The 257,971-nt window shown below is 46.9% G+C and overlaps 4 protein-coding genes across 5 annotated transcripts; all 4 read left to right on the top strand.

Moving 5' to 3' along the window:
* The first annotated feature begins 20,520 nt into the window (after positions 1 to 20,520).
* LOC144493560 (4-galactosyl-N-acetylglucosaminide 3-alpha-L-fucosyltransferase 9-like) lies at positions 20,521 to 59,706 on the top strand. Of its 2 annotated transcripts, none has more exons than XM_078212652.1 (2): positions 20,521 to 20,647; positions 57,741 to 59,706. In XM_078212652.1, the coding sequence occupies exon 2, from the start codon at positions 57,749 to 57,751 to the stop codon at positions 58,826 to 58,828; it is 1,080 nt and encodes a 359-aa protein (XP_078068778.1). In that variant the 5' UTR covers positions 20,521 to 20,647; positions 57,741 to 57,748; the 3' UTR covers positions 58,829 to 59,706. The 2 variants fall into 2 exon arrangements, with proteins under 2 accessions (XP_078068778.1, XP_078068779.1); XM_078212653.1 differs by lacking the exon at positions 20,521 to 20,647 and adding an exon at positions 29,699 to 29,744.
* LOC144493561 (4-galactosyl-N-acetylglucosaminide 3-alpha-L-fucosyltransferase 9-like) lies at positions 20,551 to 206,525 on the top strand. Its single transcript, XM_078212655.1, has 2 exons — positions 20,551 to 20,647; positions 204,043 to 206,525. The coding sequence occupies exon 2, from the start codon at positions 204,051 to 204,053 to the stop codon at positions 205,125 to 205,127; it is 1,077 nt and encodes a 358-aa protein (XP_078068781.1). The 5' UTR covers positions 20,551 to 20,647; positions 204,043 to 204,050; the 3' UTR covers positions 205,128 to 206,525.
* On the top strand, positions 177,944 to 179,802 carry LOC144494103 (4-galactosyl-N-acetylglucosaminide 3-alpha-L-fucosyltransferase 9-like). The gene has a single exon (XM_078213684.1). The coding sequence runs from the start codon at positions 177,953 to 177,955 to the stop codon at positions 179,030 to 179,032; it is 1,080 nt and encodes a 359-aa protein (XP_078069810.1). The 5' UTR covers positions 177,944 to 177,952; the 3' UTR covers positions 179,033 to 179,802.
* A 23,454-nt stretch (positions 206,526 to 229,979) lies between the features above and the next one.
* LOC144493557 (4-galactosyl-N-acetylglucosaminide 3-alpha-L-fucosyltransferase 9-like) lies at positions 229,980 to 231,074 on the top strand. Its single transcript, XM_078212651.1, has one exon. The coding sequence runs from the start codon at positions 229,980 to 229,982 to the stop codon at positions 231,072 to 231,074; it is 1,095 nt and encodes a 364-aa protein (XP_078068777.1).
* Positions 231,075 to 257,971: the final 26,897 nt, after the last annotated feature.

The following is a 257,971-nucleotide window of genomic DNA, read 5'->3' as shown; positions in this document are numbered from 1 at the left end:
AAGAAGGTTCACCAGGATGTTGGTCTTGAGGGTTTTGGCAATGAGGAGAATTTGAATAAACTAGGATTGTTTTCACTGGAAAGACAGAGTGTTGTAGGTAAAATAATACCTCTGAGACTAATTGTGAGTCAAAGTACAGTAGTTTATTTTCACAATTGTGGGAGAAGTCCGATCCCTAACACGGTCTCCAGACTTCTCATTGAATACGAGTTAAGATCAAACATTTGTACATATATTTTCACCCCTGGTCACGTCCGCACTTTCTCACGATGATTGCTGTCTCAGCGATTCCGTCCTTCGTGTAGTCCGCGTAATCGTGGCCATCTCAAGGCTGTCTGTTTTGTCGCCTCTCTGTGGACTCCTGTGGGTTGTTTAGATTATAAATTTGCACAAACAAGTTAACTGACGTACAGGGGCATAACTATAACACTTTTATATCGGTGAGGATGAATAGAGTATAATGAATATATATGAATCTATGATTATATGATCACAGAAGGCATACATGTCAGCTCCACCGTGTTAAACAAATGTACATAATATAGAACATAGAACATAGAACATTACAGCGCAGTACAGGCCCTTCGGCCCCCGATGTTGCGCCGACTAGTGAAACCAATCTAAAGCCCCTCTAATCTACACTATTCCAATATCATCCATATGTTTATCCAATAACCATTTGAATGCTCTTAATGTTGATGAGTCCACTACTGCTGCAGGCAGGACATTCCACGCCCTTACTACTCTCTGAGTAAAGAACCTACCTCTGACATCTGTCCTATATCTCTCACCCCTCAAATTAAAGCTATGTCCTCTCGTGTTAGCCATCACCATCCGAGGAAAAAGGCTCTCACTATCCACCCTATCTAATCCTCTGATCATCTTGTATGCCTCTATTAAGTCACCTCTTAACCTTCTTCTCTCTAACGAAAACAACCTCAAGTCCCTCAGCCTTTCCTCATACAATCTTCCCACCATACCAGGCAACATCCTGGTAAATCTCCTCTGCACCCTTTCCAATGCTTCCACATCTTTCCTATAATGCGGCGACCAGAACTGTATGCAATACTCCAAGTGCGGCCGCACCAGCGTTTTGTACAGTTGCAGCATGACCTCCTGGCTCCGAAACTCAATCCCTCTACCAATAAAAGCTAACACACCGTATGCCTTCTTAACAAACCTATCAACCTGGGTGCCAACTTTCAGGGATCTATGCACATGGACACCCAGATCCCTCTGTTCATCCACACTACTAAGTATCTTACCATTAGCCCAGTACTCTGTATTCCTGTTACTGCTTCCAAAGTGAATCACCTCACACTTTTCCGCATTAAACTCCATTTGCCACCTCTCAACCCAGCTCTGCAGCTTATCTATGTCCCTCTGTAACCTGCCACTTCCCTCCGCACTGTCTGCAACTCCACCGACTTTAGTGTCATCCGCAAATTTACTAATCCATCCTTCTACGCCCTCATCCAGGTCATTAATAAAAATGACAAACAGCAGTGGCCCCAAAACAGATCCCTGTGGCACACCACTAGTAACTGAACTCCAGGATGAATATTTCCCATCAACCACCACCCTCTGTTTTCTTACAGCCAGCCAATTCCTGATCCAAACCGTTAAATCACCCTCAATCCCATGTGTCCGTATTTTCTGCAAAAGTTTACCATGGGGAACCTTATCAAACGCTTTGCTGAAATCCATATACACCACATCAACCGCTTTACCCTCATCCACCTCTTTGGTCACCTTCTCAAAAAACTATATAAAAGAACATAAAATGGAGTCGAGCTTAGTTTATACCAGCTGGGTTAGCCACATTCCTGAACACAATTAGTTGGGAAACAGCAGGGACAGCTGTTTCTCTTATCTGGTTGGGATACACAAAAACAAGCTTTACAGACACGAAAACAATGAGCTCTATAATGGTTCTCACAAAATCTCTAAATATTCCAATGCTTCGCACAACTCTTAAGTGTTACAAAGTTCATTAACCCATTCCCGTCTTCATTCCCCCCCTTTTGGTCGGGCCAGGTCCAAACGTGGCCCGACCAATTCAGAACCAAATGTTATCGGCGAACGAGCCTAGCTCCTTTGTCGGGAGGTCTGCCCCCCCTGCCTGTACACTTGCGCCCAGCATAATCTGCGCTGTTACTGTTTACAGCAAGCGTTCAATAATGCTATACAAACACAGCAAGCAATTACAATTACAATTAATACAATCAATCCATGCATCAGGTATGCACCCCACGACCCAAACCATTGCCCCAGCCAGCCCGGAGGGTTATAATTGTGATACTGGTTCCCCTCATCCTGTATTGTTTTCGCCACGTGTTTAATATGGTCTGCCAAGCGAGTTATATTCTCCGAAGCATCGGGAATATACGTACAGCATTCAGAGCCAACTATAGCGCATGTTCCTCCTTGGGAGGCTAGCACATAATCGAGTGCCAATCGGTTCTGTAACGCCACAGTCCGAATAGCTACGACCTCTGCTGATATTTCAGAGACGGCCGTGCTCACCTCCTCGAACCCATCCTTAGTCTCATTTGCAATTCTCTCTAGGGTCGAGGCCATCGTATAAGTTCCTGTGCTGCCTTTGCCGTCCCGTAAAGTGGGTAGGCTATCATGAAGAACCGTTCTGTCTCACTAATAGCTCACTTAGCCCTAAGCAGGTGTATCACGGGGTGGTCCTGTAAGTCAGTGTAATGGTGAATATAGGGCAACACATATGCTAAATGACACGATCCTGCCCAATTCCAGGGAAGCCACGGATAGGCATTGTTTCCACAGACAAAATAGGTACCATTATCTGCAGTCATCCTGTTTACGTAAGTGGCGGAGAGGCTAACCGGGACGGTGGCTGTGGGGCACTGGATTGTGACCTGTTGTACCATGGCCCAAGCGTCATTAGTGACATTAATCTGCTGTATCCAGTAGCTACGGCCAACAGGTACGATTCAATTTCTTATCAGGCAGATAGATCCCCTTTGTTGATTTTTCACAATGAAGTAGGGTGGGGAATCTGATCTGTCACACCTGGGTTGGTAATGTTTCTTAAAGGTCGATAAAGTGCACCCTCCGCCCCCTAACCCTAAAACAACATCACTGTTGCTGATATTAAACGTACCCTGCATGGTGGTACCCGATGGGGTTTTAAATGTCAGTTTCCTTGTCCCTTCCTGGGTTCCATTCTGATTTAAAATCCATTCTATCATTTCCGGAGCTGATAAAGGGATAGGGAATAAAGGATTTCCTCCCTTTCCTCCGTGCGTGGGAATGTGTGAACAGACCCAGCACTTACTCAGATTCGATTGTGATGCATACAGATAAGACATATACACAAAGGTGTTCATACAATAGACAGAGTCATCGTTACAGAGATGATCACTGTGCTTTACCCCTAAATCCTCATAATTCCATCTATACTCTCCCTCTGTGGCTGACAGGACCAGGGTCGTGAGAAGCAGCATAAGAAGCATCCTTTCACTTAATAATAACCCGTGTGACCGTTATACAGTGGTTCAAAGGCTATATCGCCCGCACGCAACTTCCCGTGAACCCGATCAGCTTGCTTGGAGGTCAGTCGTTGTCTGTTTATATCTGCAATTGGAGTATATCACATATTTTTCCAATTAGTTCCAGCATATTCTTTCAACTGAGTCTAATGTTTCCATATACCTTTCCTTCTTATGTCTATACAGGCACAGGTGTCTCCACTAATTATAACTTCATATGGCCCACTTCATTTTGGTGCAAACCCTAGTTTGTCAGGTAGTGTTTTCACTAGGACGTCCCTCTGTTGGGACGTCAGGGAGCATTTCAAGCTCTCTCCGCGTCTCTTATTTCCTCATTGTCTTTTACCAATTTGCGCATCCCTTTTAGTTGGGTGCTTAGTTCCAAAACATATCTCCTGATTTTATCTTTTAGTGGACCTACATCGGTCCCACCTGTTATGATGCTTTCTGGTAATTGCATTGCCCATCCTGTCATTGGTACATAAGGGGTTAATCTGGTTGTCCGGTTTGTGGTAGCCCTTAATCTCATTAGTATGGTGGGCAATACGTTTGTCCACATTTTTCTCGATGTCTGTATAGCTTTAGCTAATGCATTATACATTTAATTACATGTTCCCTTTCCATAGAAAGATTAGTGTGAATCAAATAACACTTTGCACTGGCTGCAGCTGGACATCCATTCATTTGTATATAATCCTATCAAAAGACATTGCTTTCCCCATTAAAATTTCATGCCATACATCTTTATATGATGTACTCTTACATTATATCTAATTTGATCATTTGTTTGCGTGTAAGCATCGCATTACAGTACTTCACAAAGTACCTACAAAGAAGTGCATTCAAATGCCTAGCACCAACATTTAGCTTGGAAATAAATAGCCTTTTCTCCTATAGAATTATGTTTTTATCAATACACAATATATTATATAAAATTAGTTAAGGCTTTTCAGGATTTGATTTTATTCTCGGGTCTATATGGCAGTGCTTATACTGTATAATAATTGAGCGGCAGTTGTATCATGCCGCTTTACACATCATAACTGTGATTTTCAAACCCTTTTAATTTAAGTTGTTTCTATTTTTAAACTAAGCTCCAGATCAAACCCCCGCACTCTAGGAAAATAACAGGCGCCAAATCAAAATCAAAGTAGGTACAGTACATACTAGTTAATTGATTAGAAATGTTTTGGTTTGATTCTTAACTGGCTAGGCTTTAAGCTTTGCAGTGTTTTTATATTTGGAAAACCTTGAACAATAGATGGCACATGAAATTCAAACGGCAGTACATAATTTTAACCAGTTACAGAATACTAAACTATCATACGTTCGTAAATCACTATATTCTGTGGACCTTAATACTGCATTCTAACTGGGCAATTTGTATTGGTGTTGGTCTCCAGAAGTTAGTACTGTAGTCAGGTTTTCCTTTGGATGGGCTAGTCAGAACTATCATCAATGTTGGATGATGTAATTTGTTGCATGTTAACGAAACAACATAATACAAGCCTTGAATTTCCCAATGTTATTTAGAACTAGTAAGAGGACTGATGGCCAGTTGATGGCAACACAAGTTCCAACAATTCATGGTGTTACAAAGTTTAGCAATGTTTGGCAACAAATGCAGATTAAAAATACTTAACGACAACAACCTTATCTGCATTGACAACTGAGGTTTTAATTAATTAATCTCCTGCTGGAACTTGGAGTAATCAGAACTACGATTCATTTCACTAACTTGATATACTTTAAACTGACTCATAGACAGTATATTTACCTCATTCTTTTGTTCCTGCTTTTCTACTTTTTCACAAAATTACTTATTTTCTTCTCTCAACTAACTCTTATAATTTTCACTTCGAGACAAAGGAAAGCACATGATTCCTTCCAAGGTTTAAATCTTTTCTTAACATTAAAACATTAAAGAAAGTAAAACATTCAAAAAGAATACAGAACGTTAATTAAGACGGTCGCTTTTATTCTTCTGTCTTCCAAACTGTAATTAAACTCAAAACAGAAGTAAATTCAAGAAATCTTATCACTTTAATCTCCAACAGTTTTAACACTTCCCCAGCCCCCCGAGGCCAAGCCAAGGTGCAGAGCACTACATCCACTGCCTGCAACAAACACTCCACAAAAACAAACAGCCCCTGCTCTCAATTGCACTATCATAAAATTTCAACTGGGGGAACGTAATTTATTAAACTCGCACACAGAGAAGCAACTCACTTTGTTCTGGTGTACCCTATTCCACCGCATGAGGCTCTCGATCGCACAATTACATCCTCTCTCTCTCTGTCATACAGAGTCTTACAGCCTGCTTGTTTCTTTTAACCCTTTTCTCCCCTCTTTGGTCTATCACGCTTCAGACTAACCAATTTAACCTGATTTGGGTCCGTTCTGTCTTTGCAGCGGCACTGGCGCTGGTGTCTGTTATACTCATCGGGGCAATGACGGCTACCTTAGTTTTCTGGTGATTATCTACACTGGATAGATTCCACCAATCCTCCTCCTGTATCGGTATTTTGGAACAACATTGGCAAGCCAGATACCTCTGGTTTTTTATCTTTCCTTTGTTCGGCTTGCTGTTCTAATCTTTTTTCTCGGTCTCGTCTTTCCTTTGCAGTCTCTCTTGTCCTGCTCCATTTCTTTTGTCCTTCTCATACTCCTCACATTCCCACTTCAACATTACCCAAGTTTCAGGGTTTCCCTCATTATCACATACACTGATCCCTCTTCTATGTGCATTATCCCCCTCTTAACTGTTTTTTTGTCATAATTCTGCTCCAGTAAGTGGGAGCATTCCCTCTAAATCTCTGCTTTAAACTGGGTGATGGGTTTATAATTTGCTTTTGGCTGTGCATCTGTTCCCCTTTGGGTTACTGGCGCTAAGTTGTGTTCTAGTGCTTCCCACTCCTCTGGAGGAGCAGTTGGTCCCTGTTGTGTGGACTCATTAGGAGGTAGAGGAACAGTTTCCCCTCTCCATTGCTTTTCTTCTAACAGATGGTTTTGTTTCTCCAGTTCCCTTACTCTGGATTCTAACTCTCTAATCTTTTCTTTATCTTCACTCCACCTTTTAGTAGAGGCGACTACTTCCTCAATTAGTCCAGTTAACTGATGTATTAACAATACTTCTATCTTCTTTGTCTTGTTTCTCTTTAGTAGGCAGGGGTCTTCTGTCCGTTAATTTCTTTTACATAAATCATTTTATTCATTATGGGTAAGGGTAGGTCAGTGATAGATATGGCCGTGTCCACCAGCATTTCACATTGTGCAGACACGTAGATTCTACCCTCCTTCTTACCCAAACTTGCGGGGGCTGCCCCTTATTGCCCTTCTGTGTGGCCCCCCTCATTGTAAAACTGGCAGGTAGGGGCCTTCCTTCTACCCCTCTTCGGAGCACGCACCCTTTTGTTTAGCTCCTCCACTGTTTGCACTAACATTCTAGCTGCGATGGGGTGTAGTTTCAGGTGTATTTTATTTAAAGCTGTATAATTAAAACATTAAAGCAAACAATAAACATCCACGCAACCACTTTGTTAAACACACACAGACATACATGGAAGTTCCAACATTTTAATTTTTGCTTTGTTATCAGCCCATTTCTTACCCGAGACTGAGACCTGTTCAATTAATCCAGCTAATTGGTGAACGAAGAGAACATCAATTTTCTTAGTTCTGTCTTTCTTTTTCTTTTCCAACCATTTTCATTGTTGGTCTAGTGGGTGGTCTAAATCCCACTCCCCTTTTATCACCTGTTAAATGAGTTTGTCCCTCTTAGTCATATATTCATTTGTTAGGGATCCCGGGGGTCCCCACTGTCCTTGTTCCGCCATAACATCGATAAGGTTATACTCACCCCCTGGAGTCTTCTATTCTCCCTTCTCGCTCTCCCACTCCTAGGTTGCTTACCCGAGTTCGGTGATACCTGTCAGGGGTGATCAGATCCCTCCGTACCACCACTTTTACTATATTTGTTAAGCCGGCTTTTACATGAAGGCTTTTCCTTCAACTCCGGCGATCACTCAGACAGTCTCTATCTCATTCATGTCGGAACATCACACCTCAGGCAACCTTTTTCCAGACTCCAACACCCATTTCAATTTCCTGACCATCGTGTGGGGGATTTCTCCTCTTAACAACCGGTCTAAGGCTGGGTGTTAGAGTCAATTGCCTCCTTGTCCATATGTGCTCAGTTCAGACGTCTTTCACTCTCTCATCACAGATGATCACCTACTGTAGGTTGACCCACTCTATTGAGTTCGGAAATCTATTCCGGTGTCCCAGTCGTGGCCATTCGACCGGACCCGTAAACAGATCCCGGGTTTCGGCACCACAGAGGCTGAGGGTAGACCTGATAGAGGTCTACAAATTATGTGAGGCATAGCTAGAGTGGATCATCAGAGGCTTTTTCCAAGGGTGGAAGTGTCAATTATAAGGGGGTACAGGTTCAGAGTGAGAGGGGGAAAATTTAAGGAAGATTTTTCACGCAGAGTGGTGGATGTCTGGAACACACTGTCAGAGGAGGTGGTGGAAGCAGGCACGTTAGCAACATCTAAGAATCACCTGGATGAGTACATGTATAGGAAGGGAATAGAGGAATAGGGATCAAGTGAGGGCAGAAGGATTTTTTTTAGTTTAGTTCGAATCTTTGAAAGAACTATCTACTTATTTCCACGAATCTGCTCCTTTCCATTTGTCCCTGATAATCTACCCACTTCACATATTTATTCAATTCCCTTTGGAAAATGAATATTTATCTTGTTTCCTTCATCCAATCAGGAAGTGAAATCCAGACACATGCGCCAGAATTCTACCGCCCCGCCCGCCAAGGAATTGGAGCGGGCGAGGGGCGTACAACGGAAATGTCCATTGATCTCGGACAGGAATCTCCGGTCTCGCTCGAGCGAGGCCGTAAAATCCCACTCAGAATTTTACAGGGCTGGTTCCACTTCACTTTGCAAGAAGTGCATCAGAAATCTCATTTATCAGCTTTCCACTACTAACAATCCAATCTGGAATTGATTTGATTTATTATTGTCACATGTATTAACATACAGTGAAAAATATTGTTTCTTGCGCGGTATACAGACAAACATACCGTTCATAGAGAAGGAAACAAGAGAATGCAGAATGTAGTGTTACAGTCATAGCTAGGGTGTAGAGAAAGATCAACTTAATGCAAGGTAAGTCCATTCAAAAGTCTGACAGCAGCAGGGAAGAAGCTGTTCTTGAAATGGTTGGTACATGACTTCAGACTTTTGTATCTTTTTCCCGAACGAAGAAGGTGGAAGAGAGAATATCCGGGGTGCGTGGGGTCCTTAATTATGCTGGCTGCTTTGCTGAGGCAGCGGGAAGTGTAGACAGAGTCAATGGATGGGAGGCTGGTTTGCGTGATGGATTGGGCTACATTACATTACAGAGCCCTGCGGAACACCACTGGTCACAGACCTCCAGCCGGAAAAAGACCCTTCGACTGCCACCCTCTGTCTCCTGTGGCCAAGCCAGTTTTCTACCCATCTAGCCACCTCTCCTTGTATCCCATAAGCCTTAACCTTCTTAACCAACCTGCCATGAGGGACTTTGTCAAATGCCTTACTGAAATCCATATAGACGACATCCACGGCCCATCCTTCATCAACCGTTTTTGTCACTTCCTCAAAAATCTCCACCAAATTTGTAAGGCACGACCTCCCTCTTACAAAACCATGCTGTCTGTCACTAATGAGATTGTTCTGTTCTAAATGCGCATACATCCTGTCTCTAAGAATCCTCTCCAACAACTTCCCTACCACGGACGTCAAGCTCACTGGCCTATAATTATCCGGGTTATCCCTGCTGCCCTTCTTAAATAACGGTACCACATTTGCTATCCTCCAATCCTCAGGGACCTCACCTGTGTCCAATGAAGAGACAAAGATTTCCGTCAGAGGCCCAGCAATTACATCTCTTGTCTCCCTGAGCAGTCTAGGATAGATGCCATCAGGCCCTGGGGGTTTGTCAGTTTTAATGTTACCTAAAAAACCTAACACTTCCTCCCTTGTAATGGAGATTCTCTCTAACGGGTCAACACCTCCCTCTGAGACACTCCCAGTCAAAAAGTCCCTCTCCTTTGTGAATACCGATGCAAAGTATTCATTTAGGATCTCCCCTATTCCCTTGGGTTCTAAGCATAATTCCCCGCCTTTGTCCCTGAGAGGTCCGACTTTTTCCCTGACAACTCTTTTGTTCCTAACATATGAATAAAATGCCTTAGGATTCTCCTTAATCCTGTCTGCCAAGAACATTTTGTGACCTCTTTTTGCCCTTCTAACTCCCCGTTTGAGGTCTTTCCTACTCTCTCTGTATTCCTCCAGAGCTCCATCTGTTTTCAGTTGCCTGGACCTAATGTACGCCTCTCTTTTCTTTTTGATCAGATCCTCAATTTCCCTGGTTATCCACGGCTCTCGAATCCTACCTTTCCTAGCCTTCCTTTTTACAGGCACATGCCTGTCCTGCAGACTTATCAACTGTTCCTTAAAAGACTCCCACATGCCAGGCATGGACTTACCCCTGAACATCCTCTCCCAATCAACGGCCACCAATTCCTGCCTAATCCGGCTATAGTTAGCCTTCCCCCAATTTAGCACCCTACCCTTAGGACAACACTCGTCCTTGTCCATTACTATCCTAAAGTTAACAGAGTTGTGGTCACTATTTGCCACATGTTCCCCATCCAAAACTTTGATGACCTAACCGCGCTCATTTCCCAGAACTAGATCCAGTATAGCCCCCTCTCAAGTTGGGCTATCTACATACTGTTCCAAAGAACCTTCCAGTACGCATTTTACAAATTCCTCCCCGTCTAGACCCCCAGCCCTAAACACTTTCCAGTCTATACCAGGGAAATTGAAGTCTCCCACTACAACAACACTATTTTTTCTGCACATATCCAGAATCTCCTGACATATCCGTTCCTCCACTTCCCGTGGGCTGTTGGGTGGTCTGTAGTACACCCCCAGCATAGTGTTTGCACCTTTCCTGTTTCTGAGCTCCACCCACAGCGACTCATTACATGACCCCTCTAAATTGTCCACCCTCTGCACCGCTGTAATATGCTCCCTAACTAATATCGCTACTCCCCCACCTTTTTTAGCCCCTCCTCTGTCTCGCCTGAAACACTTATACCCCGGAATATTCAGCTCCCAGTCCAGTCCTTCTTTTAACCATGTCTCCGTCACCGCAACCACATCCAAATTCCGCCGAGGTCACAGTTTTCTTGCATCACTCCTTGTTATGTCAGTACTTTTTAAATTGTTTTTCTACAGAGGTAGCAGTGATTTTCACACATGCAATCCACTTCTTGTCAGGCAGCATGGTGCCACAGTGGTTGGCACTGCTGCCTCACAGCGCCAGGGACCCAGGTTCAATTCTGACCTTGGGTGACTGTCTGTGTGGAGTTTACACATTCTCCCTGTGTCTTTGGGTGCTCCATTTTCCTCCCACACTCCAAAGATGTGCAGGTTAGATTGATTGGCCGTGCTAAATTGCCCCTTAGTGTTGGGGGATTAGGAGAGTAAATGCTTGGTGTTATGGGAATAGGGCCTGTGGTCAGTACAGACTTGATGAGCCGGATGATCACCTTCTGTACTGTAGGGATCCTATGATTTATTCACCTCAGATGAATTATATTGAAATAGTTTCAAAATAAACAAAGAAACAGGACCACCATGGATAAAATTTCACCCCTCAATCAATTATCCTTGCTGTGTATTTGTGAAGGAAAGGGTAAAAAAAAAGAGTAATACAGAAATATTGTTTAAACGTTACCTAGGATAAATTCACAGTAAAATATATATTAACAGCTGTCAATGTTAGCTTGCAAACACAGAATGGTCAACTCTTTTCCAGAGTGTGAAGTACCTGATAAGAAATACAATGGCAGTGGTTGGCACTGCTGCCTCAACTCGGAATGCCAACCTTGGGTGGCTGTCTGCGGTGTCCTCCCCATGTCAGCGTGGGTTTCCTCCGGGTGCTCTAGTTTCCTTCCACATGTGCAGGTTAGGTAAATTGGCCATGGGAAATTGCCCCTTAGTGTCCAAAGCACTGGAGGGATTCTATGGAAATCCAGGCACCGATAATCCATTGTTCTTGCTATCATTAGTGTTTAGATGACACAGACAATGACAAAATATTGACCTTTTATAATAAATCGAAGGCAACCTGATGAGACTCAAAGTCTAATACAGTGATAAATAATTAATTGCAAACAAAGGTTGTGAAAGAACTGACAATGCGACTGTTCTCCATTCCTCCCTGGCTCCAACTGAGGATCCACCCTGACCCGGGATACACACTGATGCACCCGATTGGCTCAGCTTCCTGCCCTGATACTCCATAGAGTCCGGCCCAATCATGTGATCCAGAGGGCTCACCCCCTTAAAGGGACTACCTGACTATACTCCTTCCGCCCCCTCTCCCACCAACCCCCCAAACTCCTGAAATCATCTATGGAGCAAAACAAAGAGCCTCATTAATGTAGGCGTGCAATTTGCGAAGGATATCAAGAATACCACAGGAAAACACATCATGAGTTAAGTTGGTCCGGGAACTGCAATTCTGTGTTATGCTGTTCAGGAAATGAAGAATATGGTCACGAGGAGACGAAAGATAACTCATCAATCTGAGGTCAAGACCCTTCTCTGTAGCTGCTGTCTCCTCAGTTACAGAAACTGTTGATTGTTCCGGTTTCACATTTACAACCAGGATCCCTGTAACCAATCCTGGTGAACCCAAATCTACTGCAGGGGCCTCCTGTTGATCCCTTGTATCAGGCCCTGCTCTCCTCCTTGGATGGTCTGCATGTTTCTTGACACCTCGTATCTCTATGACGTAGGAGACCAGTCCTATTCTTTCCACAATCTTATCCTGCCAGATATGATCTAAGGAGATCCATCAAAGACGCCAAAAGACAGTTCCGAACCAAGCTAGAGTCCCAGGCTAGCCACACCGACCCCCGCCAACTATGGCAAGGTCTGCAAGACATAACAGGCTACAAGATGAAGGCATGTAAAATCGCCTGCTCCAACGCACCTCTCCCTGATGAGCTCAATGCATTCTACGCCTGTTTTGAACAAGAGGTCAGCGAAAGCATGCCCTCTACCCTGGAAGCCCTGGATGAACCTGTATCTGGGGTCACCATTGCAGATGTCAGAGCAGCTTTCTTGATGATCAATCCACGGAAAGCAACTGGCCCGCATGGGGTACCCATACGTGCACTCAGATCCTGTGTGGATCAGCTGGTGGAGGTATTCACAGACATGTTCAACATCTCTTTACAACAATCTGAGGTCCCTATCTGCTTCAAGAAGACGACCATCATCCCGGTACCTAAGAAAAACCAAGCAACGTGCTTTAATGACTATCGGCTGGTGGCTCTGACATCCATCATTATGAAGTGCTTCGAAAGGTTAGTCATGGCACAAATCAATTCAAGCCTCCCGGACTACCTGGATCCACTACAGTTTGCGTACTGCCGCAACAGGTCCACAGCAGACGCCATTTCCCTGGCCCTGCACTCAACCCTGGAACACCTAGATAACAAGGACACCTGTGTCAGACTCCTATTTATTGACTACAGCTCAGCCTTCATTAGTACCTCAGCTGGCGTGTCCCCCATGGTCACATTTGGCTTGGTATTGTATGATAACAAGAAAACTAGCTATACGTAGAGGTAGAGGTTTACTGACTTGTTTTTTATCAATAATTTGAATGTTTGTACAGAGCATTCCGCTAACCCATTAGAGATTGGGTGGTAAGGTGCTGACCTAACATGGTGAATACCATTTGATTTGACAAATTTTTGAAACTCCTCCGCTGTGAATGATGTGCCATTGTCTGACACTAAGACCCCCAGAATACCATGAATGGCAAAAAAGTTCCTCAATTTGTCAATGGTGGCAGTAGCCATTGTGGACTTCATCAACTGGACATCCAATCATTTAGAATGTGCATCCACTAATATAAGAAACATGTGGCCCATAAACGGCCATTGTATTCTTGCCTAGGACCTGTCTGGCCACTCCCAAGGATGCATATTCGCCAGTGGCGGCAAGGCCTGTTGGGCTTCACAACTGGGGCACTGACCTGATTATTCTTCGGATTTCTTTATCGATGCTGGCCCCCAAACATAACTTTGGGTGAGTACTTTCATCCCGCTTTGTCCCGGGTGTGTCTCAGGGGTCAGTCCTCAGACCTCAACTGTTTACAATCTATATAAATGATCTGAAGCTGGGACAGAGAGTAACATAGCAAAACTTGTGGATGACACTAAAATAGGTGGGAAAGCAGGCAGTGAAGAGGACATAAAGATTCTACAGATGGATATAGATAGGCTAAGAGAATGGACAAAATTTGGCAGATGGAGTTTAACGTGGATAAGTGTGAGGTTATCCATTTTGGTAGAAAAAATAGAAAGGCAAATTATTACCTGAATGGAAAGCAGATTCAAAATGCATTCGGGCAGAGGGATCTGGGTGTCTTTGTTCATGAATGCAGGAAGTTGGTATGCAGGTGCAGCATGTAATAAAAAAGACAAATGGATTGTTGGCATTTACTGCAAAGGGACTGGAGTATAAATGTGGAGAAGTATTGTTTGAATTGCATAGGGTGTTGGTGAGACCACATCTGGAGTATTGTGTCTAGTTACGGTCTCCTTATTTGTGGTGGCATTGGAGGCAGTTCAGAAGAGGTTCACCAGATTGATTCTGGGGATAAAGTGGTTGATGTATGAGGAGAGATTAGACAGTTTGGGCTTGTACTCATTGGAGTTTAGAAGGATGAGAAGGGGACTGATCAAGGTATATAAAATTTTAAAAGGGATTGATAAAGTAAATGTGGGCCAAATGTTTCCTCTTACAGGACAATCTAGAGTAGGAGGTCACAGGCATGGGTTGAGGTCACAGGCATGGGTTGAGGTAGATGAGGAAAAACTACTTCTCACAGAGGGTGGTGAAATTGTAGAACTTGCTTCCCCAAAGCGCAGTGGAGAATGAATCGTTGAATGGTTTCAAGAGGGAAATAAACATATTTCTAATAAAAGAAGGGAAAGAGGGATATGGGAACAGGTGGGGAGGTGGATTTGAGACTCGGGAGAGATCAGCCATGATCTGATTGAATGTTGGAGCAGGCTCAAAGGGCTGACTTTGCCTACTTCTGCTCCAAATTCCTCTGCTCCTATGTTCCTATGTGAGTTGTGCAATTCCTGTAATAAAAGTCATCTCCCTAGAGGTGGGACTATAACACAAGCCCCCCACAATGACATGCCATCCTCACAGTTATCTCTGTTCTTCTTTGTTGGTGAGGTTTAAGGAGCTCTGACTTAGGGGGAGGCAGTGGGGTAGTGGTATTATCACTGGACTAAGAATCCAGAGACCCAGGATAGTGCTCTGGGGACCCGTGTTCATTAAAATATCTGGAATTAAGTTTAAAGATGACCACAAAGCCAATGCTGATTAACGTAAAAACCCATCTAGTTCACTGTTGTCCTTTAAGGAAGGACATCTGCTGCCCTTGGCTGGTCTGGCCTACATGTAACTCCAGACCCACAGCAATGAGGTTGACTCTCAAATGTCCTCGGAAATGGAGGGCAACTAGGGATGGGCAATAAATGCTGGCTCAGCCAGCGATGCCCACATCCCTTAAAAAATTGAATTAAAATATTTGTCAACCTTGCACCACATCTTCTTAACTGCTGATAACACTGGGTCTTTCTGTCCACATTTCTCTGTGGTTAGCTGAGATTGGCAAATTTTCTATCAGGTCCAGTGCCAGCACTACCTCCTGTGGGACCGGTGGTGGTGCTCCTGTCTTCGATAAGAACCCAATGGTGGTAGTCCTCGCAAAAGGTTGTAGAACTTTGGCCTTCAGAGGGGGGTTAGACAGGGATGTCCCATGTCTCCCCTATTGTTTCCTCCAGCTATTGAAACTTTTGCTGAGGCCATTAGACATGACTGGGTGGTCCAGTGGAGATAGGCAGCAGGAAAGCTTGCTTTATGCGGATGTTGTCTGGTGATAAAACACGGAACATACTGTTGTATTTGGAGAGAGCCCTCAGAATAAATATTGATGAGGAGTCATGGGGTGAGATTTGGGGATGTGCTAACAATATTTCAGTTTGTAATAGAACAAAAGAAACTCAGCTGAAGATATTGCACCATCTGCATTCTACTCCAAGCTTGCAGCACAGGTTTAAACCCATCATAACCTCATTGTGCCAAAAGTGCAAGGTGGCGTTGGGGGATTACCTGCATTTCTTTTGGTCCTATGCCATTGGTTTAATGTTCTTAAAGAGCTTGAGAGGATCTTTGATACAGCCTTAGAGTCTGATACTGGGCTCCCAGACAAAAAGATCAGTAATGTGAATGGGGAAAAAACTTTACAATATCCTAACATTTGCAGCATTGAAGAATATCCTTTGATCATGGATTAGTGATAAGCCTCCTTCAATTCAGAATCGGCACAAAATCATCCTGAACTGTATACCAATGGAATTTTTGACTTGGATTACTTTGAGCTGAATCGGATACATTCTAATTACATATTAGAATCCATTATTAAAGATGAAATCACAGAGTATTTGGAAATGCATGACAAAGTCGGGCTGAGTCAGCACAGCTTTGTTAAGGGGAGGTGATGTCTGACAAATCTGTTAGAGTTCTTTGAGGAGGTAACAAGGAAGTTAGATAAAGGAGAGCCAGTGGACGTGATATATTTAGATTTCCAGAAGGCATTTGACATAGGAGACTGTTAAATAAATTAAGTGCCCATGGTGTTAAGGGTAAGACCCTGGCATGGTTAGAGAATTGGTTGACTGGCAGAAGGCAGAGAGAGGGAAAAAGGGGTCTTTCTCAGGATGGCAGCCGGTGACAAGTGGTGTGCCTCAGGAGTCCGTGCTGGGATCACAACCTTTCACAATATACATTAACAATTTGGAGGAAGGAACTGAAGGCACTGTTGTTAAGTTTGCAGATGATACAAAGATATGTAGAGGGACAGGTAGTATTGAGGAAGCAGGGAGGCTGCAGAAGGACTTGGACAAGTTAGAAGAGTGGGCAAAGAAGTGGCAGATGGAATACAATGTGGAAAAGTGTGAGGTTATGCACTTTGGAAGGAGGAATGGAGGCATAGACTATTTTCTAACTGGGAAAATGCTTAGGAAATCAGAAACACAAAGGGACTTGGGAGCCATTGTTCAAGATTCTCTTAAGCTTAATGTGCAGGTTCAGTCGGCAGTTAGGAAGGCAAATGCAATGTTAGCATTCATGTCGAGAGAGTTAGAATACAAGAACAAGGATGTACTTCTGAGGCTGTATAAGGCTCTGGTCAGACCCCATTTGGAATATTGTGAGCAGTTTTGGACCCCCTATCTAAGGAAGGACATGCTGGCCTTGGAAAGGGTCCAGAGGAGATTCACAAGATTGATCCCTGGAATGAAGAGCTTGTCGAAAGAGGAACAGTTGAGGACACTGGGTCTATACTCATTGGTGTTTAGAAGGATGAGGGGGGATCTTATTGAAACTTACAGGATACTGCGAGGCCTGGATAGAGTGGACGTGGAGAAGATGTTTCCACTAGTAGGGAAAACTAGAACCAGGGGGCACAACCTCAGGCTAAAGGGACAATCCTTTAAAACAGAGGTGAGGAGGAATTTCTTCAGCGAGAGAGTGGTGAATCTGCGGAACTCTTTGCCGTAGAAGGCTGTGGAGGCCAGGTCATTGAGTGTCTTTAAGAGATAGATAGGTTCTTGATTAATAAGGGGATCAGGGATTACGGGGAAAAGGCAGGAGAATGAGGATGAGAAAAAAATCAGCCGTGATTGAATGGCGGAGCAGACTCGGTGCAGACTCGAGTGGTCTAATTCTGCTCCTATGTTTTATTCTGTAAAGTATGGGACCCTTATCTTAAAGTTCTGGGCTTCGCTTTGTCTTGTTTATTTCTGCAAGATTTTCCATAAGTTGTAGAGTCATAGAATAATAGAGGTTTACAGCATGGAAACAGGCCCTTCGGCCCAACCTGTCCACGCCGCCCCCTTTTTTCAACCACTAAGCTAGTCCCAATTGCCCGCGCCTAGCCCATATCCCTCTATAGCCAACTTACCAATGTAACTGTCTAAACGCTTTTTAAAAGACAAAATTGTACCCGCCCCTACCATTACCTCTGGCAGCCTGTTCCAGACACTCACCACCCTCTGTGTGAAAAAATTGCCCCTCTGAACCCTTTTGTATCTCTCCCCTCTCATCTTAAACCTAAGTCCTTTAGTTTTAGGCTCCGTTACCTTTGGGAAAAGATATTGACTATCTAGCTGATTTATGCCCCTCATTATTTTATGGACCTCTATAAGATCACCCCTAAGCCTCCTACACTGCAGGGAAAAAAGTCCCAGTCTATTGAGCCTCTCCTTATAACTCAAACCATCAAGTTCTGGTAACATCCTAGTAAATTTTTTCTGCACTCTTTCTAGTTTAATAATATCCTTTCTATAATAGGGTGACTAGAACTGTACACAGTATTCCAAGTGTGGCCTTACCAATGTCTTGTGCTACTTCAATAAGACGTCCCAACTCCTGTATTCAATGTTCTGATCAATGAAACCAAGCATGCCGAACACCTTCTTCACCACTCTGTCAACACGTGACTCAGCATTCAAGGAGTATGAACATGTATCCCTCGATCTCTTTGTTCTCTAACTCTCCCCAACGCCCTACCATTAACTGAATAAGTCCTGCCCTGGTTCGATCTATCAAAATGCATGACCTTGCATTTATCAAAATTAAAATCCATCTGCCATTCGTCAGCCCACTGGCCCAATTTATCAAGATCCTGTTGCAGTCCTAGATAACCTTCTTCACTATCCACCATGCCACCAGTCTTGATGTCATCTGCAAACTTTCTAACCATGCCTCCTAAATTTTCATCCAAATCATTAATATAAAATGACAAATAACAGTGGACCCAGCACTGATCCCTGAGGCACACCGCTGGTCACAGGCCTCCAATTTTAAAAACAACCATCTACAACCACCCTGTGTCTTCTGTCATCAAGCCAATTTTGTATCCATTTGGCTACCTTACATTTGATCCTGTGAGATTCTGTGACTCAGTCGCCATTATACTTGGTTATGTATCGTTGAACCAACTGTGGTGAGGAACATTGGAACATAGGAATTAGGAGCAAAAGTAGGCAAATTCAGCCCTTTGAGCCTGCTTTATCTTACAACCAGATCATGGCTGATCTCTCCCTGGCCTCAAATCCACCTCCACACTTGTTCCCCATATCCCCTTTTTTGTTAGAAATATATCTATCTCCTTCTTGAAACCATTCAATGATTCAGACTCCACCGCGCTATGGCACAGCGAGTTCCACAAATTCACCACCCTCTGTGAGAAGTAGTTCCCCCTCAAGGTGGCAACACAGGTGGCCAAGGTGATTAAGAAAGCATATGGCATGCTTGCCGGGGCATTAGGTACAAGAGTTGGGAAATCATGCTGCAGCTATATAAAACCTTGGTTAGGCTGCATTTGGAGTAGTGCATGCAGTTCTGGTCTCCACACTACCAGAAGGATGAGGAAGCTTTGGAGAGAGTGCAAAGAAGGTTCATCAGGATGTTGCCTGGTCCTGAGGGCTTTAGCAATCAGGAAAAGTTGAATAAAGTAGGATTATTTTCACTGGGAAGACGGAGGCTGAGGGGCAGACCTGATAGAGGTCTACAAAATGATGAGAGGCATAGATAGGGAGGATTGTCAGAGGCTTTTTTCCAGGGTGCAAGTGTCAATTACAAGAGGGCACAGGTTTAAGGTGAGAGGGGGAAAGTTTAAAGGAGATATGCAGGGGAGGTTTTCCATGCAGAGAGTGACGGGTGCCTGGAATGTGCTGCCAGAGGAGGTGGTGGAATCAGGCACATTGACAACATTTAAGAAACATCTGGATGGGTACATGAATAGGGAGGGAATAGAAGGATATGGACCGAGTAAGGGCAGAAGGGGTGGCACGGTGGCACAGTGGTTAGCACTGCTGCCACACAGCACCAGGGACCTGGGTTCAATCCCCAGGTTGGGTCACTGTCTATGGAGAGTCTGCACGTTCTCCTTGTATCTGCGTGGGTTTCCTCCGGATGCTCCGGTTTCCTCCCACAATCTGAAAGACGTGCTGGTTGAGTGCATTGGCCATGCTAAATTCTCCCTCAGTGTACCCGAACAGGCACCGGAGTGTGGTGACTAGGGGATTTTCACAGTAACTTCATTGCTGTGTTAATGTAAGCCTACTTGTGACACTAATAAACAAACTTAAATCTTTAAGTTTTCTCTTAGTTTAATTAGGGCAACATGACATCATGATCAGCATGGGCTTGCAGGGCCGAAGGGCCTGGTCCTGTGCTGTTCTTTTCTTTGTTCTTTGGGGTATATATTAACTGTTAACCCAGGGCGCATAGATTTAATGTAAGGGGCAACAGATTTGGAGAGGATTTGAGGAAGAAATTTTTTACCCAGTGGGTGGTGAGAATCTGGAACCCATTGTCTAAAAAAGTGGTTGAGGCAGGCACCCTCACTTTCAGCTGAGCTCTTGAAACACCACAGCGTACAGGGTTACGGAACAAGTACTGGAGAATGGGATTCGAATAGATAAGATGGCTGGCACAGACACGATGGGCTGAAGGGACTCTTGTTCTGTAAATCTCTGGAACCTATGACTATGACGTGGAGATGCCGGCGTTGGACTGGGGTAAACACAGTAAGAGTTTTAACACCAGGTTAAAGTCCAACAGGTTTAATTGTTAGCAAATGCCATTGGCTTTCGGAGCGCTGCTCCTTGGTCAGATGGAGTGGATATCTGCTCTCAAAACCTATGACTATGACAGCGCCACTTCACCGAAATTGACGAGAAGACGCCACTTCCGGTCGGTCAGAAACATTACAGTGAGGAGTAAAGACACACCACAAATACATGCAGCAACTCGTAGCACCACAGGATCCAGAGCATTCAGGGCGGCAGATGAAAGGGCAGCTTTGCTCTGTTCTTTCAAAAGTTCTCTCTGAAAGATCTACGAGATTTTGTTTTGCATAATTGATGTGGATCCTATTCTGAGACCGTGAGTACCTGGGAATGTGGCTTATGTTAAAACATGGTGATTTCACCAATTGCACCTGGAGGTGTTTTTATTTTCCAGCGTTGGGACCGCAGCATTTGCACAGTTTGGGGGTTTGTGTTGGCAGAATATTGAGTGATGAGAATGTGGTAATAGGGCCGAGAATGTGTTATTTATTTTCTGTGAATGCGTTCTGAGCGCAATTGCCTTTTTCTCAAAAAGCTTTTTGAAAGGTTGGCAGCACAGAAAATAACAATATGAGTGAAGTGCTGTCTGTGTAATTCTAAATAACCTGCGTGTATTTTTTACAAAGCGATGGATTTTCTCATTATTTTCGTTCCTGCTTCCGAAGTCGGAACAAAATGAGAATCAAAAAGTCGGCATTTCTGCCAACCTTACCAGGAATAAGGAAGTAAGAGGTTGTTTTTACATTAAAATACCTTTTGGCCATTTCTTATCAGATTTTAAATCTGTCAGACTGTGGCTGTGTACATTTTTTTCAAAGTTGTTGAAGATGTGGATGTTGGATTATTAAAATGCTGCATTCTATTGAGCTGATATGTTGTGAACTATAGTGCAACCAGACAACATTAAAATGCCGATCAATTTACAATTCATCTTTCAAAACGGCCTGTAATCCACGTGAACTCCCCGCAAAGCTTCTTGTCAACATATTTACCTTAAAGCATTACATTAGTTCAAATATAAATGTTCCCAATAAATAACTGTGCCATGATGTAACATTATTCCGGATTTCTGAGCAGAATTCTAACCATTTGGCGTGTGTTTTAGTTTCTGTGAAAGGAGAGTTTATGTGATCATTGCGGGACCTCATTCAGCGATGATTGTGTGAAGTTCCACATTGGCGACAAAACGCCAAAGATTAAAAATCTTCCACCAAAGTCCCACTGCCCTCACCCCAAACTTCACCTCACATCGCCAGAACCAACATGTTCAATACAAAATTAAATGGGCGCGTTTAGATTTGGAGAGTTCAGTCGCACCCAATTTGCTCACCTCACATACTGGCAAAAGTCGTCAGGCTTCATTCCAAATCTCCACTGTACCGAGTGGTTAGGAAAGAAATAATCTGAACAAAATAATGGAGCGTTTGTAACTATCTTCCAGTGAGCTCTGTATACTTTTTAATGTAATTTTCCAGAGTTCTCACCACAAGTCAACAAACTATCTTGCTGATCCGCAGAAGTGACCGAGGTTGGCGCTTAACGTGTTACAATGTGGAAATGATTGTATCGCACGATACAAATACAATCAATGTACAACATTGGATGGAACAAAGATACTATTTTAAACAAGGAAACCAAATCAAATTGAGACCTTGCAGATTGTCCGCTCCATAAACCAATCATTGGAGAATGTTATACAGTATTAATTGTAGTATGATTCGAGCGGCACGGTGGCACAGTGGTTAGCACTGCTGCATCACAGCGCCAGGAACCCGGGTTCGATTCCCAGCTTGGGTCACTGTCTGTGCAGCATCTACATGTCTCCCCATATCTGTGTGGGTTTCCTCCGGGTGCTCCGGTTTCCTCCCACAGTCTGAAAAGACATGCTAGTTAGGTGCATTGACCACGTTAAGTTCTCCCTCAGTGTACCTGAACAGGCTCCGGAGTGTGTTGACCAGGAGATTTTCACAGTAATTTCATTGCAGTGTTAATGTGACTAATAAATAAACTTTATTAATTGTATAGTTCTACAATATTTGGTAAAATTGAGCAAAATATTAGTCCTATCCTCCCTTACTTTTAAATTTTTCATCTTAATCAATCTTACGTTTTATATGAATTTTATACAACCTTAAACTTAAATAATTTGCCTTTTATAATTTTCTCCACATTTTCATACTTTGCTTACCTCTTATTGTCTTGCTCTTAAATTCATTGAAGATATACAACCCACATTCTACAAAATACCACCATGTTTGCCACCATTGAGGCTGAACGTGCTGTACTCAGCAAAGGGGGTGTAAGCTTCATAGCCTTAACTGCCACCTCAATGAATAAATTTCGGGCTCAACACAATGCTGAACTCTTCTTCCCCTGCCTCAGTCTCCATGCCCACTCCTTTGGACAGGAATCGTATAGCTCCTCAACAGATCCTCTCACCTGCCTCCAGCGTTCTCCCTCCACCTGGACCCCTCCCTGCCTCCCCAGACTGCCTCTTATCTGCTCTTGATCCTTCATTGAAAACTGTCAGCATGACATCAGCTATCTGCCCCTTCATGTACTGTAACCTGTCGCCTTCTGAACTTGCTGCACTCTGCTCTCTCAGGTCCAACCCTGACTTTATTGTCAAAGCTGCCAGTCCCTCTCCAGCCCCCCACAATTATTTTATCGGTACATCAATGACTGTTTCTATGCCACTTCATGCTCTTGTCTGGACCTGGAAAACTTTATCAATTTTGCTTCCAATTTCCATCCCTCTATCACCTTCACATGGTCAAAATCTCCAAGACTTTCCTTCCCTTCCTTGACCTCTCTGTCTTCATTTCTGGTGATAGACTGTCCACTAGTGTCCATTACAAGTCCACCAACTCTCATTGTAACACCAACTTTAGCTCTTCACCCCCACGTCCTGTAAGGACTCCATCCCATTCTCTCAGTCTTTTCTCTCAGTTGTATCTATTCCGATGATGCCACTTTCCAAAACAGCGCTGCTAATATGTCTCCCTTCATCCTTAGTCGTGGTTCCCCAGTGTGATTGACAGGCCTCTCCACTGTACCTGACCCATCTCCAGTGCCTCTGCTCTCACCCCTTCCCCTCCCTCCCAGAACCAGGATAGGGTCTGTCCTTGTCCTCACTTTTCTCCTCACCAACTTTTGAATCCAAAGCATCATCCTCTGCCATTTCTACCAATTCCATGATGCCACCACCAAACACATCTTCCCCTCACTCCCCATTAGTATTCCACAGGGACCATCCTCTCCAGGATACCCTGGTCCACTCCTCCATCACCTCCAACACCTCACCTACCCACTTCCCACATCATCTTCCATGCAATCAGAGAAGGTGCAGCACCTGTTGCTTTACCTCCTCCCTGCTCACCATCCCAGGGCCTAAACACTCTTTTCAAGTGAATCAGTGCTTCACTTGCACCTCCTTCAATCTGGTCTACTGCATTCGCTGCTCCCAATGCAATCTACTCTACCTTGGAGAGACTGAACGCAGACTGGGTGACTGCTTTACAGAACAACTTTGGAACATCTACAAACAGGATCAGACCTTCCTGCTGCTTGTCATTTCAACACACCATTCTGCTCTCATATTCATATGTGTGTCCTTGGCCTGTTGCAAGGTTCCAGTGAAGCCCAACGCACACTCGTGAAACCGTACCTCATCTTCCAATTAGGCACGTTACAGCCTCCCGGACTTGACATTGAGTTCAGCAACTTCTCTCCTCCACCCTCATCCCATTTTATTTTTTTCTTCCATTCATTCATTTTCCCATTTCCCCTTTTTTCATCCCACTTTCCATATTTTTTTCCTGATCATTGTCTTACCCCACTTCACCCCACGAAGACCATCTTTTACCTGTTTTAGGTTTCCTTTGACACACTGATTATCTTTCTGCTGATCTCTTCATATGCTGCTATCAGCACCCTTCTGAGCCACAATCACCACCATTTGCATTCCCTTTGTCTTTTTGTCCATGACATCTTTGCCAATATCTCCCTTGCCTCCACCTACTGCTGGCCCTCTATCCAGCTTCCACAGCTCCTCTGCCACTGCCACCCCCCTCCTCCGCATCAATACAAATCCCATCCTATCTCCAGTTGTCTTCAGCTCTGATGAAGACTCAAAACATTAGCTCTGTTCTGCCTTCACAGATGATGTCAGACCTGCTGAGATTTTCCAGCATTTTTGTTTTTGTTTCAGTTTCCACCATCCTCAGTAATTTACTTTTACTCATCTTCCCCACCCCTGTTAGCATTCCGAAAGAACAAGTCCCTCCGTGGCACCCTGGTTCACTCCTTATCACTGTCAACTCCTTATCCCCTTCTTGCAGCATGTTTCCATGCAATCACAGGTGTAAACCCTCCCCTTTTATGTCCTCACTGTCCAAGGTCCCAAACGCTCCCCGTTGCAACAGTGATTTACTTATATATTTTCAGTCTCGCCTCGATGCTGATCACAGTGCAGTCTCCTGTACATTGGGAAGACCAAACACAGAATGGGCGACTGCTTTGCAGCACACATTCGCCTATTCCATACTTATGACCCCAACCTTATGCGTGCCATTTCAATTGGCCATCTTGCTGTCATGCCTGCATTTCTGTCCTTGTCTTGCTGCACTGTTCCACTGAAGCCTAATGCAAACTGGAGGAAGAGAACCTCAACTTCCAGTTTGGCATTTCTGGACTCAACATTGAGTTCAACAGCTTCAGACCATGTACTCTCGCCTCCATTCTGAATTTTTCCCCAATTGCCAGTCTGTATCTTGTGCTCATGTTTTTGTCTTAGACAGCCCCGTCCTTTATTCTGCTTTCAACACCTGCTCTGAATCCAAACAGGAAATGCTGGAGAAATTCAACAGGTCTGACAGCATTTGTGTAGAGAGAATAGAGCCAATGTTTTGAGTCTGGATGACCCTTCATCAGAGCTTGGTCATCCAGACTCGTAACATTGGCTCTATTCTGTCTCCACAGATGCTGTCAGACCTGCTGAGATTTTCCAGCATTTTCTGTTTTAGCTTCAGATTCCAGCATTTGCAGTATTTTGCCTTTACTCTGAATCAATGCTTTTTTTACTGCTACCATTGCTACTTCCTTTACCATTTGTTCTGTTTGTCATTTTCTTTGGCATCAATCTTTGTTATTTAAAGGTACCACCCTCGAATCTGTTTCTAGTCTCACTTTTGCACCACCTGCCCATCCTTCTCTTTTCAATGGGCGGCACGGTAGCACAGTGGTTAGCACCGCTGCTTCACAGCTCCAGGGACCTGGGTTCGATTCCCGGCTTGGGTCACTGTCTGTGTGGAGTTTGCACATTCTCCTTGTGTCTGCGTGGGTTTCCTCTGGGTGCTCCGGTTTCCTCCCACAGTCCAAAGATGTGCGGGTTAGGTTGATTGGCCATGCTAAAATTGCCCCTTAGTGTCCTGGGATGCGTAGATTAGAGGGATTAGTGGGTAAAATATGTAGGGATATGGGGGTAGGGCCTGGGTGGGATTGTGGTCGGTGCCGAATGGCCTCTTCCTGCACTGTAGGATTTCTATGAGTTCTAACAACGTAAAACCCATGACATTCCTACCTCTTTGGTTCGTCATCAAGGTGTGTTATTCCTGAACCTCTGCCTCATCATATGTCCTTTATACTTAAGCCTGAATCTAAATTTATTCCCCCTTTGGCTGAGGGCAGTGAAGCGAATCACCTGCTCCCTTGCATCTTGAAAAATTGTCAATTTTGATACAAACCATCCAATCAGCATCATCATTCGGATTTATTTTCAAGGGTAGGACTATAATTAAGTTCATGGGTGGAATTCTCCCCAAAAAAATCTAAATGCCGAATTTGAGTAAAAACTGGAGTAAACCCCATTGCTTTTTTCAGTGGTACCTTCAAAATGAATCTCCCACAAGACTTACCTGATGAAGGGGCAGCGCTCGAAAGCTAGTGGCTTGTGCTACCAAATAAACCTGTTGGACTTTAACCTGGTGTTGTGAGACTTCTTACTGTGCATCACAGAGTGCCCTAGCGTGAATCACGCTGTAAATCAGTGGACGGAGCCTATTCCCACTGGAGAGACCGGCAGCATAGCACTGAGTGGGCCACTGTGCATGCACCGATCAGTCATAGCCGAGGTCGGCGCATGCGCAGAGGCCCCGCACTGCCGGCGTCCCAATCACTGGCCAGCCCCACGACCCCGCATTGCTGGCCGTAACCCCCACACCCCGATAGGTAGCCTCCCGGTTGTGTCCGGGCCACCAGCCCCAACACCCCCCACCGCCCAACACCGGCAGGCCCATACTCGACACGCAGTCTCTCACCACCACCCCCCACCACTCCGATGGCCAGCCCCGAACAGCCCCTTCCCTCCCTCTGCTCGCGGTCTCTATGCAGATTGGCAGCCGGACCATCCACCCCCACCGAGCATCCCCCCCCCAGAGCCCCTGCCCCCATTAGGCCTCACCCCCGGCCCCCTCTGGCCCCACCCCCTTGGCTGTGCTCGATGCCTGGTAGTCAGCACCCTGGGCTTTGCCACTTTGTCCCTTGGGCAGTGCCGGGGGCTGGGTTGGCACTGTCAAGATGGCAATGCCCAGGGGGCAGCTCCCTTACCCCCAACCCCCTGGGGGCCCTCCATTACCCCCCTTCATTCCAGTGGGTTCGTGCCGCCAGCTCCCCGTTAGTGGGGAGCTGTTGTAAACCCCGCTGGAGTGAACCATTCCTGGGTGGGGCTGGGGGGAGGGGGGGAGGTGGTTGCGGGGGTGGGGGGAGGTTACCGGGCCCAGAGACTTCAGTCCCGGGCCAACTAATCAGATTGAAATTCAAATTTAAATATATTTATGACAAGGCTGGAATTCCGGCGGCCGGAGATGCCCGGAGGCCCTGGCTCCTGGCGGGAAGCTCGCTACACGGTCTCCGCTTATATCTCCCGGCAACACAGCGAGCTGAGAGAATTGCTACCCACCCTCCCCATTTGTTTTTGCACAAAAACTAACAGCAAAGTTACCAGCAGACCCTTTCTGTGCTGTCTTCACCTGGACTGGAGACGTATGCTTGAGGAATAGTAAGAGTCTGCTTTTCCAGGTCATGCTTGATTTGGTTGGAATTTTACCGTCCCACCCACCACGGGAATTGGAGCGGGCGACGGGTGGACCATGGGAAGGTCCATTGACCTTGGGCAAGATTTTATGGTTTTGGGACAGGCAAGGCTGTAAAATCCCACCCAAAGTGTCACATAATAAATATATCAGCAGGATTGAGGTCCATGGGATTAAAAGTACAGTAGCTTTGTGGATGTACAATTAGCTAAGGAACAGAAAGCTGACAGAGTGGTGAGTGGTTTTTCAAACTTTTGGAAAGGATACAAGGTGAGTGCTGGAATCACTGCCTTTTTATAGGATAACAATGAACTGGATTTGGGCATGAATCATTTTACAGTTTGCAGATGACAGAAAATTGAAAATATTGCAGAGGACAGTAATAGACTCCAGGACAATGCACAAACACACGAGGCATGCAATTTAATGTAAAGAAGTTTTGTAGGGAGATGAGTGGCAGTGTGAAAAAGATGGTATAATTTTAGGGGGGTACAGAGAAGTCCGGGGATGACGTGGGGTGGGTGGGCCGGGGGGGGGGGGGTGGGGAGGGGGGGGATGGTGGTTTGATTTTGGTACGGAAATCTTTGCAGCAGGACAAGTTGAAAGGCTGTTAAAAAGGCATATAGGATACTTGTGTTTATATAGAGACACAGAGAGCAAGTTCAACAACGTTATTCTAAGTTTATAAAGCAACTGCTGTGCACAACCTGTTTTTCCACTTGGTCTTGTGGTGAGCTGGTGCAGTCAAATTCCCGGAAGTTGCTGTGCAGGTAACGTTGAGTTTAACGAATTGAATGTTGAAATTGGATGTGCACAACAATGAAATATTGCAAGAGAGCTTTGGCCAATGTTTATTTTCACATTTTAGAGGCAAATCCTTGGAGCCTTTGGTGAAGGTGAATAGCCTTACTAGAATGATATCAGGAATGAAGGGCAACTATTCTGTAAAGGTGAAGAGAAGATTAGATCGGTTTTATTATTAATAAATTTTATAGGATTAGTAAAGACTTTTGGGAGTCGTAGAGTATTCATTATAAATTAATTAAGGAAATAATAAGTTCAATAACCAGTATTAAAGATGGCATTGCAGGTGATATGTTGTGGTTGCAGAATGTGTGTGTTCCAGCACACCAGTGTGATCCACCGTTAATACATCTGTAGTAAATGTCTGCTGTCTGAGGTGCTTTGACTCAGCGTCATTGAGCTGGAAGGCGAGCTGCAGGCACTGCAATCCGTCAGGAAAGGGGAAAGTTACCTGGGTACTTTGTTTCAGGTGGGAGTGACACCATTAGGACAGGTCTTCTGCATTTTGTCAGTGGTCAGGGACAGGAGGGGGTGACTATAAGTGAGGCAGTCAGAGCACTGAGGAAATAGAACTGGAGGAGCCTTAGCTTTTGTAATTGTCCAACCTTCTGATTCGGAGTCCTTTCAGCTTGTGGGGTGGATGAGTGAACTGACAATGGCACTGTGGCACAGGAAGCCATTCAGGTGTGGAGGGGAGGGGGAAGTCTAAAAGGAATGTATTGATAGCAGGGAACAGTATAGTCAGGGGAATCAACACAGTTCTCTACAGCCTGGAGTGAGAATTTCGAAAGCTGGGATGGAGTTTAAAAACAGCGAGATTATGTTGCAGCTGTATAAGGTGCTGGTGAGGCCACACCTGGAGTACTGTGTACAGTTTTGGTCTCCTTACTTGAGAAAGGATATACTGGCACTGGAGGGGGTGCAGAGGAGATTCACGAGGTTGATTCCAGAGTTGAGAGAGTTGGCTTATGAGGAGAGACTGAGTGGACTTGGGCTATACTCATTGGAATTCAGAAGAATGAGGGGAGATCTTATAGAAACATATAGATTATAAAAGGAATAGATAAGATAGAAGCAGGGAAGTTGTTTCCACTGGCGGGTGAAACTAGAACTAGGGGGCATAGCCTCAAAATAAGGGGAAGCAGATTTAGGACTGAGTTGAGGAGGAACTTCTTCACACAAAGGGTTGGGAATCTGTGGAATTCCCTGCCCTGTGGAGCAGTTGAGGCTACCTCATTGAATATTTTTAAGGCAAGGATAGATAAATGTTTGAACAGTAAAGGAGTTAAGGGTTATGGTGAGCGGGCAGGTAAGTGGAGCTGAATCCACAAAAAGATCAGCCATGATCTTTATTAAATGGCGGAGCAGGCTCGAGGAGCCAGATGGCCTACTCCTGCCCCTAGTTCTTATGTTCTTATGTTCTAATTATGTATAATCGGTTTGCCACTCCAAAGACGTGGCTGCAAAATGACTGAGGCTGGGACCTGAATATTCAAGGGTATTTCTGAGGACAGTAAGGTATGGATATGCATGTGAATTATTTATTTATTTTTCAGTTAAATTTGTGTAAAAAGAATCGGAGGTTCTTTTCTCCAAAACAGGAAGTAGGATAAGTACCAGGAGAAGCCTGGGAAGGTTTTTGGAGGGTATAAAAGCAGGCCACAGTTTTGAGCGGGCAGCGTCAGGAGCGGGCAGAGGAGTGAGTGGGAAGCAGAGTGAAAGCTGTAAGGGCTTTGGCTCACAGGGCTTCGGGGGGGAAAGGACAAGCAGGGGTGAGTTTCTTTTTTTAAAATTTCTAATTTACTTTTCTCTGTGTACCTTGGCAGAAAGGGTGAAATATGAGTGTGAAGCCAGTGTGTTGTTCGCAGTGCAGTATGTGGGAGGTCCTGGAGGCACCTGGCCTCCCGGACATCCACATCTGTGAGGGGTGTGTCGAGCTGCGGTTCCTGAGGGCCCGTGTTAGGGAGCTGGAACAGCAGCTCGAGGATCTTAGGCTGTTAAGGGAGAATGAGGAGGTGATAGACAAGAGCTATCATCAGGTAGTCACACCAGGGCCACGGGAGGAGGACAAGTGGGTGACAGCCAGGAAGGGTAAAACACGGGTGATTGAGAGCACCCCGGTATGTGTGCCCCTACACAACAAGTACTCTTGCCTGAGTACTGTTGGGGGGGGACAGCCCATCTGGGGGAAGCAGCAGTGGCCGTGTCTCCGGGGTGGAGTCCGGCCCTGTAACTCAGAGGGCTAAGGAAAGGAGGAGGAAGGCGGTATTAATCGGGGACTCGACAGTCAGGGGGACGGACAGGCGATTTTGCAGAGGCAGGCGGGAGTCTCGCATTGTGGTCTGCCTCCCTAGGGCTGGGATCCAGGATGTCGCTGGGCGAGTCCCAGAAATCCTGAGGGGGGAGGGAGAGGAGCCAGTGGTAGCGGTACATATTGGTACCGCTGATGTGGATAGGAAGGGGGAAGGGGTCATGAAAAGAGAGTATAGGGAATTAGGGAGACAGCTGAGAAGGAGGAAAGCAAAGGTAGTAATCTCAGGATTGCTGCCTGCGCCACGGGAAGGTGAGGGCAGGGATGGAGTGAGGTGGAGGATGAATGTGTGGCTGAGGGACTGGTGCAGGGGGCAGGGATTCAGGTTCCTGGACCATTGGGACCTATTTAGGGGCAGGTGTGACCTGTACACAAAAAACGGGTGGCACCTGAATCCCAGGGGGACCAATATCCTGGCAGGAAGGTTGGCTAAGACTACTGGGGAGAGTTTAAACTAGATAGGTTGGGGGGAGGGGATCAAAATGAGGTGACTGAGAGTGAGGAAGGTAGCTCACAAACAGAGAAGGGTTATAGGCAGTGCAAGAGGGCAGATGGACAGGGAATAGAGAAGGGGAGAGGTCAGACCAAAGGATTGAGATGTGTCTACTTTAATGCCAGGAGTATAGTGAATAAAGGGGATGAGCTCAGAGCGTGGATCGATGCCTGGAAGTGTGATGTGGTGGCCATTGCGGAGACTTGGATGTCTCAGGGACAGGACTGGATACTCCAGGTGCCGGGATTCAGATGTTTCAGGAAGGACAGGGAGGGAGGCAAGAGAGGGGGTGGAGTGGCACTGCTGATCAGGGATAGTGTCACAGCTGTAGAGAAGGTGTATGCTGTGGATGGATTGTCCACCGAGTCTCTGTGCGTGGAAGTTCAGAGTGGGAAGGGGCCGGTCACTTTGCTGGGAGTTTTCTATAGGCCGCCCAATAGTAACAGGGAGGTGGAGGAGCAGATAGGGAAACAGATCCTGGAGAGATGCAGTAATAGCAGAGTTGTTGTGATGGGAGACTTTAATTTCCCAAACATAGATTGGAATATCCCTAGGGTAAGAGGATTGGATGGGGAAGAGTTCGTTAGGTGTGTTCAGGAGGGTTTCCTGACACAGCATGTGGACAAGCCTACAAGAGGAGAGGCTGTACTTGACCTGATACTGATCAATGAACCTGGACAGGTGTCAGATCTCTCAGTGGGCGAGCATCTTGGGGATAGCGATCATAACTCTATCTCCTTTAGGCTTGCATTGGAAAAAGAGAGGATCAGGCAAGCTAGGAAAGTGTTTATATGGAGTAAGGGGAAATATGAAGACATTAGACAGCAAATTAGAGGAGTAAATTGGAAGGAGGTATTCTCGGGGAAATGTACTGAAGAGAGGTGGCAGTTTTTCATGGAATGTCTATCTAGAGTTCTACAGGACAACGTTCCGAGCAGACAGGGAGGAGTTGGTCGGTGAAAGGAACCGTGGTGCACGAAAGCTGTGTGGGACCTAGTCAAGAAGAAAAGGAAAGCGTACAAAAGGCTCCGAGAGCTTGGCGAAGATAGGGATTTGGAAGAGTATACGGCTTGTAGGAAGGGACTAAAGAAGGAAATTAGGAGAGCCAGAAGGGGTCACGAGAAGGCCCTGGCAGGTAGGATTAAGGAGAACCCTAAGGCATTCTATAAATATGTGAAGAGTAAAAGGATGAGACGTGACAGAATAGGGCCTATAAAAGGTGAAGGCGGGAAAGTCTGTACGAAACCAGTAGAAATGGCAGAGGTGCTCAATGAGTATTTTGCCTCGGTTTTCACAGAGGAGAAGGACCTGGGTGGATGTACTGCGGGCGTGCGGTGGACTGAAAGGATTGAGTATGTGGACATTAAGAAAGAGGTTGTGCTGGAATCTTTGAATGGCATCAAGATAGATAAGTCGCCGGGTCTGGATGGGATGTACCCCAGGTTACTGTGGGAGGCGAGGGAAGAGATTGCAGAGCCTCTGGCAATGATCTTTGCGTCGTCGATGGAGACGGGAGAGGTGCCGGAGGATTGGAGGATTGCGGATGTGGTTCCTATTTTCAAGAAGGGGAATAGAGATAGCCCAGGTAATTACCGACCGGTGAGTCTAACCTCAGTGGTTGGTAAACTGATGGAGAAGATCCTGAGGGACAGGATATATGAGCATTTAGAGAGGTTTAATATGCTCAAGAATACTCAGCATGGCTTTGTCAAGGGCAGATCGTGCCTTACGAGCCTGGTGGAGTTCTTCGAAAATGTGACTAAACACATTGACGAAGGGAAGGCGGTAGATGTGGTTTATATGGATTTTAGCAAGGCGTTCGATAAGGTCCCCCATGCAAGGCTTCTAGAAAAAGTGAGAGGGCATGGGATCCAAGGGGCTGCTGCCCTGTGGATCCAGAACTGGCTTGCCCAAAGGAGGCAGAGAGTGGGTATAGATGGGTCTTTTTCTAATTGGAGGTCGGTCACCAGTGGTGTGCCCCAGGGATCTGTTCTGGGACCCTTGCTGTTTGTCATTTTCATAAAATGACCTGGATGAGGAAGCGGAGGGATGGGTTGGTAAGTTTGCCGACGACACGAAGGTTGGTGGGGTTGTGGATAGTCTGGAGGGATGTCAGAAGTTACAGAGGGACATGGATAGGATGCAAGACTGGGCGGACAAGTGGCAGATGGACTTCAACCCAGACAAATGCATCGTGGTCCATTTTGGCAGGTCAAATGGGATGAAGGAGTACAATATAAAGGGAAAGACTCTTAGTACCGTAGAGGGTCAGAAGGACCTTGGAGTCTGGGTCCATAGGACTCTGAAATCGGCCCTGCAGGTGGAGGAGGTGGTTAAGAAGGTGTATGATGTGCTGGCCTTTATCAATCGAGGGATTGAGTTTAGGAGTCCGGGGATAATGATGCAGCTATATAAAACCCTCGTCAGACCCCACTTGGAGTACTGTGCTCAGTTCTGGTCACCTCACTATAGGAAGGATGTGGAAAAGATTGAAAGGGTGCAGAAGAGATTTACAAGGATGTTGCCTGGATTGAGTCGCATGCCTTATGAGGATAGGCTGAGGGAGCTCGGTCTTTTCTCCTTGGAGAGACGAAGGATGAGAGGAGACCTAATAGAGGTGTATAAGATGTTGAGAGGCATAGATCGGGTGGACTCTCAGAGGCTTTTTCCCAGGGTGGAAATGTCTGCTACGAGAGGACACTGGTTTAAGGTGCTGGGGGGTAGGTACAGGGGAGATGTTAGGGGTAAGTTTTTCACACAGAGGGTGGTGGGCGAGTGGAATCGGCTGCCATCAGTGGTGGTGGAGGCGAACTCAATTGGGTCTTTTAAGAGACTCCTGGATGAGTACATGGAGCGTAATAGGATGGAGGGTTATAGGTAGGTCTAGAAGGTAGGGATGTGTTTGGCACAACTTGTGGGCCGAAGGGCCTGTTTGTGCTGTAGTTTTTCTATGTTCTATGTTCTATGAAAAATGAAGGGATAGCTCTGTTAACAAAGGATGACATTTGTACATTAGCGAGAGTTCACCTTAGTTCTCATTAACATAATTTAGATTTAGTTTGGGTAGAGAAAGGAAACAATAAAGGTAGGAAGTCACTTGTGGGAATAGTTTATAGGCCCCTTAGGGAGGGTGAATTTTGAAGCCCGGTAGCTCCTGGCAAGAATTGCGGTGGCCCAGAGAATTTTGCATCGGCATAAAAATGGGTTTGGCGCCAATGCTCCCGCTCTGCCACGCCGGTGTTTCGGAGAACAAATAATGGGGGCTTGTGAGCAAGCCATGATGACAATCATGGGTGATGTTAATCTACATAAAAACATAGAAACTAGAAGCAGGAGTCGGCCATTCGGCCCTTCAAGCCTGCTCTGCCATTTATTATGATCATGGCTGATCATCAAATTCAATATCCTGACTCCCCCCCACTTCCCTCAATATCCCTTGATCCCTTTAGTCTCAAGAGCTAAATCTAGTTTCTTCTTGAAATCAGACAATGTTTTGGCCTCAACTACTTTCTGTGGTAGTGAATTCCATTATCCTCTGGGTGAAGAAATTTCTCCTCGATTCAGTTCTAAAAGGTTTACCTCTCACCCTCAAACTATGACCCCTAGTTCTGGATTCTCTCACCATCGGGAACATTCTTTCTGAATCTACCTTGTCTAACCCTGCTAGAATTTTATAAATTTCTATGAGATCCCCTCTCACTTTTCTAAGCTCCAGTGAATATAATCCTAAATTGGACCAATCAGATTGGGAAGGATAGCATGGAAGTTAAGATCATAGAACATTAACAGGACAGTTTCTTGGAAGCAAATAGAGAACAGGCTAGTGCAGATCTGGTGACAATATACAACGAAGCAGGATTATTTAATGATCTGTGAGTAAAGGTGTCCCTCGGCAACGTGATTCAGTTTCTCATTTAGTTTCAGGAAAAGAGGGGTAGATTTAAACTGACGTTTTAAACTTAAATAAGGGCAATTATAACAGTATGGAGACAGAACTGGGTAAAGTGAACTGGGAAATTAGGTTAAGGGATAAGTCAGTAGAGATGGAGAGGAGCTATTTAAGGAGATGTTCCATAACACTCAGCAAAGATGCAATCCATTGGGGATTGGACACACCATTCATGGCGAGCAAAGGAAGTTAAAGGTTGTGGGGGGAGGGTGGATTTTGAAGCCCGGTAGCTCCTGGCAAGAATTGCGGTGGCCCAGAGAATTTTGCATCGGCATAAAAATGGGTTTGGCGCCAATGCTCCCGGTCCACCACGCCGGCCCAGCCCGCTCTGCCACGCCGGCCCAGCCCGCTCTGCCACGCCGGCCCAGCCCGCTCTGCCACGCCGGCCCAGCCCGCTCTGCCACGCCGGCCCAGCCCGCTCTGCCACGCCGGCCCAGCCCGCTCTGCCACGCCGGCCCAGTCCGCTCTGCCACGCCGGCCCAGCCCGCTCTGCCACGCCGGCCCAGCCCGCTCTGCCACGCCGGCCTAGCCCGCTCTGCCACGCCGGCCCAGCCCGCTCTGCCATGCCGGCCCAGCCCGCTCTGCCACGCCGGCCCAGCCCGCTCTGCCACGCCGGCCCAGCCCGCTCTGCCACGCCGGCCCAGCCCGTTCTGCCACGCCGGCCCAGCCCGCTCTGCCACGCCGGCCCAGCCCGCTCTGCCACGCCGGCCCAGCCCGCTCTGCCACGCCGGCCCAGCCCGCTCTGCCACGCCGGCCCAGCCCGTTCTGCCACGCCGGCCCAGCCCGCTCTGCCACGCCGGCCCAGCCCGCTCTGCCACGCCGGCCCAGCCCGCTCTGCCACGCCGGCCCAGCCCGCTCTGCCACGCCGGCCCAGCCCGCTCTGCCACGCCGGCCTAGCCCAGCCCGCTCTGCCATGCTGGCGCAGTCTGCTCTGGCCGGGAACCCGATAAAAATTCAAATGCACTATTTTACATCTGATTAGCAGGTTTGAAGCCCGATTCAATTCCCTCCCCTTATTCACCTGCCTCTCCAGCGGGATCCGCACTGGATGGGTTTTGGTACGGGTCCTCACAATTCTGTACCTGGTGAGTTAGACCCCAAGAGTCCAGGGAGCACTGCCAACCACTCAAATAATGGGTCACCCCCTTCCCCACCACACCACACAGGCATGCGGGTGACCTAACCCGACCCCCACTCAACCTTCCTCCCCCTCAGACCCCCACTGAGCCCCCTCCTCCAGACCCCTCCCCCTCACACACACACAAATACGGATGGTAGAGTATGAGAATAGATTTATAAGGACTTTACACTGTTCATGTACCAGATCAGAAACCCCAAAGTATATCATGAAACCAGACGAGATCCCAACAATTTTCTATTTTGGCATTACTGTGAGGATACTGTGTTTCACGCCAAGCACAATTCTACTGACAACTGAAAAGCTTTGATCAAAACAAAGTTTATTTAGCGACACAGTTTAACTATAAAAAATGAGTTAGCTTAACTTTTACCAATTGAACAATGCATAAAGATACAATTCTGAACTGCTAACCTATCGCTGTGAGTTCCAATTCAAGCAATATTCCTCTTATTGACTTAAACCCCCTCTTTAAAATTTGTTAGCAAATCCCAGGCATGCTTGTCAACCTTGGAGCTTTCAGAAATCTCTTTTCAGAGAGAGAGAGAGAGAGACATTTCTTCCTTCTGGCAGCCTAGGCAGTAACTCCATTTGTTTTGTTTAATTAAACTGAAACAGTATTTCTTCTGTATAAACTTAGCTCCTCCTATTAACTCCTTGACTCTGTATACCTAGTCTGAAATCCCAGGAGACCCGAAAGAAACAAAAGGTCCATTGATTCTACAAAGGAACATATCCCTGGTTAAAATCAGTTATTATCTTGCATCCTCAGTGGGCCAGTTGGCTGACGAATGGCAGATGGAGTTTAATTTAGATAAATGCGAGGTGATGCATTTTGGTCGATGAATCAGGACAGGACTTACTCAGTTAATGGTAGGGCATTGGGGAGAGTTATAGAACAAAGAGATCTAGGGGTACAGGTTCATAGCTCCTTGAAAGTGGAGTCACAGGTGGACAGAATGGTGAAGAAGACATTCAGCATGCTTGGTTTCATTGGTCAGAACATTGAATACAGGAGTTGAGATGTCTTGTTGAAGTTGTACAAGATATTGGTACGGCCACACTTGGAATACTGTGTACAGTTCTGGTCACCCTATTATAGAAAGGATATTAATAAACTAGAAAGAGTGCAGAAAAGATTTACTAGAATGCTACCAGGACTTGATGGTTTCAGTTATAAGTAGAGGCTGGATAGACTGGGACTTTTTTCTCTGGGGTGATCTTATAGAGGTCCATAAAATAATGAGGGGCATAGATCAGCTAGATAGCCAATATCTTTTCCCAAAGGTAGGGGAGTCTAAAACTAGAGGGCATAGGTTTAAGGTGAAAGGGGAGAGATACATAAGGGTCCAGAGAGGCAATTTTTTCTCAGAGAGTGGTGAGTGGCTGGAACAAGCTGCCAGAGGTAGTAGTAGAGGCAGGTACAATTTTGTCTTTTAAAAAGTGTTTGGATAGTTACATGGGTAAGATGGTTATAGAGAGATATGGGCCAAACTAGGGCAATTGGGACTAGCTTAGGGGTTTAAAAAAAAAAGGGCAGCATGGACAAGTTGGGCCGAAGGGCCTGGTTCCATGCTGTAAACCTCAATGACTCTATGGCTGAGCATTTCCCAAGACAAATTGACTCCTGTAACAAAACACTGCCTCTTAAAGCAACCCCACCTTAAATATAAAATATAACAAAATATCACAGTATCATCACAACAGTCCATGAAAGAAAAAATGGAGTGTACAGTTCTTTGAGTGGTCTTGATACAGTGATTCACCATTGTGGCTGTTTCACTTACTTGTTCTACTGGTATAGTTGCACAGAGCAATTTGCAATGTTTTTAAAGATCTCTGCTCACAGACATTTTCTTCTTAGGTTGGTCACATTACATACTGGGTCTAGTACTTCCAGAGAGAAAGCTAGAGAGAGGGAAGGCGCTTGGCTCTGACAGACTGTTTCAGTACGGCATTGTCTAGTTCAATTCTTGTCTAATTCATTGTCTTGCTTGACAATGTTTCCCATGGAATACCGAGCTGGTTGTATATTCCAGAAGGACTTGATTGGTTCTTGTCCGCTGCAGCTATTGTTTCACAACAAGTCATTGAATTTTGATGTCTGATATCAGAAACATTTGCAAAGTCTCAATGTGCTGAGATAGGGTCATGCACACTTCCCAGAAGGTTGATTTTTTTTGTCTTCATTCTAACTTTGGGGAATGCAAAATACTGTTTAGTTGTAGCTCAGTTTGTCCGGAGTGCTTCTTTAAAAACATATGTAATTATGGTATAGGGTTCCAGCTTAAAATCCAGACAGTGATAAAAATTCGAACTCATGATCTGGGGATTGCAAAGGTGTGCTGGGGACCCCCTCCTGAAGGTCCACAGGGGCAATTCTCCCAAAAGTGTTGAATTGGTGGGAAAGCTGTTCTAGATCACGACTGTTTTTTCCGCGCAACTTCAGACCCAACTCTCCCTGCTCTGTGCAATGCAGAGGTCACAATCGTGAATATCACTAAAAGCTCAGGGGGTGGGGCTTATTCACGCTAAAGAGCCTGAAATCGGCGGGATGAGCGGGAATCCGCGCATGCACACATCGCTGGGAAATTTCTGAGAAGACATCCCAGCATCCAGATTACTGCCATCCAACCCCCGCACACATCACTGGCCTCATCACTGGGCCCCACACAGACATCACTGGCCCCCACAACCCCCCCACAGATATCACTGGCCTCATCACTGGCCCCCACAACGCCTCCACAGACATCACTGGCCCCCCCAACCCCCCCTCCCCCACAGACATCACTGGCCCCCACAATCCCCCCACAAACATCGCTGGCCTCATCACTGGCCCCCACAACGCCTCCACAGACATCGCTGGCCCCTACAACCCCCTCCCATCGACATTGCAGGCCCCCCTCCCCCACACATACATCGCTGGCCCCCTCCCCCATAAAGACATCACTGTCCCCCCCCCCCCCCCCCCCCCCCCCCCCCCCCCCCCCCCCCCCCCGCACACACAGACATGGCTGCCAGCTCACCCCATATCCCCATGGATCCGGATAATGTGAGTACCCAATCCCTGCATCCCTTGAACATACTGTCCTCACTGCTGCCCTGCAGAGAACTTGCACTGTACAGACTTGTACAACCCCAGCTTGTGATCATTCCCTCTCTTGAATGGGAGCCTTGAGTATTGCACCCCCTGTGGACACAGCAGCCTACTGAATGGCAGCCAATCAGCCCCCCGAGGGATGAATGACACTCAACTGAATGCAGCCTTCAAAATCTCTCACAAGTATTTGTTGCCAACGGGCCCTTGACTGGCCGCACTCACTGCACCTGCACTCCCCTAATAAGCCAGAGCTGTATAAAAGCTGCAGGAATGGGCACACAGCCAGTCACAACACAAAGCTGTCTGTGCAGAAACCTGCTCCCAGATTCACAGAGGCCGACCAGGAGCACCTGCTAGATGCCGTGGAGGAGAGGCGTGAGCGGATCTTCCCCGGCCAGGACCCTCACCTAAGGGGTGCATCCGTCACGGCATTGTGGGAGGAGGTGTGAGAAGTGAATGCCAGGAGCCTGACACCGCGCTCTGGCCGGCAGTGTCAGAAAAAAATGTATGACCTTCTTCAAGCAGCAAGGGTGAGTGAGCATCACACTTGGAACCCCGCACATGCTTGGCACGGATCTCAAACCCTGCTTAGACACCTGAAGGGCATGTTAACAAGTGACCCTTCCCCCAGGAACAGAATCTAAACCCCCCACATTGGCCATAAAAACATGTGTCCCCTACCCTTACAGCTACGTGGGCCAGGGTGGCAGCGTGCATTCGGAGTACAGGTAGGAGTCAGTCTTGAGTGGCACCAAGGGTAGGATTCCAGGGTGCACAAGAGCGAGTCATCATCATCCTGCAGCCTTCAACCAAGAGACGCAACCATTGCCAGCCCAGGCACATTAACAGGTTTAGATGTTCCTGGGGGATAGGGTGGTGGGATGACAGGAGCAGGGGAAGGGTGATGTGGTGGTTTGAGGGCCCAGGTCGGTTTGGAGGGGGAATAGCGGCTGCACTTGCTCCTGGGGTGTGGTGGTTGCAGCCGCCTCACTGCACAGCACCAGCTGGGTGAAGCGGGCTGCAATCAAGGTGTCCCTTGCTGCCCTTCCCTGCCGGACACCTGCCATCGCCACCCGCCCTCTTTCCTCCGGCTCTTCATATCGCGGGACCCCCACCTTGCGCCCTCGCCACTCCTCCTCCTGCTCCAGCTGCTCTCCCCGCTGCTGGGCAATGTTGTGCAGGGTGCAGCAAATGATGATGATGTGTGAAGTACACACAGGGTCGTACTGGAGGGCCCCCCCAGAGTGGTCCAAGCAGTGGAACCGCATCTTCAGCAGGCGGATGCACCGCTCAACGATGGACCGGGTGCCTGCATGGGCCTCGTTGTAGCAGGTCTTCGCCTCGGTCTGGGGCCTCCGTACAGGCGTCATCAGTCATGATCTTAGCGGGTAACCCTTGTCACCCAGCAGCCATCCCGGGAGCCTGGGCTGGATGTCCGACTGCCGGATCACAAAGCTGTCATGGACACTCCCAGGATGGCGTGCATTGAGCTGCATGATCCTCATTAGATAATCGCAGACAATTTGGACGTTCAGGGAATCGAACCCCTTCCTGTTCACAAATTGCTGCTGTCCTGCATGTGGGGCCCGCAAGGCGATGTGTGTCCCACCCGCTGCTCCCTGCACATTGGGAATCCCAGCAATGGAAACGAAGCCGAGAGCCCCGGCCTCCTGCTGTGCACGGCCCACATCTAAATTTATGTACTGCCCTGCCCGGGCATACAGGGCATCTGTGACCTGCTGCACACATCTGAGCACGGAGGCCTGGGAGATCCCAGTTGGGGGGCACTGGGTGCCTGAAATGATGTGGAGATGCCGGCGTTGGACTGGGGTAAACACAGTAAGAAGTTTAACAACACCAGGTTAAAGTCCAACAGGTTTATTTGGTAGCAAAAGCCACACTAAAAGTGTGGCTTTTGCTACCAAATAAACCTGTTGGACTTTAACCTGGTGTTGTTAAACTTCTTACTGTGCCTGAAATGAGCCAGAGGCACAGAAATTCAGGGCAGCCGTAACCTTCATGTCCACAGGAAGCGGGTGGCCGCCCCTCCCCTGAGGTGCCAGGTGTGAGAGCACTTCACAAAGGTGTCGCATCGTGAGAGCCACAGCCGGCGACGGCACATCTCCCCCAAGAGGGCCTCGAATGAATTGCGGGGCCTTTACCGCCTTGGCCTCAGCACCCTCCGCCTTCCATCACCCTCTCGGGAGCCTGCTCACCCACCACCTGGCCCTCAGCGGCAGCCCCCTACCCTCCTCCCTGAGGGACTGGTAGTGGCTGCTCCTGCGGTGGTCTCTCCACGCCCGCCACATCCTGAGCCACCATCTCCTCCTCCTCTGCCCCTGCTGCCACCAATATGGTCAGCTCCAAATCGAGCAAAGCGAGATCCACCTGTACAGTGGGGTTTGGAAAGAGCGTAGAATGACGGATTATTATCATTGGCTGCATGGACCCAGCTCCACCCCAATCCCTCACTTGGGCCAGTACCCCCACTTGTGGATACTGGCAACCCCACACAATCCATGGTGCCATGCGTGGCCCGATTAGGGTTGTGTTATATTCCCATCATGACAAATGCTGGCACAGATTTTGCAGGTCGGTGTGCAGCCGTGGGCAATGCGCACCCTTGAGCCATTGCTATGTGTGTAACTGCAGCATCTGTTACAGGCATGTGTTGCTGGTCCGTGTCACAGGGCAGGGATAGACTGCAAATCAGCACCAGATGTGTGCCCAGTGACAGCAGATTCCATGCAGTCCATGTCTAAACCTCTGCACCCCGGCCTGGAGCAGCAGCTGCTTCATCTGGTTAGGCCTCAGTCAGCACATGGTACACTCCTCCCCCACCCCAGAACACCAGCACTCAGTCGAGTCCCTGACCACACCCCGCGGCAAGACAATGCCACTGGGAAGGGTGAGCAGGATTCCTTGATGGGGCCTCCCACACTGAGCTACAATGCTGCCCTGGAGGGGAAGGGTGGGCAGAACTCCTTGATGGGGCCTCCCACACTGAGGATGCAGCGCTGCCCTGGAGGGGAAGGGTAAGCAGGGCTCCTTGACGGGGCCTCCCTCACTGAACGCTGTGAAGATAGAAGCCTCACCCAGCCCCCCACCCCAGATATCACTGGTCCATGGGCCAACACCTGAAGACAGCAGGAGGAAGGCCACCAGGCATCTCCAGGGCCTGCCTGCAACATCCCCCGGGCTCCACTAGCAGCACTTACCACCTCACGCCAGTTCAAGGCTGCCACACCAGGTTGAGACTTTTATCTATCTACTCTGATTCGTGCCAAAGTGACATCACACCAAAGAGGTGGGAGACGTTAACGTGGGCGGAGATTGCCGTGTCGATCCCGATAATGGCAGGCTGAGGTATGGAAAGTCATGCAAATCAGCGGCACGCCGGTTTCTGCGCGGTCCCGGTGGCGCCATTTTTTTCCAGTTGGGAGATGCCCATGGGTTGTAAATGCTCGCGGGGAACCCGCAAAATGGCCGACACGTGCATCTCCTGGCCCGACCCACCAGAAAATGTGCGGGTCACGTTGGGAGAATCGCTCCCCACGTTCCCAGGTCGGGATTGCAGGGCAATTGCCTGGGAAGTTCAACCTTCCAATGGCCTGTTGCCCTGCACGTGGAACCATCTGAAACTCCGATTTAAATTACAAATTTTGGATCGATCCAACTGTCTTACAGCAGCAGTTTCTCAAAAAAGTAAAACTATTAAAACCACTTTGAACTTCTGTGTAACTATAGTACTGACCACTCTCTACCCTCACCCCAACAATCCATTGAACTTCCCCCAACCCCCGATGCTTACACCCCCTCCCCAATCCAGCCAAGCTTCCCCAATGGGAACCCCGTCATACCCCTGAACCCCCATGGGACAATCCGACTATGCCCCTCTGACTCCCAATTGAACCCCCGCACCCTGACCCCCCATGGAACTCATCCCACACCCTCAGTCTCCTCAAGGCCACCTCCAACTATTCCTCGTAGCCCTGATGTCTCCATGAGACTCTTCAGCTACCCCTTCATGGATTCTTCCCATACTCCCAAACATCCCACAGGACACCCGGCCCACACCCTCAACTGCCTAAGAATCTCCCCCCCCCAAACTGAAGACCCTCCACCGACCCCCACCCTACGCTGACCACCCAACCTCCACACCCTGATCAACTGACACCCCCACTCCACCTCAACTGACCTGCAACTCCCAATCCAACTAACTTATCTTGCAAACTTACTTTCTCCCTAACTTCTGAAAGTGGCTGGACCTTTAAAATTACCAGGTTTGTGGCACTAAGTGCCGTAAAAGGTGGATATTTCTTCCGTATCTTCAATGCTGCAGCCCTCAACACAAGGCCTCAGGAACCTGCTGCACAACATAGTTTTTCCCAGCCTGAGTTGGATAATTGGGTGAGAAAAAAGTGGCTGGATTTCAAACTGAGGAACTAGGAGAGGAATGATGATCCTACTCTGATTCCACTCCACAGAGCTCTCCAGCATCAGTGGCTATTTGAAATGCTTGGTTAACATCTAGAAATGCTAACATTGGTTCATTAAAATAGCCCTTAGCTTCTCAGTCCGTGCCTCTCTTGCTTTTTTCTGTAGTAGGTCTGTCAGCAGGGCAGCTACCGTACTAAAGTTTGAGACAAGCTTTCAGGGTGCATCCCTAAAAAACACATGATTTCCCGTTTTGTTGTGGAAGTGACAAACTACTACTGCTTGGATCTTTGCTGCTCTGGGCAGTACTAGGAAGTCACCTAACTACACTACGCAGTTGGTTTGGCTCAACACTATCTGGTTCACCAGACTTTGGAAGATGACTGGGGCCTTTCTGTGTCTGAGTGCCATGATTCGACAGTGGAATAACCCATTTGGAGTTATGAAGTTAGAGATCTCCTTCCCTCAAGCGGTCAGAGGAGTCTGCCATTATCCCTTTAATAAGTCTCTCTTAGTGATGTGGCTGCATTAGCTACTTTATCTATTCAGACTCCAGGCAGGGAATTGGGTAGGAATCAGCTCTGGCCGGGCATTATTCTTATGGAGCAATCTGACTTAGGTATAAGCACACTCTGGAGTGCTTAGTAGTCGAGGCGGGTACAATTTTATCTTTTAAAAAGCATTTAGATAGTTACATAGGTAAGATTGGTATAGAGGGATATAGGCCAAATGTAGGGAATTGGGACTAGCTTAATAGTAAAAAACTGGGCGGCATGCACAAGTTGGGCTCAAGGGCCTGTTTCCATGCTGTAAATCTCTATGACTCTATGATTCTAACAATTTACTATCCTCCTGAACCTGGGCCAGTATTTCTGAATCTAGATGGCAGGGATTCAGTCTAAGGTTAAGCACAATAAAAAGCATCTGCTTTTCATTTTGAAAGCTCCAGAAAAGCTGTCTGATTGTGTATTTCATGGTCACAACGTGTAAACAGACAGGTACTCAGAATTGGCAAACATATCCCTTAAATAAAACTTATTGTGGTCAATCAAGAAGGAAAAGAGGGCAACCATTCGGCCTGTCCTCACCTGATCATAACAATGTGAATGCGGTTGAAGCAACTAATCGAGCCGGTTTTAAAAATAAGCTTGAGATTAGAGGGCATAATCATAAAATCTCAAACAAGGTTAGATTTTGAAAAGAATGATCTCTCCCATTGTATGAAAAAGAAACTTTCAGAGAAATTAGTTTGTTTGAATCCAATTGGCTATAAATTATTGGTTAAGAATTGGACTGAGCATTCTTGAAAGATTAATATTCATTTTTTAGTCAATTTCAGAGGATAAGGGGAAGGAAACCATTTTTACTTAAATAAGACGATTCACAGGTAATATTGAGGGAGAGAAAAGTTGTCTGAAATGATCACAAAAGGCTGGTTTGTTTGAAAAACATGAGGATTATCCATGACATAGGGTCATAATAACCCACAGTGAGTTTACTCTTTGTGAGTTAAAGCAGGAAGGTAGCTTTTCTGAGAATTGGCAACAAGATGTCATAGATTGGGATCTGAATATCAAGAAATATAGAGAAAATAACAAAGTGAACATTGGTCCTATAGAAAACACAACTGGAGAAAGGGCGATGAGGATGAATTAAAGTTAATTTGCATCAACCTTCTTTGAAGAGGACATGGGTAACATTCCAGAAAAAGCTGTAAATCAGGAAATGGAAGGAAGGGAACAACTCAGGAAAAATACAATCACCGGAGAAGAGGTATTCAGCAAATTGTTGGGGCCGTGATCTGACAAATCCCTGGGGTCCCTAATGGACTTAATTCAGTTTACAAGACTTACATTAACACTGCAAAGAAGTTACTGTGAAAATCCCCTAGTCGCCACACTCCAGCACCTGTTCAGGTACACTGAGGGAGAATTTAGTGTGGCCAATTGCACCTAACCAGCACATCTTTCATATTGTGGGAGGAAACCCACGCAGGCTGGGGAGAACGTGTAGACTCCGCACAGACAATGAGCCAAGCCAGGAATTGAACCCGGGTCCTTGGTGCTGTGAGGCAGCAGTGCTAACCAGTGTGTCACCATGCTGCCCCATGGATTTCATCCTAAGGTCATGAAAGAATTATCTAGTGAGATAGTTGATGTATTAGTTTTAATTTTCCAAAATTCCCCAGATTCAGGGAAGGTTCCATTAGATTAGAAGATAGAAAATGTAATTCCTTCACTCAGAAAGGGAGACAGGAAGGAGGAAACTGTAGACCAGTTAGCCGAATATTTGTCATAGGGAAAATAAACAACAAAGGAGAAAGAAAAGTACAGCACAGGATTAGGCCCTTCGGCCCTCCAAGCCTGTGCCGATCATGATGCCCTAACTAAACTAAAAAACACCCTCTGCCCTTACTCAGTTCACATCCCTCTATTCCTTCCCTATTCATGTACCCATCCAGATGTCTCTTAAATGTTGCTAATGAGCCTGCTTCAACCATCTGCTCTGGCAGTGCGTTCCAGGCACCCTTCACTCTGCGTGAAAAACCTCCCCTGCAAATCTTCCTTAAACTTTTCCCCTCTCTCCTTGAATCTGTGCCCCCTTGCAATTGACACTTCCACCCTTGGAAAAAGCCTCTGACTATCCACCCTGTCTACGCCTTTCATAATTTTGTAAACCTCGATCAGATCTCCCCTCAGCCTCCATCTTTCCAGTGAGAACAATCTTAGTCTATTCAACCTCTCCTCATAGTCAGCACCCTCGAGGCAACATCCTGGTGAAACTTCTTTGCACTCTCTCCAAAGCTTTCACGTCCTTCTGGTAGTGTGGTGACCAGAACTGTGCGCAATACTCCAAATGCAGCCTAACCAAGGTTTTATATAGATGCAACATGATTTCCTAACTCATGTATTCAATGCCCCGGCCGATGAAGGCAAGCATGCCATATGCCTTCTTAATCACCTTGGCCCCCTGTGTTGCCACTTTTAATGAACTGTGGACCTGCACACCCAGATCCCTCTGTATGTTAATGTTCCTAAGGGTTCTGCCATTTACAGTATAATTCAAACCTAAATTTGATCCTTCAAAATGCATCATTTTGCATTTGTCCGGATTAAAGTTCATCTGCCATTTCTTTGCCCAAGTCTCCAGTCTATTTATATCCTGTTGTATTGTCTGACAATCCCCGGCACTATCAGCAACTCCACCAATCTTCTTATCACCCGCAAACTTACTAATTAAACCCCCCACAATTTCCCCATACAAAACCATGCTGCCTGTCACTGACAGTTCGTTTGAAATGTGTAGATATCTTATTCCTCAATATCTTCTCCCAAAGCTTCCCACCATTGACGTCAGGTTCACCATCTTATAATTTGCTGTATTATCCTGCTTCCTTTCTTAAACAAGGAAACAACATTGGCTATTCTCCAGTCCTCTGGAACGTCATCTGTGGTCAAAGAGGATGTGAAGATATCTGTTAAGGCCCCAGCTATTCCCTTCCTTGCCTCCCACAATAACCTGGGATAGATCCCATCCACTAAGGTAGATCTCATCTACCTTAATACAATTTACGATACCCAGCACTTCCTCCTTCAATTTAGTGACATTCTCGAGAGCATTCACGCACCTATCTCCTTGGTGAATACCAATACAAAGAACTCAGTAAGGATCTCACCCACTTCCTGTGGCTCCACGCAAAATGTTAGACATAACTATTAAAGATGTTGTAGCAGGGCACTTGGAAAACTTCAAGGCAATCAAGCAGAGTCAACATGGCCTGGTCAAAGGAGCCAGAGCCCATAAAGAGAATTCAGATCGACTCTGTTGTGAAAGAAATTCAGTTTTCGAGTAACCTTGTCCTGCAAGATTTTGTCTTCATTTACTCTCCCATTTCTCTTGACCTGGACTAGAGGAAAGTACACAAACAATTGCCACATTGTCGGAACAGTTATGCCACATTGTCGAAGCAGACTTGTGAGTGGACCCACCCCGCACTAAGTTGATATTTCACTATACCTTAGCTATGATTATAACACTACATTCTGCACTCTCTCCTTTCAAAGAACAAAGAACAAAGAACAATACAGCACAGGAACAGGCCCTTCGGCCCTCCAAGCCCGCGCCGCTCCCCGGTCCAGGATTGAATCCTGAATCCAGGATCCCCGCCCAATTTTTCAGCCTATCTACATACCAATATCCTATCCACCGAGCTGTCCCTCACAGCTACGATGCTTTGTTCATTACAACCTATTAACTCACCCCCACCCCCCCATTCCAGACCATGTGATCTCCAGGGAGAGGCAAAAACCCAGAGTGAAAAACCCCAGGGCCAATATGGGGAAAAAAAATCTGGGAAATTCCTCTCCGACCCCCTGAGGCGATCGAAACGAGTCCAGGAGATCACAATGGCCCTGATCGGAAAATGCTTCCCAACCCTAGTCATTTCCACTTCCACGAACACCATATGAATTCCCTGCCCCCGAGACAGGTTCCCAACTATCCGCAGTCTCGCTCTGTACTGGCACCAGCAAGATGATCATAGAATGAAGCCTTGAAACGAGAAACAAGGAACAATTAGCCCGCGCCGCTCCCTGGTCCAAACTAGACCACTCTTTTGTATCCCTCCATTCCCACTCCGTTCATATAGCTGTCTAGATAAGTCTTAAACGTTCCCAGTGTGTCCGCCTCCACCACCTTGCCCGGCAACACATTCCAGGCCCCCACGACCCTCTGTGTGAAATATGTCCTTCTGATATCTGTGTTAAACCTCCCCCCCTTCACCTTGAACCTATGACCCCTCGTGAACGTCACCACCGACCCGGGGAAAAGCTTCCCACCGTTCACCCTATCTATGCCTTTCATAATTTTATACACCTCTATTAAGTCTCCCCTCATCCTCCGTCTTTCCAAGGAGAACAACCCCAGTTTCCCCAATCTCTCCTCATAACCAAGCCCCTCCATACCAGGCAACATCCTGGTAAACCTCCTCTGTACTCTCTCCAAAGCCTCCACGTCCTTCTGGTAGTGTGGCGACCAGAACTGGACGCAGTATTCCAAATGCGGCCGAACCAACGTTCTATACATCTGCAACATCAGACCCCAACTCTTATACTCTATGCCCCGTCCTATAAAGGCACCATATGCCTTCTTCACCACCTTCTCCACCTGTGACGTCACCTTCAAAGATCTGTGGACTTGCACACCCAGGTCCCTCTGCGTCTCTACACCCTTTATGGTTCTTCCATTTATCGTGTAGCTCCTCCCTACATTATTCCCACCAAAATGCATCACTTCGCATTTATCAGGATTGAACTCCATCTGCCATTTCTTTGCCCAAATTTCCAACCTATCTATATCCTTCTGTAGCCTCTGACAATGTTCCTCACTATCTGCAAGTCCGGCCAGTTTTGTGTCGTCCGCAAACTTACTGATCACCCCAGTTACTCCTTCTTCCAGATCATTTATATAAATCACAAACAGCAGAGGTCCCAATACAGAGCCCTGCGGTACACCACTAGTCACAGGCCTCCAGCCGGAAAAAGACCCTTCCACTACCACCCTCTGTCTTCTATGACCAAGCCAGTTCTCCACCCATCTAGCCACCTCCCCCTTTATCCCATGGGATCCAACCTTTTTCACTAGCCTACCATGAGGGACTTTGTCAAGCGCTTTACTAAAGTCCATATAGACAACATCCACGGCCCTTCCTTCGTCAACCATTTTGGTCACTTCTTCAAAAAACACCACCAGGTTAGTGAGGCATGACCTCCCTCTCACAAAACCATGTTGACTATTGTTAATGAGTTTATTCCTTTCTAAATGCGTATACATCCTATCTCTAAGAATCTTCTCCAACAACTTCCCCACCACGGACGTCAAGCTCACCGGCCTATAATTACCCGGGTTATCCTTCCTACCCTTCTTAAATAACGGGACCACATTGGCTATCCTCCAATCCTCTGGGACCTCACCTGTGTCCAGTGACGAGACAAAGATTTGCGTCAGAGGCCCAACGATTTCACCTCTCGTCTCCCTGAGCAGCCTTGGATAGATTCCATCAGGCCCTGGGGATTTGTCAGTCTTTATATTCTCTAACAAACCTAACACTTCCTCCTTTGTAATGGAGATTTTCTCCAACGGTTCAACACTCCCCTCCGAGACACTCCCAGTCAACACATCCCTCTCCTTTGTGAATACCGACGCAAAGTATTCATTTAGGATCTCCCCTACTTCTTTGGGCTCCAAGCATAAGTCCCCACTTTTGTCCCTGAGAGGTCCGATTTTTTCCCTAACAACCCTTTTGTTCCTAACGTATGAATAAAATGCCTTGGGATTCTCCTTAATCCTGTCTGCCAAGAACATTTCGTGACCCCTTTTTGCTCTTCTAATTCCCCGTTTGAGTATTTTCCTACTTTCATTGTACTCCTCCAGAGCTCCCTCCGTTTTTAGCTGCTTGGACCTAACATATGCCTCTCTTTTCCTTTTGACCAGTCCCTCAATTTCCCTGGTTATCCACGATTCTCTAATCCTACCCTTCCTATCCTTCTTTTTTACAGGCACATGCTTGCCCTGTAGCCCTAACAACCGTTCCTTAAAAGACTGCCACATACCAGATGTGGATTTACCCTCAAACAGCCTCTCCCAATCAAGAGCTGCCAATTTATGCCTGATCCCAATAAAGTTAGCCTTCCCCCAATCCAACACCTTACCCTTGGGACACCACTCATCCTTTTCCATCACTATCCTAAAGCTAACAGAATTGTGGTCACTATTTGCCACATGTTCCCCAACCAAAACTTTAAAGACCTGACCGGGCTCATTCCCCAGTACCAGGTCCAGTATAGCCCCCTCTCTAGTCGGGCTGTCCACATATTGTTCCAACGAACCCTCCTGTACACATTTGACAAATTCCTCCCCATCCAGAGTCCCTGCCCTCAGCGATTTCCAGTCTATACCAGGGAAATTGAAGTCTCCCACTACAACAACCCTATATTTCCTGCACCTATCCAGTATCTCCTGACATATCCGTTCTTCCACTGCTCTTGGGCTGTTGGGGGGCCTGTAGTACACCCCCAACATAGTGACTGCGCCTTTCCTGCTTCTAAGCTCCACCCAGAGTGACTCGCTACACATCTCCTCCGAATTGTCCTCCCTCTGCACCGCTGTAATATGCTCTCCAACCAGTACCGCTACTCCCCCACCTCTTTTGGCCCCTCCTCTGTCTCGCCTAAAACACTTGTACCCTGGAATGTTCAGCTGCCAATCCTGTCCCTCTTTCAACCAAGTCTCTGTCACCGCAACCACATCCAAATTCCTTCTCTATGAACGGTATGCCTTGTCTGTATAGCACGCAAGAAGCAATACTTTTCACTGTATACTAATATGTGTGACAGTAATCAATCAAATCAAAAAGTTTAGTGAAAGGAAAATTATATTCAAACAACTCATTGAAGTTCTTTGATGGAATCACATATTCTGTGGATAAAGGAGAATCAGTAGATGCACTGTACTTAGATTTTCAGAAGGCATTTGACAAGGTGCCACATCAAAGGTTATTGCAGAAAATAAAAGCTCATGGTGTAGGGGGTAACATATTGGCATGGATTGAAGATTGGCTGACTAACAGGAAACAGATGGCGGGATTTTCTGGCTGTGCTTGCCCCAAAACTGGAAAATCCCACCCGAGGTCAATGAACCTTTGCATGGTTCACCCCCATCTCCCCACCCGCTACAATTCCCATGGCGGGCAGGATGGGAAAATTCTCCCCAGAGAGTTGGCATGAATGGATCTTTCTGTGGTTGGCAGAATATGACAAGTGGTGTGCCACAGGGATCAGTGTGGGGATTGCAACGTTTTACAAATTATGTATAAATGACTTGGATGAAGGGACTGTTGGATGAAGTTTAATTTAGATAAATGCGAGGTGATGCATTTTGGTAGATTGAACCAGGGCAGGAATTACCCAGTTAATGGTAGGGCATTGGGGAGAGTTACAGAGCAAAGAGATTCAGGGGTTCCGGGGTATAGATGTTTCAGTAAGTGTAGGGAAGCTGGTAAAAGAGGTGGAGGAGTGGCATTGTTAATCAAGGATAGTCTAACAGCTGTGGAAAGGCACTTCGAGGGGGATCTGCACACTGAGGTATTATGGGCTGAAGTTAGAAATAGGAAAGGAGCGGTCACATTGTTAGGAGTTTACTATAGGCCCCCAAATAGTAATAGAGATGTGGAGGAAGAAATTGCTAAGCAGATTATGGATATGTGTGGGGGTCACAGGGTAGTTGTCATGGGGGACTTTAACTTTCCAAATATTGATTGGAACCTTTGTAGGTCAAATAGTTCGGATGGGGCAGCTTTTGTGCAGTGTGTGCAGGAGGGTTTCCTGACACAATATGTGGATAGGCCGACAAGAGGTGAGGCCACATTGGATTTGGTACTGGGAAATGAACCGGGCCAAGTGTTAGATTTGGTTGTGGGAGAGCACTTTGGAGATAGTGACCACAATTCGGTGTCTTTTGTTATTGCAATGGGGAGGGATAGGGCCGTACGGCAGAGCAAGGTTTACAAGTGGGGGAGAGGTAATTATGATGCGATTAGGCAAGAATTAGGGGGCATAAGATGGGAACAGAAACTGCCAGGGAAAGGCACTAATGAAAAGTGGAACTTTTTCAAGGAACAAATACTGTGTGTCCTTGAGAGGTATGTCCCTGTCAGGCAGGGAGGAAATGGCCGAGTGAGGGAACCATGGTTCACGAAAGAGGTGGAATGTCTTGTGAAAAGGAAGAGGGAAGCTTATGTAGGGATGAGGAAACAAGGTTCAGATGGCTCGATTGAGCTTTACAAGTTAGCAAGGAATGAGCTGAAAAAGGGGCTTAGGAGAGCTAGAAGGGGACATGAGAAGTCCTTGGCGGGTCGGATCAAGGAAAACCCCAAGGCTTTTTACTCTTATGTGAGGAATAAAAGAATGACCAGGGTGAGGTTAGGGCCGGTCAAGGACAGTAGTGGGAACTTGTGTATGGAGTCAGTAGAGATAGGCGATGTGATGAAGGAGAGGGGCCATGTTTTTGAGGAAGAGAAGGTCGTACAGGCTAATAGGCTGGAGGAAATAGATGTTCGGAGGGAGGATGTACTGGCAGTTTTGAATAAACTGAAGGTCGATAAGTCCACTGGGCCTGATGAAATATATCCTAGGATTCTTTGGGAGGCAAGGGATGAGATGGCCGAGCCTTTGGCTTTGATCTTTGGGTCCTCACTGTCCACGGGGATGTTGCCAGAGGACTGGAGAGTGGCGAATGTTGTTCCTCTGTTTAAGAAAGGGAATAGAAATGACCCTGGTAATTATAGACTGGTTAGTCTTACTTCCGTGGTTGGTAAATTGATGGAAAAGGTCCTTAGGGATGGGATTTATGACCATTTAGAAAGATGTGGATTAATCCGGGATAGTCAGCACGGATTCGTGAAGGGCAAGTCGTGCCTCACAAATTTGATTGAATTTTTTGAGGAGATAACTAAGTGTGTTGATGAAGGTAGGGCAGTTGATGTCATATACATGGATTTTAGTAAGGCGTTTGATAAGGTCCCCCATGGTCGGCTTATGATGAAAGTAAGGAGGTGTGGGATAGAGAGAAAGTTGGCAGATTGGATAGGTAACTGGCTATCTGATCGAAGGCAGAGGGTGGTGGTGGATGGAAAATTTTCGGACTGGGGGAGGTTGCTAGCGGAGTGCCACAGGGATCAGTGCTTGGTTCTCTGCTCTTTGTGATTTTTATTAATGACTTCGAGGAGGGGGCTGAAGGGTGGATCAGTAAATTTGCTGATGACACCAAGATTGGTGGAGTGGTGGATGAGGTGGAGGGCTGTTGTAGGCTGCAAAGAGACATAGATAGGATGCAAAGCTGGGCTGAAAAATGGCAAATGGAGTTTAACCCTGATAAATGTGAGGTGATTCATTTTGGTAGAACTAATTTAAATGTGGATTACAGGGTCAAAGGTAGGGTTCTGAAGATTGTGGAGGAACAGAGAGATCTTGGGGTCCATATCCACAGATCTCTAAAGGTTGCCACTCAAGTGGTTAGAGCTGTGAAGAAGGCCTATAGTGTGTTAGCTTTTATTAACAGGGGGTTGGAGTTTAAGAGCCGTGGGGTTATGCTGCAACTGTACAGGACTTGGTGAGACCACATTTGGAATATTGTGTGCAATTCTGGTCACCTCACTATAAGAAGGATGTGGAAGCGCTGGAAAGAGTGCAGAGGAGATTTACCAGGATGCTGCCTGGTTTGGAGGGTAGGTCTTATCTCACGATGTTACTGGCACTGATTTGCCGCCGAAATCAGCTTCGAAGCTGATTTCAATATTTAATGACCTTATTTAAATATGATTAATGAGGTCTGGACAGTATCATCCAGGCTCACTTGAACTTACTGCTCGCCGGTCGAGGTTCTCACCGCCGAGGATCGTGCATGGTCCTCACTAATGGGGACCAGACATGATGGCCTCATTGGTGGGAATGGAGGCCATTGTAGCCCCCCCAACTCCTCCAGCCATTCGCCTCGCCCAAATCCCTAGCCAATTGCCACCCCCATTCCACCCCATCCGATCACCGCCCCCACCAGCCTGATCGCCACCCCAGCCAATCCCCCCCTCCAATAGCATCTGTGTTTCACTAGTTACATTTGAATTAGTTAATGAATATTGAAATAAGAGCAAAACAGGATCGGTAACATCATGAAAAACCGGGCGTGAACAGGATGTTTCACCTCTTGCCTGATTTACAAGCTTGTCATTGCCAATTACTGGCGATTTTTCCCATTAGATTGCACCCTAAGGGGGCGATTTTCCCAGTAAGATTGTGCATGGAACGGAAAATCGGGTCTGCTCCCGGTTTCTCGACACACACAAAGTTACCGGCACTGTTTTGCCGGCTGGATTGGCCAAAAAGGACGTGAAGTCAATTTAAATATTAATGCTTAGGATGTCATGAACGAGTCCCACGTGACATCGTCCGGCTTTACTTGCACTTATCTCCTCGCCGGTCAGTCCTCATACCGGTGAGAATCACAGCTATTCTTCACTAGCGGAGACCAGACGTGATAGCCTCACTGGGAGGATCAGAGGCCATTGAAGCCCCCTCGAGTGGTCGGGGGTATGGCTGGGCAGTACCGATGGGGAAGTGTCAGCAGGGCAGTATCCACCTTGCACTCTGGCATAGCCCACCAGGCATCCTGGCACTGCCCAACAGGCACCATAACAGTGTCAGAGGCAGTGCCAAGGGGATATGGCCCGAGTGGGGGTGGAGCCTGAGTGGAGATGGGTCTATGATGGGGGGTGGCAAGGGGGGAAGCCCTGCGGGGTGCGGGGGGGAAGCTCTGCGCAGTAGGAAGGTGAAGGGGAGAGGGGGGAAGCTCTGCGCAGTAGGAAGGTGAAGGGGAGAGGGGGGAAGCTCTGCGCAGTAGGAAGGTGAAGGGGAGAGGGGGGAGCTCTGCAGTGGGGGGAGCTCTGCAGTGGGGGGATGATTGGAGGGGTGATTACCACCGATAATCAAGGGGGGGTGGTTGGTGGGGCAGTGTGTATAAAAGGGAAGGTGATCGGCAGGGGGGACACCGGCACAGTGAGTGATCAGCCGGAGAGGGTGGGGGGAGACCTGGGGGTTAGCACTGCTGCCTCACTGTTCCAGGGACCTGGGATCAATTCCAGCCTTGGATGACTGTCTGTGTAGAGATTGCACATTCTCCATGTGCCTGTGTGGGTTTCCTCCGGGTGCTCTGGTTTCCTCCTTACAGTCCAAAGATGTGCAGGTTAAGTGGATTGGTCATGCTAAATTGCCCTTCAGTGTCCCAAGATCGTGGCTTAGATGGATTAGCCATAGGAAATGTGTGGGGTTATGGAGTAGGGCAGGGGACAAGGCCAGGGTAAGATACTCTGTCAGAGAGTTGGTGCAGAATCGATGGGTCGAATGGCCTCTTCTGCACTGCGGAGATTCTGTAATTCTGTGATTCTGTGATGTGGGATGGCACTGGGAACCAAATCACCAAGAAACTAAAGAGAACACTGACCCAGACACCAGTGTTAAAGTATTACTCTGTCAGTGAGTCAAGATATCTGTGGATGTTTCAAAAACCAGCCTGGGAGTGGTCCAATGCAAAATGAAGCACTAGTGGTGTATGCTTCAGGGGCAGTGACTGAAACGCAGCAGTGTTATACCCAAATAGAGAAAGAAATGCGAGTGATTGTATTTGGCAAAGATCACTTTCATTAGTTTGTCTATAGCAAATACATCAAGGTAAAATCTGATGCATTCGAAGACCATAAGATATAGGAGCAGAATTAGGCCATTTGGCTCATCATTGGATGGCACGGTGGCACAGTGGTTAGCACTGCTGACTCAGAGTGCCAGGGACCCGGGTTCAATTCCGACCTCGGGTCACTGTCTGTGTGGAGTTTGCACATTCTCCCCGTGTCTGCGTGGGATTCCTCCGGGTGCTCCGGTTTCCTCCCACAGTCCAAAGAGGTTGATTGGCCATGTGAAATTGACCCCAGTGTCAGGGGGATTAGCAGGGTAAATATGTGAGGTTACGGGAATAGAGCCTGGATGGGATTATGGTCAGTGCAGACTTGATGGACTATATGGCCTCCTTCTGCACTGTAGGGATTCAGTGATTCTGTGAAGAATGGTATCTTGTATCATAATAACAAAATGGAAAAGTAATTTTTGCTTTGTAATGATGTGTAAATATGAATGTGGGATCTATTATGTAAAAGTACTCAACTTTGTTTCCAGTAGTTTGGATCGAAGAAGATGTGTCCCTGAATTACATTCTTTTTCTAAAGCTTAAATGAAAAAGAAAGAGAGGGAATCTGTCGATGTGCAAGCGCATGCTTTGGCACTTATATTGTTAAGTCTTATTAAAGAGAGCTGATGCCCTAGTTTTCATAATTTCTCAGTACCCTTTCCCTGGTGACTATAATTGTTTTAAGTTCCTACATTTCTTCAATCTCTTGATTTACAATTATTTCTGGAATGTTATTGTATCTTCTACAATGCTTCCTCCATTTCCATTAGTAGCCCAGACTCACTCTTTAGAGAACACACACTTTAGTGACCCTTATTCTTTTTAAATACCTGTAGAAACTTTTAATATCTGTTTTTATACCTCTAGCCAGCTTTCTCTCTTTATTACTTTTTTAGTCATTCATTTATTCATATTCTGTCCTATCCTCTGACCTGCCACTAATCTTCTTGAAAGTGTATGATTTTTGTTTCAATTTCATGCTAACTTTAGGATGTGTGTCCTTCTCCTAGAATCCTTCTTTCTGACTGGAATGTATCTTTGCTGAGTGTTATGAAACTTTTATGTATTTCCCTAAATGTCCGCCACCGCCTCTCTACTCATCTATACCTCAACAAAAATTCCCAGTTCACATCAGCCAGCTCTATCTTCACACTGTTATAGTTGCCTTTATTTAAGTTCAAAACACTAATCTTAGATCTGCACCTTCCTCATTCCAACTGAGTGTGAAATTCAATCAAGATGTGATCACTGTAACCTATGAGGTCATTAATTAATTCTGCCTCATTGAACATTAACTGGTGGACCTGCCAAGCAAGGGGAGCGGATGGTCTCTGATCAGCTGGGAGCTCTCAGGGCACAGAATTTCCATCCCAGGGATCCTTGATCACAGGGAAAGCTGCTGTTGTCCAGTTGACTGGCAAGAACCCCATTGCCCACATTAAATTCTGTCCTGTAGTTCTATATGGAAGATCTTATAAAAGGAAGTCTTTCTTTCCTTCTATTCCTTAGTATGTTTTAATTTTAACAATATTATCATACTCTATGTTGTCTGTATTTGATTATATCCTTCCACTGTTTGTTTTCTTCATTCTGTTTGTTCACTTCTTTCCTACATTTAACCCTCATTTTCAGGTTGTTCCTCTTCCACTATCTTGACCTTCTCTCTTATATCTCCAACACAAACCTTCCTCATCCCATTCAGGAATCTGTGTTCAAACGTTCTGGGTCTGGATACAGTTTAAATTGAAGAGGAGCTGTGCTCCCAGGATCCTAATAATCTTCATCTTTTTCTTCACAGGAGACATTATGACATCAGTATCTAGTCTACGGATTTTCCGCACCCTGTTAATTTCCATTGTCATTTTGGGCTGTGTTTTAGCCTGTCTGTTGCTGTATGTCAAACCATCTAAGAGCTGGATTTATGCTCCATTGGAATCTGCCACATCAGTCACCAGTGTGAAAACCCCCCATGGGAAAGGTGCTGAAGAGAGTGAAACTATTGTACTCATTTGGTTTTGGCCTTGGAGTCAGAGATTTGACTTCATTTCTTGTGAATCAAAGTTTAACATCCGTAACTGTCGCTTGACTGCAGATAGGAGCCTCTATAACAAATCCCACGCTGTCCTTTTCCATCACGCAGACATAAGTGGAGACTTGTCCAATCTGCCCAAAACGCCTCGGCCAAGTTTTCAGAAATGGATTTGGTTGAATATGGAGTCACCGAGCCTCTCTCCGAAAAACACTAGACTCAACCAAATCTTCAACCTGACCTTGACATATCGGCGGGATTCAGATATCGAAGTGCCTTATGGGTCTCTGAAATTAAACCAAGTTCCATTCGATTTTAAACTGCCTACTAAGAGCCATCTCGTGTGTTGGGTTGTAAGTCACTGGAACAATAATTTTGCCAGAGTGAAGTACTACAATGAATTCCGCAAATACATTAATATCAGCACTCATGGTCAAGCCTTTGGGAAACGTCTGGCTCGTGACAAACTTATGCCTACCATATCCAGTTGTAAGTTCTACCTTGCCTTCGAGAATGCAATACACAAGGATTACATAACTGAAAAAGTGTACAATCCACTGCGTGCTGGCACTGTGCCAGTGGTCTTGGGGCCACCTAGAAAAAACTACGAAAATTACATTCTGGGTGATTCTTTCATTCACGTGGATGACTTCCACTCAGCTAAAGAGCTTGCGGATTACCTGCACAAGCTGGATGGTAATGAAGATTTGTACATGCACTACTTCAAATGGAGGAAGAAATACACAGCTTTGGAGGTTGATTTCTGGAATGAACATGCATGTAAAGCATGTGACAATGTAAAACAACATCAAGAATATAGATCATGTTCCAATTTAGCAAAATGGTTTTGGGATTGAAGTCTAAAACATTTCTCTGGTAAATATCATCGATCATCAGCAATATCTATCAAATTCAATTGACTTCTTTCTCCAGATGAAAATATTTTCCATTCAAAAAATGGATCTTCTTTAACCAAAAAGAACTCCAGAGCCTTACATCTTCCCTGGTGACGTGAGAATTCATCACGATTCTGAAACTGAGACAGTTGAAATCCGAGCATCAAATTCTCATTTTAAATTGACATATGCTGGAAAATGTAATTTATTTCCAAGATTAACGATTTTATTTAGAAGAAAAAAAATCATGTTGTCTTTCTGCCATTTGTAGAAAACAAAACTAGAAAAAATAATCTTGATTATAAATGATAGAGAAATTTTACGCGATTGATTCTAAGTGTTCAGCAAGCGTGAAAATGGGGGAGTTCCTGATCCGTATTTTGGGCAAGTTTTCACACCCAATCTTATACACTTAGACACTGAAAATATGGGCTAGACGGTTTCAAGCCACTGGAGCCTAATTTGCCAGCCGGCTTGTAGAGGGAGGTATCACATGTGCAAACCTCTGATGCTGCTCATGAGCATTAGCAGTAGCAGGGATCTGACAGACAGAGAGAGAGCCGTCAGGCCCCTGCTACTGCAGGCAGCCTCAACCAGCAACTCCCCCCCCCCCCTTCCCCCGACCGCAATCGCAGGGGGCCCTTGGCCCGAGATACAGCCCCCACCATCCAGACCAATTGCGACTCCCGTTCCCTCCCCCACCAATCGCAGGCAGAGTGGCAGCAGGGCCCCCTCTCTCCCCCACCAATTGCAGGCAGAGTGGCAGCGGGCCTCCTCAGCCCTCATTGGCCCCGCCCCCATCAGACCCACCCCCAATGGCCCCACTCCAATGGCCCTGCCCCCACTGACCCCACCCCCACTATCTCCAACCCCCCATTGGCCCTGCCCCAACACTGCCCCCATTGGCCCCGCTCCCGACATTGTCCGCTGGATGGTGCCAAGGTGCCAAGTAGGTATTGCCCTGGTGCCAGGCTGGCAGTGCCACGGTGCCAGGGTGGCACTGCTAGTCTGGCACTGCCCAAGGGGCACCCCTGCCTTATCCTTGACCTCCCCAAGGGGGCCTCAATGGCCTCCAGTTCCAGCGGCGAGGCCAACACGACTGTTTTCCATTCATGGGGAGCAAGTGTTTTCCTTGCTGGAGAGAACCTCTCCCGACGAGGCCATAAAGGCAAACAAGACCGGACGATTGAGTGCCGGGCTTGCTAAGCGGATGTAAAACAGCATTTAAGTAATTTTAAATAAATTAATCAGCCTCTTGCCCATTTCCGGCAAGAGGCTGACCCGTGCCAGAAATCCAGGTCTCGGAAAATTGCAAACGCCAAGAAATCGGGCGCATTCCTGATTTCTCGGCTCTCGTGAGATTTTACCGGCTCGCTGCGCCCATCGATGGGTGGGGCAAGCCGGTATAATTCCACCCAAGGTGTCCTGAAACAGATCGTCAAGCCAATTTCTAGAAAATCATTCTTGGGATGTGGGTGTCACTGGCTCGGCCAGCATTTATTATCCATTTCTAAGGCCCTTTAAGAATCAACCACATTGCTGTGGATCTGGAGTCATAATGTGGAGATGCCAGCGTTGGACTGGGGTAAGCACAGTAAGAGGTCTTACAACACCAGGTTAGAGTCCAACAGGTTTATTTGGCAGCACAAGCCACAAGCTTTCAGAGCGCTGCTCCTTCATCAGGTGAGTGGGAGTTCTGTTCACAAACAGGGCATATAAAGACAGGAACTCAATTTACAAAATAATGGTTGGAATACGAGTCTTTACAGGTAATCAAGTCTTAAAGGTACAGACAATGTGAGTGGAGAGAGGGTTAAGCACAGGTTAAAGAGATGTGTATTGTCTCCAGCCAGAACAGTTAGTGAGATTTTGCAAGCCCAGGCAAGTCATGGGGGTTACAGATAGTGTGACATGAATCCAAGATCCCGGTTGAGGTTGTCCTCATGTGTGCGTCGCTAAGCAGAAACTGATAGCCAAGTTCCTGCCGGGGGTGCTTGGGGCTGCGAGGGGATTGGGGGTGGGGTCGGGCTGCTGGGTGGGGAGGGAGATCGAAGTGAGCCAGCCAGACAGTCAAGGTTAGCCCGGACACGTCCGGAAGGTCAGTGATCGGGAGGTGAAGGGATCGGAAGACCAGCGATGCGGGGGTCGGGGGGCTGGCTAGCAAGCGAGGTGGCCAGTGATCGGGAGACCAGCAGTGCAGGGCTACTGCACATGCACCAATCTCGGCGCTGACAGATCAGTGCATGCGCAATGGCCCGCTCAGCGCTATGCTGCCGGCCTCTCCAGTGGGAATAGGCCCCGCCCACTGATTGTTCACGTGATTCACGCTAGGGCACTCTGCAGTGCACAGATTGTGGGAGATTCATTTTGAAAATCCTGCTGAGAAAAACCAGTCGGAATGACTCCAGTTTTTACACGAATTTGACACTTAGAATTTTCTTTTAGGAGAATTCCACCCATGATTCAACTTCTATTACAGTTCGAAGAAAATAAATTTCAGTCACTGTAAATTTTCATTTATTTGGTGTAGAGAAGCAACGCATTGTTTAGAATTTATAACCTTTCTTGACCCTTGACTTCCAACCTTGCTGCTTTGTGACCTTTTATACAAAGTGTATGAGCTGACTTATGATCCAGCTGTACAGCCTCTAATGCCAATGTCATTCTGTGCTGTGACTGGTAGTAAGATTCAAACACCAGCTGAAAATGAACTTTTTTTTACAATTTATTGCAGGCATTTTGATCTCCAATCTGCCTACCAAATAACCAGCACATATGCAATGGGCTCAGATTTAACACCCAGGGGCAGAGGAGTCATTAGAATGGAGCAGGAGACGTGTAATTCCATGTTCAACCAAATTTGGCTGGCTGCACTTATAAATTTCAGACTATTATCTTTAAACATGCAGACCAGGCTCTGATTACATCATGATTGCACCCTTGTAAATTGTCATTTTAACCCGAGGACTGGACAAGGCCCCACTGGTGGCTTTGATGCTTGGCGAAACCTACTGGGAACCAAGACCAAGGCCAGCAAAGGGCCCACAAAGTAAAGTATTATACTTGTGGGTCAAGAGGAGCAGGAATAGTTTTTCAGCTGCCATAGGAACTCCTGGGGAAAATCTGTCCCCAATTTGCACCCTGCTCCTATGACAAGGATTCCCTTCCCTGACCATTTACCTGGGTTCCATACCATACCGCAGAGTTCTCAGAGATGGCCTCCTGACACCAAATTCCACTCGCCTGGGGGCAGTTACATGTCAGCCGTAATTTTCCGGCAGTTCACGCCGGCAGGATGCTCTGGTCCCGCTGAGGCCACCAATGGGTTTCCAAGTGAAAAACTTGCCACGGGCAGACCAGAAAATCTCTCTCGTCATCTTCACTCTCATTTCGATTGGGGAGCCAGCAAATTGCATTCTAATAAAGACCCTGCATTAAAATCATCTGAAGTTGTCTGCTGCTACTCACAGTAGATCCACAGATCACATTGCCGTATTCCTGCCTGAGATTAAATGTTAGGTCAATGGACCAAATATGATTCTGTGCTTGTGTCTCCATAAACAAGGATTAAGCCTTTCATTACAGGTTTAAACAATAATTCAGCTACTTTCTGAATAGTAGGTGTGTCAGTTATTGTTGCCACTTATGCTAATTAAATATTAGTCTACAATTTAACATTATGGCTGGAATTCTCTGACTGCTCATGCTGGCGGGATTCTCCGGTCCCCCCCGACAATGCACCCCCAGGTTCCCTGCCGGCGTGGGCTGACGTCAATGGGAATTCCCGTTGACAGCAGCGAGACCAGGGAATCCCGGGAATCCCGCTGCTAGCAAACAACACGCCACCTCCCGTCGGCAGGAAACACACGGCTGGAAGGCTGGAGAATCTCACCCCTAATTATGAAATCACAGAGACACAGTATTGTTACAGCACAGAAGGAGGCCTCCAAACTTTTCTTGATGTCATGTGGAGTTAAATCCAGGATTGCCATGAAAAGGCTCAAAAATACAACTATAGAATTGAGGATCTGATTCTGAATAATGGTACAGTCAACACGTGAGAGATAAACATTAGTGATTGCAAACTGACTAAGCTGCCACTTCTGTCGTCCAAACAGTTCTATAGGAAATGCTTGCAACAAAAATATATAGAAATGGAATCCTATGTTGAAAACTAAGGTATTGATCAACTCTTTTACATGAAGTGTTTTTGCTAACCGTTTGTACATAGCAAATTGACAGAAGCAGTGGCTAGGTGCAGGACAAACTTGGGATTTGAAAATTTGATGCAGAATTTCATATCTTTACATTTTAATATTTTTGTGTTTGCTATATGCCGAATGTTAAACAGAACTTCGTAGCTCCTGATCTTAGTGCCTTAATGAAGGGTTGAGGATTTATGATATACATGAAAATATATTTAATGCAATGAGTGTAATATGATCAGTATGGTCGGTTTGGTAATATCCACCTTTGATCTTGTGTAAACAGGACACGTGAGCAGACAGCTCCTGTACTTGTTTTAATGTAAAACCAGGGCTTGAAATGAACATTTTATACCTCAGTGCTAAATTTTGTGAAATTCAGATTAATGGTTGAGGCGCTTCACTTAATAGACAGATATTTATTGATTCTTTCCATGTTGTAACTGTCAAACATCAATGCTTTTTATTTCAGAGTTCCTGTATTATAACAGGAAAGTTTACTTGGTCCAAAATTTGTGACAATCCAAAATCTGTGATTCTTCTGTGTCACTAACAGCAAATTATTTGATTCAAAAAATATCAGTGAGTACAGAAAACAATCACAACCATTTTTGGAAGGAGTCTATATATGTTTTTATCTTATATTTTCTTGGTTGTGGGTACCACTGTAGAAATTTTATACTGCCCCACTTTTTGGCACAAAAAACTGCATAGATGTGTCTGTGCCGGTTGTAACTGGAACAAAATGTTATATAACAGAAATACTAAATAAACCTGTGAAATTTCTCTGAGTTCTGTTTTTCTATTATTCTTATCTAATTAAAGAACTCTTTCAAAATAAAGAGATACATGTGCTGTATCATGCTGAACTTGAGAAGTGAATAGGACACTGACATCTCTGCACTTTCCCCGTCACTGTACACCTGCTCCAACTCTACATCCTCCAAGATGTCCAAAGATGTGTGGGTTAGGTGGATTGGCCATGCTAAATTGCCCCTTAGTGTCAGGGGAATTAGCTGGGGTAAATGCATGGGGTTATGAGGATTGAGCCTGGGTGGGATTGTGGTTGGTGCAGACCCGATGGGCCGAATGGCCTCCTTCTGCACTATTGGATTCTATGATTCTATGAAGATATCTGCACTCCTTGAATTCTGGCTTCTTATGTATTTTTGCTCCACCATTTGTGACCGTGTCTTCAGTTCCCTGGGCTCTAAGCTCTGGAATTCCCTCCTAACACCTGTCCGCCTCACTTTAGTTCTTCAGGCCACTCCTGCCAACAATCCTCTTTGACCAAGCTTTTGGTCATCTAACCTAATGGCCCAAAACGTCCGATCTGCAGTGGGTTGATTAAATCAGAGACTTCAGTTGGTTCCGACTCTCTAAGCAAAGCAAACACCAAGTGAAACAATAGATTAAAAACACTTCTAACTCCTGGGGAATTCTACTACTGACTCTCCCTGAGAATCTCCCACTGGATCACCTGACTACCTGCTCAGCACCCCCCATAATAAGCTACTGCTCACCATCCCTGACTAAGCCCTCACACCCACCCCTGAATACCTTCACAACCAGACTCTAGTCCCCGCCGACAAACCCTCAACCCACCTCATCCATATCTCTGACTATGCTACCCACCCCTGACCCAACCCGCAACTATAATCTGTTAGGAAGAAAAGATTATTTGAGATGATCTATGACCCTATTGTTGGATGTTAGAAATAAGGTATAGATTTAAGTAAGTTTAATGTTGTATTTCTGTGTAAGAAAGGGTAAAACTCTAGGTTGATTCATGTTAAACAAAGTTGTTTGCATGTATGGGGGTTTTGGTTGAGTTTTGAACGATTGAAACATTTTGGGCGGAATCTTACGAGTTTTTTTCTAAGTGTCCAGCTAGTCTGGAAATGGGAAAGTTCCTGATCCGTTTTTCAGGCGAGTTTTCACGCCCAATCTTATGCACACTGTCTCCGAAATTTTGGACTACTTTGTTTCTGGCCACAAGAGGCAGTGGGCAGGGCTTAACTCACCAGACACCCAGCAGCTCACATCGGAGCCCATAAACTGTGCATGTGCAGAAAAAGGGAAAAATAAAGCAGCTCTCCTGGCAGAACCCTCCTGGGCCAGATACAGCCTCCCCCCCCACCATGGACATCAGAGGACCCCAACATTACTGACCCCCTTACCCCCTCACCCGCTCCAGATCCACTTGCACATGGACCCCCCCATCACTCCCTGGCCCCACTGGCTGCCTGACGAAGGAGGGTTGGTCAGGCTGGGCCTATGTTCATTGGACTTTAGAAGAAGAGGCGATTTTATTGGAGCATATAAGAAGATCCTGATGGTACTTGACAAGGCAGATGCTGAAAGGATGTTTTCTCTTCTGGGGAAGGCTCAGACCTGGGAGACAGTTTCAAAATAAGCGTTCTCCCATTTAGGATAGAGATGGAGAAAATGATTCTTCTCTGGTGGTCAGTCGGGTTTGGATCTCTCTTTCCCAAGGACCAATGGAGGCTAGGTAGAAGTTGAAAAATTCTTGATATCAAGGAAGTCAAAGGATCTATAGGTTCACCCGTAAGACTACACTCTCCACCATGGGTAAGTCAAGGAGGCAAATCCTTAATCCACCCCAAGTAGAACAGAACTTGAACCCTTTAAGTGTTGGCACCAACCTAATCCACGTTGCATGAGCCAACCAACCCCTCAAAGAAATCTGAGCGGATGTGGCAAAATGCACATTTAAATGCATGTTGAAGCCTGGATTTATGGATAATGCTGGGAAAGGCTCCAATTTTTTCCATCAACTGGATGAGCTGATCCAACTGGCTGACCAGAAATCTCTCCAACTCTGACTGCCTGCCATTGGCACATGTTCAAAGGATTTACAGGTTGGCACTACAGTTGCTTAGCTGCAATATGAATATAACTTTCTTGGCCATCAAGTCCTGGAGTGGGACTTGAAGTGGAGATGCCGGCATTGGACTGGGGTAAACACAGTAAGAAGAACCTGGTGTTGTTAGACTTCTTACTGTGGGACTTGAACCCAGAGCTTCTGAATCTGGGGCAGGGACACTAACCACTGTGCGACAAGACGCCTTATTGTGGAAAACATTGCAGGCAAACTGTGTACATGCCAACAGCAGCAGGATAATGACCAGCTTATCTGTTTCATAAGTTCATAAGATATAGGAGCAGAATTAGGCCATTCGGCCCATCAAGTCTGCTCTGCCATTTGATCATGGTTGATATGCTCCTCATCCCCATTTTCCTGCCTTCTCCCCATAACCCTCCAACCCATTACTAATTAAAAATCTGTCTCACTCTTCCTTAAGTTTACTCACTGTCCCAGCATCCACCGCACTTTGGGGTAGCGAATTCCACAGATTCACAACCCTTTGGGAGAAGTAGTTTCTCCTCAACTCTGTTTTAAATTTGCTACCCCTTATCCTAAGACTATGAGCTCTCGTCCTAGAATACCCCACCAGTGGAAGCATCCGCTCCACATCTACTTTATCCATACCTTTTATACCGTGTTTCTTTGATATCGATTGAGGGATAGATCTTGGTCAGGTTACGAGGGATAAATTCCCTGTTGTTCCCTGAAACAGTGCCCTCAGATCCTTAATGTCAACCTGAGTGGACAGGGGGACCCTGGCTGAAAGTCTCACTTGAAATGCTGGACATCTCAATTGAAACCACGGAGAAAGTACGGTGCAAATCCTTTCACATAATCAGCCAGGAAGGAAGCTGTGAAATTTCAGTACTTTTTGGTTATTTCCTTGTCATGCCTTCAATCCCCTTAATTATTGCTATGTTCTCACCTTGCTTTCAATGGTGAGCACCAAGAAGACCTGAGAAGCAGGTAGGCCCAAAGTTAAGTTGCAAAAGTCAGATTAGTATCACTGTCATTAAACAATGAACACATTGGCGGGATTTGAGCTCACGTAAACTGTGAACATAAACGGCTACAAGATGTTTTAATTTACGTGAACTAAGACTTACGGGGTTGATTTTTTGCAACCATGCCCCAATCATAAATTACATCAGATTCTGGAGACTTAACCATATGGCAAGAAAGAATACTTCATATGATGAATTCAGAAAGTTTATTGATCATTAAACAGGTAACAAATCAGAAAGATAAAAATCAAAGTATCAATTAACAGCAATTAGCAGTAATTGACAGTAAGAGAAGAAAGCTTAACTTTAAAGATTAAACACACTTCTCACCACCTTTCTCAGACCAAGTTGTGAAGTGACAACTCTGAACAACATTTCCATAAACATCTGTCTCTCCCCATTTCTCTTCTTCACTGCCTCTGCCTCCTGTAAACATCTCTCTCTCTCCCCCTTGCTACCCACATCTGTGTGGCCAAATTCCCCTCCAACTCAATTTTCAAGTTTGCTGATGCCACCATCATAATGGGTTGGATCTCAAACAATGATGAGACAGAGTACAGGAAAGAGGTAGAGAATCTGGTGAACTGGTGCGGCAACAATAATCTCTCCCTCAATGTCAACAAAACGAAGGAGATTGTCATCGACTTCAGGAAGAGGAGGGCATGCCCCTATTTACATCAATGGAGGTGATGTAGAAATGGTCAAGAGCTTCAAATTTGTAGGTGTCCAGATCACCAACAACCTGCCCTGGTCCCCCCATGCCAACACAGTAGTTAAGAAAGCCCACCAACGCCTCTACTTTCTCAGAAGATTAAGGAAATTTGGTATGTCCACTATGACTCTCACCAACTTTTGGTATGGCTCCTGCTCTGTCCAAGACCGCAAGAAACTACAAAGGGTTGTGAATGAAGCCCAGTCCATCACTCAAACCAGCCTCCCACTCATTGACTCCTTCGAGACTTCCCGCTGCCTCGGAAAAGCAGCCAGCATACATATTGTCTTCCACCTTCTTCCGTCGGGAAAAATATACAAACGTCTGAGGATACATACCAACCAACTCAAGAACAGCTTCTTCCCTGCTACCATCAGACTGTTGAATCGACCTACCTCGTATTAAATTGATCTTTCTCTGCACCCTAGCTATGACTGTAACACTACATTCTGCACTCTCTCCTTTTCTTCTCTTTGTACAGTACAGTACAGTATGCTTTGTCTGTATAGCACACAAGAAACTTTTCATTATATACGAATACATGTGACAATAATAAATCAAATCAAATGTTTCTCTTTACATCTCTCTTCACATCTCTCTCTGACTCTGCCCCGCCCTTCTTCCTCTATGCCTGTCCTTACTCAAAATGGCTTCCCGAGACCCATTTTTTATACATTACAAATTGAAAGCCCACCTTAGCCAATTGTTGAGAAATAGCCTGCTCCGCCTTTCATCATGATCATGGCTGATCATCCAACTCAATAGCCTAATCCTGCTTTTTCCCCATAACCTTTGATCCCGTTCACCCCAAGTGATATATCCAGCCGCCTCTTGAATATATTCAATGTTTTAGAAACATAGAAAAACTACAGCTCAAAACAGGCCCTTCGGCCCACAAGTTGTGCCGAACATATCCCTACCTTTTAGGCCTAACTATAACCCTCCATCCTATTAAGTCCCATGTACTCATCCAGGAGTCTCTTAAAAGACCCTATTGAGTTTGCCTCCACCACCACTGATGGCAGCCGATTCCACTCGCCCACCACCCTCTGTGTGAAAAACTTCCCCCTAACATTTCCCCTGTACCTACCCTCCAGCACCTTAAACCTGTGTCCTCTCGTAACAGCCATTTCCACCCTGGGAAAAAGCCTCTGAGAGTCCACCCAATCTATGCCTCTCAACATCTTATATACCTCTATTAAGTCTCCTCTCATCCTACATCTCTCCAAGGAGAAAAGACCGAGCTCCCTCAGCCTATCCTCATAAGGCATGCCACTCAATCCAGGCAACATCCTTGTAAATCTCCTCTGCACCCTTTCTATCTTTTCCACATCCTTCCTGTAATGAAGCGACCAGAACTGAGCACAGTACTCCAAGTGGGGTCTGACGAGGGTCTTATATAGCTGCATCATTATCCCCGGACTCCTAAACTCAATCCCTCGATTGATGAAGGCCAGCACACCATACGCCTTCTTAACCACCTCCTCCACCTGCGGGGCCGATTTTAGAGTCCTATGGACCCGGACCCCAAGGTCCTCCTGATCCTCTACAGTACTAAGAGTCTTTCCCTTTATATTGTACTCCTTCATCCCATTTGACCTGCCAAAATGGACCACTACACGTTTATCTGGGTTGAAGTCCATCTGCCACTTCTCCGCCCAGTCTTGCATCCTATCTATGTCCCTCTGTAACTTCTGACATCCCTCCAGACTATCCACAACCCCACCAACCTTCGTGTCATCGGCAAACTTACCAATCCATCCCTCCACTTCCTCATCCAGGTCATTTATGAAAATGACAAACAGCAAGGGTCCCAGAACAGATTTCTGGGGCACACCACTGGTGGCCGACCTCCATTTAGAAAAAGACCCATCTATACCCACTCTCTGCCTCCTTTGGGCAAGCCAGTTCTGGATCCACAGGGCAGCAGCTCCTTGGATCCCATGCCCTCTCACTTTTTCGAGAAGCCTGGCATGGGGGACCTTATCGAACGCCTTGCTAAAATCCATATAAACCACATCTACCGCTTTCCCTTCGTCAATGGGCGGCACGGTAGCACAGTGGTTAGCACTGCTGCTTCACAGCTCCAGGGACCTGGGTTCGATTCCCGGCTTGGGTCACTATCTGTGTGGAGTTTGCACGTTCTCCTCGTGTCTGCGTGGGTTTCCTCCGGGTGTTCCGTTTCCTCCCACAGTCCAAAGATGTGCAGGTTAGGTTGATTGGCCATGCTAAATTTGCCCCTTAGTGTCCTGGGATGCGTAGATTAGAGGGATTAGCGGGTAAAATATGTTGGGATATGGGGGTAGGGCCTGGGTGGGATTGTGGTCGGTGCAGACTCGATGGGCCGAATGGCCTCTTTCTGTACTGTAGGGTTTCCATGATTTCTATGAATGTGTTTAATCACATTTTCGAAGAACTCCACCAGGCTCGTAAGGCACGATCTGCAACTCCTTTGCAAAGTATCATAATGTATAATACCATTCTGATTGTTTTAAAGACAGTTTGTTGTAGGGCAATATCAGGGATTGTGTCTTTTATATTTTAATTTATATGTCAGTTCATATTTTATTTAATTTCAGTGTAATACATGCAGGGCTACATAGAGCAAGCCCAGACAGCCAGGCCTCACCAGAGGGAAGGAAAGGGTTAACGCAGACAGCTAGAGGCCTGCTCAGCCACAGATAATGATTAACGCATGCTATCAATTTCTGATGTGCAGGAGATCATTCTGAATTATCACGACAGCATTAAGACAGCCAGGCTCCATATAGTCTAGGGAGGGCATAGTCTTCTATAAAACATGGTCATCTAGCAGAGGGGGGGAATGATTTACACATCATTGTGTACAACAGTTGGGCAAATACAACGCTTTGACATTATAATCGAGTAAATGGAACTGTCCAACAGACTGATTAACAAAGTTGTACTGAACAATGCAGTCTGCATAACGAGATTGGAAGAACCATCTTGTATCCAACTCAAGGAATTAATATGCTAATATAAACCTTTGTGACATGAAAAAGTATATTAACCTGTACAAATCGAAGAGTAAGAGGTCTCACAACACCAGGTTAAAGTCCAACAGGTTTATTTGGTAGCAAATACCATAAGCTTTCGGAGCACTGCTCCTTCGTCAGATGGAGTGGAAATGTGCTCTCAAACAGTGCAAACAAACACAAAATCAAGTTGCAGATTACTGATTAGAATGCGAATCCCTACAGCCAGCCAGGTCTTAAAGAGACAGAGAAGGACTTGCAGGCAACCTGAGATTTCAGGCCAGAGTCCAGCTCTCCCTCTTGCATGTTGAATAAAAGCTTTTCTTGAAGTTTGACACAGTCTCCAAGGCTCAACTCGCTTTATTTCCCTCCTATAATTGGCATTGCGACTATGTGGCTCCAAGTCTGGTGAGTACATTTATTTTATCACCCATGGTTAGGGGAGCGATTCCACACTAGTTGTTGGCTAGCTGTAAGTTGTGGTACTAAAGAACTATGTGGAGGATTAATCTGACCATGTGACCTTGAAGGAAATAGAAGAGTAATACTGCTTGCCGGGGCATGGAATTGATAAGAAAACTTAAGTAAGAAGTTTTAGCGAAGTTTGCATATAAAACCCACGCCGGGGAAAAATGCAGAGAAGGGATTGATGGGTCTCGCTTACAGTGAGCAGGAGGAGCCGTGAGGGAGAATTCCACAAGAGGGTAGAGCCGCGAAGGAGGATTCCGCGAGAGTAGAGAGCCGCACTGGGGAAAAACGTGGGTAGGAAGGATTGAAGGGTCTCGCTTACAGCGAGGAGGAGTAGCCGCGATGGAGGATTCCATGAGAGGGTAGAGCCGCGGGGGAAAAATGCCCGCGAGAAGAGAGAGATGGCCAGGTGTAATAAAACAGGAGCCGGCACAGGGGGTTTACAATGGGGACTCAAGGGATCTATCGTATAAATTATAGTCGATCATAATATAAAATTGATTAAGAAAAGGAGAGGGAAAATGATTTAATTTGGATGCATCCATGGCCGAGCAGAAGGCCTGGTAGTGGGGGGAAACTAAAAACAAGTATGGGAAAGGGGTAGGAATCACGATAGCTATTTTTTTAAAAATCAAGGGGCAAAAGAACAACGCGAAGCGAGATTTGCAGTTTTAAGACACGCGCAGGAATAGGAGAGGAAAAGACAGCAGAGGATTTGTAGGGAAAGTAATCACCAACAAGAACCATGAGAGGAATCAAGCTGGACTGAAGAAAATGAGCCCCATTTGCTTGGAGGGAGCACTGCATTCTGATTATTTGCTGGTAGCTGCAAAAGACTCCCATTGATTTTTAGATATTCCCATTCAGAAACACCAGCAGGATTTTGTGCCGTATTTTTCAGTTGAGACATACCTGATATACTCCAATTGTTCTATAAGGCTTAAGGTACAGTTTAATAATGCTGGAAGGTGAGGAGATGAATTGGCCAAATTCAGCTTAATTATTTTGAACCACACTTTCTTTATGTAAAACGACACCGACAAAAGCATTGTTTTAGAATAGCCCAACTTTGCCTTTTTTAGAGCTTGTGAAGTTTAAAGTTGTCGAGAGCATTGTGAAATTGTCACGTTAATCTAATGTTTGAGATTTCCAAAAAAACGATACTGTGCCCTTAATAGTTTGACTCGCACATCCTAGCATCACATGAAGTTTCTTTAACTTCTAGGAAGCCAAGAATCAGCTCATGCCGTCTTAAGCTTTGTCATGTATTCCTGTTTGTCTCGCAATAGGGCAGATAGACCCTACAGTCATGGTATATTTTTCCTGCTGCGCAAATTTACCAAAATAACATGTAGACCAACCTTGTGGGATTTGAGCCATTTAATGGCTTAGAAAGCTTCAATGTGGTGGCAATGTGCACAGCAGAGGACCATTTGCTCTCTTCCCTCTGACCTGTAATACATTTTGTTTGCTACAATATGAATGTCCTAGATAAATTATATCCTAAAGTCTTTGTTTGAACTTTACGCCGACTGTTTGAATACGTACATTCCTCTGGTACATTAATAGTCCAATGATTGGGCAATTAGATACTTCAATACATACTTGACATTTATTTTTCCTTCACACAGCACTTGTACCTCTGTTGTTCCGCTAACAATGAAGATAAATTCAGCTCCTTGTGGTGAACTATTGTTGGTTCCCACCAGGTAGTGCTGAGCCAGGGTCTGGCCAGTACTATGAGTCTGTATATATGTTACTGTTGGGGTTAGGGTTGGGCTGTTCTACATGTTACTGTTGGGGTTAGGGTTGGGCTGTTCTACCTGTAATATAGTTCTTATGGTACATCCCAGTCGGGCTCCGCCTCCTGGGAGAGGTATAAAGGTCACTGCTCTGTCTGGGACCCTTTAGTCTGGGATCGTGTATTATATATGGTAACTCTATTGTTGTAGTCAATAAAAGCCTTTATTTCCCCGAGTACCTCTAGCCTCGTGAGTTATATCGCGCATCACTCCTCATTCTCAAAGAGAGTGGTATTGAGAGAGGGCAGGATCAGGGAGAAGGTTGGGGCATCGACCCCAACCATAGGGGCTGTGGGAACACCTAGAGGCAGACTTTTCTGAACTGCTCCCACAGTCACAGAACAAGAAGTCTTACTTGGTGCTGATAGATAAATCCACCCAGTGGGTGGAAGCATTCCCTGCATTCCCTCTGCCAGGGTGAGGAGGACAGAATTTCAGCCTTGAAGGGGTCGAGCTTTACTACAAAATGAAGTCTTGTCCTTACCTCTCCGGCTATCTCAACACAACCAATAGGTGGAAAAACGATTCCTCCCCAGCCCGCCATCCACCCCTCAACATAGAGCACCAATGTCAGAAGTTCTTATCTCCAAAATATTATCCCTCCAAGATGGCATTCCCTTTCAGCGCATGTAGCCTTAGGTTCCAGGCATCCCAGGAAGAAATGCTGTTCCATCTGCAGCACTTGTTCCTTTCTCTTGGTGGAAACAATGAGGCAGATCATGCCTTGCAGCCCAAGCCTGCAAGCAGGCAATGCACTCAAACCAGAGCAGTCCCTCTCCCTCCTCCTCTTCAAAGTCCAAGCAAAACATACACAAGTAATAAAGATTCTGCTCCTTATTGTAGTCCAGAGTCCACAAGAAGACCTTCTAGCTCTTGCTTCCCAGGAAAAGGCAGCTCCAGTTCCAGCTCCCTAGGTCAGAACTCACCAGCTGACCAACATTCTTCAGCCTTCCTGGACAAGTTAATTATACCCATTTAGTCATGAGTATGATGGATGAATCTATCGCTGATTGGCACTCACAAGTTAACCCTTCCGATGATGAGCCCTCCCATGCGTTGAAGTCGATGGCTTGCACCCACCCTGCATTTGCTGAGAGAGCTAACAGAGGCTCTGCACCCAATGCAAGGGGCAAAGTTTACAGAGTTCAGCAGGCATCCCTCTCCCTATCCCTTACCCACCCCGGTGTCTGTGCATAGAACCAAGCAGTTAACGCATGTGCATTGAGTCCTCATCCCTTGGAGTTCTGAGGGCCACTAAGGGTCTCTGAGATAAACGCCCGTCCATCACGTGGTATTGGGAAAGCTTAGTGTGGGTTTAAGGTCATTGTGGGTGGGAGTAAGGGAGTGGAGTTCAGTGGGAAGATCCTCACAGGGAATGGGAATGGCCACGAATGATTCTGTTTCCTGTCTTTCAGTTTTTGGATTTATACTGGCACAGGGCCAGTTGAGTTGGTGGTGATCCTTATAGCCACAGGGCTGGAGAGATGGCACCAACATCAATGTGCAATTGCATGTAAGACAGGAGTGGCAGCCTGAGGAGGAAGGGGTGGCAGGGCCTGCTCAGCAGCCAGAGGCTGCACCACACAGGGAGGTCACTCGGAGGTGATAGTACTGGGCACGGGTCACATGACGGTAGTAGATGTGTTACCTGTCCGAAACCCAGTTCAGGCGGAGACTGCAGGTGTCCTGGGAGATGATCGATCACCTATCACTGGTTATGCAGGAGTTGGCTCCACAGGGCTTGGAGCTCACCTACTGCTGGTCGCCCTGAAGGTGACATCCACCTTCAACCTCTATGCTAGTAGCTCCTTTCAGGGCTGCACGGGTGAGCCCTGTGGCATCTCCCAGAGCACCACAAATAATTGTATCAGGGAGGGTGGGATGGGTGGGGTTCCTCTTCATCAGGATCACACCAGTATCACTTTGTTGTGACTGCGTGAGGGAAGGACAACCATTGAGCTGACATCCTTTCTGAGAGGTGATGGAGGATGCTCTTTGGTTAGGCATCCAGCCTAGATGTGAAGGTTGGCAGTGCATGTGGCAATAAACTGACAACGGGGAGGCAGTAGAAGGACGCATAACTTTGATTTTAATACATAAAATGGTGGTGACATCAGTGCTTCCTATCTTACCATGCCCACTCTGTAAATATAATTTATTTTCCTTTCTAACTCTACCACTAAGTCTAGGTATAGTCCTAGGATCCACAGATGCTGTCTGCCACTTCCTGTTGCCTAAGATGACCTTGATGGATGTCCCCTGGAGGGCTGAGATCTTGAGGGTCCAGGACTACCTTTGGGCAGCGCAGGCATTGAAATAGGACCCTCTTTGGTGTACAGGAATGGAGATGCTTCAACGCCAAGAAAGGGAGCAGTCAGATGGGATGGACACTTTGGGGTCTCCTGGTTGGAAGGCCCTGGGCTGAGATTCAGATGACCCTCTTCCCTGTAGATGCCCACAAGTTCCTGCGCCATGCAGTTCATGCTCTCAACCATGGAGTGCATGCCCTGAACCATTGCATGGACATACCCTGCCATGGAGTGCACTGCCCTGCATCAAGATCTCTACTGCAGACTCTACCCTTACAGTGTTGGCCTTGTTGCCTCCGACTGCCCGCGCCATCTCTTCGGACTGAAGGTGATGCCACTCCTGCACTTGGTCTTGCAGTCCAAGATAGGCTGCTGACATCCCTTCCTGACATTCACAACTCTGCCTTTGCAGCTCTAACTACTGTGGAACAATCGGACCCAGGAACATGTCATCTGACCAGGGCTCAGCAGAATCCTGGGGTCCAGCATCCTTCTGAGTGCCGGATCCCTGGGACGCCCCTGTGTCCACCTGCAGTGGATCATCAGCAGTGAGGTGCTCACCAGTGTGGAACCAAAAGGTCTGCCCACTCATTGTACCCACCGAGGTGCACTGCACTGGGAAAGGGTGCAGGTGACAATTGTGACAACTCTTTAATGCTAATCTCTGATATATTGTCCTCGGAACTGCTCGAGTCTGTTGGCTCCAGAGACCAAGAAGATAGGCCAGGCTGGTCAACTGATTGAACTGTGAGGGAAGCAAGCTGACAGGGGCACAAGGATAGCAGAAGCATAACCCACGTGAGGCTAGTATCATTGCTAGATTTGCTGAGGGTTCTCGCTTTTGTCTCTTGCCCCCACCTCATCCTCAGCTCAGGTGTGGTCCTGCTCCTCTCTGGCCAGCTCATGTTGGGCAATGTTGCTCAGTCAAGTTTGTCTGGCAGGGGAATAAAACATGGAGCTTTGTGTTTAATTTATCAGTTTGTGGTTTACTTATTGGAACTGGCATTAGCGGTTGCATGGTAATAAGGACAATGGAGTCGGCTTTTGTTTAGGTGTGTGCATTTCTTATCAGCAAATTCACATTTGCTGTGAGTTGACAATGCTGTGTTTGCGGCTTGTTTTGTCCTCTGTGAGTTTCACTGTGAGTTTACCCAAAGTAATGATTAAACTAAGCTCCCTGTATGAATCTAATATTATTTGATCCTTCACGCTTCATCAGCACAGGATCAAGACCATGTAGCATCCTGAATAGCAGCAGTTGCAAGTATACCTACACCACATGGAACGTGGTTCAAAAAGTTTGCCAACCATCATTGCTCAAAGGTATTTATAAACACACAATGAATACTGGCTTCACCCACATTCTCACGATGAACACTTTTTAATAAAAGAACTCACCCCGAGATAAGCGCAATGAACTGTCTTTGAAATTAGTATTAAGAAAATCAAAACCATTGCATGAGAAATTGGAGAAGATCTTAAATAATCACCGCCATACTGAACTGATCTTAGTCTTAAATCTTTTACACTTGAACAAATGATTTTTATTGAGGATTTTTCTCAGCATCGTTACAGACAAGAGGGTGTTTAATGTAAACAACCCTGATTTCTCCTCTCGCTGCCCATCCATGAACAGAAATCTGTTTTGATTTCCCTTTTCTAAATGGTGGTGTGTTTCCCAAACCCCTCAAGTTTTGGTATAATCCAATTTCTATTAGTAAGCTCACAGCAAACACGTGATAGGATGAGCTCAGAGAATTAATTCATTTGTGCACAACCAAATGTGGGCGAAGGATTGTAACATAGCCCCTTGAACATTTATACAATAAAAGAGGGATAGGAAAATAAGGATTAATGGATTCAAAGACCACAGAGAAATGAAATAGTGAGAGCTATTTTGCCATTTTGATTCTAAGTGCTGGACGGACTTAAAACTGGGAATGTTTCAGATCCGACTTTTAGACCCGTTCTAAGGCACCTCCAGACGCACTCTGCCTGAAAAAATATCAGCGATTCTGAATCGCGCTGCACAAGCCTGTGGGTGGGGCTTAACACGCCCGAAATCCTGTAGCTCCGATCGGCACCTCCAATAGCACGTGTGCAGAAAAAAAATGATAAAATGCTGCTCCCCTGCCACATCCCTCCCGGGCCAGATATTGCCTCCCCCTGGCCCCCACAGACATTGCCCCACCCCCACAATATTACTGACCCCCTTATTCCCCCATCCAACCACGACCCAGACCGATCGTGGGCCCCTCCCCTCCTTCCTCCCATCAATCTCAGGCAGAGTGGCAGTGGACCCCCCTTCCTCCCCACTGATCACAGGCAGAGTGTCAGCAGACCCCCCCTCCCCTCCCACTGATCACAGGCAGAGTGGCAGCAGCCCACCTCCAACTCCCCCTCCTCCTCCACTGATCTCAAGCAGAGAGCCATCGGACGCTCGACACTAACCTCCTCACTAACCCTCACTGATGGAGCGCCCGAATCGGACTTATATGGAGCATTTTTTTTATTCATTCGTGAGACATGGGCGTCGCTGGCTGGCCAGCATTTATTGCCCATCCCTAGTTGCCCTTGAGAAGGTGGTGGTGAGCTACCTTCTTGAATCGCTGCAGTCCATGTGCTGTGGGTTGACCCACAATGTCGTTAGGGAGGGAATTCCTAAGTGACTGCGAAGGAACAGCGATATATTTCCAAGTCAGGATGGTGAGTGGCTTAGAGGGAAACTTGCAGGTGGTGGTGTTCCCATTTATCTGCTGCCCTTGTCCTTCTAGATGGAAGTGGTCGTGGGTTTAGAAGGTGCTGTCGAAAGATCTTTGGTGAATTGCTGCAGTGCATCTTGTAGGTAGTACACACTGCTGCTACTGAGCATCGGTGGTGGAGGGATTGAATGTTTATCGATGTGGTGCCAATCAAGTGGGTTGCTTTGTTCTGGATGGTGTCAAGCTTGTTGAGTGTTTCTGGAACTGCACCCATCCAGGTAAGTGGGGAGTATTCCATCACACTCCTTACTTGTGCCTTGTAGATGGTGGATAGGCTCTGGAGAGTCAGGAAGTCAGTTACTCGCCGCAGTATTCCTAGCCTCTGACCTGCTCTTATAGCCACTGTGTTTATGTGGTGAGTCCAGTGAGTTTCTGATCAATGGTAACCTCAAGGATGTTGACAGTGGGGGATTCAGTGATGGTTACACTATTGAATATTAAGGAGTGGTGGTTAGAGTGTCTCTTATTGGCATTTGTGTGGCACCAATGTTATTTGCCACTTGTCAGTCCAAGCCTGGATATTGTCCAGATCTTGTTGCATTTGAACATGGATTGCTTCAGTATCTGAGGAGTCACGAATGGTGCTGAACATTGTGCCATCATCAGCGAACATCTCCACTTCTGACTTTATGATGGAGGGAAGATCATTGATAAAGCAGGTGAAAATCGTTGGGCCTAGGACACTACCCTGAGGGACTCCTACAGAGATGTCCTGGAGCTGAGCTGACTGACCCTCCACAACCACGACCATCTTCCTATGTACCAGGTATAACTCCAACCAGCGGAGGGCTCATACAGCAAGGCAATATGGGTAGAGCTCAGGAATAGGAAGGGTGTAGTCACAATGTTGGGGGTTTACTACAGGCCTCCCAACAGCCAGCGGGAGATAGAGGAACAGATATGTAGGCAGATTTTGGCAAGATGTATAAGTAAAAGGGTTGTTGTGGTGGGTGCTTTTAACTTCCCCCATATTGATTGGGACTCACCTATTGCTAGGGGCGTGGATGGGAGAGAGTTTGTAAGGAGCATCCCAGGAGGGCTTCTTGAAACAGTATGTAGATAGTCCAACTAGGGAAGGGGCCGTACTGGTATTGGGGAATGAGCCCAGCCAGGTAATTGATGTTTCAGAAGGGGGGCAGTTTGGGAACAGTGACCACAATTCAGTAAGATTTAAGGTACTGATGGATGAAGATGAGCGCAGTGCTCAGGTCAAGGTGCTAATTTGATGGAAGGTTAATTACAACAATATTAGACAGGAACTGAAGAATGTGGATTGGGGGCAGATGTTTGAGGGCAAATCAACATCTGGCATGTGGGGGACTTTCAACTGTTAAGTTGATAGGAATTCAGGACTGGCATGTTACTGTAGGGATGAAAGATAAGTGTGGCGAGTTTCAGGAACCTTGGATGATGAAAGATATTGTGAGCCTAGTCAAAAAGAAAAAGGAAGCATTTGCCAAAGCTAGAAGGCTGGGAGCACACGAAGCAAGTGTGGAATACAAGGAAAGCAGAAAGAAAGTTAAGCAAGGATTCAGGAGGGCTAAAGGGGGTCACAAAAAATCATTGGCCAGCATAACTAAGGAAAATCCCAAGGCTTTTTATACATATATAAAGAGCAAGAGGGTAGCCAGGGAGAGGGTTGGCCCACTCACGGACAGGGGAGGGAATTTATACGTGGAGCCAGAGGAAATGGGTGAGGTATTAAATGGGTACTTTGCATCAGTATTCACCAAAGAGAAGGACTTGGTGGATGATGAGCCTGGGGAAGAGTGTTAGATAGTTTGGGTCATGTTGAGATCAAAAAGGAGGTATTGGGGCTCTTGAAAAATATTAAGGTAGACAAATACCCAGGGCCTGATGAGATATACTCCAGAATACTGAGAGAGGCAAGGGAGGAAATTGCTGGGGCCCTGAGAGAAATCTTTGTATCCTCACTGGCTACAGGGAAGGTCCCAGAGGATTAGAGAATAACCAACGTTGTTCCTTTTTTTAAGAAGGGTAGCAAGGATAATCCAGATAATTACAGGCCGGTGAGCCTTATGTCAGTGGTAGAGAAATTATTGGAGAGGATTCTTTGAGACAGGAGTTATTCCCACTTGAAAATAAGTGAGAGGCAACATGGTTTTGTGAAGAGGAGGTCGTGTCTCACTAACTTGATCGAGTTTTTCGAGGAAGTGACGAAGAGGATTGATGAGGGTAGGGCAGTGGATGTTGTCTACATGGACTTCAGTAAGGCCTTTGATAAGGTCCCTCATGACAGACTGGTACAAAAGGTGAAGTTGCATGGAATCAGAGGTGAGCTGGCAAGATGGATACACAACTGGCTCGGTTGTGCAGAGGGTAGCAGTGGAAGGGTCATTTCTGAATGGAGGGCTGTGACAAGTGGCATTCCTCAGGGATTAGTGCTGGGACCTTTGCTGTTGGAACATATATAAATGATTTGGAGGAAAATGTAACTGGTTTTATTAGTAAGTTTGCGGGCGACACAAAGGTTGGTGGATTTGCGGATAGCGATGAGGACCATCAGAGGATATAGCAGAATATAGATCGGTTGGAAACTTGGGTGGAGAGATGGCAAATGGAGTTTAATCTGGACAAATGTGAGGTAACACATTTTGGAAGGTCGAATACAGATAGGAAGTATACAGTACATGGCAGAACCCTTAAGAGTATTGATAGGCAGAGGGATCTGTGTGTACAGGTACACAGGTCACTGGAAGTGGCAGCGCAGGTGAAGAAGGTAGTCAAGAAGGCATACGGCATGCTTGCCTTCATCAGCCAGGGCATTGAGTTTAAAAATTGGCAAATTATGTTGCAACTTTATAGAACCTTAATTAGGCCGCACTTGGAATATAGTGTTCAATTCTGGTCACCACGCTACCAGAAGGATGTGGAGGCTTTGGAGAGGGTACAGAAAAGATTTACCAGGATGTTGCCTGGTATGGAGGGCATTAGCTATGAAGAGAGGTTGGAGAAACTTGGTTTGTTCTCACTGCACACCCAGATCCCTGTGCACCAAAGCATATTGAAGTTTCTCTTCATTCACTCTGATCAAAATGGATAACCTCACACTTATCCACATTGAATTCCATCTGCCAAATTTTGACCCACTCTCCTATCCATATTTATTTGTAAATTTCCTCATTGTAGCTGGCTTTCCCACCTATCTTAATGTCATCTGCAAATTTAGCTGTAGTACATTCTATCCCTGCACCCAAGCCAATAATATAGATTGTAAGTAGGGCCTGAGGACTGAATCCTGTGGCACCCCATTAGTTATAGCTTGCCACGTAGAAAAAGACCCGTTTATCCCCACCCTGCTTTCTGCTGGTTAGTCAATCCTCTACCTAAGAGTATATATTACCTCCAAACTCTTGGGATCTTACCATGTGTATTAACCTTTTGTTTGATTTGATTTGATTTGATTTATTATTATCACATGTATTAACATGCAGTAAAGAGTATTGTTTCTTGCGCTGTATATAGACAAAGCATACCGCTCACAGAGAAGGAAACGAGAGAGTGCAGAATGTAGTGTTACAGTCATAGTTAGGATGTTGAGAAAGATCAACTTAATGCAAGGTAAGTCCATTCAAAAGTCTGACAGCAGCAGGGAAGAAGCTGTTCTTGAGTCGGTTGGTACGTGACCTCAGGCTTTTGTATCTTTTTCCCGATGGAAGAAGGTGAAAGAGAGAATGTCCGGAGTGCGTGGGGTCCTTGATTATGCTGGCTGCTTTGCCGAGTTAGCGGGAAGTGTAGACAGAGTCAATGGATGGGAGGCTGGTTTATGTGATGGATTGGACTACATTCACAACAGTTTTTTAGTTCCTTGGGCAGAGCAGGAGCCAGACCAAGCTGTGATACAACCAGAAAGAATGCTTTCTATGGTGCATCTATAAAGGTTGGTGAGAATCGTAGCTGACATGCCAACTTTCCTTAGTCTTCTGAGAAAGAAGAGATGTAGAGGTTTTGGTGGGCTTTCTTAACTAGAGTGTTAGCATGGGGGGACCAGGATCGGTTGTTGGTGATCTGGACACCTAAAAACATGAAGCTCTCAACCTTTTCTACTTCATCCCCGTTGATGTAAACAGGGGCATGTTCTCCTTTACGCTTCCTGAAGTTGATGATAATCTCCTTCGTTTTGTTGACATTGAGGGAGAGATTATTGTTGTCATACCAGTTCACTATTATGGCATCTTATCAAATGCCTCTCAAAGTCCAGATACAGGACCCCCCATGATCCACTTTGCTTGTTACATCTTCAAATAACTCCATCAAATTAGTCGAACATGATTTAATAGAACGTAGAACAGTACAGCACAGAACAGGCCCTTTGGCCCACGATGTTGTGCCGAGCTTTACCTGAAACCAAGATCAAGATCAAGAGGTTGTGCTGGAATCTTTGACTGGCATCAAGAGAGATAAGTCGCCGGGTCCGGATGGGATGTACCCCAGGTTGCTGTGGGAGGCGAGGGAAGAGATTGCAGAGCCTCTGGCGATGATCTTTGCGTCGCCGATGGAGACGGGAGAGGTGCCGGAGGATTGGAGGATTGCGGATGTGGTTCCTATTTTCAAGAAGGGGAATAGGGATAGCACAGGTAATTCCCGACCGGTGAGTCTAACCTCAGTGGTTGGTAAACTGATGGAGAAGATCCTGAGGGACAGGATATATGAGCATTTAGAGAGGTTTAGTATGCTCAAGAATACTCAGCATGGCTTTGTCATGGGCAGATCGTGCCTTAAGAACCTGGTGGAGTTCTTCGAAAATGCGACTAAACACATTGACGAAGGGAAGGCGGTGGATGTGGTTTATATGGATTTTAGCAAGGCGTTCGATAAGGTCCCCCATGCAAGGCTTCTAGAAAACGTGAGAGGGCATGGGATCCAAGGGGCTGCTGCCCGGTGGATCCAAAACTGGCTTGCCCAAAGGAGGCAGAGAGTGGGTATAGATGGGTCTTTTTCTAAATGGAGGTCGGCCACCAGTGGTGTGCCCCAGGGATCCGCCCTCGGACCCCTGCTGTCCGTCACTTCCATAAATGACCCGGATGAGGAAGCGGAGGGACCGGTCGGCCAGTCTGCCGACGACACGAAGGCCGGTGGGGCCGTGGACAGTCTGGAGGGATGTCAGAAGCTACAGAGGGACATAGATAGGATGCAAGACTGGGCGGACAAGTGGCAGATGGACTTCAACCCAGACAAATGCGCCGTGGTCCATTTTGGTAGGTCAAATGGGATTAAGGAGTACAATATATAGGGAAAGACTCTTAGTACTGCAGAGGATCAGAAGGACCTTGGGGTCCGGGTCCACAGGACTCTAAAATCGGCCCCGCAGGTGGAGGAGGTGGCCAAGAAGGCGCATGGTGTGCTGGCCTTTATCAATCGAGGGATTGAGCCCAGGAGTCCGGGGATAATGATGCAGCTACACATTTACCCTTCATAAAACCATGCTGACTCTGATGGATTGCATTTTGACTTTCCAAGCGTCGTCAACACTTCCTTAATAATAGATTCCAACAGTTCCCCAACAACAAACTAACTGGCCTATAGTTTTCTACTTTCAGCCTTTATCCCTTTTTTAACCTAGCTATTTTCCAATCCACTGGAGCCTTTCCAAAGTCCAGGGAGTTTTGGAATATTATAATCAAAGCCTCCAATATCTCTGCTGTCACTTCCTTTAAGACCCGAGGATATCTGTCATCAGGCCCTGGAGGCTTCTCTGCCTTTCATCCCAATTGTTTGCTCAATACTTTTTCCCTGATGGTGGCAATTGTTCAATCCCTTCATTACCTTTTACTATTGGGATAGTGCTAGTATCATCCACTCTGAAAACTGAGGCAAAATATTGATTTAGTATCTCTGTCAATTCTGTGTTTCCCTTTATTAACTCCCCACTCTCATCCTGTAACATTTACTGCAGCTGCTCTCTTCCTTTTTATATACTGAGGATCTTTTGCTATCTGTTTTCATCTTTTGTGCTAGATTTCTTTCATAATTTACCTTTGGTCTTTTTATTATGTTTGGTCTTTTTATTATGTTTTCCGTAACCCTTTATTGGTCTTTAAAGTTTCCCAATCCTTCAGCTTGCCACTGACCTTTGTAATCTGGTACGTCTTAGTTTTTTTTTCCCTTTTATGTTATCTTTAACATCCTTGCTGAGCCACATATGCATTTCCCCCTCTTACAATCATTCTTCCTCTCTGGTATATATTTTAGTTGGAAGGAATTTAATATCTCCTTAAATATTTCCACTATTCATCAACTATCCTACTTTTCAGTCATTCTGCCCAGTCCATTCGGGCCAACTCTATCCCCATGCAATGTAATTACCTTGGTTTAACACCAGAACACTGGTGTGGGACTCAAATTTATTGCCCTCAAACTGGATTTGAAATTGAAGGATGAATTCCATCGAGAATCCTTTACCACAAGATCATTAATTAATCCCATCTCATTACACAATATTAAATCCAAAACAGCCTGCTCCCTGATTGGTTTGACAACATATTGTTACAATCTCTAATACACAATTAATTCTCCCTCGATGCTACCTTTGTCAATTTGATTAATCTTGCCTACATGCATATTAAAATCAGCCATGATTATGGCTGTACCTTTTTTATAAGCCCCCACACTGGTTTATACTGTGTCCTACTGTGGAACTTCAAATACAAGTCCTATTGATTATTCCCAAAAGGGCCTTTGTTTCCTTGCTATTGTCTTATTTCTATCCAGACTGATCCTACATCTTGATCTCCAGTGCCAATATCATTTCTCACTACAGCACTGATCCCTTCCTTTACTAACATAGCTACACCACCTCATTTTCCTTTCTGTCTATCCTTTTGAAATGCTGAGTACCCTTGGAAATTCAGCTCCCAGACCTGGTCTTCTTGTAACCATGTCATTGTAATCGCCACCATTGTCTCTGTTTACAATGTTAACTCATTCATTTTATTCTGGATAAGATATGTGCATTCCGATACAAAGCCTTTAATTATGTCCCATTACTAATTTCCCCCACGTTTTTGTACAATTCCTTGGTGTAAAGTGACATTCATACACTCTGTCCCCTCCTTTCATTAACTGGTAACAATAACCAATGCCTTCTCTTTACACTTTGATTTATTAATTTCCATGCAACTGAACCTTCCCGCCCCCACTATTTAGTTTAAAGCCTTATCGACAACCCTAACTATTCAATTTGCTAGAACACATGCCACAGCATGATTCAAGTAGAGCCTCTCCCAACAGAACAGCTCCCTCTTTCCCCAGTACTGGTGCCAAAGTCTCATGAACACAAACCCATTTCTGCAACCTCAATTTTTGAGACACGCATTTACCTCTTTAATCCGATTGACACAATGCCAATTAGCTCATGGCTCAGGTAGTAATGCTGAGATTATTACCTGTGTCGTTCTGCTTTTTAATTTAGCACCTAGCTGCTCATATTCCCTAAGCAGAACCTCTATCCTTGTTCTGGCTGTATCATTTGTACCTACATGGAGCACGAACAACTAGATCTTTACCCTTCCACTCCAAGTTCCTCTGCAGCCCAGGTGAGATATCCTTAACCTTAGCACCAGGTAGGCAATGCAGCCTTTGGGGTTCTCAACCCTGGCTATAGAGAACAGTGTCTGTTCTCCTAACTATACTGTCCCTGACTACATTTCTCTTTTCTCTGCCCACTCAAATAACTCCCTGTACCATGGTGCTGTGGTCAGTTTGCTCATCCTCCCTACAGTCTCCACCTTCATCCACACAGGGGGCAAGACGCCCGAACCAGATGAACAAGGGTAGGGGCAGTGGCTCCTTCCTCCTTCTGCCTCACTCCTATCCCTGACCACTGACCAAACTCAAGGAAATTTGGCATGTCAGCTACGACTCTCACCAACCTTTACAGATGCACCATAGAAAGCATTCTTTCTAGTTGTATCACAGCTTGGTATGGCTCCTGTTCTGCCCAAGACCGCAAGGAACTACAAAAGGTCATGAATGTAGCCCAATCCATCATGCAAACCAGCCTCCCATCCATTGACTCTGTCTATACTTCCTGCTGCCTTGGCAAAGCAGCCAGCATAATCAAGGACCCCACGCACCCCGGACATTCTCTCTTCCACCTTTTTCCTTCGGGAAAAAGATACAAAAGCCTGAGGTCACGTACCAACCGACTCAAGAACAGCTTCTTCCCTGCTGCTGTCAGACTTTTCAATGGACGTACCTTGCATTAAGTTGAACTTTCTCTACATCCTAGCTATGACTGTAACACTACATTCTGCACTCTCTCGTTTCCTTCTCTGAACGGTATGCTTTGTCTGTAAAGCACGCAAGAAACAATACTTTTCACTGTATGACAATAATAAATCAAATCAAATCAAATCGAAGTTAATCTCAGGGCTGTGACTGCCTCATGAAGCATAGCTCCCAGGTAGCTCTCCACCATACTGGTGTATCACAGTATCTGAAGCTCAGGGTCCTGCCCCTACTGACCTGTGGACATAGCAAGGAAAATAAGATGTGGTAACACCACCCTAAATTCCCACACTTAGCTCAACTTCAAGCACTCTCTGCAGTGAGCACATCATGCTGAGCCACATTATAGGACTTGTTTTTCAAATCTCTGCCTCTCCTGTTTCAGGAACCGGTCTTAACTAGCTTATTTAGCTGACTGTCCCAATCAAATCATTAGCTTGTCCCACAAGGCAAACTTGTTTTTATTCTCTTGAGGCATGACAGATGCTTAGAAACATAGAAAGAAACATAGAAAAACTACAGCACAAAACAGGCCCTTCGGCCCCACAAGTTGTGCCGAACATATCCCTACCTTTTAGGCCTACCTATAACCCTCCATCCTATTAAGTCCCATGTACTCATCCAGGAGTCTCTTAAAAGACCCTATTGAGTTTGCCTCCACCACCACTGACGGCAGCCGATTCCACTCGCCCACCACCCTCTGTGTGAAAAACTTCCCCCTCACATTTCCCCTATACCTACTGTGGTGAACCATCGTTGGTTCCCACTAGATAGTACTGAGCCAGGGTCTGGCCAGTACTACAAGTATGTATATATGTTGCTGTTGGGGTTAGGGATGGGTTGTTCTACTTGTTGCTGTTGGGGTTAGGGTTGGGCTGTTACACCTTGTATTATAGTTATTGTGGTACATCCCAGTCGGGCTCCGCCTCCTGGGAGAGGTATAAAGGTCTCTGCTCTGTTTGGGACCCCTCAGTCTGGGATCGTGTATATAATCAGTAGCTTTGTTGTTACAGCAAATAAAAGCCTTTATTTCCTGAGCATCTCAAGCCTCGTGTGTGATAACACGCATCAATTTTATTTGCTGTAAATAAACTCTCGTCGGAAAAAAAACGATATAGAGAGTATGGAGCAAATACTGAAGCCTGAACACCTTACACTGGATCCACGTGCGGCGGGCGCCTCTAATACCTTCGACCACTGGTTGAAATGTTTTGAGGACTACCTGGCAGCCTCCGCAGTGGTCACCACAGATGATGACAGACTCCGGGTCCTTCATGCGAGGGTAAGCGACACTGTCTACCTCGCGATCCGTGCAGCCACCGACTACACAAAGGCCCTCGAGCTTCTTAAGAAGCGTTATATTAAACCGCCCAACGAAATACACGCTTGTTACCTCTTAGCCACTCGACGACGGCAGTCCGGCGAAACGACGGAGGAATACGCGAACGAGCTCCTACAGCTAGCCAGGGGGCTGTAACTGCAAAGCTGTGTCGGCAGAGCAGAATATGAGCGACCTCGCTCGAGATACGTTTGTGGCGGGAGTCGGATCATCTTACATCCGACTCAAACTACTGGAGAAAGGTAATCTTGACCTCACCCAGGCAATAGAACTAGCGGAGATGCTGGAGACGGCCTCCAAAAGCCTAGTATTTAATCCTGAAGACCACGTGGAGACAACGTGGCAGGAGCAGTCGCTGATCCCTCCTCGTCCCTCGGGTTCGAAAAGCTGCGTGATGGCGTGCTCACACTCGGGCCAGATGACGGCAGCAGCTCCGGGCGGCCCGTGGTGTTACTTCTGTGGGGGAGCGAAGCATACTCAGCAACGGTGTCCCGCTAAAGCTGTGTTGCGCTCCGCCTGCGGTAAGAAGGGGCACTATTCGAAAGTGTGCAGATCTAAACCTGCTTCTCGGAACAGCAGTGCGGCCTGCGATTCCTCGGAGCCCGGTTCTTCGTCGTCGGCATCGTCGAGGGTTTCGTCCACGTGCGAGGCCAGGACGACGCCATTATGGTCGACGGAGTCGGAGAGGTGTGACCACCAAGGGTCGCTGAGTTTGGCGCCATCACCCACGTGCGACCTATGGGAGCGGACATGTTGGTCGGCACCGACCGCAAACGACCAGCAGGGGTCATCCTCGTCGATCTCAGCCGCCTGCAGTGGCGCTCATGAACCAACGGTGGCGTCGATCATCCTGGACCAGGCCAAGCCTCATAGACTTGACAAGTCTATGATGGACATTCAGGTAAACGACCACTTGATTTATTGTCCGTTTGACAGCGGGAGCACTGAGAGTTTTATCCACCCAGACACTGTGAAGCGGTGTGGACTCCGGATTCAACCTGTCAAACAGACAATTTCTATGGCATCAAGGTCCCGGTCTGTCACCGTGCTAGGGAGTTGTGTGGTAACTTTAACGGTGCAAGGCACAGTTTACGAGCGTTTCAAGCTCCTGGTGTTGCCGCACCTTTGCGCGCCAATACTTCTCGGACTAAACTTCATGGTCCACTTGAGAAGTGTAACCCTACAGTACGGTGGGCCACTCCCTTCGCTTTCAGTGGGAGAACAGCAGCCTCCAAATTGCCCAACGCGCCCCGCCTGTAGCCTCTCGACGCTGAAGATTACCACACCCTCCCTGTTCCAGAATCTTGTGCCAGGCTGCAAACCCATTATGACTAAGAGTAGGCGTTACAGCGCTGAGGATCGGATCTTCATTCGATCTGAAGTTCAGCGGCTCCTCAAGGAAAGGATCATACAACCTAGCGCTAGTCCGTGGAGAGCGCAGGTCATGGTGGTCAAGAGTGGGAACAAACCCCGGATGGTCATTGACTATAGTCAGACCATTAATAGATGCACGCAGCTGGATGCGTATCCCCTCCCGCGCATATCTGACATGGTCAATCAGATTGCGCAGTACCGGGTGTTCTCCACCATAGACCTCAAGTCTGCCTACCACCAACTCCCCATTCGCCCAGAGGACCGACAATACACGGCTTTTGAGGTGGATGGTCGCTTGTATCACTTTCTCAGGGTTCCCTTTGGTGTCACCAATGGGGTCTCGATCTTCCAGCGTGCTATGGACCGAATGGTGGACCAGAACGGGCTGCGGGCTACCTTCCCGTACCTGGATAACGTCACCATCTGCGGCCATGACCAGCAGGACCACGACACAAATCTCCTGAATTTCCTACGCACTGCATCTCGCCTGAATCTGACCTACAACAGGGAGATGTGTGTGTTTCGTACGCGCCGTTTAGCCATCCTCGGATACGTGGTGGAAAACGGGGTCATTGGCCCTGATCCAGACCGTATGCGTCCCCTCTTTGAACTTCCCCTGCCCACTAGTGCAAAAGCACTGAGAAGATGCTTAGGCTTCTTCTCTTATTATGCACAGTGGGTTCCCAATTACGCGGACAAAGCCCGTCCGCTCATCAAGTCCACTTCTTTTCCCCTAACACCAGAGGCCCGATTGGCCTTTGTTAAACTAAAAGCCGACATCGCGAAAGCTACGATGCACGCTGTTGATGAGTCCATCCCCTTTCAGGTGGAGAGCGATGCATCTGATTTCGCCCTGGCCGCCACGCTTAACCAGGCGGGCAGGCCCGTCGCCTTTTTTTCCCGCACCCTCCAAGGCCCCGAAATTCGGCATTCAGTGGTGGAAAAGGAGGCCCAGGCCATTGTGGAGGCCGTCAGGCACTGGCGCCATTACTTGGCGGGAAAACGGTTCACCCTGATCATGGACCAGCGGTCCGTGGCGTTCATGTTTAATAACACGCTGAGGGGCAAGATCAAGAACGACAAGATCTTGCGGTGGAGAATTGAACTCTCCACCTATAACTATGACATCATGTATCGTCCAGGGAAACTCAATGAGCCCTCGGATGCCCTCTCGCGTGGAACATGCGCCAGTATACAGGAGGACCGTTTGCAGGCTCTCCATAATGACCTATGCCATCCTGGGGTCACTCGGCTCTACCACTTTATAAAAGCCCGCAATCTGCCCTACTCGGTGGAGGATGTCAGGTCCATAACAAGAAGCTGTCGGATATGCGCGGAATGCAAACCGCACTTTTACCGACCTGACCGGGCACAATTAGTCAAGGCCACTTGTCCCTTCAAAAGACTGAGTGTCGATTTTAAGGGCCCCCTTCCCTCAACAGATCGGAATGTGTACTTCCTCAACATCATTGATGAGTACTCGAGATTCCCTTTTGTTATTCCCTGCTCTGATACATCCGCTGCCACGGTTATCAAGGCATTCCGTGATCTTTTTACCCTGTTCGGGTACCCCAGCTACATTCACAGCGACAGGGGCTCGTCGTTCATGAGCGATGACTTGAGGCAATACCTGCTCTCATACGGGATTGCCTCTAGTAGAACCACGAGCTACAACCCGAGGGGTAACGGACAGGTGGAACGTGAGAATGCTACAGTCTGGAAGGCTGTCTTACTGGCGTTGAAGTCAAAAAGCCTTCCAGTCTCCCATTGGCAAGAGGTGCTCCCTGATGCGCTCCATTCCATACGCTCACTCCTGTGTACGGCAACCAACGCTACTCCCCATGAGAGGCTGTTTTCATTCTCTCGGAAGTCTTCCTCTGGGACCTCATTACCGTCTTGGTTGACGTACTCAGGACCTGTCCTCCTGCGGCGACATGTAAGGGCCCGCAAGTCCGACCCGTTGGTCGAACAGGTCCATCTCCTCCACGCCAACCCTCAGTATGCCTATGTGGCATACCCTGATGGGCGAGAGGACACGGTCTCGATCCGAGACCTGGCGCCAGCAGGGGACGTAGAAACCCCTGCCACTCCCATACCCCCTGTTACAAACTCCATAACTCTTGTTTCCCCTCCGGACACGGCGCGGGCAGCATCGGGACCATTGCTTAACCCTTTTACTCCCGTGTACAGCTTGCCTGAGTCCAGAGGATGGTCGCCACTTCAGGGCGTGTTGGAACTCCATGGATTACCATCACCTCAGGGTCAACCGGCCCGTGAAACTGTGGAGGAACAGTTGGACATCGTTTTGGGGAGAACGCCACCGCGAGTGCCTACTCCGGTGTCATCGCCGGTATTGAGGAGGTCACAACGACGGTGCGGTCCCCCTGACCGTCTGAACTTATAGACTGATGACAAATTATTCTGTTTTTTTGTACCCCGCCGGCCTTTGTCTTCAAAGGAGGGGTGAATGTGGTGAACCATCGTTGGTTCCCACTAGATAGTACTGAGCCAGGGTCTTGCCAGTACTACAAGTATGTATATATGTTGCTGTTGGGGTTAGGGATGGGTTGTTCTTCTTGTTGCTGTTGGGGTTAGGGTTGGGCTGTTACACCTTGTATTATAGTTATTGTGGTACATCCCAGTCGGGCTCCGCCTCCTGGGAGAGGTATAAAGGTCTCTGCTCTGTCTGGGACCCCTCAGTCTGGGATCGTGTATATAATTAGTAGCTTCGTTGTTACAGCAAATAAAAGCCTTTATTTCCTGAGCATCTCAAGCCTCGTGTGTGATAACGCGCATCACCTACCCCCCAGCACCTTAAACCTGTGTCCTATAGAAACATATAGAAACATGCTTAAGTATATTTAGTGGGCATTATTTGCAATTTCATCAAAACAAAGGAATGTTAATTGATTTGTGAGGCAAGGGTGAGCTCATTGAGATATTTGTGGAAACTTCAGACTCAGGGTGGATGAGCCTCAAGAGCATCCCCCACACCTCACGTTGTTGAATCCTTCCCCTCTTAAGGGGACAGTGCCCTCTCTCCCTTGAATCCCTTGTGATTAGTGGTGACCTGCACGCTCACCTCTGAACTCCCCTTCAGAAGTGAAGTTGGCAGATTCCCATGTTCAAGAAGCTGTTGGAAAACCATGTTGTAAACGTAGGGATGGACTATTTGAGTGGGAGGAGGTTACAGCGGACTAGCCCATTAATGAGATGATAATGAACAGTAATGAAGTTCCTGAAGAATCTGGGCAGGAACTGCACTATGTCAATGGCAGAGGGCATGGGCCATCGCTTTCAGGAAAACATGTCAATGGAAATGCCATTTCCCCCCCACCCCCGTGGCAAGCAAAGACGAAAAATCCCAGCCTAAGACTCTAAGCCTCCAGGTTTGCAGTGCAATAAAGGAAAGATGACAAGGCTAGTTATCCACAGGTTGGGTGAAATTTTCCAGTCATTCCCGCCAGCCAGATCATCTGCTCCCACTAGTGGTTGCCCCCATTGTGCGTTCATTGGTGCCGGTGAGTGCAAACAATGGAAAGCCCATCGACAGCGATCGAACCGGAAGATCCCAACACCAACCAATGGTGGGCTGCCTCCGCTGCAGGCGCAGTAGGAAAATCCCACTCATTGTTTGCAAAATACCATCATTTTCTTCCTATTTCATATCAAAGTTCATTAATTCTGTGATTCAAATTGGTTCTCTATTATTGGAAGCTTATTATCACAAAGCTCCAGGGTGGTCTGGTCAGTCTGCAGAACAACTCCAATAATAAGGTATCTGTGGAAAAGGTCTGTGCTATTTACACATCTGAAGAACTGTGAGATTAAAATTATTTTTTAAAAGCCTCCTAGTCTGATCCCAAAATCTTCAAGTTCACATTGGACCTCCTGACACAAGAACCATGAAAACCAATCAGCATGACTTGCTGAACTTTCCTCACTTTGAAGGAACATCGTAGTTATTCCCAATCTGACCTAGCAATTTGAATTTATCTGAATAAAATCCCAGAGTGGAAACAGCTCCCTTCCTCACTGAACTCTTAAAAGTACGTGAACCGTTAACCGTTGGTGAAGTAATGTGCACTACTTCCTTTCAGGGTACGTTTCTTGAGTGATTGCCTGATGCAGCATTAGGATTGCTTAGGCTAATTGTCTGAACACATGATCCTCTTAGACTTGTCCATTGGAAGGCTCATGGGTGCACAGCACTGAGCCTATCAGAATCGAATGTGGGAAAGAAACAAGATGTGGTTGAAGGAACGGCAAACAGCGAAGGTGGTGAGTTCACATCCTTGGGGGGTGGAGATACTGACGAGAGTGTCCCGGGGAGTGGAGATACTGGTGAGAGTATCCCGCGGAGTGGAGATACTGGCAAGAGTGTCCTGGGGAGTGGCGATACTGGTGAGAATGACCTGGGGAGTGGCGATACTGGTGAGTGTGTCCCGGGGAATGGAGATACTGGTGAGAGTGTCCCGGGGAGTGGAGATACTGGTGAGAGTGTCCCGGGGAGTGGAGATACTGGTGAGAGTGTCCCGGGGAGTGGAGATACTGGTGAGAGTGTCCCGAGGAGTGGAGATACTGGCAAGAGTGTCCTGGGGAGTGGCGATACTGGTGAGAATGACCTGGGGAGTGGAGATACTGGTGAGAGTGTCCCGGGGAGTGGAGATACTGGCGAGTGTGTCCCGGGGAGTGGAGATACTGGTGAGAGTGTCCCGGGGAGTGGAGATACTGGTGAGAGTGTCCCGGGGAGTGGAGATACTGGTGAGAGTGTCCCGGGGAGTGGAGATACTGGTGAGAGTGTCCCGGGGAGTGGAGATACTGGCAAGAGTGTCCTGGGGAGTGGCGATACTGGTGAGAATGACCTGGGGAGTGGAGATACTGGTGAGAGTGTCCTGGGGAGTGGAGATACTGGTGAGAGTGTCCCGGGGAGTGGAGATACTGGCAAGAGTGTCCTGGGGAGTGGAGATACTGGTGAGAGTGTCCCGGGGAGTGGAGATACTGGTGAGAGTGTCCCGGGGAGTGGAGATACTGGCAAGAGTGTCCTGGGGAGTGGAGATACTGGTGAGAGTGTCCAGGGGAGTGGAGATACTGGTGAATGTGTCCGGGGGAAATGGAGATACTGGCGAGAGTGTCCCGGGGAGTGGAGATACTGGTGAATGTTTCCGGGGGAAATGGAGATACTGGCGAGAGTGTCCCGGGGAGTGGAGATACTGGCGAGTGTGTCCCGGGGAGTGGAGATACTGGCGAGTGTGTCCCGGGGAGTGGAGATACTGGCGAGAGTGTCCCGGGGAGTGGAGATACTGGTAAGAGTGACCCGGGGACTGGAGATACTGGTGTGTGTCCCCCGGGGAGTGGAGATACTGGCGAGTGTGTTCTGGGGAGTGGAGATACTGGTGAGAGTGTCCCGGGGAGTGGAGATACTGGTGAGTGTGTCCCAGAGAGTGGAGATACTGGTAAGAGTGACCCGGGGACTGGAGATACTGGTGTGTGTGTCCCGGGGAGTGGAGATACTGGCGAGTGTGTCCCGGGGGCTGGAGATACTGGTGAGTGTGTCCGGGGAGTGGAGATACTGGTGAGTGTGTCCCGGGGAGTGGGGATGCTGGTCAGTGTGTCCCGGGGCGTGGGGATGCTGGTCAGTGTGTCCGGGGGCTGGAGATACTGGCGAGAGTGTCCCGGGGAGTGGGGATGCTGGTCAGTGTGTCCTGGGCGTGGAGATACTGGTGAGTGTGTCCGGGGAGTGGAGATACTGGTGAGTGTGTCCGGGGGGTGGAGATACTGGTGAGTGTGTCCGGGGGGTGGAGATACTGGCGAGTGTGTCCCCGGGAATGGAGATACTAGCGAGAGTGTCCCAGGGAGCGGAGATACTGGCGCGAGTGTCCCGGGGAATGGAGATACTGGCGAGAGTGTCCCGGGGAGTGGAGATACTGGCGAGAGTGTCCCAGGGAGTGGAGATACTGGCGAGAGTATCCCAGGGAGTGGAGATACTGGCGAGTGTGTCCCGGAGAGTGGAGATACTGGTGAGTGTGTCCCGGGGAGCAGAGGTACTGGTGAGTGTGTCCCGGGGAGTGGAAATACTGGCGAGAATGTCCCAGGGAGTGCAGATACAGATGAGAGTTTGCCGGGGAGTGGAGATACTGGCAAGAGTGTCCTGGGGAGTGGCGATACTGGTGAGAGTGACCCGGGGAGTAGAGACACTCAGGGCGGCACGGTAGCACAGTGGCTAGCACTGCTGCTTCACAGCTCCAGGGTCCTGGGTTCGATTCCCGGCTCGGGTCACTGTCTGTGTGGAGTTTGCACATTCTCCTCATGTCTGCGTGGGTTTCCTCCGGGTGCTCCAGTTTCCTCCCACAGTCCAAAGATGTGCGGGTTAGGTTGATTGGCCAGGTTAAAAATTGCCCCTTAGAGTCCTGAGATGCATAGGTTAGAGGGATTAGCGGGTAAATATGTGGGCGTAGGGCCTGGGTGGGATTGTGGTTGGTGCAGACTCGATGGGCCGAATGGCCTCCTTCTGCACTGTAGGGTTTCTATGGTTCTATGATTCTATGATATTGGCGAGAGTGTCCTGGGGAGTGGAGATACTGGCGAGAGTGTCCTGGGGAGTGGAGATACTGGTGAGAGTGACCCGGGGAGTGGAGATACTGGTGAGAGTGACCCGGGGAGTGGAGATACTGGCGAGAGTGTCCCAGGGACTGGAGATACTGCTGAGTGTGTCCCGGGGAGTGGAGATACTGGTGAGAGTGACCCGGGGAATGGAGATACTGGCGAGAGTGTTCCAGGGAATGGAGATACTGGCGCGAGTGTCCCGGGGAATGGAGATACTGGCGCGAGTGTCCCGGGGAATGGAGATACTGGCGAGAGTGTTCCGGGGAATGGAGAATCGGGCGAGAGTGTTCCCGGGGACCTCTGCTGGGTCTGTCCTGCCGTTGAGTCCGGACAGACCCAGGAATGGTAATGGTGGTGTCTCGGATTTTATCTGTCAGGTATGATTCCATGAGTATGACTATGTCAGGCTTTCAGAGTCTGTGAGACAGCTCTCCCAATTTGGCACAAGCCTAAGATGTTAATGAGGAAGACTTTGCAGCGATCGACAAGGCCAGTTTTCCCATTGTTGTTCACAGTGCCTCGGTCAATGACAGGTGGTCTGTCTGGTTCCATTCCTTTTTATTATTCCTTTGTAGTGATTCAATATAACTGAATGGTTTGCTTATCCATTACAGAAGCCATTTAAGAGTGATTTACATTGCCTTTGGTCTGGAGTCACATGTAGGCCAAGTGAGGATGGCAGATTTTCTGCCCTAATGGGCATTCGTGAGCCAGATGGATTGTTCTGTTAATTGACAACGGTTTCAGATTTTGTTGAATCAAAATTCCAACATATGCTATGGTGGAATTCGAATGCAAATCCTTCGAGCATTGGCCTCGCTCTCTGGATAACTAATCCAATGACAATACTACTGTGCCACTGCCTCCCTTTGAATGAGCAGATGAAATGAGTAAAGGTGAGACAGTCTGGGCTTGTTTCCACTGGGGTTTAGAAGAGTGAGGGTTGGCGTGATTGAAATATATAAGATTCTGAATGGTTTTGACAAGGTGGACATGGAAAGCATGTCTCCTCTTGTGGGTGAATACAGAACTAGGGGGAACTATTCTAAAACTGGGGTCACCTTTTTAGGACGGAGATGAGGGGACATCTTTTCTCTAAAAGGGTTGTGCAACTTTGGAACTCTCTGTCTCAGAAGGCAGTGAAGGAGGGGGTCATTGAATATTTTTAAGGTGGCAAGGTAGGTAGGTTCTTGTTAGGCAAGGGAATCAAAGGTTATTGGCGGTAGATGGGAATGGAGGATGAGAATTGGGTGGTTCCAGTGGGTCAGGAGCTAATTTGTCCACCTGCTGTCAGCTGGTAGGTTTGAAGGTCCTGGCACCCATGTTTAAACACTAACGCAACGCACTCATATCACTCTGTCCAGCCCACCTGCCGACAGGAGACTGATCAACATGGCATCCTGCCATGAAGAAAAGACCACCTTGCTGACATGCAAGTGCCTTAAGTCCACCATGGGAAGGTTGGTGACTACCATGGAGATCAGTATTTTTAAAGTTATTGTCCAAAGAAAATAGGTATTGCTGTAACATCCAATCTTATAGTGTCCAACATATAGAACGATTTTCTGGAAATAAAAAGTAGGAAGGAGGAGATACAATTTATGAATTCAACTTGTGACCTTGTCACCAAATTTTACAGTTCCTAAGCCTTTATTTTGTAATCAATTATATCTATTGCTGTACAAATTCTTCACAAATTTTCAATGATTTGTTCCTGTTAGTAATTTTCAGGGAGAGAGGAATTTTTACTTCCTTAGTTCATAGAGTAAAACATAGACAATAGGAACAGGAGGAGGCCATTCGGATCTTCAAGCCTGCTCTGCCATTCAGTCTGATTATGACTGATCCTCCAACTCAATAGCCTGATCCTGCCTTCCCCAAGTTCCCTTAAAAAAGTACAGATTTCATTTTGAACAGCTGATTGTTTCAGTTACTTCAGTATGTCTGTTTTGAATCTCAGCACTTCAACTTTTCACAAATGTCAAAATATATCAATCCAAAATAGCATAAAAATATGTAAAACAGACAACACAAGTGTTGTCATGAACCATGCTGATGTTACCTGCAAGGGCCTCTCAACACAAGACACCGGGAATTATTTTTCCAAACAGAAACTCAGTGCTCAGTGGGCGGGAAAACAGGAGATATTCTCACTTGTTTTTTGGGTGTACTTAGTTAGATGGATGTCCAGCACTCTGTGCTTTACAGAGTCCGCTGGGGGATTCACGCTGCTTGTCGGGTGGGGGGGGCCTAATCCTGCCCGAGAGGCTGGCATCAGCCTGCTGAGCGTGCCACTGCACATGCGCTGATCTGTCAGTGGGGAGATTAGCGCATGAACACTGTCCTCCCCCCCCCCCCCCCCCCCCACTCCTATCGCCGGCCTCCCACCCCCACAATCGCTGGCTTCCCTGACCCCATCTCCTATTACTTGCCTCCCTGATACCCCCCCAACCCGATGGCCAACCCAGACCCCCACCACCGCCACGCCCCTCCCTAATCGCCGGCCTCCTCGACCCTCCCATCGCCAGCCTGACCACCTCCCCCATCGTATGGCCGCACCCTCCCTCTCCCACCCACCCCTAATGCAGAGCGCGCAGCACCACAGATCGGGCCTAATCCTAATTAATTCCCATTACTAATGGGGACCAGCTTAATTCCGTGCTGGTGGGAATCTCTCCCGGTCCTGAGCTCGTTACGGATATGGAAATGATTTCCATGTGATGATCAGCCTCACACTGATGTCCGACGCGAGGCTGATTATGTTTAAAAAAAAGGCCTTGGTAAATCATGATCGGCCTCCTGCTACAGGCGTTTCCCAGCCCACTGCACTACTCATGCTGGGAAAATCACACCCAACCAGCTTGTGGTGGTGTAAGGAGGATACGCAGCCCAACTGTAGTGTAACAACTTATATAACTGATTATTAAATCAAAGAAAAGACAAATACATATGGACAGGACTATAACTCTAAAAGACACATAAACACTGGAGTAATACGCATACACTCACTTTTATCTAGAAATTACTTCTTCTCCAAATTATATCCTCAATACCTGAACTCAGTAAGACTTACCTGTTCCCCAAACAATATCCACCTTAAATAAATATATGGGCGGGTTTTCACAGCCTTGCTCGAGCGTGACTGGAAATTCCCGCCCAAGGTCAATGGACATTTCTATTGTCCGCCCCTCGCCTGCTCCGATTCTGTGGTGGGTGGGACGGTAGAATTCCAGTGTGTGTGCGTCAAATCCAGTTTATAATTACCATTCAATACCCGGAGGATGATTCAGTGCCTTTATGAAGGTTGCTGCATTAACTTAGCTGGAAGATTTTAAAAAGGACGTCTGCTGTTGGCTGGTTTGCTGTTAGATGTTAAGGTGGCCTCCCTGCTTCTACAAGGAGTTGACAATTATACCCCTGGCTCTCTTTGCTTCTGCCCGTTGTATATTGGGCTATCTTTTCTCCGACATTCCTACACGAAAATTAGCATCTGTATGCCTCCCTTGATCACTTGCACCTTTAAACTGCTTCCTGATGATAGGGCTATTTACATATGATTTTATCTAGATGTCTGCTAGTCTCAATACTGGAAAAAGGACACATCTCATCAGCCCCTTTGAATGCAGACTACTGCAAATTCTCCCCAGTTGCTAGGTCGATTACATCCCATCGGTCCCTTTATTAGTTTTGTTATCAGACAAATCCACGACAAGGGGCCAATTTTACCATTGCGTCGCCCCTGTTTTCAGGCGTGAAAACATGGTAAATTCGGGCGTGAGGCCATTAATGAGATCCGTACCCGCGCCCGCGCAGAGGGCCACTTAACCGAGGCCCAGGAATGGCTGCGATCCGATTTGCGCCTGAAACGGGCGCAACGGCAATTTAAATGCAATTGCATGCATTTAAATTGAATTAATGAACTGCCCGTCCAGCTTTATCAGCATTTCCCCCTTTACCACCGTGTTCACCAATCCGGAATCGGGCCAAAATGGACATGCTGAATAAAGGTCTGTTTCAGGCGCTCCAGCTGCTGAAGAGGTAAGTTCAGAGCTTCCAACGGCTCTCTGACTCAGATGTGTGAGGGGTGGGAGGGGAAGGCGGGCCAGATTATTCCCTGGTGAGGGGGGTAAGGGAGGAGGGAGGCCCGATCGTTGTCTGGTGGGGGGGGGGGGGAGGGAGGAGGGCAGATCATTATCTGGTTGGGGGGTTGGGGGAGGCGGGCTAGACCATTCTCTGGTGAGGGGGTCGGGAGGGAGGAAGAGACGGGTAAGATGTATCCCTGGGGGGGGGGATGGTGAGGCCAGATCGTTCTCTGGTTTGGGGGGGGGGGGCGGGAGGAGAGAGATGGATAGGATGTATCTCTGGTGGGGAGGCCTGATCGCTCACTGGTGTGGGGGGGGGAAAGGCCAGATGGATCTCTAGTGGGGAGGGGGGGGTGAGACGGGGGGCAGGGGGGTCCACTGCCACTCTGTGGGCAATCGATGGGGAGGAAGAGGGCTGGGGGTCACGATCGGTCTGGGTAATGGGGGCGGGTGGGTGGATAATGGGGACAGTTATGTTGTGGGGATGGGGTGATGTCTGTGGGGGCCATCGCTCCCACTTTTCGCTCCTGGGTTGCTTTATCTGCTTTTTGCGGCCCGGAAGCAATGTGACACGGGTGTGCTTTTTCAATTTTTTTTCTAACTGCGCGTGCACAGTTCAGAGGCCCGCCCACAGCGCAATTCAGACCTGCGATTATTTTTTCAGGCTGAGTGCGTATGGGAGCACCTGAAAGCAGATTTCCAAGTTGGATCTGAATTGCGTCCAGATTCAGCACTTCGAATGAAAATGGTAAAATCGCTCCCAAGGTGTCATACTGTTGAGGTGAAAAGCTTTGCTGATTGCCAGTAACACCAGAATCCCCACAAACATAGCTATTTCAATAGTGGAAGGGAACTGTTTTAAAAAATATCATGATCAACAAATTGAATTTAATCCACTTATTACTTCAAGTCAGTGGGCACGATCTCACGTGCCATTCATGCCACATTTCCGCTGCAGCATAGTCAGAGAATTTGGCAGCCAGCCAAATCTCCGCTCACTGATTTAATTTGATTTGATTTATTATTGTCACATGTATTAACATACAGTGAAAAGTATTGTTTTTGCGCGCTTTACAGACAAAACATACTGTTCATAGAGAAGGAAACGAAAGAGTGCAGATAACATTCAGTTGAACTGCCATTTGGTTTTCTGTATACCAGCTGCTGGTTGTTACACCCAAACATTGTACTCTTCTTGGGGTGCACCCATAACACACGCTCCTCGCATTCCCCCGCGTCAGGTGGGGCAAACCATAAATAACCGGGATACCACAAGTTCATCTTGCTTGGAATGTCCTGTGCGCTTATCCCGATGATGAGTCCGATGAGGTAGATCGTAGGTTGCATCTCTGTTGTCATCCGTCACTGTCCTGAGAAAATCAATGTAATTTCTGCTGTTACCGCATCTAACATTTGATGTATATACATATATATAAAGTGTCCATGCTGCCCCCCTCTTTTTTTGAACACTTATTTGAGAGTGGTGTGGTCAGGAGGACCCGGGTATCTCAAGCATCGTTTGCATGTTGTAATTTTTTATTCTAATTGTGGAGCACTACGGAGCAATTTTTGTTCAGATCGATGAGTAGACAAGTCGTGGGGTTGTCAGAAAAGAGCTTATTTTAACTGGCCAGCAAAATCAAGGCGGCCGGTTTTAGTCTAGCAGCAGTCACCATTAACTATAGGGATTCGAACAGCACTGGAGTCGGTCTGTAAGGACCTGAAGAAGTGTCTGTTCTATAAGTGTGTTGGAGTTTGAAAGCGGGCCGCATGCAAAATTTAGCACAAGTGCCTCTAAGAGTTGAAATGTGTCCCTTTAACCTGAGGGGTAAAGAGATGGCCCTTCTACCATTAGAATACTGGAAATAAAATTCTCAGTGTCACTTGGAACGCAGAGCAGCTGCATATTGTACCAGGCTTTTGCACTGTAAGAGTTTTGTTTATTTCATTTCCTGTTGAGAATGTAGTTCAGTCGCCTTGAAGATTTTAAAATTTAGCACAACTGCCTCAATGACATTAAAATTTAGCATATCTGCCTTGAAGATGTGAAAATTTAGCGTGTCTGCCTCAAAGATTTCAAAATGTAGCATAGTTGCCTAAAAGATTTTAAAATGTGACATAGCTGCCCAAAAATATGTATAACTTGCTCAATGTGGTCTTAACTGGAGAAAGCTAGCAAAAGAGTTGGCATTGGGTTGTGTGAGTAGCCCGGTTAATCGTACTAGTAGTATGAAACCGCTTGTAGACTGGTGCTTCCATCAGAGATTGGAGCACCTTAGATTGCTTCATTCAGCATTTCCGTTAACCAATTGCCCAACTGAGACTCATCTTCTGAATCATTTGTCTCTTGGGGCTCCATCATTATCTCCTCACCTGGTTTCCATACCCGTGTTTGTTCATTGGACTGCACTGTGGGGTCTGCGTTTGAGTCAAGGTTAAGGGGTCCTTCATCCTCGTGTCCCAGTCTAATTAATCTATGTGTCTGGTCCCTTATCCATGTGGGGGATGCAGCATCGGGTGTCCTCATCAAAATAATCCGGCGTGGTTTAGTCAGGGCCTCACTGTTGGGTCTGGGGCTGTTTAGGTTTATGTTTATGGGAGAATCCATAATGCTGCGAGGGCCGATATCTGGCGAGTCGTGCCAGTCCTCTAGGGTGCGCAAGTCTCCTGTGATGTCTGGGTCGATCAGTACCCCAAGGGGAACTTCAGGTGTGGACGAGGCTCTGGGCTGTAGTGTGGTCGGAGTAAGGGTCTGGTCTGAACCTGAAAGTGGATGAGAAGGTGTCCGGGGAAATACATTTCCTGGGTGAGGCCGTTCCGGTCGTCTAGTGGCATCCTCCCCTATCTCTAATGAGAGATGGTGGAAGTGGTTATTCTGAGTCCCGTAAGCTTTCAGTTGGTTGACGTGGAACCAACCAGTTTTCCCATTGGCGCTCAGGACCTTATACACTGAGGGGCTTATTTTATCGGTAATGGTGTGCGGACCAGCGTATCTTGGGGACAAGAAAGAACTGGGGTTGTAGAGGGAAATCATTACCTGCTGGCCAACTGTATATTCTACCGGATGTACCCTTTTATCGAAATATGCCTTGCTCTGTTTCTTTTTAACTCCTAATCGGACCGCGGCTAACTGGGCTGCTTTAATGTTTTCAGTTCTCTGCTGGACAGCTTTCTCGTGGGTGAGCGCTGTGATAGCAGCTCGGTTAAGTCAAACCCCAATAAATATTCAGCTCCCCTCATAGGTCGGCCAGTCATTAATGTGTGGGGGGTGAATCCAGTAGAACTGGAAACGGTGTTATGGACCATCATGAGGGCAAAGGGAAGCACTGTATCCCATGTTGTGTTGTTTTGCTGCACTGTCTTTCTAATGATCCCTTTTAGCGTTCGGTTCATGCGCTCTACGATTCCACTGGATTGTGGATGGTAGGTGATATGGAATTTCTGCTTGATGCCAGACATAGCCATAACGTTCTGCATCACCCGCCTGGTGAAATGTGTCCCTTGGTCGGACTCTATGCTGCGGGGAAGATCCCATCGTGTAAACACATGCTGGGCTAATATCTTTGCGGTGGCCTTAGCTGTGTTGGATCTAGTGGGGAATGCCTTGACCCATTTGGTGAAAGTGTCTATTATTACCAGGACGTATTTAAATCCGTTCCTACATGGCGGCAGTGGGCCGATATAATCGATTTGGAGATTTGTCCAGGGGCCTTCTACTGGGCGTGTGTGACTTAGCTCCGCTTTTCTGGCATACCTACCGGGGTTGTTCTGGGCACAAATTAAACAATTGTCGATATAATGGGCAACGTCATCGTGCAGTTCGGGCCACCAACATAATTCTTTTAATCGCTCGATTGTTGTCTCGAGCTTTGGCCTCCGCCTCTGCCTGTCTGGGGAAACCCGTATTGTCTCTGTGGTTTCGGATCCAGCCCTTCAATTAACACCTCCCCAGGTGTCTGGCCACAATCATGTTTATGCCGCGCCAACACCCCATTGTTTCTTTGAAGCACCTCCCTGATGGCTGGATCACTGCTAATCGCTAAGGGATCAAACCAGAATTCCCCTATTGTGCTAACCCTATTAGCATATGTCCCGACTGGAATGATTGATGGCGCTCTGCTAATCGTAGCCATCTGCCAAATGCATCGATTAGCTGGATCGAATGAAAGATTACATTTATTCATGCAATCGGACACCAGGATGTGTTCAGCGCTTGGGGGAAGGTCAACTAACACTACTGGATGGTCACTGATGCGCTATCAATAAGACGAAAGACTACCGGTGTGCCAATACAAGTGTAGGCTTTTATTCACAACAGAATCAGGAGCAGATCCCAACAAATAACCAACCTGGGCTGAACAAGGGGGAGGAGACAGCCACCTTTATACTAGGTGCTGAGGGGAGGACCCAAACTGGAAGGGGATGTGTCCAGGTATGACAAGCACACACAATGGTGGTCCATATAGGACAAAGGCACAACTGAGGTCCACCACATTCACCCCTTCCTTTTAAAAAAACAACACGGGGGTGAAGCGGAAACAATATCACAAGTCCAGACGAACCGGTGGCTTGATCCGCCGTCGCGATCGTCGTAGTGCAGGTCGCAGAGTCGTCCGATCAGGGAGCGATGTCGGCCCAGGCTCCGTACAGTGAGCGTCGAGAGAAGGCGCTGGGTGGTGTGAAGCGGACCGATCCGTCGTCCCGTCCAGTCGTCGGGTACTACGTGGCGACGGCTCCGGCGACTCAAGCGAGCTGTACATAGGGGCGAGAGGAGTGAGCAGTGGCTATGGGGAACGGTGGGAACCGGAGCTGAGGGGTGGGGGGCCGCCACAGGCTCAGGGCACACTACATTGGGGACAGGGACTGAGGGAGGAAGAGGCGCAGCAATCTCCGAATGGACGACACCAGGGACCGTGGGGCGGAAGGACGTGGTGACCTCCGGGGCACCCGCGGGTGCCAAGTCACGGACAGAAACCGTGTCCTCCCGCCCATCAGGGTACGCTACGTAAGCATATTGGGGATTAGCGTGGAGCAGTTGGACCTCCTCGACCAAGGGATCTGCCTTATGGGTCCGGACATGCTTCCGAAGCGGTGTCGACGAATGCTTCGAAGCAGTCCAACCAATGATCAAATTTATCAGAGGCTCCAACCTCTTGAGGGTCTAATGCTAACTTGTCGGGTTTTAGAAACTGCTCCATACTAGTAACTGTTGTGAATAAAATTGATGCGCTATCAATAAGGCGAAAGACTACCGATATGCCAATATAAGTGTAGGCTTTTATTCACAACAGAATCAGGAGCAGATCCCAACATATAATCAATCTGGACTGAACAAGGGGGAGGAGACAGCCACCTTTATACTAGGTGCTGAGGGGAGGACCCAAACTGGAAGGGGATGTGTCCAGGTATGACAAGCACACACAACGGTGGTCCATATAGGACAAAGGCACAACTGGGGTCCACCACAGTCACACACCATGTTACCTAGACGGACCTGTACAGGGCTTGTAATCCGTCCCTCCTGGATGTATTCTGTGAATCCACTGAGTGTAATTGTGCCCATAGTTGGCCAAGGGATGTCTGTTTTTAATTTGGATACATTTAGGGTAGTTCAGGAGCCTCCAGTATCCCAAAGGAATTCTATGAGGTGGCCTCTTACCTCGCCGTTAACTCGGGGTCTCCCTACACTATCCCACCTGATGCTACAGATCCAGCTTGGGGAGGCCGGGCACCGTCAATCTAGGGTTCCATAGGCAGGGACAGTTGGATACAGTGATGGGCTCGTGCTTACGATATGCATGGGGTGACTGGGACCTTCTATCGGTGGTGGGCGGTGTTCTCTCTCGTACCTAGGAGCAAGCTGCCCTAACTGGCGGAGCCGGTGGTCCTGGTAGTCTCGGGGACCGTGTATATGGTGGCGGGCATCTCCTACAATCTCGAGCGAAGTGTCCTGGCTGCCCGCAGTTAAAACATGTTCCTCTATCTCTCCCCGGGGCTGCTGTGTAAGGTGGAGCTGTACCTCTCTGGTATTGGTGATCCCCTCTACCCTCGTTTCTCTATTCTGGACCCTGGCTAGCCCTCATCGGAAGCATTCTCACCTCCCTTCCTGACCATGACATTGGAGCTCCCTGAACTTCCTGTTCCCAGACTCGAGCTAAGCGTCAGAGAACCCATGCTTCGTTGTGTGTGGTCTCTGCGGGGTCAAAATTAGCGCAGGCTTTCTTGCTTTCCTCTGTGGTGTGTGAGACTAATGTCCTAGCCCATTTGGATGAATCAGCCTCATTTAATCTAGCCCGATTCGATTCCCCATATACTCCCGTGAAGTGGATCCACAAACGACCGACAAAGGCAGTCGGATGTTCCCCTTTCCTCTGTCTACATTTATTTAACCCATCTACAGGATCCCCTTTATTAAACCCTACCACAGTCAATATCGCTTCCTTAATTTCGTTTAAGGTTCCTTCCCCGACATTTTGAGGGGCTGGCAGGGCAGACCGTACAGACCTGCTTAAGCACATGACTATCAGCTTCACCTCTTCCCTTTCATCTAGCCCATGCATTATCTTCTGCTGCCTAACATCCTCAAAGAAACTGTGTGGATCAGCTGATGGCTCAAAGGTTGTGATTTTATTTGAGATTTCGGCCAATTGTGCCACTGTAAATGGGATTGTATGTGTAACAGCTGGACCCTGAGACTCTCCTACCCGACATTCAGTTGTCACTGGGTGCATCGGTACTGGAGGTGAATCTGGGGGCGCAGTGGGTATGATTTCCCCTGGGGAAGATGGTGGTGGACCCCAATCCTTGGTTTGCGTAACGTAAAGTCTAGCATTCTCCTTTAACTCTCGCCAATCTGCATTCTCTATCCCCTCTTCCTCTACTCTCCCAAAGGTTCACATAAATCCATTTTGAACCGATAATAGGGATTCCAGCCGTGAAATTTCTCGCTGGCATTTGGAGTGGTCAGCGGTTGCCTGTCTCTGTTCTTTACTGATGTAGCGCTTTTAGTGCCGCCTGCAGATCGGTGCACTTAGCTTCCAATCCTGCTACTGCCCGCTTGGCTTCACCTTTGGCCAAGACAGCGCGCTGGGCATCTTGGTAGGCTCTCTCATACTGGGTTTGAAAATTGCCCAGACGTAATAAATTTGCCTGGTTGGTTCTCCTTAATTCATCCACCTTTCTGTCCTTTTTGGCTCTTATCTGCTCTATCCTCTCCTGCTGTTGTTCCTTTAGTTTCTTAATCTCCTCCTTTTCCTCCTGCGCTTGCTTCGATTCCTCCAGTTCCTTATGAACTGTGTTTAACTCCTTTTCTGTTCCTAGCAGCTGTCCTAAGCAGCTCACAATGGCAATTTCTTTCTCACTTTTGTCTGCCCGTTTTCCCTGAACTTTCCTTAGATCATCCCAATACTTCTGCCCTAGGGATCCCGGTCCCATCTCAGTATTGGCACAAGATTCTGCCCAGAGGGGCCACCCTTTCTTCTTAATAAATTCCCTGAATTTTTGTTTCCCATGTGGGACCCTTCTCTGTCTCTGTGCTGTTTCCTGCCATTCTATATTCAACGACAAGGGGTAGGGAGTTGATCGGACTGCGGGTATGGCTTTGGGCTGTTCCGGTCCTAATCCCTCCGGATTCTAATGTAAACCTATGGAGTTTACCCTGTCCTCCTTGTTAGTAACAATGCATGCACAATAAACAATTTCCTGAAAGCAGTTATTTGTCCAATAAGGAGTTTACACCTGTTGGCTCTGAGTTTTAAATAATCATTCAATATAGATTCTGTGGGATTCGATATCGGAGCAACAAAGTTACTTCTTGTCGATGTCCCGGCGGAGTCGCCAATTGTTGTGCCCGCCACACAGTCTGTTTTAATCCTTATACGGTGGACAAATAACTGCGAGTAGACGTCTTGTTAGTACAACCAATATTTATTTAAGACACACAATCAATAATCACCCACCTAACCAGCAATAAGTTATCTTTACAGAGAATGCTAGAGTTCAAGTCCAATACGAGACCTTGACTTAACTTTGCGTGACTGGCAAGTACCCAAGCAGATATTGGCCTTTATCTGTGCGCTGGTCTCGGTAGTCGTCTGCGTAGTCTGGTCCTTTGGTCTGGTCTGGCACTCTGGCTCTGGTCTTCCTTCCTTCCTTCTCGGGTGTGGTGGCTCTCCTCGTGCTGGTCGTCGCTGGCGATGGTCACCGTTGTTGTAGCTCGTTCATGGGGTCAGAGAGAGAGATTCTTGGTTGTGCAGCACCCTTTATACCCCGTTGGGTTTCGCGCTCCTTTTGGCCATTGCCAATCAATCGACCAGGACTTGATCACCCTGATCGATAAAGTCCAATCGGGTGCTGCCACACCAACCTCTGGGTGTGTCCCCAACGGCCATGTCTGCAGGTGCAGGGGGCACATAGGTCACATACCTCCCTCCCAAATAAGGGGTCACGGTGCCCTTATGTCTGGTAAACAACCCAGTGTGACCAGAAAGTCTCTTTTGTCCTGGAGATGACCCGTATCCTGTGTATTCACCCGTCTGGGTTGCAGCCTGTTTGTCTTTTCGGCTGAAGCCTATCGTTTTAGTTCTTGCCCAATTGTCCCAGAGTGCTTTACAAATCGCCATTTTAGATGGCCCGTTTGGCCACAACAGTGAAAAGTATTGTTTCTTGCGCGCTATACAGACAAAACATACTATTCATAGAGAAGGAAATGAGAGAGCGCAGAAAGTACTATTATAGTCAGAGCAAGGGTGCAGAGAAAGATCAACTTAATGCAAGGTAAGTCCATTCAAAAGTCTGACAGCAGCAGGGAAGAAGCTGTTCTTGAGTCGGTTGGTACGTGACCTCAGACTTTTGTATCTTTTTCCCGAAGGAAAAGGTGGAAGAGAGAATATCCAGGATGCATGGGGTCCTTAATTATGCTGGCTGCTTTGCCGAGGCAGCGGGAAGTGTAGACAGAGCCAATGGATGGGAGGCTGGTTTGCGTGATGGATTGGGCTACATTCATGACCTTTTGTAGTTTCTTGCGGTTTTGGACAAAGCAGGAGCCATACCAAGCTGTGATACAACCTGAAAGAATGCTTTCTATGGTGCATCTGTAAACGTTGATGAGAGTCGTAGCTGACATGCAAAATTTCCTTAGTCTTCTGAGAAAGTAGAGGCGTTGATGGGCTTTCTTAACTGTAATGTCGGCATGGGGGGACTAGGACAGGTTGTTGGTGATCTGGACACCTAAAAACCTGAAGTTCTTGATTTTGTCCCTGTTGATGTAGACAGGGACATGTTCTCCTTTACGCTTCCTAAAGTCGATGACAATCTCCTTTGTTTTGTTACCTTGTTGGTAAAGGTTGCAAAAAGGGAACTTAGAAGAAAGGAAAACCTTGGGTTTAAAATCATAAGAAATAGGAGCAGATGCAGACATATGGCCCCTTGAGCCCATTCCGTTATTAAATATGATAATGGCTGATCTTGGATTTTAATTCCACTTTCCCACCCGCTATCCATATCCCTTGATTCCTTGAGAGACCAAAAGGACTGTCCATCTTACATCCAAATATAGTCAATGATGAAGCACTCAGAACTCTGTTAAAGAATTTTAAAGATTCACCACCTTTTGAGTGAAGAAATTTCTCCTCATCTCAGTCCTAAATGATCATCCCCCATGTTGAGACTGTAACCTGGTGTTTTATATCCTCCAGCCAGGAAAATGATCTCTTAGTGTATATGTGTGCCTAGCATCTGTCGCAGGTATAGCTATTTAGACTCAATGCCCTTGTGTATAATTATCCTCAGATAGAGCCAAGAATCTGTCAGACATTTGTACCGTTTTGTGCCTGATGAGTTACGGAACAATTGCACCATAAGGTATTGACCAGAAATTTGACGGAACGATGCACAGCACAGAACTGTTATGTTTATAATGTGATTGAACCTTTCTGCCAGAAATCACACCAAATCATTGAGGTCAACAAAGGCCAGCAAAATTAAAGACAACATGGATTTTACCAGCTTACTCATTTCTTTAAAGTGTAGAGTGTTTATCAGTAGCGGCCAGTCGTATTTCTTACCTCCCACTGCCACCACCACCACCAATAACAACTTCCTGAGATATGGGAGATAAAGTACCTGTTCCTTGCATACATAATTTGCAGACAACAGTTCAAATCAATGCAAGAAGATGCGAAAATGCATGTCACCCACATTAGAAGCCGAAAGCTCAAGGGGCAAATTTTGGTGGAACTCAAGCAATATAATCACTTTAAAAAAAGATGACTAAAGTTCCCTTTTTGCAACCTTTACCAGCTGTCTTTCAACTAAGTTACAGTCTGCTCATCCTCAGTTATTAATGAGTGTACGAAAGTGTATGATCAAAAGAAAGAACTCACATTTCATATTCCAGATCTTACAACACTGCAATTCACTTTACAGGCAATAAAAGACTTGAAGGTTAACCACCATCATCATGTTTTGTGAAAGTTGGAAAACTTGAAACATTACCCTGTATGTTGCACGAGGAGCATCACAAAGAGAGAAAATAAAAGTATGAAAAAAAGGATGCAGAATAGACAGTGCGAGATCAAGCACTGGAAGCTGACAGTGGGGCCGGAATTCTCCAATGTCGTCTGCCCTGCCACGGCTGACAGCGAGAATGAAGAATTTGGCGCTCAGCCAAATCTCCGTTCACTGCAGCGGGGCTGGAGCATCCCAGCAGCGCTCGAGGTTAAAGAATTCCAGCCTGAGAAAATGAGGGGACTTTATAAGTTGCTTATTTTCATGGCATTCCGTCATTGGTTCTCAGTCATTTCTAGCTTTGTTTTTATCTTTCATGCTCTTTAAGCCCAGTTGTTCCTCCTTTTAAAAATGGCTGATGATGGCTGGAATCATCATGCGGTAAGCTAGGCCACTTTGCTAAAGTCTGCCGGGCAAAGCCGCTTCCGAAGCCTTGTGGCGCCACGTGTGTTCCGCGGGTGCAGCCATCTTTAAGGCAGGCGGCGGCTGCGTGCGAATCGCCATCTTTAATGCGGTCACCGGAAGTGCGGGAATCGCCATCTTTGATGCGGTCACCGGAAGCGCGGGAATCGCCATCTTTGAGACTGGCATCTAGACGCACCGAACAGGAAGCTTTATCCGTGACGTCATCAGACGGGGACGAAGATGGATTCTTCTTGGATTCGACAGTGGCATCGATTTGCCTGGACCAGTCGCAGCCTCATCAACTCTCCAAGTCAATAATGGAGATCAAGGTAAATGATCATGCAGAAAACTGCCTGTTCGACTGTGGGAGCACAGAAAGTTTTATACACCCTCGCACAGTGCGTCAATATGCCCATCCCGTGCGACCCTGGAGCCAGACCATCTCCATGGCCTCGAATTCCCACTCAGTGGAGGTCCTCGGGTGCTGTTTGGTGATGCTGACGGTACAGGGCACAGTCTACGAGCGTTTTCGGCTCCTCGTGCTGCCATGACTCTGCGCAGCTGTACTGCTGGGGTTAGATTTCCTCAGCCATCATAGGAGCGTCACCCTGCAGTATGATGGGCCTTATCCCCCGCTCTCCGTCTGCAAGGCACCGTCACTGCAGCGCCCCTCGCGCACCACCTGCAGTCTCTTGACCCTCAAGATCACCCCCTCCCCCCTTATTTGATAACCTCACCCTGGATTGTAGGCCTATATCCACCAAAAGTAGGCGCTATAGTGCGGATGACCGGGCCTTCATTCGGTCCGAGGTACAACGTTTGCTCCGGGAAGGGATTATCCAGGCCAGCACCAGCAAGTGGTCGTAGTTAAATCGGGGGAGAAACACCGCATGGTGATTGACTACAGCCAGACCATAAACAGGTATACCCAACTAGATGCGTACCCTCTTCCCCGTATCGCGGACATAGTCAACCGCATCGCGCACTATAGGGTTTTCTCTACGATCGATTTGAAATCGGCTTACCACCAGCTCCCTATCCGCTCGGAGGATTGCCCATATACTGCTTTTGATGCGGACGGCCGCCTCTACCAGTTCCTCCAAGTCCCCTTTGGTGTCACCAATGGGGTCTCAGTCTTCCAGCGGGCCATGGATCAAATGGTAGACCAGCACGGGCTACGGGCCACTTTCCCGTATCTGGATAACGTCACCATCTGCGGCCATGACCTGCAGGATCATGATGCCAACCTACAAAAATTCCTTCGTATGGCCACTCTCCTGAACCTGACATATAATGAGGCGAAGTGTGTTTTCCGGACACGCCTCGCCATCCTTGGGTACGTGATAGAAAATGGTGTCCTTGGCCCCGACCCAGCCCGTATGCGTCCCCTTATGCAGCTTCCCCTCCCTACTACCCTCAAAGCACTGAGGAGATGCCTGGGCTTCTTCTCCTACTATGCCCAGTGGGTTCCCCGTTACGCGTATAAAGCCCGTCCGCTTCTAAAATCTACCACTATTCCCCTGGCGGAGGAGGCCCGTCGGGCCTTCGACGACATCAAAGCGGACATTGCGAAGGCCGCGATGCATGCTGTGGACGAATCCATCCCATTCCAAGTGGAAAGTGATGGGTCTGACTTTGCCCTAGCTGCCACCCTTAACCAGAGGGGCCGTCCGGTGGCCTTCTTTTCCCGGACCTTACAAGGCCCTGAGATTCGACACTCCTCGGTCGAGAAGGAGGCCCAGGCCATTGTGGAAGCCGTCCGGCACTGGCGCCAATATCTTGCGGGCCAACGATTCACCTTAATTACGGACCAGCGGTCAGTTGCCTTCCTGTTTAACACCAGGCAAAAGGGCAAGATTAAGAATGACAAAATCTTGCGGTGGAGGATTGAGCTCTCCACCTACAGATATGACATCATGTACCGGCCCGGGAAGCTCAATGAGCCCCCAGATGCCCTGTCCCGTGGATCATGTGCCAGCGCCCAACTAGACCAGCTACAGTCCCTCCATAACGACCTCTGTCACCTGGGTGTCACCAGATTTTTCCACTTTGTGAAGTCCCGTAACCTGCCCTTCTCCCTCGAGGAAGTCCGGACGATTACCAGGCAATGCAGGGTCTGCGCTGAGTGCAAACCGCAGTTCTACCGGCCAGGTAGGGCACACCCGGTGAAGGCCACTCACGCGTTTGAGCGCCTTAGCATTGATTTTAAAGGCCCCCTCCCCTCCTCTAACCGCAATGTTTATTTCCTGAATATCATTGATGAATACTCACGTTTCCCTTTTGCCTTCCCCTACCCGGACATGACCACGGCTACAGTGATTCGGACCCTGAACAAGCTCTTCACCCTGTTCGGCTTCCCAGCCTATGTTCATAGCGATCGTGGGTCCTCTTTCATGAGTGACGAGCTGAGGCAGTACCTGCTCGCCAAAGGCGTTGCCTCCAGCCGCACCACTAGCTATAACCCCAGGGGAAATGGTCAAGTAGAGCGGGAGAACGCAACCGTCTGGAAGGCCGTTCTAATAGCGCTACGGTCTAGGGGCCTTCCAGTCAGCCGTTGGCAAGATGTCCTTCCGGACGCATTCCATTCCATTAGATCACTCTTGTGCACAGCGACCAATACGACCCCTCACGAGCGGATGTTTTCGTTTCCCAGGAAGTCCTCCTCCTTCGCTCCCGGATTGGCTGATGTCCCCGGGGCCCGTCCTGCTTCGGAAGCATGTCCGGACCCATAAGGCAGATCCCTTGGTCGAGGAGGTCCAATTGCTCCACGCTAATCCTCAATACGCTTATGTAGTGTACCCTGATGGGCGGGAGGACACGGTTTCTGTCCGTGACTTGGCACCCGCGGGTGCCCCTGAGGTCACCACGTCCTTCCGCCCCACGGTCCCCGGTGTTGTCCACTCGGAGATTGCTAAGCCTCTTCCTCCCTCAGTCCCTGTCCCCAATGTAGTGCACCCAGAGCCTGTTGCGGCCCCCCACCCCCTAGCTCCGGTTCCTGCTGTTCCCCATACGCCACCAGGGCAACTGGTCACTCCTCTTGCCCCTGTGTACAGCTCGCTTGAGTCGCCGGAGCCATCGCCACGCAGTACCCGACGACTGGACGGGACAACGGATCGGTCCGCTTCACATCACCTGGCGCCTTCTCTCGACGCTCACTGTACGGAACCTGGGCCGACATCGCTCCCTGCTCGGACGACTCTGCGACCTGTGCTACGACGATCGCGACGGCGGATCAAGCCACCGGTTCATCTGGACTTGTAATATTGTTTCCACTTCACCCCCATGTTGTTTTTTTTAAAGGAAGGGGTGAATGTGGTGGACCTCAGTTGTGCCTTTGTCCTATTTGGACCACTGTTGTGTGTGTTTGTCATACCTGGACACATCCCCTTCCGGTTTGGTTTCTCCCCTCGGCACCTAGTATAAAGGTGGCTGTCTCCTCCCCCTTGTTCAGTCCAGGTCGGTTATTTGTTGGGATCTGCTCCTGATTCTGTTGTGAATAAAAGCCTACACTTGTATTGGCACACCGGTAGTCTTTCGCCTTATTGATAGCGCACCACTACCTCCCCCGGCAACGGGTTCCAGGCACCTACCACCCTCTATGTAAAAGATCTGCCTCGTACATCTCCTTTGAACCTTGCCCCTCGCACATTAAACCTGTGCCCCCCAGTAATTTATCTTCCACCTTGGGAAAAAGCTTCTGACTCGCCACTCTGTCCATGCCTCTCATAATCTTGTAGACTTCTATCATGTCGCCTCTCAACCTCCGTCGTTCCAGTGAGAACAAACCAAGTTTCTCCAACCTCTCCTCATAGCTAGTGCCTCCATACCAGGCAACATCCTGGTAAATCTTTTCTGTACCCTCTCCAAAGCCTCCACATCGTTCTGGTAGTGTGGCGACCAGAATTGAACACTATATTCCAAGTGCGGCCTAACTAAGATTCTATAAAGCTGCAACATGATACCCGGCTTGGGTCACTGTCTGTGTGGAGTTTGCACATTCTCCTCGTGTCTGCGTGGGTTTCCTCCAGGTGCTCCGGTTTCCTCCCACAGTCCAAAGATGTGCGGGTTACATTGATTGGCAATGCTAAAGTTGCCCCTTAGTGTCCTGAGATGTGCAGCTTAGAGGGATTAGTGGGTCAATATGTAGGAATATGGGGGTAGGGCCTGGGTGGGATTGTGGCCGGTACAGACTCGCTGGGCCAAATGGCCTCTTTCTGTACTGTAGGGTTTCTATGATTCTATGACTTGCCAATTTTTAAACTCAATGCCCCAGCCAATGAAGGCAAGCATGCTGTATGCCAGCTTTTAAGACCCTCGTGCATCTCCCAGCCGGAGAAAAATGGTGCCGCTGGGAACCCGCTGAAAACCGGCATGCCGCTGATTGGCATGAGTTTACATACCTTTACATGCCATTTTCGGGATCCACACTGCAGTCTCCGCCCACATCTGCGTCTCCCACCTCTTTGGCGTGATGTAACTTTGGCACGAATCAGAACAGGTATTTAAAAGTCTCAACCTGGTGTGGCAGCCTTGAACTGGTGTGAGGAGGTAAGTGCTGCTAGTGGAGCACGGGGGATGTTGGAGACAGGTCCTGGAGACGCCTGGAGACGCCTGGTGGCCTTCCTCCTGCTGCCTTCAGGTGTTGTCCCATGGAGCAGTGATATCTGGGGTGGGGCGGGTGGCATTGTCTTGCCGCAGGGTGTGGTCAGGGACTCGACTGAGTGCTGGTGTTCCGGAGCGGGGGAGAAGTGTACCATGTGCTGACTGACGCCTAACCAGATGAAGCTGCTCCAGGCCGGGGTGCAGAGGTTCAGACATGGACTGCCTGGAATCTGCTGTCACTGGGCACAGACCTGGTGCTGATTTGCAGTCTGCCTCTGCCCTGTTTCACGGATCAGCAATACACGCCTGTAACAGATGCTGCAGTTACACACATAGCAATGGCTCAAGGCTGCGCATTGCCCACAGCTGCACACCGACCTGCATAATCTGTGCCAGCATTTGTCATGATGGGAATCTCACACAACCCTAATCGGGCCACGCATGGCACCATGGATTGTGTGGGATTGCCAGCTCCCATAATTGGGTTACTGGCCCAAGTGAGGGATTGGGGTGGAGCTGGGTCCATGCAGCCAATGATAATAATCCATCATTCTATGCTCTTTCCAAAGCCCACTGTGTAGCTGGATCTCGGTTTGGTCGATCTGGAACTGGCCATGTTGGTGGCAGCAGGGGCGGAAGAGGAGGAGGAGGCGGCAGCGGCGGCTCAGGAGGTGGCGGGTGTGGAGAGACCACCGTAAGAGCAGCCACCACTAGTCATAGAATCCTACAGTGCAGAAAGAGGCCATTCGGCCCATCGAGTCAGCACCAGGTCCTATCCACATATCCCTACATATTTTACCCACTAACCCCTCTAATCTATGCATCCCGGGACACTAAGGGGCAATTTAGAATGGCCAATCAACCGAGCCCGCACATCTTTGGACTGCGGGAGGAAACCGGAGCACCCGGAGGAAACCCACGCAGACACAGGGAGAATGTGCAAACTCCACACAGACAGCAACCCGAGCCGGGATTCGAACCCAGGTCCCTGGAGCTGTGAAGCAGCAGTGCTAACCACTGTGCTACCGTGCCGCCCCTCAGGAAGGAGGGCAGGGGGCTGCCACTGAGGGCCAGGAGGTGGGTGAGCAGGCTCCCGAGAGGGTGCACGGAAGGCTGAAGGTTCTGAGGGCAAGGAGGTACAGGCTCTGCAATTCATTTGAGGCCCTCTCGGAGGAGATGTGCCATCGCCGGCTGCGCCTGTCCAAGACCACAGTGTGGCACCTTTGTGAGGTGCTCTCACAGCTGGCACCTCGGGGGGGAGGGGAGGGTGCGGGGTGACCACCTGCTCCCTGTAGACGTGAAGGTGACGGCAGCCGTCAATTTCTGTGCCTCCGGATCATTCCAGCCTCCCAGTGGTGACCCAGCTGGAATCTCCCAGGCCTCCGTGCACAGATGTGTGCAGCAGGTCACAGATGCCCTGTATGCCCGGACAGGGCAGTTCATTAATTTTGATGTGGGCCGTGCACAGCAGGAGGCCAGGGCTCTCGGCTTCACTTCCATTGCCGGGATTCCCAATATGCAGGGAGCAGTGGGTGGGACGCACATCGCCTTGCGGGCCCCACATGCAGGGCCACAGTAATTTGTGAACAGGAAGGGGTTCCATTCCCTGAACGTCCAAATTGTCTGCGACCATCAACTGAAGATCATGCAGCTCGATGCGTGCCATCCAGGGAGTGTCCATGACAGCTTTGTGATCCGGCAGTCAGACATCCAGCCCAGGCTCCCGGGATGGCTGCTGGGTGACAAGGGTTACCCGCTAAGATCATGACTGATGACGCCAGTGCGGAGGCCCGAGACCCGCTACAACAAGGCCCATGCAGCCATCCGGTCCATTGCTGAGCGGTGCATCTGCCTGCTGAAGATGCGGTTCCACTGCTTGGACCGCTCTGGGGGAGACCTTCAGTATGACCGTGTGTGCTTCACGCATCATCATCGTTTGCTGCACCCTGCACAACATTGCCCAGCAGCGGGGGAGCAACTGGAGCAGGAGGAGGAGGAGGAGGATGAGTGGCGAGGGGGCGAGGTGGGAGTCCCGCCATATGAAGAGCCGGAAGAAAGAGGGCGGGCGGCGATGGCAGGTGTCCGTCAGGGAAGGGCAGCGAGGGACACCTTGATTGCAGCCCGCTTCACCCAGCTGGTGCTGTGCAGTGAGGCGGCTGCAACCACCACACCCCAGGAGCAAGTGCAGCCGCTATTCCCCCTCCAAACTGACCTGGGCCCTCAAACAACCACATCACCCTTCCCCTGCTCCTGTCATCCCACCACCCTATCCCCCAGGAACATCCGACCCTATTCATGTGCCTGGGCTGGCAATGGTTGCGACTCTTGGTTGAAGGCTGGAGGATGATGACGACTCGCTGGGATCCTGCCCCTGATGCAACTCAAGTCTGACTCCAACTCCGAATGCCCGCTGCCACTCTGAACACATAGCTGTAAGGATTGGGGATATATGTTTTTTGGCAAAGAGGGGGGCGGGAGGGGGCACTTGCACCAAGGGTCTGGTGGATGTTGGGGGAAGGTAGGGCAGGCACTCTGAAACATGTGGCTGAGTCTGCAAGGATTAACAGACAGCACCTCTATGCTTGGGAGTTGGGAACACTGAGCTGGCGGGGGGGGGGGGGGGGGGGGCGCGGGGTGGAGGGGGGGTTGGGGTGGAGAAGAGAATCAGAGAAACATGAGTCACAGCATGATGTGCAATTAACAGTTTATTGTGCTTTTCACATAAATGATTACCAAACCCTGACTAATGCTGACCTTCCCCTGTGCCCTCTAGTGGACTACAACTTTCTAACTTTGTGCTGCCTACTGCTTCTTCTCGGTGCTACCCCAGGATGCACATCGGAGGTGGAGGTGTCCAGCTGTGATGCACGCCCCGTTGCCTGTGATGCCTTTGACGGACGTCCCCTGGGTGGCCGGGACCTGGAGGGTCCTGGCTGACTTGCGGATGGCACTGTTTCAGTGCCACCCTGTTCATCTCGCTGGCCCTGAGATGCCCCGGTGTGAGGAAGGGGTGAAGGTCTCAGGATGTCTGAGATCTCCTGGGTGGAAGAACCCGGCATGGGCTCAAGCCCTTCCTCCTCCCTTGAGGTGCCCAGAGGCCCCAGGGGCACTCCATTGGACGCCAGGGTAGCTCCAGAAGCTCCAGCATCACCTGACTCTGCCAGTCCTGGAGGCCGAGATGCGTCTGCCCCATGATGTGTGATCTCTCAGCCCTGGCCCTCTGAGACTCGGCCAAGACCCGGAGCCCCTCCACTACAGCATTCTGTGAGCGAGCCAGGCTCTGGGGCCCCTCAGCATTAGCCCTCTGAGCCTCGGCTAAGTTGCCGAGGCTCACAGCCACGGCCTGCTGTGTCTCCAGAATGCCAGCAAGAGTCCCAGCCATGGCCAGCAGTGTCTCCCACATGCCCCCGACACCCATGGCCATCGAACGCTGTGCCTTCCAGATGCCAGAAACACACTCGCCCTTGGCCCGTTGTGTCTCGCCCTTGGCCTGGACCCTGTCACCCATGAGGATAGACCCCTGAGCCAGACTTTCCACTGCGGTGGCCACCCTTGCAGTGTTGGGCTGGGTCTCATGCCGTGTTGGCACCACATCCTGTAACAGCATTCTGTTGGACTCCCCTAAACAGCCTTGCAGTCGCAGCCTGGTAGCTGACAGCCTTCCACAACTTGATGCATCTCCACCAGTCTTGGGAGGAACACACCCAGAGGCCCAGCATCTGGCTTGGGGACAGCTGAATCCAGTCCTCTGGCAGATCTCCGTGTGCCCCGAGCCCTCGGATGTGCCCGCCTCCACCCGATGTGCATCAGTGTCTGTGATGTGCTCACCAGTTCATGACCCAGAAGCCTCAACACTAAAGGTAGCCACCGTGGCGATCGTCGCTGTGTTGGTGGGTTGTGTGGTACATGCTGGTGCCGCTTCAGTGGTGCTGCCCTTGGAGGATTCCTCAGTGCCTCCCTCCCAGGTGTCATCCAGGGGGCCGTGGGCAGTTTGCTCCAGAGCAGCAGGGGCGGCGGCAACATTTGAAGGGCCGGGTTCCTCTGGGTCCAGAGCTGCAAGAAAGAACATACATTAGGGGGAGGGAGGCAAAACATTCCATGCAGCAACACACTTAGTTAGAGGAGGACCTAGGTCGAGGGTGCGCTTTTACTCATTTGTATGCTGTATGCTGACCTCAATGTCGGTGACCAATTGGGATGGCCCATCACCCCCTGCCAGCTCCATGGCACGCACCTCGATGCTGGTCAGCTGCCGCAGGTCAGGCACACCACCACCAGTCTGTGTCGTCCCCGTGTGTTGTGAATGTTCTTTTCCTGTGGGAACATAAGGTGCACAGTAAGCATTAACATATTGCAGTGCATTGTGCGCAATGCGTGCCTGTGTCTCGGGCGTTGTGCTGGCAGTTTCGGGGAAAGCGGTCACCACTGAAGGGTGCTTGTTGAGGGGGTGAGGGGAAGGGGTTCGATTCTGTTCCTGGGGGAAGGGTCACTTGTTGCGTGCCCTTCAGGTGTCTAGGCAGGGTTTGAGATCCGTGCCAAGCATGTGCGGGGTTCCAAGTGTGATGCTCACTCACCCTTGCTGCTCGAAGAAGGTCATACATTTTTTTCTGACACTGACGGCCAGAGCGCGGTGTCAGGCTCCTGGCATTCACTTCTCACACCTCCTCCCACAATGCCGTGACGGATGCACCCCTTAGGCGAGGGTCCTGGCCGGGGAAGATCCGCTCACGCCTCTCCTCCACGGCATCTAGCAGGTGCTCCTGGTCGGCCTCTGTGAATCTGGGAGCAGGTTTCTGCACAGACAGCTTTGTGTTGTGACTGGCTGTGTGCCCATTCCTGCAGCTTTTATACAGCTCTGACTTATTAGGGCAGTGCAGGTGCAGTGAGTGCGGCCAGTCAAGGGCCCGTTGGCAACAAATACTTGTGAGAGATTTTGAAGGCAGCATTCAGTTGAGTGTCATTCATCCCTCGGGGTGCTGATTGGCTGCCATTCAGTAGGCTGCTGTGTCCACAGGGGGTGCAATACTCAAGGCTCCCATTCAAGAGAGGGAATGATCACAAGCTGGGGTTGTTGATGCGCAACAATCAAGCACGTGGAACAAGGCTTCAGCTATTGAAGGCTTTTATTAGCAAACAATGGAACTAACTAACACGAGTACACCAGTTCAGACTGGAGGGGTCCCGCCGGAGCAGAGGGTCTTATACCTCTCCCCAGGAGGTGGGGCCCGACCGGGATGTGCCATAACAACATTTACCATAGGTAAACACCCTAACCCAACAACATTATACAACCCCCACAGTGGCAACACCCTAACCCAACAGTAACATAGGAACAACCCACAGTGGTAACCAACGATGGTTCACCACATTCACCCCTCCTTTAAAAACAAAGGTCGGCGGGGTGCGAAAACAGGTCATATATGTACAAAATTCACAAGTCCAGACGGTCTGGAGGACCGCACCGTCGCTGTGATCTCCTCAACACCGGTTGCGACACAGGAGCAGGTGCTTGCGGTGGCGTTCTCTCCAAAACAGCGTCCGGCTGTCCCCTCGAGGACTCCCGGGCCGGTTGACCCTGGTGAGGCGATGGTGCAGGGGATCCTGGAACCTTCTGTGGTGGCGCCGATCTCCGAGTCTCAGGCAAGCTGTACATGGGAGTATAACTGTTATGCACTGGTCCCGGTGCTGACCGCGCCACGTCTGGGGAAGAAATAAGTGATAGGGGATTCGTGACAGGGGGTATGGGAGCGACAGGCGTTGCTACGTCCCCTGCGGGCGCCAGGTCTCGAATGGAGACTGTGTCCTCTCGCCCATCAGGATATGCCACATAGGCATACTGAGGGTTGGCGTGGAGGAGTTGGACCGGTTCGACCAAGGGGTCGGACCTGCGGGCCCTCACATGTCGCCGCAGAAGGACGGGTCCTGGGTACGTCAACCAGGCTGGTAAGGAGATCCCCGAGGACGACTTCCGAGGGAATGAGAACATCCTCTCGTGGGGAGTAGCATTGGTTGCCGTACACAGGAGGGAGCGAATGGAATGAAGCGCATTTGGAAGGACCTCCTGCCAACGGGAGACTGGAAGGCCCCTGGATTTCAGCGCCAGTAGGACAGCCTTCCAGACTGTAGCATTCTCCCTCTCCACCTGCCCGTTACCCCCAGGGTTGTAGCTCGTGGTTCTACTAGAGGCAATCCCGTATGAGAGCAGGAATTGCCTCAAGTCGTTACTCATGAACGACGAGCCCCTGTCGCTATGTATGTAGCAGGGGTACCCGAACAGGGTAAAAAGATCACTGAATGCCTTAATCACAGTGGCAGTCGACGTGTCCGCACAGGGGAAAACAAACGGGAACCGGGAGTATTCATCTATTATATTGAGAAAATAGACATTCCGGTCCGTTGAGGGAAGGGGGCCCTTAAAATCCACACTCAGCCTCTCGAAGGGGCGAGTGGCCTTGACCAATTGTGCCCGGTCCGGTCGATAAAAGTGCCGTTTGCATTCCGCACAAATCCGACAGCTTCTTGTCACTGACCTGACATCCTCCTCCGAGTAGGGCAGGTTGCGGGCTTTTATGAAGTGGTAGAGTCGGGTGACTCCAGGATGGCACAGGTCATTGTGGAGGGCCTTCAAGCGGTCCTCCTGCATGATGGCGCATGTTCCGCGCGAGAGGGCATCCGAGGGCTCATTGAGCTTCCCTGGACGATACATAATATCGTAATTATAGGTGGAGAGCTCAATTCTCCACCGCAAGATCTTATCGTTCTTGATCTTGCCCCTCTGCGTGTTACTGAACATAAACGCCACGGATCGTTGATCCGTGATCAGGGTGAACCGCTTCCCCGCCAGGTAATGGCGCCAGTGTCTGACGGCCTCCACAATGGCCTGAGCCTCCTTCTCCACCGCTGAGTGCCGAATTTCGGGGCCTTGAAGGGTGCGGGAAAAAAACGCGACGGGCCTGCCTGCCTGGTTTAGTGTGACGGCTAGGGCGAAATCAGATGCATCACTTTCCACCTGGAAAGGGATGGATTCATCCACCGCGTGCATCGTGGCTTTCGCATTGTCGCTTTTCAAAGCCTTGAAGGCCACTTGGGCCTCCGGCGTGAGTGGGAAGGTCGTGGACTTGATGAGCGGACGAGCTTTGTCCGCGTAGTTGGGGACCCGCTGCGCATAATACGAAAAGAAGCCGAGGCATCTCCTCAGTGCTTTTGTGCTAGCGGGCAAGGGAAGTTCAGTAAGGGGGCGCATACGGTCTGGATCAGGGCCGATGACCCCGTTTTCCACCACGTATCCAAGGATAGCTAACCTGCGCGTACGGAATACGCACTTCTCCCTGTTATAGGTCAGATTCAGGCGAGATGCAGTGCGCAGAAAGTGTTGGAGATTCGTGTCATGGTCCTGCTGGTCATGGCCACAGATGGTGACGTTATCCAGGTACGGGAAGGTAGCCCGCAACCCGTTCTGGTCCACCATTCGGTCCATAGCACGCTGGAAGACCGAGACCCCATTGGTGACACCAAATGGAACCCTGAGAAACTGGTATAGACGACCATCGCCTCAAAAGCCGTGTATTGTCGGTCCTCTGGGCGGATGGGGAGTTGATGGTAGGCGGACTTAAGGTCTATGGTAGAGAACACCCGGTACTGCGCAATCTGATTGACCATATCAGAAATGCGCGGGAGAGGATACGCATCCAGCTGCGTATAACGGTTAATGGTCTGACTGTAGTCGATGACCATCCGAGGTTTGTTCCCGCTTTTAACCACCACGACCTGCGCTCTCCACGGACTAGCACTGGCCTGTATGATCCCTTCCTTGAGGAGCCGCTGAACCTCAGATCTGATAAAGATCCGGTCTTCAGCGCTGTAACGCCTACTCTTAGTAGCGATGGGCTTGCAGCCTGGTACCAGATTCTTAAATAAAGAAGGTGTGGTGATTTTTAGTGTGGAGAGATTGCATGTGGGGCGCTTTGGACAATTTGGAGGCTGCGGCTGATTCCCTACTGCCAGTGAAGGGAGTGGCCCACCGTACTGTAGGATCACACTCTTCATGTGGACCATAAAATTTAGTCCGAGGAGAATTGGCGCACAAAGGTGCGGTAACACAAGGAGCCTGTATCGCTCGTAAATTGTGCCCTGTATCTCTAGGGTTACCATACAACGTCCTTGGATCGGTACAGACCGGGACCGTGATGCCATGGAAATTGTCTGTTTGGCAGGTAGAACCCGGAGTCCACACCTTTTAGCAGTGTCAGGGTGAATAAAACTCTCGGTGCTCCCACTGTCAAACAGACAATACACAGTACGACCATTTACCTTGATGTTCATCATGGAATTATCAAGCCTGTGATGCTTTGTCTGGTCCAGAGAGATCGACGCCACCGTTGGCCCCTGGGCGTCACTGCATGCAGCCGAGGTTGATGCTGAGGACCCCTGCTGGTCGCTCCTAGTCGTCGTTGACCATGATGGCCGCCCCCATGAATCGCACGTGGGTGAGGGCGCCAAACGTAGCGACTCCTGGTGGTCTTCCTCCTCCTCCGTCAGCCACGATGGCGCCGTCCTGGATTCGCACGTGGTCGGACCTCGTGGGACTGCGACGCCGAAGGAGATTGTCTCCGCTCTGGAGGGTCACAGGCTGCACTGCCGTTTTTGGGCTTCGACCTGCAAACTTTAGCATAGTGCCCCTTTTTACCGCACTGACTGCAGATCGCCGTTTTTGCAGGACACTGCTGCCGTGAATGCTTGGCTCCGCCGCAAAAATAGCACCGCTGGCCGCCTGGAGCTGCCGCCGTCGTCGGGTCAATATGGGAGCGTGAGCCCGTGGGGCGAGGAGGGATTTGTGCTTGCTCTTGCCACGTTGTCTCCACGTGGTCTTCGGGGTACAGAGCCAAGCTTTTCGACGCTGCTTCCAGCATCTCAGCCATCTCCATCGCTTGGGTCAAGTTGAGGTTCCCTTTCTCTAATAGCTTAAGCCGGATGTTCGAGGACCCTACCCCTGCTACGAACGCATCTCAGGCGAGGTCGTACATATATTGCTCTGCTGACACATCTTTACAGTCGCAACCCCTGGCAAGCTGCAAGAGCTCATTGGCGTAGTCCTCCATGGTTTCGCCCGACTGCCGACGTCGTGTAGCGAGGAGGTAACGAGCGTGTATCTCGTTGGGTGGTCTCGTGTATCGTTTCTTCAAGAGCTCGATGGCCCTCGGGTAAGTGGTGGCCGTACGAATCGCAAGATAAATCGTGTCGCTTACCCTCGCGTGGAGGACCTGGAGTTTGTCGTCGTCTGTAGTAACAGCTGCAGAGGCTGCCAGGTAGTCTTCGAAACACTTCCACCAGTGGTCGAAGGTGTTAGCGGCACCGACCGCACGTGGGTCCAACGCCAGACGCTCTGGTTTTAATATTTGTTCCATACTCCCTTTTACTGTTGAGAGTTTTAAGTTTGCTAATAAAATTGATGCGCGACAATCAAGCACGTGGAACAAGGCTTCAGCTATTGAAGGCTTTTATTAGCAAACAATGGAACTAACTAACACGAGTACACCAGTTCAGACTGGAGGGGTCCCGCCGGAGCAGAGGGTCTTATACCTCTCCCCAGGAGGCGGGGCCCGACCGGGATGTGCCATAACAACATTTACCACAGGTAAACACCCTAACCCAACAACATTATACAACCCCCACAGTGGCAACACCCTAACCCAACAGTAACATAGGAACAACCCACAGTGGTAACCAACGATGGTTCACCACAGTTGTACAAGTCAGCACAATGCAAGTTCTCTGCAGGGCAGCAGTGAGGACAGTATGTTCAAGGGATGGAGGGATTGGGTACTCGCATTATCCGGATCCATGGGGGCATGGGGTCAGCTGGCAGCCATGTCTGTGTGTGGGGGTAGACGGGTGGGGGGGTGCAGCGATGTCTGTATCGGGGGGGCAGCAATGTTAGTATGGGGGATGGGGTCAGCGATGTCTGTATGGGGGAGGGGGGGCAGCAATGCCTGATCAGTCTCCCACTGAGACTAAAGCCTGCTGGTGCCTGAGCCTCCTGCCAGTGGAGGGAAACCAGCAAAGTCTCCTTTAACTCCTCAGAGCCTCAGATACCAGATGGCCACAGCTGCAGCCTCGGATCATTCTATTGGAAGGGGGTCCACGACTAATTTCAAAAATCTCCAGAGGACATCCCTCTATCTTATGGTGCCCTTGCCTCAGGGAAGATGAACAGGGAAGTGTTTGCAATTTACACAATCTTGGGCATGAGAACAAATGTGAAAAATAAATTCAGGACACAGTGACTGAGATTCTCCCATCTCTCTGTGCTGCTCGAGTAGCGAAGCAGGCCGGGAGACATCAGCGGGACTCACAACAGGTGCCTGGCCGATCACGAGTCTCCCAGGTGCTTTTTTTCTGCGTAATCAGACATTTCAATATGATTAGCAGGCCTGGGACGGTGTTGTCTGGGTCTGCGAGTGTCTCCCCCGCCACCGCCCCCCCCCCCCGCCCCCACCGCCCCCGCAACCCCACCTCCCCCCCCCCCCCCCCCCCCCCCCCGCCCCTTCACCATTGGGAGAGGTCCCCACCAGCAGGGTTTACAACTGCTCCCCACCAATGGGGAACAGTTGTCCTCACCCCACTGGTGGGGGCCATTGAGACCCTCCCCTGGGAGTTGGGGAGGGTGTTGCCCCTTGGGCAGCACCAGACTGGCACCCTGGCACTACCCACTGGCCCCCGCCAGTGCCAAGATGACACTGGGCAGTGTCAAGGGGGTGAGGCCAGATGGGGGTGGCACTTGTTTCCGCTTTGCAATGGGATCAGTGGAGAAGGGAGTGAGGTGTTGATTGGGGCTGGCCAGGGGGGCGGGAGGGTTGGGGCTGGCCATGGAGGCGGGGGGGGGTGGGGGGGGTGGGTCGGGGCTGGCCCTTATGTCAGGACTGGCCATGGGGGCCGGTGAGGGTGGGGCTGGCCATGGGATCGGGCGGGGGTTGGGGCTGGCCATGGGGTCAGGACTGGCCATGGGGGAGGGGGGATCGGGGCTGGCCATGGGGGCGGGGTGGTCAGGGCTGGTCATGGGGTCGGAGCTGGCCATGGGGAGTGGGGAGTCAGGGCTGGCCATAGGGCTGGGGCTGGCCATGGGGGTGGGGCTGGCCATGGGGGCGGGGCTGGCCATGGGGGGTGGGGCTGGCCATGGGGGTGGGGCTGGCCATGGGGGTGGGGCTGACCATGGGGGCGGGGCTGGCCATGGGGGCGGGGCTGGCCGTGGGGGTTCCAGTAGGCCAGCAATTGGTGGGGGGGGGGTGTTGGAAGCCCAGCATTGGGAGCCAGATCGAGAAGCTGGCGATGGGGGTGCAGGTCAGTGCGCATGCACCGATCTCCCCATTGAGAGATGGGCGCATGTGCAATGGCCCACTCAGCACGCTGATTCCAGCCTCTCCAGCGGGATGTGTCCCTGCCCCTCACTTTCCGGCGTGAATCCACCTGAGGGCACTCTGTGGAGCACAGAGTGTCAGAGATTCAATCAGTTAAGTACACCCAAAAAACTTAGTTCATTTTTGGAAAATCCCGTCCCATAATTACCAAGCGGTGTAGAATTTGGTGACTTTAGATACATGTTTTATTTCCCTTGTATCTTTGTCCAATTTCCTTTCATCATCATGCAAAATAGCTCTTTTTTCACATGCAATCTTTGTGCATTTTGCTGCAGGGCAAATTTTGTTCCTGGCGCTGAAACATGTTTCTAATATCACATGAATCTTACAAGTAAAAAGCAACAAGATCTCTGCCAGTAAGTTACCTGTGTGGACATGTTCGTTGGTGAATCAGAAAACAGGCTCAGCATTTGCTGCCCCACAGAAGTTTGATCAGAATATAAAACAGTCATTATTCAGTTACTGGAAGTTTGTTTGGATATTCTGTTCTGCAATTTGTGGCTGCTGGAAGAACAGCAGTGGAAGGAGCAAGAAGATGTGTCTTTTGGAATCCTACTGCCTGCATTCTAATGGAGTTGGAGGCAGACACATCGCAAGTGCTGTTTGATGTTAGGGCAGTGATATGGGATCAGAGACATACGCTGGAATTCTACAGCCCGGCCCGCCACGGAATCGGAGCGGGTGAGGGGTGGACAACGGAAATGTCTTTACCTCGGGGGGGAATTTCCGGTCTCAAAAGAACAGAGAACAATACAGCACAGGAACAGGCCCTTCTGCCCTCCAAGCCTGTGCCGCTCATGTGCCCAACTAGACCATTCGTTTGTATCCCTCTATTCCCAGTCTGTTCATGTGGTTATCTAGATAAGTCTTAAACGATCCCAGCATGTCCGCCTCAATCACCTTGCCCGGCAGTGCATTCCAGGCCCCCACCATCCTCTGTGTAAAATACGTCCCCCTGACATCTGTGCTGAACCTTGCCCCCCTCACCTTGAACCCGTGACCACTTGTGTTCGTCACCTCCGACGTGGGAAAAAGCTTCCCACTGTTCACCCTATCTATGCCCTTCATAATTTTATACACCTCTATTAGGTCGCCCCTCATCCTCCGTCTTTCCAGGGAGAACATCCCCAGTTTACCCAATCTCTCCTCATAGCAAAGACCCTCCATACCAGGCGACATCCTGGTAAACCTTTTCTGTACTCTCTCCAAAGCCTCCACGTCCTTCTGGTAGTGTGGCGACCAGAACTGGACGCAGTATTCCAAATGTGGCCGAACCAACGTTCTATACAGCCACAACATCATATGCCAACTTTTATATTCTATGCCCTGTCCAATAAAGGCAAGCATGCCATATGCCTTCTTGACCACCCTCTCCACCTGTGCTGCCACCTTTAAGGATCTGTGGACTTGTACACCCAGGTCCCTCTGTGTGTCTATATTCCTGATGGTTCTGCCATTTATTGTATAGCTCCCCCTTACATTAGATCGACCGAAATGCATCACTTCGCATTCATCTGGATTAAATTCCATCTGCCATTTCTCCGCCCAATGTTCCGGCCTATCTATATCCTGCTGTATTCTCTGACAATGTTCATCACTATCCGATGTCTCGCTCGAGCAAGGTTGTAAAATCCCGCCCACAGACTATTGGTTCATTAAGACCCATCCGAGAATGTGTGCAGGCCAAGGTAGATGTGGTTTTCAGCAAACACAGATGCACTTACTCCCACACAATCACGAAGTCTCACGCACACTCAGTCCTTCGCACTCACCTCCGCACATTCACTTAGGGTGGGATTTTCCAGTCATGCTTGCCCCAAATACAGAAAGTCCTGCCTGAAGTCAATCCACACACACTCAATCAGTCTCTCGCACTCACTTCCACACACACTCATTCAGTCTCTCGCACTCACCTCCACACACACTCACCCAGTCTCTCGCACTCACCTCCACACCCACTCACCCAGTCTCTCGCACTCACTTCCACACACACTCAATCAGACTCTCGCACTCACTTCCAGACACACTCACTGTCTCTCGCACTCACTTCCAAACACACTCACTGTCTTTCGCACTCACTTCCATACATACTCACTGTCGCTCGCACTCACTTCCACGCACACTCACTGTCTCTCGCACTCAATTGCACACACACTCACTCAGTCTCTCGCACTCACTTCCACACCCACTCACTGTCTCCCACACTCACCTCCACACACACTCCGTCTCTCGCACTCACCTCCACACACACTCACTCAGTCTCTCGCACTCACTTCCACACACACTCACTGCCTCTCACACTTACTTCCACACACTCACTGTCTCTCACACTCACGTCCACACACACTCACTCAGTCTCTCACACTCACTTCCACACTCATTCACTCAGTCTCTCGCACTCACTTCCACACACACTCACTCTGTCTCTCGCACTCACTTCCACACTCACTCACTCAGTCTCTCGCACTCTCTTCCACACACACTCACTCAGTCTCTCGCACTCAGTTCCACACACACTCACTCAGTCTCTCGCACTCACTTCCACACTCACTCACTCAATCTCTCGCACTCACTTCCATACTCACTCACTCAGTCTCTCGCACTCACATCCACACACACTCACTCAGTCTCTTGCACTCACTTCCACACTCACTCACTCAGACTCCCACACTCACTTCCACACACACTCACTGTCTCTCACACTCACTTCCACACACACTCACTGTCTCTCGCACTCACTTCCACACCCACTCACTCAGTCTCCCACACTCACTTCCACACACACTCACTGTCTCTCACACTCACTTCCACACTCACTCAGTCTCTCGCACTCATTTCCACACACACTCACTGTCTCTCTCACTCACTTCCACACACACTCACTCAGTCTCTCGCACTCACTTCCACACACACTCACCCAGTATCTCACACTCACTTCCACACACACTCACTCAGTCTCTCGCACTCACCTCCACACACACTCACCCAGTCTCTCACACTCACTTCCACACACACTCACTGTCTCTCGCACTCACTTCCACACACACTCACTGTCTCTCGCACTCACTTCCACACACACTCACTGTCTCTCGCACTCACTTCCACACACACACTCACTGTCTCTTACACTCACTTCCACACACGCTCACTTAGTCTCTCACACTCACTTCCACACACACTTCACTGTCTCTCGCACTCACTTCCACACACACTCAGTCTCTCACACTCACTTCCACACACACTCACTGTCTCTCACACTCACTTCCACGCACACTCACTCAGTCTCTCACACTCACTTCCACACACACTTCACTGTCTCTCGCACTCACTCCCACACTCACTCAGTCTCTCGCGCTCAGTTCCACACACACTCACTCAGTCTCTCACACTCACTTCCACACACACTAACTCTCTCTCTCACACTCACCTCCACACACACTAACTCTCTCTCTCACACTCACCTCCACTCCCTTATTCACACAGTCTCTCGCACTCACCTCCACTCACTCACCCAATCTCTCGTACTCACTTCCACACACTCACACAGTCTCTCACACTCACCTCCACTCAGTCAGTCTCTCACATTCACTTCCACACACTCACTCAGTCTCTCACACTTGCTTTCACTCACTCACTCACTCACTCACTCACTCACTCACTCACTCACTCACTCACTCAGTCTCACGCAGTCACTTCCACACACACACTCACTCAGTCTCTCACACTCACCAGCACTCACTCACTCAGTCAGTCTCTTGTACTCACTTCCACTCATCCATTCAGGGTGGGCGATGTTCCAGGCCATGAGGTTACGGATTTTGGTTGAGTACAATGATGACGGCCCACAGTGCCCCATGGATGTCTAATCTTGAGTTGTTCGATCCATTTAGGGGCGGCACAGTAGCACAGTGGTTAGCACTGCTGCCTCACAGCACCAGGAACACAGGTTCAATTCTGGCCTCGGGTGACTGTCTGTGTGGAGTTTGCACATTCTCCCCATGTCTGTGTGGGTTTCCTCCGGGTGCTCCGGTATCCTCTGACTGTCCAAAGATGTGCGGGTTAGGTAGATTGAAAATGCTAAATTTCCCCTTTGTGTCAGGGGGACTAGCTGGGGTAAATGCATGGGGTTATGAGGGCAGGGCCTGGGTGGGATTGTGGCCGGTTTAGACTCGATGGACCAAATGGCCTCCTTCTGCACTGTAGGATTCTATGGTTCCATGTTTGAAGTCTATCCCATTTTGCAAGGTGGTAATGCTACCAACAGAGTGGAGGGTATTCTTAATATGTAGATGGGACTTTGTCTCCACGAGGACTGTGCAATGGTCACTCCTACTCATACTGGCATGGACAGATTCACCTGCAACAGACAGGTCGGTGAGAATGAGGTTAAGTATGTTTTTATCTCTCTCTGGTTCTCTCACCATCTGCCACAGACCCAATCTAGCAGCTATGTCCTTGAGGACTCAGGCAGCTCGGCGAATGGTGGTGCTACTGAGCTACTCATGGTGATGAACATTGAAGTCTCCTACCCAGCTGATGCGCGACAATCGAGCACGAGACACAAGGCTTCTGTAATTGAAGGCTTTTATTGTCTAACAATGGAACTATTTAAACACGAGTACACCATTCCAGACTGGAGGGGTCCCGCCCGAGCAGAGGGTCTTATACCTCTCCCAGGGGGCGGGGCCCGACTGGGATGTGCCACAACAGCAACCACCACAGGTATATTAATCCCACAGTGTAAACACCCTAGCCCAACAACAACATTATAACAACCCCACAGTGTGAACACCCTAGCCCAACAACAACATTAGAATAACCCCACAGTGGTAACCAACGATGGTTCACCACACCAGCGTATATTCTGTGCCTTTGCCACCCTCACTGCTTCCTCCAACATGCTCAACATGATTCATCAGCCGAGGGGGAAACGGTCTGTGGTAATCAGTGGGAGGTTTCCTGGCCCATGATAATTCATGGAGTCCGATGTTGGTGCTGAGAACTCCTAGACCAAGAGTGCAGCAGTGGTCGTGCCTCCTGTGCGGAGTCCAGCCCTGTAGCAAAAAAAGGTAAGGAAAGGAGTAGGAAGGCAGTGGTGATTGGGGACTCCACAGTGAGGGGGTCAGACAGGCGTTTCTGTGGAAGAAGTCGAGAAACGCGGATGGCGGTTTGCCTCCCTGGAGCCGGGATCAGGGATGTTTCCGACAGGGTCCAAGAAGTCCTTAAGTGGGAGGGAGAGGAGTCAGAGGTCGTGGTGCATACTGGTACTGCCGACATAGGCAGGAAAGGGGAAGGGGTTATGAAAAGAGAATATAGGGAGTTAGGTAGGGAGTTAAGTAAAAGGAACGCTAAGGTAGTAATCTCAGGATTGCTACCTGTGCCACGAGACAGTGAGGGAAGGAACAGAATAAGGTGGAGGATGAATGAGTGGCTGAGGGATTGGAGCAGGGGACAGGGATTCAGGTTCCTGGATCATTGGGACCTCTTTAGGGGCAGGTGCGACCTGTACAAAAAGGGCGGGTTTCACTTAAATCCCAGGGGGACCAATATCCTGGCGGGAAAGTTTGCTAAGGTTACTGGGGACGGTTTAAACTAGAATGGTTGGGGGGTGGGAATCAAAATGTGGTGACTGGGAGAGAGGAGGTTAGAGTAAAAATAAGGGGCTGGTCGGCAGTGTGAGAGGGAGGATAGGCAGGTGAAGGGGAAGGGGAGCTCTCAGACCGAAGGGTTGAGGTGTGTTTATTTTAATGCAAGGAGTATAGTGAACAAAATGGATGAGCTTAGAGTGTGGATCGCTGCTTGGAAGTGTGATGTGGTGGCCATTATAGAGACTTGGTTATCTCAGGGTCAGGACTGGGTACTTCAAGTGCCGGGTTTCAGATGTTTCAGGAGGGACAGGGAAGGAGGCAAAAGAGGTGGGGGAGTGGCACTGTTGATCAGGGATAGTGTCACAGCTGTAGAAAAGATGGATGCCACGGAAGGATTGTCTACGGAATCTCTGTGGGTGGAGGTTAGGAACAGGAAGGAGTCGGTAACTTTACTGGGTGTTTTCTATAGGCCGCCCAATAGTAGCAGAGATGTGGAGGAGCAGATTGGGAAGCAGATTCTGGAGAGATATGATAATAACAGAGTGGTCGTGATGGGAGATTTTAATTTCCCAAATATCGATTGGAATATCCCTAGGGTAAGGGGTTTAGATGGAGAGGAGTTTGTTAGGTGTGTTCAGGAGAGCTTCCTGACGCAGTATGTGGATAAGCCTACAAGAGGAGAGGCTGTGCTTGATTTGATATTCGGGAATGAACCTGGGCAGGTGTCAGATCTATCAGTGGGAGAACATTTTGGGGATAGTGATCATAACTCTATCTCCTTTACACTAGCATTGGAGAGAGATAGGATCAGCCGAGCTAGGAAAGTATTTATCTGGAGTAAGGGCAACTATGATGCTATTAGGCAGGAAATTAGAGGCATAAATTGGAAGGAGGTTTTCTCAGGGAAATGTACAGAAAAAATGTGGCAAATTTTCAAGGAAAATTTGACTGGAGCTCTGCACGGCAATGTTCCGGTGCGACAGGGGAGTTATGGTAGGTTACAGGAACCGTGGTGCACGAAAGCTGTAACGGATTTAGTCAGGAAGAAAAGAAGAGCCTACAAAAGGTTCAGGGAGCTAGGTAATGTTAGAAATCTAGAAGAGCATACGACTAGTAGGAAGGAACTTAAGAGGGAAATTAGAAGAACCAGGAGGGGACATGAGAAGGCCTTGGCAGACAGGATAAAGGAAAACCCCAAGGCATTCTACAAGTATGTGAAGAGCAAGAGGATAAGATGTGAAGGAGTAGGACCTATCAAATGTGATGGTGGGAAAGTCTGTATTGAAGCGATTGAAATAACAGAAGTACTCAATGAATACTTTGCTTCAGTATTCACAGTGGAAAAGGATCTTGGTAGTTGCAGTGCAGACTTGCAGTGGACTGAGAAGATTGAGCATGTGGACATTAGGGAAGAGGATGTGTTGGAGCTGTTGAAAAGCATCAAGTTAGATAAATCGCCGGGACCGGATGGGATGTACCCCAGGTTACTGTGGGAGGCGAGGGAAGAGATTGCTGATCCTCTGGTGATGATCTTTGCATCGTCAATGGAGACGGGAGAGATTCCGGAGGATTGGAGGATGACGGATGTGGTTCCGTTATTCAAGAAAGGGAGAAGAGATAGCCCAGGAAATTATAGACCGGTGAGCCTAACCTCAGTGGTAGGTAAGTTGATGGAGAAGATCCTGAGAGGCAGGATTTATGAACATTTAGAAAGGAATAGTATGATCAGAAGTAGCCAGCACGGCTTTGTCCGAGGCAGATCATGCCTTACGAGTCTGATTGAGTTTTTTGAAGATGTGACTAGACACTTAGACAGGGGAAGAGCGGTAGATGTGGTTTATATGGATTTCAGTAAGGCGTTTGATAAGGTGCCCCATGCAAGGCTTATTGAGAAAGTGAAGGGGCATGGGATACAAGGGGACGTTGCTTTGTGGATTCAGAACTGGCTTGTCCACAGAAGGCAAAGAGAGGTTGTAGATGGGTCTTTTTCAGAGTGGAGGTCGGTCACCAGTGGGGTGCCCCAGGGATCTGTTCTGGGACCCTTGCTCTTTGTGATTTTTATAAATGACCTGGATGAGGAAGTGGAATGATGGGTTGGCAAGTTTGCTGATGACACAAAGGTTGGAGGTGTTGTGGATAGTGTAGAGGGATGTCAGCAGTTGCAACGAGACATAGATAAGATGCAAGACTGGGCGGAGAAGTGGCAGATGGACTTCAACCCAGATAAGTGTGTGGTAGTTCATTTTGGCAGGTCGAATAGGATGGAAGAATATAATATTAAGGGTAAGACGCTTGACAGTGTGGAAGAACAGAGGGATCTTGGGGTCCGGGTTCATAGGACGCTCAAAGCGGCGTCGCAGGTAAAGGCTGTGGTTAAGAAGGCGTATGGATTACAGGCCTTCATCAATAGAGGAATTGAGTTTAGAAATTGGGAGATAATGCTGCAGCTGTATAGGACCCTGGTCAGACCCCACCTGGAGTACTGTGCCCAGTTCTGGTCGCCTCATTACAGAAAGGATATGGAAGCCATAGAATGGGTGCAGAGGAGATTTACGAGGATGTTGCTGGGATTAAGTGGTATGCCTTATGGGGATAGGTTGAGAGAGCTAGGTCTATTCTCCTTGGAGAGGCGAAGGATGAGAGGTGACCTGATAGAGGTGTATAAGATGTTGAGAAGTATTGATAGAGTGGATTCTCAGAGGCTTTACCCAGGGTTGAAATGGTTGTCACGAGAGGCCACAGGTTTAGGGTGCTGGGGAGTAGGTATAGTCATAGTCATAGAGGTTTACAGCATGGAAACAGGCCCTTCGGCCCAACTTGTCCATGCTGGCCCTTTTTTTTAAACCACTAAGCTAGTCCCAGTTGCCCGCCTTTGGCCCATATCCCTCTATACTCATCTTACCCACGTAACTGTCTAAACGCTTTTTAAAAGACAAAATTGTATTCGTCTCAACTACTACCTCTGGCAGCTTGTTCCAGACACTCACCACCCTCTGTGTGAAAAAATTGCCCCTCTGGACCCTTTTGTATCTCTCCCCTCTCACCTTAAACCTATAGTTTTAGACTCCCTTACCTTTGGGAAAATATGTTGACTATATAGCTGACCTATGCCCCCATTATTTTATAGACCTTTGTAAGATCACCCCTCAGCCTCCTACGCTCCAGAGAAAATAATTCCCAGTCTATTCAGACTCTCCTTATAACTCAAACCATGAAGTCCCGGTAGCATCCTAGTAAATCTTTCCTGCACTCTTTCTAGTTTAATAATGTCCTTTCTATGATAGGGTGGCCAGAACTGTACACAGTGCTCCTTCCAAAAAGGTGGCTTTAAGTGAATAATTAACAACTTATTTTATTCAACCAACCGGGAACTTTAACTAAACCAGTAACAATTTTAATTAAAGGATAGTTCGACTGAAATGCTGTTCAAATAAAGATAAGGATCATTTAGTACCAAAACAGCAATAACAGAATCTTAGTCACTCTCAAAAAAACTAGATGCAACCAGGTCTGGTGGCTTGGAAATGATTTGGAGGTTCTTCTGTAGTTGTCCGCTGTCTGTAAGCGCTGTCTGATTGGGTACTTTTCGCTGGTTGAATGGTGAGTTCCCTTAAGACATATCTGAAGCTGGCAGAGTTAAGAACTAACTGTTGATCTAACTGCCTTTAGCTGCTTCAGCTGATCTGACCCTGACTCTGGCTCAAGCGATGTTCCTCTGAGAAGGCTGTTGCTCTGGGTTTTATACTCGTGATGACCAATGTTCTTGCACCACGATTGGTCTGAGGTTGTAAACAACAGCAAATTCAAATCAGATCGGCTCTTAATGGCTGATTGTCTTTTTTTGAACTGATAGGCTATTAGAATGTTACCTGTTACCAAGTCAACCCTGATGCTTGGCCCTCGAAACAAATAGAGGAGATGTTAGGGCTAAGTTTTTCACTCAGAGGGTGGTGGGTGCATGGAACCGGCTGCCGGTAGTGGTGGTGGAAGCGGATTCGATTGAGTCTTTTAAGAGACTTTTGGATAGGTTCATGGAGGTTAGTAAGATAGAGGGTTATAGATGAGCCTAGAAGGTAAGGAAATTGTTCGGCGCAACTTGTGGGCCGAAGGGCCTGTTTGTGCTGTAGCTTTTCTATGTTCTATGTTCTAACTCCCTCCCGACTGTATAGCACTGTGCTGCCACCTTTGCTGGGTCTGTCCTGCTGGTGGAACAAGACACACCTAGAGATGGCGATAATGGTGTCTGCGACATTATATGTCATGTATGATTCTATGAGTATGATTATGTCAGGCTGTTGCTTGTGTAATCTGTGAATGATATTTCTCACTTTTGGCACTAACTCCCAGATATTAGTAAGGAGGACTTTGCAGCATCTGCAGCTCTGGATTTGCTCTTGTCATTTCTGGCACCTAGGCTGATGCCGGGTGGTCGAACCAGCTTCATTCCCTTTTATTGACTTTGTTGGGGTTTGGTACAACTGAGTTGCTTGCTAGACCAATTCAGGGGGCCTTTTAAGAGTCAACCACATTACTGTGGGACTGGAATCACACGTAGGCCAGACCATATGAGGACAGCATTTCCTTTCATAAAAGGCACTCGTGAACCTGTGTTGGGGTTCAGCTAACCGGTTGGAGAAATGGTGGGAGCCACATGTTGGGGAACCACATGTTGCTTCCCTTGAGAAGGTTTGACTCAATTTAAAGGCACTTAGATACTTAACTAGGTTGGAGCAATGGCTGCTGCCAGGAATGCCCTGAAACCTACCCAGAGGATCCATGGAGACAGGTGAGTGGAGCTGGATGGGAGTTATAAGGAGAGAGTCACTGGAGAGCACAGAACAGGGGAGAGTTGAAGGCAAGGGCAGTGAGGTGGCTTCGTGTGCTCCCACCGCACCTTCCTGATGCTGGATGCCATGATTCAGGAACTGAGTGCCTGACATGAGGGTCCTCCTCCACAAAGCTGCTGGTAAAACTGAAAGGGTTTACAATGCGGCCTTTGGGAAATATGGGAGCTCGATGGGAATTCAGGTAAATTCCCGAGCCAACATTAAATTTCAGGCATGACAAAAACATAAATTGCTGCAAAATCTCAGCAGGTCTAACAACATCTATGGAAAGAGAATTCAGTCAACGTTTCGAGTCTGGATGACCCTTCGACAGTTATTCTCTTTCTCCACAGATGCAAATTGACATAAGTAAGGACAGCCAATGTGTTTCCACTATTTAAGAAGGGTTGTAGAGATAAACCAGTGAACTACAGACCAGTGAGTCTCACACCAGTGGCAGGGAAACTATTGGAGAAACTTCTGAAGGAGAGTATCTATCTCTCCTTGGAGAGGCAAAGCTTGATCATGGATAGTCAGCATAGCTTCGTCAGAAGGAAGTCATGCCTAACAAATTTGATTGAATTTTTTGAGGAGGTGACCAGGTGTGTAGATGAGCATAGTGCAGTTGATGCAGTTTATATGGACTTCAGCAAAACCTTTGACAAGTTCCCACATTGGAGACTTGTAAAGAAGGTAAATGCACATGAGATACAGGGTAATTTGATAAAGTGGATTCCAAATTGGCTCAGTTGTATTCGATAGCGAGTGATGACAGAAGGCTGTTTTAGTGACTGGGAGCCAGTGTCCAGTGGTATTCCACAGGATAGGTACAATTATTCGCCATTGGCCCTGGTGATTTATCCACTTCCAATGTTGCTAATCCCCTTAATATTTCCTATCTCCCAATGTTCATCACATCCAATATTTCAAATCCCTTTTCCTTAACTACAATGTTTGCATCACTCCCCCTGCTATTGTGAAGACAGATGTAAAGAAATATAGCCACATTCTTTCCCTCCACCCACAGGTTATCTTTTTGGGTTTTTTTTGTGGGCCCTAATCTTGCCTTAGTTATCCTCTTATTCTTAATGTATTGATGAAACATCTTTGGGTTCTCCGTAATTTTACTTGATGCCAAAATTCTTTTATTTGTTCTCTTTGCTTTCCAAATTTATTTTTTGATCTCACCCCTGTACTCTACACACCTCAGGGCTTTCTGTAGCATTGAGCTTATGGTATCCGCCAGGTGGAATTTAATGCTCCACTTGCCCTCCTGGACCAGGTTGGGAATTGTGTGTGGGCCATTTAATCAGATGGGAAGACACAGGACGGAGACCATGCTCAGCATTTAACTGAGTGGCACGGTGGCACAGTGGTTAGCACTGCTGCCTTACAGTGCCAGGGACCTGGGTTCGATTCCTGGCTCGGATCATTGTCTGTGTGAAGTCTGCACATTCTCCCCGTGTCTGCATGGGTTTCCTTCGGGTGCACTGGTTTCCTCCCACAGTCTAAAGATGTGTGGGTTATGTGCATTGGCTATGCTAAATTGTCCCTTAGAATGCGTAGGTTAGAAGGATTAGCGGGGTACATGTGTGGGGGTTACGTGGATAGGGCCTAGGTGGGATTGTGGTCAGTGCAGACTCAATGGGCCGAATGGCCTCCTTCTACAGAATGGTATGTACATTTGTCTCGATCCTATGATCCGCATTACATAAAAACTGAATGTCTCATTGACTGCTGCGCACACTCACCCCTGCGCTGCTAACAGGTGATCGAGTACCATGCGGTTCTGTAGCACCGCCTTAGAAAGGGACTGAATTGCCAACTGCAGGCCCCAAATGGAGTCCACAGTGCTGTTTTCAATTATTTCCATGGTAGCAGAAACATTAATAATGGTCTTTTCTAATTCTGAGACCCCAAGACCTGGGAGGAGGGCCCAGACGAACCAGTGAAAGCCGGTGTTACGGGTGACTAGCGGGTTTGGAACTAACCGTTCCTGATGCCTCACAAACCCTGGATGGTTGTGAAGGGAGTGAGTGAACAGGAGCTTGACCCCAAAGTCCTCGGGGATCATGTGACCTACGGTGCAGGTGCCGGCCCAATCGACAGGGAGGGTCTTGTACGCTCCATCCCCACAAAGCCAGAACAAGCCATTTGCGAACAAGGGTCGGGTACCAGAATGTGGAGCTTTGGCAAAAGGTAAGACAATACTGGGTATGGGGAGATTTCTCTTGGGCATACCAATGGACATGACAAGTCTGGCTGAGACGTAAAGCCCTCAGGGCTACCCAGTCTGCACACCCAGACCGATCCCCATGGTTACAAGGCCCTAAACCCCTAGGATAGATGCCGTCAGAAGGCCAGATGGTAACGAGACCATTGAGGGTGAGGTTGTGTGACCGCTGACCCTTGGTGTAGTGGAGTTCGGCCTCGGAAATGGGGGCTTGAGCGATGCATAAGGGGTTGTTAGTCGTGCAATCCCAAAAGGGTGTCATGGAACCGGACAGATTGTGGAAGCGAAACCGGCTTCATAATCAGCAAGGTAAGCACAGGAGCTCAATGGAAGATCACCCACCCGAATGTCCCCACGGATATAATTCCTCCTAACACACAGCCATGCAAGTGCCTTAATGACCACAGGGGTAGGCTGTTGCCTCCAGAAAGGCGCCTGTTGGATGAGGATCACCGTGGCTTCCACAGACCATTCAAGATTTGAAGGGGGAGCACAAAAATGCATTTCTGATGAGGCGGGGTGGCAGGGAGGTGAGTACAGATCCAACATTGGGTCTGGTTGCCCTGTGAAGCATTATTTAAATCACGGAATTGCTAATCCATGCCTCTGCAAAGGGCAGTACAACCAATGACAATAAAAAATTCACATTTCAAACAGCATCAAGTCCTCGTTTAAGTTTCTTCTTCTGAGGGTGTCCGCTTGTCGTGGGTCACATGTATCCACAAAGGTTTCCCTTCCACCTTCACAGCTGTGTGAGCTGTCAGCAGGACGCGGTAAGGTCCCTCCCATCGAGGTTCCAGGCAATGCTTTCTTCGGAAGGTCTCAACAAAGACTAAGTCTCCTGGTTGGTAGATTTGGCAGCCCTCAGTGGTGACTTGCTTCTGAGCTTTGATGACCTGGGAATGCAAACATTTAAGAGAGTTGGTTCGAGCTATGCAATAGTCCATCATTCCTTCATCCATGGAGTGGATATTCATCTGTTTAATAGTGAGGGGTGGGGAGATAGGTAAGCGCATGGGATGTCCCATTACAATCTTATAAGGTGTCAAAGAGGTGCATGATTGGGATGGGAGCGCATGACCAGGAAGGCCGGGGGTAAGGCTTCAGGCCATTTCAGGCCTATTTCCTCACACAATTTGGCCAGCTTATTCTTTACTATCCCGTTTTGCCTCTCAACTGTACCTGTAGACTGGGGATGGTAGGGGCAGGAAAGGTGGTGTCTGCATTGTAATGCTTTCAATAATTCCTGTATCACTTTCCCCATAAAGTCAGGGCCATTGTCACTAGATAGTGTCTCGCGAATCCCGAATCGAGGAACATATTCACGTAGCAGCAACTTAGCTACAGTAACAGCGTCATTCTTTCTAGTTGGGCATGCTTCTACCCATTACGAAAATAAGCATACAATGACAAGACATAGCTTACCTCATACATTTGGGCATTTGTATAATGTCCATTTGTAGCTGCACAAAAGGGCCCCACAGCCTGTTGCTGCAGCCATTGATGGTGTCTTCCCAGGGTTATGGTGTTAGCAGAGTAAGCATCGAGCAGCAACTTTTCCTGCCATGGTGGAAAATCCTGGTGCGACCCACGACTGCTGCACTCTCCTGATCATCCCCCCTTTGCCCACACGGATAAACTCATGTAACATGCGGACAAGCCAGGGCAGGAGTGCTATAGTAGAATCCCATCTTGTGGGATTGGGTGGGTATGGCCTGGGAGAACCCATTTTACTCGTGGACATAAAAGGTTAAAGGGCTTATCATAGTTTAGTGGCACCGATACAGGTGCAGAGGTTACAGCGGCTTCTGAATCAGAGTCCTAGAGGACATTGTCAGGGGCTGAGGAGAGGGCGAGGTTCTGGAGGGGATGGCTGATTCCAGCATAGTTGGGAATCCATGCATATAGCTATATCTATATTTGATAGAATCTGTGTAGCAGTAGGAAGCCACTCTGAACTTTTGACACAACCTAATAAGCATTATGGCAACTGAAATTAGTTCCAATTTTACACCATACAGCTTTTGTTGTGGGTCTTGGATGATTTGAAAAAGGTTGGCAATTAGGGTTAACCCTTAGTGTGCTAATGGCAATAGCTTATTTTAACACTTAAAAAAGATATAACTCAATCTACTTGCTATGTGACACAATTTGGCATTATTTATCATTTCAATCGCAACAAGATTATGACAAAGTACCTGAATAAATCTCAAGATTCAATTAAATTAATTTATGACGATTGTGTAAAATGGGTGATCACACTTCACCACCAGTTACACCTCTCCCCTGACTTTCTGAGAGGAATGTAAAATGAGCAGCAAATCCAAAATTGCTCATTTTAGGCAAATGGCAAAAGTCAAACTGCTCCCAATCTTTCAATATGGAGCATCAAAAGGAAAAAAAATGACTGTCCGAAATATTTGTACTTAACATGTTATCACATTTGTCTGGAGTTCTTCGTGTTTTTCCATTTATTTATGTACACCAGATATTTATTTCATGCAAAGCATTTTCCCTTAATTTTAGTGTCTTCCATTTAATTGATTTTATATTTTCAAAACTAATTTATGACTCTGATTATTTATTTTTGTATTTATGTTTGAGAATGCAGTTATGATTCCCATAAAGATCTGAATAGCCAATTTACTGATCAACCCCCTCCCACCAAAATGAATAAATTACTGGATAAGATTGTTTGCCTCACCCTCTTATTATTGCCCATTCTGGCTGTGTTTTCAACCAGCCAAGTTCGTTGGTTTTGGAAAAGAAAGGGCTTATATTATTCTTTTTATAGCTCCAGGATGCCTCAAACTACTTTATAGCTAATGAAGTGCTTCTCCTGTCATGATGTAGGAACTCCTTTTTTACATTTTATATAGGTAAAAGCATAAATTTAAGATTCCTCCTGAAAGATTCATGATCACCTGATTTGATCACAGCGATGCCAAACTGTAGTAGTAAATGAGTCTGACATTCACATAAATGTGGGCGGCACGATGGCACAGTGGTTAGCACTGCTGCCTCACAGCGCCAGGGACCCGGGTTCGATTCCCGGCTTGGGTCACTGTCTGTGTGGAGTTTGCACATTCTCCCCGTGTCTGCGTGGGTTTCCTCCGGGTGCACAGTCCAACGATATGCGGTTCAGGTTGATTGGCCATGCTAAATTGGCCCTTAGTGTCAAAGCTAGCTCGGGTAAATGCATGGGGTAATGGAGATAGGGCCTGGGTGGGATTGTGGTCGGTGCAGACTTGATGGGCCGAATGGCCTCCTTCTGCACTGTAGGATTCTATGAAATCAGTGTCAAGAAGTGATAGTTTACAATTATCACAGAAGATTTTCTCCATCTAAATATTTATAATAAGGTCAGGATTGAATTTAAACCTTCCTATCACCAGTTCCATTGCCTTCACAAATATTAAATTCTATGCTAAAGAGAACAGTGAGCATCGTGGTGTCCCAGCAGGGTTGGCACCAGTGTTAAGGGTTACATAGAAGGCAGTTGATCAAATTTTAAATACAAACCTTCAAAATGCTAGGCAAGTGAAAATTGCAACCGATGAATCGTATCACAAACCCCCTCCCCCAAATGACTGCAGATATTTTTGACTGTAATCATTAAGGCATGGTCTTTTCTGTAACAGCAGTTATAAACATTTGTTCACACATGAAATGTTCACACATGAAAAAGATAAAATTACATACATCAAAGGCAAGAATTAAAATAATCAGCAAAGTAAATTACCAGCTGTATTAAATTACAATTTCATAAATCCTACAAAGTTACTGTTGTGAAAATAAAGGCAGACTTCACTGGGAAGGATGGTGTCAAACAGAAATTACATTCCAAAACAATAGGGGTACGGATAACGCCACAGCAAAACTGAAGCTTCACAAGGTCAAGAAAATCAAAACAAACAAACAAAAAATCCTATCACAGGAATAAAACTGCACAGGATAATTATACAAGTAACTTCTGCAATATTTTAAGCAGCAGTCACATATATTTGATTTATAACTGTCACATGTATTAACATACAGTGAATCATAGAAACCCTACAGTGCAGAAGGAGGCCATTAGGCCCATCGAGTCTGCACCGACCACAATCCCACCCAGGCCCTACCTCCCCATATTTACCCGCTAATCCCTCTAACTACACATCTCAGGGACAATTTTTAACCTGGCCAATCAACCTAACCCGCACATCTTTGGACTGTGGGAGGAAACCGGAGCACCCGGAGGAAACCCACGCAGACACGAGGAGAATGTGCAAACTCCACACAGACAGTGACCCGAGCCGGGAATCGAACCCGGGACCCTGGAGCTGTGAAGCAGCAGTGCTAACCACTGTGCTACCGTGCCGCCCCAGTGAAAAATATTGTTTCTTGCACGCTATACAGGCAAAACATACCGTTCATAGAGAAGGAAACTAGAGAGTGCAGAATGTAGTGTTATAGTCATGGCTAGGGTGTAGAGAAAGATCAACTTAATGCAAGGTAGGTCCATTCAAAAGTCTGACAGCAGCAGGGAAGAAACTGTTCTTGAGTCGGTTGGTACATGACCTCAGACTTTTGTATCTTTTTCCCGACGGAAGAAGGCAGCGGAAAGTATGCACAGAGTCAATGGATGGGAGGCTGGTTTGTGTGATGGATTGGGCTACATTCATGACCTTTTGTAGTTCCTTGCGGTCTTGGGCAGAGCAGGAGCCATACCAAGCTGTGATACAACCAGAAAGAATGCTTTCTATGGTGCATCTGTAAAAGTTGGTGAGAGTCATAGCTGACATGCCAATTTCCTTCGTCTTCTGAGAAAGTAGAGGCATTGGTGGGCTTTCTTAACTATAGTGTCGGCATGGGGGGGCCAAATCTCCCTCGTTTTGTTGACATTGAGGGAGAGATTATTGTTGCCACACTAGTTCACTAGTTGCAGCGATAGGCGAGCTGTAGTGAATCCAGGCAATTTGGGAAACTGGAGTTGATGTGTGCCATGACTAACCTTTTGAAGTGCTTCATAATGATGGATATGAGAGCCACTGGACAGTAGTCATCAATGCATGCTGCCTGGCTTTTCTTTGGTACAGGGATGATGGTCATCTTATTGAAGCAGGTAGGGACCTCAGATCAGAATAAGGAGAGGTTAAGGATGTCAGTGATTACTCCCAGCAGCTGTACGACGCAGGATCTGAGTGCTTGTCCAGGTACTACATCCGGGCCAGTCCCTTTCCATGGGTTAACTTTCAAGAAGGTCGATCTGACATCTGCGATGGTTACCTTGAACACCAGTTCGACTGAAGCTTCCAGGTCCGATGCGTCCTCTTGCTGACCTCTTGTTCAAAATGGGAGTAGAATGGGTTGAGCTCAGTGGGGAGGGGTGCATTGTTGCTGGCAATTCTACACATCTTCACCTTGTAGCCTTTTTTTTGTAACTTTTGGTACTTTATTCCTAATCACAAAGGCCAATTAAGTCCAATCAGAGTCCCCACCTGGTGGACGAACCAGATCCAAGCTGACGAGACAAGACTATACATCCCATCTTGGGCCTGATCAAACAGGATCCATGCTGACAGCATGAGACATTGCACCCTCTCTCAGGCTTGATCCAACACTTCATCTTAGCCAAAAGGCTGAGATGGTTTTGAAAAATTGCACCAGGTAAAACCTCAGTTTAACTTCAGGATAGCAACTTGTAACAAGTGGAGTACCACAGGGATCAATGCTGGAGGCCACAATCGTTTACAACATATATTAATGACTTGTATGAGGGAGGTGAACGTACTATTGCCAAGTTAGTGGATGACACAAAAATAGGTGAGAAGGCAATTCCACCAGGATGAAGCGCGTGGACCCTCCACTGATTCATTGCATCTAAGCCCCGTATTCCACACCGCATGCTCCCTCTCCAGGGACATCCAGCCACGAATATATTCGTGGGAGAGGAGCAGATAGACCAGTCAGACGGCCCCCTTTGTTGCTCGTTTCCTGGACCTGTTCATGGCAAGTTTGGCCTGGCCCAGAGGTGAGGAGGTCCTCCCCCTTCCCTGCCTCCCTCTGCACAAGGCACTCGTAGATCAGGAGCGTGGGGCTGAAGTGCAAGAAAAACTGTAATAAAAAGCTTTTCAAAAAACTGTAAAGGGTGTGCAGTCTAAGATAACTTGCATAAAAATGGTCCACGGATACCACAAGACCGTAAAAAGGGCAGGTTTCTTGGCAGTCTGTGAACTGATGCAACCTACAGTTGTATGGGACTGCTGCGTACAATACTCTTCACTCAAGTATCCGATATTAAGGAGAAGGATCTCTCTATAGAGGAACTTCCACTGGGGACCTCCGTTGCAGGATGGCCCTGTCCGGGTGAGGGCAAGGGACTGAGTGGTGTGCAGCAGCAGCTAAAGCAGGAATCTCCTCCGTACAGTGGCAAAGGGAGGGCATTTCCATAAGGTGAGTTAGGCTGTGGGGTTCCGGCTCCCAAGGGAGGATTTGAGCAGAGATACATTCAGATGGAAGTTCGCTGCACACTTGCCTCAAGACCACAAGTGCCATTGGGTCCAAGCATGACCGTCTTAAGGTCATGGATGGCATTGGTTGTGAGCAGGATGTTCACTGCTGTGCGATTTTCAACTCGTGAGGTATCATCCAGGCCACTCCTCCACCACCTCCTCAGTAACCACAGCCCGTCCCTCCATCAGCCAACTGAAATGGGATTGGTGGAGGAGTGCATCCCTGAGCAGCAGCTCCCTGACGACAGCCACTACTCCAGACGACAAAGAGATGTGGCCAAGGTGACTGTGTTCCAGACTTTGAGTAGGTCCTGACAAAAGGCAGGCAATGCCTGCAAGGAGCCATGAAGGCCACTTAGGTCTGTGAACAGGAGCTGAACATTGTAATTCAGGCCGTGCACCTGGCGGAAGAAATGCGTTGCCAGGGCACACCATCAAGGAGGGGGATTAATGTAGGGTCTGAAGGTGGAGGGTCGCCACCTCATAGAGTCATAGTGTCATAGAGGTCTACAACATGGAACCAGGCCCTTCAGCCCAACTTGTCCATGCCACCCTTTTTTTTTACCACTAAGCTAGTCGCAATTGCCCGCATTTTGCCCACTTCCCTCGAAACCCATTTTACCTATGTCACTGTCTAAATGCTTTTTAAATGACAAAACTGTACCCGCCTCTACTACTACCTCTGGCAGCTTGTTCCAGACATTCACCACCCTCTGTGTGAAAAAACTGCCCCTCTGGACCCTTTTGTATCTCTCCCCTCTCACTTTAAACCTATGCCCTCTAGTTTTAGACTCTCCCATCTTTGGGAAAAAAATGTTGACTATCTAGCTGATCTGTGCCCCTCATTATTTTATGGACCTCTATAAGATCACCCTCAGCCTTCTACACTCCAGGGAAAAAAGTCCCAGTCTATCCAGCCTCTACTTATAACTCAAACCATCTAGTCCTGGTAGCATCCTAGTGAGTCTTTTCTGCACTCTTTCTAGTTTAATAATATCCTTTCTATATTAGGGTGACCACAACTGTCCACAGTATTCCAAGTGTAACCTTACCAATGTCTTGTACAACTTCAACAAGACGTCCCAACTCCTGTATTCAATGTTCTGACCAATGAAACCAAGCATGCCGAACGCCTTCTTCACCACTCTATCCACCTGTGACTCCACATTCAAGGAGGTATGAACCTGTACCCCTAGATTTCTTTGTTCTATAACTCTCTCCAACGCCCTACCAATAACCGAGTAAGTCCTGCCCTGGTTCGATCGACCAAAATGCATCACCTCGTATTTATCTAAATTAAACTCCATCTGCCATTCATCAGCCCATTGGCCCAATTGATCAAGATCCCGTTGCAATCCTAGATAACTTTCTTCACTATCCACTATGCCAACAATCTTGGTGTCATCTGAAAACTTACTAACCATGCCTCCTAAGTTCTCATCCAAATCATTAATATAAATGACAAATAACAGTGGACCCAGCACTGATCTCTGAGACACACCGCTGGTCACAGGCGTCCAGTTTGAAAAACAACCCTCTACAACCACCCGCTGGCTTCTGTCGTCAAGCCAATTTTCTATCCAATTTGCAACCTCACCCTGGATCCCATGAGATTTAACCTTATGCAACAACCTACCATGTGGCACCTTGTCAAAGGCTTTGCTAAACTCCATGTAGACAACATCAACTGCACTGCCCTCATCTACCTTCTTGGTACCCAGGTGCAAAGACACACCAGCACCTAACAGTCCCCCCTAAGTTGGAGACTCAGAACCTCATCAGTGACCCAGTGCAGTTCTTTTTCCCAGAAAAACTGCACAAGCGTTCTCTGGATGTTTGTCTCAAATTTAAGGGGAGGGGTCAAAGTGACCAGCCGGTACTACAACATGGAGGCAATCAGCAAGTTTATGACGAGAACTCTGCCTCCGCTTCCTGCCAATTCGCTGGCAAGGATTACTCTGCGGGGGAAAAATGGACTCCCAAGTAGAAGAGGCTGGTCCTGCTCCAGGTGAAAGGCCTGAGCGCCTCCGGGAGGCGGTCCATCTGCCACAGACCAACCAGGAGTCCAGAACTCTTGGCCTAGTTGATCGCGGCAGAGGACTCAGCAGGGAGTACACAGCCTGGAACTCCTACATCCTCCACAGGTCAGCTGGGTCTGTGAACATGAGGAGTACATCATCAGCATTTGGTGAAAGGACCACCCTGATGCCTGATCCACGCAGAGACACTCCCGACAACCTCACCCACAAGAAGCACAGGAAAGGCTCTATGCAGATAGGATATGGTTGGCCAGACAAGGGGCACTCCTGACACACTCCTCTCCCAAAGCGAAGGGGAACTGTCAGGGACTCGTTAACCTTAAAGAGACACTCCATGGCAGCGTACAGAAATTGGATTCGGGCGACAAAGAATGTCCCAAACCCAAATGCCCACTGAGTTCTGAATAAGTATTAGTGATCCACCCTGTCGAATGCCTTCTCCTGGTCAACAGACAGGACGGTGCTTGACAGACTAGTCCTTTGGGAATGGTGGAAGAGATCCAGGACCAGGTGGAAATTATCACAAATAGCACAGTCTGGGACCGTGTAGGACTTGTCAGGGTGGGTCATGTGGTCGAGTGCAGTGCCAAGGCAGGAAGACATTGCCCTGGCAAAGATTTTATAGTCTGTGCTGATGAGGGAGACCGGGCTCCAGTTTTTAAGATGGTTGAGATCCCCCTTCTTGGCCAACAGGTCAATCACTGCCCTGTACCACGAAAGGGGCATTTCCTTGGTCACGATAGGATGGAAATGATGCCAGATGTCCACCGTGTTGAGGAACCCGACCAGGTCCCCCAACTCCACCATTACTGGCATGCGGCCATGTCTACTGAGGCAGTCCCTGGCCTCAAGGGCGTAATTGAAATCAACACCCCCCCCCACCCCCCCCCACCCCCCCCCCCCCGCCCCCCCCCCCCCCCCACCCCCCCCCGCCGCCCCCCACCGCCCTCCCCCTGAGGACAATACACTTGCTCACGTTGATGGAGCAGAGAAAAGTGGATACTTATTCAAAGAAAGCCGTTTACTTCTGGTCAGGCACGGGTACATAGACATTCACAAATAATTCTCCAACAGAATCTAGCAATTCATTTAATCGGTTACAAATGTAAGAATTCCAGGGCTGAGTAAGCAAGGATATCCATCAAATATCAAAGTAATATTACCTCAATCCCCAGGTCAAATTCACTCGGTTCAGTACAGGTCTGAAGTCAATCTGAAGGGTCTCCCGAATGAATCAGAAGAATTAAGTTAAGGTTAAGATATTTCTATTTAATTTTGGGGTTGTATAATTAAGGGTATCATAACAGATGTTCATTTGTTCAAATCATACTCCGCCCCTATTTAGTATCTGATATTTGGTGAAAGGACCACATGAGAATGTCTGTTCAAATTTCAGGAAATGTTATTTTGAATTTATTGCTGAAACTGGACTTGACATTACACTCATGTTGGTCAATGTTGCTCAGTCAAGTTAACATAAGAACATAAGAACTGGGAGCAGGAGTAGACCGTCTGGCCCCTCGAGCCTGCTCCGCCATTCAATAAGATCTTGGCTGATCTTTTCATGGACTCAGCTCCACCTACCCGTCCGCTCACCATAACTCTCAATTCCTTTACTGTTCAAAAATGTATCTACCCTTGCCTTAAAAACATTCAATGAGGTAGCCTCAACTGCTTCACTGGGCAGGGAATTCCACAGATTCACAACCCTTTGTGTGAAGAAGTTCCTCCTCAACTCAGTCCTAAGTCTGCTTCCCCTTATTTTGAGGCCATGCCCCCTAGTTCTAGTTTCACCTGCCAGTGGAAACAACTTCCCTGCTTCTATTTTATCTATTCCCTTCATAATCTTATATGTTTCTATAAGATCTCCCCTCATTCTTCTGAATTCCAATGAGTATAGCCCCAGTCTAGTCAGTCTCTCCTCATAAGCCAACCCACTCAACTCCGGAATCAACCTAGTGAATCTCCTCCCCACCCCCTGCAGTGCCAGTATATCCTTTCTCAAGTAAGGAGACCAAAACTGTACACAGTACTCCAGTGTGGCCTCACCAGCACCTTATACAGCTGCAACATAACCTCGCTGTTTTTAAGCTCCATCCCACTAGCAATGAAGGACAAAGTACTATTTGCCTTCTTAATTATCTGCTGCACCTACAAACCAACTCCTTGTGATTCTTGCACAAGGACACCCAGGTCCTTCTGCACAGCAGCATGCTGCAATTTTTTACCATTTAAATAATAGTCCATTTTGCTATTATTCCTACCAAAATGGATGATCTCACATTTACCAACTTTGTACTCTATCTGACACACCCTTGCCCATTCACTTAGACTATCTATATCCCTTTGCAGACTCTCAGCGTCCTCCGCACACTTTGCTCTGCCACTCATCTTAGTGTCATCTGCGAATTTTGACACACTACACTTGGTCCCCAATTCCAAATCATCTAAGTAAATCGTAAACAATTGCGGTCCCAACACTGATCCCTGAGGCAAACCACTAGTTACTGATCGCCAACCAGAAAAACACCCATTTACCCCCACTCTTTGCTTTTTGTTAGTTAACCAATCTTTTATCCATGATAATACATTACCCGTAACACCATGCATCTTCATCTTATGCAGCTGTCTTTGGTGCGGCACCTTGTCTAATGCCTTCTGGAAATCCAGATACACCACATCCACCACTGCGCATGGACAGTTATTGTGTCCAGCAAGATAATAAATTATGGAGCCTTGTGTCTAATTTATCTGTTTTGCCATTTACCTATTGGAGCTAGTATTGAGGTTTACATGCTGTTGTATTAGTAAGGACAATGGAGTAGGCTTCTTTTAGGAGTGTGTATTTCTTATCAGTAAATTCACATTTGCTGTGAATTGGCAATGCTCTGTTTGCGGCTTGTTTTGTCCTCTGTGAAAATGTCTTACTGTTAGTTTACCCAAATTATTTTTTTAACTAATATTCCTGTATGAATCTAATATTCCACCCTGGAAACCCTGGATGAACCTGTATCTGGGGTCACCATTGCAGATGTCAGAGCAGCATTCTTGAAGGTCAACCCACGGAAAGTGACCGGCCCGGATGGGGTACCCAGACGTGCACTCAGATCCTACGCAGATCAGCTGGCGGGGGTATTCACAGACATCTTCAACCTCTCCTTACAACAATCTGAGGTTCCTGTCTGCTTCAAGAAGACGACCATCATCCCAGTACCTAAAAAAAACCAAGCAGCGAGCCTTAATGACTATCAGCTGGTGGCTTTGACATCCATCATTATGAAGTGCTTCGAAAGGTTAGTCATGGCACGTATCAATTCCAGCCTCCCGGACTACCTGGATCAACTACAGTTTGCCTACCGCCGCAACAGGTCCACAGCAGACGCCATCTCCCTGGCCCTGCACTCAACCCTGGAACACCTAGATAACAAGGACACCTGTGTCAGACTCCTATTTATTGACTACAGCTCGGCCTTCAACACCACTATTCCCCAGAAACACATCTCCAAACTTCGTAGCCTGGGCCTCGGCTCCTCCCTCTGCGACTGGATCCTGAACTTCCTAACTCACAGACCACAATCAGTAAGGATAGGCAACAACGCCTCCTCCACGATCATCCTCAACACCGATGCCCCAGAAGGCTGTGTTCTCAGCCCCCTACTATACTCCTTATAAACCTATGACTGTGTGGCCAAATTCCACTCCAATTCAATTTTCAAGTTTGCTGACAACACCACAGTTGTGGTTGGGATCTCAAACAATGATGAGACAGAGTACAGGAATGAGATAGAGAATCTGGTGAACTGGTGCGGCAACAATAATCTCTCCCTCAATGTCAACAAAATGAAGGAGATTGTTATCAACTTCAATAAGCGTAAAGGAGAACATGCCCCTGTCTACATCAATGGGGATGAAGTAGAAAGGGTTGAGAGCTTCAAGTTTTTAGGTGTCCAGATCACCAACAACCTGCCCTGGTCCCCCCATGCCAACACTATAGTTAAGAAAGCCCACCAATGCCTCTACTTTCTCAGAAGACTAAGGAAATTTGGCATGTCAGCTACGACTCTCACCAATTTTTACAGATGCACCATAGAAAGCATTCCTTCTGGTTGTATCACAGCTTGGTATGGCGCCTGCTCTGCCCAAGACCGCAAGAAACTACAAAAGGTTGTGAATGTAGCCCAATCCATCACATAGACCATCCATCCATTGATTCTGTCTACACTTTCCGCTGCCTCAGCAAAGCAGGCAGCATAATTACGGACGCCACGCACCTTGGACATTCTCTCTTCCACCTTCTTCCATGGGTAAAAAGATACAAAAGTCTGAGGTCATGTATCAACCGACTCAAGAACAGCTACTTCCCTGCTGCCTTCAGACTTTTGAATGGATCTACCTTAAATTAAGTTGATCTTTATCTACACCCTAACTATGACTGTAACACTACATTCTGCACTCTCTCATTTCCTTCTCTATGAACGGTATGCTTTGCCTGTATAGCACGGATGAAACAATTCTTTTCACTGTATACTAATACATGTGACAATAATAAATCAAATCAAATCAAATCAAAACAAATTAAACATATTATTTGACCTTTCCCTTTCTCACATCATCGCCACAGGATGCGAGGTGATGCATTTTGGTAGATTGAACCAGGGCAGGACTTACTCAGTTAATGGTAGGGCACTGGGGAGAGTTACAGAACAAAGAAATCTAGGGGTACATGTTCATAGATCCTTGAAAGTGGAGTCATAGGTGGACAGAGTGGTGAAGAAAGCATTTGGCATGCTTGGTTTCATCGCTCAGAACATTGAATACAGAGGAGTTGAGACGTCTTGTTGAAGTTGTACAAGACGTTGGTAAGGCCACACTTGGAATACTGTGTACAGTTCTGGTCACCCTATTATAGAAAGGATATTATTAAACTAGTAAGAGTGCACAACAGATTTACTAGGATGCTACCGGGACTTGGTGGTTTGAGTTATAAGGAGAGGCTGGATAGACTGGGACTTTGTTCTCTGGAGCGTAGGAGGCTGAGGGGTGACCTTATAGAGGACTATAAAATAATGAAGGGCACAGATCAGCTAGATAGTCAATATCTTTTCCCAGAGGTAGGGGAATCTAAAACTAGAAGGCATAGGTTTAAGGCGAGAGGGGTGTTGCCTCTTATCTGCCGCACAGTCTGTTTTAACCCTTATACGGTGGACAAATAACTATGAGTTGGTGTTTTATTAGTACAACCAATATTTATTTAAACCCATAAATCAATAATCACCCACCCAACCAACGATAAGTTATCTTACAGGAAAATACTAAAGTTCAAGTCCAATACGAGACCTTGACTTAACTTTGTGTGACTGGCAAGCACCCAAGCAGATATTGGCCTTTATCTGTGCGCTGGTCTCGGTCGTCCTCTGCGTAGTCTGGTCCTTTGGACTGGTCTCGTGCTCTGGCTCTGGTCTTCCTTCCTTCCTTCTCGGGTGTGGTGGCTCTCCTCGTGCTGGTCGTCGCTGGCGATGTTCACCGTTGTTGTAGCTCGTTCATGGGGTCAGAGAGAGAGAGATTCTTGGTTGTGCAGCACCCTTTATACCCCCGTTGGGTTTCGTGCTCCTTTTGGCCATTGCCAATCAATCGATCAGGACTTGATCACCCTGATCGATAAAGCCCAATCCGGTGCTGCCACACCAACCTCTGGGTGTGTCCCCAACGGCCATGTCTGTAGGTGCTGGAGGCACATAGGTCACATACCTCCCTCCCAAATAAGGGGTCACGGTGCCCTTATGTCTGGTAAACAACCCAGTTTGACCAGAAAGTCTCTTTGATCCTGGAGATGACCCATATGGCAGATGGACTTCAACCCAGATAAATGCGTAGTGGTCCATTTTGGTAGGACAAATGGGATGAAGGAGTACAATATAAAGGGAAAGACACTTAGTACTGTAGAGGATCAGAAGGACCTTGGGGTCCGGGTCCATAGGACTCTGAAATCAGCCCCGCAGGTGGAGGAGGTGGTTAAGAAGGCGTATGGTGTGCTGGCCTTTATCAATCAAGGGATTGAGTTTAAGAGTCCGGGGATAATGATGCAGCTATATAAGACCCTCGTCAGATCCCACTTGGGGTACTGTGCTCAGTTCTGGTCGCCTCACTATAGGAAGGATGTGGAAAAGATAGAAAGGATGCAGAGGAGATTTACAAGGATGTTGCCTGGATTGAGTGGCATGCCTTATGAGGATAGGCGGAGGGAGCTCGGTCTTGCCTCCTTGGAGAGACAAAGGATGAGGGGAGACCTAATAGAGGTGTATAAGATGTTGAGAGGCATAGATCAGGTGGACTCTCAGAGGCTTTTTCCCAGGGTGGAAATATCTGCTACGAGAGGACACAGGTTTAAGGTGCTGGGGGGTAGGTACAGGGGAAATGTTAGGGGGAAGTTTTTCACACAGAGGGTGGTGGGCGAGTGGAATCGGCTGCCGTCAGGGGTGGTGGAGGCGAACTCAATAGGGTCTTTTAAGAAACTCCTGGATGAGTACATGGAGCTTAATAGGATGGAGGGTTATAGGTAGGTCTAGAAGGTAGGGATGTGTTCGGCACAAGTTGTGGGCCGAAGGGCCTGTTTGTGCTGTAGTTTTTCTATGTTTCTATGTTTCTATATCCTGTGGATTCACACGTCCGGGTTGCAGCCTGTTTGTCTGTCTTTTAAACTGAAGCCTGTCATTTTAGTTCTTGCCCAATTGTCCCAGAGTCCTTTACAAATTGCCATTTTAGATGGCCCGTTTGGCCACAGGGGAGAGATACAAAAATGTCCAGAGGGGCAATTTTTTCACGCAGAGGGTGGTGAGTGTCTGGAACAAGCTGTCAGAGGTAGTAGTAGAGGCGGGTACAATTTTGTCATTTAAAAAGCATTTAGAGAGTTACATGGGTAAGATGGGTATAGAGGGATATGGGCCAAATGCGGGCAATTGGGATTAGCTTAGGGGTTTTAAAAAAAGGGCAGCATGGACAAGTTGGGCCGAAGGGCCTGTTTCCATGCTGTAAACCTCTATGACTCTTGGATCAAAATTCTGAAACATCCTATCTTACAACATTGTGGTCCAAATAGTTTGCTAATCCCGATTGCTCAAATGTATTACTAATCACACAACAAATACTGGCCTCACCCATGTTCCCTCAATGAATAAAACAATCTCTACCCTCGATTAACTCACTGTATTCTCTTTGAAATTAGGCCGCGATTCTCCCATCACGACCCGCAACTTTTCTGGTGGGTCGCAGGGGAGATGCCCGTCGCCAGCCTTGTACCGGGATTTGTGCATGCACCGGGAACGCATACGCATCTCCCAGAGCCGGCGAACAGTCGCCGGGCAGACCATGCTGGAAACTGGCGGGAAGGCAGGTAAGTCATTTGAATCTTATTTAAATGTATTTTAAATATGTTTAGCAGTTCATTATCGGGAACGTTCAGGTCCCGATTGAAACTCCCACCCCGCCAGGAATACTTCAGCTGGTGGCTCTGACATCCATCATTATGAAGTGCTTCGAAAGGCTAGTCATGGCACGTATCAATTCCAGCCTCCCGGACTACCTGGATCAACTACAGTTTGCCTCCTGCCGCAACAGGTCCACAGCAGACGCCATCTCCCTGGCCCTGCACTCAACCCTGGAACACCTAGATAACAAGGACATCTTTGTCAGACTCCTATTTATTGACTACAGCTCGGCCTTCAACACCACTATTCCCCAGAAACACATCTCCAAACTTCGTAGCCTGGGCCTCGGCTCCTCCCTCTGCGACTGGATCCTGAACTTCCTAACTCACAGACCACAATCAGTAAGGATAGGCAACAACGCCTCCTCCACGATCATCCTCAACACCGATGCCCCAGAAGGCTGTGTTCTCAGCCCCCTACTATACTCCTTATAAACCTATGACTGTGTGGCCAAATTCCACTCCAATTCAATTTTCAAGTTTGCTGACAACACCACAGTTGTGGTTGGGATCTCAAACAATGATGAGACAGAGTACAGGAATGAGATAGAGAATCTGGTGAACTGGTGCGGCAACAATAATCTCTCCCTCAATGTCAACAAAATGAAGGAGATTGTTATCAACTTCAATAAGCGTAAAGGAGAACATGCCCCTGTCTACATCAATGGGGACGAAGTAGAAAGGGTTGAGAGCTTCAAGTTTTTAGGTGTCCAGATCACCAACAACCTGCCCTGGTCCCCCCATGCCAACACTATAGTGAAGAAAGCCCACCAATGCCTCTACTTTCTCAGAAGACTAAGGAAATTTGGCATGTCAGCTACAACTCTCACCAATTTTTATAGAGGTCTATAAAATAATGAGGGACACAGATCAGCTAGATAGTCAATATCTTTTCCCAAAGGTAGGGGAATCTAAAACTAGAGGGCATAGGTTTAAGGCGAGAGGGGTGTTGCCTCTTATCTGCCGCACAGTCTGTTTTAACCCCTATACGGTGGACAAATAACTACGAGTTGGTGTTTTATTAGTACAACCAATATTTATTTAAACCCATAAATCAATAATCACCCACCCAACCAACGATAAGTTATCTTACAGGAAAATGCTAAAGTTCAAGTCCAATACGAGACCTTGACTTAACTTTGCGTGACTGGCAAGTACCCAAGCAGATATTGGCCTTTATCTGTGCGCTGGTCTCGGTAGTCGTCTGCGTAGTCTGGTCCTTTGGACTGGTCTCGTACTCTGGCTCTGGTCTTCCTTCCTTCCTTCTCGGGTGTGGTGGCTCTCCTCGTGCTGGTCGTCGCTGGCGATGTTCACCGTTGTTGTAGCTCATTCATGGGGTCAGAGAGAGAGAGATTCTTGGTTGTGCAGCACCCTTTATACCCCCGTTGGGTTTCACGCTCCTTTTGGCCATTGCCAATCAATCGATCAGGACTTGATCACCCTGATCGATAAAGCCCAATCCGATGCTGCCACACCAACCTCTGGGTGTGTCCCCAACGGCCATGTCTGTAGGTGCTGGAGGCACATAGGTCACATACCTCCCTCCCAAATAAGGGGTCACGGTGCCCTTATGTCTGGTAAACAACCCAGTGTGACCAGAAAGTCTCTTTGATCCTGGAGATGCCCCATATGGCAAATGGACTTCAACCCAGATAAATGCGTAGTGGTCCATTTTGGTAGGACAAATGGGATGAAGGAGTACAATATAAAGGGAAAGACTCTTAGTACTGTAGAGGATCAGAAGGACCTTGGGGTCCGGGTCCATAGGACTCTGAAATCGGCCCCGCAGGTGGAGGAGGTGGTTAAGAAGGCGTATGGTGTGCTGGCCTTCATCAATCGAGGGATTGAGTTTAAGAGTCCGGGGTTAATGATGCAGCTATAAAAGACCCTCATCAGACCCCACTTGGAGTACTGTGCTCAGTTCTGGTCGCCTCACTATAGGAAGGATGTGGAAAAGATTGAAAGGATGCAGAGGAGATTTACAAGGATGTTGCCTAGATTGAGTGGCATGCCTTATGAGGATAGGCTGAGGGAGCTCGGTCTTGCCTCCTTGGAGAGACGAAGGATGAGGGGAGACCTAATAGAGGTGTATAAGATGTTGAGAGGCATAGATCGGGTGGACTCTCAGAGGCTTTTTCCCAGTGTGGAAATGTCTGCTATGAGAGGACACAGGTTTAAGGTGCTGGGGGGTAGGTACAGGGGAAATGTTAGGGGGAAGTTTTTCACACAGAGGGTGGTGGGCGAGTGGAATCGGCTGCTGTCAGGGGTGGTGGAGGCGAACTCAATAGGGTCTTTTAAGAAACTCCTGGATGAGTACATGGAGCTTAATAGGATGGAGGGTTATAGGTAGGTCTAGAAGGTAGGGATGTGTTCGGCACAAGTTGGGGGCCGAAGGGCCTGTTTGTGCTGTAGTTTTTCTATGTTTCTATGTTTCTATATCCTGTGGATTCACACGTCCGGGTTGCAGCCTGTTTGTCTGTCTTTTAAACTGAAGCCTGTCATTTTAGTTCTTGCCCAATTGTCCCAGAGTGCTTTACAAATTGCCATTTTAGATGGCCCATTTGGCCACAGGGGAGAGATACAAAAATGTCCAGAGGGGCAATTTTTTCACGCAGAGGGTGGTGAGTGTCTGGAACAAGCTGTCAGAGGTAGTAGTAGAGGCGGGTACAATTTTGTCATTTAAAAAGCATTTAGACAGTTACATGGGTAAGATGGGTATAGAGGGATATGGGCCAAATGCGGGCAATTGGGATTAGCTTAGGGGTTTAAAAAAAAGGGCAGCATGGACAAGTTGGGCCGAAGGGCCTGTTTCCATGCTGTAAACCTCTATGACTCTTGGATCAAAATTCTGAAACATCCTATCTTACAACATTGTGGGTGTTACCTGTGGTCCAAATAGTTTGCTAATCCCTATTGCTCAAATATATTACACAACAAATACTGGCCTCACCCATGTTCCCTCAATGAATAAAACAATCTCTACCCTCGATTAACTCACTGTATTCTCTTTGAAATTAGGCCGCGATTCTCCCATCACGACCCGCAACTTTTCTGGTGGGTCGCAGGGGAAATGCCCGTCGCCAGCCTTGTACCGGGATTTGTGCATGCACCGGGAACGCATACGCATCTCCCAGAGCTGGCGAACAGTCACCGGGCAGACCATGCTGGAAACCGGCGGGAAGGCAGGTAAGTCATTTAAATCTGTTTTAAATGTATTTTAAATATGTTTAGCAGTTCATTGTCGGGAATGTTCAGGTCCCGATTGAAACTCCCACCCCGCCAGGAATACTTCATTCCGGTGGGGTTCAGACTAGTTCCCCGCGTTCGGGGAACTGGCGGGAAACCCCGCTGGAATGAAGGGGGGTGGTGAATCGGGGCACCCCAGGGGGTCGTGCAGCGGGGGGTGATGCCCCCTGGGCATGTGCGCTCTGGCAGTGCCAGCCTGTTCGTTCTGGCACTGCCCAAGGGGCAAAGTGCCCATGCCCAGGGGTCACCTTGGCACTGATCACCAGGCATCAGGCAGTGCCTAGTGGGCGGGCCGATTGTGGGTGAGGCGTAGGGGTGATCAGTGGGGGTGGGGGTCCCATTGCCATTCTGCAGACAGGATCGGTCTGGGATGGACGGAGGGCAGCGCTTGGGGTGAGCTGGGGGGGGAGTGGTCTTCCGGGGTGGGGGGGGCGGGGGTGGTCAAGTAGGGGGGGGAGGGTCTGACCCCTGTGGGGGGTCAGCTGGGGGGGGGGTGGATCTGCCAGGGTGAAGGGGGTGGGGTGATCGCCACCGGTGGGGCGGTGGGCTGTGCATTGGGGCGCTCCGGCTTGGGGGGGTGAGGGCTGTCCCGGGAATTGTGTGAGGGTCGTGAATGGGCCGTGAGGGAGACAGGAGGGGCAGCACTGCGGGGGTCCCGGGGAATCTGACAGATCGGAGCCACTGCGCAGACTCCGGTGCAAATTTCCCCCCGCCCCCCCTGGGTTTTTAATGATCTTCGCGACTGGGACCTCTGCAATGCACAGAGTGCGGAGATTCAGGTGAGAAGCTGAACTGATAAAACAGTCAGGATTTAGAACAGCTTTCCCGCCAATTCAGCATTTTTGGGAGAATCGCAGCCTCGATTCCATCAGAAATTGGAGAATATCTGAGTCATAACCATACTGAACTGATCTCAATCTTTTTTTTATTCATTCATGGGTCGCTGGCTGGCCAGCACTTATTGTTCATCCCTAGTTGTTCGAGGGCAGTTGAGAGTCAACCACATTGCTGTGGCTCTGGAGTCACATATAATGCCCAGACCCCGTAAGGACAGCAGATTTCCTTCCCTAAAGGACATTAGTGAACCAGAAGCTTTGACAAAGGATAATCTGGACTCAAAACGTCAGCTCTATTCTCTCCTTACAGATGCTGCCAGACCTGCTGAGATTTACTCTTTTGGTTTCAGATTCCAGCATCCACAGTTATTTGCTTTTATCTTACTCTATTCTCTTCTGCAACCCCCTCTCTGTCCCCACCTCCACACCCTCCCTCCCTCTCTCCATGCACACACTCTCTCTCTTCCCCTCTCCACCCTTTCTCTCTCCCTCTGCACCAGCTTCCTCTCTCTTTTCACACCCACTCTCTCCCTCTCTGCACTCTATCTTTCTCCTCCCAGCATGTTCTCTCTCTCACCACCACAGACCTCTCCCCCCAACACTCCCTCCACACACACTCTTTCTCTCACCCCTCTCTGCACCCTCTCTTTCTCATCTTGCTCACTCACTTTCTCTCTATCCCCTCCGCACGGTCTCCCTCTCTCCCTCTCTTAACTCTCTTTCACTCCCGCCTCATTCTCATTTACTTTCACTTTCTCTCATCCTCTCCCCCTCTCCATCCCGTACACACTCACCAGTATCTCCACTCTCTGGGACACACTCACCAGTATCTCCACTCCCCGGGACACTCTCACCAGTATCTCCACTCCCCAGAACACTCTCACCAGTATCTCCACTCCCCGGGACACTCTCACCAGTATTTCCACTCCCCGGGACACTCTCACCAGTATTTCCACTCCCCGGGACACTCTCACCAGTATCTCCACTCCCCAGAACACACTCACCAGTGTCTCTGCTCCCCGGGACACACTCACCAGTATTTCCATTCCCTGACACACTCTCAGCAGTATCTCCACTCCCCGGGACACACTCACCAGTATCTCCACTCCCCGGGACACACTCGCCAGTATCTCCACTCCCCGGGACACTCTCACCAGTATCTCCACTCCCCAGAACACATTCACCAGTATCTCCACTCCCCGGGACACACTCGCCAGTATCTCCACTCCCCGGGACACTCTCACCAGTATCTCCACTCCCCAGAACACATTCACCAGTGTCTCTGCTCCCCGGGACACACTCACCAGTATTTCCATTCCCTGACACACTCTCAGCAGTATCTCCACTCCCCGGGACACACGCACCAGTATCTCCACTGCCCGGGACACTCTCATCAGTGTCTCTGCTCCCTGAGACACATTTGCTCAGTGTTTGGTATCCTGGGTTGTCAGAGGGGCCTTCTGGTTAATTGTTCATACAAAGTATAACAGCTCCTACTGGACAGCACTCCTTCAATATTGCCGTGGAGTGTCAGTGTGGGTCATGTGATTGGATCTCTGGTTTTAGGTTTGAATTCACAACCTTCTAATGCTGAGGTGACAGTTCTACCAGTGAGGCAATTTCCATTCCTTGGTGCATTAAATATTGCAAGAAATTCTCAGCTTTAGCAGACACATTATTGATGATGCTGCCTGATCAAAAAGGGATATTTATTGTGCAAAGCAAATACTAATTGGATGTAGTTTCATTTAGTTTGAGTGTGTAGATATTAGATTTCCAGATTTAGGCCTGTATAGTTACATATGAGAATACAAATGAAAAGAAATGGGAGAAAATATTAAAGCAAATAACTGTGGATGCTGGAATCTGAAACAAAATCAGAAAATGCTGGAAAATCTCAACAGGTCTGACAGCACCTGTGGGGAGAGAATAGAGCCAATATTTTGAGTCTGGATGACCCTTTGTCAGAGCTGCTCATCAGAGGCATCATGGATGTAAGTGGGAAGGGATTGGACCAGTAGAGAGAGAATCGAGTCAAGATAGGAAGAAATGAGTTCAGTGGGGCAGGAACAGGCTGACCCGCTGGGTCTCCTGGGATAGTTCTGTTTATGGGAAGGAGGTAGAAGCAGGCTGTCCAGAGATGGTAGACGATGAGGTTAGAAGCTGCAGAGGGAAGATCTCCAGGGGCAATGAGGTCAGCGACAGTCCTGGAAACAATGGCATGATGCTGATGGAGAAAAGGTGGTTAAGCGCTGATCATAACCATTGTACTGTTCAACTTTGAACTCAACACTCCTGTTTCCCTCCCTCCACTGGATGCTCAGCTATTGCTGGCTGCTGAGTGTGGTGAACCATCGTTGGTTACCACTGTGGGGTTATTCCAATGTTACTGTTGGGTTAGGGTGTTGACACTGTGGGGTTGTTATAATGTTGTTGTTGGGTTAGGGTGTTTACACTGTGGGATTAATATACCTGTGGTGGATGCTGTTATGGCACATCCCGGTCGGGCCCCGCCTCCTGGGGAGAGGTATAAGACCCTCTACTCAGGCGGGACCCCTCCAGTCTGGAATGGTGTACTCGTGTTTAGATAGTTCCATTGTTTGTCAATAAAAGCCTTCAATCGCTGAAGCCTTGTACCTCGTGCTTGATTGTCGCACATCAATTTTATTGACAAACACAAAACTCTCGACAGAACTGAGAGTATGGAGCAAATGCTGAAACCAGAGCGTCTGACGCTGGACCCACGTGCGGTCGGTGCCTCTAACACCTTCGACCACTGGCTGAAGTGTTTCGAGGACTACCTGGCGGCCTCTGCAGCAGTTACTACGGACAATGACAGACTCCAGGTCCTCCACGCGAGGGTAAGCGACACGGTCTATCTCGCGATTCGTGCGGCCACCACTTACCCGAGGGCCATCGAGCTCTTGAAAAAACGATACACGAGACCACCCAACGAGATTCACGCTCGTTACCTCCTCGCTACACGACGTCGGCAGTCGGGCGAAACCATGGAGGACTACGCCAATGAGCTCTTGCAGCTTGCCAGGGGCTGCGACTGCAAAGCTGTGTCGGCTGAGCAGTACATGTACGACCTCGCCCGAGATGCGTTTGTAGCAGGTGTAGGGTCCTCGTACATCCGGCTTAAGCTATTGGAGAAAGGGAACCTCAACCTGACCCAAGCGATGGAGATGGCTGAGATGCTGGAAGCAGCGTCAAAAAGCTTGGCTCTGTACCCCGAAGACCACGTGGAGACAACGTGGCAGGAGCAAGCACAAATCCCTCCTCGCCCCACGGGCTCGCGCTCCCATATCGACCCGACGACGGCGGCAGCTCCAGGCGGCCAGCGGTGCTATTTTTGCGGAGGAGCCAAGCATCCACGGCAACAGTGTCCAGCTAAAACGGTGATCTGCAGTCAGTGCGGTAAAAAGGGGCACTACGCGAAAGTCTGCAGATCGAAGCCCAAGAACGGCAGTGCAGCCTGTGACTCTCCAGAGCGGAGACAATCTCCTTCGGCGTCACAGTATCCACGAGGTCCGACCACGTGCGAATCCAGGACGACGCCATCGTGGCTGGCGGAGGAGGAGGATGACCACCAGGAGTCGCTACGCTTGGCGCCCTCACCCACGTGCGATTCATGGGGGCGGCCATCGTGGTCGACGACGACCAGGAGTGACCAGCAGGGGTCCTCAGTATCAACCTCGGCTGCCTGCAGTGACGTCCAAGGGCCAACGGTGGCGTCGATCTCTCTGGACCAGACAAAGCATCACAGGCTTGACTGTTCGATGATGAACATCAAGGTAAATGGTCGTACTGTGTATTGTCTGTTTGACAGTGGGAGCACCGAGAGTTTTATTCACCCTGACACTGCAAAGAGGTGTGGACTCCGGGTTCTACCTGCCAAACAGACAATTTCTATGGCATCACGGTCCCGGTCTGTACCGATCCAAGGACGTTGTGTGGTAACCCTGGAGGTGCAGGGCACAATTTACGAGCGATACAGGCTCCTTGTGTTGCCGCACCTTTGCCCGCCAATTCTCCTTGGACTAAACTTTATGGTCCACATGAAGAGTGTGATCCTACAGTACGGTGGGCCACTCCCTTCGCTGGCAGTAGGGAATCAGCCGCAGCCTCCAAATCGTCCAAAGCGCCCCGCATGCAATCTTTCCACACTAAAGATCACCACACCCTCTGTATTTAAGAATCTGGTACCAGGCTGCAAGCCCATCGCTACTAAAAGTAGGCTCCTCAAAGAAGGGATCATACAGCCCAGTTCTAGTCCGTGGAGAGCGCAGGTCGTGGTGGTTAAAAGCGGGACAAACCCCGGATGGTCATCAACTACAGTCAGACCATTAACCGTTATACGCAGCTGGATGCGTATCCTCTCCCGCGCATATCTGATATGGTCAATCAGATTGCGCAGTACCGGGTGTTCTCCACCATAGACCTTAAGTCCGCCTACCACCAACTCCCCATCCGCCCAGAGGACCGACAATATACGGCTTTTGAGGCGGATGGTCGTCTGTATCAGTTTCTTAGGGTTCCATTTGGTGTCACCAATGGGGTCTCGGTCTTCCAGCGTGCTATGGACCGAATGGTGGACCAGAACGGGTTGCGGGCTACCTTCCCGTACCTGGATAACGTCACCATCTGCGGCCATGACCAGCAGGACCATGACACAAACCTCCAGAACTTTCTGCGCACTGCGTCTCGCCTGAATCTGACCTATAACAGGGAGAAGTGTGTATCCCGTACGCGCAGGTTAGCTATCCTGGGATACGTGGTGGAAAACGGGGTCATCGGCCCTGATCCAGACCGTATGCGCCCCCTTACTGAACTTCCTTTGCCCGCTAGCGCAAAAGCACTGAGGAGATGCCTCGGCTTTTTTTCTTATTATGCGCAGTGGGTCCCCAACTACGCGGACAAAGCCCGTCCGCTCATCAAGTCCACGACTTTCCCACTCACGCCGGAGGCCCAATTGGCCTTCAAGGCTTTGAAAAGCGACATTGCGAAAGCCACGATGCACGCGGTGGATGAATCCATCCCTTTTCAGGTGGAAAGTGATGCATCGGATTTCGCCCTGGCCGCCACACTGAACCAGGCAGGCAGGCCCGTCGCGTTTTTTTCCCGCACACTTCAAGGTCCCGAAATTCGGCATTCAGCGGTGGAGAAGGAGGCTCAGGCTATTGTGGAGGCCATCAGACACTTGCGCCATTACTTGGCGGGGAAGCGGTTCACCCTGATCACGGATCAACGATCCGTGGCGTTTATGTTCAGTAATACGCAGAGGGGCAAGATCAAGAATGATAAGATCTTGCGGTGGAGAATTGAGCTCTCCACCTATAATTACGATATTATGTATCGTCCAGGGAAACTCAATGAGCCCTCGGATGCCCTCTCGCGCGGAACATGCGCTATCATGCAGGAGGACCGCTTGAACGCCCTCCATAATGACCTGTGCCATCCTGGGGTCACTCGGCTCTACCACTTCATAAAAGCCCGTAACCTGCCCTACTCGGTGGAGGATGTCAGGTCTGTAACGAGAAGCTGTCGGATTTGCGCGGAATGCAAACCGCACTTTTATCGACCTGACCGGGCACAATTGGTCAAGGCCACTCGCCCCTTCGAGAGGCTGAGTGTGGATTTTAAGGGCCCCCTTCCCTCAACGGACCGGAATGTGTATTTTCTCAATATCATAGATGAATACTCCCGGTTCCCGTTTGTTGTCCCTTGTGCGGACACGTCGACTGCCACAGTGATTAAGGCATTCAGTGATCTTTTTACCCTGTTCGGGTACCCCTGCTACATACATAGCGACAGGGGCTCGTCGTTCATGAGTAACGACTTGAGGCAATTCCTGCTCTCATACGGGATTGCCTCTAGTAGAACCACGAGCTACAACCCTCGGGGTAACGGACAGGTGGAGAGAGAGAATGCTACAGTCTGGAAGGCTGTCCTATTGGCGCTGAAGTCCAGGGGCCTTCCAGTCTCCCGTTGGCAGGAGGTCCTTCCAAATGCGCTTCATTCCATTCGCTCCCTCCTGTGTACGGCAACCAATGCTACTCCCCACGAGAGGATGTTCTCATTCCCTCGGAAGTCGTCCTCGGGGATCTCCTTACCAGCCTGGTTGACGTACCCAGGACCCGTCCTTCTGCGGCGACATGTGAGGGCCCGCAAGTCCGACCCCTTGGTCGAACCGGTCCAACTCCTCCACGCCAACCCTCAGGATGCCTATGTGGCATATCCTGACGGGCGAGAGGACACGGTCTCGATTCGAGACCTGGCGCCCGCAGGGGACGTAGCAACTCCTGTCGCTCCTATACCCCCTGTCACGAATCCCCTATCACTTCTTTCTTCCCCGGACGTGGCGCGGTCAGCACCGGGACCAGTGCATAACAGTTATACTCCCATGTACAGCTTGCCTGAGACTCGGAGATCGGCGCCACCACAGAAGGTACCGGGATCCCCTGCACCACCGCTTCACCAGGGTCAACCGGCCCGGGAGTCCTCGAGGGGACAGCCGGACGCTGTTTTGGAGAGAACGCCACCGCAAGCACCTGCTCCGGTGTCACAACCGGTGTTGAGGAGATCACAGCGACGGGTGCGGTCCTCCAGACCGTCTGGACTTGTAGATTTTTTTTGTATATATGTAAACTGTTTTCGCACCCCGCCGGCCTTTGTTTTCAAAGGAGGGGTGAATGTGGTGAACCATCGTTGGTTACCACTGTGGGGTTGTTATAATGTTGTTGTTGGGTTAGGGTGTTTACACTGTGGGATTAATATACCTGTGGTGGATGCTGTTATGGCACATCCCGGTCGGGCCCCGCCTCCTGGGGAGAGGTATAAGACCCTCTGCTCAGGCGGGACCCCTCCAGTCTGGAATGGTGTACTCGTGTTTAGATAGTTCCATTGTTTGTCAATAAAAGCCTTCAATCGCTGAAGCCTTGTACCTCGTGCTTGATTGTCGCACATCACTGAGCACCACCTTGTTTCTGGCCTTCCCCCAAGTGCGTACATTCAGAAATGTGAAGCTGTGTGTAGTAAAGGGACTGATCTCGTGAATGACCGTTTGAAGCTACAAAGATTCTATAACATAGATTAAAACAAATTAAATTGGATTGGATTGGAAGCACAAAGCTAGAGAGAAAGCTTCGAAAGTAACAGGTTAAGTGGCATTTGCCAGCTGAAGTACATGCCAAAGTGATTAAATAATCCCACAAATATGATGATTTGAAAACGGGAAGGAAAGGAAATTGCTGACCATGGAGGGCAGGTGGTCGGTGATGAAAAGTGGAAGAGTGGAGATGGGTAAATTTCCTGGGATTTTTGTGAATCCCTCTGAGCCTCAAGGAGTATTTCTAGAGAACTTGTCAGTGGGAGATTAAGTGAATCAGGGAAGGTTCATGTTAGTCTATTATAGAGTAATTCTTAATGTCAATCTCCAGATGCAAGTCTTTTTCAGTTCCTAATTCCCATCTTATGCAATTCCTAATTTGAAACTGAATTGAGTGTCACTCTTTTGATGGACATGTAAATTCATGTAAATAATGGAGGGTTTAATTGGTGCAATCTAAAGCCACAAGGAAATAGAACATAGAACATTACAGCGCAGTACAGGCCCTTCAGCCCTCGATGTTGCACCGACCAGTGGTACCAATCTAAAGCCCCTCTAATCTACACTATTCCAATATCATCCATATGTTTATCCAATAACCACTTGAACGCTCTCAACGTTGACGAGTCCACCACTGCTGCAGGCAGGGCATTCCATGCCCTTACTATTCTCTGAGTAAAGAACCTACCTCTAACATCTGTCCTATATCTCTCACCCCTCAATTTAAAGCTATGTCCCCTCGTGCTAGCCAACACCATCCGAGGAAAAAGGCTCTCACTATCCACCCTATCTAATCCTCTGATCATCTTGTATGCCTCTATTAAGTCACCTCTTAACCTTCTTCTCTCTAACGAAAACAACCTCAAGCCCCTCAGCCTTTCCTCATACGATTTTCCCACCATACCAGGCAACATCCTGGTAAATCTCCTCTGCACCCTTTCCAACACTTCCACATCTTTCCTATAATGCGGCGACCAGAACTGTACGCAATACTCCAAATGCGGCCGCACCAGAGTTTTGTACAGTTGCAGCATGACCTCCTGGCTCCGAAACTCAATCCCTTAACAAAGCCTTCTTAACAACCCTATCAACCTGGGTGCCAACTTTCAGAGATCTATGCACATGGACACCCAGATCCCTCTGTTCATCCACACTACCAAGTATCTTACCATTAGCCCAGTACTCTGTATTCCTGTTACTCCTTCCAAAGTGAATCACCTCACACTTTTCCACATTAAACTCCATTTGCCACCTCTCCTGGGCGGCACGGTAGCACAGTGGTTAGCACTGCTGCTTCACAGCTCCAGGGTCCCAGGTTCGATTCCCGGCTCGGGTCACTGTCTGTGTGGAGTTTGCACATTCTCCTCGTGTCTGCGTGGGTTTCCTCCGGGTGCTCCGGTTTCCTCCCACAGTCCAAAGATGTGCGGGTTAGGTTGATTGACCAGGTTTAAAAAAATTGCCCCTTAGAGTCCTGGGATGCGTAGGTTAGAGGGATTAGCGGGTAAAATATGTGGGGGTAGGGCCTGGGTGGGATTGTGGTCGGTGCAGACTCGATGGGCCGAATGGCTTCCTTCTGCACTGTAGGGTTTCTATGATTTCTCTCAGCCCAGCTCTGCAGCTTATCTATGTCCCTCTGTAACCTGCCACTTCCCTCCACACTGTCTACAACTCCACCGACTTTAGTGTCATCCGCAAATTTACTAATCCATCCTTCCACGCCCTCATCCAGGTCATTAATAAAAATGACAAACAGCAGTGGCCCCAAAACAGATCCTTGCGGTACACCACTAGTAACTGAACTCCAGGATGAATATTTCCCATCAACCACCACCCTTTGTTTTCTTACAGCTAGCCAATTCCTGATCCAAACCACTAAATAACCCTCAATCCCATGTGTCCGTATTCTCTGCAAAAGTTTACCATGGGGAACCTTATCAAACGCTTTGCTGAAATCCATATACACCACATCAACCGCTTTACCCTCATCCACCTCTTTGGTCACCTTCTCAAAGAACTCAATAAGGCTTGTGAGGCACGACCTACCCTTCACAAAACCGTGCTGACTATCCCTAATCAAATCATTCCTTTCTAGGTGATTATAAATCCTATCTCTTATAATCCTTTCCAATAGGTAATGGTGTAATTAGTGCAATTTTCTTATTGCATCACATTTGTTGTGGCCTTTTAAAAATAAATTAGGGAACAGGAGGAAATTAGGAGGAAATAGATGTTCGGAGGGAGGATGTCCTGGCAGTTTTGAATAAACTGAAGGTCGATAAGTCCCCTGGGCCTGATGAAATGTATCCTAGGATTCTTTGGGAGGCAAGGGATGAGATTGCAGAGCCTTTGGCTTTGATCTTTGGGTCCTCGCTGTCCACGGGGATGGTGCCAGAGGACTGGAGAATGGCGAATGTTGTTCCTCTGTTTAAGAAAGGGAATAGAAATGACCCTGGTAATTATAGACCGGTTAGTCTTACTTCGGTGGTTGGTAAATTGATGGAAAAGGTCCTTAGAGATGGGATTTACGACCATTTAGAAAGATGCGGATTAATCCGGGATAGTCAGCACGGATTCGTGAAGGGCAAGTCGTGCCTCACAAATTTGATAGAATTTTTTGAGGAGGTAACTAAGTGTGTTGATGAAGGTAGGGCAGTTGATGTCATATACATGGATTTTAGTAAGGCGTTTGATAAGGTCCCCCATGGTCGGCTTATGATGAAAGTGAGGAGGTGTGGGATAGAGGGAAAGTTGGCCGAATGGATAGGTAACTGGATGTCTGATCGAAGACAGAGGGTGGTGGTCGATGGAAAATTTTCGGATTGGAGGCAGGTTGCTAGCGGAGTGCCGCAGGGATCAGTGCTTGGTCCTCTGCTCTTTGTGATTTTTATTAATGACTTAGAGGAGGGGGCTGAAGGGTGGATCAGTAAATTTGCTGATGACACCAAGATTGGTGGAGTAGTGGATGAGGTGGAGGGCTGTTGTAGGCTGCAAAGAGACATAGATAGGATGCAAAGCTGGGCTGAAAAATGGCAAATGGAGTTTAACCCTGATAAATGTGAGGTGATTCATTTTGGTAGGACTAATTTAAATGTGGATTACAGGGTCAAAGGTAGGATTCTGAAGACTGTGGAGGAACAGAGAGATCTTGGGGTCCATATCCACAGATCTCTAAAGGTTGCCACTCAAGTGGATAGAGCTGTGAAGAAGGCCTATAGTGTGTTAGCTTTTATTAACAGGGGGTTGGAGTTTAAGAGCCGTGGGGTTATGCTGCAACTGTACAGGACCTTGGTGAGACCACATTTGGAATATTGTGTACAGTTCTGGTCACCTCACTATAAGAAGGATGTGGAAGCGCTGGAAAGAGTGCAGAGGAGATTTAGCAGGATGCTGCCTGGTTTGGAGGGTAGGTCTTATGAGGAAAGGTTGAGGGAGCTAGGGCTGTTCTCTCTGGAGCGGAGGAGGCTGAGGGGAGACTTAATAGAGGTTTATAAAATGATGAAGGGGATAGATAGAGTGAACGTTCAAAGACTATTTCCTCGGGTGGATGGAGCTATTACAAGGGGGCATAACTATAGGGTTCGTGGTGGGAGATACAGGAAGGATATCAGAGGTAGGTTCTTTACGCAGAGAGTGGTTGGGGTGTGGAATGGACTGCCTGCAGTGATAGTGGAGTCAGACACTTTAGGAACATTTAAGCAGTTATTGGATAGGCACATGGAGCACACCAGGATGATAGGGAGTGGGATAGCTTGATCTTGGTTTCAGATAAAACTCGGCACAACATCGTGGGCCGAAGGGCCTGTTCTGTGCTGTACTGTTCTATGTTCTAGGCGCCAAGTGTGGCAACTAGGGAATTTTCACAGTATCTTTATTGCAGCGTTAATGTAAGCCTACTTGTGACTAATAAATAAACTTTTATTTCTGAGTGGAAAACAGCTAACCCACATGAAGCGGTCAGATGTTATCCTGATGTACAGATTAACTGCAAACCCCTTACTGCACTTGTTTGGATCAAAGATTAACACAGACCTATAAAGAGACGGGGAGAAACGGACATAATACCGATTTGAACCCCTCCCTGGTAGGTGGAGAACTTGCTCGCGTGAGCAGGTGAATCTGCATGAATCCTGCAGTTTTGTAACAGGAAGCTGCGAGCGGTGGTTGCCTTGATCAGATCAGATCAGATCGAGAAGCACCTTCGGCTGGTTAAAGTTAATCTCCACAGGATTCAGAGCATCCCGTGTTGCAGATGAAAGGACACCTTTGTTTGGTTCTATAAGAAGTTCTCTCTGAAAGATTAACTTTTGCACAATTGATGTGAGTACCTGGGAATGTGGTTTATGTTAAAACATGGTCATTTCACCAATTGCACCTGGAGGTGTTTTTTTTTCCAGCGTTGGGACTGCAGCATTTGCACAGTTTGGGGGTTTGTGTTGGCAGAATATTGAGTGATGAGAATGTGGTAAAAGGGTCGAGAATGTCTTATTTATTTTCTGTGAATGCGTTCTGAGCGTAATTGCCTTTTTCTCAAATAGCTTTTAGAAAAGGTTTGCAGCACAGAAAATAACAATGTGAGTGAAGTGCTGTCTGTAATTCTAAATAACCTGCGTGTATTTTTTACAAAGCAATGGATTTCCTCATTAAAATCGTCCCTGATTCCGAAGTCAGAACAAAATGAGAATTAAAAAGTCGGCATTTCTGCCAGCCTTACCAGGAATAAGGAAGTAGGAGATTGTTTTTACATTAAAATACCTTTTGTCCATTTCTTTTCAGATTTTAAATCTGTCAGGCGGAGCTGTGTACATTTTTTTCAAAGTTGTTGAAGATGTGGATGTTGGATTATTAAAATGCTGCATTCTATTGAGCTGATATGTTGTGAACTATAGTGCAACCAGACAACATTAAACTGCCGATCAATTTACAATTCATCTTTCAAAACGGCCTGTAATCCACGTCAATTCCCCGCAAAGCTTCTTGTCAAAATATTTATCATAGAAACCCTACAGTGCAGAAAGAGGCCATTCGGCCCATCGAGTCTGCACCGACCACAATCCCACCCAGACCCTACTCCCATATCCCTGCATATTTTACCCACTAATCCCTATAACCTATGCATCTCAGGACACTAAGGGGCACTTTTAGCATGACCAATCAACCTAACCCGCACATCAGACAGGAGGAGAATGTGCAAACTCCACACAGTGACCCAAGCTGGGAATCGAACCCAGGTCCCTGGAGCTGTGAAGCAGCAATGCTAACCACTGTGCTACCGTGCTGCCCACGGTAACGCATTTCATTAATTCAAATATAAATGTTCCCAATAAATAACTGTGCCATGATGTAACATTATTCCAGATTTCTGAGCAGAATTCTAACCATTTGGCGTGTATTTTAGTTTGTGAAAGGAGAGTTTATGTGATCATTGCGGGACCTCATTCAGCGATGATTGTGTGAAGTTCCACATTGGTGACAAAACACCAAAGATTAAAAGCCTTCCACCAAAGTCCCACTGCCCTCCCCCCAAACTTCACCTCACATCGCCAGAACCAACCCATTCAATACAAAATTAAATGGGCGTTTAGATTTGGAGAGTTCAGTCGCACCCAACTTGCTAACCTCACATACTGGCAAAAGGTGCCAGGCTTCATTCCAAATCTCTGTTGTAACAATAGCGGTTAGGAAAGAAATAATGGAGCGTTTGTAACTATCTTCTCTGCATACTTTCTAATGTAATTTTCCAGAGTTCTCACCACAAATCAACAAACTTGCTGATCCGCAGAATCATTGAATCCTTAGAGTGCAGATGGAGGCCATTTGGCCCTTCAAGCCTGCACTGACAACAGGCCCTATCCACGTGATCTCACGTATTTACCCAACTAATCCCACTGACACCGAAAAGCAATTTAACATGGCCAATGCACCTAACCCGCACATCTTTGCATTGTGGGAGGAAACCAAGGCAGACACAGAGAGAATGTGCAAACTCCACACAGACAGTAACCCAAGCCAAGAATCGAACCCGGGTCCCTGGCACTGAGGCAGTAGTGCTAACCACTATGCCAACATACCACCCCTAGCCAAGGTTGATGCAAATCATGTTACAATGTGGAAATGATTGTGTCACAGGATATGGATACAATCAGTGTACAATATTGGAGGAAGAAAGATACTGGCTGGGATTCTCCCAAAAAATACTGAGTGCTCAATGGGTGGGAAAACTGAGCGTACTTACCTGATTGAATGTCCGACACTCTGTGCATCACAGAATGCCTCAGAGAAATTCACACTGGAAATGGTGGATGGGCCTCATTCTGCCTGAGTGGCTGGCAGCATAGCGCTGAGTGGACCGCTGTGAATGCGTCAATTTGTCAGTGGGGAAATTTGGCGCATGCGCATTGCGCACCCCCCCCCCCATTGCTGGCCTCCCAATGTTATCCTGACCCACCCCATGGCCAGCCCTGATCCCCTCCTCCGTCTCTCCCCCATCAATCCCATTGCACAGCTGTTGCCCCACAGTAGGCCCCACCCCCTTAACACTGCCAGGCTGGCACTGCCCAAGGGGCACCCACTGCCTCCAGGGGGGACTTCAATGGCCTCTGTGCCCACCAGCAGGGTGAGCAAACCTCCCCTTTTTGGTGGGGAGCAGTTGTAAACCCCGCTGGTGGGGACCTCTCCTGGCGCGGCGGGGGGTGGTGGGGGGGACAATAGTGAGCCCAGACAATACCGTCCTAGGCCTGCTCATCATGTGCAAATTGAAATTTCCATATGTAAATAAGTTTGAGTCACAAGTAGGCTTACATTTGATTTATTATTGTCACATGTATTAACGTAGTGAAAAGTATTGTTTCTTGCGTGCTATACAGGCAAAACATACCGTTCATAGAGAAAGAAATGAGAGAGTGCAGAATGTACTATTACAGTTATAGCAAGGGTGCAAAGAAAGATCAACATAATGCAAGGTAAGTCCATTCAAAAGTCCGACAGCAGGGAAGAAGCTGTTCTTGAGTCGGTTGGTACGTGATCTCAGACTTTTGTATCTTTTTCCTGAAGGGAGAATGTCTGGGATGTGTGTGGTCCTTAATTATGCTGGCTGGTTGGTCGAGGCAGTGGAAAGTGTAGACAGAGTCAATGGATGGGAGGCTGGTTTGCGTGATGGATTGGGCTACATTCACGACCTTTTGTAGTTCCTTGCAGTCTTGGGCAGAGCAGGAGCCATGCCAAGCTGTGATACAACCAGAAAGAATGTTTTCTATGGTGCATCTGTAAAAGCTGGTGAGTGTCATAGCTGACATGCCAAATTTCCTTAGTCTTCTGAGAAAATCGAGGTGTTAGTGGGCTTTCTTAACTATAATGTCGGCATGGGGGGACCAGGACAGGTTGTTGGTGATCTGGACACCTAAAAACGTGAAGCTCTCGACCCTTTCTACTTCGTCCCCATTGATGTAGACAGGGGCATGTTCTCCTTTACTCTTCCTGAAGTCGATGACAATCTCCTTCGTTTTGTTGACATTGAGGGAGAGATTAGTGTTGCTGCACCAGTTCACCAGATTCTCTATCTCATTCCTGTACTCTGTCTCGCCATTGTTTGAGATCCGACCCACTATGATGGTGTCGTCAGCAAACTTGAAAATCAAATTGGAGGGGAATTTGGCCACACAGTCAGAGGTGTATAAGGAGTATAGTCGGGGGCTGAGGACACAGCCTTGTGGGGCACCGGTGTTGAGGATTATCGTGGAGGAGGTGTTGTTGCCTATCCTTACTGATTGTGGTCTGTGAGTTAGGAAGTTCAGGATCCAGTCGCAGAGGGAGGAGCCGAGGCCCAGGCCATGGAGTTTGCATATGAGTTTCGTGGGAATAATAGTGTTGAAGGCTGAGCTGTAGTCAATAAATAGGAGTCTGACATAGGTGTCCTTGTTATCTAGGTGTTCCAGGGTTGAGTGCAGGGCCAGGGAAATGGCATCTGCTGTGGACCTGTTGCGGCGGTAGGCAAACTGTAGTGGATCCAGGTAGTCCGGGAGGCTGGAATTGATTGGTGCCATGACTAACCTTTCGAAGCACTTCATAATGATAGATATCAGAGTCACCGGCCAATAGTCATTAAGGCATACTGCTTGGTTTTTCTTAGGTACCGGGATGATAGTCGTCTTCTTGAAGCAGATAGGGACCTCAGATTGTTGTAAAGAGATGTTGAAGATGTCTGTGAATACCTCCACCAGCTGATCCACGCAGGATCTGAGTGCACGTCCGGATGCCCCATCCGGGCCAGTTGCTTTCCGTGAGTTGACCTTCAAGAAAGCGGCTCTGACATCTGCAATGGTGACCCCAGATACAGGTTCATCCAGGGTGAACAGCATGCTCTCGCTGACCTCTTGCTCAAAACGGGCGTAGAATGCATTGAGCTCGTCAGGGAGGGGTGTGTTGGAGCCGGCGATTTTACATGCCTTCATCTTGTAGCCTGTTATGTCTTGCAGACCTTGCCATAGTCAGCGGGGGTCGGTGTGGCTCGCCTGGGACTCTAGCTTGGTCTGGTATTGTCCTTTGGCATCTTTGATGGATCTCCTTAGATCGTATCTGGCTTTCTTGTATAGGTCAGTGTTGCCTGACTTGAAGGCCTCAGACCTGGACTTTAGCAAGCAGTGGATATTCCCTATTCATCCATGGTTTCCGGTTGGGGAACACACGGATTTGCTTCTTTGGCACACAGCCTTCTACGCACTTACTAATGAAGTCAGTTACTGTAGTGGCGTACTCATTCAGGCTGGTCGCAGAGTTTTTAAATACTGACCAGTCCACTGACTCCAAGCAGCCCCATAGGACATCATCTGATTCCTCAGACCAACATTGTACGACTCTCTTTGATGGATTCTCCCACTTCAGCTTTTGCTTGTAAGCCGGGAGCAGGAGCACAGCCTTGTGGTCTGATTTACCAAAGTCTGGGCGGGCGATAGAGCAGTCGGCATGTTTGATATTTGTGTAGCAGTGGTCTAGGATGTTTGGGCCTCTGGTGGAGTAGGAGACGTGTTTGTGGTAACATGATAGCACACTCTTGAACTTGGCCTGATTGAAGTCCCCGGCCATGATGAACAAGGTCTTGGGATGTTTCGTCTCAAGGCTATTCGTAGTGGTGTATATTTCGTCCAGCGCGATCTTCACGTCTGCCTGGGGTGGAATGTAAACTGCCATCAGGATAATGGAGGTGAACTCCTGCGGAAGGTAGTAGGGACAGCATTTTAGCGTCAGGAATTCTAGGTCTGGGGAGCAGAAAGTTATGATGTGGAGATGCCGGTGTTGGACTGGGGTGAACACAGTAAGAGTTTTAACACCAGGTTAAAGTCCAACAGGTTTATTTGGTAGCAAATACCATTAGCTTTCGGAGCGCTGCTCCTTCATCAGATGGAGTGGAAATGTGCTCTCAAACAGGGCACAGAGACACAAAATCAAGTTACAGAATACTGATTAGAATGCGAATCTCTACAGCCAACCAGATCTTAAAGATACAGACCATGTGGGTGGAGGGAGCATTAAGCACAGGTTAAAGAGATGTGTATTGTCTCCAGACAGGACAGCCTGCAAGTCCAGGAGGCAAGCTGTGGGGGTTACTGATAATGGGATATAAATCCAACATCCCGGTTTAGGCCGTCCTCATGTGTGCGGAACTTGGCTATCAGTTTCTGCTCAGCGACTCCGCTGTCGTGTGTCGTGAAGGCTGCCTTGGAGAACACTTACCCGAAGATCAGAGGCTGAATGCCCATGACTGCTGAAGTGCTCCCCCACAGGAAGAGAACAGTCTTGCCTGAGAACAGTAGCTACGACAACGGATGAATGAACACCACTCGACAATCACCAGGCAAGACTGTTCTCTTCCTGTGGGGGAGCACTTCAGCAGTCACAGGCATTCAGCCTCTGATCTTCAGGCAAGCGTTCTCCAAGGCAGCCTTCACGACACACGACAGCGCAGAGTCGCTGAGCAGAAACTGATAGCCAAGTTCCGCACACATGAGGACGGCCTAAACCAGGATGTTGGATTTATGTCACCTTATCAGTAACCCCCACAGCTTGCCTCCTGGACTTGCAGGCTGTCCTGTCTGGAGACAATACACATCTCTAACCTGTGCTTAATGCTCCCTCCACCCACATTGTCTGTATCTTTAAGATCTGGTTGGCTGTAGGGATTCGCATTCTAATCAGTATTCTGTAACTTGATTTTGTGTCTCTGTGCCCTGTTTGAGAGCACATTTCCACTCCATCTGACAAAGGAGCAGCGCTCCGAAAGCTAATGGTATTTGCTACCAAATAAACCTGTTGGACTTTAACCTGGTGTTGTTAAAACTCTTACTGAGCAGAAAGTTGCCAGTGCTGCTACGTCTAGGCACCACGAGGTGTTGACTAGGAAGCAGACCCCACCTCGCCTAGCCTTGCCTGAGGCCGTTGTATAGTCCATTCGATGGATTGAGAAGCCCTCTGGTTGTAGGGCACTGTCCGGTGAAGCAGCAGTGAGCCACGTCTCCGTGAAACAGAGTACACAGCAGTCCCTCTGTTCTCTTTGGAAAGTGAGTCTGGCTCGAGGTTCGTCTGACTTGTTTTCCAGAGACTGGACATTTGCAAGAAGCTGGGGAGAGGGGCATTGGGACCGCGTTGTCTCTCTCTCTCCTGCACGTTTTCCACGCTTCCTGGAGTGTCTGCTGTTCCTCATGGACAGGACGGGAATGTTCGCAGCCCACTCCACACTTTAACCAGGCAAATGTCGTGACATCGTTGTTAATGCAAGAGATCAAACTACTGCTTCTGATTGGAATAACATGAACTCAACAAAAATTCCCAGTTCACATCAGCCAGCTCTATCTTCACACTGTTATAGTTGCCTTTATTTAAGTTCAAAACACTAATCTTAGATCTGCACCTTCCTCATTCCAACTGAGTGTGAAATTCAATCAAGATGTGATCACTGTAACCTATGAGGTCATTAATTAATTCTGCCTCATTGAACATTAACTGGTGGCCCTGCCAAGCAAGGGGAGCGGATGGTCTCTGATCAGCTGGGAGCTCTCAGGGCACAGAATTTCCATCCCAGGGATCCTTGATCACAGGGGAAGCTGCTGTTGTCCAGTTGACTGGCAAGAACCCCATTGCCCACATTAAATTCTGTCCTGTAGTTCTATATGGAAGATCTTATAAAAGGAAGTCTTTCTTTCCTTCTATTCCTTAGTATGTTTTAATTTTAACAATATTATCATACTCTATGTTGTCTGTATTTGATTATATCCTTCCACTGTTTGTTTTCTTCATTCTGTTTGTTCACTTCTTTCCTACATTTAACCTTCATTTTCAGGTTGTTCCTCTTCCACTATCTTGACCTTCTCTCTTATATCTCCAACACAAACCTTCCTCATCCCATTCAGGAATCTGTGTTCAAACGTTCTGGGTCAGGATACAGTTTAAATTGAAGAGGAGCTGTGCTCCCAGGATCCTAATAATCTTCATCTTTTTCTTCACAGGAGACATTATGACATCAGTATCTAGTCTACGGATTTTCCGCACCCTGTTAATTTCCATTGTCATTTTGGGCTGTGTTTTAGCCTGTCTGTTGCTGTATGTCAAACCATCTAAGAGCTGGATTTATGCTCCATTGGAATCTGCCACATCAGTCACCAGTGTGAAAACCCCCCATGGGAAAGGTGCTGAAGAGAGTGAAACTATTGTACTCATTTGGTTTTGGCCTTGGAGTCAGAGATTTGACTTCATTTCTTGTGAATCAAAGTTTAACATCCGTAACTGTCGCTTGACTGCAGATAGGAGCCTCTATAACAAATCCCACGCTGTCCTTTTCCATCACGCAGACATAAGTGGAGACTTGTCCAATCTGCCCAAAACGCCTCGGCCAAGTTTTCAGAAATGGATTTGGTTGAATATGGAGTCACCGAGCCTCTCTCCGAAAAACACTAGACTCAACCAAATCTTCAACCTAACCTTGACATATCGGCGGGATTCAGATATCGAAGTGCCTTATGGGTCTCTGAAATTAAACCAAGTTCCATTCGATTTTAAACTGCCTACTAAGAGCCATCTCGTGTGTTGGGTTGTAAGTCACTGGAACAATAATTTTGCCAGAGTGAAGTACTACAATGAATTCCGCAAATACATTAATATCAGCACTCATGGTCAAGCCTTTGGGAAACGTCTGGTTCGTGACAAACTTATGCCTACCATATCCAGTTGTAAGTTCTACCTTGCCTTCGAGAATGCAATACACAAGGATTACATAACTGAAAAAGTGTACAATCCACTGCGTGCTGGCACTGTGCCTGTGGTCTTGGGGCCACCTAGAAAAAACTACGAAAATTACATTCTGGGTGATTCTTTCATTCACGTGGATGACTTCCACTCAGCTAAAGAGCTTGCGGATTACCTGCACAAACTGGATGGTAATGAAGATTTGTACATGCACTACTTCAAATGGAGGAAGAAATACACAGCTTTGGAGGTTGATTTCTGGAATGAACATGCATGTAAAGCATGTGACAATGTAAAACAACATCAAGAATATAGATCATGTTCCAATTTAGCAAAATGGTTTTGGGATTGAAGTCTAAAACATTTCTCTGGTAAATATCATCGATCATCAGCAATATCTATCAAATTCAATTGACTTCTTTCTCCAGATGAAAATATTTTCCATTCAAAAAATGGATCTTCTTTAACCAAAAAGAACTCCAGAGCCTTACATCTTCCCTGGTGACGTGAGAATTCATCATGACTCTGAAACTGAGACAGTTGAAATCCGAGCATCAAATTCTCATTTTAAATTGACATATGCTGGAAAATGTAATTTATTTCCAAGATGAACGATTTTATTTAGAGGAAAAAAAATCATGTTGTCTTTCTGCCATTTGTAGAAAACAAAACTAGAAAAAATAATCTTGATTATAAATGATAGAGAAATTTTACGCGATTGATTCTAAGTGTTCAGCAAGCGTGAAAATGGGGGAGTTCCTGATCCGTATTTTGGGCAAGTTTTCACACCCAATCTTATACACTTAGACACTGAAAATATGGGCTCGACGGTTTCTAGCCACTGGAGCTTAATTTGCCAGCCAGCCTGTAGAGGGAGGTATCACATGTGCAAACCTCTGATGCTGCTCATGAGCATTAGCAGTAGCAGGGATCTGACAGACAGAGAGAGAGCCGTCAGGCCCCTGCTACTGCAGGCAGCCTCAACCAGCAACTCCCCCCCCCCCCCCTCCCCCCCCCGACCGCAATCGCAGGGGGCCCTTGGCCCGAGATACAGCCCCCACCATCCAGACCAATTGCGACTCCCGTTCACTCCCCCATCAATTGCAGGCAGAGTGGCAGCGGGCCTCCTCAGCCCTCATTGGCCCCGCCCCCATCAGACCCACCCCCAATGGCCCCACTCCACTGGCCCTGCCCACACTGACCCCACCCCCACTGTCTCCAACCCCCCATTGGCCCTGCCCCAACACTGCCCCCATTGGCCCCGCTCCTGACATTGTCCGCTGGATGGTGCCAAGGTGCCAAGTAGGTATTGCCCTGGTGCCAGGCTGGCAGTGCCACGGTGCCAGGGTGGCACTGCTAGTCTGGCACTGCCCAAGGGGCACCCCTGCCTTATCCTTGACCTCCCCAAGGGGGCCTCAATGGCCTCCAGTTCCAGCGGCGAGGCCAACACGACTGTTTCCCATTCATGGGGAGCAAGTGTTTTCCTTGCTGGAGAAAACCTCTCCCGACGAGGCCATAAAGGCAAACAAGACCGGACGATTGAGTGCCGGGTTTGCTAAGCGGATGTAAAGCAGCATTTAAGTAATTTTAAATAAATTAATCAGCCTCTTGCCCATTTCCGGCAAGAGGCTGACCCGTGCCAGAAATCCAGGTCTCGGAAAATTGCAAACGCCAAGAAATCGGGCGCATTCCTGATTTCTCGGCTCTCGTGAGATTTTACCGGCTCGCTGCGCCCATCGATGGGTGGGGCAAGCCGGTATAATTCCACCCAAGGTGTCCTGAAACAGATCGTCAAGCCAATTTCTAGAAAATCATTCTTGGGATGTGGGTGTCACTGGCTCGGCCAGCATTTATTATCCATTTCTAAGGCCCTTTAAGAATCAACCACATTGCTGTGGATCTGGAGTCATGATGTGGAGATGCCGGCGTTGGACTGGGGTAAGCACAGTAAGAGGTCTTACAACACCAGGTTAGAGTCCAACAGGTTTATTTGGCAGCACAAGCCACAAGCTTTCAGAGCGCTGCTCCTTCATCAGGTGAGTGGGAGTTCTGTTCACAAACAGGGCATATAAAGACACGAACTCAATTTACAAGATAATGGTTGGAATACGAGTCTTTACAGGTAATCAAGTCTTAAAGGTACAGACAATGTGAGTGGAGAGAGGGTTAAGCACAGGTTAAAGAGATGTGTATTGTCTCCAGCCAGAACAGTTAGTGAGATTTTGCAAGCCCAGGCAAGTCATGGGGGTTACAGATAGTGTGACATGAATCCAAGATCCCGGTTGAGGTCGTCCTCATGTGTGCGTCGCTAAGCAGAAACTGATAGCCAAGTTCCTGCCGGGGGTGCTTGGGGCTGCGAGGGGATTGGGGGTGGGGTCGGGCTGCTGGGTGGGGAGGGAGATCGAAGTGAGCCAGCCAGACAGTCAAGGTTAGCCCGGACACGTCCGGAAGGTCAGTGATCGGGAGGTGAAGGGATCGGAAGACCAGCGATGCGGGGGTCGGGGGGCTGGCTAGCAAGCGAGGTGGCCAGTGATCGGGAGACCAGCAGTGCAGGGCTACTGCACATGCACCAATCTCGGCGCTGACAGATCAGTGCATGCGCAATGGCCCGCTCAGCGCTATGCTGCCGGCCTCTCCAGTGGGAATAGGCCCCGCCCACTGATTGTTCACGTGATTCACGCTAGGGCACTCTGCAGTGCACAGATTGTGGGAGATTCATTTTGAAAATCCTGCTGAGACAAACCAGTCGGAATGACTCCAGTTTTTACACGAATTCGACACTTAGAATTTTCTTTTAGGAGAATTCCACCCATGATTCAACTTCTATTACAGTTCGAAGAAAATAAATTTCAGTCACTGTAAATTTTCATTTATTTGGTGTAGAGAAGCAACGCATTGTTTAGAATTTATAACCTTTCTTGACCCTTGACTTCCAACCTTGCTGCTTTGTGACCTTTTATACAAAGTGTATGAGCTGACTTATGATCCAGCTGTACAGCCTCTAATGCCAATGTCATTCTGTGCTGTGACTGGTAGTAAGATTCAAACACCAGCTAAAAATGAACTTTTTTTTACAATTTATTGCAGGCATTTTGATCTCCAATCTGCCTACCAAATAACCAGCACATATGCAATGGGCTCAGATTTAACACCCAGGGGCAGAGGAGTCATTAGAATGGAGCAGGAGACGTGTAATTCCATGTTCAACCAAATTTGGCTGGCTGCACTTATAAATTTCAGACTATTATCTTTAAACATGCAGACCAGGCTCTGATTACATCATGATTACACCCTTGTAAATTGTCATTTTAACCCGAGGACTGGACAAGGCCCCACTGGTGGCTTTGATGCTTGGCGAAACCTACTGGGAACCAAGACCAAGGCCAGCAAAGGGCCCACAAAGTAAAGTATTATACTTGTGGGTCAAGAGGAGCAGGAATAGTTTTTCAGCTGCCATAGGAACTCCTGGGGAAAATCTGTCCCCAATTTGCACCCTGCTCCTATGACAAGGATTCCCTTCCCTGACCATTTACCTGGGTTCCATACCATACCGCAGAGTTCTCAGAGATGGCCTCCTGACACCAAATTCCACTCGCCTGGGGGCAGTTACATGTCAGCCGTAATTTTCCGGCAGTTCACGCCGGCAGGATGCTCTGGTCCCGCTGAGGCCACCAATGGGTTTCCAAGTGAAAAACTTGCCACGGGCAGACCAGAAAATCTCTCTCGTCATCTTCACTCTCATTTCGATTGGGGAGCCAGCAAATTGCATTCTAATAAAGACCCTGCATTAAAATCATCTGAAGTTGTCTGCTGCTACTCACAGTAGATCCACAGATCACATTGCCGTATTCCTGCCTGAGATTAAATGTTAGGTCAATGGACCAAATATGATTCTGTGCTTGTGTATCCATAAACAAGGATTAAGCCTTTCATTACAGGTTTAAACAATAATTCAGCTACTTTCTGAATAGTAGGTGTGTCAGTTATTGTTGCCACTTATGCTAATTAAATATTAGTCTCCAATTTAACATTATGGCTGGAATTCTCTGACTGCTCATGCTGGCGGGATTCTCCGGTCCCCCCCGACAATGCACCCCCAGGTTCCCTGCCGGCGTGGGCTGACGTCAATGGGAATTCCCGTTGACAGCAGCGAGACCAGGGAATCCCGGGAATCCCGCTGCTAGCAAACAACACGCCACCTCCCGTCGGCAGGAAACACACGGCTGGAAGGCTGGAGAATCTCACCCCTAATTATGAAATCACAGAGACACAGTATTGTTACAGCACAGAAGGAGGCCTCCAAACTTTTCTTGATGTCACGTGGAGTTAAATCCAGGATTGCCATGAAAAGGCTCAAAAATACAACTATAGAATTGAGGATCTGATTCTGAATAATGGTATAGTCGACACGTGAGAGATAAACATTAGTGATTGCAAACTGACTAAGCTGCCACTTCTGTCGTCCAAACAGTTCTATAGGAAATGCTTGCAACAAAAATATATAGAAATGGAATCCTATGTTGAAAACTAAGGTATTGATCAACTCTTTTACATGAAGTGTTTTTGCTAACCGTTTGTACATAGCAAATTGACAGAAGCAGTGGCTAGGTGCAGGACAAACTTGGGATTTGAAAATTTGATGCAGAATTTCATATCTTTACATTTTAATATTTTTGTGTTTGCTATATGCCGAATGTTAAACAGAACTTCGTAGCTCCTGATCTTAGTGCCTTAATGAAGGGTTGAGGATTTATGATATACATGAAAATATATTTAATGCAATGAGTGTAATATGATCAGTATGGTCAGTTTGGTAATATCCACCTTTGATCTTGTGTAAACAGGACACGTGAGCAGACAGCTCCTGTACTTGTTTTAATGTAAAACCAGGGCTTGAAATGAACATTTTATACCTCAGTGCTAAATTTTGTGAAATTCAGATTAATGGTTGAGGCGCTTCACTTAATAGATAGATATTTATTGATTCTTTCCATGTTGTAACTGTCAAACATCAATGCTTTTTAATTCAGAGTTCCTGTATTATAACAGGAAAGTTTACTTGGTCCAAAATTTGTGACAATCCAAAATCTGTGATTCTTCTGTGTCACTAACAGCAAATTATTTGATTCAAAAAATATCAGTGAGTACAGAAAACAATCACAACCATTTTTGGAAGGAGTCTATATATGTTTTTATCTTATATTTTCTTGGTTGTGGGTACCACTGTAGAAATTTTACACTGCCCCACTTTTTGGCACAAAAAACTGCATAGATGTGTCTGTGCCGGTTGTAACTGGAACAAAATGTTATATAACAGAAATACTAAATAAACCTGTGAAATTTCTCTGAGTTCTGTTTTTCTATTATTCTTATCTAATTAAAGAACTCTTTCAAAATAAAGAGATACATGTGCTGTATCATGCTGAACTTGAGAAGTGAATAGGACACTGACATCTCTGCACTTTCCCCGTCACTGTACACCTGCTCCAACTCTACATCCTCCAAGATGTCCAAAGATGTGTGGGTTAGGTGGATTGGCCATGCTAAATTGCCCCTTAGTGTCAGGGGAATTAGCTGGGGTAAATGCATGGGGTTATGAGGATTGAGCCTGGGTGGGATTGTGGTTGGTGCAGACCCGATGGGCCGAATGGCCTCCTTCTGCACTATTGGATTCTATGATTCTATGAAGATATCTGCACTCCTTGAATTCTGGCTTCTTATGTATTTTTGCTCCACCATTTGTGACCGTGTCTTCAGTTCCCTGGGCTCTAAGCTCTGGAATTCCCTCCTAACACCTGTCCGCCTCACTTTAGTTCTTCAGGCCACTCCTGCCAACAATCCTCTTTGACCAAGCTTTTGGTCATCTAACCTAATGGCCCAAAACGTCCGATCTGCAGTGGGTTGATTAAATCAGAGACTTCAGTTGGTTCCGACTCTCTAAGCAAAGCAAACACCAAGTGAAACAATAGATTAAAAACACTTCTAACTCCTGGGGAATTCTACTACTGACTCTCCCTGAGAATCTCCCACTGGATCACCTGACTACCCGCTCAGCACCCCCCATAATAAGCTACTGCTCACCATCCCTGACTAAGCCCTCACACCCACCCCTGAATACCTTCGCAACCAGACTCTAGTCCCCGCCGACAAACCCTCAACCCACCTCATCCATATCTCTGACTATGCTACCCACCCCTGACCCAACCCGCAACTATAATCTGTTAGGAAGAAAAGATTATTTGAGATGATCTATGACCCTATTGTTGGATGTTAGAAATAAGGTATAGATTTAAGTAAGTTTAATGTTGTATTTCTGTGTAAGAAAGGGTAAAACTCTAGGTTGATTCATGTTAAACAAAGTTGTTTGCATGTATGGGGGTTTTGGTTGAGTTTTGAACGATTGAAACATTTTGGGCGGAATCTTACGAGTTTTTTTCTAAGTGTCCAGCTAGTCTGGAAATGGGAAAGTTCCTGATCCGTTTTTCAGGCGAGCTTTCACGCCCAATCTTATGCACACTGTCTCCGAAATTTTGGACTACTTTGTTTCTGGCCACAAGAGGCAGTGGGCAGGGCTTAACTCACCAGACACCCAGCAGCTCACATCGGAGCCCATAAACTGTGCATGTGCAGAAAAAGGGAAAAATAAAGCAGCTCTCCTGGCAGAACCCTCCTGGGCCAGATACAGCCTCCCCCCCCACCATGGACATCAGAGGACCCCAACATTACTGACCCCCTTACCCCCTCACCCGCTCCAGATCCACTTGCACATGGACCCCCCCATCACTCCCTGGCCCCACTGGCTGCCTGACGAAGGAGGGTTGGTCAGGCTAGGCCTATGTTCATTGGACTTTAGAAGAAGAGGCAATTTTATTGGAACATATAAGAAGATCCTGATGGTACTTGACAAGGCAGATGCTGAAAGGATGTTTTCTCTTCTGGGGAAGGCTCAGACCTGGGAGACAGTTTCAAAATAAGCGTTCTCCCATTTAGGATAGAGATGGAGAAAATGATTCTTCTCTGGTGGTCAGTAGTGTTTGGATCTCTCTTTCCCAAGGGCCAATGGAGGCTAGGTAGAAGTTGAAAAATTCTTGATATCAAGGAAGTCAAAGGATCTATAGGTTCACCCGTAAGACTACACTCTCCACCATGGGTAAGTCAAGGAGGCAAATCCTTAATCCACCCCAAGTAGAACAGAACTTGAACCCTTTAAGTGTTGGCACCAACCTAATCCACGTTGCATGAGCCAACCAACCCCTCAAAGGAATCTGAGCGGATGTGGCAAAATGCACATTTAAATGCATGTTGAAGCCTGGATTTATGGATAATGCTGGGAAAGGCTTCAATTTTTTCCATCAACTGGATGAGCTGATCCAACTGGCTGACCAGAAATCTCTCCCACTCTGACTGCCTGCCATTGGCACATGTTTAAAGGATTTACAGGTTGGCACTACAGTTGCTTAGCTGCAATATGAATATAACTTTCTTGGCCATCAAGTCCTGGAGTGGGACTTGAAGTGGAGATGCCGGCATTGGACTGGGGTAAACACAGTAAGAAGAACCTGGTGTTGTTAGACTTCTTACTGTGGGACTTGAACCCAGAGCTTCTGAATCTGGGGCAGGGACACTAACCACTGTGCGACAAGACGCCTTATTGTGGAAAACATTGCAGGCAAACTGTGTACATGCCAACAGCAGCAGGATAATGACCAGCTTATCTGTTTCATAAGTTCATCAGATATAGGAGCAGAATTAGGCCATTCGGCCCATCAAGTCTGCTCTGCCATTTGATCATGGTTGATATGCTCCTCATCCCCATTTTCCTGCCTTCTCCCCATAACCCTCCAACCCATTACTAATTAAAAATCTGTCTCACTCTTCCTTAAGTTTACTCACTGTCCCAGCATCCACCGCACTTTGGGGTAGCGAATTCCACAGATTCACAACCCTTTGGGAGAAGTAGTTTCTCCTCAACTCTGTTTTAAATTTGCTACCCCTTATCCTAAGACTATGAGCTCTCGTCCTAGAATACCCCACCAGTGGAAGCATCCGCTCCACATCGACTTTATCCATACCTTTTATACCGTGTTTCTTTGATATCGATTGAGGGATAGATCTTGGTCAGGTTACGAGGGATAAATTCCCTGTTGTTCCCTGAAACAGTGCCCTCAGATCCTTAATGTCAACCTGAGTGGACAGGGGGACCCTGGCTGAAAGTCTCACTTGAAATGCTGGACATCTCAATTGAAACCACGGAGAAAGTACGGTGCAAATCCTTTCACATAATCAGCCAGGAAGGAAGCTGTGAAATTTCAGTACTTTTTGGTTATTTCCTTGTCATGCCTTCAATCCCCTTAATTATTGCTATGTTCTCACCTTGCTTTCAATGGTGAGCACCAAGAAGACCTGAGAAGCAGGTAGGCCCAAAGTTAAGTTGCAAAAGTCAGATTAGTATCACTGTCATTAAACAATGAACACATTGGCGGGATTTGAGCTCACGTAAACTGTGAACATAAACGGCTACAAGATGTTTTAATTTACGTGAACTAAGACTTACGGGGTTGATTTTTTGCAACCATGCCCCAATCATAAATTACATCAGATTCTGGAGACTTAACCATATGGCAAGAAAGAATACTTCATATGATGAATTCAGAAAGTTTATTGATCATTAAACAGGTAACAAATCAGAAAGATAAAAATCAAAGTATCAATTAACAGCAATTAGCAGTAATTGACAGTAAGAGAAGAAAGCTTAACTTTAAAGATTAAACACACTTCTCACCACCTTTCTCAGACCAAGTTGTGAAGTGACAACTCTGAACAACATTTCCATAAACATCTGTCTCTCCCCATTTCTCTTCTTCACTGCCTCTGCCTCCTGTAAACATCTCTCTCTCTCCCCCTTGCTACCCACATCTGTGTGGCCAAATTCCCCTCCAACTCAATTTTCAAGTTTGCTGATGCCACCATCATAATGGGTTGGATCTCAAACAATGATGAGACAGAGTACAGGAAAGAGGTAGAGAATCTGGTGAACTGGTGCGGCAACAATAATCTCTCCCTCAATGTCAACAAAACGAAGGAGATTGTCATCGACTTCAGGAAGAGGAGGGCATGCCCCTATTTACATCAATGGAGGTGATGTAGAAATGGTCAAGAGCTTCAAATTTGTAGGTGTCCAGATCACCAACAACCTGCCCTGGTCCCCCCATGCCAACACAGTAGTTAAGAAAGCCCACCAACGCCTCTACTTTCTCAGAAGATTAAGGAAATTTGGTATGTCCACTATGACTCTCACCAACTTTTGGTATGGCTCCTGCTCTGTCCAAGACCGCAAGAAACTACAAAGGGTTGTGAATGAAGCCCAGTCCATCACTCAAACCAGCCTCCCACCCATTGACTCCTTTGAGACTTCCCGCTGCCTCGGAAAAGCAGCCAGCATACATATTGTCTTCCACCTTCTTCCGTCGGGAAAAATATACAAACGTCTGAGGATACATACCAACCAACTCAAGAACAGCTTCTTCCCTGCTACCATCAGACTGTTGAATCGACCTACCTCGTATTAAATTGATCTTTCTCTGCACCCTAGCTATGACTGTAACACTACATTCTGCACTCTCTCCTTTTCTTCTCTTTGTACAGTACAGTACAGTATGCTTTGTCTGTATAGCACACAAGAAACTTTTCATTATATACGAATACATGTGACAATAATAAATCAAATCAAATGTTTCTCTTTACATCTCTCTTCACATCTCTCTCTGACTCTGCCCCGCCCCTCTTCCTCTATGCCTGTCCTTACTCAAAATGGCTTCCCGAGACCCATTTTTTATACATTACAAATTGAAAGCCCACCTTAGCCAATTGTTGAGAAATAGCCTGCTCCGCCTTTCATCATGATCATGGCTGATCATCCAACTCAATAGCCTAATCCTGCTTTTTCCCCATAACCTTTGATCCCGTTCACCCCAAGTGATATATCCAGCCGCCTCTTGAATATATTCAATGTTTTAGAAACATAGAAACATAGAAAAACTACAGCTCAAAACAGGCCCTTCGGCCCACAAGTTGTGCCGAACATATCCCTACCTTTTAGGCCTAACTATAACCCTCCATCCTATTAAGTCCCATGTACTCATCCAGGAGTCTCTTAAAAGACCCTATTGAGTTTGCCTCCACCACCACTGATGGCAGCCGATTCCACTCGCCCACCACCCTCTGTGTGAAAAACTTCCCCCTAACATTTCCCCTGTACCTACCCTCCAGCACCTTAAACCTGTGTCCTCTCGTAACAGCCATTTCCACCCTGGGAAAAAGCCTCTGAGAGTCCACCCAATCTATGCCTCTCAACATCTTATATACCTATATTAAGTCTCCTCTCATCCTACGTCTCTCCAAGGAGAAAAGACCGAGCTCCCTCAGCCTATCCTCATAAGGCATGCCACTCAATCTAGGCAACATCCTTGTAAATCTCCTCTGCACCCTTTCTATCTTTTCCACATCCTTCCTGTAATGAAGCGACCAGAACTGAGCACAGTACTCCAAGTGGGGTCTGACGAGGGTCTTATATAGCTGCATCATTATCCCCGGACTCCTAAACTCAATCCCTCGATTGATGAAGGCCAGCACACCATACGCCTTCTTAACCACCTCCTCCACCTGCGGGGCCGATTTTAGAGTCCTATGGACCCGGACCCCAAGGTCCTCCTGATCCTCTACAGTACTAAGAGTCTTTCCCTTTATATTGTACTCCTTCATCCCATTTGACCTGCCAAAATGGACCACTACACATTTATCTGGGTTGAAGTCCATCTGCCACTTCTCCGCCCAGTCTTGCATCCTATCTATGTCCCTCTGTAACTTCTGACATCCCTCCAGACTATCCACAACCCCACCAACCTTCGTGTCATCGGCAAACTTACCAATCCATCCCTCCACTTCCTCATCCAGGTCATTTATGAAAATGACAAACAGCAAGGGTCCCAGAACAGATTTCTGGGGCACACCACTGGTGGTCGACCTCCATTTAGAAAAAGACCCATCTATACCCACTCTCTGCCTCCTTTGGGCAAGCCAGTTCTGGATCCACAGGGCAGCAGCTCCTTGGATCCCATGCCCTCTCACTTTTTCGAGAAGCCTGGCATGGGGGACCTTATCGAACGCCTTGCTAAAATCCATATAAACCACATCTACCGCTTTCCCTTCGTCAATGGGCGGCACGGTAGCACAGTGGTTAGCACTGCTGCTTCACAGCTCCAGGGACCTGGGTTCGATTCCCGGCTTGGGTCACTATCTGTATGGAGTTTGCACGTTCTCCTCGTGTCTGCGTGGGTTTCCTCCGGGTGTTCCGTTTCCTCCCACAGTCCAAAGATGTGCAGGTTAGGTTGATTGGCCATGCTAAATTTGCCCCTTAGTGTCCTGGGATGCATAGATTAGAGGGATTAGCGGGTAAAATATGTCGGGATATGGGGGTAGGCCCTGGGTGGGATTGTGGTCGGTGCAGACTCGATGGGCCGAATGGCCTCTTTCTGTACTGTAGGGTTTCCATGATTTCTATGAATGTGTTTAATCACATTTTCGAAGAACTCCACCAGGCTCGTAAGGCACGATCTGCAACTCCTTTGCAAAGTATCATAATGTATAATACCATTCTGATTGTTTTAAAGACAGTTTGTTGTAGGGCAATATCAGGGATTGTGTCTTTTATATTTTAATTTATATGTCAGTTCATATTTTATTTAATTTCAGTGTAATACATGCAGGGCTACGTAGAGCAAGCCCAGACAGCCAGGCCTCACCAGAGGGAAGGAAAGGGTTAACGCAGACAGCTAGAGGCCTGCTCAGCCACAGATAATGATTAACGCATGCTATCAATTTCTGATGTGCAGGAGATCATTCTGAATTATCACGACAGCATTAAGACAGCCAGGCTCCATATAGTCTAGGGAGGGCATAGTCTTCTATAAAACATGGTCATCTAGCAGAGGGGGGGAATGATTTACACATCATTGTGTACAACAGTTGGGCAAATACAACGCTTTGACATTATAATCGAGTAAATGGAACTGTCCAACAGACTGATTAACAAAGTTGTACTGAACAATGCAGTCTGCATAACGAGATTGGAAGAACCATCTTGTATCCAACTCAAGGAATTAATATGCTAATATAAACCTTTGTGACATGAAAAAGTATATTAACCTGTACAAATCTAAGAGTAAGAAGTCTCACAACACCAGGTTAAAGTCCAACAGGTTTATTTGGTAGCAAATACCATAAGCTTTCGGAGCACTGCTCCTTCGTCAGATGGAGTGGAAATGTGCTCTCAAACAGTGCAAACAAACACAAAATCAAGTTGCAGATTACTGATTAGAATGCGAATCCCTACAGCCAGCCAGGTCTTAAAGAGACAGAGAAGGACTCGCAGGCAACCTGAGATTTCAGGCCAGAGTCCAGCTCTCCCTCTTGCATGTTGAATAAAAGCTTTTCTTGAAGTTTGACACAGTCTCCAAGGCTCAACTCACTTTATTTCCCTCCTATAATTGGCATTGCGACTATGTGGCTCCAAGTCTGGTGAGTACATTTATTTTATCACCCATGGTTAGGGGAGCGATTCCACACTAGTTGTTGGCTAGCTGTAAGTTGTGGTACTAAAGAACTATGTGGAGGATTAATCTGACCTTGTGACCTTGAAGGAAATAGAAGAGTAATACTGCTACTTCAGCAGTATAGCAGGCTGGGAGAATCCTGGCCATTATTTTAAAGAAAGAAAGCAAACCAAATTGAGACCTTGCAGATTGTGTTCTGAGTCCATTCCATAAACCAATCACTGGAGAATATCATACAGTATTAATTGTAGCATGATTATTAAACACAAGGCACATAGAATTCCAGATGGTTTGCTTAAAGAACTTCAGATCAAGTTTCAACTTTCCATCCATAATTATAGTAGATTGCGCACCACCTAATCATTTCTCCCATTCCAATTATCTTAAGCTTTAGAGATTTATGAATTTGCACATGATATTTGTAGGTTCTAGTGGGATCATGTGTCACTGATTATAAAATGATAGCTTCATTAAACCTTAAACAGCAACATAAAGCCCACCACATTTCTACCTCTCTAGTTCGAATTAAGCACCATAATGGACACTCAATGTTGATTATTTCTCTGTCCGCAGATGCTGCCAGACTTGCTGAGTTTTTCCAGCACTTTTTTCTTAATTTCAGCACCCACAATAGTTTACTCTTATTATATAAAACATATGTTTTGAGTGAAAATTATTTTCAAAGCTTATTCCTTTCAGCCGAACATGGCCCAAAGCTGTAAGAATTGCTTCTAAGTTGTGATGTGGAGATGCTGGTGTTGGACTGGGGTTGGCACAGTAAGAAGTCTCACAACGCCAGGTTAAAGTCTAACAGTTTTATTTGGAATCACGAGCTTTTGGAGCACTGCTCCTTCATGGTGAGTGGAGAGGTAGGTGTCACAAACACAGCATATATAGACAAAGACACAATTGTAAGATAATGGTTGGAATGCAATCTTTACAGGTACAGACTGTGCGAGTGAAGAGAGGGATAATCACAGGTTAAAGAGGTGTGAATTGTCTCAAGCCAGGACATTAGTAGGATTTTGCAAGCCCAGACCAAATGGTGGGGGTTACATGTAGTGTGACATGAACCCAAGATCAGTGCTCCAAAAGTTCGTGATTCCAAATAAACCTGTTGGACTTTAACCTGGTGTTGTGAGACTTCTTACCATGTCTAAATTGTAATGTGTTGAGTCAAATTTAGTCACTTCAGTTAGTCAACAAGATGTTTTGATCCAGGAAAAATGGACGGTTTTGATGTAAATCATCTGCTCAGCAGCAGCACTAGGGTTCAATTTGTGAATAGGATCATAATTAAATTCATTCTGTACAAAACCTAACCACAAAATTACCAGCAGACCCTTCCTGGGCTGTCTTTTTCCTATAATATGTGCGTCATATTGACTGGAGGCCTGCAATTGGGCAATAATGAGAGAGAACAGGTTTAGCAAGTCACTAACTACTTTACAGGAGCTTCCTTTTCCTGGTGATGTTTGATTAATGATGTGGCAAGCTATGTGTGAGCAAAACTAAAGTCCATGGGATTAAACTAGCAGTAGTCAGGATGTGGGGCGGAAAATCAATCCGGAGATAGAAAAGGCAATATTACAATAATCATGGGGGACTTCCCATCCTATTTATGTATTTGTCAAAACACCTCTTAAAACTCACCATCGTATCTGCTTCCACTACCTCTGGCAGCAAGTTCCAGGCACCCACCGCCCTCCGTGTGGAAAAACTTGCCTCATACATCTCTTTTAAAACTTGCCCCCGCACCTTAAACCGATGCCCCCTAGTAATTGACTCTTCCACCCTGGGGAAAAAGCTTCTGACTACCCACTCTGTCCATGCCCTTCATAACCTTGTAGACTTCTATCAAGTCGCCCCTCAACCTCCATCGTTCCAGTGAGAACAAACCAAGTTTCTCCAACCTCTCCTCATAGCTAATGCCCTCCACACCAGGCAACATCCTAGTAAATCTTTTCTGTACCCTCTCCAAAGCCTCCACATCCTTCTGGTAGTGTGACGACCAGAATTGAGCATTATAGTCTAAGTGCGGCCTAACTAAGGTCCTATAAAGCTGCAACATGACTTGCCAACTTTTAAACTCAATGCCCCGGCTAATGAAGGCAAGCATTTCGTATGCCGCCTTGACTATCTTCTCCACCTGCATTGCCACTTTCAGTGACCTATGTACCTGTACACACAGATCCTCTGCCTTTCAGTGCTCTTAAGGGATCTGCCATTTACTGTACATTTCCTGTCTGTATTAGACCTTCCAAAATGCATTACCTCCCATTTGCCCGGATTAAACTCCATCTGCCATCTCTCCGCCCAAATCTCCAACCGATCCATATCCTGCTGTATTCTCTGATGGTCCTCATTGCTATCCGCAAATCCACCAACCTTTGTCATCCGCAAACTTACTAATCAAACCAGTTACACTTTCCTCCCAAATCATTTATGTTTATAATACAAGCAGCAAAGGTCCCAGCACTGATCCCTGAGGAACGCCACTTGTCACAGCCCTCCATTCAGAAACGCACCCTTCCACTGCTACCCTCTGTCTTCTATGACCGAGCCAATTCTGTATCCACCTTGCCAGCTCACCTCTGATTCCATGCGACTTCACCTTCTGCACCAGTCTGCCATGAGGGACCTTGTCAAAGGCCTTACTGAAGTCCATGTAGACAACATCCACTGCCCTACCCTCATCAATCATCTTTGTCACTTCCTCAAAGCTCAATCAAGTTAGTGAGGCACGACTTCCTCTTCACAAAGCATGTTACCTCTCGCTAATATGTCCACTTACTTCCAAGTGGGAGTAAATCCTGTCTCGAAGAATCCTCTCCAATAATTGCCCTATCATTGACGTAAGGCTCACTGGCCTGTAATTACCTGGATTATTCTTGTAAACAAAGGAACAACATTGGCTATTCTCCAGTCCTCTGGGACCTTCCCTGTAGCCAGTGAGGATACAAAGATTTCTCTCAAGGCCCCAGCAATTTCCTCCCTTGCCTCTCTCAGTATTCTGGGGTATATCACATCAGGCCCTGGAGACTTGTCTACCTTAATGTTTCTCAAGAACCCCAATAACATCTCCTTTTTGATCTCAACATGACCCAAACTATCTACACACCTTTTCCCAAACTCCACTAAGTCCTTCTCTTTGCTCCCAGCCCCATTAATATTCTGGGCAGTAAGCCTGCCCAACCTCACCCTGTATCCTGGATGGCCTTTGCTCATGCTTTATTGAATGTTCAATTTATTCTTGCAACCATATCTGAACTTTGTGGCTGATGGGAAATATGGAATTTTTGTTTAATGTCTAACTATTTACATACATCCAGTGAAACGTGCCTTGATCTGAGTCATGTCATTTACAATCTTCATATTTTATTAAAACACACCCATGAACACCCACATAAATTAAAAGCAACACACAGATTCTCACAGCTGTACATTTTAAACAGTTAATTCTCAGTGCTCTCTCATAGTTATAGGTTTTTAAAGATGGAATACTGCAAACTTACAATTCACGACTGAAAATTCAGGCACACGCAGTAATCACATTCATACTTTCAGAACAAATGAACCCCAATTGGGGGCAATCGGTGGGTGTGGTTGGTGGGGGGGGGCGGGGGGGGACCCGCTGCCACTCTGCCACTCTGCCACTCTGCCACTCTGCCACTCTGCCACTCTGCATTGGGATCATTGGTGGATTGAGGGTGATCGGGGCTGGTCATTGGGATCAGGTGGGGGGGGTGGGGGAAGGGTAGGAGAGGGTGTGTGCGAGGGTCGGAGCTGTCCGGGAAGGGAGGTGGTGGTTGGTGCTGGGGAGATTGGGACTGTTGGGGGTTTTTGGGGGGGGGGAAACAGAGGCTGGCTAGGGGAGGTCTAGGAATTCGGCGATCGGGGAATGTGGGGGTCAGAAGGGCAGCAATGGGGGTTTGCAGGGCTGACCAGGTGCATGTGCAGTGGCCCCTGTCTGTCGGCTTCCCAATTGCTGGTCAGCTCCGCAACGCCAGCTCTCTCACCGCCCCGCCCCACCCCCCCCCCCAACGGACCGATCACTGGCCTCCCTCCCTCCCTCACCGATCCTGCTTGCAGAGTGGTAGTGGGAAACCACACACCCACCCCACCAGGCCCCGCACCCTTGGCATTGCCCCATGCCTGATGGGCAGTGCCTAGGTGCCCCCTGGGCATTGGCACTTTGCCCCTTGGGCAGTGCCAAGGGGCACAGGCTGGCACTGCCAAGGTGCCAATGCCCAGGGGCACCTCCCCGGTGCCAGACCCTCTGAGGGCCTCAATTGCACCCCACCCCCGCCTTCATTCTTCAGAATTCAAAATACAGGTGTGAGGCTGTTGATCAAACAGAGAGATAGTCAATTTTAATAGGCCTCATTGACACCTCAAAACATAAACAAGCTTCCCCAACATTTGCTCAGTATCGTCACTCAAATGGATAATGAAAAATGTCAAAAAGGTAAGGATTAGAACCTAAGAAATGTTGTCCCCTTGTTCAAGAAGGGGAGTAGAGACAAACCTGGTAATTATAGACCAGTGAGCCTTACTTCTGGGTGTGGGCAAAGTTTTGGAAAGGATTATAAGAGATAGGATTTATAATCATCTAGAAAGGAATAATTTGGTTAGGGATAGTCAACACAGTTTTGTGAAGGGTAGGTCGTGCCTCACAAACCTTATTGAGTTCTTTGAAAAGATGACCAAAGAGGTGGATGAGGGTAAAGCAGTTGATGTGGTGTATATGGATTTCAGAAAAGCGTTTGATAAGGTTCCCCATGGTAAGCTATTGCAGAAGATACGGAGACATGGGATTGAGGGTGATTTAGCGGTTTGGATCAGGAATTGGCTAGCTGTAAGCAGACAGAGGGTGGTGGTTGATGGGAAATGTTCATCCTGGAGTTCAGTTACTAGTGGTGTACCGCAGGTATCTGTTTTGGGGCCACTGCTGTTTGTCATTTTTATAAATGACCTGGATGAGGGCGTAGAAGGATGGGTTAGTAAATTTGCAGATGACACTAAAGTCGGTGGAGTTGTGGACAGTGCGGAAGGCTGTTGCAGGCTACAGAGGGACATAGATAAGCTGCAGCACTGGGCTGAGAGGTGGCAAATGGAGTTCAATGTGGAAAAGTGTGAGGTGATTCACTTTGGAAGAAGTAACAGGATTACAGAGTACTGGGCTAATGGTAAGATACTTGGTAGTGTGGATGAACAGAGGGATCTGGGTGTCCATGTGCATGGATCCCTGAAAGTTGGCACCCAGGTTGATAGGGTTGTTAAGAAGGCGTACGGAGTGTTAGCTTTTATTGGTCGAGGGATTGAGTTTCGGAGCCAGGAGGTCATGTTGCAGCTGTACAAAACTCTGGTGCGGCCGCACTTGGAGTATTGTGTACAGTTCTGGTCACCGCATTATAGGAAAGATGTGGAAGCATTGGAAAGGGTGGAGAGGAGATTTACCAGGATATTGCCTGGTATGGTGGGAAGGTCTTATGAGGAAAGGCTGAGGGACTTGAGGTTGTTTTCATTAGAGCGAAGAAGGTTAAGAGGTGACTTAATAGAGGCATACAAGATGATCAGAAGATTAAACAGGGTGGATAGTGAGAGCCTTTTTCCTCGGATGATGATAGCTAGCACGAGGAGACATAGCTTTAAATTGAGGGGTGATAGATATAGGACAGATGTCAGAGGTAGGTTCTTCACTCAGAGAGTAGTAAGGGCGTGGAATGCCCTGCCTGTAGCAGTAGTGGACTCGCCAACATTAAGGGCATTTAAATAGTCATTGGATAAACATATGGATGATATTGGAATAGTGTAGCTTAGATGGGCTTTGAATTGGTTTCACAGGTCGGCGCAACATCGAGGGCCGAAGGGCCTGTACTGCGCTGTAATGTTCTATGTTCTATAAGAACATAAGAACTAGGAGCAGGAGTAGGCCATCTGGCCCCTCAAGCCTACTCTGCCATTCAATAAGATCATGGCTGATCTTTTTGTGGACTCAGCTCCACTTGCCCGCCCGCTCACCAAAACCCTTAATTCCTTTACTGTTCAAAAATGTATCTATCCTTGCCTTAAAAACATTCAATGAGGTAGTCTCAACTGCTTCATTGGGCAGGGAATTCCACAGATTCACAACCCTTTGTGTAAAGAAGTTCCTCCTCAACTCAGTCCTAAATCTGCTCCCCCTTATTTTGAGGCCATGCCCCCTACTTCTAGTTTCACCCGCCAGTGGAAACAACTTCTCTGCTTCTATCTTATCTATTCCCTTCATAATCTTGTACGTTTCTATCAGATCTGCCCTCATTCTTCTGATTCCAATGAGTATGGCCCCAGTCTATTCAATCTCTCCTCAAAGCAAACCCTCTCAACTCTGGAATCAACTTCGTGAATCTCCTCTGTACCCCCTCCAGTAAGAAGTCTCACAACACCAAAGAACAAAGAACAGTACAGCACAGGAAACAGGCCCTTCGGCCCTCCAAGCCTGTGCCGCTCCTTGGTCCAACTAGACCAATCGTTTGTATCCCTCCATTCCCAGGCTGCTCATGTGACTATCCAGGTAAGTCTTAAACGATGTCAGCGTGCCTGCCTCCACCACCCTACTTGGCAGCGCATTCCAGGCCCCCACCACCCTCTGTGTAAAAAAACGTCCCTCTGATATCTGAGTTATACTTCGCCCCTCTCAGCTTGAGCCCGTGACCCCTCGTGATCGTCACCTCCGACCTGGGAAAAAGCTTCCCACTGTTCACCCTATCTATACCCTTCATAATCTTGTACACCTCTATTAGATCTCCCCTCATTCTCCGTCTTTCCAAGGAGAACAACCCCAGTCTACCCAATCTCTCCTCATAGCTAAGACCCTCCATACCAGGCAACATCCTGGTAAACCTTCTCTGCACTCTCTCTAACGCCTCCACGTCCTTCTGGTACTGCGGCGACCAGAACTGGACGCAGTACTCCAAATGTGGCCTAACTAGCGTTCTATACAGCTGCAACATCAGACTCCAGCTTTTATACTCTATACCCCGTCCTATAAAGGCAAGCATACCATATGCCTTCTTCACCACCTTCTCCACCTGTGTTGCCACCTTCAAGGATTTGTGGACTTGCACACCTCGGTCCCTCTGTGTTTCTATACTCCTGATGACTCTGCCATTTTTTGTATAACTCCTCCCTACATTATTTCTTCCAAAATGCATCACTTCGCATTTGTCCGGATTAAACTCCATCTGCCACCTCTCCGCCCAATTTTCCAGCCTATCTATATCCTGCTGTATTGCCCGACAATGCTCTTCGCTATCCGCAATTCCAGCCATCTTCGTGTCATCCGCAAACTTGCTGATTACACCAGTTACACCTTCTTCCAAATCATTTATATATATCACAAATAGCAGAGGTCCCAGTACAGAGCCCTGCGGAACACCACTGGTCACAGACCTCCAGCCGGAAAAAGACCCTTCAACCACTACCCTCTGTCTCCTATGGCCAAGCCAGTTCTCCACCCATCCAGCCACTTCTCCTTGTATCCCATGAGCCTTAACCTTCTTAACCAACCTGCCATGTGGGACTTTGTCAAATGCCTTACTGAAATCCATATAGACGACATCCACGGCCCTTCCTTCATCAACCGTTGGATATCTGTTCTCCAACAGTGCACAGACACAGAAATCAAGTTACAGTCTGTGCACTGTTGGAGAACAGATATCCACCCCATCTGACGAAGGAGCTGTGCTCCGAAAGCTTATGGTATTTACTACCAAATAAACCTGTTGGACTTTAACCTGGTGTTGTGAGACTTCTTACTGTGCTTACCCCAGTTCAACGCCGGCATCTCCACATCATGACCCCCTCCAGTGCCAGTATATCCTTTCTGAAGTAAGGAGACCAAAACTGTACACAATATTCTAGGTGTGGCCTCACCAGCACCTTATACAGCTGCAACATAACCTTGCTGTTTTTAAACTCCATCCTTCTAGCAATAAAGGACAAAATTACATTTGCCGCCTTAATCACCTGCAAACCAACGTTTTGTGATTCCTGCACAAGGACACCCAGGACCTTCTGCACAGCAGCATGCTGCAATTTTTTTACCATTTAAATAATAGTCAATTTTGCTGTTATTCCTACCAATATTGTACTCTATCTGACAGACCCTTGCCCACTCACTTAGATTATTTATATCCTTTTGCAGACTCTCAGCTTCCTCTGCACACTTTGCCACTCATCTTAGTGTCATCCGCGAATTTTGACACGCTACATTTGGTACCCGACTCCAAATCATTTATGTAAATCGTAAACATTTTCGGTCCCAACACTGATCCCTGAGGCACACCACTAGTTACTGATTGCCAATCAGAAAAACACCCATTTACCCCCACTCTTTGCTTTCTGTTAGTTAACCAATCCTGTATCCATGCTAATACATTACCCGTAACACCATGCATCTTTATCTTGTGCAGCAGCCTTTGGTGTGTCATCTTGTCAAATGCCTTCTGGAAATCCCGATACACCACTTCCACAGGTTCCATGTTGTCCACGGTGCATGTAATGTTCCCAAAAAATTCCACCAAATTCGTCAAACATGACCTGCCCTTCATGAACTCATGCTGCATCTTCCCAATGGGGCAATTTATATTGTCAGAGCAATATATTGAATTCCAAAATAAGTTGGGCTTTTAAGAAAGAAATGAATTCTGAGCCAAACAAAATAAATGCTAGTTATAAATTGTTAAGTTTATTTTTTTTTAAAGTACTCAGTGACCAGAATGTAAGAGGGGGATTTGAAAGGGTGTGTGTGTCTGTGTTAATATGTAGGGTGAGAGAGTGAGCATCTTGAGACTGGGTATAAAGCAGACAGACCCCAACAACCTCACTCAGTTTCATTGTCACCCCCACTTGCAGTCTCTCACGCTCACCCCCACACACCCAAATTCAGGGGACAAAGTTACTGGCTTGTCAGTATCTCACTGGCTGTCCTGTCTGGAGACCATGCACATTTCTTTAACCTGTGCCTAATGCTCCCTCCACTCACATTGTCTGTATCTTTAAGACCTGATCAGCTGTAAAGATTTGCATTCTAATCAGTATTCAGTAACTTTATTTTGTGTCTCTGTGCCCTGTTTGAGAGCAGATATCCACTCCATCTGACGAAGGAGCAGCGCACCGAAAGCTAATGGCATTTGCTACCAAATAAACCTGTTGGACTTTAACCTGGTCTTGTTAAAACTCTTACTGGCTTGTCACGCCAGTTGATCAGTGTGGTGAGCCAGTAAGATCGTATGTGAGGCGAAAGACCAGGTTCACGCCTCTTGCAATGATACTGGCCCTGAATTGTTGGCGGTATCAGGTTGATTTTAATATTGAAATCTAAATTTAAATATTATTAATGATCCCAGGACGTTTTCGTCCGGGCTCACTTGCCTTAACGGCCTAGCTGGTGTAGGTCCTCACTGGTGAGAATCATGTAAGATCCCTGGCAATGGCCAATTGCCTAAGTATGTGTGTATCCAACCAGTTGATGTGATTCATCAAGTCTGTGGGTGAGCAGGATTGACCTTGAGTTGAGGTTAGAAACAGGAAAGGAGAGGTCACCCTGTTTGGAGATTTCTATAGGCCTTTGAAAAGTTCCAGAGATGTAAAGGAAAGGATTGCAAAGATGATTCTGGATAGGAGCGAAAGTAACAGGGTAGTTGTTATGGGGGACTTTAACTTTGCAAATATTGACTGGAAAAGCTATAGTTCGAGTACTTTAGAAGGGTCAGTTTTTGTCCAATGTGTGCAGGAGGGTTTCCTGACACAGTATGTAGTTAGGCCAACAAGAGGCAAGGCCACATTGGATTTGGTACTGGGTAATGAACCAGACCAGGTGTTAGATTTGGAGGTAGGTGAGCACTTTGGTGATAGTGACAATAATTCGGTTACGTTTACTTTAGCGATGGAAAGGAATAGGTATATACCGAAGGGCAAGAGTTATAGCTGGGGGAAAGGAAATTATGATGCGATTAGGCGAGATTTAGGATGCATAGGTTGGGGAAGGAAACTGCAGGGGATGGGCACAATTGAAATGTGGAACTTGTTCAAGGAACAGCTACTGGGTGTTCTTGATAAGTATGTACCTGTCAGGCAGGGAGGAAGCGGTCGAGTGAGGGAACCGTGGTTTACTAAAGAAGTTGAATCTCTTGTGAAGAGGAAGGAGGAGACTTGTGTAAAGATGAGACGTGAAGGCTCAGTTAGGGCGCTTGAGAGTTACAAGTTAGCCAGGAAGGACCTAAAGAAAGATTTAAGAAGAGCCAGGAGGGGACATGAGAAGTCTTTGGCAGGTAGGATCAAGGAAAACCCTAAAGCCTTCTATAGGTATGTCAGGAATAAAAGAATGACTAGGGTAAGATTAGGGCCAGTCAAGGACAGTAGTGGGAAGTTGTGCGTGGAGCCTGAAGAGATAGGAGAGGCGCTAAATGAATATTTTTCATCAGCATTCACGCAGGAAAAAGGCAATGTTGTCGAGGAGAATACTGAGATACAGGCTATTGGACTAGATGGGATTGAGGTTAACAAGGAGGAGGTGTTAGCAATTCTGGAAAGTGTGAAAATAGATAAGTCCCCTGGACCGGATGGGATTTATCCCAGGATTCTCTGGGTGGCTAGGGAGGAGATTGCAGAGCCTTTGGCTTTGATCTTTATGTCGTCATTGTCGACAGGAATAGTGCCAGAAGACTGGAGGATAGCAAATGTTGTCCCCTTGTTCAAGAAGGAGTGGAGACAACCCTGGTAATTATAGACCAGTGAGCCTTACTTCTGTTGTGGGCAAAGTTTTGGAAAGGATTATAAGAGATAGGATTTATAATCATGTAGAAAGGAATAATTTGATTAGGGATAGTCAACACGGTTTTGTGAAGGGTAGGGCGTGCCTCACAAACCTTATTGAGTTCTTTGAGAAGGTGACCAAAGAGGTGGATGAGGGTAAAGCAGTTGATGTGGTGTATATGGATTTCAGCAAAGCGTTAGATAAGGTTCCCCACGGTAAGCTATTGCAGAAGATACGGAGGCATGGGATTGAGGGTGATTTAGCGGTTTGGATCAGGAATTGGCTAGCTGTAAGAAGACAGAGGGTGATGGTTGATGGGAAATGTTCATCCTGGAGTTCAGTTACTAGTGGTGTACCGCAAGGATCTGTTTTGGGGCCACTGCTGTTTGTCATTTTTATAAATGACCTGGATGAGGGCGTAGAAGGATGGGTTAGTAAATTTGCGGATGACACTAAAGTCGGTGGAGTTGTGGACAGTGCAGAAGGTTGTTGCAGGTTACAGAGGGACATAGATAAGCTGCAGTGCTGGGCTGAGAGGTGGCAAATGGAGTTCAATGCGGTAAAGTGTGAAGTGATTCACTTTGGAAGGAGTAACAGGATTACAGAGTACTGGGCTAATGGTAAGATACTTGGTAGTGTGGATGAACAGCGAGATCTCGGTGTCCATGTGCATAGATCCCTGAAAGTTGGCACCCAGGTTGATAGGGTTGTTAAGAAGGCGTACGGAGTGTTAGCTTTTATTGGTAGAGGGATTGAGTTTCGGAGCCAGGAGGTCATGTTGCAGCTGTACAAAACTCTGGTGTGGCCGCACTTGGAATATTGTGTACAGTTCTGGTCACCGCATTATAGGAAGGATGTGGAAGTATTGGAAAGGGTGCAGAGGTGATTTACTAGGATGTTGCCTGGTATGGTAGGAAGGTCTTATGAGGAAAGGCTGAGGGACTTGAGGTTGTTTTCGTTAGAGAGAAGAAGGTTAAGAGGTGACTTAACAGAGGCATACAAGATGATCAGAAAATTAGTTAGGGTGGATAATGAGAGCCTTTTTCCTCGGATGGTGATAGCTAGCACGAGGGGACATATCTTTAAATTGAGGGGTGATAGATATAGGACAGATGTCAGAGGTAGGTTCTTTACTCGGAGAGTAGTAAGGGCGTGGAATGCCCTGCCTGCAGCAGTAGTGGACTCGCCAACATTAAGGGCATTTAAATGGTCATTGGATAAACATATGGATGATATTGGAATAGTATAGGTTAGATGGGCTTTGGATTGGTTTCACTGGTCGGCGCAACATTGAGGGCCAAAGGGCCTGTACTGCGCTGTAATGTTCTATGTTCTATGACCTGTTTTCACTTTTTGTCAGTTCATTTGTTTCTCATTATTTTCGGCCTACACTGCGGGCTAGCAGCATTGCAAAACAGAGACCCAAATGTGTAAGTCTCCCCCTCCAAGTCCTCAACTGTGTCTCCTCATGGTCACACATGGAACCTAGTCCCTCACAGCCCCAGGCAAGAGCTTCAGAGGAACTTGGAGGAAATGAGGCCTACAGAAATGCTCTGTCATTTGGAAACAGCCTGGCACTCAGGAAACAAACTTGAGCTGTGGGCAAATAGTTCCATTGCCTTGTGGTTACTCTGTGTAGATTGAAGGCTAAGGCAGTAAACCTTGGCAAATACATTTGGAGTTGAGACCCAAAACAAACTGATGTCTAAATATGTCACCTTTCCAGTGATCCCTGCAGCCAAACCAATGCCAAACATTATTTTGTTCACTCCTTTCCCATTTTAACATTGCTCCTCTTCCACTCTCTTTATCTTCTCTCATATCTTCAATGTAAATATTACACATTCCATTCGGGGAGCTGTGTTCCAGTGATCTGGGTCAAGATGCAGTTTAAATTGAAGAGTTGCTGTGCTCTCAGTATCCTAATAATCTTCTTCTTTTCCTTCACAGGAGACAATATGACACCAGCACCAAATATTGGGATTGGCCGCATCCTGTTAATTTCCATCATCATTTTGAGTTGTTTCATCTCCATGATGTTCTATGTCAAACCACCTAACACCTATATTTATGTTCCATTGAAACCTGCCACAGCAAAACTCAAAGCGAAAAAACCCTTTGTGCCACATGTTGAAGAGAATGAAACTATTGTGCTCATTTGGCATTGGCCTTGGGGTCAGCCATTTGAGCTCAGTTCTTGTGAACCAAAGTTTAACATCCGTAACTGTCGCTTGACTGCAGATAGGAGCCTCTATAACAAATCCCACGCTGTCCTTTTCCATCACGCAGACATAAGTGGAGACTTGTCCAATCTGCCCAAAACGCCTCGGCCAATTTTTCAGAAATGGGTTTGGGTGAATATGGAGTCACCGAGCCTCTCTCCGAAAAAGACTGGACTTAACAAATTCTTCAACCTGACCTTGACATATCGGCGGGATTCGGATATTGAAGTACCTTATCGGTCACTGACAATAAACAATGTTCCATTAGATTTTAAACTGCCTCGTAAAAGCCGTCTGGTGTGTTGGGTTGTAAGCCACTGGGACAAAAATTTTGCCAGAGTGAAGTACTACAATGAATTCCGCAAATACATTAAAATCAACACTTATGGCCAAGCCTTTGGATCACGCCTGAGTGATAACAAATTTGATCCGACCATATCCAGTTGTAAGTTCTACCTTTCCTTTGAGAATTCAATACATAAGGATTACATAACTGAAAAGCTCTACAATGCTTTACGTCTGGGCACTGTGCCTGTGGTCTTGGGGCCACCTAGAAAAAACTATGAAAATTACGTTCTGGGCGATTCTTTCATTCATGTGGATGATTTCCACTCAGCGAAAGAGCTTGCGGATTACCTGCACAAACTGGATGGTAATGAAGATTTGTACATGCACTACTTCAAATGGAGGAAATATTACTCATTGAGGAATCCTCCTTCCTGGACTGAATACGCATGTAAAGTGTGTGAGAATGTAAAGCGACATCAAGAATATAGACCATGTACCAATTTGGAGCAATGGTTTTGGGATTGAACTTTTCTCTGGTAAATATCTTGGATCATCAGCAATATCTATGGAATTCAATTGACTTCTTTCTCCAAATGAAAATATTTTCAATTAATTATTTTGTTTAATCAAAAAGAACTCCACAGCCTTGCATCTTCCCTGGTGATCTGAGAATTCATCTTGATTCTAAAACTGCAGCAGTTGAAATCCGAGCATCAAATTCTCATCTTAAATTGATTTGTGCTGGAAAATGTAATTGTTTCCAAGATGAATGATTTTATTCGGAGAAAACAAACATCATGCTGCCTTTATCCTGTCAATGCCACTTGTAGAAAATATTTAGAAAAGCTATTCTTTATTATAAATTACAGAAAAAGTGTCCTGTATGACATTAGTGTACCTGTAAGAATTTTTAAAAATCATGGTCTCTGGAACTCTCACTGCTTCAGTGTTTCTCATTGCTGCTGATCTTTTATTGCTCCTTAAGTGGGGGCCCCAGGTATTTTTGGGATTAGTTTTATGATTCTGTATTGTTGGGAGGAAAACTGGTTGGCAGGTCAGGTGACTGGAGCTCTTTCATTTTCAGTTCTGAGCTGCAGGTCAGTTTTTAGAAGGGACAGCAAGCTGAAAAGAAGTGTTTCTCTCTCCTGTTTTATTTGGAAATCCTGCTGGTTATCTGAAAAGAAGGTCTTTCCTTTCTGAAGGGGAGAATCTGCTGCTGGTTGTTTGATCACAGTCTCTCCCTGGGGTTCTGGGAAACTTTTTTGATTCGCACTGTTCTGAGCCTATCAAGAGAATTGCATAATTCATCCAAAGGGCTCCATTCCAGTATCACGTGTTGTTTATGGGATTGGTTTTAATTGGAACATCTTTGTTAAGAGTTATACATTATTGTGGTTGTTTTGTTGGCTGTAGTTGATAAAAGTTATTGCTAATTTTCTTACTAAACATGTTAACTATATTCTTAATTAAACTTTGTTTGATAAAAGCTCCCTAGTGGTCATTTGAATCATACCTGAAGTGAAACATATTATGCTTATCCTGGCAAATTCAAGTCATAAAACATATGATTCTGGCAGGCTCCATAAAACACTTTCAGTTTCTGACCTGAACCATAACATGAAACAAATTGTAAAGCTATTCTGATGTTTGACTAGAGAATCATTATTTGACTTGCATTACAATTAAGAAAAAAAACTTTAAATGATTTATTATCACTGTAAATTTCCATCTATGTTGCATGAAGTAGAAATGTTTTGTTTAGAATGTATAGTCTTTCTTGACCCTTGACCTCCAACCTTGCTATTGTGATGACCTTTTATAACAAGTGCATGTGATCCAGCTGTACAGCCTCCAACACCAATGTCATTCTATGATGTGATTGGTAGTGAGACTCAAACACCAGTTGAAAATAAACATTTTTTTCACCATTCAGTGTAGCCACTTTGATCTCCAATCTGCTTATCAAATAATCAGCACATAGGCAATGGGCTCAGATTTAACACCCACGAGGGGCAGGGGAGTAATTAGAATGGTGCGGGAGACTTGTAATTCCTTGACACCCCAATCTGGCCGGTTGCACTTGTATATTTTAGACTATTGTTTTTTAAATGCGCAGAACAGGCTCTGATGGCCACATTTGAGCCCCTTGTAAATTGTGATTTTAGCCTGAGACCTGAACAAGGCCCCAGTATCCATGCCTGGAAAAACCTGCTGGGAGCCATTAAGAAGTTTTCAGGGCCCATTCGCCACAGGCACAAATCATGCAAACTCCCGCGAGAGGGCCACAATGGGATTTGCACCAGGGAGATCGCAGAATGAGAGCTTCCCCGTACCGCTGCCAGCAGCATCATCAGGTTCATGCCCATTGAGAGCGTGAACATATATTTGTAAATGGCTTACTGACATTGCTTCTGGGGACATCAGATGTGTCAGAAGGAATCCCGACTCCTCTCAAGATGTCCACACGGGGGGCCCAGAGGCAGATGTAGCCCCTGTATGGTCAGGGACATGGCAGGACATTGGGGAAAGATGCCAATGAGGATGGATGGAGGTTCGAGTGGGAGATCTCCCAGATGGCTGTGGGGGGGGGTTTCTCTTTACTTTGAGATTGGGTCACCCTTTAAAAAGGACAGCTGTGGAGCTATCCTTGCCAATTCCATCAGGTCCCACTCCTGCCAGAATAATGACGCATTCTCCCACCCACCATTTCCACCCCCCCCCCCCCCCCCGCAATTGATTTTTGACAAAGGATGGGATTTTACAGCCTCGTTCAGGCGAGTCTGGAAATTCCTGCATGAGGTGAAGCGGAGATTGTCCTACCCTCGCCCGCTCCAATTCTGCGGCGGGTGAGCTGGTAGATTTCCGGCGGAAGTGTCAGAAGATCTGGAGTGAAAACCTGGGTGTGTTTCTGGGGACAAACATGGTTTCAGTCGGAACCTGACATTTTACCGTTTTTCAGGAAAATTCCACCCAGTATCTGGGCCAGTAGAGCACCAATAAAGTAAAGTGTTTTTGTTTAAGGGGAGCAGGAATGCTTTTTCGACCCCCCCCCCCTTAAAGAACCCGTGCAGCAAAACTGCCCCCAATTTCTTCCCTATTCATTAGACAAGGATTTCCTTGCCAGAGTACCTCACTTGCCCTGGGTTCCATACCGCAGAGTTCTCAGAGATGCCCCCCTGACAGTCAGTGGGCAGCAGTGACATATCACCTTCACCCTCACTTTGACTGGGAAACCAGCAAATTGCATGCTGATAAGATCCTGCCATTAAAATTGTCTGAGGCTTCACAGGAAATCTGCAGTTCACATTGACGTTTTCCTGCCTGATTATTGAAAGTTCAATGGTTATTGTGTTTGTCTCCATAAACAAGCATCAAACCTCTCATTACAGGTGCAAACAACGGTTCAACTACTTTCTAAATACATTCAGCCACTCGCGGTGTGAAAAGGTTTTTCTAATGTCGCTTTAGCTTCTTTCAAACTATTTTAAACCTGTGCCCTTTCTTTCTCAATCCTTTCACAAGAGGCAACAGTTTTCCCCAGAATACTCTGTTCAGAGCCCTCTTAATTTTGGATACTTCCATCAAATCGCCTCTCAGCCACCTTCTCTCCAAGGAAAAGAGTCCCAACTTCTCCAATCTATCCTCATTACTGAAGTTTCTCACCGCTGGGACCATTCCTGTAAGCCTCTTCTGTGCTCTCTCCAGTGCTTAAGCGGTTGCACCCTGAACTGTATGCAATACTGCAGCTGAGGTTTAATTAGTGTCTTATACAATTCAAAGTAACCATTTTGCCCTCATCGAAACATAGAATATATGAGGAGGCCATTTGGCCCTTTGAGCCCGCTCCGCCATTCATTATGATCATGCCTGATCATCCAATTCAATAGCCTAATCTTGCTTTTCCCCATAACCTTTGACCCCATTCACTCCAAATGCTATAGCCAGCCACCTATTCCTCTTGAATACATTCAATGTTTTGGCATCAACTATTTCCTGTGGTAATGAATTCCACAGGCCCACCACTCTTTGGATAAAGAAATGTCTCCTCACCTCTGTCCTAAATGGTCTGCCCTGAATCCTCAGACTGTGACCCCTTATTCTGGACTCCCCCACCATCAGGAATATCCTCCCTGCATCTACCCTGTGTTAGAATTTTATAAGTCTGAGATCCCCCCCCATATTTGTCTGAACTCCAGCAAAAACAATCCAAACCTAGTCAATCTCTCCTCGTACATCAGACCCGCCATCCCCGGAATCAGCCTGGTAAACCTTCGCTGCACTCCCTCAAGAGCAAGAACATCCATCCTCAGAAAAGAAGACCAAAACTGCACACAATACTCTATGTGTGGTCGCACCAAGGCCCTGTATAGTTGCAACAACACATCCCTGCTGCTGTACTCACAACTTCTCGCAATGAAGGCCAACATGCCATTTGCCGCCTTTACTGCCTGCTGCATCTGCATGCTTACCTTCAGTCTCTGGTGCACAAGGACACCCAGGTCCCGCTGCACACTCCTCTCTCCCAATTTACAGCCATTCGGGTAGTAATCTGCCGCCTTGTTTTTGCTTCCAAAGCGAATAACCTCTCATTTATTTAAATTATACTGCATCTGCCATTGATTTGCCCACTGACTCAACCTGTCCAGATCATTCTGAAGGATCTCTGCATCCTCGTTCACCCTCCCACCTAACCTGCTATCATCTGCAAACTTTGAGATGTTACATTTTGTTCCTTCATCCAAATCATTAATATATATTGTGAATAGCTGGGGTTCTAGCACTGTTCCCTGTGGCACCCCACTAGTTACTGCCTGCCAATTTGAAAAGCACCCATTCAATCCTACTCTTGTTTCCTCTCTGCCAACCAGTTTTCTATCCATCTCAATACACTTCCCCTCATCCCATGTGCTTTAATCTTACACGATAATCTCTTGTGCGGGACTTTGTCAAATGCTTTCTGAAAATCCAAATATACCACATCAGCTGGCTCCCCTTTGTCAACTCTACTAGTGACATCTTCAAAGAATCCCAACAGATTTGTCAAGCATGATTTCCTCTGTCTGATCCTGCCACTGCTTTCTAAATGCTCTGCTATAAAGTCCTTGATAATGGATTCGAGAATTTTCCCCATTACCGATGTTAAGCTTACTGGTCTATAAATCCCTGTTTTCTACATACCTCCCTTTTTGAATATTGGAGTGACATTTGCTACTCTCTGATCTGCAGGGACTGTTCCAGAGTCTATAGAATCCTGGAAGAGGACCACAAATGCATCCACTATTTCTGGAGTCACTTCCTTAACTACTCTGGGATGTAGATTATCAGGCCCTGGAGATTTATCCGCCTTCAAGGCCATCAATTTTCCCAGCACCATTTCTCTACTACTATTTATCTCCCTCAGTTCTTCATTCTCACTAAATCTTGCATTCTCCAACATTTCTGGCATCTGATTTGTGTCCTCTTTTGTGAAGACAGAACCAAAGTATGTATTCAGTTGCTCAGCCATTTCTTTGTCCCCTATTATACATTCCCCTGTTTCTATCTGCAGGGGACCTACATTTGTCTTCACCAACCTCTTTCTCTTCAAGTATCTTTAGAAACTCTTAGGGCCCGATTTTTACCATCACGTTGTACCTGTTTTCGGGCGTGAAAACTTGGTAAAGTTGGGCGTGAGGCGAGTGGTGCAATTCGCGCCCACCTCCACGCTGGTTCCCCCTTTACCAAGGCCCGAAAATGGACGTGATCTGGACCGCACCCAAAACGGGTGTGATAGCCATTTAAATGCATTTGTATTACCCAACTTTACCCACACCTCCCCCTTTACCACTGTGTTCCCCAATCCAGAATTGGCCCGAAACAGACATGCTCCATCAAAGTCCAATTAGGGCCATCCATCAGTGAGGGTTAGTGAAGAGGTAAGTGCATAGTGTCCAACGGCTCTCTGCTGCTCATGGGTGTCCTTTTGTTGCGGCCATTTTCTGTCTCGGGTCAGTGGTGGCTCTGCGATTGTGTGGGGGGTGGGGGGCTGTTGCTCTGCAGGGTCTCCAATGTTCGACTTGCAGCACGGTCCGGGGTCTCAGCACTGACCTCTGGTCTTGCGCTGCTGCTGGGTCCTAGTGCACTCAGCTCACTTCCAGTTGAAGGATGTGCACAAAGTCCTTGCAAATTGCACTGCTGCAGCCTCTCAACTTTGCAAGGAGCTGTAATTGTGGAGAGCTTGTGGCTGGGGGAATTGGAGGGGCTGTGATTGTGGGGAGATATGGACAGTGACTGTTGATGGTTAAGGGCAAGCAGTATTCCTCAACCTCTAGATGCGTTCCTCTCCATCTCCCACCCCCCCCCTTCAGAGTGACGAGATGGCTTTTATGATGCAACCGATTGATCTTGCTGTTCTTTTGGTTGCTGCTGGAGCTGAGGAGGAGAAGTTGGAGGAAGAATTGCAGGCACAGGAGGCCTGGGCCTTACCACTTGCAGGAGCAGAGGGAGACGACCACCAGAGGCAGGAGGTGGCCGCCATTTGCTCAGAGGAGGGGTGCAGGAGAAAGAGGGAGCAGAGACCTCAGCATTTCCATGCATATGTCATTTGAACAGCTGTCGGACACTGCGTGCTGCCGACATCTCCATCTCCGAAAGGAGACAGTGCAACACCTGTGCCACATGTTACATAACCTGGCACCTAGAGGCGGGGGGGCAGTCAAATTGACGGTCGCTCTGAACTTTCATGCGACTGGCTCCTTCCAGACCCCTAGCGGAGATGTCTGTGGCATCTCCCAATCAGCTGTGCACACCTGTGTCAAGCAGGTCACAGAAGCCCTGTATGCCCGGGTGATTCCGGTGCCTGGACCGATCTGGCAGGTCTCTCCAATACAGTCCTGTGATGTCTTCCCGCTTTGTGGTCGTGAGCTGTGCCTTTCACAACTTGGCTCTGCAGAGAGAGGAAGAGGACGACGTGGAGGCTGACCAGCCGGGCGTCGCTGGGGAGGATGGCCAGCAGGAGAAGGAGGAAGAAGAGGAAGAGCATGCTGAGGAACACCACCCAGGCGCTGGAGGGCTGGCAACTCAAATGAGGCATGCGAGGGTGGTTAGGGAGGCCCTGATCACCAGGCGGTTCACTTGCTAGGGACTTGTATCTGTGGGTTCCATTCCCCCCCCCCCCCCCCGCCTGCCAAAATTCCTTCAATCTCCTGCAACATTGTCACACCAGAGTGGTGGGCCTGGGTACTCTCTTAGCGAGTTTATTTGCCTGGCAGGAGGGTGATGATGACTCGCTAAGCACCATTATGATGATGCCCTTGTGCAAACTAGTCTGAGTCCTACCTGGGCCCAGGTCTGTGTAATGGGTAAGGGATCTGAAACAGGGCCCTGGGGCAGGTGGGGGACGGGAGGGAATCACTCGTGGGTTCTGGGAAACCAATGGCTTCCTTTCCTCAGTGACACAGCATTAAGGGGCCTCCCCAACTGACATCAACATGAAGCATCCCTCTGGTAATCATCAATGGAAGAGAATTCCTACTCGAGACAAATCTGAGACCAATTAGTCACAGTGGGTGGTGAAAAAATATTTAATTGCAATAAAGGTGTTTAAATAAGAGGTTCTAACATAAAGACTTGTGAACAGAAAACGTTAAGGTGCTTAAATATCTTCCTAACTGGTGCAGCCCTTGACCCGTGCCATCTCAATGCAACTACAACTTCCTAACCTTGCGTGGCCTGCCACTACGTCTGTGACTCCCCAGAATGTACATCAGAGGTGCAGGGGTCAGCTGCCTACCTCGCCCCGTGGCCTGTGATGCGCATGGTGGCCTTCCTCTGGAGGCTCTGAACCTTCAGAGCCTTGGCCTGCTTCCAGGTGTCTGGGATGTTTCCATGACACCCTCTTCATCCTGCTTCCCCTGAGATGCCCCGGTGTCAGGAAGGGGGGAGGGGAGTCAGAAGGTGTTGCCACAGTCTCCTGGCTGGAAGACCCCGGCATTGTCTCAAGCCCTTCCTCCTCCCTTGGGATTCCTGTGGGCCCCTGGGTCACTCCATGGGATGGCGGTGCTTCTGCAGTGAGCTCCAGAAGCTCCAGTGTCACCTGGCACTGTCAGTCCTGGAGGACCACTTGTGGGCTACACATGGTGGTCGAGTCCTCTGCGATGGCCACTTGAGTCGGGGGCCACCTCTCAATGGTCGCAGCAAGTGCCCTCTGAAACTGGGCCATGCTCCGCAACCCCTCAGCCATGACCCTCTGCGACTGGGCCATGTTCTCAAGGGCTGCTGCCATAGCCCACTGTGCCTCAGCGCTGTCCCGGTGGGTCGCCTGCAAGCTCTCGAGCCTCTCAGCCATGTGCTGCAGAACCTCAAATTCTGTTCAGTCCCTCAGCTGTGGCCCCCTGTGACTCAGCCGTGGCCCTCTGGGACTTCGCTGTGGCCCATTGTGACTCGGCCATCGCTTGGAGCCTGCCACTCACGGTGAGGATCCCCTGCCCCAGGCTTTCCACTGCAGACGCCACCCTTGTAGTGTTAGCCTGGGAAGCACGCAAGACAGGCAATAGCTGGGCCCACCTTAAAGCTTTGGACCTCCTCCCAGCAGCCTCGCAGTTGGTCCAGTGTGGCCGTCAGCCCCTCCTGCATTCCCTGCATCTCCAGCAGCTGAGGGAGAAGTGATCTCAGAGGCCCAGCATGTAGCCTGGGGCCAGCTGAGTTATCACCTCCGGCAGGCCCCCGCCTGCCAGAGGCCTTGGACGTTCCCTCCTCCGCCCGATGTACATCAGCAGATGTGTCGTGCTCACCAGAGAGTGACCCAGAAGCCTCACCACTAACTGGACCCACTGACGTGTCAGTATCTGGGACGGTGAGTTGTGTGGTGGAAGCTGACGCCAAAACGGTGCCACCCTCGGAGGTCCCTTCACCCGTATCCTCCGAGGACTCGTCCGAGCTGACTGGACGAGGATGGGTGAGAGCTGCAGTACGGGCCTCAAGTCTAGAAGGCCCCAGGGTATCCGGATCTGTCCCTGCAACACAGGACACAAGGTTAAGTGCAAGGGAGGGAGAGGAATCCGAGATGCCAAACACATGATTCACATTTCTCCATTGAACATAGAACAAAGCACCAAGAAAATTACATCACAGGAACAGGCCCTTCAGCCCTCCAAGCCCATAGCGACCAGGCTGCTTATCTGATTTGTAACCCCCTACCCTTCCGACGACCATATGCCTCTATTTCCATCCCATTCACATAGCTGTAGAGATGCCCCTTAAAGGTCACTGTCGTATCTGCGTCCGCGACCTCCCGCAGCAATGAGTTCCAGGCACCCACTCCCCTCTCTGTGCAAATAAACATGTTTTGTACATCTCCTTTAAACCTTGCCCCTCGCACCCGAAACCTGTGCCCCCGGGAAGTTGCCTCAAAGTGAGTGGAGGAATGACAGGTGCTCACGTCTTGACTGCAGCCCGACCATGCTGTCGCTGACAACTCGCATCTCCCCTTATCTTGAGAGCTCCAGCACCCGCTCCTCAAAGGGGGTGAGGACCCAGAGGTCTGGCTCACCACCCCCTGTCTACACCCTCTCACGGGTGTTATGGTCGGTCTTCTCCTGTGGAGACTGAAGGAGCCACGAAAGAAATGATGGTTTGACTCCTACAGAGTATCAGGTGGCTGCCCTCAGAGGGCAAGCGCAGTGGGGCTCTTGGGGGGTTAGGAAGGAGCTGCTTGGGGGTCAGGAGCTGGAAGCATGCAGGGTGCAGGGAGGATCTGGGGGAGATATGGGGGAAGATACAAAATGGGGTTCAGCACTCACCCTTGCTCCACAGATGAGGTCATTGACTTTTTTCCGGCACTGCTTCTCGGTTCGGGGGGCCACTGCCCTGGCACTGACCGAGGCGACAACTGCCTCCTGGGCCGCATTTCCATCAGAACCTCTGGGTCTGCATCCTCCTGGGGGGAAGAGGGTGTCCCGTCTCATCGCTGCTGCATCCAGCAGCCTCCCAAGATCGCCCTCAGAAAATCGGGGAGCTGGTAGTGTGCTCATTTGTTTCCTGCACTGCCTGCCTGCCTGACCATTCTTGAGTTTTAATGGAGCTGCCCCTCGTTAGGGCAGATCAGCTGCAGGCAGTTTGGCAGAGCATTCCAGCAAGTTCCATGCAGTTTGCTTGTTAGCATTGAGGGGAAGGCAAGTGAGCACTTGCAGGTGTGCTGATGGGGAGGGGGGGGGGGGGGGGGGCGGTTGCGGTGGGTGAATGCCTAAATGATTGGGGACAGGGGAGAGAGAGGGAGGTGTCACACAGCCATCGGAGTCCGGAGGAGATGGGGGCCTTGTGCAGGAGGGTCCGGGGTGGAGGTCAGGGGGATCACCCTGCCTGATAGCGATAGGGTGGAAGGGGGAGGGGGATCTCTCTGCCTGAGATCAGTGGGGGGGAGGGGGAGGGGCCCATGATCAGGTGGGTTGCGGAGGGGTGGGGGGGATAAGGGGGTCAGTAATGTTAAAAGGGGGGCCAATGTCTGTGGGGGCCAGGGGAAAGCATTTTCCGGCCTGGGAGGGATGTAGCAAGGGAGCGTTATTCCATTTTATTTTCTGCGCATGCGCAATTGGAGGCACCAATCAGAGCTGCAGGGTTTTAGGTACGTTAAGCCCCACCCACAGTCTTCTGCAGCGTGATTCGGAATCGCTGATATTTTTTCAGGCAGAGTGCGTAAGGGGGCACCTGAGAACGGGTCTAAAAGTCGGATCTGAAACACTCCCAGTTTCAAGCCCGCCCAGCACTTAGAATCAAAATGGCAAAATAGGGCCCTTAGTGTCAGTCTTTATGTTCCCTGCAAGCTTACTTTTGTCCTGTATTTTCCCCTTCTTAATCAATCCCTTGGTCCTTCTTTGCTGAATTCTAAACTGCTCCCAAGCCTCAGACCTATTATTTTTCTTGGCCAATCTATATGCTTCTTCCTTAGATTGAATATTCTCTCTAATTTCTTTTGTAAACCCTGGATTGGCCCTCTTACTCATTTTGCTTTTGTGCCAGACAGAAGTGAACAGTTGTGGCAGTTCCCCCATGTGTTTCTTGAATATTTGCCATTGCCAATCCATTGTCATCCCTTTAAGTAACTCTCCCCAATCTATCAAGGCCAACTCACGCCTCATATCCTCATAGTTTCCTTTATTAAGATTCAGCACCCTAGTCTCTGAATCAACGACTTCACTCTCCATCTTGATAAAAAATTTCTGTCATGTTATGATCACTCATCCCCAAGGGGTCTCATACAGCTACGTTGGCAATGATTCCCTTCTCATTGCACAGTACCCAGTCTAAGATGGCCTTCTCTCTAGTTGGTCCCTCCACGTATTAGTCAAGAAAACCATCCCGTATACACTCCAGGAATTCCTCCTCTACGGCATTGTGGCTAATTTGATTTGCCCAATCTATGTGCAGATTAAAAGTACCCCATGATCACCGGTATTCCTTGATCACATGCTTCTCTAATTTTGTGTTTAATGCCATTCCCGACATCAATATATAGGTACAAATTATTTCCTATCTCTCCATTTGAACTCATCTCTTCTAAAATTTTAGCACTTATATCTAGACTCCATTGTTTATCCCTTAGTCAATTAGGTGAATGTTACCAATGCTGAGTGTTTCCAGAACGAGGGGTCATAGTTTGAGGATTAGGGGTAAACATTTTAGAACTGAAGTGAGGAGTAATTTCTTCACCCAGAGAGTGGTGAATGTGTGGAATTCACTACCACAGAAAGTAGTTGAGGACAAAAAGTTGTCCAATTTCATAAAATCATAGAATCCCTGCAGTACAGAAGAAGGCCATTCGGCCCATCGAACCTGCACCAACAACAATTCCAACCAGGCCCTATTCCTGTAACCCCACATAATTACCCTACTAGTCCCCCTGATATGAAGTGGCAATTTAGCATAGCCAATCAATCTAACCTGCACATCTTTGGGCTGTGGGAGGAAACCAAAGTACTCGAAGGAAACCCATGCAGACGCGAGAAGAATTTCAAGAATAAGTTAGATGTAACTATTTGGGCTATAGGGATCAAAGGACATGGGGGAAAGGGCGGATCAAGATATTGAATTTGATGATCAGCCATGACCATAATGAATGGTGGAACAGGCTTGAAGGGCTGAATCGCCTACTCCTGCTTCTATATTTCTATGTAACACTTGTTTTCCTACTTCTATGCTAATTCCCATATCAGAAACACCTCTTCAGACAGCGACACTCCCTTTTGTCCAATTCTTTACTTTATTTCATCCTAATTTTATTTGTAATCTTGATTTTACTCAACCTTCCTTGAACATCAGTATTTGACAATAGTTCCATATGAGGATGAAAATTCAAAGAAATGTTAGAAAAGATGGTTAAGTCTGTCAGTGCTGATCTATCGGGCAATGGGACCCTGTGCGAGAACCTCTCTGGCTACGTCGAGGGCATCCTGAAACCCATTGTACAAAGAAACTCCAGCTTTTGTCACGACACTACGGACTTCCTACAGAAACTCAGCAAAACATGGAGCAGTTGAACTAGGAGCACTCCTCGTTACAATGGATGTCTCGGCACTCTATACCAGCATCCCCATGATGATGGCATTGCTGCAACTGCCTCAGTACTCAACGTCGACAACTGCCAGTCTCCAGATGCAATTTTACAACTCATCCGCTTCATTTTGGACCACAATGTCTTCACCTTCAACAACCAGTTCTTCATCCAGACACACGGGACAGCCATGGGGACCAAATTCGCACCTCAATATGCCAACATCTTCATGCACAGGTTCGAACAAGACCTCTTCACCACACAGGACCTCCAACCGATGTTATACACTAGATACATCGATGACATTTTCTTCCTTTGGACTCATGGTGAACAATCATTGAAACAACCATATGATGACATCAACAAGTTCCATCCCACCATCAGACTCACCATGGATTACTCTCCGGAATCGGTTGCATTCTTGGACACATGCATCTCCATTAAGGATGGTCACCTCAGCACTTCACTGTACCACAAGCCCACGGATAACCTCATGATGCTCCACGTCTCCAGCTTCCACCCTAAACACGTTAAAGAAGCCATCCCCTATGGACAAGCCCTCCGTATACACAGGATCTGCTCGGATGAGGAGGATTGCAACAGACACCTCCAGACGCTGAAAGATGCCTTCATAAGAACAGGATATGGCGCTCGACTCATCGATCGACAGTTCCGACGTGCCACAGCGAAAAACTGCACCGACCTCCTCTGAAGACAAATACGGGACAGGACGGACAGAGCACCCTTCATCGTCAGTACTTACCCGGAGCAGGCGAAGCTACAACATCTTCTCCGGAGCCTTCAACATGTCATTGATGAAGACGAACATCTCGCCAAGGCCATCCCCACATCCCCACTTCTTGCCTTCAAACAACCGCACAACCTCAAACAGACCATTGTCCGCAGCAAACTACCCAGCCTTCAGGAGAACAGTGACCACGACACCACACAACCCTGCCACAGCAATCTCTGCAAGACATGCCAGATCATCAACATGGATGCCATCATCTCACGTGAGAACACCATCCACCAGGTGCAAGGTACATACTCTTGCAACTTGGCCAACGTTGTCTACCTGATATGCTGCAGGAAAGGATGTCCTGAGGCATGGTACATTGGGGAGACCATGCAGACACTGCGACAACGGATGAATGAACACCGTTCGACAATCACCAGGCAATTCTGTTCTCTTCCAGTTGGGGAACACTTCAACGGTCATAGGCATTCAGCCTCTGATATTCGGGCTAAGCGTTCTCCAAGGCAGCCTTCACAACACACGACAGCGCAGAGTCACTGAGCAGAGACTGATAGCCAAGTTCCGCACACATGAGGACGGCCTCAACCGGGATCATGTCACACTATCTGTAACCCCCCATGACTTGCCTGGGCTTGCAAAATCTCATTAACTGTCCTGTCTGGAGACAATACACATCTCTTTAACCTGTGCTTAACCCTCTCTCCACTCACATTGTCTGCACCTTTAAGACTTGATTACCTGTAAAGACTCGCATTCCAACCATTATTTTGTAAATTGAGTTTGTGTCTTTATGTGCTCTGTTTGTGAACAGAACTCCCACTTACCTGATGAAGGAGCAGCGCTCCGAAAGCTAGCGGCTTGTGCTACCAAATAAACCTGTTGGACTTTAACCTGGTGTTGTGAGACTTCTTACTGCGTTTACCCCAGTCCAGCGCCAGCATCTCCACATCATGGATCATAGATTAACTGATGGATCTATGAAGAGACTGGGTGAAACGGACATAATACCGATTTGAACCCCTCCCTGGTGGTTGGAGAACCATTCGTTGTCCAATTCACGTGCTCGTGGGAGCGGCAGCAAATACTGCAGGTTTATAACAGGAAGCTGCGAGCGGCGGGTTGCCTTGATCAGTTCAGATAGAGAAGGTTAATCGCAGCCCCACAGGATTCAGAGCATCCCGTGTTGCAGGTGAAAGGACACCTTTGTTCTGTTCTTTAAGAAGTCCTCTCGAAAAGAGTAATTTTTGCACAATTGATGTGGATCCTATTCTGAGACCGTGAGTACCTGGGAATGTGGTTTATGTTAAAACATGGTGATTTCACCAATTGCACCTGGAGGTGTTTTATTTTCCTGCGTTGGGACCGCAGCATTTGCACAGTTTGGGGGTTTGTGTTGGCAGAATATTGAGTGATGAGAACGTGGTAAAAGGGCCGAGAATGTGTTACTTATTATCTGTGAATGCGTTCTGAGCGCAATTGCCTTTTTCTCAAAAAGCTTTTTGAAAGGTTGGCAGCACAGAAAATAACAATGTGAGTGAAGTGCTGTCTGTGTAATTCTAAATAACCTGCGTGTATTTTTTTACAAAGCGATGGATTTTCTCATTATTTTCGTCCCTGATTCCGAAGTCAGAACAAAATGAGAATTAAAAAGTCGGCATTTCTGCCAACCTTACCAGGAATAAGGAAGTAAGAGGTTGTTTTTACATTAAAATACCTTTTGTCCATTTCTTATCAGATTTTAAATCTGTCAGGCGGGGCTGTGTACATTTTTTTCAAAGTTGTTGAAGATGTGGATGTTGGATTATTAAAATGCTGCATTCTATTGAGCTGATATGTTGTGAACTATAGTGCAACCAGTCAACATTAAAATGCCGATCAATTTACAATTCATCTTTCAAAACGGTCTGTAATCCACGTCAACTCCCCGCAAAGCTTCTTGTCAACATATTTACCTCAAAGCGTTACATTAATTTAAAGATAAATGTTCCCAATAAATAAATGTGCTATGATGTAACATTATTCCGGATTTCTGAGCAGAATTCTAACCATTTGGCGTGTGTTTTAGTTCATGTGAAAGGAAAGTTTATGTGATCATTGCGGGGACCTCATTCAACATTTCGAAACGTTTTGTTGACTCTATTCCCTCTCCGCTGTCAGACCTGAATTTCTCCATCGTTTTCTGTTTTTGTTGCCAACCTCACATTCTTGCAAATTATAGTTCACAACATATCAGCTCAATAGAATGCAGCATTTTAATAATCCAACACCCACATCTTAAACAATTTTGAAACAAATGTACACAGCCCCGCCTGACAGATTTAAAATCTGAAAAGAAATGGACAAAAGGTATTTTAATGTAAAAACAATCTCTTTCTTACTTATTCCTGGTAAGGTTGGCAGACTTGCATTCCAAGTCTCCATTGTACCTAGAGAAATAATGCAAACAATATAATGGGGCGTTTGCAATGAGCTTTGTAATTTTCCAGAGTTCTCACTACAAGTCAACAAACTATCTTGCTGTTCAGCAGAAGTGACCGAGGTTGGCGCTAAACGTGTTACAATGTGGAAATGATTGTATCGCACGATACAAATACAATCAATGTACAACATTGGAGGGAACAAAGATACTATTTTAAACAAGGAAACCAAATCAAATTGAGACCTTGCAGATTGTGCTCTGAGTCCGCTCCATAAACCAATCATTGGAGAATACCATACAGTATTAATTGTAGCATGGTTAAACACAAGGTACTGCCATTCATAGATTTTCAAATGGTTCTGAATGGTTTTCTTAAAAGTCAAGTTTCAACTTCCCATCCTTCAGTATCGCAGACTGTGCCCCACATATCCATTGCTCCCATTCCAATTATCTTATGTTTTAGAGATGTATCTGGAATCAAATAGGGATGTTTGATTTCTGTTTTAAAAGAATTATGAGGATACTTACTGGACAGCAAAATCTCTCTGGACAAATGGAATAAGATAAGACAGTAGCTAATGCAGATGTAAAGTGGTATGACAAAATAGAAAATAAAGTTAGGAGGAAAAGGGCATAATTTACAAATCTTTAAGACAACTGCAATTTGAAAATCTAGCTATAATTTGACACATTGGAGCTTTACGGGAGAGATGAGCTAAAATGTAGAGTCAGAAACCCCTTTGACATGAAATGGCAAATATGGCCTAAAATATAATTTTTAAAACTCTTAGGAAAATCAAGACAATATAGAGAAACTAACCTGAAGAGAATCTTAAGATGATCATGAGAGAGAAACTTAAAAAGGAAATTTTGGGATGAAATTGTTTGAAAGTCAAGAAGGACTTAATAAAAATTGATCACAAGGTGGATTCAAGTAAAGCGTGAGACTGCTCAGCCAACACTGTGGTACAAATAATGTTGGAGTGAGTAATTCCTGGATGGGGCGAAGTCTTGCAGATTGATTCAGATAAACGTTCATCCACAACAGCCACATATTCTTGTTTACTCTATGGATTGTGCTCTCTTGATTTTCAGGTTGGGTTGGTCTTTGGAACATAGGAACAAGGGTAGGCCATTAAGCTCACCCAGCCTTTTTTAAAAATTCATTTGTGGGACATGTGCGTCGCTGGTAGGCCAGCATTTATTGCCCATCCCTCGTTGCCCTTGGGGAACTGGTGGCGAGCTACCATCTTGAAATGCTGCAGTCCACATGTTGTGGGTTGACCCACAATGCCTTTTGGGAGGAAATTCCAGGATTTTGACCCAACGACTGCGAAAGGACAGCGATATATTCCCAAGTCAGGACGGTGAGTGGCTTGGAGGGGAACTTGCAGGTAGTGGTGTTCCCATGTATTTGCTGCCCTTGTCCTTCTAGATGAAAGTGGTTGTGGGTTTGGAAGGTGTCTCCTAAGGATCGTTGGTGAATTGCTGCAGTGCAACTTGTAGGTAGTGCACACTGCTGCTACTGAGCGTTGGTTGTGGAGAGCGCAAATGTTTGTGGATGTGGTGCTAATCAAGTGGTCTGCTTTGTCTTGGATGGTGGGGACATGGTACGAATTCTGCAACCGGTGATCAACCGGTCTGTATGTAGGGGGAGGGGAGAATCAGTTGCAAAAGCCAGCTGCAGCTGGGGGACGCATTGACAGACATATCTCTGATTACCAGAACAGAAATATCTGCACAGATGCAATGTCACCCTCTGCTGCACTCTGCCGGCTTTCAGTGAGTTTAGGTCCCACTGCCTCCCCCCTTCTGGCGGGAAACAGACCTTGCATTTTTTTCACAGAGTGAAGTACGATTCAACTTTTAACTTGCCCAAAACAAAAGTATGAATCTTTTCCATTTTCACGCATGTTCGGCACTTAGAATCATAGAATGACTGGCCATATCCAGTAGGATTACTAAACTACTTTGGTAGCAAAAACAGGAAGGCAGATTATTATTCGAATGGCTATAAATTGAGAGCACGGAATGTGCAATGAGAACTGGGTGTCCTCATACACCAGTTGCTGAAACATGCAGGTGCAGCAGGCGGTGAAGAAGGCAAATAGTATGTTGGCCTTCATAGCGAGAGGGTTCAAGTATAGGAGCAGGGATGTCTTGCTGTAATTATACAGGGCCTTGGTGAGAACACACCTGGATTAGTGGCTGCAATTCTCCAGGATAAAATCGAAGCAGGAAAGTCAGAGAGATTCCTACCAGCACTGGCAGTACTTCAGAGGCCAGATTTATTCATTTAAATTAGCCTTCTCTCCCTCCACATGAACTCCCCAGGAATGTGATTCGCTGGAGTGGAGGATCAACTGGTGTTGGCAGTCAAGTCCGCTTCCCGCTTTTCCTCCTGTCACAAGAACTGCAGGAAGAATAACCCATTCTCACATAACTGCAGGGAACATTCCATGCTACATTTTTTATCTGACCAATCTTTTTGATTTCAAACTATGGATTTATCTCTGATAGCCTGTACTGCAGCAAAAACCCATAAAAAATCATTCAAATCTGCAACTGAATTGCTGCCCAAAAAATTATTTCATTGTTAGACTAAATAGATATTATGTGCATTAGCATGTAAAATATGTGCCATAACTGAATCAAACTTCCATTTTTCCCCAGGACAACTGCATCTCAATGGTTCGATCCTCCGCACATGCCCATGATAGGAGAATGAGGTGTGGTCCTGAAATTTAACCTAATATAGGAGAATCAGGGTGGCACAGGACACTTGGGTTTTGAGCTTGTACATAATAAAGCAGCGAGATATAGATTGGCACATATAATGCATCAGGAGTCTCCAATCCTATCTAATCATTGGAAGGCAAACGCTCCCCACACAAGGAGGGAGAGTTATCCCAATACCAACCCATGCAAACCTTTCAGTGACCTTGGAGTTCATAGCGCCAGGTCCCCACTTGTTGTGACCTGTACTGTTTGACACCCATGTGAATTCTCTTGAGGGGGGGAGCAGGGGAGGTAGTGGGAGCATCCCAAGAGGCTATTGAATCAGGCTTCTAGCCTACAAATTATATTCAATACTAATGAGGTGCTCACCCAGTCTAGCTGAGAACTTGAGTTTCAATTTTGGGTGTGAGGGGATGGAGACTGGAAACAGGATTTACGCCCAGTGAACATCCTGATTTAGCCCTCCCTCTCACTCAATTCAATGGGCCATCAGGATCTTTCAAAAGCCTCTATGACTGTGGGCGCTAGGCCGAGGACTTTAGCTGGGTTATGCCCAGGTTACACATGATTTCCTGAAATATTCTGGAGATACATTTTGAGCTCTGATTTGATTGGATTTTGGTAGGCAGTTCACATTTGGTACAGAATTGTGCCAATCCCTCAATCACCACTTTGACAGAGATAGTTATTAGGATAGCCACACACACAATAGAATACACAGATGTCCCTTTAATTTTCGACAGGGTCCAACACAATCCACTAGCACCTTTTATGAATGGTTTCTGCAAGGCTCTGTGGGAATCATAGATCCAGGTTTCCCTGCTATTTGAGCCAATCCAAAACCTGAATGGGTGTGGCAGATTTTTCAGAACCTCAGCACATCTCTCTGTAGGTGTGGGCAGTAAAATTGCAGGTTGAAGTGGCTTTGGATTTTTTGAATACTGATATGCTCAGCCATTAGGACTTTCTGGCCCATCCCCAACAATTCCCACAGTACCTCAGTGCAGTCATAGCAATATTTGCATAAAGCTCTTTTGCAACAAAGAAGTGTGCTCATTCACTTTGAGAGCGAATGCAGCAAACTGTATCAATAATTGGAAGAGTCTTGTTCCACTTCCGCTTCACATTGGGTGTGGTACAACTCTAGCCTGCAACTAGGTTTAATTTTGCTCAATACTTCCCATAACAACATTTTAAAAAAATAGTACCTATAACAAAATATCCTAAGGTGCTTTACTGGGGTATTATATGACAGGAACCAGTTAAAAAGGTACTTAGGATATGGTTATAGAGAGAGAGTTTTTAAGGAATGCCTTAAAGAAGGAAAGCAAGGTAGAGGGAGAGGATTTCTGAGCTTAGGACTTTGCAACTGAAGGCACAGGCAGCAACGGTGGAATGATTGAATTCAATTCCAGGAAGATCAATGAACTCACATCAGATTTTGCAGGGATAACAATGATATTGATTTCAACACTCATCATTATTATGATGCGACTTGAACAAGTTCCAGAGTCCATACATGAGCAGTAAAATACGGAATTGGATGACTGATCTACTTTGCTGCTCCACAAGCTCTGCTACACCAGCACCCCACTGATAAATTCGGCATTGATATACCTGTAAGGACATGAAGTAGTGTCACAGGAACATCAAATTTTAAACAATAAAAGCAATTTGCAATACAGGAGAATAGGTAATTAACTGATTGGCAAGTCGACTTTGCCTGAGGCGTTGCCATGGAAAATGTATCTGGGAAGTAAATTCTCCAGAACACCTGTGCAAAGCTTGAATATGTTTTTTTGTTTGCAGTGAACAAAGGATTCTGAAAGAATGTCACTTCTGGGATGTGTAAATGCGCTATGTTATGAGCTTGACTGAGTAGTTATTTTGACTGTTAGCATGCGTTCTTACATTTGTTCTGATAAATGCAAGATGAGAAGCTTCAGCAACATGTCTCTCTTCTCAACAGGACAAAGACATAAGAACTGGGAGCAGGAGAAGACCATATCATTCATCGTTCAGTGTGATCATGACTGGTCTTAAGCTTCAATTCCACTTCCCCATATCCCTTGATTTCCCGAGAGATCAACAAGCATTCTATCTCTGTCATAAACATGTTCAGCGATGGCTATATCCACAACCTTCTGGGGGAGAGAATTCCAAAGATTCACAACTCTTTATGTAAAGAATCTTTTTCACCTCATCTCAGTCCTAAATGATTAGTCCCTTAACCTGAAATGGTGTCCCCAGGGGAAACAACTTTTCCGAAATGATGGCCGTTTGAAGCTATTTTTCCCTACTGTGATCAGATTTGCTGGCATTTTCAATGTCTAAATAATCTGTCCCTTCCTGTTACACTCTGGTTCCCATGACCTGTATTGCTACCCTACAGTTTGCCTTTATCTTTCTTTTTAACTTTTTAAATCTCCCACCATTGGCAGATTCCAATGGAGCATAAATCCAGCTCTTAGATGGTTTGACATATAGCAACAGACAGGCTAAAACACAGCCCAAAATGACAATGGAAATTAACAGGGTGCGGAAAATCCATAGATTAGATACTGATGTCATAATGTTTCCTGTGAAGAAAAAGATGAAGATTATTAGGATCCTGGTAGCACAGCTCCTCTTCAATTTAAACTGTATCCAGACCCAGAACATTTGAACACAGATTTACTAATGGGATGAGGAAGGTTTGTGTTGGAGATATAAGAGAGAAGGTCAAGAGAGTGGAAGAGGAACAACCTGAAAATGAGAGTTAAATGTAGGAAAGAAGTGAACAAACAGAATGAAGAAAAGTTAAAGGAAAGTTTATTTATTAGTCACAAGTGAGGCTTACATTAACACTTCAATGAAGTTACTGTGAAATTTCCCTAGTCGCCACAGTCCGGCGCCTGTTCGGGTCAATGCACCTAACCAGCAGGTCTTTCAGAATGTGGGAGGAAACCGGAGCACGCGGAGGAAACACTCACACACACGGGGATAACGTGCAAAGTCCACACAGGCAGTGACCCAAGCCGAGAATCGAACCCGGGTTCCTGGCGCTGTGAGGCAGCAATGCCAACCACTGTGCCACCGTGCCGCCTGAAAATAGACAATGGAAGGATATAATCAAATACAGACAACATAGAGTATGATAATATTGTTATAATTAAAGCACACTAAGGAATAGAAGGACAGAAAGACTTTGTTTTATAAGGTCTTTCAGATAGAACTACAGGACAGAATTTAATGTGGGCACTGGGGTTCTTGCCGGTCAACTGGACAACAGCAGCTTCCCCTGTGACCAAGGCTCCCTGGGGTGGAAAGTTTGCCACCAGTTAATGTTCAATGAGGCAGGATTAATTAATGACCTGATAGGTCACAGTGAGCACAACATGATTGAATTTCACACTCAGTTGGAATGAAGAAGGTGCAGATCTAAGATTTGTGTTTTAAACTTAAATAAAGACAATTATAACAGTGTGAAGATAGAGCTGGCCGATGTGAACTGGGAATTTTGGTTGAAGTGTAGGTGGGTAGAGATGCAGTGGCAGACAGAAATGTATAAAAGTTTCATGACACTCAACAAAGACACATTCCAGTTAGAAAGAAAGATTCGAGGAGAAGGATGCACATCCATGGCTAACTGAGGAAGTCAATTTAATACCTTCAGTTAGTGAATCAGGTATTTATTAACTGGTCTTGTGGTACTACATGGAAGACATCATAAAAGGAGGTTTTTCTTTCCTTTTATTCCTTAGTATATTTTAATTTTAACAATATTGTTGATTTTAACAATAACTGGGGAAGTTAAAATTAGCATGAAATTGAAAGAAAAATCATATAATTTCGTGAAGATTATTGGCAGGTCTATATAGAATATAAATAAATAAAAGAACGATTAAAAATTAATAGAGGCAATATTTTGAGCATGAGATCAATTTCAACATATTCTTTGTTCTCTGTATTTTTCATGGCCTTCTTTTGTCTCCTTTCTTCATTAATTTCTTCACCTCATTTCTGAATTTATCTCCCATTTTCAGGCTGCTCCTCTCCCACTCTCTTTACCCTCTCTCCTATATCTCCAACGTAAATCTTCCTCTTTCCACTTGGGAAGCTGTGTTGTCACAAACCGTGCTGATGTTATCTGCGAGGGTGTCCCAACTTGAAACACCAGTCCATGGTGGTGTATCGTTTTATTTTTTGGAATGATGCGAGGAGTCATGTGAAACCCCAGTGAGAATAACAAGTCCAGTCGTCATATAACAATTTATTAAAGACTATTTATTCAATTAAAGATAGACAAGTACACACGAACAGGACCACAATATTCTAAGACAATTACGTATATAAATCACCAAACGCGCCCACGATTTATATAGAAATTACCCCTTGTTCCAAAATATATCTATGATCCCTGAACTCCTTAAGACTTCCCCTTTCCCAAACAACATCCAAATAAAATAAATCTATAAGTCAAATCCAAGTTACCAATGTAATTAATACAAGGCTGAGGATCAAGTCTTTGCCTGGTCTAGTGAAGACAATTAAACTGCCTTTACAAAGGTTTCTGCACTGCCTTGGCCCTAAGACTTAGATGTGGGCTTAGCCTCCTGGCTGTGATTTGCTGACTGGCCTCTCGGGCTGTTAGATATGAACTTGCCTCTCAGCTGTTGGATGCAAACTGATCTCACCCTGGGCTTGGAACTTCTCCTTTTATCTTTATGAACCTGTGATCGAATCACTATGCAATCTGGAAAAACCCCAGGGTTGTCTGTAATTTCTCTGTGGCTAGATTCTCCACCAGCTGTTTAACTACAGTAGACATAACTCTCACCTCTGATCCTGCTATATCATTTCCGAGAATGAATTAAATGCCTGCAGTGGGCAAGGTTTCTACCATGCCTTCCACTACTTCCACCCCCTTCAAGCTACTATTTAAGCTTATTTTTACTAAAGGAATTTATTATGTTTCCCCATGAATGCTGCTGACCAGAACCCTTTCCTTCAATATCCATTTTGGACAGCAGATTTTTTTTATTCCACAACATTAGGGATTGACTCACACCTGTATCTCACAAAATGTTAAATATCCTTTCCCATCTTAACCTGTCCGCAAGGAAATACTTTACCATTGCACACAAAAGGCGTGATCTTACCAGCTCTCTGCATCTGTTCATCAGCGTAGTGAGCTGGGAAGAAATGTGCAAGGAGAAAAGTCAGATTTTCCCCAGGCCCAAATCGTTTGGCTAGCCTCCCAGCACTGTTTCACCGGCGAGAATGGCTTCGCTCCCTGCAAAACTTAACATAAATTTAAAAGCACTAACCTGGTCCGGCATGGCCGCTCCCGCTCTCTTGGCTGCTTCCCCTCTCGTCACCTGCCCTTACCGACCCTTCATGTCATACTCCCGCTGCGGTAAGGTCAGAGAATCTGGTGGCCAGCCAAATCTCTATTCATTGCGGCGGGATGGGAAAACCCCGCTGGCATGAATGGCAGCGATAAGGTTCTGGCCATATTCTTTAAGCACATCCACTACCTGCTGGTCACTTTGCCCCTGTACAAGTTGCGCACAAATTGTCATCCCTCATGTCTGTCCTTTCACTTTGTGTACCAATCCGACTGGTTTATCTTGTTTTCCAGTGTCTAAGTTCATTTTTCCCTGTTTAAGATTGTTAAAGGATGGCACAATGGCGCAGTGCTTAGCACGCCTGCCTCACAACACCAGGGATCTGGGTTCATTTCCAGACTTGGGTGCCTTTCAGTGTGGAGTTTATATGTTCTCCCTGTGTCTGCGTGGGTTTCTTCCAGGTGCTCCGGTTTCTTCCTACAGTCCAAAAGATGTGTAGGCTAGGTGGATTAGGCATAGTAAATGCACGGGGTTACAGGGATAGGGCATGGGGACAGGGCCAGGGTGGGATGCTCTTTCAGAGAGTTGGTGCAGACTTAATGGGCTGAATGGTCTCCTTCTCCACTGTGGGGATTCTATGAATCCTATGGTAACCCCAACTGACCGACCATTTAATCTCCAGCATAGTGATTTCATGTGGCCCAATTGATTACAGTGGAAACATGGAACCTTTTTCATATCTCTCACCCCTCCAACGGCCTCTGGTTTATTTTGAGGGGAAGCCTCCTTGGAGTTTCAGACCACACTCTCTCTTACTGGCCTATCCTCGACCGCATCTTCCCAGCTTCCATCTTTCTCAGATTTAAAAATGAGTCTAAAGAAAGGATTTGGTCTCTGAACCAGCTCATAGCCATGCACAAGCTCTGCGGCTTGGCTGGCAGGTCTAACTTTCTGTTCCTCAACATGAGTTCTAATCATTGTAGGCAACAAATCTTTAAATTCCTCCAATAGAGTTATCTCTCTGAGTGTCGTATGTCTCTTCTATTCTTAATGCTCGCCCCCACCTATCAAAATAACTTTATTTAACCCTTTTGAATTCAGTGTAAGTCTGACGAGATTATTTTCTGACAGCTGGAAAATGTTGTCGGCAAGCATCTGATACCAGCTCATAAGCACCCAATATAGCTTTCTTCACTGTCTTTTAGTTCCCAGACCTTTCCTCTGCCAGAGACGCATAGACTTCACTAGCCGTACATACAAGTTCCAATTGTAAGAGTAGAATCTAAGGGGAGAATTTTCCCATCCCACCTGCCGCGGGAATCGTAGTGGGCCGGGGGGTGGGGAGGGGACAATGCAAAGGTCCATTGACCTCGGGTGAGATTTTCCAGTTTTGGGGCATGACTGGAAAATTCCTGCCCATTATGGCTTGTGGCCATTTCATCTGTTTACTTATTTTTCTCAAAAGCACGAAAAAAGTCTCAGCATTTCTTCTATCGAAGCTTAGGAGAGTGTTTAAGTGTTCTAGATCCTGATACAATTTAAATAGAAGAGGAGCTGTGCTTCCAGAATTCTAACAGTCTTCACCTTTTCCTTCACAGGAGACATTATGACATCAACAGCTAATAAAGGGATTTCGCGCATCCTGTTATTTTCCATTATCATTTTGGGCATTTCTTCAGTTTTGTTGTTGCTCTATAGCAAACCATCTAACCACTGGATTTATGGTCCATTGAAATCTGCCACATCAGCCCTCAGTGTAAAAAATCCCTTTGTGACAGATGTTGAAGAGAATGAAACTATTACCACAGAAACTATTGTGCTCATTTGGCTTTGGCCTTTTGGTCAGAGATTTGAGCTCAGTTCTTGTGAATCTGAGTTCAACATCCATAACTGTCACTTGACTTCTGATAGGAGCCTCTATAACAAATCCCATGCTGTCCTTTTCCATCACCGAGATATAAGAGGGGACTTGTCCAATCTGCCTAAACTGCCTCGGCCAAGTTTTCAGAAATGGGTTTGGATGAATATGGAGTCACCTACTCACACATCAAAAAACGCTAGACTCAACCAACTCTTCAACTTGACCTCGACATATCGGCAAGATTCAGATATTGAAATACCCTATGGGTCTCTGACAATGAACAAAGTTCCGTTAGATTTTAAACTGCCTAGTAAAAGCACCCTTGTGTGTTGGGTTGTGAGTCACTGGAACACTAATCATGCCAGAGTGAAGTACTACAATGAATTCCGCAAATACATTAAAATCAACACTTACGGCCAAGCCTTTGGATCACGCCTGAGCGATAACAAATTGGATCCGACCATATCTAGTTGTAAGTTCTACCTTTCCTTTGAGAATTCAATACATAAGGATTACATAACTGAAAAGCTCTACAATGCTTTACGTCTGGGCACTGTGCCTGTGGTCTTGGGGCCACCTAGAAAAAACTATGAAAATTACATCCCGGGCGATTCTTTCATTCATGTGGATGATTTCCACTCAGCTAAAGAGCTTGCGGATTACCTGCACAAGCTGGATGGTAATGAAGATTTGTACATGCACTACTTCAAATGGAGGAAATATTACTCAGTAAGGAGAGTTCAGTTTTGGATTGAACATGCGTGTAACGTGTGTGAGAATGTAAAACGGTTTCAAGAATATAGATCATGTTCCAGTTTGGAGAAATGGTTTTGGAATTGAACTCTAAAACATTTCTCTGGTAAATATCATGGATCATCAGCAATATCTATCAAATTTAATTGAATTCTTTCTCCAAATGAAAATATTTTTGATTAATTATTTTGCTTATTCATCAATTGAAAAAGAACTCATAGAATCACAGAAGGAGGTCATTTGGCCCATGAGGCTGCACTGACAACAATCCCACCCAGACCCTATCCTCGTAACCCCACTTATTTACCCTGCTAATCCACCTGACACTAAGTGGTAATTTAGCATGTCCATTCCACCTAACCCGCACATCTCTAGACTGTGGGAGGAAACTGGAGTACCCAGAGGAAACCCACGCAGACATGGGGAGAACATGCAAACACCACACAGACAGTGACCCAAGGTTGGAATTGAACCTGGGTTCCTTGGTACTGTGAGGTAGCAGTGCTAACCACTGTGTCACCATGTCACTTGACTGCAGATAAGAGCCTATATTCTACTCCACAGCCTTACATCTTCCCCGGTGATGGGACAATTCATCATGATTCTGAAATTGCAGCAGTTGAAATCCGAGCATCAAATTCTCATCTTAAATTGATTTGGGCTGGAAAATGGAATTGTTTCCGAGATGAATGATTTTATTTAGAAAATAATCATATTGTTTTTCTCCTGAAATTGCCACTTGAAAAAGTGTTTTGAACAGATCGTAAAACCAATTTTTAAAAATTCATTCAAGTGATGTGGGTGTAGCTGGCTGGGCCAGCATTTATTGCCCATCTCTAAGGTATTTTAAGAACCCTTAAATGATTTACAATCACTGTAAATTTCCATCTATTTTGCATAGAAGAGCATTTCTTTTTCAGAATTTATCGCCTTTCTTGGCCCTTGCTGCTGTGGTGACCTTTTATACAAAGTGTATGAGCTGACTTGTGACCTGACTGTGCAGCCTCTAACAACACTGTCATTCTGTGGTGTGACTGGTTGGAAGACTCAAACACCAGCTGAAAATGAACACGTTCTTTACAATTTATTGCAAGCACGTTGATCTCCTATCTGCTTATCAAATAACCAGCACAGATGCAATGGGCTCAAATTTAACATGATGTGGAGATGCCGGCGTTGGACTGGGGTAAACACAGTAAGAAGTTTAACAACACCAGGTTAAAGTCCAACAGGTTTATTTGGTAGCAAAAGCCACACAAGCTTTCGGAGCTCTTAGCCCCTTCTTCAGGTGAGTGGGAATTCTGTTCACAAACAGAGCTTATAAAGACACAGACTCAATTTACATGAATAATGGTTGGAATGCGAATACTTACAACTAATCAAGTCTTTAAGAAACGAAACAATGTGAGTGCAGAGAGCATCAAGACAGGCTAAAAAGATGTGTATTGTCTCCAGACAAGACAGCCAGTGAAACTCTGCAGGTCCACGCAACTGTGGGAGTTACAAATAGTGTGACATGAACCGCACCGACCTCCTCAGAAGACAAACACGGGACACAGTGGACAGAGTACCCTTCGTTGTCCAGTACTTCCCCGGAGCGGAGAAGCTACGGCATCTTCTCCGGAGCCTTCAACATGTCATTGATGAAGACGAACATCTCGCCAAGGCCATCCCCACCCCCCCACTTCTTGCCTTCAAACAACCGCACAACCTCAAACAGACCATTGTCCGCAGCAAACTACCCAGCCTTCAGGAGAACAGTGACCATGACACCACACAACCCTGCCACAGCAACCTCTGCAAGACGTGCCGGATCATCGACACAGATGCCATCATCTCACATGAGAACACCATCCACCAGGTACACAGTACATACTCTTGCAATTCGGCCAACGTTGTCTACCTGATACGCTGCAAGAAAGGATGTCCCGAGGCATGGTACATTGGGGAAACTATGCAGACGCTGCGACAACGGATGAATGAACACCGCTCGACAATCACCAGGCAAGACTGTTCTCTTCCTGTTGGGGAGCACTTCAGCGGTCACGGGCATTCGGCCTCTGATATTCGGGTAAGCGTTCTCCAAGGCGGCCTTCGCGACACACGACAGCGCAGAGTCGCTGAGCAGAAACTGATAGCCAAGTTCCGCACACACGAGGATGGCCTCAACCGGGATATTGGGTTCATGTCACACTATTTGTAACTCCCACAGTTGCGTGGACCTGCAGAGTTTCACTGGCTGTCTTGTCTGGAGACAATACACATCTTTTTAGCCTGTCTTGATGCTCTCTGCACTCACATTGTTTCGTTTCTTAAAGACTTGATTAGTTGTAAGTATTCGCATTCCAACCATTATTCATGTAAATTGAGTCTGTGTCTTTATAAGCTCTGTTTGTGAACAGAATTCCCACTCACCTGAAGAAGGGGCTAAGAGCTCCGAAAGCTCGTGTGGCTTTTGCTACCAAATAAACCTGTTGGACTTTAACCTGGTGTTGTTAAACTTCTTATGGTGATTTGAGGCAAGCTCTGTGATCAACACTTTCATTCCTGCCTGTCAGCTGTGAAAACTTTGAAGTGGCCTGGTCACTTTAATCTCCATGTCCCCAGCCAGCTGGCAGGCTTTTAAATCCCTGGGCTATGACCCTTCGTTCTGGACACACCACCTTCGGGAACATCCTTCCTGCATCTAGTGCTGTTCAAAACTGCAACGCAAAAAAACAACATGCTCAGGATTATTGGACAAAATTAAATCAGCCAACCAGAAATCACCCTTGGCTGGTGATTGTGCTCTATAAGGAACCCATTGTCTGGCATCAGTGGAGGATAGCCAGTTACTGTCTGAAACCTTGGTTCTCTGAGCGATGTGCATGAAGCTATTTTTGTAGAAGTCATGGTAAAAGTCATTAGGGCAAAGCGATATTTCGAGAGAATATTTGGGCCTTGAAAATATGGAAGTTTTATCAGTAAAGTTTCGGATGGGAGAATATTTAGAACACTTAATCATATTTCATGAATAGGGTTTATTCACTGTCCGGACAAGATGGACTGGTGCCCAGGCATGGTGTCATGAGTTAGACTGGTTAGACAGTGACCTTTAAGGGGACCTGTGAGAAGGTTTATTTGAACTCTGAGCTGAGCATCTTAGGCTACTAGGCAAGCGGAGTATGGGGTCAGCCAAGACAGGAGGCAGCTTCCAGATTTCACGGACTAATAAAATACCATTATACTGAGGGATGGAATGCGATTGGCCAAAGTATTTGACATGTATTATTGTTAATTTGTGTATCCTGTCAATGATTAATTTAAAGCTATTGAAAGGCAGGAATGATTGACATGAAAAAACCATAATTGATCTGTTTTTGATTGTACATGTTACATCGGAGAGGTTTTGCTGCTCTATGGCAGAGCTACTTAACCCTTTGATGAACTCCTGCCAGCTGCTGATTTAAATAAAATTATGTCTTTAATACAGAGACACTGGTTTCGTGAGGCTTGCATTGTCTAAACTTTGGGCAGTACTGGTCACCTCGGGTATTCCACTAACACACCTGTCAACCTCACTTCCTCGTTTTAATTCTTCAGGACACTCCTGCTATTGGTCCTCTACGACTAAGCTTTTGGTCATCTAACCTAATGGCCCAGAACTTCTGATCTCCGGTGGTCTAATTTAAATCAGAGATTTCAGAAGGTATTGACTTTCTTAGCAGGATAGATAACCAGGAAAAAATTAGAAGGATTAAAATCACTCCTAACTCCTGTGAGGCTGTACAATGGACTCTCCCCAATACCCTCTGGATTACCCGACTACTTGCCCAACCTCCTGACAGTGGGTCACCATCCTCGACTATGCCCTTGCATCCAACTACCCTCCTGATCAACCCTACCATCCCATTGATAAACCCCCAACCATCCACGGCCCCATCCCCAACCCACCCTTCAATTACTCTCCCACTTCCTGACCATATCACAACTATTCTTTCAATCCCTGGAACTCCAGGCTATAGGAAGTCCTGAAAAATCTTTAAATAATTGAAAGTCAGAAGAGCAGTGCGAAAAAATCCATTGCTAAAATCAGGTCTCTGAATTGGTGCCTGATCAAGTGACATCCAAGCACACTCAGAAGAGGTAAAGAAATTAATTTGGAAGAATCGCTGCTAAAGAATCAGCTTGTAAGACCATAAAAGGCCAGGGTTCGATGCTTTCACAACCCAAAAGCTTAGCGCTGAAACAGAGAAGTTTGCAGCTAGCGGATCTAAGCAGCTATTACTTCATGTTTTTTTCAAGGCTGAGAACGAGTGCCATTGCAGTGGGAGCTCGCCAAGGCTGAGTGGCACCATCTCGAATTTCACACCCTTCTTAAAACAGAACCTACACTTTTAACAACGTAACCATTGAACTAGAAAGAGTGCAGAAAAGATTTACCAGGCTGCTACTGGGACTTGATGGTTTGAGTTATAAGGAGAGGCTGGATAGACTGGGACTTTTTTCTCTGGAGCGTAGGAATGATCTTATAGAGGTTTATAAAATAATGAGGGGCATAGATAAAGGTAGATAGTCAACATCTTTTCCCAAAGGTAGGGGAGTCTAAAACTAGAGGGCATAGGTTTAAGGTGAGAGGGGAGAGATACAAAAGGGTCCAGAGGGGCAATTGCTTCACACACAGGGTGGTGAGTGTCTGGAACAAGCTGCCAGAGGTAGTAGTAGAGGCGGGTATAATTTTGTCTTTTAAAAAGCGTTTAGACAGTTACATGGGTAAGATGGTTATAGAGGGACATGGACCAAACACGGGCAATTGGGACTAGCTTAGGGGTTTAGAAAAAAGGTGGCATGGACAAGTAGGGCCGAACGGCCTGTTTCCATGCTGTAAACCTCTATGACTCTATGATCCACATTTATATTGGTTTCTCATGCAATGTCAGAACGATTTAGAATGTAAATGAATGTAGCTGCAGGACACACCAGAGGACTCAAGAACCCTGTGCGGAAGCAAGTTACCAGAATAAATCACTGCAAAGGTTTGTATCAACTATATGATTCTAGAATATCTGTTTCGTTCCTGGATCCCTAGTGTTCAGCAAGCCGCCTTAATGACGAAGGATGAATTAAAAACATAATAATTGACAACTGAAATTTAAATAAAAGCTCTAATATATTTTGACAGATTTGGAGGTAATTTTAAATTTTATTCCACACTGAAAGAAAAAGATTATTTTAGGTAAGTGGAAATGTCAGCCAGTGATACAATTGTCATTTCTAATTTGATTTTGAATGATCACAGTCGAGTTATTTAAAATGCGTCTCTTCTGATGCTCAGTCAGCTTTACATAAGAGGGCAGAGTTTCAGACCCTGTGCCCCTGGCATGAAGTCTCTGTGCCAACAGTGTAACTCCATAAAATCTGTGATTTGAAGATTCCTGTGTAAAGTTTATCATTTTCTTATCTTCAATAATGCAAGTAGACAGGAAAGATTAGTATTTATTTGGGACTTGTTATGTAGAAAATGAAACAAGGTCCTTTTATGGCTGAGGTGTATGCAGGGTTGCACAGAAGGATAGAGTCAGACGCTGAAGCATATAGCAGTGGATGGAAGGTAGAGGCTACAGCGGTGAGAGGTTGAGTCCATACCATGCATGATTTGAAAATGTGGATGAGTGCTTTAAATTCAATACTATTGGTCACAAGGAGGTTTTATCAGTCAACCAGGACAGGAATGATGAGCAAATAGGATTTAGTGTTATGTATAGAATCACAGAATCCCTCCTATGTAGAACGGAAAAAGATATAAAAATCTGAGGACACGTACCAACTGATTCAAGAGCAGCTTCTTCCCTGCTGCCAGCAGACTTTTGAATGAACGCACTTCGCACTAAATTGATCTTTCTCTACCCCCCAGCTATGACTGTAACACTACATTCTGCACCCTCTCCTTTCCTTCTTTATGAACGGTATGCCTTGTCTGTATAGCACACAAGAAACAATACTTTTCCCTGTATACTAATACATGTGACAGTAATAAATCGAATCAAATCAAAGGAGGCCATTTGGCCCATCCAGCCATCCTCGACAACAATCCCACCCAGGCCCTATACCCGTAACTCCATATATTTATCCTGCTCGCCCCCCTGACAATAAGGGACAATTTTGCGTGACTAATCAGCCTAACATGCACATCTTTGGATTGTGGGAAGAAACTGGAGCACCTGGGGAAACGCATGGAAAAACGATGAGAACATGCAAACTTTACACAGACAATGACCCAAGGCTGGGATTGAGCTGATGTCCCTGGCACTGACCACTGTGCTAAATATAATGATATGGGCTACAAGTTGACCAGCTCTGTGCTGAAATGGAATAAGTTCCCTATTGATTCAAACAAGTGCCATATGATACTCACAGGTCTAATACATTTTGACAGATTTGGAGGTAATTTTAAGATGATTTGGAGATGATTTCATGCCAGGAACACAGGGTCCGAAAATCTGCAGTGATGTGAATGAAATGAGACTAGTATCCAGCCCTGCCCAGGATGGGCGCATTGCTGACATTTTGTGACTATAAGAGCCAGACTCTACAGCTCTGTGAAAGGTGCCCTGGCAGCTCCTACAATGCCTACATACTCGATGATTGACAGCAGTCTTATGGGGTGGTAATTGACTGGTATGGAATTATCCTGTTTTTCCGTACAGGATATAGCTGAGCAATTTTCCAAATTGCCAGCAGATGCCAGTGTTGTAGCTGTACTGGAACAGCATGGCTAAGGACGTGGCAAGTTCTAGAGCACAACTCTTCAGTACAATTGCTGGAATATTGTCAGCGTCCATAGCCTTTGCAGTATCCACTTTCTTAAGTCTTTTCTTGATATCATGTGAAGTGAATCAAATTGGCTGAAGACTGACATCTGTAATGCTGGGGACCTCCGGAGGAGGCTGAGATGGATCATCCGCTTGGCACCTATGGCTGAAGATTGTTGTGAATGTTTCAGCCTTATCTTTTCGCACTGATATTCCAGGCTCCCTCAATGTTGTGGATAGGGATATTTGTGGAGCCTCCTCCTCCTGTGAATTATTTAATTGTCCCACCATCACTCACAGCTGATAGAGGAGAATTCAGCGATGGTAATGCCATCAAATGTGAAGGGGCGATGGTTAGATCCTATCTTGTTGGAGATGGTTATTGCCTAGCAGTTGTGTGACGCCAATGTTACTTGCCACTTGTCAGCCCAAGCCTGGATATTATCTAGGTCTTGCTGCATTTGGACATGAACTGCTTCAGTATCTAAGGAGTCGTGAATGGCGCTGAACATTATGCAATCATCTGTGAACATTCCCACTTCTGAACTTATGATGGAAAGAAGGCCATTGATGAAGCATGGTTGATGGTTAGGCCTAAGACCCTGAGGAACACCTGCAGTGATGTCCCGGAGCTGAGATAATTTAACTCCAACTTCTACAACAAATTCCTTTGTGCCAGGTACAACTCGAACCAGCAGAGACCCTGGTTTTTATTGACTCCAGTTTCTGCTAGTCAATGTGAAGATGTGACTTTGTCTCCACAAGGACTGTGCGTGGTCACTCCTACCAACACTGTCACAGACAGATGCATCTTTGGTAGGCTGAATAGTGAGGATGAGGTCAAGTATGTTTTATTCCTCTTGTTTGTTCCCTCACTACTTGCTGCAGACCCAACCTAGTAGCTACGTCCTTTAGCACTTGGTCAGTAGTAGTGCTGCGGAACCACTCTTGCTGATAGACATTTAAGTCTTCCATTCAGAGTACATTCTGCACCCTTGTTACCCTCGGTACTTCCTCCAAGTGGTGTTCCACATGGAGGAGTGCAGATTCATAAACTGAGGGGGGGGGAGGGGGGGGTGCGGTATGTCATTGTAGGTAGGAGGTTTCCTTGCCTATGATTAACCTGATGCCCATGAGTCTTCAGGGAGTCCAGAGTTGATGTTGAGGACTACCAGCACAACTCCCTCCAGAGTGAATACCACTGTGCCACCCGTCACCTCTGTTGGGCCTCTCCTGCTGATGGGACGGGACTTGTCGAGTGATTGTAATGATGGTGTCTGGGACATTTTCGGTAAGGTATGATTCTGTGAGTAGAGAGTGTCAGGCTCTTGCTTGACTAATCTGAGACAGCTCCCTCAATTTTGGCAGGGTCAACCGGGCTGAGTTTGCCATTGTCGTTTCTGGTGCCTCAGTTGATGCCAGATGATGGGTTCATTTTCATTCCTTTTTATTGACTTTGTCGCAGTTTGGTAGAATTGAGTGTCTTGCTGGGCCATTTCAGAGAGCATTTAAGAGACATTGCTGGGAGACTAGTTTCACCTCACTGTCTCACCATCCTGCATTCATGCTCACATGTCTGTATCTGCCTATTGTAATGTTCTAGTGAAGCCCAACACAAACTGGAAGATCAGCACCTTGTCTTCTGGACTTAACATTGTCTTCAACAACATCAGACAATGAACTCTCTCCTCCATCTTAGAATCTTAGAAACCCTACAGCACAGAAAGAGGCCATTCGGCCCATCGAGTCTGCACCGACCACAATCCCACCCAGGCCCTACCCCCATATCCCTACATATTTACCCACTAATCCCAGGACACTAAGGGCAATTTTAGCTTGGCCAATCAACCTAACCCACACATCTTTGGACTGTGGGAGGAAACCGGAGCACCCGGAGGAAACCCACGCAGACACGAGGAGAATGTGCAAACTCCACACAGACAATGATCCAAGCCGGGAATCGAACCCAGGTCCCTGAAGCTGTGAAGCAGCAGTGCTAACCACTGTGCTACCGTGCCGCCTGATCCTGATCCCCTTCATCAAATCCAATTTATTTGCTTCAACATGTCCCTCCATCCCATGTGACACTTGTTCTTATGTTTTGTTTTCAATCTTCAGCCATAAGTGCCATAAGAGCACAAGAACTGGGAGCAGGAGCAGGCAATTTAACCCCTCGAATCTGCTCCACCTTTCAATATGTTCAAGGCTGATCTCATCTCAGCCTTGACTCCACTATTCTGCCTGTTCATCGTAACCCTTCAAGCCCTTACTAATTAAAAAACTGTCCACCTCTTCCTTAAATTTACTCAATATCCCAGCACCCACCACATTCTGGGGTAGTGAATTCCACAGACTCACGACCTGTGAGAGAAGTAATTTGTCCTTATTGTTGTTTTAAATCTGTCCCCCCTTATCCTTAATCTATGACCTATTGGTCTAGGTGGCCTGACGAGAGGAAACATCCTCTCCTTGTCTATTTTGTCAATCCCCCTTAACATCTTGTATACTTCAATTAGATCTCCTCTCATACTTCTAAACACCAGGGAGTATAGACCTAAACTGCCCAATCTCTCTTTGTAAAACAAACCCCTCATCTCTAGAATCAATCTACTGAACCTCCTCTGAACCACCTCCAATGCAACTACACCCCTCCTCAAGTAAGGGGACCAAAACTGTACACAATATTCTAAGTGCAACCTCACTAATGCTTTGTAGACAAGCAGCAACATTTCCCGACTTTTATGTTCTATTCCTTTAGCAATAAATGCCAAGATTCCATTTGCCTTGCTCATTACCTGCTGTACCTGCAAACTAGTTTTCTGTGATTCATGCATGGCGCCCAAATTCCTCTGCACCAAAACACTCTGAAGTTACTCTCCATTGAGATAACAATTTACCTTTGTATTTTTCCTACCAAAATGGATAACCTCACACTTATCGACGTTAAACTCTATCTGTCAAATTTTGTCCTATTCACTTAACCTATCCATATCCATTTGTGAATTTCTTATTTCATTATTGCAACATAATATCCCACCTATTTTAGTGTCATCTGTAATTTTGGCTATTATACCTACTATCCCCAGATCCAAGTCATTAATATAGATAGTAAATAGTTAGGGCTCGAGGTCCAAACTATGTGGCATCCCACTATTTACATCTTCCCAACCAGAAAAATACACATTTATCTTAATTCTTTGCTATCTGTTGGTTAGCCAATTCTCTATGCAAGCTAATAAATTATCCCAAATCTTATATGAGCTAACCTTGTGTATTAACTTTTTGTGTGGCACCTTATCAAATGCCTGCTGGAAGTTGAGATACATTGCATCTACAGCACCCCCATTATCCACTTTGCTTGTTACATCATTGAAGAATTCAAGCAAATTAGTCAAACATTCATAAAACCATACTGACTCTGATGGGTTGAACTTTGATTTTCTAAATGCCCTGTTATTACTTCCTTAATAATGGATTCTAACAATTTCCCAATGAGAGATGTTAAACTAATGGGCCGATAGTTTCTTACATTTTTCCTCCCTTTCTGAATTAGGGCATTGTATTAGCATTTTTCCAATCCACCAGAACCTTTCCCGCATCTGGTGAATTTTGGAATATTGTAAACAATGGATCAACTATCTCTGATGTAATTTCCTTTAAGACCCGAGGATGTAGGCCATCAGGCCCTGGGAACTTGCCTGCCTTCAATCCTAATAGTTTGCTCCGTACTTTTTCCTAGTGATGATGATAGTCCCTCCCGTCCTATAACCTATGCATTACCTGTTACTATTGAGATTGTTTTGCCATCAAAATCTTTCACCCTCTTACCACCTTTCCTTCTCTCTGGAATATATTTTAGTTGGAAGGACTGGAATATCCCCTTAAATATCTGCCACTGTTCATCAACTATTCTACCTTTTCTGCTTGCCCAATTCACTAGGGCCAAATCTGTCCTCATGCCTATGTAATTATCTTTTTTTAACCCTAGAATGCTAGTGTAGGACTCCAGTTTCTCGCTCTCTAACTGAATTTGAAATTCTAGCATACTATAATCACCCTTCCCTAGAGGATCCTTAACAATGACATTATTTACCAGCCCTACCTCATAATACCAAATCTAGAATAGCCTGTTCCTTGGCTGGTTCCACAACATATCGCTCCAAAAAATAATCACTAATATATTTAAGGAACTGTTCCTTAATGCTACCCTTGCCAATTTGATCATTCCAGTCATGTTAAATCACCCATGATTATTGCCTAACTTTCTTACAAACCCTTAGTATGTATTGGTTTATATTATGAGCTACTGCGGAATTAATATTTGGGAACCTATAAGATTACTCCCATCATGGTATTCTTTCCTTTGCTATTTATTATTTCTATCCAGACTGATTCTACGTCTTGGACTCTAATACCTATATCATTTCTCACCAGAGTACTGATCTCTTTCTTAACTAACAAAGCTATGCCACCTCTTTTTTCTTCCTGGCTGTCCTTCCGAAATACTGAGTACCCTTGAGCATTCAATTCCCAAACCTGGTTTCCGTCAAACCATGTCTCAGTAATCGCCACCAAATCATACCCATTCGTCTCTATTTGCGCTGTTAATTCGTTAATTTTATTCCGAAGGCTCCGTTCGTTCAGAATCAAAGCTTTTAAGTTTGCTTAATTATCCAGTTTTCCTCCTCACATGTTTCTGTTGGCACTCGGACTCATCACTAACCTGTGCTCCTCCCTTCTTTAACTTTGATTTCCTAATTTTCATGCAACTGATCCCTTACCCCACAATTTAGTTTAAAACTCTCTCTACTTCCCAGTACTTCACAGTAAGAATTGATAGAAACACTGACTTAGTGAGGAACAAACTTGTGAGTTGATAATTTGCTCATTTAAACTATCTGAGTATATCAGAATTTCATATCCATACGTTTACACTGGACTTGGGTGAGCTACATGCCAGATGTTAAACAGAACCACTTGATCGGGATTTTACAGTCCCTTCTGCCAGTGGAAGTTTTCAGTCATGCCCAAGTCAATGGATGTTTGAATGGCTCACTGCATTTATAGCCCTGCCCCCCAACCCTACAAGACCATGAAATTCCACCCAGAACTCCTGAGCTTAGTGCCATAATGAAAGGTTGAGCTTATTTGGTGTACATGAAAATGTACTTAATATATTAAGTGTAATATATCAGTATGAACTATTTTGTAATACCCAGCTTTTCTGTCGGGTAAACAGACATGTGAGCATTCAGTTCCTGCACTTTTTATATGAAGAGAAGGCTTTTAATAAACATAGTAATTTATAACTTAATTTTCAAGTTTCTGCAAATCAGATCTAGGGTTGAGTTCTCTGACTTTGCCCTTGGTTGTGATTCCCCGGTCCCGCTGCAGTGAACGAAGATTTGGTTGAGCGCCATGTTCTCCGTTCTTGCTGGCGGTGGCAATGGGGCGTGAAAGGCTGGAGAGTTCTGGCCTGGAACTTGAAATGCATTAATTTGCTCTTACCAAACTGAACCAGACTATTTGATCTATTCCCTCTTGTTTTGACCAGCTGAGTAGGAACGAACTGGCTTCCCTCTATTTAAAATCTTCAGTTGATCACAACAAAGGTTTAAGTTTATTTTTCATGAGAACTTAACCGCTCAAAATCGGAATGCATTGAACTGTTTAAGCTGTGAGCAATAACAAACCAATCAAACATTGTTTCCTTGAGTCAAAGAATAGTAACTGTTAAACCAAAAAAAAAATTAAAACAAGATCGGAAGAACAATGTGTGGAATCTGTTTGGATGCTGCTAAGAAACAGCAAAGGGCAGCGGATATTAGTTGGAGTTGTTTATAGCAGTGATAATGTGGAGCATGGTATTAATCAGGAGATGAGAGAAACACATAGCATGGGCAATGCAGTAATCATGGGTGACTTCAATCTGCACATAGACTGGTTAAACCAAGTGAACACTAATGCTGTGGAAGACGAGGTTCTGGAGTGCGTTAGGGATAGGTTTCTAGAGCTGCATGTTGAGGCCAACTGGAGGACAGGCTATTCTAGATCTAGTATTATGCCATGAAAAAGGACAAATCTTGTTGTAAAAGAACCATTAGGGTTGAGTGACAACAATATGTTAGAATTTTACATGATATTAGAAAGTGAGAAAGTTAAATCTGAAGCCAGGGTGTTAAAGTTGAATAAAGAAAATCATGAATGCATGAGGGACAAATTGGCTGAGATGGATTGGGAAAATATATTAAAAGGTATGGCTGTGCATAGGCAATGAATAGTCTTCAAAAAACTATCACATAGTTCACAGCACCTGTACATTCTTTAAAGGTGCAAAAACTCAAAAACCAGTCAACTGTGGCTGACAAAGGGAGTGTGGGATTATATAAAGTCAAAAGAAAAGTTGCCAGAAATAGTATTGAATCAGAGGATTGGGAGGTTTTCAGAATATAACAAAGGAAGGCCAAGAAACTGGAAAAGAAATTGAGAAAAGAATATGAATGCAATCTAGCAAAAAACATGAAAACGGGTTGTAAATGTGGGTTGAATACAGGCAGAGCCCATTCATAACGGAGAATAGAGAAATGGCAGAGAAGCTAAATGGTTATTTTGTTCACTAAGGAAGATACAGGAAATCTCTCAGGTGCAGAGATCCCAGGGACTAGGAAGATTGGAGAGATGGAGAAAATTAGTATAAGTAAGAAGGTGGTATTGGAGAAATTAATGGGACTGAAATTTGATAAGTCTCCGGGACCTGATATTATGCATCCCAGAGTGTTGAAATAAGTTGCTATAGAGGTCATGAATGCACTGGGATTATCTTCCAAAATTCTGAAATTGTTCTTGAAGTTTGGAAGGAAGCAAATATTATTCCACTATTTAAGAAGGAAAAGAGAGACCCAGCAGGACCTGCTAGCCTTTCATCAGTGATAGGGAAAGTGCTAGAATCTGGTATAAAGGTTGTGATAAGTGAACACTGGGACAATCATTGTCTGCAAGGATCATTAATTGGGCCCCAGCTGTTCACAATATGTATCAATGTTTTGAGTGTGGGGACCAAATTTAATATTCCCCAATTTTTTGGGCATGCATAGTCATGCAAGGACATGGCAGATGGAACATCATAGAAATCATAGAAACCCTACAGTGCAGAAGGAGGCCATTCGGCCCATCGAGTCTGCACCGACCACAATCCCACCCAGGCCCTACCCCCACATATTTACCCGCTAATCCCTCTAACCTACGCATCTTAGGACTCTAAGGGGCAATTTTTGTTTGAACCTGGCCAATCAACCTAACCCGCACATCTTTGGATAATATGGAAAAATGTGAGGTAATTCATTTTGGTAGAAGGAACAGATGTGTGGGCTATTTCCTAAATGGTAAGAAATTAGAAAGTGTAGAAGTACAAAGGGATCTGGGTGTCCTTCTCCATAAGACATTGAAGGCTAACATGCAGGTGCAGCAAGCTGTTACGAAGTTTGATGGAATGTTAGCCTTTATTGCAAGAGGATTTGAGTACAGGAATAGTGAAGTCTTGCTTCAATTGTACAGAAGTTTGTTTGGACCACACCTGGAGCACTCTGTGCAGTTTGGTCCCCTTACCTCAGAATGGACGTTGTTGCCATAGAGAGACTGCAACGCAGCTTTACCAGATTTGTTCCGGGGACAGCAGGACTGTTTTATGAAGAGAGATACGGCAACCAGACCTGTATTCTCTAGAGTTCTGAAGAATGAGGGGTGATGTCATCGTAACCTACAAAATACTTAAGGAATAGACTGTGTAGATGCAGATAAGATGTTTCCCTTGGGTTGGGGATGTTAAACTAAGGGGTTGCTGCTTAGGACTGAAATGAGGAGAAATTTCTTTGCACCGAGTATTAGGAATCTTTGGAATTCTCTACCCCAGAGGACTCTGGGAGCTCAGTCATTAATTATGTTTAACGCATGACTGATAGGTTTCTGAAAGGGTTATGGGGATGGTAGGTGCAGAAGGCATTAAAATGTCCGATCAGTCATGATCATAGTAAATGGTGGAGCAGAGTGGATGGGCTGAATGGCCTACTCCTGTTCCTTCCTAAAATGCTGTCAGGATTCTAATAATCATCTTTTTTTTCCTTTACAGGTGACATTATGACATCTGTATCTAATAAAGGGATTTGCTGCATCTTGTTAATATTCAACATTGTTTTGGGCTGTTTATGGCCATGTTTCTGCTGGATTTATAGAGTCGTAGAGGTTTACAGCATGGAAATAGGCCCAGCTTGTCCATTCTGCCAAGTTTTAACCATTAAGCTAGTCCCAGTTGACAGCATTTGGCCCATATCCCTCTAAACCCATCATACCCATGTAACTGTCTAAATGCTCTTTAAAAGACAAAATCGTACCCACCTCAACTACTGCCTCTGGCAGTTTGTTCCAGACACTCACCACCCTCTGTGTGAAAAAATTGCCCCTCTGGACACTTTTGTATCTCTTCCCTCTCACCTTAAACCTATGCCCTCTAGTTTTAGACTCCCCTACCTTTGGGAAAAAATGTTGACTATCTACCTTTATCTATGCCCCTCATTATTTTATAGACTTCTATTAGATCACCCCTCAGTCTTCTACACTCCAGAGAAAACAGTCCCAGTCTATTCAGCCTCTCCTTATAATTCAAGCCATCAAGTCCCGGTAGTGTCCCAGTAAATCTAGTAAAATGTATGCTCCACTGAAATCTGCCACCTCAGCACTTAGTGTGAAAATCCCTTTTGTGACAGGTGCTAAGGAGAATGAAACCATTGTACTCATTTGGCTTTGGCCATTTCCGGAAGATATGAATGATAAATATGTGCTATAATCCTTGTACCATAGAGAGAGGCACCATAGCAACTTGTGGCACTCTCTCTGCTTTTTGGAATTCACAGACTTGAGTGGTCTGAATTTTTGCTGCAACAGTCTCTTACATTGAACAGAGTTCCATTAGGTTTTGAAATCTGTGTTTTGCAAGCAACTTGAACACTAATCATAGAATCATAGATGAGTGCCAGATGAAATACTATAATGAATTCTGCAAATACATTAAAATCAACACTTACTGCAATGAAAATTTCATTCTTATCCTATATCTAGTTGTAAGTTTTACCTTTCCTTTGAGAATTCAATACATGAAGATTAGATAACTGAAAAGTTTGCCAATGCTTTGTTTGCTGGCACCGTCCCTGTGGTCTTGGAACCATCTAGAAACAACTATTCTGGACAACTATTTCATTCATGTGGATGATTTCCACTCAGATAAAGAGCTTGCGGATTACCTGCACAAACTGGATGGTAACGAAGATTTGTACGTGCACTACTTCAAATGGAGGGAAAACTACACAGTGAGGACAGTTCATTTCTGGGATGAACATGCATGTAATGTGTGTGAGAATGTAAAATGACATCGTGTACCAGTTTGGAGAAATGGTTTTGGCATTGAACCCTAAAACATTTCTCTGGTAAATATCATGGATCATCAGCAATCTCTATCCAATTCAATTGACTTCTTTCTCCAAGATATCTTCCATTAAGCTTTTTTATTTCGCCAAACAAGTTCTACAGCCTAACATCTTCCCCTGGTGGTGTGAGAATCCAGCATGATTCTGAAACTGCAGCAATGGAATTCACAGAACCACAAAACTGTTACAGCAGAGAAGGAGGCCATTCAGCCCATCATGTTTGCACCATGAATTCTGAGCACCAATTTCTTATCCTAAATTGACTTGGGCTGGAAAATGCAATTGCTTTTCCAAGATGAATGAGTTCATTTAAAACATAAACTGCACATCGTCTCTCTCCTGTCACTGCCGCTTGTAGAAATATCATCATGACTCAGAATTGAGGAGAAAGTATCCTGAAACAGATTGTACTGCCAATCTGATATTTTAACTGCAGAAATATTCTTCCACTTACATGATAGTTTAAATAAGAGCACTTTAAATAATTTATAAGCGCTTCATCTGTGTTGAGCAGAGTGGCAATGTTTCTTTTAGAATTTACAATCTCACGTGAACCTTGAGCTCGAACCATCAAATGGAATTCCTACAGGGCCATTCAGCCCATTGGGTCAGCACCAACTCTCAGACAGAGCATCCCAACCAGGCCCTATCCCCGTAACACCACTTATTTATCCCGCTAATCCCCCTAACCTACACATCTTGGGACACAAGAGGCAATTTAGCATGGCCAATTAACCTAACCTGCACATCTCTAGACTGGGGAGGGAACCAGAGCACCCAGAGGAAACCCACACAGACATGGGGAGAACGTGCAAACTCCACACAGACAGTCACCTGAGGCTAGAATTGAACCCAGGTTCCTGGCGCTGTGAAGCACCAGTGCTAACCACTGTACCACCGTGCTGGCCAGCACTTAATCAGCAAATAATGAGCAGAGATGCAATAGGCTCAAAGTTAGCAACCACTAGGTTCCAAGGAGCAGTTAGAATGGCTTATAATTCCTTACCCACTTCAATTTTGTTGTCCGAAGTTTCAGATTTCAGTCTCTTTTCTTTAGAAACACAGACCAGGTTCTGATGACATTACTTGGTTTGGCCTACATGTGACTCCAGAGCCACAGCAATGTGGTTGACACTTAACTCTTAATTTGACTCTGATCAAGCGCAACTAGAGATGGGCAATAAATGCTGGCCAGCCAGCAATGTCTATGTTCCATTTTAAACTGAGACTTGAATCTGATACCACAGTGCAGGCTTCCCTGCCTGTTAAAACCCGCCATGAACCACTGCCAGAGCCCATAGTGGGCCAAGAAAGTAGGTTCTTTCTCAAGATTTGTGGTTTTGTTGTGGGCCAAGAGAAGCAGGAATGCTCTTCCCGACCCTATAAGGAACCCTTTGGACAAATCTGCTCCGGGCTTCTTCCCTGCTCTCCTCATAAGGAATCCCTGCTATTATGGACAGGGAAAGGCTAGTTTCTCCCCACTTTATTCCACCTCTCAGCTGTCTGCAACAACATGTGTTTTAGAGGGAGTGTTTTAAATGATTGTAGTGCTGTGATTTTCAGTAATAAACCAAGGTAGGCTTTCCAGTAAATTTAAATCCAATGAAAGCATAATATTTATTCACACAACACCCCAAAGTTTAAGCACAACAAAAAACACTCAACCCCTCATGCAGGCAGACTTATGCACAAGATGGAGACAAAGGGCAGAATTTTACACCTCATCGCGCCCGTTTTGCAGAAGGAAAAAGTCATAAAATTGAGCGTGACGTGACTAGCGGGAATGGTGCCCGTTTTTGCGCCCATTCCCATTTTACCACAAAAAAATCAGCACGATTGGGACCCACCCAAAATGGGCAAAAATGTAATTAGTGAGCTTCACTCCCAATTGTCCCAGCTCACCTGCCTTAACCACCTCGTTCACTTCAGCTGGATCAGTCAGGAAAATACCATGTAAAGTCGCATTCAGGTGTTTGATCAGTGAGGGTGAGCAAGGTCTCGCCTTTCAAATTGCTCCGTGCTGCTCGGGGGTGGGGGTTGTTTCATGGTGGCCATGTTGTGTTTCGGTTCGGCGGGGGTGGGGGGGCTGTGAGTGTGAGGGGGGTGGGGGGCTGTTGTTGCTCACGGGGTCCAACCTCGGACTGGCAGCACAGACCTGGGTCAGAGCGCTGACCTTGGGTCCCAGCACTGACTCTGGGTCCTAGTGCTAGCAGCAGCAAGCACTGTTGCTGGTGGGGGATGGGCTGGAAACTCTCTGAAGTGGTAATGCTACAGCCTCAGGACTTGTCAAGCAGCACTGTCTGTGGCCGCTACTGCATGGGTTCTGGGTGTGTGTTTGTGAGTGGGAAGGTGGATTAGGGGGTGCTGTGTTGCCATTCTGGGGGACTGTGTGGGACATATGGGGAGTGTGTGTTGCTGGGGGGGGGATATGGGGAGTGTGTGTTCCTGGGGAGCTGTGGGGGGGATATGGGAAGTGTGTGTTGCTGGAGGATGTGGGGAGGAAATGGGTAGTGTGAACAGAGTTCTTTAACCCCTCCATCTGTCTCTCCCCTTCCCCAAATCTACCCCCCTCCCCCTCTTCAAATTGATGAGATGGCTTTTGCAATGCAATCCATTGATCTTGCTGTGCTTTTGGTTGCTGCTGGGGTTGAGGAGAAGGAGCAGGAGGATGAATTGTGGACAGAGGAGGCCCAGAGCCTCACCACTTGCAGAAGTAGTGGGAGATGGTCACCGGAGGTAGGACATGGCTGCCATTTGCCCCAAAGGGGGGGGCAGGGTTGGGGGGGGGGCGTGCAGGAGAAGGAGGAAGCGGAGACCCCGGCAGTTCCGCACGTGAGTGTCCTTTGAGCAACTATCAGACATTGCGTGCCACCAACGGCTCCGGCTCCGAAAGGAGACAGTGTGACACCTGTGCCATTTGTTGCAAGACCTGGCACCTCGGGGTATGGGGAACACCCACTCCCAGTGGCTGTGAATGTAACAGCCAACTTAACGCCAGAATGCCAGTGGAGACCTTTGTGGCATTTCCCAATCATCCATCCACAAGTGTGTGAAGGAGCCCTGTATGCCTGGGCTGGCCAATATATTAAATATGACCTGGACCAGACCCAGCAGGAAGCCCGGGCTGCAGGAACGTGGGGATGCTAAATGGGCAAGGGGGCTGTAGACTGCACCTACATTGTCCTCAAGGACCCGGTGAAGAATCCAGGAAGATTCATGAATAGAAAGACCTTCCATTTCACCAATATGCAATTGGTATGTGACCATCAGCTGAACATCATGCACGTCAGCGCCAGACATCCCAGCAGCATGCATGACCATTTTATATTGAGGAGCTGTGATGTCCCGGAGGTCTTTGAGGAGGAGCCCAGGGTGCAGGGATGTCTTGTGGGGCACATGGGGTTCCTGCTTTGGACTTGGCTGATAAAGCCTGTGTGGAGGCCTGAGACTGAGGGAGGGACCCGATATAATGAGGCCCACATTGCCACCCGTTCAATAGTGGAGCGGTGCACAGGGCTTCTCAAAATGCGGTTCAGGTGCCTGGACTGTTCTGGCAGGGCCTTCCAATATAGCCTTCTGATTCCATCCCGCATTGTGGTGGTGTGCTGTGTCCTACACAACCTGGTGCAGCAGCGAGGAGACCTTTTGGAGGAGGAAGACGTGGAGGCCGACCAGCCGGGTGTCACGGGAGAGGAGGCCGCCCAGCTGGAAGAGGAAGAAGAGGAGGAGGACGATGACGACGACCTACACCACCCAGGCACTGGAGGGCTGGCAGCAGCAAAGGTCAGGCACGTGAGGGCGGTGAGGGAGGCCCCGATCACCACGTGCTTTGGTCACTGGGGGCCTGTGTTGCCACATGTGGGTTCCAAGCCCACCCTCCTCCACTGTGCAGTCCTACAATCTCCTGCAACATTGTGGTATCAGTGTGGTGGGTCTGTACACTGTGTTACTGAATTTATGTGGCAGGCAGGAGGGTGATACCAACTCGCTATGCGCTATTATGATGATGCCCTGGTGCAAACTAGTCTGACTCCTCCTGAGCTCTGCATGTACACTGGTACCTGGGCCCGTACCTGGGCCCACACCTGGGTGGTAGGTAAGGGAGCACTAAACACCCATGGAGGGCCTCGGGGCAGGTGGCGTCTGGGGAGAAGGGAATCTCTCCTGGGTTCTGGGGGTACCATGGCAGATGTTGTAAGTCACTGCCAATGCATGCCATCTGCTGTCGCCAGTGAAAGATTTGAGCTCCTTGATTTTCACAGTAGCAGTGTGCTGAGGGGCCTCCCCCATTGACATCAACATGCAGAGTTCCCCCGGTGACAGTTGGGCTAAGTTCATTTCTGTTGGAGGCTTATCGGAGACAAATTAGTCACAGGTGTGGGGTGAAATAACATTTATTGTGCCAATAAAAGTGCCTTCAAAATAAGTGATAATATAAAAACATGTGAATGTGAGACTTCAAAGTGCCTAAAAATTCTATTTAAGTCGTGTTCTCCTTCACCCATGCTATTGGTTGGAAGGAGATTGGGAACACCTGGCTCCTGTTTGCTGCTGAGCTGGATGCTATATGCTGCTCGCTGTACTGCTAGCTATGTCTGAAGCTTTGGCTGCTACCACTGTTGAAATATTCAAAGGTGTGTTTTAGACTTGGGAAAGAGAACTGTTTATTGGAAAGGGAAGGCCTGGACAAATAGGGCTTGGGGCCTTGGGGCTCAAAGACCCCTGGGACAATGGACTCCTGCCTGAGAGAGGGGGAGATACCTGGACAGAAAGGGCTTGAGGCCTGCAGGTTCGAAGGCCTCGGGGACAATGGACTGCTGCCTGAGAGAGGGGGAGATACCTGGACAGAACGGGACTGAGGCCTGCAGCTCATTGGCCTCACATCTGGGAGAAGAAGCAAAGGGGGGGGGTCTATAGAATGCTGGAAAATGATCACCAATGCATCCACTATTTCTAGGGCCACTTCCATGAATACTCTGGGATGCAGAGCATTAGGCCCTGGGGATTTATTGGGTGTTAATCCCAGCAATTTCCCCATTACAATTTCCTGACTAATAAGGATTTCTTTTAGTTCCTCCTTCATGCTGGACCCTTTGTCCCCTAGTATTTCTGGAAAGTTATTTGTGTTCTCCTTAGTGAAGACAGATCAAAAATATTTGTTTAGCTGGTCAACCATCTCCTTGTTGCCCATTATGAATTCACCTGATTCTAACTATAAAGGACCTACATTTGTCTTCACCAGTCTTTTTCTCTTAACATATCTATATGAGCTTTTGCAGTCAGTTTTTATGTTTTCTGCAAGCCTACTCTCATATCCTATTTTCCCCTTCTGAATTAAACCCTTTGTTCTCCTCTGCTGGATTTTAAATTTCTCCCGGTCCTCGGGTTTGCTGCTTTTTTGGGCCAATTTATCTGCCTCCTCTTTGGCTCTAACACTAGCCCTGATTTCCCTTGTTAGCCACGGTTGAGCCACCTTCCCCATTTTATTCTTACGCCAGACAGGGATGTACAGTTGTTGAAGTTCATCCATGTGTTCTTTAAATGTCTGCCATTGCTTATCCACCATCAACCCCTCAAGTATCCATTGCCAGCTTATCCTAGCCAATGCTATTTTTCAACCATTTTTTCAATGCCTGAGTCCGTAAGGTAGGGCATGAAAACTCGCCCAATAAACGGATCAGGAACTCTCCCATTTTCACGCTAGCTGGATACTTAGAACCATTCTCATAAAATTCCACCCTACAGGTTCCTTCCAGACACACAAACATTAAATTAAATCCACCTAAAACTGTACTTCATCTCAAATGTTTACCCATACAAATATAAATCCCTTAAAACTACCTTTGGTTTTCTGACATGTCAAACTGCTTAACTGTCATTGGAGTTGCACTCATGCAGCTAAGCGTATTCTGTGACGTTACTGACTTGTGCCTTGTAGTTGGTGGACAAGCTTTGGAGAATCAGGAGATGCATTACTCTGACCTATTCATGTAGCCACAGTATTTATATGGTTAGTCCAATTCAGTTTCTGGTCAATGTTAACCCTTGGGATGCTGATAGTTGGGTATTCAGCGATAGTATTGTTGATTGTCAAGAAGCAGGAATACACCATTCAGCCTATCAAACTTGCTTTGCCATTCAAAGCGACCATGGCTGATCATTTCTTTCTATGCCATTTCCCCCTAGTAAATCCATATCCCTTGCATAGGTCATTAGTATCCATAAATCTATTGATTTCTGTCTTCAACATGTGCAATTCTTGAGCTTCCACTGTGCTCTGGGATAGACAATTCCACAAATTCACCACCCTCTTACAGAAGATATTCCCCCTCACTTTAGTCTTAAATGGCCTGAGACTGTATCCCCTGGTTCTGCACAATGTTAGGACAATCCTAACATTCCAGCAATAAGTCTGGTGAACCTTGTTGCACGCCCTCTATCGCAAGTATATTGTTCCTTTGGTAACGAGACCAAAACTGTGTAGAATACTGAATGTGCGATCTCACCAAAATTCTATCCAATTGCAGTAAAACCTCTTTACTGCTGTACTCAAATCCTGTTACAATGAAGGCCATTTGCCTTCCAAATTGTTTGTTGCACCTGCATGCCGGCTTTCAGTAACTTATGAACAAAACACGTAGATCTCTTTGGACATCAACATTTCCCAAACTCTCACCATTTCAGTTTTTCCTATCAAAGTGAATAACTTCACACTTTACACATTGCATTCCATCTACCATGTTCTTGCCCATTCACTTAGCCTGCCTAACCTCTTTAAAGTCGCTTTGCATCCTCCGCAAAACACACATTCCCACCTAGCTTTGTGTCATCAGCAAACTTGGAAATATTACATGTGGCCCCACAGACAAATTCTTCATATAGATTGTGAATAACTGGGGCTCAAGCAATCTTACATTGATACTTCCCACTCATAAATGAGAATGATCTGTTTATTCCTACTCACTGTTTTCTGTCCATTAACCAATTCTCAACTCATGTTAGTGTATTACCCCCAATGCCGTGCACTCTAACTTTGTTTACTGACTTCTTGCATGAACCTTATTGAAAGCCTGCTGAAATTCCAAATCTGGGGCATGCAGTCTCAATAACTGTTCCCCCCTTATGTATGCTGCCAGTGACATCCTCAAAAACTCCGACTGGTTTGTCAAACATGCATAACTCCTTGCATAACTCCATGTTGACTCTGCCCAATCTTAACATTTTTTTTTCTAAGTGTTCAGTTATCACACCAATACATATTCCCCAGTACCGATGCCAGGCTGACAGGTCTGTAGTTCCATGTTTTCCCTCACCTTCCTTTGTTAACCATTGGAGTTACATTTTCAACCTACCAATCTGCAGAGACAATTCCAGAATCTATAGAATTTGGAAGATGACCACCACTGCATCCATTATCTCCACAGCCCCCTCTTTCAATACTCTGGGATGTAGATCATATGGCCCAAGGGACTTATCGAGTTTCAATCACATCAATTCCTCCAGTACTACTTTTTTACTTCTACTAATTATTTTATGTTCCTCATTCCCACTAGTATCTTGGTTCTCTAATATTCCTGGAAGGTTGTGGGCCTGAAAGAGATTACAGAGATAAGCAGTATGAAAGATGTCTGTGCCCTTTTCACGTCTCAATTTCTGCATGATTCAGCACATGTATCTTCTTCTTGTGATCTTTCCTTTAATTCTGCAAGAACAATATGAAAACAGAAGCCAGGGAAATGTATCATGTTTATTTAATAGTCCTGTTCTGTTATATACAAAGTTAAGAGTACTTTTCATATTTTCATCTACCTATTTGAAATAACTGCCAAACACACTAAACAAAACATGGTGGAATGTTTAACAAACTCATCAACTCACAAAGTGTCTCAGGACAAGTCAACATCTGGAATATCAATTTCACAATACAACTTGATAGCAATACAGGAACTATGAAGAGTCACATAATTCAGCAATTTCTAGTTCCTTGCTGGTGCTAATGGTGTAAAGGCTTGAAATAAACATTTTGTTCCAGTAACAACTGACACAGATACATCTATATAATTCTTTTTTGGGTTTTTTTTTGCATTAGTAGATAGATGAGGCAGGATAACATTCCTGTAGTGGTACCCACGATCTACAGCCAAGACAGAACCATATTTCTAACTCCTTCCAAAAATTGTATGCTTGTTTTCTGTATTCATTTTGATCCATTTTGCATTTAGCTACATTTCTGTTCATTCTCTTTCAATAGGTCAGCTTGGGTTGCTTTACTTTTAAAAATGGATTGCATCAACTGAAAGCATTCCACAGATAAGGATAGAATCAAAGAATTTGCTGTCAGTTACGTAGAAGAATCACAGCTTTCACATTGGTGCACGTTTTGGACCAAACAAACACAAGTATTACAATACAGTTTCCTGCAGGTTCCACACAAGAACTTTGATTTTATAAAGTACTGAAGTTTGGCAATTCCAATGTGGAAACAGTATATAGTATATAATATCAAGTATTTTGGTTCAGTTTGGTAAGAGTGAGTCGATGCATCTCAACTTTTAAGCTGAATTGCTAAACTTTAATATGAAGGTGCAAATTGTTTATTACAAGCCCTGTTTTCATATAAAAAAGGTCAGGAACTGAATGCTTACATGTCTGCTTACACAAGAGCAAGGAGGATATTACAAAACAATTTATACTGATATATTACATTTAATACATTAAATATATTTTCATGTGCAGCATAAAAAAAGCTCAAGGCTTCATTATGACACTAAGATTAAGAGCTGTGAAGTGATGTTTTAATTTTGGCTTGTAACGAGCACAAATACAGACAAACATATGGCTAGGAATTTCTGATATGCTCATGTTCCTGAAATGAGTGAATTATCAAATCCCACATCTTCTGATCTAACCAGTGCTTCCGTCATTTTTTTTTTTGCTTTCTATGTGTTGTAGCAAACAACAATTTACAATTTAAAAAAACTAATCAATTTTCAACCTATGATTCCAGTCCCATAAAGTTTAACTGGAAACATTTCCTAGGAACTGCTTGGATTGCAAAAACTGCAGTATCATTCGATTGTAGTCACCTTCCTTTACTTCCCACATACCTACTGTAGCATTAATCAGAATGAGATAATCAATTCTTTAGAGTTGTATTTTAGAGTTGTATTTTAGAGTCTTTACATAGCTATCCTGGAGTTAATTAATCTCTATAATGATTTCATGGCTGCAAATATAGTTTCAAGTGGAAATTGTTTGAAATAATGCCTTCTACTGTGGTTTGTGCATTAATATACAAAAATTGATTGTTCAATACATTTATTCTGCTAATTTGGAATTTTGCGTCCGGTGCATATATCAAGGATTTGGTTGTGCAGATCAGCCACCTTCAGGATCTTGCTTTTACATTAAAATCTTTTAGTCCTTAATGTATTCCACTCTTTTGGCAGCTAAAGTTTTCACTATAAAATTGCTTTTTGCACATTAGCTAGAGGAACAATGTTTCAATTAGACATCAGCTGATTGTCCTCCACTGATACCAAGCAAAAGGTTTCTTGCAGATCACTATCATCAACCAATGGTGGTGATTCCTCGGTTGGCTAATTTTTTTATACAGAAATCAGCAGGCACCATGCTGTTTAGTAAATTACATTATTAATCAAATCTGGAATAAAAGTTAGCTTAGTAATGGTGACCATGAAGCTATTGTTGATTGTTATATAAAACCCATCTGGTTCACTTGAGAATGTCTGATTAACTGAGGACAGGGTGGCATGGTGGCACAGTAGTTAGCACTGCTGCCTCACAGTGCCAGAGACCTGGGTTCGATTCCCAGTTTGGGTCATTGTCTGTGTGGAGTCTGCACATTCTCCCCGTGTCTGTGTGGGTTTCCTCTGGTTGGTTAGGTCCATTGGCCATGCTAAATCCTCTCTCAGTGTACCTGAATGGGTGCCGGAGTGTGGCGACCAGGGGATTTTCACAGTAACTTCATTGCAGTGTTAATGTAAGCCTACTTGTGACACTCATAAATAAACTTTAAAGAATATATCCTTGCATGTGACAGAAGTGAATCATAATAGCTTTTTAAAATTTTGTTTATTATTGTCACAAGTATTTCAATTTAGCTTCTTTCCTAATCAGCTATTCTTATCCATGTTCTGCAAGCTGCATTGAGCCTTTGGCTTCTCTTCTGCATGACAGCAAGAGGAAATTAAAAATAACACACTTGTTAGAGTTGATAAAGTGCTTTATATAATAAGTGCAATCTCAGGACTAAATTTAGTTTTAAATAGTGTTGAGAAGTTGATCATCACATGGGGTAGATTTTTGTCTGCAATGCTTGGGTTGTTAATCTGGTGCAGCAAATTGTCCAAAATTTCTGGAAATCAATTGATCGAAAATCAGAGCAGTTTCTAAAAAGGATCATGTTTCACATTGCCAGTTCAAGTGGCGAAAATGAAAATTTGCCCTCAGTATCTCTTACAAAAAGCATGATCTTCTTATAACATTGAGTACATAATTTTCAAATTTTGTTTTAAAAGTTGTCATGTTTTTTTTTCGACACTGGGCCAAAGCAGTGATACAATATCCATCAGATAAATGACTGGTGAATAATGAAAATAAAATGCAGATGCCGGGAGATTGTAAATGCCACAACCATGTGGAATGATGGCAATTACTTGATTACAAATTAAACTGAACAACAACGTGGAAATAA

The sequence above is a fragment of the Mustelus asterias genome, chromosome 5 (assembly GCF_964213995.1).
Source record: "Mustelus asterias chromosome 5, sMusAst1.hap1.1, whole genome shotgun sequence".
NCBI lineage: Eukaryota > Metazoa > Chordata > Chondrichthyes > Carcharhiniformes > Triakidae > Mustelus > Mustelus asterias.
This window is presented reverse-complemented; position numbering and strand designations above follow the sequence as displayed.

What these genes read in the sequence shown, in the direction of transcription:
- LOC144493560 (XM_078212652.1), top strand. Translation starts at nt 57,749, where the DNA reads ATGACATCAGTATCTAGTCTACGGATTTTCCGCACCCTGTTAATTTCC.
- LOC144494103 (XM_078213684.1), top strand. Translation starts at nt 177,953, where the DNA reads ATGACATCAGTATCTAGTCTACGGATTTTCCGCACCCTGTTAATTTCC.
- LOC144493561 (XM_078212655.1), top strand. Translation starts at nt 204,051, where the DNA reads ATGACACCAGCACCAAATATTGGGATTGGCCGCATCCTGTTAATTTCC.
- LOC144493557 (XM_078212651.1), top strand. Translation starts at nt 229,980, where the DNA reads ATGACATCAACAGCTAATAAAGGGATTTCGCGCATCCTGTTATTTTCC.